The sequence below is a fragment of the Toxorhynchites rutilus genome, chromosome 2, assembly GCF_029784135.1.
Source record: "Toxorhynchites rutilus septentrionalis strain SRP chromosome 2, ASM2978413v1, whole genome shotgun sequence".
Lineage (NCBI taxonomy): Eukaryota > Metazoa > Arthropoda > Insecta > Diptera > Culicidae > Toxorhynchites > Toxorhynchites rutilus.
This window is the reverse complement of record NC_073745.1, coordinates 179868894-180150812: the sequence shown is the minus strand read 5'-3', so window position 1 is coordinate 180150812 and position 281919 is coordinate 179868894. Positions and strand designations below refer to the sequence as shown.

At 40.1% G+C, this 281919-nt stretch overlaps 10 protein-coding genes, 1 long non-coding RNA gene and 1 pseudogene across 15 annotated transcripts; 6 read left to right on the top strand and 6 right to left on the bottom strand.

The window, feature by feature from the left end:
* Window positions 1-12311: 12311 nt before the first annotated feature.
* On the bottom strand, window positions 12312-13079 carry LOC129771789 (nuclear pore complex protein Nup98-Nup96-like). Its single transcript, XM_055775823.1, has 3 exons — window positions 12942-13079; window positions 12763-12875; window positions 12312-12692 (listed from the first exon to the last, which is right to left on the bottom strand). The coding sequence occupies exons 1-3, from the start codon at window positions 12973-12975 to the stop codon at window positions 12558-12560; spliced, it is 282 nt and encodes a 93-aa protein (XP_055631798.1). The 5' UTR covers window positions 12976-13079; the 3' UTR covers window positions 12312-12557.
* A 42257-nt stretch (window positions 13080-55336) lies between these two features.
* LOC129771790 (uncharacterized) lies at window positions 55337-61650 on the bottom strand. Its single transcript, XR_008742476.1, has 3 exons — window positions 60892-61650; window positions 55669-55985; window positions 55337-55605 (listed from the first exon to the last, which is right to left on the bottom strand). It is a non-coding gene; the product is annotated as an uncharacterized LOC129771790 (long non-coding RNA).
* Window positions 61651-65959: 4309 nt separating this feature from the next.
* LOC129771785 (uncharacterized) lies at window positions 65960-134210 on the top strand. Its single transcript, XM_055775818.1, has 3 exons — window positions 65960-76303; window positions 133631-133948; window positions 134012-134210. Exon 1 carries the CDS (start codon window positions 71216-71218, stop codon window positions 72533-72535), a length of 1320 nt encoding a protein of 439 aa, XP_055631793.1. The 5' UTR covers window positions 65960-71215; the 3' UTR covers window positions 72536-76303; window positions 133631-133948; window positions 134012-134210.
* Window positions 93468-94639, top strand: LOC129771786 (J domain-containing protein CG6693). The gene is made up of 3 exons (XM_055775819.1): window positions 93468-93531; window positions 93603-93712; window positions 93769-94639. The coding sequence occupies exons 2-3, from the start codon at window positions 93619-93621 to the stop codon at window positions 94542-94544; spliced, it is 870 nt and encodes a 289-aa protein (XP_055631794.1). The 5' UTR covers window positions 93468-93531; window positions 93603-93618; the 3' UTR covers window positions 94545-94639.
* Window positions 114692-118361, top strand: LOC129771787 (uncharacterized). Its single transcript, XM_055775820.1, has 4 exons — window positions 114692-115014; window positions 115074-115729; window positions 115797-116310; window positions 116385-118361. Exons 1-3 carry the CDS (start codon window positions 115000-115002, stop codon window positions 115879-115881), a joined length of 756 nt encoding a protein of 251 aa, XP_055631795.1. The 5' UTR covers window positions 114692-114999; the 3' UTR covers window positions 115882-116310; window positions 116385-118361.
* LOC129766453 (uncharacterized) lies at window positions 124077-124679 on the bottom strand. Its single transcript, XM_055766984.1, has one exon. It carries the CDS (start codon window positions 124677-124679, stop codon window positions 124077-124079), a length of 603 nt encoding a protein of 200 aa, XP_055622959.1.
* On the bottom strand, window positions 124845-127192 carry LOC129766452 (uncharacterized protein K02A2.6-like; annotated as a pseudogene).
* LOC129771788 (josephin-like protein) lies at window positions 131530-133176 on the bottom strand. The gene is made up of 5 exons (XM_055775821.1): window positions 133009-133176; window positions 132877-132955; window positions 132727-132819; window positions 132058-132238; window positions 131530-131787 (listed from the first exon to the last, which is right to left on the bottom strand). The coding sequence occupies exons 1-5, from the start codon at window positions 133085-133087 to the stop codon at window positions 131665-131667; spliced, it is 555 nt and encodes a 184-aa protein (XP_055631796.1). The 5' UTR covers window positions 133088-133176; the 3' UTR covers window positions 131530-131664.
* A 1051-nt stretch (window positions 134211-135261) lies between the features above and the next one.
* LOC129766451 (uncharacterized) lies at window positions 135262-140783 on the bottom strand. Its single transcript, XM_055766983.1, has 4 exons — window positions 140100-140783; window positions 139817-140051; window positions 137941-139050; window positions 135262-137759 (listed from the first exon to the last, which is right to left on the bottom strand). Exons 1-4 carry the CDS (start codon window positions 140781-140783, stop codon window positions 135262-135264), a joined length of 4527 nt encoding a protein of 1508 aa, XP_055622958.1.
* Window positions 140784-154718: 13935 nt separating this feature from the next.
* On the top strand, window positions 154719-183334 carry LOC129771297 (uncharacterized). Of its 2 annotated transcripts, none has more exons than XR_008742329.1 (2): window positions 154719-154775; window positions 154846-165203. XR_008742329.1 is itself a non-coding variant. In XM_055774787.1 (2 exons), exon 2 carries the CDS (start codon window positions 180105-180107, stop codon window positions 181143-181145), a length of 1041 nt encoding a protein of 346 aa, XP_055630762.1. In that variant the 5' UTR covers window positions 154719-154775; window positions 179763-180104; the 3' UTR covers window positions 181146-183334. The 2 variants fall into 2 exon arrangements, 1 of the variants encoding a protein (XP_055630762.1); XM_055774787.1 differs by lacking the exon at window positions 154846-165203 and adding an exon at window positions 179763-183334.
* On the top strand, window positions 182107-182745 carry LOC129766450 (uncharacterized protein K02A2.6-like). Its single transcript, XM_055766982.1, has one exon. The coding sequence runs from the start codon at window positions 182107-182109 to the stop codon at window positions 182743-182745; it is 639 nt and encodes a 212-aa protein (XP_055622957.1).
* Window positions 183335-198958: 15624 nt separating the features above from the next.
* On the top strand, window positions 198959-266672 carry LOC129771295 (GTP-binding protein 1). Of its 4 annotated transcripts, XM_055774785.1 has the most exons (8): window positions 198959-199076; window positions 201554-201603; window positions 220582-220907; window positions 264615-265138; window positions 265197-265580; window positions 265647-265889; window positions 265957-266175; window positions 266241-266672. In XM_055774785.1, the coding sequence occupies exons 3-8, from the start codon at window positions 220670-220672 to the stop codon at window positions 266607-266609; spliced, it is 1977 nt and encodes a 658-aa protein (XP_055630760.1). In that variant the 5' UTR covers window positions 198959-199076; window positions 201554-201603; window positions 220582-220669; the 3' UTR covers window positions 266610-266672. The 4 variants fall into 4 exon arrangements, with proteins under 4 accessions (XP_055630760.1, XP_055630759.1, XP_055630758.1 ...); XM_055774784.1 differs by lacking the exons at window positions 198959-199076; window positions 201554-201603 and adding an exon at window positions 219765-219927 and having other exon boundaries at window positions 220585-220907; XM_055774783.1 differs by lacking the exons at window positions 198959-199076; window positions 201554-201603 and adding an exon at window positions 219766-219927.
* The last annotated feature ends 15247 nt before the right edge of the window (window positions 266673-281919 follow it).

The window sequence follows — 281919 nt, the reverse complement described above, 5'->3', positions numbered from 1 at the left end:
GGAAAATGCCGGTCCCAATGTCAATAGGAGATGACAGATAACATCCAGTTCTTCCATATCTGGTCCGGTCCTAAAGGCTGATTTAGACGATGCCAGCCAGCGCTCTAGTTGAAGTATCCAGTGAACAGAGAACAGACACTCTGTTCAAGTTCGAGGCCAATTACTTGTTCGATACTGGTACAAGTAACTTGAACAGAGCGTCTGTTCTCTGTTCACTGGATACTTCAACTAGAGCGCTGACTGACATCGTCTAAATCAGCCTTAAGATAAGATCAGACAATAGGGGGTCTTTTACGGACCAAATTTCTGTCAGTCGTTCTGATTTCTGATTGGCTGATTTCGATAAATTTTGTAAACAAAGTCGATTTTTTCAGTGTTGCCAATAAAAATAGATAGCGTTCGATTTGTATTGAATTTAGAAATAGTGAATTCAATGAATATTACGATATTTAGTTTAAAAGAAATGTGAAGGAATTGTATGCAGGTTATGTATGTGTTTTTTTCACAATGGAATAAAGTGAACGGCAAAACACTCATTTGTCAATTTAGCTTCGTTAGGTCCCTAATGCGATTTCACATTTCAGAATGCAATTTCCATTGCAAGGAAGAAATGGAAAGTCTCATAATTCACTATGCAGATGGAAGAGTTGTTAGTTCTAGCTCGTAAATATGAAAAAGAGATGATTGATACCATCCAGGTTGTGTTTTGCTGACTACCAATTGTAACACTGCTGACATGTTCCCTCCCGCTGACTTATTTTGATGATGTAAAGAGCTGTATAGAACAACAAATTTTGTTCTGTCGAGGAAAATTTTCGCTTCATCGACGGTGTACTCTTAGTCGAATTAAATATTCATGTCATGCACATTATCACTAAAATTAGATGAAGTTGAAATTCGATATGATGTCGATGCTGCTTCACTGTTCATCAATTTCTGGGCTGAACAGTCTCCTAGCCGCTTTGATAGCAAGTCCACCAAACCAACAAGATGTTCTTGTGTATCGACTGTATACGAAGCATTCGGAACTACAGTCATGTATTGCGAAAGAGTCACAATTTTCAAGTTGTTCCTGAATAGCAATGGAGTTGAGCGCCGTTGTTTTGCACGGAGAAAAGACTCTCCAGACAATCTTGAACGAGTTGATATGGATATCATTATTATATTATATATATGGGTACTTAAAAGACTTATTTTATCTTTTTAAAACATATTTTTGAGATTGCCTAATTGAAAATATGCAAAATCATTAAATTCGCACCAACCAAATGTTATGATTCATAAAAACCGAAAAAATCCTAAATTTTATAATATTTGGCAACTCTCACATCTTCATGGCATGGCTTTGTTTTTGGACGACGAAGAAGAGTTATCCAAGACGGGTCTATGGTACTAGATGAGGCCGTTTCGTCACTAAGTTGGTTAGCGGAGCGGTATATGAAAACAGTACGGAAGAAAGCAGAAGGGGAATTATTTGCTTGATGCCTGAAAGAGACAGACTGATCACGAGCGAGCTTGGGCACAAGCGTATTGTGTTTTGTTTACAAACAAAACACAGTAGACTTCCAAGATGGCTGAAGAGTGGTTTGAGCAACTTGGCCCACCTTAGGCGCCTTGATCTTATCATAGCTCTGGTCCCGCGGTACTCTCGAACGAGTTTGTCAAATCGCAAGACATGATTCTGCAACGAGTAACTCTCGAAACGCAAACAGAGCATACAGCGTTTGAGATGCATCCGGCTTTAGCGATGTGCCATACGCTCTTGAGCTGTTCCGAAGAATCGACTCTTCGAAGTGAGTTGCCACGGAACAGCTCGCAAAAAAAAACAAACAGCTCTTCAGCTCACTTTGCAGAAGGGAAAAGAGCTGTAGGATTGCAGAGAGTGTGTGAGCTGTAAGATTCAAATAAACTGACCGCCTCTCGTTCTTCGTGTGAAAATATCAGTTCAGTTTCATTTATTCCTTGTTTTTTCAACTGTTATATTCACGATGACGGCATTGGGCTTTGTTTACCAGTTTAGGGGGCGCCAAAAATAATAATTGACTTTCAGGCAGCATGAACACGTTTTTGAAGCTAAAATTATGAATGAAAATTAATTTCTGTGTATCAAATTAGTATTCTATTTAAATGAAAAACACTTTGTTCACAGGCAGTGAAAAAATCTCATAAATAAATTGTTTTTGAAGACAACTTTATATTATTAGGCTGTCAAAAAAGTCCTGCGGTATTTCCGCGAGGTGTCGTTGTAAGCGCGTAGTTCTAGTTGTATTCATTGTATCGAGTCATACTATAGCTTGTTGGAAAGGTATTTTTGCTTGCGCGCTATAATATAGTCCTTGACAGTGTTTTGTTTGATTAAGTCGTTCGTGAGTTATAGTGTCGCAAATATGGAGCAAAATAAAGAGAAAATCCGACATATTTTACAGTACTACTATGACAAAGGCAAAAATGCATCTCAAGCTGCCAATAAAATTTGTGCAGTTTATGGACCCGAGACAGTTTCCATTTCCACCGCACAACGATGGTTTCAACGTTTTCGTTCTGGTGTAGAGGTCGTCGAAGATGCGCCACGCTCCGGAAGGCCTGTCGTCGAAAATTGCGACAAAATCGCTGAATTAGCCGAGAAAGACCGGCATAGTAGCAGCCGTAGCATCGGCCAAGAGCTGGGGACAAGTCATCAAACCATTATTAACAATTTGAAGAAGCTTGGATTCACAAAGAAGCTCGATGTATGGGTGGCACACACGTTGACGCAAAATAACATCTTTGACCGTATCGACGCATGTGAATCGCTGCTGAATCGCAACAAAATCGACTCGTTTCTGAAGCGGATGGTGACTGGCGATGAAAAGTGGGTCACTTACGACAACGTGAAGCGCAAACGGTCGTGGTCGAAGCCCGCTGAAGCGGCTCAGACGGTGGCCAAGCCCTCATTAACGGCCAGGAAGGTTCTACTGTGTGTTTGGTGGGATTGTCAAGGAATAATCTATTATGAGCTGCTTCCCTATGGCCAAACGCTCAATTCGGACCTGTACTGCCAACAACTGGACCGCTTGAAGGTAGCACTCATGAAGAAGAGGCCATCTTTGATAAACAGAGGCCGCATTATCTTCCATCAGGACAACGCCAGGCCACACACTTCTTTGGTGACGCGCCAGAAGCTCCGGGAGCTCGGATGGGAGGTTCTTTTGCATCCGCCGTATAGTCCGGACCTTGCACCAAGTGACTACCACTTGTTTTTGTCCATGGCGAACGAGTTAGGTAGTCAGAAGTTAGCCACAAAAGAGGCCTGTAAAAATTAGCTATCCGAGTTTTTTGCCAATAAGGAAGCGAGCTTCTATAACAGGGGTATTATGAAGTTGGCATCTCGTTGGGAACAAGTCATCGAACAAAACGGCGCATATTTGACTTAAAACAGATGATTGTAACTAATTTTATGAACAAATGAAAATTCAAAAAAAATACCGCAGGACTTTTTTGACAGCCTAATATAATGAAAAGTCTTAGTGCAAATTTCGGAAATGTAAATACAAATGGTTAAATAAGAATCAGGAATACGTGTTTAAAGTAATTTAATAACATGGTGTGAAAAATTTCATTGAAATTTTAACATTTCTGGCTTTGTGTCTTCTAATCTGATAAAGATTGTAAAGATTACACTATCGACACCCAAATTGAAAGTCGCCACCAGACGTCGACATTGACTACTGAGCTGAAGAGCTGTTCATAAAGAACAGCTCTTTTGGATGAGCTGTGTTGATCTGAGCTGTTCATCATGATGTTCATGTTCATCACGTGGACAACTTTAGGGGGGGTAGGGGTCGTGAAAATCTCCATGGTTGTCCACGGTGGAGGAGGAGGGGATTTAGATAATATCCACGTGGACACGATACATTTTCCAGCTGTATCTTCAAGAATTATTGAACTTTCCGCCCACTCTGTATTCTGTATTTTTTTAAAAAAGGGTTGAGCTGCTTGAGTGCATCAAACATCCGTATTTATCATATGACGGAATTTCTTCCCTGAAATGTGTATTCTGAAAGTCATTCATATGAACTGAGAGCGATCGATTTATTTCCATTGTTAGAAGAGAACTCGAGATACTCGACAAAGAAATTAGAGGAACAGAGTGTTAAGTTGAAAATTTTAAGTGATTTTGAAATGCTGTAACTTCGTGGAAAACCAACATACATCATTCCAAATCTTCAACTTCAACTTCATGTTTTGGAATATATTACGGACACATTGTTATCTTGGTGTATGTGAATGTAGTGAATAAAAATATAGTAACAAATAAAAACCCATCCTCTTTCTGTTATTTCGGGACTTTTAGCTAAATAAGTCAACAGAAAATCCAATTTACCTTATCAACCAGTTTTCATTGGATTCCAAGAACTTGCCTGTAGAACCTTTCAATACAAACATATTTTAGTTTGAATGAAAAAGTGCTCCATCGTCTTCGATGGTTAATAATTCAATAAATGATGAACGCGCTGCAGTTTGGAAAATTTCAATAAATTGTGTGACATGTGCATTCCACATGTCATTTTCATGCTTCTAAATTTTACATCTACAGCAAAGCACACCAGTGGGCATTGAACCTTCAGTTCAATTGCCAGCGCAAAAATTGTCAGCGTTTACAGCGACGAACGAAAGTGCACCAGTGGGCATTGAACCTTCAGTTCAATTGCCTGCACAAAAATTGTCAGCATTTACAGCGACGAACGAAAGTGTCGCATTTCATCTTTACTGAACCTCGCTGTTACCATGTGTACAGTCATGGTTTTTTCGAGTTTTCTATCTTTGTCTCTTTCGCATGCACATCGATCCCGATTGGTGATCGTGTACATAGCATTTACATAAATCGGTGCTTCAGGCGTCTCAATCGACACTCTTGTAAAAAACTTCCAGGAACAATAAAGGGATTCCAGTTTAACCGAGCAACGAAGGTAGTCGTGATTCGCTATAAGATATCACAGCACTAAAACCAGTCGACGCGATGTTGTTACATGGCGACCCGCGAACAGGGTCTTACCTGCAAATAATCGTGAAAAGTATCTCAAGTGATTTCGAATAGTAATCGTTCAGCTCTAACCCCATAGTGAAATCTAAGTTCTTCGGTCAAGTGAAAAGTGGAAAAATGGGCAAATCAAGCTCGAAACATGCACAAAATACGGGTGACCCTCAGGTCAACATCCTCAACCGGTTAGATGTGCATGAAGAATTATACCAAGACCATGACTTTAAATTGATAGTGATTTTGTGCATCGTGGGGTTGAATCTAGCAATCACCCTATACGGAATGTATAAGAAACATACTCGCAATCAGGCGCTGAAAGTTGCCAAGTCCATTGCCAACCTACAAAGTGCGTAATGTGTGATACCGATATTCAACACTATACCAACAAGTGTTATCACAGTCCAAACAAAAAGACTAAAGTAAAGTGACGTGAAGAAGACTAAAAAAACATTTATGCGCCCTGCATCGCAAATAAAATAATGCAAACAGTGTTATACGAGAAAATAAAATCGAAAAAAAACGGTGACAGAAGGAGAGCACATCCACCGTTCAAAGAGCTACCGGCAACAAGGAGCGGCTCCAACAAAGGGCTACCAGCAACTTGGAGCGGCCCCACCAAAGAGACAACCCTCATTTTGTTTCATGCAACCGCAACCCGCAACCTGGATCGCCCCTAACGACGACCACCGCAGCTCATACTTAAGCGCCCTGCGAAGGAAAAACAGTTAAGCGGACAACCAATACGACAACGATGTAAGTTAAAACAAACGAATAATAATAATAAAATAGTGTTAAGTCGCTAGAAAAAATTTTTAAATTTATGGACCTAGTAGATGCACTGCTAGCAAGCCTAAAGAAAACCTTAGTAAATTTAAAGAAAAGCCCAAACAGACGATATAGGAGATTAACATTATTAAAAAAGTTAAATAACAGCAGACAAGTTTATGACGAGATATTAAATATAATTGAACTGTTTGAGGAAAGTAGACAAATTTTTCTCGTAAAGGCAGCACGAATATTATTCGGCGAAATAAAGACTTTTATAGATGCTAGACTCGACCAAAATCATTTAATTTCGTTCAAAACATTAGTGAAAGTTGTGTTGTGGTTCATAAAATTATATAAAAACAATATGACCACAAACACGGAAATTATAAAAATAGCATCGACCCTGATCCCACAATACAATGGGTCAGTCGACAAACTACCGGCAGTACTTTCCGCACTAGCTGCGTTAAAAACACTTGTTTCAGATACGAACAAAGTTGCGGCAACCCAAGTTGTGCTTTCACGCCTTGAAGGCAAAGCACGAGTGGCGGTGGGAGACAATCCCGCCACTGTAAATGTTATCTATCTTCTATCTGTGGAGGCGATCTGGCGTAGTGGTAACATCCATGCCTCTCACGCTAAAGGTCACGAATTCAATTCTCACTCCCGACATTCTTCCAAAAATGGAAGTATAAGTGACGAACCAGCCAAATGAGTTGAAAGTCACTATAATACAGAAAAAAAAAAATCTTCTATCTTCTTTATATATATATATATATATATATATATATATATATATATATATATATATATATATATATATATATATATATATATATAAATGGAGTGATGTTTGTCTGTCTGTCTAATTCTTATAGACTCGGAAACTACTGAACCGATCGACATGAAAATTGGTATGTAGGGGTTTTTGGGGCCGGGGAAGGTTTTCGTGATATTTACATACAACACAAATGCAACGCCATACAAATGAAACACAAATTTCTGCATTACTCGGAAATTAACCAAGCAAACGAAACCAAAGTTGGCATGTGAAAGTTTTAGGGTGCAATAAATGTTTCTATGATGGTTAGACAGTCCTTCCCCCACTCAAAGGGGGGGCTGCCATACAAATGAAACACAAATTTCTGCATTACTCGAGAATTAATCAAGCAAATGAAACCAAATTTGGCATGTGGAGGTTTTAGGATGCAATAAATGTTTCTATGGTGATAAGATACTCCTTCCCCCTCTCTTAGAGGGGGCTGCCATACAAATGAAACACAATTTTTTGCATTACTCGGAAACTAATCAATCAAACGAAACCAAAGTTGGCATGTGAAAGTTTTAGGGTGCAATAAATGTTTCTATGATGGTTAGACAGTCCTTCCCCCACTCAAAGGGGGGGTTGCCATACAAATGAAACACAAATTTCTGCATTACTCGAGAATTAATCAAGCAAATGAAACCAAATTTGGCATGTGGAGGTTTTAGGATGCAATAAATGTTTCTATGGTGTTAAGATACTCCTTCCCCCTCTCTTAGAGGGGGCTGCCGTACAAATGAAACACAAATTTTTGCATTACCCGAGAATTAATCAAGCAAATTAAACCAAATTAGGCATATGGAAACTTTAGGGTGCAATGAATGTTTCTATGGTGGTTAGATACCCCTCCCGCTCTCTTAGGGGTGGCTGCCATACAAATAAAACACAAATTTCTGCATTACTCGAGAATTAATCAAGTAAATGGGCGGGACGAAGTTTGCCGGGTTAGCTAGTAATAAATAAATTAAAAGAAAAATGTGAAAAACGACCGCACCCAGAAACAATAGTGGCGAAATTAGATGCTACGAAGCAAACTGGCAGCATTGGGCAATTCGCTCAACAAATCGAGACACTCACTCTCGAGTTGGAGAGATGCAACCTTGCAGAAGACATCCCCGTTGAAGCGGCGGCAAGTTTAGCTACAAGAGCTGGCGTAAAAGCTCTCACTGCCGGTATACGTAGCACAGAATCAAAAATGATTCTAAAAGCGGAGCAATTTAACTCGTTGGATGCAGCAGTCGCAAAGGCGATTGAAAACGAACCAACGAGCAATAATCAAAACACCCAAGTGTTGTTCGCTAGAAGAGGTAATTTCCAAAACCAACATGAAAATTTTCAAGCTAACCGTGGAAATGGAAGAGGCCGCGGAAGAGGAAATTTCAACGGTAGACCTAACTACCGAAATTTCCAAAACCATCATAGAAATTTCCAAAACTATCATGGAAATTCCCAAAATCAACATGGAAATTTCCAAGCTTACCGTGGAAACGGAAGAGGCCGTGGAAGAGGCATGAACCATTCCACTTATTATGCACACACACAACAGAACTCTCAAGAAGTGGATTCGCGGCATCAACAAATGCCCATGCATCAAGTACCGTCAACACAACAATATGTACAGCAACCACCACCACCACCACCTCTCAGGCAACATATACCATAAATGTGTCTGCCACTAATTATATCAAACTCATGCTCGAAATGACAGATACGCCAAATCTTTTCATTGTAGATTGCGGATCTGACATATCGGTCATGAAATCAAATAAAATAAAAAGCTCGCAAATTTATTATCCCTCTGAAAATTGCAGTATTACTGGAATAGGCCATGGTAATATTAGTACCATAGGAACTACAAGTACTGACATACTACTAAATGGTTTAAAAATTCCACATAAATTTCACATAGTAGAGGAAAATTTCCCTATCCCTACCGATGGAATTATTGGTAGAGATTTTCTAGTTAATTACAAATGTAAAATCGATTACGAGTCTTGGTTACTCAAAATAAACATTGTGTGCAAAGTAATTTCGTTGATTCAATAAAAAAATTATAGGAGGTTGTGTCCAAGATACGACCGCATTGTTGACGTAGAACTACGCTGTTATTTTATATAAGTCGCTTGTTTATACCTTCGGATATTATTCTATAATGCTGTGAAATTTTCGAAACAACTGCTTAGTAGAATAATCTTTGAAATGGTTTTTCATTGTAGAATCAGTTGACGATAATTGATTGATGATTCATTCTTGCCCTTGCAAAACAATACACTAGCTGATCGTATGTCGCAATTTATTTCATGTCAATGCATTGAAAATTTACCTCGAACGCTATTCCGGTGGCCTGTTTCGCAATTGACATAGACTCGGCTACAGTCGATTATATACATGTTACACCAGCACCATTATTCCACATATCATAACTACATCAATATATCTTTGGCACCGAATGGGAACAACAACAATGACAACACTTGCAAGTATCAAATATCATGCTACATGTTATTTAGTATTGCCTCAAAGCAATCGAACCTCTAGGCATCGTTCGTGCAACGTAAACCAAGCGCCAAACAAGCGTTCGCCATAGCATGCATACAGAACCATACATTGGTGGCTTGAAGCTAATAGGAATACAATTACTTCTCATCATTTTGCACTATTCTCAAAAGAAACGCTTTTGTTAATAGTACTGGCCTCAAAAAAAGTTGCGTTACTTTCTCATGCTCGAGAGAAGCGCAACTGTCACCCTTAGTGGAGGAATTTTTGCTACTGGTAAGCGAAACCTAATCACATACAACACTCCCGAACGACATTTACTTTCTTGATGACTAAACAAGTGAAATAAACTCTTTTTGTTAATATCATCAACCTCGAAAGCAGTAGCAATGCTTCATTATGATCAATATTAGCGCAAATACAATCCTAGTTGACCTAAATCTAAATAACTAATAACATTCCAGTAATACATTCAAGATGCTTGGTATTCCTCAAATATTTTTTTGGAGCATAGCCTTAACGCCTGCTTCGCCATAGCGTCAGTTTAATGCATTGATGCATTCTCAAAAGCACCAAAGAAGCCGTTTACATTTTCGACCGACGCGCCGAAATCGCCTATTTTGCTGTTGTTCGTTGCGGTGTCACACTCGCAAAGGCTCGGTTCAGTGCGAGCGCTTTTCACTGCACCAACATTGTGTGCATCATTAGATGACGCTTGCCTCGAAATTTTATTGCCCCTGGCAATGCGTTCGTTTTTTGCAGGGCTCGAGCCTGTCTTCCTCTTCTTCTTGCTCATCACACACTACGTGAAGCGTAAAATTTATGACGCGGAAAGAAAAACACACGATACGAATAACGCGAAAAACGAACGGAAAAAGCAAACGACGATATCCAAGTTGGATTACCACTGGTGGGGTCCAATCTTAGATCGAAGCGCAGCGAAAGTAAAGTGAACTGGATTGCTCAACAGTCCGATGCCGAATGAAAGTTTGCCTCAGCGAGATCCACTGTTTATACTCAAGGCAAATATTCCCCTTCATTCTTCTACTTTTCCTTTGTTCACGGCGACTTCAAATCCTACTATTTCCCCTTCGTTGGTCGTCGATAAGTTGCTCGTTATTGACAGCTCTGTTCGGGAAAGCTCACAAATGGACAGAACAAATGTATGGAAAAATGGAAACGCCCAAAGATTTCATGAATTTTAACTATTTACAAACCAGGGGATTCTGATGTATGGCATATTAAACAAATCTTAGGGAATTTCCGATTCGTTTAGTATGTAAATCGCTAAAATCCGTTCGCGGCAAAAATAGTTATTAACGTTAACTTTATCTCATAAAAACGTGACCTGTTTTCTGATTTGACACCCCTAATGAATGACGTAGTTCTACGTCAAAAAAACGAACGAAATTTAAAATATTTGTTTTGCATTTTCAAAAAGTGCCAAAAACAGTTTTGCTACAGTGTTTTAGAAAGTCGTCTGTAGTTTTGCAAATATCGCAAGTATTCCAATGTTAGCGCAACATTTTGAGCCTAGTATATCCACAAAAACCCCTGCGAATATAATGATACTTCTATTCATTCTTTTTAGCCAATCAAAGAAAGTTTTGAGTAAATTATAGAAGCACTCCATCGCAAATTGTGCCAGAAGTACATAATGCTACCTAAATGCGTACCCTGGAAATAAACGATTATTAACTTTAGTTTTCATGCGTTTGTGTTGAAAATTCAAGCTTCAAATTATGTATATCCTATATTAATGCGTTGATTTTTCACGTTATTCCAAAAATTACTTAAAAATTTCGACTTTAAACTCTGTACCTCTATTTTTTTTTGTCGAATGTATTCAAAGCACGACTTTATTTTTGTATATGCGGGTTTCGATTCAGCAATACAGATTAATTACAGATATCTAAAATCACCGTTCAGCACCTGGGAAATAGTGGTTCATAAAACGCTGCAATGGATGGGTTACATATTATTTGATCAAAAACATTTGATTGAATGCATCTTATTGTGTTTCGGATTTGATCACCAACTCTTTTTAGCAACACGATATTATTTCTGTGTACGCTTAAAGCTAAAATTATTTATTTTAATGTATTGTACTTCATATTTCAATTCAGTTCTTACAAATTTGATGGGCTATGGTTGCAGAAGCGGTATTGGGCCTAAATATTTCCAGACTCTAAGTTAAATGCACGGCTTTAAAAAAAAACTTTCAATCAATTTGGATAACACTATATGGTTTGTTTCGATGAGAGCTAAAACCAATATGGAGACTAACAATGAAATTTAAGTACAGTTTCTGGCAGGCGGTTTCTGGCAAGCGTGTTCCCTTTGACTGGGCGAAATAGGGATGTCGCTGGTACCGATATCAACAGTGGTACTGTGTTGAGGGGTCCCGTCGTGACATACCCCCACCCGTAAACCTTGGTGAGAGTAAGGGCAATTACACATTATCCGGTTTCTGCCGGACCGGTTTCAAAAAGCGCCGCTGGGTTTGGACGGATAACCGGATAACAATGTGAAAGAGTCCTCGCACTACACAAAACCGTACATCATTCACATACACATACATGCATTTATTTATATAGTGGAATGACAGGTAAACATTGCAAATATTTCAGCTACATGCAGCTGATTGCATATGGAAAATCCTGAAACCACAACTAGTGCGGCAACCACGAGCCTTCCCAAATTTGTGTCCATTGGAGAGTACATTCGGCCGGGGTGTGGTACGCCAGGCCTCGCGTACACTACTCGCACATCAGAGCGGTGTTCTTATGATAAATAAACATGAAAAACCTACTGGACTACTAAACAGTATTACAAAAAAAACTATCTTTAGTCCAGTTGCGGTGTACTTATCCACACGCTAAGTTCTTTTATTTCCGTTAGAGACGAATGAACTCTCTGAGTTTAAAGTCTCTTTAATTCAATACCGTTACCGTTTTATTTCCAAACATACACAACTAGCATGATTTATTTCACACGCTCTGTTGCCACATATTTTTTCAACAGTCTCAGAAACACGGTTAGAGCAAAGTGTACAATTTGATGAACCAATAATTATATCATTTCGTAACAAGCTGGGGGGGCTACTTAATTATATGTGGTATGTGTTCAGTTCCTGTGATTATCCTTAGAATTTACCTACGAGAGAAAATATGTTTATTCATCCATTCTAGACTGTCTATTTTATTCCACAATTGCAGTAATAATTCTTACGATTAAAATTACATAGTAATTTTCCTTCAAACACTATCTCACTATCACTATCTCGTACAGAAACGCGCTCAGCATACATATGTCGCAATTCCTGGTGCATGTACTCCTGGGGCAAGGACAGCTTCTCGAACGCATTTCGCTTCAACGCACAGCTGTTAATAAGCGGATCCTGGGCGATGAATGACGAATCAGAAATGCCAACAACTGGGTGATTTCGCTCTATCTGAACCGATACTTTTGTGTCGGACAGGGGAACATCTTGATCGCCGAGCACAGATCGGACAGTTTTGGTTTGAGTTCCTCGAGTCGAGTTGCGGACACCTCATCGTCGATCGTGTTCCGGGTCAGGTCGAACTGTGTGGAAAACCGTATAAGAATTAGAAGAGAGAACTATTTTGGTGTGTTTAATTGAACAAAAACTGACCTCCACATTCAGCTTGATGAAGTCGCTCAAAATTTTGCCCTTGATGAACCAGTTGGAAATTTGTTTCACATCCATGATCTCGATCAATACTGATTTCGAATAAGGGAAGTTGTCTGTGAACAAAACAAAAACAGAGGTTAATTAAGAACTCGATCAATTTGTCGAAAGATACTACCCACCGTTAATAACACAATCCATGGCAATATACTCCATGATGCCCTCGTGCGTCTATGACCATTGCTTCGCTTTGATCAGAAAGGTTCATCACTTAACTTGTTCCATAGCAGCGAAATAAAAATTTCGGCATCCATATCACTTGCGACTTCTGAATTGACTCCAAAACAAACAAACGTCAATACCACACATACTAATGCATGAGAGGAAAAATTGCCTGAATTGTACTAATACTAACAGACATGACAAACAACTGTCAATTCGCGTTGAGCTTCATGCTCCGCTTTTGGGAAATGATAGTGATAATGAATTTTCAGGTGCAGTAAACACATATATAAAATAAAAAATTATGAATGAAAATTAACTTTTTCTTATAAAATATGTTTTTTATGTAATAGAGTAGCACGTTTTTTGCAAGAGAGGAAATACCCCGGAACAATAATTATGTTTGATAGTGATTTTATATTACAATATTGAGTTCTAGTGAAAATATCAAGAAAATTATACAGAAATGATTAAGCAAGAATCAGTACCACGGGTTTTAAGAAATGAAATAAATTTTCATTAAAAATTTAAACAACTCAAAACTGTCTTAAGGTCTAATAATCTTATAGAGAATGATTTGCTTTCCCTGATGTCTCCCCCAGACGTCGACACTATACTACTTTCATCGCATATAATACTTGTCCGGTCGCCGGACATTGTAGTCGCAGTAGAAGGCTGCATCACGGCGCCGTAAAGAGGTTGGTACGGTCGAAATTTGCCATTTGGGTTTCGGCCTAAGAGATTTCTGGATCACTGGACCCAGGTTGACTCTTTTCCTCGACGTCCAGTACAGCCAACTTCACAGCAGGCCTACGCACGATTCCCGAAGACGTTCGTACCAACGCCAGTCGTACTCTGCCATCGCGCCCTGAAAACACTACCTCGATCCGACCTCTTATTCACTGGTTCCGCCCGTTCTGCCAACTACTAGTACCAAGTCACCAATCTTAACGTCCCTTACGTCTTCGAACCACTTGCCTCTTCTAGTAATTGTCGGAAGGTACTCTTTGAGCCATCTTCGCCAGAAATCGTTGGCAATGCATCTAGCCATTTTTCAGCTGCTTCGAAGCGCTACGCGACCGTCTAGCGGTTCAGTTGGTAAAAATTTTGTACCTGATGAGTTACCCAACAAAAAGTGGTTTGGCGTTATAGCCTCCTGATCCGCTGACTCCAGGGGAACGTAGGTTAGCGGTCTGGCGTTCATCATGCACTCCGCTTCTAACAGAATTGTCTCGTCGTCTGGCCTACGTGGGTTTTCCAGGATTGCTCCTAATGCAACTTTCACCGAGCGAACGAGCCTTTCCCACGCGCCGCCCATGTGCGAAGACGCTGGCGGGATAAATTTCCAGGTTGTTTCAGCAGTAGTGAATTTTTCCGCCAATGCAATGTTCAACGTTTTCTGATGCGCCTTCTTCTCGTTATGTGTACCGTGGAAGCAGGTGGCGTTGTCGGTCCAAATTTCCCTAGGCTTGCCTCTGCGTGCCACGAAACGCTGTACCGCCATGATACATGATTCAGTAGATAACGAGTAAACTACCTCCATATGGACTGCTCGGATGGTAAGGCACGTAAAAAGAGCCACCCATCGTTCCACGTTGCTCCTGCCTACTCTTACAAGTACTGTTCCGAAGTATTCCAATCCGGTGAAAGTAAATGGATGCAGGAAAGCAGTCAAACGTGTCTCAGGAAGAGGACCCATCGCTGGTGGACTTGGATTTGCCTTCGCTATGTGGCAGTGTAGACACGTACGTTGGACTTTATCTAGTAGACGTCTGAGAGCAGCTATCTCGAAACGTTGTCAAATCTCGTTGGAAATGGTCTCTCGATTGGCGTGGCGAAAGCGGCGGTGGTAGCAGTCTACAATGAGGAAGGTTATTTGATGTTGTTTAGGAAGGATGATTAGGAACTTAGTTTCCATCGGTGCATATGGCGCAGCACCGATACGGCCACGGCACCGGATAACCCCTTTCTCATCCATAAATGGGCTCCTAGTGTATATAGTTCTGGATTTGTTCACTGTGGAATGGCGTTCATTGGGCGAGCCTCGAGTTTTGTAGAGAGTGTTGATTTATCCGCATAGAATTCACCTTGAGCCGTCTTCACGAGTGTTTCTTCGGCTCGATGGAGCTCGTCGCTGGTAAGATTGCGGAGTTCCAGGTTCTCGCCATCGTTATCTGTGAGCCGTGATGCCACTTGGTGGCTATGTCCGCTGCTAGTGCGATTTGCAAGCCGGTTGCCGTCTCCAAGCGGAAGTACACTACGCAGGCATACGCGGTTTCGCTCGCGTCGACGAATAGATGGATTTGTAGATGTTCGAAACCGTTTTGAAGAGACGAGGAGAAGTAGCAGCGTGATAGACGTATCGAGTCGAGATTATGAAGTTGATCTGCCCTCTGTCGCCAGCGTTCGTTAATATCTTGTGGTATTCGTTGGTCCCATCCTGTCCCTTTGGACCAGAGCTCCTAAATGAGCATTTTACCGTTATCGAGAAAAAATGCAATGAAGCCAAGTGGGTCGAACAAGCTCATGACTAGTCTGACTACCTCACGTTTAGAGGGAACATGATCTTTGTGTAGGATCTGTTGTAGATCTTCCCTGTCCCCGAAAGTGTAGACAAATAGATCGTCTCGCGGGATCCATTTCATGCCTAATACCGACTCAGTTTTCTCACCTCGTTCCAGGCCCAAACTTTTGAATTCTGCTTCAGCAATCTCGCCGATTCCTTGCAGGACCTTGATTTCGTTTGATAAAAATCGACGAAGAGTGAAACCTCCTTTAGAGTGTACCAGTTTGACCTCATTCATTACGTCGATCGCCTCTTGAATGGTCTCGAAGCTGACAAGTAGTCGTCGACGTAGTGTCTGTCGATGATAGCTGCCGCGGCACGTGGGTATTCTTCGGTGGATTCTTTTGCGTTAAGATTTTTGATGTATTGAGTTGAGGCCGGCGAACAGGTTGATCCAAAGGTGCCCACATCCATGACGTAAACTTGCGGGGGTCAGTTGGCCTTTTCCGGTATAGGAAACGTTGCGATTGACAGTATGGATGTCGAATCTTAAACTGGTGAAACATCTCCATCAAGTCACCACACAAAGCCACCGGATACTGGCGGAATTGAGACAGGACTTTCGGGAGAGGTATCAATAGATCTGGCCCCTTGAGTAGCTTACAGTTCAGCGATACGTCACCCACCTTTGCACCAGCGTCCCAGATCAATCTAATCTTTTCAGTCTTTTTAGGGTTAATAACTATGCCCAGGGGAAGATACCAGACGCGATTTGGTTCAACCGAAGTCAACTCCGTCTTACTAGCCTTATGTACATCTCCCTTCCGCTCATATTCCGTGATCATCTCCTGTACGCGGTTTTTCAGTTCCGGTTCTCGCTGTAGCCGCCGTTCTAAGGACTCCAGTCGTCGGACGGCCATTGAATAGCTGTCAGGAAAGCTCGTGTTGTCGGTCTTCCACAGTAGTCCCGTTTCAAATGACAATCCGGATGGTGTACGTCGAGTTGTTTCCTCTAAAAGCTGTCTTGCGCGTTTTTCGTCTGTTGACTCCAGCGGCTCACGAAGCCCAACTACTCCGATGTCTTCCAAATTAAAATAATCGCGAAGCTGTTCGTTCAGTTCACGATCCGAATCGGCCCCAATATGAAGGCCGAGGATCGCTGATTGGTTTGATGGGCCGACGACAGTACTTCAGTATCCTTTGAATTCTGTTGGTGTTTTGTTTGGTAACAATAACTTGTACACGTCAACGTTTTTTATGATTTCATAAGTACTTTTACCCTGACATCATTGCAGACGAAAGAGACGATACGATTCTTCGCGATGAATGAAAAATTGCATTCATTCACTATATATACTATACATTTACTATACAACACTTCAAAATTTCATGACAGTGAGCGAACAGAGTCGAGAACCTATGAAAACTTTCGATGAGTTTGCTAAAACTTAACAGATTGTAATTTCCCGATAATGTCAAGAAAGGCCGGCGACAAACCAACTAAACCGAATTAGCGCTACCGGCGCCAAGCGAATCATTTTTTAGCGAACGTGTGGACGGCAACATGTGCGTCGCTAATTTCCTTAAAAATGACTTTCCTAGAGGGGTCTCTTTTGAGCAAATGACAATGAGTTGATTCTCAAAGCCCTGACTGAACATCTTTGAGTAATATTAAGATTGGCTTCATCCAAGCGATAACGCAGATCGTTTCATCCCAGTTCATGAGCATCCCTTCAGCCTCGTACTGTAAGCCTATATCTATCTATATAAATAAAAATGGAAAGCCAAATCTGTTGGTATGCGGAGATCCCGAAGAAGGGATGGCCCGATTTTAGCCTTCTTTATTTTGTTGTATTTGTCTCTTCCCGTAGATCAATATAGTGGAGAGAAAACCCGGAAAATTTTCGGAAAACTCTGAAGGAATGTCGGGAAATTTGGAAAAATGAATTCCCATATGACCTAAAATTACATCATGATGAGCGTTGTTAGGCCATTCGATATTTGCACTAGCGAAGTTGATCTTTGTTCGAAAGTAGAAATGGATTTTCAGGCAAACAACGCATTCCTATATCTTCTATCCATTCATCTACATAAATAAAAATGGTAAAAATGGAAGGCCGAATGTGTTGCCAATTACAAAATCGCAATATGTTATGTAGAACAGCCTCATCTTTCAAGAAAAATATAAAAAAATATAGCGCCCTCTAGTCCAAAGCCATTTTTTTTATCCCATTTATTTATTTATTAGGCTCATTAGCATTTAGCTGTAACAGAGCCGGGTTCTATCGTGTACATGTACATATGCTAATGTTTCTATAAATTGTGAATTACACAGTAATTAGTAGTAACCATTTAGGCGTTAAGTTTTCTGTTCCATTACATTATGGTAAATTACACAGTAGTAGCCATTTAGGCGTAAGTGTATTCTTTCTGTTCATCCATTGTTCAGCAGACCGGACAGCGGAGACAGTTGATATTGATCATTGTTGGGTTATTTATAGAACAGCAGCCCGATGTTTCTTGCAGAGCAGAGCAGTTGTATGGATGAATCGATCTTTGTTCCACCTTGGGTCGATTTCCATCGCTGATGATGGTTGCGTGGACGTAGTTATTCTATAACAACACAAAGATGGTCAATTGAGGGCCCTGAGTTGGAACTCACGATCGATCGCTTGGTAAGCGAACGCGTAACCAAGTGGCTACGAAGACCCCCAAACGCCCTAGTCCAAAGCCATGAAAACAATAAAAAACAAATGCAATCGATAATTACGAAACTAAAATCCATTTTTTGCAAGTTCAATATTTTTCCAATAAAAAGCTAGCTCATTGGCTTCATTTAGATATGTCGATAATCTAAACCGGCTCAGAGGTTCTGAAGTTTTTTTTTTTGACGTGGGACTACGTCTAACCGGAATATATGGAGGGTAAAATGAAAACCTAAACACAGAACATGCAGGAAAAAATGAAAGATTTCTAATGCTTATAGCTCGAACTGTCGTACTGGATAGGAGAGATGTTTGCATCAATTGATAGGGAATATTTCTACGTATCTATCGCAACTAACAAAATGTTGTTTTTCATTAGATAAACAATTGAATAACTGTAAAATATTAGGCGTTATCTAAACGCCCTAACTGCATCGTTTTGATTGGCCCGATTTACGGTTTCCCTAACACAGCCATCAAAACCAAGCAGCCTTGGGGAAATCGAATTCATACAAATCGGGGGTATTTTTGTTCCGATTGAAATGTGTTTCCCTAACACAGACTTCAAAACCGAGGTTTCTGGAGAAATCGGCTCTGCAAATAAATGCAAACTGCGTGTACTTTTGTCCTCGCTTGCCTTTGTGCAGAGTGGAATATGTATGTCCTAACATGATCTTCTAAACTTAGGAACCTGGGAAAATCGTGCAGACACTAGAAGCGAATGAACTTCCCAGTTTCAAGCAAATTCGAGATTCGAGAAGTATGTACACTTTTGGGATGTAAACTTCAGAGGGAAATGTAAAATAAAATAATCGTTTGATTATTTTTTTGTCTTTATTGGAAAGATTTTCAGCCTTAGGCTGGTTCATCAAACGTTTGATAATTCTTCCGTACATATATTTTGTTCTAGTCATCATACCAAACGTAAAAGGTCCGTCATTAAATTTACTTGTAACGAAGAACAATCAATCACAATAAATGAATTGACTTTACATGGCATTTGTTCATTTTTTTCACTCACAGAGCAAATATATTGAAATATAAATATAATTTGGAAACTGTTTCATTCAATCAAGAATTTAATCAATACAAACGAATGATTGCTAAGCTAAGGTAGTTCCACGTCAACCTTGCGGTTATATCATAGATATAACCCACCCATTTTTTTTGAAGATTTTTTGAAAAAAGTCAGTTTTGGGAAAAAGTGAGGAAAAATTTATTTTTTGGGCCACCCTAAAATGGAAATGGTCATCCTAACAAAAAAATTAAAAAAACGGGTCTAACGTTTTGCGATAAAGAACAAAACTTCCACTTTTCATTGAAATTTGAGAATCACTATATCGGGTTGGCATGGTATGGATGTATATATACGAAATATACAATAATATAAAAAAGACAATCTTACGTGCATCGCGATGTACAAAATGACAATGAATCTATGAAAATTAACGTTAAAAAACATTTCTACATATCCACACACTTTCACAGACATTTCCACATTTTTAACAGACTTTCACATATTTTTACAGACTATTTTTTTTAAATCATCTGGAAACTCTCCGTTTCTCTTTTTATCGAATGTTTTCAAATCGCAGGAGTAAACATTTATGTGACTGTGACTTCGTTTGTTTTTATTTCGTTCGGAGAAATGTTATATCAGGGAAAGTAGACATTAAAAATGCGTTGCTCAGTGAAAGGCTGCCCGAATACGAGTGAAAATGTTCGCTTCAGCTTTTATCGTATACCCTCGGAAACGTATTTACAGACGCGCTGGGTCGATTTTTGCGGAGACGACAAACTAGTTCCAAATAAGGGTTCCCGTATCTGTGGAGTAAGTTTCAATTATTGAAAACCAAAAGTGTAGCAGAGCTTTCAAACACATTTACAGGTTACAAATACATCGTTACATTTCAACCGGAAAAGAAACCTCGTGAGAAACCGTAATGTCTTCTCCACAAAGCCGGTAGTTGACTCAGAAGATTACGTCCATCATCGAATTAAGCGGATTTCATTCGGTCAGCTTCACTAGCAAAGCTGCTTTCACCGACGTTAGAAAAAAACGTCTCCAAAACATTTCATTTTTGCTATGTATGTACGTATCGAAATTCGCCAATGTCGAATTTTGCTCCCACATTAAAATTTTGGAGTGAACTAAGCGTTATTCGTAGGTTGTTTATATTGTGTCAGGTTCTGATACCTTGCAATATAAGATGCTCTTTCAGAGATGCAATGGTCAATTAAAAAATTGACGGAAAGTTCGTAGTTCGTTCGTTTTATAAGTTTAATTATTTTTGGCTTTGATAATAATACCTTCTTCATAGTGTTGATTATCATAAGAAAAATAACACTCCTGATCATTGGATCTTTTTTGACAGCCGTTTTGATTCAGTCCGCACTACCTAGGTTTTAAACGGTGAACTCAATTATTATTAACGATCAAAGTATTAGTATTCGCTTAAACCTTACTTTAAACAAGGAAAGAAGTGTCTTACATTTCTGTTTGCTCATGACGTTTTTGGGAAAAATAGGATTTTTGTTCCAATCCAAATTTTTAACTCCTCAAAACTGCTTTTCATAGTCTTTGGACGTGCAACTTTTCGTAATCATTTACACCGTAAAGCCCTGACGACACTATCGAATGATAGTTCGACTTGGGTTCCATAGAGAAGTATACTAGGGGACCGAATGGAATTCGAAAGTACGTCGAGTGGATGGAGCATCCAACTATTAATAACGGAGCAGATCAAAGCTAGAGTCGTTCCATATCTGGGAACCATAAAAAACTCATGTCTATGTAAAAACATACCAGATATATGTGATACGCAACAGCTGCGATTTAGCTCAATTTGATCAAAGTGAACATATTTATTGAGAAAACTTATGATTGAAGGAAATTGTTAGTTAACAATATTGTATCGATACATATGGATAATGTTTGATGACATTTCATGTGCTGCGATCAACAATTGAATATGTTGATTGAAGAGATAGTATGTTGTGGGTGGTCTCCTCTAAACTGACTACTCGTCATCGTCCGCATCTAAATTTGTGTTGAAGTGGTCATTTTTGTCGAGTTTCCTTTTTATACCGCTTTCGTATATCTTCCTGGTAATTGTCACAGTCAAGCTTCGAACAAGAACATGCTTGCTTCACGCTGCATGCTGCAACCTTGGCTACAATGTAGCGGTTGTATTCTAAGTCTTTTGGCGTAGGACTACGTCTAACCGGAAGATATAGGGGGTGAAATGAAAATCTAGGCACTGAACAAGTAAGAAAAAATGCAAGATTCGGAACGCTTATAACTCGAGCATTTCTCAATAGATCGCAAAGGTTTTTGCATCAATTGATAGGAATATATTTACCCATCTATCATAACAAATAACATTTCATTTTTCTTGAGATAAATAATTGAATAATTGTGTAATATCAAGCATTGTCCAAATGCACTATGTTTGATTGGTCCATTTTGTGCTCCTCAAATCGTACCGACCAAAACGGGCAACCAGAGCAGCAGCGAAATACAATGAAGTACGATTGGAAAGGAAAAAAAAAGAACGAAACATTGGTCGCAGTCTCACACATGCGTAAGGGTGGGTTTAGACTAGTGATATATTCATGTGAAGAAATATGATGAGATTTATAGAAATCGCATCAACCGTTTACACCAGCGTGAACTTCTATAATGAATATATTCATATCTTAGGTGAATTTATTCACCTGAAGTAGAACTGCATCCAACTTTAGTGATTTCTCACCAGTGAGAAATTCACAAGCGCTGAATTGCTAAATTTATTCAAGTTATATATACCTCGAATAAGTGTATCATATTTATTCTTACACCTATTATCACGTGAATAAATCCATCTATAGCTATAGATCTCCCTAATGTAAACCCGCCATAATTCTCGAGCCAGCCAGTCAGCTTAAAAATCCCCGCTCCGCTGCCGTAACGTTCATTCTCTTTCAAACCGTACACCGCATCGTTTCGCATCACATCACATCAACAAACCAACACAAGCTGCATGACAAAGGAGGAAAAGTGAAGAGAAAGGCAAAATCCCGCTCGAACCGTGTTGGTCTGCAATTCCCCGTAGGTGTATTCGCCAATTGCTCCGCACGGGTAGCTAGGCCGAGCGCGTTAGTACCAGTGCACCAGTCCACCTAGTCGGCGTTATATAGTTTCGGCCGCCGAAGTGATCGAATTAGCTGACAAAACTGCTCGCGACGATAAGAAAACCCACATTCAGTTCGGTGGACATCAAGACAACAACAGGCAGTTGCAGCGAGTGGCGAGTGGAAAACGCAATCGCAAAACGGCAGCAGGTATCAGAAGAAAAAGGTTTGTTCTTTATACAAACTGCTTTGGTGGCAAATCCAGAACAAGGCGGCATCGAGGGCGTTCGAAATGGTTTTTTTCAAAACCACGAGTATCTAAATTGGAACCATTCCATAAAACACGGCGCTTTTCAGGGCCATTAAACCTTCCAAAAAAGAGTTTACGAAATACAGTTCAATGCTTTCTAAAAAACATGGATGGGTTATACCTATGATATAACCGCAAGCTTGACGTAGGACTGCCGTTGGCTTAGTAATCATTTGTGTTTTTTCAATCAGCAATAATCGCACTTCGTATGTTCCTCATTGGGTACGATATCACCGCTGCGCAGAACTATTGATTAAATTATTCATTAAACTAGTGAATGAATGAAACAATTTACGAATTCAATGGCAAACAAATCCTAATTTAGGTCAGTTCATGCATTATGATAGTTCTTATCGCAGCAAATAGTTATCAACATTTTGCCTAATCATCAAACGGTATGCGTAGAAATTCAGTGAGCTGGCGACATGAAGGGGCATGCAGTCTTGAATAACCGAGCCAGAGCGTTGCATTTGTACCTCCTTTTGTAGACCGTGTTAGCAAAACGCATTCCGGAGTGTAAAAATGGAAGGGGAGTATAAAAAGTACTGCCGAGATCTGGAATGCCGATTTTCCCAACTCATTGGTTTCGGAAACTGTGTTGGGAAAACACATTCCGGTTTGCAAAAACGCAAACGAGTACAAAAGTACCCGCTGCTTGCATCTATTTTGCAATGCCGATTTCCCTTGGCTTTATGGTTTTGAAGTCTGTGTTAGGGAAACATTCATATTTGCAAAAGCGCAAACGAGTACAAAAGTACCCGCTGCTTGCATCTATTTTGCCATACAGATTTCCCCAGGCTCCATGGTTTTGAAGTCTGTGTTAGGGAAACATTCCGATTTGCAAAAGCGCAAACGAGTATGAAAGTATCCGCTGCTTACATCTACTTTGCAATGCCAGTTTTCCCTGGCTCCATGGTTTTGAAGTCTGTGTTAGGGAAACATTCCGATTTGCCGAAACGCAAACGATACCGATTTATCCTGGCTCCATGGTTTTGAAGTCTGTGTTAGGGAATTATTCCAATTTGCAAAAGCGCAAACGAGTACAAAAATACCCGCTGCTTGCATCTATTTTGCAATGCCGATTTCCCCAGGCTCCATGGTTTTGAAGTCTGTGTTAGGGAAACATCCATTCATTCCTGCGATGGTACCTCAATCGCTGCTCAATTATAACTGACTGGATTTACGATCGGCGCTCGCTTATATACCGATTGGTGATTTCAATAGCCGATTTTGAAAGCAATTTTAAGGCTATTGAAACAACTTTTTGGATCAAAAAGTAACAAGCATATAACGCGTAGACATTTTATCTTTCGAATGAAGTGTTTATCATACCATTTCGTTCAGTTGTTTAAGAGCTATTAACGCTCAAAATCTCGGTTTCCGGCGTAACGCTTTCGTTTTCGAAACATTGATTTTACACCCCGGTATAGAAATGAAAGACGTAGTCCTACGTCAACAATATCCAAAATAATAATAAAACATGAATTGATTTTTTCATAATTTGTTCGCCAGGATATGATGAGTATGAGAATTTGGCAGTTGTTCTGAGCTTATTGATGGTTGGGGACTTTCCCGATTATTCAATTTTCACCAATTCTTAACTTGCTTCTAGATTGAAAGTACAGTCGACATTTAGCTAATTGGACGGACCTGTAATGCGACATATTTATTTGGACTTTTTTGTAAACATAGAGTTCGGGGTCCAAATTATGACCCCACATTGAAAGTCGACACTAGAGATGGGCAAACCGTTCACGAACGGTACGAAAGAACTAGTTCGCCGAAAAGAGTGAACGAGCGGTCGTTCTTTCTCAAAGAACGGTAGTTCTCCTCACGAACTGATTGCGAGCGAACGGTTTGTGAACGAACTGTTTGCGAGTGAACTGTTTGGGAACGAACTATTTGAGAACGAAGTGTTAGCGAACGAACTAGTGCAGCTAAATTGATTTGCGCTGGACGGAATGGATAAATATAACGAGATGCCGTGTATATCGATTTCTCCAAGGCGTTCGACAAAGTTCCGCATGGTCTCGCTATCACAAAACTGAGCCGCCTCGGTCTTCCTTCGTGGATTGTTCGCTGGATAGAATCGTACCTTTCGTCCAGGAAAGCTTTCGTGAAGGTTCACGATGCCACATCGAATGCGTTTCAACTACCGTCCGGGGTTCCTCAGGGTAGTCACCTTGGTCCTCTCATCTTTATACTTTTTTTAAACGATGTATGCGACCACCTAAGCTGCTGCAAGCTCTTGTATGCAGATGACCTAAAACTCTACCGCATTATCAAGACGACGGTTGATTGCCTGGCTCTGCAAGCTGATATTGAACGCTTGTCATCGTGGTGTAAGATGAACGGAATGTTGGCAAACCCAGCCAAATGCAAAATCATCACCTTCAGCCGAAGTCGAACACCGGTCACGTTCGAATATTCGATGAATGAGTCACCGCTTGTGAGAGTATGCTCTATCAAGGACCTTGGGCTACTTTTAGACAGGAAATTGAGATTCAACGAGCACATATCGATGACAGTCACTAAAGCAAACTCCATGCTTGGCTTCCTGAGAAGAAATACAGCGCAATTTGACGACGTACATGCCATGAAGTCACTGTACTGTTCTCTGGTTCGCAGCGTATTAGAGTATGGAGTGCAGATCTGGGCCCCGTATCACAGTGTGCACGTAACACGTATCGAAAAAATCCAGAAACGTTTTATAAGAAGTGCATTACGGCGGCTCCCATGGACAAATCCCGACAATCTACCGCCTTACGAACATCGATGCGCGCTCATCGGACTCCAAACTCTGTCGAGCCGGCGTAGTTTTCTGCAAAGGCTGTTCATCTACGACGTACTAAGCAACAACATCGACTGCGGCAGCATACTGCAAAATATTAATATTCACGTTCCGAACCGCCAACTCCGAAGCACTTCCTTTCTCAGAGTTCAAGGGCACCGTACTACATACGGATATAACAATCCGCTAGATAGATGCTGTAGGCTTTTTAACGATGTGCACGATATTTTTGATTTCAACATAAGTAGACTAGTTTTTAAAGATAGAATTAAGAATGTCTAAATAGTCTGTGTGGTCTGTGACCAAAGATGGTAAATAAATAAAAAAAAAGAACGCTTGTAAGGAAAATAAAACGATTTGTCATTTATGAGCAAAATGCATGTAACACAGGGTTTATTTGGTTAATGTATACTCAATTTTGGGATAAAAATTAAATTAGATTTTCGTAGTTTTAAAAGCAAGCTATATATTTTCAATTTCATGTATTCTTTCAATTCCGCGCAACAATCATATACTTTCTGATTATCAGAAAAAATCTGGGGGAAGCTGGGGCGATTCATGGATTAGGTAAACATAAAATTTTATAGTGAGGGCATGTTGAGAAAATAAGGTTTTTCGTTGCTTTCAATTCATTGTTTGGCCTATTGCGTGTACGTGTTATCGTGATTTTTTTTGTATGATTTATTTTTAGTGAAAATCGCTGCTGTTTTTTTTCCCTGAATGAACATTATGAAATATGATCTTACATGGAACCTGTGTGTTGTCCAAAAACATAATGTGAGAAATTGCACATATTTTGTGCGCATCAAATTATTACATAAACTTTTGTCGACCGATAAACATATTTTCACATACAGTTTGCGACTTTTAATGGAGCAGCTTATCTTTCTTATCTTATCTTTCCATTAAATTTCAAAAATATAAATCCCATCCAAAAATATAAATCCCATACTATCCAATCCAACGATATCAATTAATAGCTGTCTATTGATGTTGGGTTCCAGCTAACATACTATGTTGTTCTTAATACCGCTGAACGAAAGAGCGAAAGAACGGTTCAAAAGAACTGATTCACTTTGATGAACGGTTAGTGAGTGAACCGTTCATCAAAGTGAACTCTTTTGCCCATCTCTAGTCGACACTGTGCCACTGTCATCCCAAATGTCCAATTACAGGTTAAAATCGCCTCCAATGCGACACTGAGCGGTGCTTCGGCACGTCGCATTAAATATTAAGACGCGTCCACATTACGCAAATCGGCCTTGGCCGCCCGGTAAAGCCGACTAAATGTGGACGTACCGCCCGGGCTTGCCGACGTGCCGAAAACCGACTCGAATCAAACCGAACCCAACCCGAAACAAGTGGGTCCGGTTCGAGAAAGTTGAACCAAAACAAAACGAAGTAAATTAGCGTTGACGATATTGTGCTTCGTGTGTTCGTGACGACTTCGAGCATCGGATGGGACTTCGGCTTCGTGCACCCGATGGGGCGTCCACATTACATAACTAACCGAATATGCCGCCTGGTACAGACCGATCGGCATCATTCGGCATGATGTGGACGCGCCTTTAGGTTGTCAAAAAAGTCTTGCGGTATTTCCGCGAGGTGTCGTTGTAAGCGCGTAGTTCTAGTTGTATTCATTGTATCGAGTAATACTATAGCTTGTTGGAAAGGTATTTTTTCGCGCTATAATATAGTCCTTGACAGTGTTTTGTTTGGTTAAGTCGTTCGTGAGTTATAGTGTCGCAAATATGGAGCAAAATAAAGAGAAAATCCGACATATTTTACAGTACTACTATGACAAAAGCAAAAATGCATCTCAAGCTGCCAATAAAATTTGTGCAGTTTATGGACCCGATACAGTTTCCATTTCCACCGCACAACGATGGTTTCAACGTTTTCGTTCTGGTGTAGAGGTCGTCGAAGATGTGCCACGCTCCGGAAGGCCTGTCGTCGAAAATTGCGACAAAATCGCTGAATTAGCCGAGATAGACCGGCATAGTAGCAGCCGTAGCATCGGCCAAGAGCTGGGGATAAGTCATCAAACCGTTATTAACCATTTGAAGAAGCTTGGATTAACAAAGAAGTTCGATGTATGGGTGCCACACACGTTGATGCAAAAAAAATCTTTGACCGTATCGACGCATGTGAATCGCTGCTGAATCGCAACAAAATCGACCCGTTTCTGAAGCGGATGGTGACTGGCGATGAAAAGTGGGTCACTTACGACAACGTGAAGCGCAAACGGTCGTGGTCGAAGCCCGCTGAAGCGGCTCAGACAGTGGCCAAGCCCTCATTAACGGCCAGGAAGGTTCTACTATGTGTTTGGTGGGATTGTCAAGGAATAATCTATTATGAGCTGCTTCCCTATGGCCAAACGCTCAATTCGGACCTGTACTGCCAACAACTTGACCGCTTGAAGGTAGCACTCATGAAGAAGAGGCCATCTTTGTTAAACAGAGGCCGCATTGTCTCCCATCAGGACAACGCCAGGCCACACACTTCTTTGGTGACGCGCCAGAAGCTCCGGGAGCTCGGATGGGAGGTTCTTTTGCATCCGCCGTATAGTCCGGACCTTGCACCAAGTGACTACCACCTGTTTTTGTCCATGGCGAACGAGCTAGGTAGTCAGAAGTTAGCCACAAAAGAGGCCTGTGAAAATTAGCTATCCGAGTTTTTTAGCCAATAAGGAAGCGAGCTTCTATAACAGGGGTATTATGAAGTTGGCATCTCGTTGGGAACAAGTCATCGAACAAAACGGTGCATATTTGACTTAAAACAGATGATTGTAACTAATTTTATGAACAAATGAAAATTAAAAAGTGACAGGAGGGTTGTGTCCGAGACACGACCGCATAGTTGACGTAGGATTCCGTTAGGGCCTGAAAAGGGCCTTTTTGTTTTGTTGTTCGATATTGTTTGTTCACTCCACCAGTGTTTACCGAGTGATGATGATAGAAGGATGGTAAACAGTCGTTGGATGGTGAGTATCAGATAAAAGATATCGAAGTGGAACGAGATATGATGAAAATCGCCCTTTGTGATCGTAGACGAGATGCCTCCTGTGTTATTTATGGATGAAATAAAGAAAAAAAAAACTCACCAATGTGATATAAGATAATTACCAATACCGAACACAATTATCAATTTTTCTCATCAGTAAAAACTTGTTACTTTAATGTAGAGAAAACATATTTGAAATGGAAAAGGTAATTTTCTTTTATAATTTTTACTTTCTGAGTGTTTATTCAACCCAATGCGAATTTTAATTGGACTAACAACACCCATACTATACTATATGTAGAGCATATGGGAAATAACTTTTTCTAATATTTCTTCACTTTTCCAATTTTTCTCGCCGTATAAACTTTCCTTGGGAGAAAATGAAAACAACAAAACAGACAGCTTAAACCGAACGACCCGTTCTCGAGTGGGAACACACCTGGGTTTTTATTTATGATAATCGAAATAAATCATTCCACATATCAAGTCATTTTTAACACAACTGCTACCATATACAATTTTACACCTACACTTGTGCAAAAAATTTTACGATACACGATCGGTCATTGATATGAAATTTCACGAAGCAACCAACATTAAAGTTCCAAATTGAAATTTCATTTGCAAGAATTAATCGTATCACTCACCTTACTTGTAATATCAAAATGCCCCCGACTTGCATATATTTGCAATGCCGATTTCCCCCAGGCAGCTTGGTTTTGATGTCTCTGTTAGGAAACCGCCGCATGTGTCGTCAATTTCGACCAATCAGCAGTGGGTATTTCCGTTAGGATAGGGGTTGAGATTTTTCAATTGTTCTATAGTTAGTTTCATGACATGTATTATTTTCTTCAATATAAAAAATTGTTATAGAGTGCCGAAATCGATTGACGCAAAAATTTCATTAATCCATCATGAAATGACTGAGCAATAAGCGATTGAAATTGGACAATTTTCACGATGTGCTCGATTTTCGATTTTCAATTTGTACCCCAATATGTTCCCGAAAGACGTAATCCTACGTCAAAAAAAAATACCGCAGGACTTTTTTGACAGCCTAATATAATTTACTGTACATGTCACAAGCTGGATTGGAAGAAATTTTCCAACTGTGAAAGCACTCGCCACAGCTTTCACAGTTGGAAAAAACGCAATCGCTAAACAGGAAGGTTTAGTCGAACAAGATGGGGACAAAACAATAAACTCTTTAGATTTAAGATAATTTTGTGATCCTGAAAAGGACCTGTTTTAGCCTGCATGTGAATCCAACGAGCGAACAAATCGTAATGATTGTTTTTTATTGCCATCGCTGCCTTTCAACGCTCATTCGTTGGTCTCGTTGGACTCGCCCCTTTGGCTGAGTCTGCCGATTTGTCTCTATCCTGTGAGCGTGTACCGCTAAAGTACAAAACGCGCGGATCCGCTGAAAAATATATCATTCTCTTTCAAACCGTAAATCAGTGTGGTTGTATGGCATCGTTTCACATCACATCGCATCAACGGATTGGTGCCGGAGCACCATTATACCTAATAGCGGTTATAGAATTTCGGCCGCCGGAGTGCTCGAGTTGGCTTGCAAAGCTGCTCACGACAATAAGAAAACCCGCCTACAGAACAGACCACATTCGTTTCGGTGGCAACAACTAGTTTCAGCGAGTGGCAAACGCAATCGCAAAACGGCAGCAGATAGAAGAAGGAAAAAGTTTGTTTATACACACTGCTTTGGTGGAAAAACCAGCCACCGTAAAACACGGCACTTTTCAGGGCCATTAAACCTTTCAAAGAAGAGTTATTAAAAGTTTTTCACAATACCAATGCATTCTAAACTGACATAATATGACATATAATATAAACTGATTCATTTTGTTTATGCTTGTTCTTGAACTTATTGTTGGTTGGGGTCTTTTAAATTGATCATTCAGTTTTCACAAACCCGTGCATGGTTTCCGAATTAAAAGTGGCTTCAAATTACAACACATTGTATGCAGGATGGCATTAACGAATTTTCTCGGTAGCAAGAACTGCTTTCTTTGGTTGATAACTGATGTTGAAAATTGACTGACGTTACATCTGCATTGTATAGAAAAATAACTAAGGAGCAACATGATGAGCTATGTATTTCCTGCTGCTCTGTTCTTATTTTAAAGGACTTTAATCCGAAGGTCATCCGTCCCTGTATTTACTGTTGGTTTTTCAGAACGCTTATAGCTCGTTTATTTCTCGACAGATCGTAGAGTTCGTCCCCAAAACCTCAGTTCTTTTTCATTTTTATTTACTTTGTTTGCGGAGACTACAAATCTTACAATTCATTCGTCTCTGAAAACAGAGTTTAAGGTACGGTAATGTGCTCAATAGTGAAATATATGATAGTGAATGAGCTGATGACCACCTATGCATTCCCTATCACAGCCATCATTTTGATTGTACGATATGTGCATACGCCGAAAGATGCCCGGCGTTGAACATTTAATAAGTACAAAGCCTTCAGAAAAAAATCAAGAATCAAGTTTGTAGAAAAGACGGGTGGGTAATGTCGGGGACATAACCGGAGAGACGTAGGACTACACCAAGGTGTGTCAATTATTCGAATATCATCGAGCACAGATCCCAGAATGACCAACTTTTCATGTTCAAAATTACAGAAAAAAATCGAAGAATAAAATAAAACCTCAGCACTCCACAAACACTCAAACGTTTAGATTCAAATACGAAAAAATCAAAATTTGTCATGCAAATCACACTTGATGGCAAGCATATCGTAATAGGAATTTACCGTCTGGTATCGTGATATAATTGGGCTTTGCACTCCTCATGAATAACTGTGTTCTAATAGTCAATTCCTTTCATTTGATACCCATATTGATGGTGCTTTGAGAAAATATGTAATCCGCCATTTTGTAGCGATCGCCATCTTGGACTTTCAAGATCATGGAATACGCAGTTTTATAATGAGGTGTGTTCCAAATTTCAGATCAACCGGTCAACAGGCAAGGGGTCAAATTTCAATTAATGTGGTACAGCGCCACAGACAAACATGTTACATACAAACATATAAATATGTCACAGCTAAATAAAACCGTTTAAAAACTCCAGCATTCTATCAAATCGAGAGCGATTATCCATTCATTCACCCGGCGCAACGCTTCTACCGCTTTTAAAACACTTCGATAGGCTCTCCTGCTCCACATCCCATTGAAACTCCTGTATCTCACTCTTGCGGTATCGCACCGCATACATCCCCGGCAAATGCAGCGATATCTCTTATGTTGAAAATCGATTTCAAGATAGCGTCTTTCCTGCTTGGCGTCCGATGATAGAATGTGGCCAAGCCCCACCATCGCTCACTTTATATAACCATATAGTTAACGTTGTAGCGAGCGCCTGTATTTATTTATAATCTCTTTTGACGTAGAACTACGTCTTTCATTAAGGGTGTCAAATCAGAAAACAGGTCACGTTTTTCTGAAATAAAGTTAACGTTAATAACTATTTTTGCCGCGAACGGATTTTGGCGATTTACATACTAAACGAATCGGAAATTCCGTAAGATTTGTTTAATATGCCATACATTAGAATCCCCTTGTTAGTAAATGGTTAAAATTCATGAAAACTTTAAGTGTTTCTATTTTCCCATTTGAGTGCTTTCCCGAACAGAGCTATCTATAACGAGCAACTTATCGACGACCAACGGAGGGGAAATCGTAGGATTTAAAGTCTCCGTGAACAAAGGAAAAGAAGAAAAATGAAGGGGAATACTTGCCTAGAGTATAAACAGTGGATCTCGCTGAGGCAAACTTCCAACTTAAAGATGTAGAACCCTAGGTTGATCACTTGATATGTAGTACTTCATTATAATGTAAACCAAATTAAGAAATAAAAAGAATTTAAGTGAAAAAAAAAGTAAAAAAAAAGTTCCATTTGGCATCGGACTGTTGAGTAATCCAGTTCACTTTACTTTCGCTACGCTTCGATCTAAGATTGGACCCCACCAGTGGTAATCCAACTTGGAAATCGTCGTTTGATTTTTCTGTTCGTTTTTCGCGTTATTCGTATCGTGTGTTCTTCTTTCCGCGTCATAAATTGGACGCTTCGCCTAGTGTGCGATGAGCAAGAAGAAGAGGAAGACAGGCTCGAGCCCTGCAAAAAACGAACGCATTGCCAGGGGCAATAAAATTTCGAGGTAAGCGTCATCTAATGATGCACGCGATGTTGGTGCAGTGAAAAGCGCTCGCACTGAACCGAGCCTTCGCGAATGTGACACCGCACCGAACAACAGCGAAGTAGGCGATTTCGGCGCGTCGGTCGAAAATGTAAACGCCCAGGCAGCAACCAAAATCAAGCTCCCCCCGCTGGTGGTGAAGGCGGTCGCTGTTGACAAACTCATCAGCGAATTCGCATCGATGGGTATTACAGCAGAGTACAAGCTGTGTGGCATAATTCGGTCTTTTTCCAAGCAGTTAACATTGTTTATTTTCCGTCTTCATAAGGGCTTCGTTTGTGCCTTTGAGAATGCATCAATGCATTAAACTGACGTTATGGCGTATAATTTTTTGGTGCACAACCTTAACGTCTGCTTGTTAAGGTTGTGCACCAAATAATTATTTGGGAATACTAAGCATCTTGAATATCTTACTGGAATGTTATAAGTTATTTGGGTTCGCGTGCCAGTCGCAAAACTGCCTTCAACTAGGATTGCATTTGCGCTAATATTGATCATAATGAAGCATTGCTACTGTCTACTGGTTGTTATTAACAAAAAGAGTTTATTTCTCTTGTTTAGTCATCAAGAAAGTAAATGTTCTGGAATTTTGTATGTGATTAGGTTTTGCTTGCCAGTAGCAAAACTTCCTCCACTAAGGGAGACAGCTGCGCTTCTCTCGAGCATGAGAAAATAATGCAACTCTTTTCGAGGCCAGTAATATTCACAGAAGCGTTTCTTTTGAGAATAGCGCAAAATGATGAGAAATGTTTATATTGCTAGTAGTTTCAAGCCACCAATGTATCGCTCTGTATGCATGCTATGGTGAACGCTTGTTTGGCGCTTGGTTTACGCTTAGTTTGTACGAACGATATCTAGAGGTGCGATTCCTTTGAGGCAATACTAAATAACATGTAGCATGATATTTGATACTTGCAAGTGTTGTCATTGTTGTTGTTTACATGCGGTGCCAAAGATATATTGATGTAGTTATGAGATATGGAGTAATGGTGCTGGTGCAACATGTATATAATCGACTGTAGCCGAGTCTATGTCAATTTCGAAAAAAGCCACCGGAATAGCCTTCGAGGTAAATTTTCAATGCATTGACATGAAATAAATTGCGACATACGATTGTTTTGCGAGGGCAAGAATGAATCATCAATCAATTATCGTCAACTGATTCTACAATGAAAAAATCATTTCAGAGATTATTCTACTAAGCAGTTATTTCTAAAATTTCACAGCATTATAGAATAATATCCGATGGTATAAACAAGCGACTTATATAAAATAACAGCGTAGTTCTACGTCAACAATGCGGTCGTATCTTGGACACAACCTCCTATATTTTTTGTCTCCCTCCTTCGCTTTGTCCATACGGTTCGTCCGTACCCGTGGTTGCTTGTAATGAATAGCTGTTTGCTGCGGGAGCGCAGGTAAAATGTATGGGAAAGTAGGGAATTCTTTCTTCCAATTTTTCATCAATTTGAACTTTATATGAGCTGAAAACCCGTAATGTGTAGCATATAAACAATTGCTGAGGATATTTCCTATCAATGTGTGTATTTGGAACCAAAATACATTCATTAATTGAGGAGGTATTAGCGTTCAAAAACTGAACACTTTTTCACACCGAAATATTGAAATGGGCCCCCTATATTGAAAGGTTAGACGTAGTCTTATGTCAAAAAAACGCAAAAACACAACACCAAAAGTTCTTTTCAGAACCCCCAACATGTTCATAAAGAGTAAACAGTAAACTAATCCGTTTTTCAGGTAGATAGCTAGGTATTCACGTAGGAGAAGAAAATAAAACAATATATTTAAAATATATATTTAGCAAAAGCTGTCCCCTTTGTATAGTCCTACGTCACTCCGTTTATGTCCCCGACATTACCCACCCGTCTTTTTTTCTTTAAGTTTTCTGTTTTCTATCCATTTTTGGAAAGCTGTTCGTTTGACAGGAAGTGCGAGAATCTATTTTTCCAAGTCGTCAAGACCAGGATCATCGATGGCTGAATGTTGGAAGGATTAAACTGTGTAATCAAAATAATTATCAGTAGTATAAGTTTAACTACTGATAATTATTTTGATTACACAGTTTAATCCTTCCAACAACAACGAAGAAAAAAATAAATTACCAGTGGAATGATTGCCTTGTTTGCATGACTTTAGATCAGTAACACATTCTACGACATGATCTTCATCTACATCACCAATCACAGCTTGATTACGATAGACCTCAATATATTCATGTACTGGAAAATCGTTCAGAAGGATGCTATGCTTCTGAACGATTTTCCAGTACATGAAAAACCTATTGTTCCAATATAGTCTTCACTTTTTTGCATCTATTAATAGCGAAGCTTCGTGCTCGTTGACCTCCATGTCGAAATCATTTTTGCGATTGAATATTGGACGCATTCGCACGGGTTTGTTACGGTGGTGGCATGCTTGTTTTTATATAGACTGGATTCCGGTGAAGGATGTTGTACTGTAGGGTTCTCCAATCGGAAGCTTGCCCGATGGGTACTAGTACTCATATCCAGCTGTGAGAAATCTCGAATCATAAGCATGCTAAATATTGTCAACGAGTAGATGGAATTCAGACGATCTAGGCATGCTTCTATTTTCGGGAGCTAAATTAAATGGTGCACACGAAGATATATTGGATTTCGCTGCGGCAGATACGATCGAAACAATACAGCCACTACGATTAGTTGGTGCTAAATCCAGTGGGACGTCGTGATAGTTCACCTCGCCACTCTTCCACGATAAATCAAGCGGCAAATCTTCTATGAAGGACAATGACAAATCCAGAGCTGATAAAATAGTTGTATCCTTATATTCTTGTTTTTGCCAGAGGGCATACACTCGCTCTGACACTTGTGTTTGGAGTACAATCTCCAGATGATGGGAAACCAGTGATCACTTATTCATACTGCGCTACATCAGTAGTTTCGCAAACAAAACAAATATCAATATTTTTATCTTCAGACCGGCTCTTCATTGAGGATAACCTCGCCCGCTTGTGAAAACAAAGCATATTCAGCGTATTTATAAACATCAATTGAAAAAATATCTACACTGAGAGAAATAATTAGTAAATATAACGAATTTTTTGGTAAATACTACCAATCTATAGTCATTTTCGACCGTACTAATAAACACATATGTCAAGCAGAACCATGATTCGGAAGCACAATATCGGCTACATTTTCTCGCCGAAAATGCACGTATCAGAATTATATCCTTATTATACCTCCGTATTGCCTTATGGGAACAATGAAAATGGTTAATACGCGCTTTTCTCACTTTCTCATTTTCAGATATAACAATATCCAAGCTTACTAATGTTATCGAGTAAAATATACTAATCTCTGGTAGGGATGCGGGTTTGTTGACAATATGTACAAAAAATTTGTACATTCTACTAATTTTGCATTACCAAATGTATTTAGTAGTTTTCGACCGAGGATTTTTCTAAGGGTACCCAAAGATATCTGTAATCGTTTTTGAGTCCGTGATTGCACTCCATAGTTATAGTTTAGATGACAGGATTTAATTGGATAATCTTTATCTTCGATCTTCTGTGGAATAAAATTGAAACAATCAAAAAATATAAACAAAACAAAAAATATGAAACGGATGCATTCAATAAAAGGGCCTATTTTTATTAGATCTACTTGAAGTTAGATCCTTTTGCATCAAAAGGGTCTATCTGTAAAATTAAGCATTATCAGTTAGGTCGTTGTTTCAAAATGATTTTCCGGTATTTTTTTATGCATTCTTAGTAGTTTTTTTTTAATTGTATGAATTGTATGGTTGAGCTCTCAAACAAAAAATGCAATAAAAAGTTTGTTACATCCGACGTTTCTTTTTCCGCATCATGTAGCGCTTCCAGGTCATCAATTTCCTCCTCGATGCAGTTCAGCAGTTCGTGCTTTTCCAGGAGCACCCACATTCGGAACCCCCACGCACTGAAATTTGGTGCCGTCGAAAGGCGGAACGTGGTAGCGTTCATTTCGTGCTTTTTCCTCCATCTTCACCATCTTTACACCGATTCCCATGTAATTATCGAACTAACAAAAACGTTCCGGGTCACAACCTGAAGAGGTTTCAGATGGGAATAACACTAGAGATGTGCCATCCGCTCATGAGCTGTTCATTCGAATCGCTTCATCATAGTGAGCGGATTCGGATCGGCTCGCAATCAAAAAAACGCAGCTCATCAGCTCATTACGGAGCTGGTGAGCTGTTGAGCTGTTGAGCTAATGAGCTGCTGAGCTGATGAGCTGTTGAGCTGTTGAGCTGATGAGCTGTTGAGCTGTTGAGCTGATGAGCGGCTGAGCTGTTGAGCTGAAGAGCTGTTGAGCTGTTGAGCTGCATAGCTGTGGAGCGCAAAAGCTGCAGAGAGTGAATTGCGAGACGCGAAAGGATTTTTCGTCTCCCGCGCTTCATGGCATGACGTCAGTTTGTTTTCGTGTATCCCTCTTCGTACTTTAGCTTTAGCAGAGATGCCAGATAGGAAAAAAGGTTTTTGTTTTGAAGATATTCAATCGTTCGTTACATCATTAAATTTTCCTTATATGGCCAAACAAAATAATAAACATTATTATATGCTTGTAAATAAATTTTATATATTACATTGTTATTTAAACATTACTGTGGAAACACATACTGAAAATTTCTTTCCTGACAAATAAAAAAAAATTTACGCTTTTTCGCGTGAGTTCGTGATTTTAGACTAACTTTATTTTCCAAATATGTACAATATATATACAGACATTCTTAACCTAAAGATAAGGAATATCTCCTCTCTCTCTCATGAAACCGATACACATCGGTTCCATTTTTCTTAGATCACCCACATGGACAATCTTCTACATTATCTCCACGCGACGACCACGTGGTCGTCACCGTGGGCCTATCTTATTTTCGAGTTGGCCCTTTCCATCCTTCGCCCTAAAAATAAACCTGAACAAACATAATCTTATATTTTATTACACTCTGCTGGTGTATCTAGCCGAGCGCGCAGCTAGGTGTAACGGACCGATCGGTCTGGGCACTTTTCTTTTTTGTTCTATCGAGAGAAACAACTGTTCTTCTCGATGTTCAACTATCAACTGCTTTATTTTTCTTTTCTAATCCTCGATCCCTCTAACGCCCTATCTCAAGACCACATGCATGGTGCGTGGGAAACATTTTTATTTATGCTCGAACATCCTATCGTGAACTTATCTCTATCGTAAAACTAGACCACACGCAAGGATGGTGCGTGGGAAATGTATGTTTATTCTTTTCTCGGTAATAAACTTGAATCTGTTATTCTGGGGTCGCTGCATCTCCCCCTACTCAACGAGTTTTAGGGGAAACTAAAAGAGTTTCTCCTAAATTTGGTTCGTGAGGCTGGTTCACCTAAATGTTTGCTAATATACTGACATATATATTTTTTTGTAAATGTTGTAAATGTTTTGCTTGTAAATATTTCCTTTCTATAAGTATGTATAATCGTAAAAAAAAATATATTCTAGAGTGTCATAATGTCTATATATTTATGTATCTTTTGCCTTTTTTTTTATTATTATTATTATTAGATGTATAGAATTGAAAGAAAAGTGCAAAACCTCTTTGTTCACAAATGTTTTCGATATATTTTAGTTTCTTCCTCAAGATGAAATCTTTTCGTACTGCTGCTTACTTGAATCGTAATGTTGCTTCATTCTGTTGCGTTTTCGTCGTTCTTGGTTTTCTCTTCTTTGAGTGGTTGCACGTCTTCCGCTGTGACTTATCAATTGGTTAGTCTCTGATACCAGGTGTGGGTTGCTGTTTGCTTCCTTCCGCGTTGCGTTATCCGTCTCATCCGTCTTGATCCACTGTTGTGTGCTTCTGGGTTCCATTCCTGAACAACCTTTTTGAATGGTCCATAAGTCCACCTCGCCTTCCATTGTTGGATTGAAATTGATTTTGTTTACCAGTTTTTGGAATTTCATTTGCATCTTCAATTGTAGTGTTTGCAACTTCAACAATCTAGGTTTTCCATTCATTTAATGGCTTTTCGTTCATCAGTTTCAGGCGATAAATAATCATTTTTGAGATTGTTGTAACCTTTTACTTCAACGTAAAGTGTACAAAGTTACTAGCCCAATTATGGAATTCAGTTCCATTAGGCTTTCTTCGGATTTTACTTCAGTTTTCTTAGAATCAGATTGACGATAAAATTAACGTTTTCCACGACCCTCGAATTGCTTATTGTTGTTTTTGCTCCGTCGTCTCACCGCACCCAACACCATTGACCATCGACCTTCCGCATGACTCGTCGTCCATCCATCCTGACCAATCCAGCTGGGATGCCGAATCATTCCTCTTGCCTTGCCTGGCCACGTCTCGCACCTTGTCCATTTCCGTCGTTCCAGTCTGATCATTTTGATTTGTATACTTATTCTTTATACACATTTTTTTTTTGAATACATCTTTTTTTTTTAATACATTTTTGTTTTCGTTTTTCTTTTCTTTTGTTTGTTACACATTTTCAAATTTCATTATACTTCTTTTCATATTTGTAACTTTTTAGCAAAAATTCAATTAAATTTTCAAAAAGTGTTCAGCATATACATATTTTACTTTTGAATGCTTCCATTTTATCAACTACTTTTTATTCTCTTAATGTCATTGTTTTTTTTTTTTTTTTTTTTTTTGTTTATATAAGAGTGTTGCAATTGTTTTTCGTGCAATATCTTTCAACAATTTTTTTCTTTCACATCCATTCCGTCCTTACCATTACATTCTTACCATTCCTCTGTTGACCTCTCACACTCTTTCATGGAGGGATAGGGGACGTCACTCCTTTCCAGTCCTGAAAATAAACCGTGGTTGCGGTCTCTCCCCCCTCCTTTTGTAGGTCCTAGGTGGGATCTGTGAAAATACTTAGAACTTTATTTATTATGGGTATATAAAAATAATTTGTTTTTCCTAATATCTTATTTTAATCTTGATTCGTATTTTTTTTTTCATTCACATTCCGGGGCGCGCCTCCCTTGTCCATTCATTCTGTATTTTCTTATTTATGCTCCTTACACAATGTACACCCTTTTATAAAAAGTGATTCAGAAAACAAGTGAAAAAAAAAATTACACGCTTCACATACACACACACACACAATCGATAATAACCTTTTCCTGAATATTATTTAATATTTCACTTCCTATATAGTATCAATGTAATTCACTCATGCATCATTCACTCATACTGGGACGTCTCCCTTGTCTTGAATTACTCAAACATCTCATTCATCATCTCATTGAAACAATTAAAATATTCTTGTGTGTATTATTATTATTACAATTTTTCAAATGTTCCTCAAAATATTTTCATTTGTATCTTGCTGCCTTGAAATTTTTTTCTAAGTTCGTTTTACTCATTTGTTTTATCGATTAATCCTACTTTATTTTTTTCTTTATCGTTTACTTTCCATACTTTCATGCATCATAAACTTTTTGATATATATATTTCTTTTCTCTACTTGTACATTTTTTTTTTCTTTATGTTTAACCTTTGTTTCTCTCTCTATCTTCTTTTATTCTTTCTTCTTTATTTTCTTCATTTTCGTTCATATTTTATTTTCCCCATTTAATTTCCCGTGGATTTTTCTTCTTTAAAAAAAAACTTCATTATTATCTTCTCATTTATCTATCTCTTCTTTTATTTCATTACTATCTTCCCATTTATCTATCTCTTCTTTGATTTTATTATCCTTATTTTATTCATTTATCTTTCACGCATATGTATATATATATATATATATATATATATATATATATATATATATATATTTTTTTTTTACGGTATCATTGAATCGTTGTAACCATGACAGACATAGACAAACTATTCTGGTTTTCTAGCCCTTCGGTACGTCAAAAAACGATATGCGTTCCCTAATAATAAAAGTATGAAACGTCGCATTGACGGACTCATTAATTGTTATAAATTAGCTATCAGTACCACAACAATAATACGTTAATGCTCTTCTTCGTTTGAATTCCTTTCTGATTTTTTTTTTTCAGACACATTCTCTGTTCTATATTTTTTTCAGACTCCTGTATAACTTTATTCTTTATCCTCTTACTTTTTTTTTTCAATCCCCATCAAATTACTTTTTCTTTCCTTATTCTTCGGCGTCTTTTTATTTCCAATATATGTATAAATATTTTTATAGTATGTTGTGAATCGTGGCTACCCTTACAGAATATAGCTATTCTGGTTTTCCAGCTCCTCGGTACATTCAAAGACGTTCTGCATAAAAAGTAATAAATTACTTAGGATGCTGTCTTGATGGACGCATTGATTGTTAGAAATTAGCTGTAAGTAACCCGATTTTACATTTTTTTTCATTTGTTTTATTATTCTTTTTATCATATTTTCAAATTTGCATACATCCTTAAGTAGGGAAAAATAGTGCTATGAGCTTTAATATACCTTCGACCTTTCATTATATATTTTCGAATATCTCACTTTCATTTCCTTTTTCTTATTAATTTTGTTAACAATTTCGGGATTACTCTCTATTTCAATTTTTTCATCATCATTAATTTCATGGTTCTTCACAATTTCTCTATCGGATTTGTTTCTCCTGTTTAAACTTGCGTTATGTTCCTCAGTATTGCCCTTAGATTTTTTTATTTCATTCTTTGTATTCAGTTTCTTTCTTTGTTTATTAGACTGTTTGACATAGCGTGTCCTTGTTCTTGTTCTTGTTGTATTATTAAGATCTAACTTTCTTGCACAACATGAAATTTCTCCTCTAAAGCATCAGAAAAAAATTGCTAAAACACCTCCTATAATTGCTATGGTAGAAAATGTGAACCATGGTTTTTCCAAAGGAGCATAAATAATATTTTCTAATATAGTTTTTTGGCTTTTTACTTCGTTGACATCTATACCCATGTTGAACAGTTTCTTCTTACTAATAAATTGAAAGATTCCGTCACTGTTATTGAGTATCGGGACATTATTGAATTCATGTTTATTTATAGTGAAATTGATGAAATCTAATTCCATTTCATGTGCTATTATTATTTGATTTTCGGATTCTTCGTAAAAATAATATATCTCGACATTTTTAGTCGCTAATTTCATATGCGAGTTCAATTTGATTGTTCCCGATCCAGAAATCGTTACTACCGTGGTGTTAGAACCATGGGTTATATTTAATTTAATTGGTGGTGGTGCTATATACATCCACTCATTATGTGTCATAGTATTTAGCCAAATTTCGTGCGAAACTTTCAGCACTCTGGTTTCGCATCTTTTTGAGTTGTTTCTGAAGAATAATTGCGTAAGACAGTGCTCACTAGCTATCAAATTTTCCTGCGCTTCGTTAATGTCGCATAATTTAACATTTCCTAGATTTCTACAGGCTGTAAAATCGTTTTCTTTTATCACAAAACCCATTTTTGATTTTTCGTTCGTGATCATTACATTATTTTCGAAATGAATCAGTGTCATGATTTGATCCTTTACTCCTGGTAATACCATCCCATAAAATGCTTCAAAAGCATCTTTCGATACTAAAGGAACTTGCAACCTAACGATTATTTCAAATTTATTGGTTAAAACGAAGTCGTAGTTCATTTTATTTAATATTTCCTCAAATATAGCTCCATTTTGTTTCCTTGGAAATCCTATATTTCTATGGAACAGGCTTTCATGTTCTTCGAGTTTAATGAAAAATTGCGAGGGTTCAATGATCTCTGCTAATTTATTCACACTCAGATCGTTCTTCATCAGAATGTCTAGTATAATTTCTTGCCTTTCTTTAATCGTGCTCAGTAGCTCCTCCATCCACATACCCAGTTCTATTAATTCCGTTTCAATAGTTAACATTTGTTTAATTCCTTTGGTAAAATTCAGACCCTTTTCTATATCTAGCTGGGTAGTTTTAATATTTTTTTGTATCCATTTGAGTTTTCCATCCACCTGTGTGGAAGCATTGTTCAGTAACTCGTACATGGAATCTACTACCATCGTCTGTTTGTTCAAATTGTCTTTTAAATGCTCCTCATTTTTTCTTAACCGATCGAAATCCTCATCTACTCTAGATCTATCCTCTGAATCCATGACACCCAAATATTTCCAAATTCCTCTGTTTGTTCTGCGAGGAAAAAAATCCCTTTATAAATTTTTGCTTCGAATTAAGTTTCTCTATGATTCTTTCCAAATTATGGCTCATACGATTACATTTTACTGTCGTCAACTGAGCCGATAATTCTTCGCAAGCATCTTTGTATAAATTCAAACCATTTTTAACAAAATTGGCCAAATTGTTTAAATCATTGACTTCTAACATTACCTTAATACTAAATGATCCTTGTAAAACGAGAACGTCATTTAGTTTTTTTGTTATCAATTTTGGGTTTTCTTCTGCGCTGTACCCTATTCCGCTGAGGAAAACACTGCAAAGATATGAACATTATCACCTCATTAGAACTTTATATTATTTTCAGATTAGTTTTATCTATTACAACGGAAAATTTGAATAAAAAAAACGCTAACAGCAGAATATACCACGTGGTTTTTTTTTTTTTTCGTTTTTTTTTTTATTGCCTAGACTGATAGGCGCGCAAGATTAAATAAACCCAAGTGAGCTGTATTTGACTTAGCTTGGGTAATTGAAATGTGTATATGTTAAAGCGATAAGAGATTTGTTTATGTTCAGGATGCTATGCGAAGGAATGCGCAAGAATTTATTATTCATAAACAGGACCCAGGCGAGCATATGGTTAAGCGATAAGTGCAGCCGCATAATTTTTGTTCACACAAGATTAAACAGGATGAGATTACAAATAGTGCACCGTGCTCGTGGGGGTAAGGAAACCGATAATGAAATAAACATTAGGTGATAAAACTTGATCCGTTTATGGAAAATGCACTCAACAATTATAGAATTACTTCCAAAGGCAAATACAGATGCCAATGCGAAGGATGGAAAACCATAAAAAAAAAGATAAAATTCTCGCAATGATATTAGAACAGTTTACCAATGCACTTGTTTGTTTTAAAACCGCTGTGTGGTGGTCTAGATTAGACACTGTACAAAGGAATGAAGAAAAACATATATGGCAACGTCTCTTGCTGAGACCCTTGAACCCTTTTAGCTCTAGACACGATGGCAATAAAAATATGTTATTTAGGAGTCCCACATAAAAACAATGTTGATTTACGATAGGCAGCGCCGACCACTTATCGGAGCCAAACAAACATTTTTGTTTAGTTTTGTCGTAAATGAAGTAAGATCTGAAATATTTTCCTAACGATAAGAAGAACTTATGGAAACAAAGTTTGATGGAACAATTTGATTTACCATTCAATTGTTATATTTCTTTAGGCGATTTACATGTATTTTTTCTATTTTATTTCCGTTGCGAATCATAGCAGTTTGTTCACTTGGGATATCTACTATAGTATATGGGCCCCGCCATATGCTTTGCAGCTTTTGTCCTGTTCCTGTAGGGTTTGCTTGTACTAAAACCAAGTCTCCCCACATGGGTTGCCAATCGTTTGCTTTATGGTCATACGTTTTCTTCCGTTGTTCTTTTGACTTTAGTAGGTTCTCTCTCGCATTTTTATGTAATTGACCAAAAATTGATTTCATTTCTGTGATGAAATCATCATAGTTCAGATTCCTGTCGTTATTGTTATAAATTGACGTTGGTAATCTAGCCATTCGTCCGTACATGAGTTCGAATGGCGTGTACTTTGTGGATGAATTCACGGTTGTATTGTATTCGAAAGTAAAATATGGTAAGAGTTGGTCCCAAATTGCTGGATTGCCCGCCACATATTGCCTCAAATACGTCTTCAGTTCTCGATTGGACCTTTCAACTAAATTGGCTTGAGGGTGATATGCACTTGTGTGGATCTTTTTCATCTTTAAAATTTTACACACCTCCTTAAACACCTGACTCATGAAATTGGAACCTTGATCCGTTACCAATTCTAACGGAGTTCCAAAATAACAAATGTAATGCTCCACAAAAGTTTTTGCAACAGTATTTGATTCCTGATTATCCATTGGGGCCACAATTAAGAATCTTGTCAAATCGTCTTGCATTACTAGTCCATATTTATTACCAAAATCAGATTCTGGTAATACAACTATATCCATATATATTTTTTCCAGAGGTTCTGACGATGTAGTGGTGATTTTCATGGGAATTTTGTTAGAACTTCCAATTTTATTCTTTTAGCAGGGATCACACTGTTTTACATAGTTTTCTATGTCTCGTCTCATATTTGGCCATGCAAAGATCGTGCCAATTCTTTTACTCATTCGTTTCGCACCTACGTGTCCACCTAATGGCGCGTCATGAAACTCGTGTAAAATTGTGTCTATATTTTCTTTTTCTGGAAGAGTTCGTTCTGACGTAGCGTTATATAACGTAAATTCCTTATTAAATTTCATTGCTCCAAATTGGATCATTTCCAATATTTCTGGTTGTTGTACCTTTCTGAATGATATTACGTGGATTTTTTTCTGTTGGTTCAAGATTTCCGTATTTTCATTCAAGCATCGATAAAATCTATCAAAGAAGGTTTTGTTGTTTATTAAAGCGCATTTTTTTTCCTTCAATAATTATTCCTATAATTCCTTCCTTGTGAAATGTCAACATATTATCCTTTGTTAAGTCTCTTATTCCATGCGGACTCGAGCAAATTGACGAAATTTCCTTAAAAGCTGATTTGCTGTTACAAATCAAAATGTTCATGTCTGCTTGATTATTCAGTGCTTTTTTGGTAATTTTTAGTTTCGAAATGTCTATTAATCCTTGATTTCTTACATTTTTGAACTCCTCGAATATATTTTCCGTACTATTTTTCAATTCATATTTATCATTGTCCGCTATATCTATGCGCAGGAATGCGTTTTCATCCGAATCTAATAGTTCGTCCGATTTATCATGTATTTCATTTTCGCTGATAGTCATATTTAAGTCCCTGTTCGATTCTGAGCTGTATTCAATTAATTCCTGTTGTCGCTTTTGTTGTCGTGTAACAATTGCGACAGTTTCTTCTTGCACATTAGAATCTGAATTCAACCTAGAAAGAAAATCTGCTACTATATTATCTCTACCTTGTTTATATCTAATGATACAATCCTTCCCTTGCAACTTTAGACGTAATCTGGTGAGGGTCGAAGAGGTTTCTTTTAAATGCCATAACGACACCAGCGGTCTGTGGTCAGTATAAACAATAAATTTTTGATTGAATATATAATGTTTAAAGTGATCTACTGCCCATACAATTGCTAATAGTTCTTTCTCAATTGTGTGATATTTTCTTTCGGCTCCAATTAGTCCTCTGCTTGCAAAGGCTATCGGTCTATCCGTGGTTTTTTCATTGGATAATACGACTCCGAGAGAATGTTCGCTAGCGTCCGTCGTTAGGACAAATGTGTCATTATAGTTTGGTCGTATTAATAATGAATCTGAGGTCAAAAAATTTTTCAATTCATCAAATGCTTTTTGGCATTCTTGAGACCAATTAAATTTCACATTTTTACTTAGCAAGTTATTCAATGGTTTCCTAATTTCTGCAATTTTTGGTATAAATTTTCCATAAAAATTTACTGTCCAAGAAAAGAACGGACACCTTTGACTGTAGTTGGTGCTTTCATATGCTTGATAGTTTTGATGTTTTCGTCTGTCGGTCGAATTCCGTGTTGATCAATGATGTGACCTAAATATTGAATTTTCGTATTTAAAATTTGGCACTTGCTTGGCTCAATTTTTAAATTATGTCGACGTAACGCCTTTAATACTCTGCAAAGATTTGTATTGTGTTCCTGAATAGTTTTCCCAAATATTATAATATCATCTAAATAAACAATGGCTTTGACATTTTCCAGCTCGTAGATTACTGTATTCATCAGTTTTTGAAACGTTGATGGGCTGTTCCTCAATCCCATTGGCATTCTCGTGAATTCAAAATGACCCTTGGGGGTAGAAAACGCCGTTTTTGCAGCATCTTTTGGGCTAATTGGTACTTGAAAAAATCCTGATTTCAAATCTAATGTTGAGAAATATACACTATCCCCAATATTGTCGAGTATCTCATCGATGAGTGGGATAGGATATACAAAGGGCTTTGTAATCAAATTTAATGCTCTAAAATCTACTACTATGCGATATTTTTTGTTTCCTTCTGCATCAGTACCTTTCTTAGGGATGCATAAAACTGGTGCATTCCATGGACTTTTACTAGGACGTATTATTCCTTGTTTGTACATTTCTTCAATTTCTCTGTTTATATGTTTCTTTGTTGATTCAGGGAATCTGTACTGCCTTTTATTAATGGGCACATTGGTTGTTGTTTCAATCTCGTGCATAATAGTGTTGGTATATGTTAATTTATCTCCTTTTAGAAAAAATACATCACTATAGTCATTTATAATCAACTTTACCAGATCCGTTTCTTCTGGACAAAGATGGTTAAGTCTGATTTCCTCTAGGATCTTCTTATATCGTTGAAGTCCTTGAAGCATTTCTATGTCCTGTGCTTCCATAATGTCATAATCCATATTACTGTCCAAATCTATCATTTTATTATCTTGCTTTGCTAATTCATTCTCATCCGATTCACATAATTCGTTATGCGATGTATCATTGTTTTTGTTCCCATCTATTATTCCTGTATATGCATGAACTTGTATTAAATTTGGATTTGCAAATTGATTATCAATTTCTTCATCTGTACCTAAAATGGCGTAATCAAAGTTTTTACCTATTTGTACTACATGTTTCTGCAAAAATTCATTCCCTAATAAACAGGGCACTATTAGGTTTTCAACCAGATGTAACTTTATTGGGAAAGCTTTATTACCTATTAATAGGTTTATGTTAACCGACCCTAATGTTTTTGCCTTCCCATTTCCTATACCTTTTATTATTATTTTGTTAGTAGTGTCTATTTTTTCTGTAATAATTTTGTTTGCTACATTAAGTCTCAAGAGATTCACTGCTGAACCTGTATCTAATAAACATTTCAAATTATAAGGTGGATCGTTCTTTACAATTGCTTCAATAAATAATAATTTCTCATTCGAATGGCTTGTATTTATAGTTATTTTGTTTTGTACTTCGTGATTATTTTTCTCATACTTTTTCTCTCGTGAGTTGATTTCTATCTCATTGTCATTCTTATTATTATTTTGCCTTGTTATTTCTTCTTCTTTTTCTGACAAGATCCCTGTTGTATTCTTTGTGGAGACATATTGTGTCTCCCTAATATAATCTTCTATGTCCCTGCCATTAATTTCTCCATTTATATACTCAAAATATTCCTCACATACTGAAGAAGAGTCACTTTTAAAAATGGTGTAAGTAAATCTTCCACCTATCTCTTCTATAAAGTTTCTAGCAAATTCCGTACCTATCGTAGCTGGTACTGTTAAATGATGGACTACGTTGAATTCTATTGGTAAAATAATTCTGCCTATTTTGACGTAGGACTACGTCTTTCATTTCTATACCGGGGTGTAAAATCAAAGTTTCGAAAACGAAAGCGTTACGCCGGAGACCGAGATTTTGAGTGTTAATAGCTCCTAAACAACTGAACGAAATGGTATGATAAACACTTCATTCGAAAGATAAAATGTCTACGCGTTCTATACTTGTTACTTTCTGATCCAAAAACTTGTTTCAATAGTCTTAAAATTGCTTTCAAAATAGGCTATTGATATCACCAATCGGTATATAAGCGAGCGCCGCTCGGAAATCCACTCAGTTCTAATTGAACAGCGATTGGAGCATGTTGTCGCTGTTGTGGTGAAGCTCTTCATTTATCATGAAAGCGCGGATGAACGGTGTCACCAAGAGCCTGTTTGTGCACCTTAGGCCAGAAGGGAATCCATCAGGAGGAGAGTGATGCTACAAACGGTTCCCCGGGAAGATCTCGAAGCAGCCGCTACACACACACACATACACGCACGGAATTCTTTCCGTTTGGATCGAGAAAGATCCGGAAAATAATCTGCCAGTTCCTCTAGGAATTTAAAAATACATTCATGTGAAAGAGTTTATTTGAATGTTTTCTATCCATGTAACACTGTGACCAAATATGTTTCAATCAAGTGCTATTAACAGATGGTTATCGAGTTAGCATTAACCACTGGTAGGCTTCCAGTATCGAGGAAAATGTGGAAATATCTAATCGTTACTGAAAATAATCTGCCAGTTCCTCTGGGAATTTAAAATTACATTCATGTGAAAGAGTTTATTTTAATGTGACCAAATACATTAGGTTTTGTGATTTTTCAATCAATCGCAATCAACAGGATAGCTTCTGAAGATTATTCTTCCCCATCAGTAGGATATTTCCGTATCCAATATTGGATGCATAAAACCTTGTGCCTCCAACGTAACGCTCTCGTTTTCGAAGTTCTCCAAATATTCATTCATTCAGAATGAATTCAGATTCAACTTCATACAAATGATCTCTAAATCAACGATAGTCCTACGTCACACTTGCGGTTATACCATAGATATAACCCACTTCCTGTTTTTAAATGTACCCAAATAGTTCCAATCGATTCCTCTGTTTTTCCATCGCGATGTAAATTATTCTTCTTAAATGGATTTATTTTTCTAGCTCCTACTTTCGAAGCTATACTTTTGTGCATGAAATTTAAAGTGTTGCATGTATCAAAATAATATTCATTGAAAAAATCTTGTTTTTCATTTGTTGATATGGACCAGTAAAAACTATTATCTTTTTCCCCGAACATAGGGTATTTTTCTCGCATTTCAATTACATTAGTATCGATTTCTATTTGCCCGTATAGACAGTGAGGCCCTGCAATCTTTTTCCTTCCAGAACCCCCTTCGATTAGTTTTTTTCTCTTGGGTCAAAATTAGCTCTAGTATTCCAATTTCTGCTATGATTTTGTTCGAATCGTTGATTTGCTTGTTGTTGGTCATTATTTCTGTAGTTGTTTTCCGTTCTAAAATTCATGATATCTCGATTACCGCCGCTTTCGTTATTTCTTGAATTTATTTCATTTCTGCTATTCCCATTATTTCTTCCAAAGTTAATATTTCTAGCATATCCATTACCTCTGAAATAATTTTCATTAACATTGCTGCTATTGTTTCTAAAAAAATTTCCATTTCGATTGTTATTTTCCGAGGGTCTATATTCGGTGTTCCGGTAATAGTTTCTATTGAAATTATCGTTTTGAATCATATTTCCACTATTATTTCTAGAAAAGTTTCCGTTCATATTCCTGTTAAAATTGTTCCCTTGATTATAAAATTGAGGGTTCCTGTATTGATAATTATGTTGAGGTTGTACATTATTATGCCCATTTATATTTTGGAAATTGTCTTGTGATCTGAAATTGTTATTCCAATTAGATCCATTACTTTGTCGATTGTAATTATTAGGTTCACCGTATTCGTTCCTTTGATATCTGTTTGGTCTGGAGTCGAATCTATTTTGAGCGTCTTGAAAATTCATCTGTCTATATCGCGAAATGTTTCCTGTACTCAATCGTGTATTCTGTAATCGCTTTTCGATATCTTCCATTTGTTCGACATCAATGCATTCGTCTTGCAAATAGTCCAATAATTCCTCAAACGATATATTTTTTTGAGTTTTTGCTAAATTTTTTAAATTTCTGCTTTTCAGCCCGGCCAAAAAATGTAATTTCAGACTCCGTAGAGCATATGATTCCTTTCCTGCTCTGTTTTCTACATTTTCATAATCATCAATAAACTCTTTTAATGTCAAGGCTCTATCTTTGTAACTTTGGAAAGTCTCACTCGGTCCTTGCTCCAAAGTTTCAATCTTTTGTAATACCTCCTCTAACTTAACATTTGTACCGAACTCTTTTTCTAGATTCGCTCTTACTTCTTCCCACGTTTCTCCTTTGATGCGTTTAAAATATGTGGCGGCTGGCCCTTTCAATTTTAATAAAACGATTTGAATTAATTCCTCGTGATTTCCATCTGCAGGAATTTTATTTGCATAGTAATCAACAGTATGCAAGAATGAATCTAGTTCAGCCGCCACTCCTCTGTATTCAGGGATATATTGCATTGCCTTTTCTGTTGGAAATTCTGCCATATTGTACTTTAATTGAACAAGATTCGGCCCGAAACTGATGTGTGAGAATTCCTTTTTTTCGAATTTTTTGTTTTCGCGATTTGCTGTCTTGTGAACGTCCGTGAAGTTATTGCCCTCACGGTTTCCCTGTATATATTCTTCAAATTTTTTTACTTGATTAAGAGTTTCCGAACAAGCTTTTTTTAAAGAACTCGATGAACACGATGGTTCGTAATCAATTTGTGCAGGATCAAAAGGATTTTCGGGTAGGATAACTTCTAAGCAATATTCTGAATTTCGTCTATTTTTTGCTGAATCCTGAATAATGGCAGTCTTGTTCAGAATATTTATTGATAAATTTACTTTGTCTTTTACTGATATATAATCGTCTGTTAATTTATTCCACTCCTCCGTGGGCAGTAAGTTTTCATATTTTTGAATTATTGCTTCGAATTCTCCTAAGGCTTCTTTCAAAAGACGCGTTTTACATTCAACCCCTTCTCGAGTTCTCGCTCTATTGATACTTTTACGGAGATTCGAGTATTCTTTGTAAATATATTCTTTAATGTCTTTTAAATTTGACATTTACGGCTATTTGAATAGGAACGAAAAAAAAGTCCAAAAATATAAGATTGTGAATCAATCCCAATGTGCAGAATTGAAATCGCACAAGAAACTTTTGTTATAAAAATTACGTACACTGCTTGCGTCATTAAAATTATACGCATATACTTTCGAAACAACAAAAAAAAAATATAAAACGGTTAGTACTCACCATATAAAAAATACTCCGGATATCATCTTCTCTGCTTCGACCACTCGTGTAACCAATATAGACATCTTTTAAAAAAATACTTGCAAACACACGCACCTTTCCGATAAGGAAACTTTTTTTTTTTATTCCGAATAATTGTATATCACTACCATATGCGGAACACAATAATTGTTCCTACTCGCTCAAATAATTGGCTGTCCACTGTGATTATTTCAAAAACTTAGCACTTTACAAAATAAACTCCACACTTCACCAGTCAGAAATGTCCTTTTTGCAGCTTTACCGCTGTCACCACTTGTAACGGACCGATCGGTCTGGGCACTTTTCTTTTTTGTTCTATCGAGAGAAACAACTGTTCTTCTCGATGTTCAACTATCAACTGCTTTATTTTTCTTTTCTAATCCTCGATCCCTCTAACGCCCTATCTCAAGACCACATGCATGGTGCGTGGGAAACATTTTTATTTATGCTCGAACATCCTATCGTGAACTTATCTCTATCGTAAAACTAGACCACACGCAAGGATGGTGCGTGGGAAATGTATGTTTATTCTTTTCTCGGTAATAAACTTGAATCTGTTATTCTGGGGTCGCTGCATAGGGATGGAAAGGGTAATAAATGCATCCTAAGTGATGCGTGCATTAAATTGTTTACCAGACGCAATCTAAATATTCGTCTGTTTTGAATTTATGACCAGCAATAGTTTCGAGCTACAAGCGTTTTCTAGCCTGATCAAACACTTGAGCTCTTACATTTGTTAATTGCCTTACATTGGTCCTATCTAAATATTGCGTTTCGTCCTAACTAAACGACTATTTCCCATTTGGGATTTAGGATAAGCAAATACTTGAGTTTGCCTTGCTCATACACATTTTCCTTCGCTCAGCTGGGGTCTTGTTTAAAATGTATATTTTGTCTTACTTATTTCGTAGCCTATCTGTCCGCGACATTCCGGACCCCGTAAATATATCCCATAGATTTACAATTACAGACAACTATCGCGGTTTACAATCATAGGAGTATTTCTTGATGTTGATTCTTCTCGTAATCCATTTAGCCTTATCATTTCTAGAATAGAACGTGGAGGTTCGTTATTTTCATTATGTTGTCTGTTCCTTCTCGATTTTTTCTTTATAAACATGAAAATTCCTATTATCATAATTACCGATATGATGCTTATTGCACCGCCGAATGTAAAGACATGCTTCCTTTGAATTAGATCATTTTCAGGGATGCTTATGTCCTCTATATTCAAATTTTTATATGGATTTTCATTCGAGATTGTTTTGTTTAGTTTTACATCTGCGTCTAATTTTGCAATATTATATGGAAGCTTTTCTATTGATTTGAAGAATATTTTTGATTTTGTATCATTTCCTGATATTTGGGCGTATAAAACGTTATTCTCAGTTAGAATTTTACAGTCTGGGGATAATTCTACAATTGCAACCTTATAGGGTGGTGATATCACTGTATTATCGCAATGAATTATAATTGTCTTAGAATGGCTGGTTATATACACTATTGAATTAACTTTGCTTAGTTGTATCAACGTTGCGTATGGCTCCTGTAGTGTTTTTGTTATACACATGTTCTTTGTAGATTTATGGAATACAGCGCCAGCTATACAATCTATTGTTCTAATAAATTCTGGTTGATTTATTATATAATGACTATTATTAAATTTTACTAAATCTTCGTTTGGGTAGAAAAATTCTTCGTTATCGTTTATTGCTATAGTAGGGTGGTCTATCTGTACAATACTTCCATTCTCAGGAATCGAGATTACTCTTAAGAGTTCGAAATTGTTCTTAAAGATAATAACATTTTCCATTATTATGTGTATAATTCCATTTTCATTCTTAAGTTCATATTTGACTGCTAGCGGGTCCCCAAGGATAGTGTATCCTCTCGGCAACTACCGTCTGATTTTCTCAGTTGTTTTTTGCATTTCATCGTTAGTTAAGGGGTGGGTTTTTAATGTTCTATACTTTTGAGTTATTCCTTCAATCAGTCGTGAAGCTAATATTGTTGTTTCAAAAAACTTTTCTGTAAATTTATTAATTTTTTCTTCTGAGTACTTTTCCTTCAAGGCTGTCATTCCTAAATTAAGATTATAAATTCTCTTGCTTAATTCGTCTCCCATATTTTTGCTTTTCTCATTTAGGGTTCCCATCGTCTGTGAAATTTCATGAAGCTTCTGCTCTTCATGGATGCGTAAAGATTGTACTTCGTCTTCCACGTCATTACTTCCGAATAGTAAATCCTTCAGAAAACCAAGTATTCCTTTACTTCTTTTTAGTCGACGTAAAAGAGTTATTTCTTGTTTAGCGTTATTACATTGTCGTTCTATTGACATAGTTATTTCTGCTAAAGTTTTGTCTCTAGTTACGTTTCCCAAAAATGTCAAGGCTTCTGCTAAATTCGAATGAATTGAATCAAGCATGGATATATCGTCATTAGGTGCTATATTGGATACGATGTTCGTCCTCCAGATTCCACGCTTTACTAGGCAGGATCCTAAATGGTCGAACATCAATCCTCCTCCTTCGATAGGCTTAATGTTCACGGCACTTGTTAAATTAACTAATGCCAAAACTGCTAAAGCAGTTACTAATTTGTTTTGTATTGAGCCAGTATATGGTCTCATTTTCCCTGTAGCTTTCTGTTTTTTATTTTGTTTTGACTTGAAACTCGATGCAAGTTCTTTTACATGTTTGTCGTCAGCTGTTTTCCTTATTCCTCAGTTCGGAAACTTTTTTCGTTCTCCCACTTCCATCTTATTCTCTGGTGCAGCTTGTATTACACCAACAAAGTTGAGAGGCGATGAAAAAATATTATTTTCTGGCGAGCTCTTAGTGTGGTCTGTATCGTTTCGAATCACCTCTAATACTGCTAATTTCACAGCTGGTCTAATAAATTCCCCTTTTATTGTTTTTACGGTTGCGGATCTAAAGGCTGATTTAGACGATGCCAGTCAGCGCTCTAGTTGAGGTACCCAGTGAACAGAGAACAGACACTCTGTCCAAGTTACTTGTACCAGTATCGAACAAGTAATTGGCCTCTAACTTGAACAGAGTGTCTGTTCTCTGTTCACTGGATACCTCAACTAGAGCGCTGACTGGCATCGTCTAAATCAGCCTTAACTTGTCCGTCCGTATTAACAACGGTTTTAATCACCTTGCCTTTATGCCATTTGCCTTTTTTCTCCTCATCGGCGAATACAACTATGTCGCCTTCCTTTATAGGTTTAACTTTCTCCAACCATTTGTTTCTTTTAGTTAATGTTGGAAGGTATTCCTTTACCCATCGATCCCAATATCCTTTGACAGTTAATTGCGCTCTTTTCCAGTGCTGCCGAGTGGCCTCCGTCCTTGAGACATCGTCGATAGAAGCTACCGCTTCACCAGCGCATCCCAACAAAAAATGATTGGGAGTTAAAACTTCGTCATCTTCAATATCTAGTGGAATATGTGTTAATGGTCGATTGTTGATAAGAAATTCTATTTCGGTTAGAACCGTTCGGAGCTCATATTCTGGTATTGTTCCTTTCCCTTGCGGCAGCAAACTTTTTATTTTTTTTACCACACTGAGAGGAAAATTTAGTAAATATGACGAATTTTTTGGTACATGTTACCAATTCTCTAGTCATTTTCTACCCTACTAATCATTGGTACATGTTACAAAAAAAGAATGGTAGGCACATATGTCAAACAAACTACAAATTGTTGGTCCAACATTGGTGCAATAACAGTGAAAATTTTGCTTCATATTTGTGAGGAGTAATCATCAGGGATAATGACAATATTTTTTAATGATCATTTTTAATTTAAAAAATTGTATTTGATTGCGTTTAATTCTACATACTTAGAATACATTATACTAATAACTTATTCTATAAACAACATCAATAATTCTCGTTGGAATCATTCTATAAACTGCGTACAAGAGGCAAATTTTAATCGCAGCCTCAACCACCTCAATTTGATGAGCATTTCCAAAGCAAGTTCCCGTTCCTCTTCCTGCTGCATCGCTCTGATTTGCATTAGCTGATTAGCAGCTGATTAGCAGAGTGACGGTAGAATTAGCACGTTTCATCCGTATTTTGTTCTCTCGTGTCCCTATGAAGAAAAGAAATACATATGTTAATGATATTAAATATGCAATGAATTATGTATGTTCACCTTAAGTTTTTTACGGTCGATGATGTGTTGAAGAAAGATTCCAATCTTAGCGACAAACTCGTCGTTACCTTCAATCCCATAGCTTGGATGGTTTTTGGTAAACAAGTATTACGAGTCTGGGATCATGCCAGCTGTAAAGACAAGGAAAAAGGTCAAAAGTGTTGTAATGTATAGAATATAACTGATGTTTATCCTTGGCGGGAATATGAAAATAGTTTCCCGACCGAGGTGACTGATGTAATGATGTAAAAAAAACGAATACTTATCTCCGATTTGTTTATGATGTATGATTGTACTGCATATACTTTTAAGGTCAACTAAAAAAGAAAAAAATGGTATTAGGTTAATGAAAAACATGAAAACAAATTCTCGGGGGAGATGAATACATAATTGAATTCAATAAAAACAAAGTGCTTACCTCCGAATCGCTTCGTCTCCAAAAGACAAAAGACAAAGTGCGCACATCACAGTTGTTAGGTATGACAATAAAAACAAATTTACTAATGGTATGAAGTAAAATATACGAATTCCTGGTAGGAACATTCATTGCGTCTGACATCTTTTTTACGCAATTTTAGTAATATTTACAAAAAATGTGTATATTTTACCAATGTTTTTGCTACTAAAGATTTGGTAGCTGCTTTTACTAAACTATTTCTCCAGTGCATTCACGCTCCGCCGAAATGTGGCGAAGCGGGAGGATTGAAGTGCCATTTAACTTCGTCATTCGATAATTTTTTAAGCATTCTGTCGAACTCGTTTTTCGCTCCAATGAAATTAGTTCCATTGTCGCTAAATAATTCTTGTACTTTACCTCTACGATATTGTAGATTTCGAAAGCATATAATGAAAGAGTCTGTGCTCATATCTTGTGCTAGTACAAGATGCACTGCTCTAGTGATCAGACAGGTGAATAGGCATCCCCAGCGTTTTTCTACTCGTTTGCCTATAGATACACAATATGGCCCGAAATAGTCTGTTCCAGTATACGTAAATGGTTTGCAATATGGCGTAACTCTACATGGTGGTAGGACTGACATTATTGGGGGAACAGGTTTCGCGGACATGTTTTTACAGTACTGACAGTTTCTTTTAACGGTTTTAATTGCGACTCTTATGTTTGTGATCCAAAACTTTTGTCGTACGGCTGCTATCACCGTTTCGCTTTTTCTATGCCGATATTTCTCATGGTAATGGCGTAATATTAATGTGCTTACGTAGTGTTTGTAAGACAGTATGATAGGCGTTCTAGCTGAAGTAGGTAGACAGTTAGCATTTTCAATGCGTCCTCTTGATCTTATCAGTCCGTGTGCGCAGAGCTCAGGATTGAGCGTTCTTATCTCGCTTTGTTGGTGGATTTTCTCTCCCTTCTATAATAGTTCCATTTCGCTGGGATATGACTCCCATTGCGCTTTTTGAATTAAGAGGCGTTCGGCATAATCCAAATCAACTTTCTCGACGGTTTTGTTGAATTTTATTTTTCTCACTTTTGATTTTAACCAATCAATATATTTGAATACAATGGCTAGTGATCGCTTTAGCCTTGTAAATTCCGAACACCAATTTATGTGAATATTATCAAGACCATTGATTTTTTTCGATTTGATAGGGTACATGGGTCTAATTTCTTCGGAAGTATAAATTTTTTCATCTTCCTTGGGCCAATTTTCCTCATTGGCATGTAAGAACTCGGGACCAGAGAACCAGATCGAGTTATGTTTTGTATATTTCGTAGCTTCATCAGCTGGATTATTTTTGCTATTTACCCATTTCCATTGATTTACATATGTTGTTTCTAAGATTTCTCCAATTCTTAAGGCAACAAACTGCTTATATTTGCGTGGTTCTGAGCGAATCCACGCTAATACTGTTCTTGAATCTGTCCAAAAAACTACTCTTTTTATTGATATGCGCAGTTCATCTTTCACCGTCTTTACCAACCTAGTTCCTAATACCGCGGCTTGTAATTCAAGCCGTGGTACAGAAATAATTTTAGTTGGTGCTACCCTTGCCTTCGCGGCTACGATATTGATGTCAGTGCATGATTCATATATATTTTTAAGGTACACTACATGCGAAGGCATTCTCTGATGCATCTACGAATACATGTAGCTCTCGTTCCTTAGGGTAAGAAAATTTACTATATGAGCGTAGTATTTTGGTCGATTTAGCTTCTTCGAGTCTTTGATGCCATTTTTCCCACTTAACCTTCATGGTTGAGTTAATTGGTTCATCCCATGTAATTCCACTTTTCCAAAGCTCTTGCATTAAGATTCTAGATTGAATTGTTATATGCGAAAGTAATCCTAGCGGGTCATAAACACTCATGCTTTGTGAGAGCAATCGTCGTTTAGTAAATTCTTGAGTAATAGGGATTTCTACTTTGTAGCTTATACAATCTTCTTTTGTATCCCAGTATATTCCAAGTACTTTCTCGTATGATTCCTCGCGTTTTTCGAACAACTCTTTTTTAATTTCAGTCCTATTTTCCATCGGAATTTTTTCTAGCAGCTCCTCGCTATTGGATGTAAAGTTCCTAATGTTAAAGTGGCCATGTTTATGTATCGCAATAACCTCGTTTACGATTTTTGACGCGTCTTTTAAGTCATTGAAACTATCTAGGTAGTCATCCACGTAATGGTTGTTTTGTATAGCTTCTACCGCTTGTGGGTGAGCCTCTCTAAATTTCTCTGCGTTTGAATTCTTCACGAATTGTGCACAAGCTGGTGAGCAAGTAGCTCCAAACGTCATTACTTGCATCACGTATACTTCGGGATCTGTATCAAAATTCTCCCTAAATAAGAACCTTTGAGCATTATGATCCTCTTTTCTTATTTTTACTTGATGGAACATTTCTTGAATGTCCCCAGCAATTGCAAATTTTCCCTCTCTAAACCGTATTAAAACTCCTTGCAGCGACGTTGTTGCGTCTGGGCCTGTTAATAGCTTTGTGTTTAAAGATTCTCCTTTAACCTTTGCAGCAGCATCAAATACAAGTCGTGGTTTTGTAGGGAATTTATTTGGGTTTACCACTGTAAAGTGTGGTAGATAGAAGTTTTTGGGATCGTGTTTCTGTTGCTCTTTAGAAGTGAGTTTTCTTGCGTATCCCTTGATTACATACTCTTTAATTTTGTCCACGTACCATTTTTTCAAGGCTGGATTTTTATTCATCCTTGATTCCTGACCGTGAAGTCTGTTCAAGGCTGATTGATAGCTATTTGGGAACTGTACATTATCATGTTTCCACAACAGTCCGATTTCATACCTTCCTTCTTGATAAGTCAGAGTTTTATTCATGCTCTCTCAATCGCTCTTTTCTCATCGTTAGACATCAATGCCTTCACAGGTGCTTTTGCTCCAAAGTCTTCTAAACTGAAGTAACCTTCCATCAGTCTGTTGAATAGATCTGATGAGTCAATTTCGTCATTGGTGAGTGCATGCTCTTTTTGTGTTTTACATTCATTTGTCTGTCCAAATAGCACCCATCCGAGCTTAGTTCTCTGTGCAACTGGTTCATTAAACCTACCCGATCTCGCCTCACTACCGCTTATCAAATATGCGTGTGAGAGACCCAACAATATTTCTGGTTTGGCGTTATTATATCCTTTTAAGGCTAAACCTTTTAAATGGTCATATTTTTGTTGCAATTCATCAACACACATTGATTGAGACGGAAGCGATAAATCTGATACGGTTCTCAGATTTTTCAAATAGAAATGTTGATCATTGCTCCCGCATATACCTACAGTAACTTCTTCACTGTCTAATTCTTGTTGAGTTTCGCCATTAGTCCAAATCAATGTCAATGGATTATTCCGACCCTTCATTCTTAGTTTGGTTTTAATGTCATCGTGAATTAAGCTCACAGACGACCCTGGATCAATAAATGCGAAAGTTTGAATCTTCTTACTTCCGTTGTCTAGCGTAACCGGAATAATTTAATACAAAACTTTCTTCTCCTTATTCACGTGACAATTGACGAACTCCTGAGGAACACTGTCCTTGCCTTTTTCGCTACTTCTGTGCAATAGAGGATGGTGTTTGAATTTACATCCATCAACTCCACAAGGCTTTGCTATCCTACAGTTCTTTGCCATATGGTTCGTGAAATTACAGCAGGCTAAACATAGTTTATGTTTATAAATGAAATCATATCTCTGAGGAACATTCATTTTTTCAAATTCTGGACATGCTGATGTTTTGTGATCACGTTTGCATAAGAAACATTTAAGCGGACGCTTGTGTTTGGAATTCGTTTGCCTTGTAACAAGGGTGTTTAGACGATCAACTCTAGTATTTCGCTCGTTATTTTCCGAGAGTAGCATTGTAGCTAATTCTTCATGCGGTTTCAACCAGTCATTAAAATCTTCTATATCTCCTCTATCTCTCTTTGAATCTGACACGAATTTTATCCATTGAAAATGTAGGGGTTTTGGGAGTTTTGCAACCAAGTCACGAATCAATCTTGGATCATTTAGATATTCATCATGTTTTAACATTTTAACGTTTGTTACGAAGCAGTCGATCGACGTGACAAAATCAATGACTGTTTGTGGTGACTCAAAACGAGGGTTCTTGACATTTATCGCATCTTTCAACAAATTTGAGTATATTGTTTCTGGGTTACCAAAACGCATCTCTAATTTCTCCATTATTTTGGGAACGTTTGATTTATCTATTAGGAGCGCACTTACTAACCTCAGTGCGTCTCCTTTTAGATGCTTTTGAAGGCGATTTATATTTTCTAATTCAGAAAATTTTCCTTGAAGGGTGGTTTCCTCAAAAGTTATTTTAAATCTAGGCCACACTCTGTGTGAGCCGTCAAATATTGGAAGATCTGAAAGAGATTGTCTTACCATTAATCTAGAGAGATCGAGATTTTCTTCTTTCTTTTCCGTTTTAACGTTTTGGAAAGATTCTACCAGAGTTTGTATCGATTCTCTGTGAATTCTCATAAGATCCTCTAGTGAAGTTGCAGACTTTGATTGGAGCCTAAGCAACTCACTTTCTATGCGTTTACATTTGATACATAACCATCTTTCATTTTTGGCAGGTTTTTGTTTTAGACCTGCGCATGTCAAATGAAACCATCGGTCGCATTCGTCACATGCTACTAGGTCATCCCTAGAGTCGGGTTCATTGCACAATCGGCAATTTCCATTCTTATTATTAGTGAATTGTACAGACATTTTCCTTACTTATTTATATGTGTGAATTTTATACCTGTTTCCGGTGAAGTCGTCTTGTACTAAGTCACTCTGGTTTCGCTCCTACTGCGATGGTTTTCTACTGATGCTGCTACCGTTGCTGCTGTTGATGCTGACTGGTTGTCAGTTCTCCCCTGCTGGTGTGGTGCCTGGTTCGACCGCCCGTCGCTCCCAGGTCTTTGTTCAACAGCTACTTCGCTGCTGCAGTTGGTTCGTTTTCAACTGTTTGTGACACCGGACACTGGTAAATTGAAACTCTTTTAGAGTTTTCACTGGCTATCACCGCCAATTTATTTTTGTTCGCAATCGACAAGCACTGTTAATTTTTTTTTTAAATTACTTGGCAATCACTGTCGTTTTGTTTTTGTTCGCAATCGACAAGCACTGTCAATTTTTGAAAAATCATTTGGCAATCACTGCCGTTTTAGCTTTTGTTCACAATCGACAATCACTGTCGATTTTTTGAAAAATCACTTGGCAATCACTGCCGTTTTAGCTTTTGTTCACAATCGACAATCACTGTAAATTTTTTTGAAAAATCACTTGGCAATCACTGCCGTTTTAGCTTTTGTTCACAATCGACAATCACTGTCAATTTTTTTGAAAATCACTTGGCAATCACTGCCGTTTTAGCTTTTGTTCACAATCGACAATCACTGTCAATTTTTTTGAAAATCACTTGGCAATCACTGCCGTTTTAGCTTTTGTTCACAATCGACAATCACTGTCAATTTTTTTGAAAATCATTTGGCAATCACTGCCGTTTTAGCTTTTGTGCACAATCGACAATCACTGTCATTTTTTTTGAAAATCACTTGGCAATCACTGCCGTTTTAGCTTTTGTTCACAATCGACAATCACTGTCAATTTTTTTGAAAATCATTTGGCAATCACTGCCGTTTTAGCTTTTATTCACAGGTCGCTTATGGATGAATCAGGAATCCGCACTGAAACTTTCACACTCCTCTCTGGAGCCACCATGAAAATTTCTTTCCTGACAAATAAAAAAATTTTTACGCTTTTTCGCGTGAGTTCGTGATTTTAGACTAACTTTATTTTCCAAATATGTACAATATATATACAGACATTCTTAACCTAAAGATAAGGAATATCTCCTCTCTCTTTCATGAAACCGATACACATCGGTTCCATTTTTCTTAGATCACCCACATGGACAATCTTCTACATTATCTCCACGCGACGACCACGTGGTCGTCACCGTGGGCCTATCTTATTTTCGAGTTGGCCCTTTCCATCCTTCGCCCTAAAAATAAACCTGAACAAACATCATCTTATATTTTATTACACTCTGCTGGTGTATCTAGCCGAGCGCGCAGCTAGGGATGGAAAGGGTAATAAATGCATCCTAAGTGATGCGTGCATTAAATTGTTTACCAGACGCAATCTAAATATTCGTCTGTTTTGAATTTATGACCAGCAATAGTTTCGAGCTACAAGCGTTTTCTAGCCTGATCAAACTCTTGAGCTCTTACATTTGTTAATTGCCTTACATTGGTCCTATCTAAATATTGCGTTTCGTCCTAACTAAACGACTATTTCCCATTTGGGATTTAGGATAAGCAAATACTTGAGTTTGCCTTGCTCTTACACATTTTCCTTCGCTCAGCTGGAGTCTTGTTTAAAATGTATATTTTGTCTTACTTATTTCGTAGCCTATCTGTCCGCGACACATACATTTATTTCCGCGTGCTGAATCAAAACAATTCAGAAAACCACCCGGCATAAATGTTGATGATTGATACTGGTCCTTTTGTTACCTTTGTGATCGTGAATAATTATTTCTCGTTGCACCTATTAGTGGATTTATTTTTATATCCTCGGATGCAAAAAAAAAATCTCGATAGTTTTTTCAAAAAACCTTGTCTCGGCCAATATTCCTGGAGGCATTTTATTTGGCTACTGCTGGTTTTTCTGTTGTTTAAGTTCAGCATATCCTAAGCATCTTCTATGTTGGATTTCAGCATTCAGTATTTGTTGTATATTATATTATTAGAATTCATATCAGTTCTAGTTTTTGTACAATTACAAATTAAATTCGTTTATTTTTTGCTTTCCGTCTATTAAGAAAATGCACACTATGCAATGTCCCATGGTGATAACGTTTCATATGCAATTGTGTGGACAACTGCAAAATTCAACTGAGCTCAAGAGCTGTTCTAAATGAACAGCTCACTTGTATGAGCTGAACGGCTCTGAGCCGCTCACCATGATGAGCTGATTTGCCCATCTCTAAATAACACGAATAACAGTCGAGAAAATACGCAATTACTGGCTATGTCAAAGCGGATCACAATAAACACAATAACACAATAAACGACTACAAAAGAGATGCAAACACAAAAAAAAAATTTCATCGTGATAACTATGTTTTTTCAATACAGGAATCATTAAACTATCTGTTGCGTACCAACGCAACGCGCACCTGTATTTATGAACTTGGCTCCACAGTATAAACAACGCTCGCATAGAACAACCTTGGTAAGAGTGAACGTTAGGGAAGAAGATGAGCAAAGAAGAAGAAAAAAGATAATTAGAAGGAATAAACAATTGGATACGAAACAATAGAAGTTAGAGGAATCAAAGAGTTTTATAAAATTTCCGTGCGTTCTTATATGAAATTTATAAAATTGAAACTAAACGTGAGTCTAAATTAATTAAAATTATACTTTGTAAAATACTTTGTAAAATGTAATTGCAGAAAAATTATAACTCCTGTTACACAACCAAATCGTTGTTTGAGTTTATAATTTTGGAAAATATTTCTCCTATACAACATCTTATAATTTTTGTTTACATCCGTAACGCGGAGAGAACACCGTGACGTCGAGTCGGAAAATGCCGAAGTCGAATGTGAAGGATTCGTCCAAAGGAGCAGGGCCTAAAACGAAAACGAGAGTGGTGAATGACCCAGAAAATGCTGGAGATACCAACGTCATGGCTCCTGAAGATCCGAATAGAACATTGCCGAGACGCGCGTGTAAAATTTGTAAAAATTTCGACAATGACGAAATGGTGCAGTGCGATGACTGCGACAAGTGGCATCATTTCAGTTGCGTTGGGGTCACCAAAGAAGTTGAAAAACAGAGCTGGAGTTGTCCTAAATGTATTGAAGCGATCAGGATCCGGCAACAAGCTTCAACTTCCGTACCGTATAGATCAACGAGTGGTGCACTTTCACGTGAAGATCAGCAAGCACCATTAGTCAAAAGAGATGTTTCGCAGAATGAGAATTTGTCATCAGAGCAACCAAGAAAGGTGAATCCGAACGAGATCCAGATACGCGAAAAGGTTCTTAATTCAGCAACAGTGAGCCCCACTGACACGGTGGACCAAGAACAGCCAAAGCAGGAAACGTGCAGCATAGTAATGAAAAATTCGAATCAAGTCGCTAAAGCCCAGTCGATAAACTCACAGCGGTCGTCACGAACGTTATTAAAACTACAACTTCAAAAGCTTGAAGAGGAGAGAATTTTGGAACAACAAGAGGGGGAAAAAATGCGCGTCCATCTAGAACGCGAAGCGAAGAAAAGGCATACATATTTAGATAAGAAGTATGAATTACTGTAGGAGATAGCAAAGGAGACCAACAGTAACGCGTCTTCGAATCGGATGAAAAACTGGGTTCAAGATACAAATCGTCATCAAGAGAATGGAAATTTATTTCAGTGCCATTTGGAACAAGGCGAGCTTGAGCAACATCTGATCCAAGATCGTTCGTGTCCTAACATAGCAGAATCGATTGTCCGTAACCCGGTTGATGGCAAATTAATGCAGATGTACTACACAATGCGGGCTCAAGGTCAAACAATCCACGAGGTCCCAACAATGTTCAACATGAAGGAGGCTGTGAAATACAGCATCAAGATATAAATCCCAACCCCCCGGCAAGATCAGATGAAAGTAATACCGGCAATGAGTACGGTCTCCACGATTCCTTTCCTGTGTCTAGAAGGTAATTAGCCGCACGACAGGCTATATCCAAAGACCTGCCTACATTTTCGGGCAATCACGAGGAATGGCCTATATTTCTATCCACGTTCAACACAACCACTAATATGTGTGGCTTCACGTTGGAGGAGAACATGATACGGTTACAAAAATGCTTAAAAGGGAGAGCGTACGAGGCCGTGAAAAGCCGTTTAATGCATCCGTCTAACGTCCCTGGAGTATTAGCAACGTTGAAAATGCTCTTCGGCCAACCCGAGGCAATAGTACACTCTCTCATAGCGAAACTGAACCTTTTACCACCAATAAAAGAAGACAGACTTGAGACCGTTGTAGACTTCGCTGTAAACGTTCAAAACTTTTGTGCAACAGTTGACGCATGCGGATTAGAAGAACAAATGTATAACGTCTCTCTTTTACATAATCTTGTTAGCAAACTGCCACCATCAATTAAGCTTGACTGGGCGCGTTATAGGCACAAACTTCCTGAGGTCAATCTAGCTACGTTCGGAAACTGGATTTATTCGTTGGCTGAGGCTGCCAGCGCAGTGACAATACCAGCGTTTCCACAGGACATTAAATCATCACGTAATGATACAAATTATTCTAGAAGGAGTAATACTTATTCCAACTCCCATCTAGAATCGTTTCCAGAATCTCTAACTAATAAAGCAGGTGGTGGAAAACCTAGTGAACCGAAACAGACATCAAATCTTGTTTGCAAAGGTTCGTGCAAATCTGCAGATAAGTGCAGACGTTTTTTAGAGTTTACTCGAGATTCTCGTTGGGCAGTAGTAAGAGAGTTTGGTCTTTGTCGAAGATGCCTTCGTCGCCATAAGGGAGGATGCAACTCGAAACCATGTGGCAAAGATGGATGTGAATTCAAACACCATGCATTGTTACACAATGATCAAAAAGAACGATTGAATGCAGGTGTTTCTTCAGCGATTGTCCCTGGTCCATCACTGCAGCCAGAAAACAGAGAACCAACTTTGGCATCACTGTTTTTGTTGACAAAGCTGAATGTTTTTTGTTCGTTATATTTTTGTTTTTTTTTCGGTACACCAAGTTCATTTATATTAGTGATTCATTTGAATTTCGATTACCAAGTTGATAAACTTTGTTGTTTTGAATTAGTTACGTGGATTTCGATACGAAAAGTGCTATATAGTTCTAGTGAATAGTTGTGTTATTTCTAGTGTTTGTAAACAATAGCTTAAACTCGTCGTCTCCCCACGCAAAATTTTTAGCACGAAAGCGACACCTACCTGCCAGTAGCGGAAAGAATCTTGCACGCAAGATCCTTTTAATCTTCTACGATCGATCCGATTCCATTAAGGATGGCATGCACTAAGTGCAAAAAAGTTGTGAAAGATTCGGATCGTATCACTTGTCGTGGATATTGTGGAAACTCATTCCATATGATTTGCGCAAAAGTAGATTACGGTCTTTGTGAGATTTTGGGAACCTACGATCGAAACATTTTTTGGATGTGCGATGGCTGCGCGGATCTATTTTCCAATGAACACTTTCGGAATATGACGTCTCGTTTCACAAATGAAAATATGACAGATACACCGTCCATCAAATCGCTTAAAGAGGACATTGCTGAGCTAAAGGATGCAGTTGGTATATTATCCGCCAAGTTAAATTCTAAGTCGCCTAGCTCTACGCTCAATGCATCGTGGAAGCCAATTCCCGGATCGGACGTTGTCCGTAACACACCGAAAAGAAAACGGGAAGACGATAGGTTGGTGAATAAGCCTACCAATGTTCGAGGCACTAAAGCTGCATCCGATGTTGTCAAAACTGTTCCTCCGCCGGCTGAATTGCTGTGGATTTATTTATCCGCATTTGAACCGAGTACTTCCGAGAATGACATCGTTAAACTAACTAAAGATTGTTTGAACTTGAGCGCCGATGTAGAACCAAAAGTGATCAGGTTGGTCCCTAAAGACAAAGATCCTGCCACCTTAAGTTTTGTTACCTTCAAAGTCGGTGTGAACAAATCTATTAGAAACGCTGCTTTGTCGAAAGATACTTGGCCGGAAAACGTGTCCTTTCGCGAATTCATAAGCTACCCGCAAAACCAACCAGTCATTAGGATTCCTACGGATCAAACTCCTTCCGGAGGTGGGGGCCAATAGCGCCAAAACCAGTTACTTCGTGCATCAGTTATCGTCCCAGAACGCAATGCCTGTAGCACTAAGGAAGCCCCTAGTCCTCCCGACCCAGTCGCGCCTGCAGCTCGTACATGCCTTCTTAGACGTTCTGGTCCTGTGGTCGAGGAAGGTGTCGGGGTCTTTCGAGTCTCTCATACAGGCAAGTACGTTCATTCTGATAGTTTTCCATCGCCTGATAGTTCTTCGACTTTCAGTGTTCCTCAGCAAAACTGCAGCATTTATCCTGAAATTGAACTCTCTGCTTGCATGGAAAGATCCAGCGTAACACCATGCTGCCCACGATCGACACGTATTGTTTCACCAGAGCGAACAACAATCGACGGTCTCTTGATGTACTACCAGAACGTCCGCGGGCTTAGGACAAAGATAGATGACTTGTTTCTGACCGCAGTTGATTCCAACTATGACGTTATAGTTCTCACCGAAACCTGGCTTGATGAACGAATTAATTCCTTACAGTTGTTTGGGAGTATGTATACAGTATTTCGCAACGACCGTAATCATCTGAACAGTTCTAAATCGCGCGGAGGTGGCGTCTTGATAGCAGTTTCAAAACGTCTTAGTTGCTGTCGCGATCCTACTCCTGTCTGTACATCTCTCGAGCAGTTGTGGGTGAAAATTACGACTCCACATAGATCATTAAGTGTTGGTGTGATGTATCTTCCTCCAGACCGGAAATCAGATTCTAACAGTATCAACAATCACATCAGTTCGATTGGTGATGTACTATCTCGACTAGAACAGAATGACTTAGCTCTGGTACTTGGTGATTACAATCAATCTGGGCTGATTTGGAACGTTTCTGCTAATGATCATCCTACCATTGATGTTCAGGACAATCTACGGCGTAATCAGGACAATCTACGGCGTAATCCAAGACAGTTCTGGTCGTTTGTGAAAACAAAACGGAAGGAGGATGGGCTACCATTGGAAATTCACCTGGGCAACAAAATTTGCGTGCAGCTCATTTGAAAAATGCAAGCTCCTGGCTGAGCACTTCAGAAGTGTTTTTAACGATCGCTTCGCTTCATCGATCCAGATTGGAGATGCGATAAGAGATACTCCCAGAGACATTTTTGATTTTGATATCGCTACGATTTCATCAGCCTGTGTTGAATCTGCTATAAAAAAACTGAAATTCTCCAACACTGCTGGTCCCGACGGAATTCCTTCCTGCGTACTGAAGAATTGCTTTTCTGAATTTATAATACCGCTGTCGAAACTGTTCAATATCTCGATACAGCAGGGTGTGTTTCCAACACGTTGGAAATATTCATTTATGTTCCCGGTTTACAAGAAAGGAGACATGCAGAACGTCGTAAACTATCGAGGAATCACATCGCTTAACGCCTGTTCTAAGATATTCGAAATCATAATCAACGACGCATTATTTTCTTGCTGCAAAAATTATATTACTGCTGATCAACACGGTTTCTACCCTAAGAGGTCTGTTTCAACGAATCTTGTTCCTTTCGTTTCGCTTTGCCTCAGGAATTTGGAAGTTGGAGCGCAGGTGGATGTTGTGTACACCGACCTCAAGGCTGCTTTTGATAGGGTTGATCATAACATGCTGCTTGCCAAACTTGAGAAGCTTGGAGTATCTCCAAGGCTCACTCGTTGGTTCAGGTCATATCTTACAAACCGAAAACTGTGTGTGAAAATTGGTACGGATCTCTCGGAAAAGTTCATCAATAGCTCAGGAGTACCTCAAGGCAGCAACCTCGGACCGATGCTGTTTTCTATATTTTTGAACGAGATTGGGTTGATCCTCCCAATAGGTAGTCGATTGTTCTATGCGGATGACGTCAAAATTTTTATGACAGTTCGGGAAACGGCTGACTGCTTGCGACTGCAGCACCTGCTAAACACTTTCGATGAGTGGTGCTTAAGAAACTTCCTTTCACTAAATGTTCAAAAATGCAACGTCATTACACTTCATCGAAAAAATGCAACGTCATTACACTTCATCGATCATGTTTACATACATGATCGATCATCATCCTTTGCTACGTGTAGAAAAAATACGTGATCTCGGAATTACGCTTGACTCAGCTTTAAACTTCAAGCCGCACTACTCGGACATAATATCCAAGGCCAATAAGCTTCTCGGATTCATCTTTAAAATTTCGGATCAATTTCGCGATCCCACTTGCCTGAAAGCATTATTCTGTACGCTTGTTCGATCGGTTCTGGAATTCGGCGTGGTGGTTTGGTGCCCCTATCAAACATTGTGGGTGGAAAGAATCGAATCAATTCAAAGAAAATTCGTCCGTTATGCTCTACGTACTCTTCCATGGAATGATCCAATTAATCTCCCACCCTACGAGGCTCGCTGCCAATTACTGGGACTCGATACACTCCAGAATAGAAGAAAGGTAAGCCAGGCATTGTTTGCAGCCAAAGTGCTTTTGGGAGAAATTGATAGTCCTGGTATTCTTGCGGAGATAAACATCTATGCACCTGAGAGAGCCCTTCGCACAAGAAGCTTCCTTCATCTTGGACCACGTTTGGCGAACTACAGCTTACACGACCCTATTCGCTTTATGTCAGCACGATTCAATGTATTTTATGAATTCTTCGACTTCAACCAATCTGCCGAAGCTTTCCGTTGCCGGATTCAACATGGACCACTGAATCAATAATGAATACTGGACGAAGACGCTTCCAACGATGATTGCTAATTGATTATGTTTATATTAATGTTTATATTTTGACCATGATATGTTTTTATATGCTCCTTTCAATGTATGATGTAAAGATGTGGGGTTTTTACGCCATTTTGGCTTTTCCCCGCCAATTTTTCAATATGACAATATATAGTCAGATGAAATAAAATAAATAAATATGGAAAATATGGTTGTAATGTGCACCGAACACAACTGAACACCTTGTTATTTCGATACCTGCCCGTAGTGCTGCATGGACCTACGCGCTCAGTTTCAACATATGCCTTCTTAGACGATGGTTCTTCGTTTACATTGCTGGACCAAGCAATTGCGGATGAATTAGAGTTGGACGGTATCCGGAGACCGCTATGCTTACGATGGACCGGTGGAACACAGAGGTACGAAGCAGATTCGCGGGAAGTGAATTTAGACATAGCTGGGTCACGCCACGATGCAAAAAAGTACAATTTAGCCGGTGTAAGAACAGTTCAGGAGCTTAATCTTCCAAATCAAACTTTAGACATCGACTTATTATCACGCCAATGTCCTCACTTAGTTGGGTTACCGATCAACTCCTATAAAAATGTACGACCTCGAATTTTAATAGGTTTGAAACACGCTCATGTAAACATTGTTCTGAAAAGTCATGAAGGTCAAATTAGTCAACCGACTGCAGTAAAGACTCGTCTTGGATGGACGGTTTGCGGTGGTTGGCAAACGGATGACGCTTCCGCTATGGTCCATCACACGTTTCATACGTGTCAATGCAGTCAAACATCCGATGATAATCTGAATCAGGCACTGAAAAATTATTTCGCCCTGGACAGCCTTGGGGTAATCAAGTTGGACAACGTTCACGCTTCTGCGATTGACCTCAGAGCTCAAAATCTGTTGCAGCATCTCACAACGTTCCATGAAAACAGGTATGAAACAGGCCTGCTTTGGCGCTATGACAACGTGCGTCTGCCTAACAGTAGAGAAATGGCTCTACGAAGATTTGTATGTCTCAAAAAACGATTGGAGAAAAATCCAACCCTTGCGAATAGTTTGAATGTCAAGATTTCCGACTATTTATCCAAAGGCTACATTAGAGAACTAACACAAGCGGAGATAGATCAGCCAACATCACGCTCGCGGTATTTACCTGTGTTTCCCGTCACAAACCCAAACAAGCCAAATAAGGTGCGCTTAGTTTGGGACGCAGCAGCTACAGTGTTTGGCGTTTCTCTTAACTCCGTTCTTCTGAAAGGACCTGATCAACTGTGTTCGCTGTTCGATATTCTAGTCCAATTTCGAGAGCATCGAGTTGGGCTTACTGCTGATATATGCGAAATGTTTCACCAAATATTAATTCGTGAGGAGGATCAACAATGCCAACGTTTTTTCTGGTGGAACAATGATGGTAACATTGGAGTTTTCGTAATGCGTGTTATGACCTTTGGAGCTTGTTGCTCCCCAAGCTGTGCTCAACACGTAATAAATTTAAACGCGGAGCATTATTAAAAACAAGCACTACGTGGATGACATGCTGTTGAGCGTAGAAACCGAAGAAGAAGCAATTCGTCTAGCGCGTGAAGTCAAACATATTCACGCTCAAGGCGGCTTTGAAATTCGGGGCTGGATTTGCAATTCTCAAAGAGTAGCAACAGCACTACAAGAAGAAACTACACCAGAGAAGAATCTCGACCTGTCTCCTGAAATAGCAACAGAAAAAATCCTGGGCATGTGGTGGAATACTGCTTCAGATTCATTCACATATAAGATCGGATGGAATCGTTACGATCGGGAGCTATTGTATGGACAACGACATCCGACGAAGCGCGAGGTACTCAAGGTTTTGATGACCATCTTCGATCCTCTAGGACTAATCAGTCATTTTCTCATGTACCTGAAAGTCCTACTTCAAGAAATATGGCGAGAAGGCGTGCAGTGGGACGAGATGATTTCGACCAAATTATTCGAAAAATGGAAAGCATGGTTACAAGTTTTACCGATGCTAGAAAACGTAAGAATTCCGAGATGCTATCGAAAACTAATTCGTTTAAGTACAAATTGTACAGTACAGTTGCACACATTCGTGGATGCAAGCGAAAATGGTTTTGCTGCTGCAGTATTTTTGTGTTTCGAAGAAAATGGTACTGTAGAATGCACCTTAACGGCAGCCAAGACAAGAGTTGCACCCCTGAAGTATCAGTCAATCCCCAGGCTAGAGCTACAAGCAGCCGTACTCGGCGCTAGGCTGAGTCAAACCATTCTAAGATCGCTTTCTTTCCCAATCACGAAACGAGTTTATTGGACTGATTCTCGAGATGTCCTTTGCTGGATAACTGCAGACCATCGAAAGTACAAAGCGTTTGTAGCAGCACGAATTAGTGAAATTCTCGACATATCTGAAACGCATGAATGGCGTTGGGTACCCACAAAGCTCAATGTTGCTGATGACGGCACCAAGTGGGAGAAGCGACCGGATTTATCAGAAACAAGTAGGTGGTTTATTGGACCCGAGTTTCTTTGGTGCTCGGACAAAGAATGGCCACAACAAAGTGAAAATCTGCCAACGATTGAGGAACTGCGAATCAATTTCGTGGCCCACCACGAATTGCCAGAACCTGTACTTTGTATACGTTCGTTTTCCCGTTTTGCCCTTGTCTATCGCTTTTTCAATAATTGCAAACTACAGCAACGAAAACAGCCGAAAAAAAATCGGTCCGCAACACTCGGAAGAACTACGAATTGCACAATTGTATTTATTGCGGCTAGCTCAACGAGAAAAGTTTTCCGCAGAGATAAATATACTGGAGAAGCAGAAAAATATCCCTACGAAACCTGTAAAATTGATTCCTAAGACAAGCCCGCTCTACAAGTTGTCTCCGTGGTTGGATAGTAACGGAATAGTAAGAATGCGTGGTAGGATAGATATATGTAACTATGCTACTGACAGTGCGAAGAATCCTATAATCTTACCACGTGATCATCATATTACGCTGCTGATAATCATGCATTACCATCTCTGTTATCATCACCAGAATCACCAAACAGTGATAAATGAACTACGTCAAATATATCATATACCACGGATTTGAGTTAGTTACTCTATGGTTCGCAGACGATGTCAGCGATGTAAAAATGAGTCAGCGATACCACAACCACCTATAATGGCTAGTTTGCCATCGGTACGATTAGAGGCGTTTTCAGCACCCTTTACACATACGGGTATCGATTTCTTCGGGCATATGGAGATAGTCATTGGACGGCGAATAGAGAAACGTTGGGGCATGTTAGCTACTTGCCTTTCGATCGTGCAGTACATATTGAGGTAGTTGCATCACTAAACACGAGTTCATGTGTCATGGCGATTCGTAATTTCATTGCGAGGCGTGGTACACCGCGAACGATATACAGCGATCGCGGTACTAATTTCATCGGAGCGAGTCGAGAACTAAAGGAGGCGATCTCAGCCATCAATCATGAAGACCTAATGAAGGAATTTGTGAGCACAGAGACAGAGTGGTTATTCAATCACCCCTCTGCACCCCATATGGGTGGCAGTTGGGAGCGCCTCATTCAAAGCGTTAAGAAAAATCTAATGGCAATCCGCTCCACACACAAACTATCGGATGAGGTTCTCCGTAATTTATTGATTGAAGTAGAATCCGTAATTAATTCTCGGCCATTAACACATGTACCGATCGATGAACAGTCAGCACCAGCATTAACACCCAACCATTTTTTATTGAATTCTTCTAATGGATCGAAACCACTTTCTACGCATGAAAACGATGGAGCCTATCTAAGACAAAGTTGGCGCACTTCACAAGCTCTCGCTAACCAGTATTGGCGTCGTTGGGTCACAGACTATTTGCCGTAGATAACGCGAAGAACTAAGTGGTTTGTTGACACAAAGCCTATCGCTTTAGGCGATGTGGTTGTGATCGTTGACCCGAAGAATCCTCGAAATTGTTGGCCGAAAGGACTGGTCATCGATACCTGCATTGGCAAGGATGGTCGAATACGATCAGCTACAATAAAAACAGCTAATGGAGTTTACGAGCGTCCCGTAGCCAAGCTAGCTGTTTTGGATGTGAGGAGCCAACACGTATATTTACGTGTATTTATGAACTTGGCTCCACAGTATAAACAACGCTCGCATAGAACAACCTTGGTAAGAGTGAACGTTAGGGAAGAAGATGAGCAAAGAAGAAGAAAAAAGATAATTAGTAGGAATAAACAATTGGATACGAAACAATAGAAGTTAGAGGAATCAAAGAGTTTTATAAAATTTCCGTGCGTTCGTATATGAAATTTATAAAATTGAAACTAAACGTTAGTCTAAATTAATTAAAATTATACTTTGTAAAATACTTTGTAAAATGTAATTGCAGAAAAATTATAACTCCTGTTACACAACCAAATCGTTGTTTGAGTTTATAATTTTGGAAAATATTTCTCCTATACAACACTATCCATCTATTAGCTCGTGTACACCAGAAGTCAGATAATGTGAAAGTCATGACCAACACAAAAAAAAACAAAATCCTACTCACTGATAAATTCCGGGTAAGACCATACCATTACTATGGAACTCGCTTTCGCGGATAAACCGCACTCACGGATAATCAAGGTTCCACTGTATTATAATAGCAGAAAAACCAAGGGATTGCTAAGATGGCCGCCTTTTTGTAGCCAGCATAGAAAATCATGAGCATAGAAATTAGATGTGGGCAAAACAGTTCACTTTGGTGAACGGTTCACTCACTAACAGTTCATCTAAGTGGACCAGTTCTTTTGAACCGTTCTTTCGCTCTTTCGTACAGCGGTATTAAGAACAACATAGAATGTTAGCTGGAACCCAACATCAATAGACAGCTTTTAATTGATATCGTTGGATTGGATAGTGTACATATGGGATTTATATTTTTGAAATTTAGTGAGGAAAGATAAGCTGCTTCATTAAAAGTCGCAAATTGTATGTGAAAATACGTTTATCGGTCGACAAAAGTTTATGTAATAATTCGATGCGCATAAAATATGGGCAATTTTTCATATTCTCTTTTTGGACAACACACAGGATCCATGAAAGATCATATTTCATAATGTTCATTCAGGGAAAAAAATGAGCAGCGATTTTCACTAACAATCAATCATACAAACAATGACGATAACACGTACACGCAATAGGCCAAACAATGAATTGAAAGCAACGAAAAAACTTTTTTCTCAACATGCCGTCGCTATAAAATTTTATGTTTACCTAATCCATGAATCGCCCTAGCTTCCCCCAGATTTTTTTCTGATAATCAGAAAGTATATGATTGTTACGCGGAATTGAAAGAATACATGAAATTGAAAATATATAGTTTTGCTTTTAAAACTACGAAAATCTAATTTAATTTTCATCCCAAAATTGAGTATACATTAACAAAATAAACCCTGCGTTACATGAATTTTGCTCATAAATGAAAAATCGTTTTATTTTCCTTACAAGCGTTCTCGTTATATTTATCCATTCCGTCCGGCGCAAATGAGTTCAGCTGCATTAGTTCGTTCCCAAACAGTTCACTCTCAATCAGTTCGTTCCCATACAGTTCATTCGCAAACAGTTCGGTCACAAACAGTTCACTCTCCAACAGTTCACTCGCAAACCGTTCTTACGGAATTAGTCCGTTCACAAACCGTTCGCTCGCAATCAGTTCGTGGGGAGAACTACCGTTCTTTGAAAAAGAACGACCGCTCGTTCACTCTATTCGGCGAACTACTTCTTTCGTACCGTTCGTAAATGCTGGATGAAACTCATTAATGTGACGCTGATATTTCTTGTGTCAGGGAACGTTGACAACGACCAATGCAAACGAAATCCATTCGCCTTTAATTTTTTGCATTTTGAAAGTCCGGTATGCTTTCATCATGGAGGACATTCCGCTCTATGATGTACACGGTTCTCTGGTTAAAGATTTTTGCTAGAAGACAAGAAGCTGAATCTGGTGGTAGATCATGTAATTATTCAACGATTTTCGTGTCTTAAGCAAACACGAGTTAACAAGAGCTAGCACCAGTTCCAGCCGCAACATCTAATTCTAGAAAATCCACCGATGCACCCAGCGATGCCAGCCAAAACATGCAGCACCAGTTCCAGAAACACCTGCCAATACCGGAGAAATTAAACACAAAACACTACCGACGAGCGACAACGCGCGCCACTTGCGTTTCGGGGAAACCAACTGGCGCATTCCAAATTGACAATATAAAACCAGGGAGCAGCGGTTCATCAGTTAGTTATAATTCTAAGTTCAAACTGTGTAGTAGGGAAAAGTGAATAATAAAAAATACTTTTTTTTAAATAAATGTGAAGTAATTTAATTAACTGGCGCCCGAATAGGGACCGCCGTGTGTAAGTAGTGTTGAAAATAGCAAAGTGAAATCGCCACGAAAAAGTTCGCGAGTGCTAAGTTATTTGAACACGAAAAAGGGACACTTGACCGCAGTAGCAGCCGCACGATTTGTACACCAGTAACCACGACAGCCAATAACTCGCTCGTGGAGGAACGTGAAGAATACATCCGTGTCGGGAAAGTGTAACACCACGACGGATCTCCATGTATATAAGGATAATATTGTAAGTTAATATTTATTATTATTTTTTTATATAAAAGTGTATAAATAAAGTGAAGAAAAAAATAAATGAGTTAAAAAAAAAGAAATAAACTTTTATTATAAAGTGATAAAAAAGGTGAACTATTTTTTGAAATCTATATATTTTGTATCGATTTAATTTATTCTTTGGAAATTAAATTATTTAAAAATTGAGGACCTAATATCTAATTTTCGAAATTTAAATATCAGTATGGCGGAACAAATTCGAGAAATATTAGAAAGGATTGAAACTTTGGAAAACAGACAGACCACGGACTTGGAAATTATCGATTATAGAGATCCTATTTCAATATATCAAAATAGTGATGGATCTCCAGCAGATCCATCTGTAATTGAAAAAATTCCGGACTTAATTAAAGAAATTCCGATTTTTTCGGGAAACAATGACGAACTCACAAATTGGATAAGAGACGTTGACGTGCTAGTTAAGGCGTATCAGCCGAATTTATCAAGTACTGTAACTCAAAAAAATAAATTTTACGCAATATGCACCACAATCAGGCGAAAAATTAGGGGAGAAGCCAATAATGCTTTGGTTAACTCTAACGTCAATTTAAATTGGAATGCGATCAAAAGAACACTTATCACATACTACGGAGATAAAAGAGATCTAACAACGCTAGATGATATTCTATCTCATACAACTCAAAAAGGAAGAAGTTTGGAAATTTTCTACGACGAAATTAATAATTTATTGTCACTCATTGCTGGACAAATAAAAAACGATTCGCAATATAAACATCCAGAAGCATCAAAGGCAATGATCAATATGTTTAATAAGAAAGCGATAGATTCCTTTATAAAGGGACTTGACGGAGAAGTTGGTAAATTCCTAAAGAATCATAATCCGGATTCTTTAGCCTCAGCGTATGCATATTGTATAACTTTTCAGAATATCGAATTTAGAAAATCTTTAATTAATCCAAGACACTATGAATCAACTGGACCAAAGAATTCAATTCCTTTGCCTGCTAAACCTTCAAATCAGCAAAAATTTATGCCACATTCTAATTTCACACCACGACCTTATTTTAATCCTAATTTTGCACCTCGACCAAATTTTACTCATCAACCACGATATGTTCAACCGAACTATGTACCAGGCAACAAATAGCCACATTTTATACCTCGCCAAAATTTTATACCTAAACCTAATTGGAATACACCCAGACATCCAATAATGCCACCTCCAATCCCAAGAAATCCATTTATACCAAAACAAGTTAATAATTTCGATAAACCTGTACCAATGGAAGTAGATCAATCTCTTAGATCTAAACACATAAATTATGTGAATAGACCTAATAAAAATTTCAATATACAAACAAATGACCAACCCGACATTGATACTGAACAATATTTTGAACAAGTGCCATATTTGGCCAATGAAGAATTTAATGGTACAGGTTTCGATAGATATTTAGACAGTATAAATTACAAAGCCCCAGAATGTGCTACTGAAAATGCCGAACTTAATTTTTTAGTGTAAAATCTACATTGCCATATTGTTTATATTATGGCAAATGTGTTAATCCTTTGAAAATTTTAATCGATACAGGATCGAATAAAAATTATATTCATCCTAAGTATACCACAATTTCACACAATTTAGAGAAACCATTTGAAGTGTCATCTGTTGGAGGAAATATTAAAATTGAAAAATATTCTCAAGCTCAATTATTTCAACCTTATTCCGATAAAATGGTAGAATTGTTTCATATGAATAACCTAAAAACTTTTGATGCTATTATTGGTCATGATACTATGAAAGATCTAAAGGCCATAATTGACATATCCAATGAAAAATTATTGATAAATAATAAATATACTATTCCTTTATTACAGCACAGGATTCAGGAAGTAAATCAGTTTATTAAAAATGAACACTTGTCGGAGATAGAAAAACGTCAAATTAATAATCTAATACTTAAATTTCAGGATCTTTTTCAACAACCGGATGGTAAGTTGTTTTTCACTACAGGAATAAATGCAGAAATAAGAATGAATGATGACAATCCTATTTATTCAAAATCATATCCATATCCACAAGCACTTAGAGGTGAAGTGGAAAAACAAATGGAAAAATTATTAAGTGATGGAATTATAAGGCCTTCAAAATCTCCCTATAATTCACCAATATGGATTGTTCCAAAAAAATCCGATGCTTCTAATACAAAAAAATACCGTTTAGTAGTTGATTATAGAAAAATTAATTCAAAAACAATTAGTGATCGGTATCCTATACCTGATACATCAACAGTTCTTGCAAATTTAGGAAGAAATAAATACTTCACCACTTTAGACCTTGCTTCAGGTTTTCATCAAATTCCCATGAGTGAAAAAGATATAGAAAAAACCGCTTTTTCAATTAATAATGGTAAATACGAGTTCGTTCGTATGCCATTTGGCTTAAAAAATGCACCTAGCATTTTTCAAAGAGTTATGGATGATGTTCTTAGGGAACATATTGGTAAAATATGTCATGTCTATATTGATGACATAATTATTTTCAGCAAAACTTTTGAGGAACATTTAAAAAATTTAGAAACCATATTTGAAACATTGAAAAAAGCAAATTTTAGCATACAACCTGATAAATCAGAATTTCTTAAAACTAAAGTAGAATTTTTGGGATTTATCGTTTCAGAAAATGGTTTAATGCCAAATCCCAAAAAAGTTGAAGCAATAAAAAAATATCCCCAACCAACAAATTTGAAAGAGTTAAGAATGTTTTTATTATTATCTGGCTATTATAGACGTTTTGTTAAAGATAATGCAAAATTGGAAAAACCATTAACAATTCTTCTAAGAGGCGAAGATGGTCATCGAAAAATTTCGAAACATGAATCTAGAAATTTTCCTTTTTCATTTAATGAAGAAGCAGTTAAAGCTTTTGAAACATTGAAAAATATCTTATCTTCAAATGATGTATTAATTTTCCCAAATTTCAAAGAACCATTTATATTAACAACTGATGCTTCAAATAAAGCAATTGGATCAGTTTTATCCCAAAAAACAGATAATGGAGATAGACCCATTTCATTCATTTCACGAACACTATTTAAAACCGAAGAAAATTATGCAACCAATGAAAAAGAGATGTTAGCTATAGTATGGGCTTTGAACTCACTTCGAAATTTTATATATGGCGCAAAAATTCTTATCTACACAGATCACATGCCTTTAACTTTAGCTATTTCTCCTAGAAATGTTAATGCCAAATTAAAAAGATGGAAAGCTTATATTGAAGAGCACGACCATGAAATTTTCTATAAAAAAGGTAAAGCAAATGTGGTTGCTGATGCTTTATCAAGGGTCAAAATTGATAACAAAATTACAGAAAACAATGTATTAATTCATTCTACACAAATAAACTCACTCACTCCAACACTACACTCATCCGATAACGATGATAATTGCTATATTCCATCTACAGAATCTCCAATTAATGTATTTATAAATCAACTTGTATTCAAAATTGGATCTCAATCAAACTATAATTTCACAACATATTTTGGAAACCATAAAAGACATACTTTTACTGAACCACACATTTCAAGGCAATATTTAGAAATAAAATTAAAAGAATTTCTTTTACCAAGTATATTAAATGGAATAATGACTACAGAACCAATAATGGGTTTAATTCAAGAAATTTATAAAGATACATATAATCCACAAAGAATGAAAATTAGATTTTCACAAAAACAGGTAGAAAATATTACTGATGAAAATGAACAAATTGTAAAAATCAAAAATATACATGAATTCGCTCATCGAAATGCTAAAGAAAATGTTGCACAAATATGTTATTTCCCTAAAATGAACAAAAAAACAAAACAATTTGTCAATACATGTGAAATATGTAAGATAAAAAAATACGATAGGAAACCTCAAAGAAATTTACCAGTGAAAACACCAATTCCTTCCTATCCAGCCGAGATAGTACACATAGATATTTTTGTTTTTAATCAAAATAATATATTTTTAACATCAATAGACAAACTGTCCAAATTTGTTAAAGTTGAACCAATAAAATCATGATCAATATTAGATGTCCAAGAACCTTTAATGGATTTAATATATGACTGGGATGTTCCAGCAACTATTGTAATAGATAATGAAAAAACATTTACATCTGAAATTATAGAACAACAAATACGAAATCTAGGGATACAAATATTCAAAACTCCAGTAAATCATACAGAAACGAATGGTCAGGTCGAACGAGTTCATTCTACAATTAGAGAAATAATAAGATCTATCAGAAATACAAGTACAATTAATGAATTACCAATTAATGATTTAGTTCAAATAGCCGTTCATAAATATAATAATACAGTTCATTCATTCATTAATGATACTCCTAAAAATGTATATACAGGAGTTAATATAGAGAATTAATCAATGCAAGACTTCGCAAAACAAAAACAAAAGAATATAGATCGAATAATAAAATTATATGAGAACAAAGATAATAAAATCAATGATCCAATTTATATAGATTTTCCTATATCAAGCTATGTGTATGAAAAAACCAATTCTATATCGAAAAGAGAACCACGTTACAAGTTAATAAAAGTTTTAGAAAATCATAAAACATATATTATAGATGAACAGGGAAGAAAAGTTCATAAATCGAATTTAAGAAAAATATATAAAAATTAATAACAATGAATAACAATATATTTATTAGCAGACTTATCTCACTTCTTAACTAGGCGAACCTAGCCAGAATTTTCACCTGCCCCCGGGCTTCTGAATGCCAAAGGGGGACTAGGCTCTGCGGAATGCACGTATCTGCATGCTCGTGCTGTTTCAGTCCTGACCGAGAAATTGTCGGACAATCGCGCAGGTGCTAAGGATGACCGACTTTTGGATGCCGGCCAATTCCTTCTCCATATTCAACACCTTTAGCGCTTCCAGAAGTGTCTTCGGGACAATTCCAGTTCCAGAGAGAACGACTGGAACAATTCTTGGGACCTCCCTTAGCCCCCACAGTTCCTTGAGCTCCACGGCCAATGGTCGGTACTTGCATATTTTGCGACCGTGGGTCTCCTCCAGATTCTGGTTCAGTGGAATAGCGACATCGATGATGGTGACTTTGCGGTCGCTCTTGTCGTAAACCATTATATCTGGGCGGTTGAGGTGGATCGAGAGGTCGGTCAGAACAGTGCGATCCCAGTACAGCTTGAAACGGCCTTTTTCCAGGACAGGTGCAGGCAGGTACCGGTAGTTTGGTACGTTGTCTTCCAGTAGAGCACATTGGAGCGCCAGTTGTCGATGAACAATACGGGCCACGTTGTTGTGGCGCTCGGTGTAGGCTGCGTTGGCCAAAACGGGACAGCCTTCCATAATGTGCTCTATGTTTTCACCTGGTTGATGGCACATCCGGCAAATGTCATCAACGTCTTGATGCCAGACGTACCGCCTGCAGTTTCTCGTCGGCATTATCCTGTCCTGGATGGCTATCATGTCGGCTTCTACTACTGAAGAGAGTTCACCACGCGTTAGCCACAGATTAGATGCGGCCTTGTCGACGTGTGGCCGGTCCAGTTGATGGGGGTGGGCACCATGCACTGCCTTCTGCTTCCAAGCTGCAATCTTCTCCTCCACTGTCTGCAGATTGCAGTTGAGTTGGTACTCCGCTTGCGCCAAGTGCAGAGCGCTGTATCCTCTGTCGGCGGCGCAGACAGCCCGGTATAGCGCGTTTTGGTTGGTGCGTTCTGCGAAGTACTCGCGCAGTTGTCGTACCTGGGCAACACACAGTGCAGATATGTCGACTATTCCAAGTCCCCCTTCTTTGCGTGGCAGTGAAACTCTCTCCAGTGCCGATTGAGGATGGTGCATTCATATTGGCAGACTTATCTCACTTCTTAACTAGGCGAACCTAGCCAGAATTTTCACCTGCCCCCGGGCTTCTGAATGCCAAAGGGGGACTAGGCTCTGCGGAATGCACGTATCTGCATGCTCGTGCTGTTTTAGTCCTGACCGAGGAATTGTCGGACAATCGCGCAGGTGCTAAGGATGACCGACTTTTGGATGCCGGCCAATTCCTTCTCGATGTTCAACACCTTTAGCGCTTCCAGAAGTGTCTTCGGGATAATTCCAGTTCCAGAGAGAACGACTGGAACAATTCTTGGGACCTCCCTTAGCCCCCACAGTTCCTTAAGCTCCACGGCCAATGGTCGGTACTTGCAGATTTTGCGACCGTGGGTCTCCTCCAGATTCTGGTTCAGTGGAATAGCGACATCGATGATGGTGACTTTGCGGTCGCTCTTGTCGTAAACCATTATATCTGGGCGGTTGTGGTGGATCGAGAGGTCGGTCAGAACAGTGCGATCCCAGTACAGCTTGAAACGGTCATTTTCCAGGACAGGTGCAGGCAGGTACCGGTAGTTTGGTACGTTGTCTTCCAGTAGAGCATATTGGAGCGCCAGTTGTCGATGAACAATACGGGCCACGTTGTTGTGGCGCTCGGTGTAGGCTGCGTTGGCCAAAACGGGACAGCCTCCCATAATGTGCTCTATGTTTTCACCTGGTTGATGGCACATCCGGCAAATGTCATCAACGTCTTGATGCCAGACGTACCGCCTGCAGTTTCTCGTCGGCATTATCCTGTCCTGGATGGCTATCATGTCGGCTTCTACTACTGAAGAGAGTTCACCACGCGTTAGCCACAGATTAGATGCGGCCTTGTCGACGTGTGGCCGGTCCAGTTGATGGGGGTGGGCACCATACACTGCCTTCTGCTTCCAAGTTGCAATCTTCTCCTCCACTGTCTGCAGATTGCAGTTGAGTTGGTACTCCGCTTGCGCCAAGTGCAGAGCGCTGTATCCTCTGTCGGCGGCGCAGACAGCCCGGTATAGCGCGTTTTGGTTGGCGCGTTCTGCGAAGTACTCGCGCAGTTGTCGTACCTGGGCAACACACAGTGCAGAAATGTCGACGATTCCAAGTCCCCCTTCTTTGCGTGGTAGTGAAACTCTCTCCAGTGCCGATTGAGGATGGTGCTTTCCGGCCTCTTTGAATGCTTTCCTCATCCTCCTCTCAAGGTCCTCTAGGTCAGTTTTGCTCCATTTGACTACACCAAAACTGAAGGTCAGCAGGGGAACCGCGAATGTGTTGATCGCGCGTACCTTGTTCCCCGCGTTGAGGAAAGTCCTCAGGACACAGTTCACTCGACTCAAGAACTTGTCTCGCAGCTCCGTCTTGATGTCGGAGTGGCGAATCCCGGTGAGCTGTCGGAATCCAAGATATTTATAGGATTCGCCACGAACCATGTCTCTTATAAACTCGCCGTCATAGACCTCGTAGCCTCCAGATTCGGTAAGTTGTCCTTTCAGCAGGTGGACACAGCGACACTTGTCGAGGCCGAACTCCATACAGATGTCCCTGCTTATGTCTTCGACAACCCGGATAGCTACACCTAGACGCTGACGTGAATCAGCGTAGACCTTGAGATCGTCCATGTAAAAGGTATGGGTCACTTCTTCGTGGGCGCCGTCGCCATACCTTATTTTATAGCCATGACCGTTTCTATTGAGCGTCCTACTGAGGGGGTTCAGTGCCAGACAAAACCAAAGCGGGCTGAAAGAGTCGCCTTGGAATATCCCCCTCTTTATCTGCAGCGTTCTAGACTGCAACACATTTTCCCCATCACTAAGGTGCAGAGACGTGCTCCACTGCCTCATCGCATGCTGCAGGAACCTAACGACGACGGGATCAATTTTGTAGAGCTCCAATACCCGGACGAGAAACGAGTGAGGTATGGAGTCATAAGCCTTCCTGTAATCGATATAGGCCATGCTTAGGTACCGCTGATTATAAACCGCCTGGCCGACTATGGTTGCGTCGATGATGGCCTGGTCTTTGCAGCCATGCGTATTTTTTCTGCATCCTTTCTGCTCTTCTGCGATGATATGGTGTTGTTCGCAGTGGGCAGAAACTTTGGCGGTTATGATGCTGCTTAATATCTTGTACAGACTCGATAGGCACGTTATCGGCCTGTACTTTGATGGGTTCAATGTGTTGCTGTCTTTCGGGAGGAGGAATGTGACGCCATGGGTGGCGAATTCAGGGAGGTTGTGTGGGTCACGTAGCACCTTGTTGAAGCACTCAGCTATCTTTTGATGTGCGACGGTCAGCTTCTTGTGCCAGAAGTTCTGAACACCATCGGGGCCCGGTGCTGCCCAGTTCCTCAGGTACCGCGAGGCTTCGCGGACATCTTTCTCTTCGACGATGATAGCTGGCATCTCTCCAATTTCACCACAACTCTCCTCCTCCCGTCTTAACCACATTTGCCCGTCGCGATGTTGTACTGGGGTCTCCCAAATACCAGCCCAGAAGTTCGTCACATCGCTAATATCTGGCAAACCTTCGCGGTAGTCGGGCTTCTCGTCGCTAATGTGGTCGTAGAACGCTTTTTCGTTATCTCTGAACATCCGATTTTGTTCCGGGCGCTTTGCAGAGTCAGAGTAACGTTTCAGCCGTTTAGTTAGGACGCTCAATTGCTGTACCAGTGTGTCGAGTTTTTCCGTCAGCTGGTGAGCTCCCAGATGGCGAAGTTCAGTAGGCCGCACGATCACAGCAACTTGGCGACATAATTTCGCCGATCTGCTGCCTCTTTTGTACGCCATCAGTCTTCCAATTGCGGCGCGCTTGTTTAGGATCCGTTGCTCCAATCTCCTTCGCCATGGAGGCTCACGCCTTTCACGGAGATGTTGGAGCAGTCCGCCTCTTGGCCTAATACGGTATCCTAAACTTTTGGCGGTCGCCACAGCAGCACAGTAAACTTTCAGTTGCAGCTCCTCCATGTTCTCAGCATCAACCAAGTGCAGCGGAAGAACGTGCTCGTTCATGAGCTTTACTGCACTTGTCAGCCTGCGGGAATGCTGCAACTTCGGGATCCTGGGGCGCGACAATGGGTCTGTGTCGCGGAACTGTGAGATCGCCTCGTCGTAGTGGAAGACCAGATCGCGTAGTAGTTGTTGATCTGGCTGTGGGTCTTCCGGCTCAGGGGGTTGTAGTACTGTGGCCTCCACTGGTGCTGATTCGCGTGCCCCACTCGCGAATGAATTGCTCAGCCGTACTGAACTTCGTCTCGACACATCGCTTGCTCTGTTGTTCCTGGAGCTTATTTCTCTCTGCACCTGCTGCTTGATCTCGTCGATTTGCGTTTGGGAGAGCATGTTGTTGCGTACTATCGCTCTACGCCTCGCGTTCATCGCGTTCTGATCAAGCCTCCCGACGAACTCTGGATACGCTTCCTCGAACATTGTTAGTATTCGAGGGCGACCGCTCATGTCCGTCTCCAAAGCAGTGCAGATGTAATAGGCGCGGATCACGAATTCATTCATTTCGTGTGTCCACATGATCCGGCGCCTAGTGGTACCCACAAGTGTGGACGACTGTCGTCTGGCAGTCGCAACACGTCTCGTAGGCGCAGCGTTTCTTGGGTGATGTCGATGGCTGCTGTTTCCGTGTGGCGGTAGCTCTTCGGGTTGAACCCGGCTGGTGGCCCGCTCTTGCACATCGCCCTCCAGCCGCTGGCCGCTCGCTCTTACGCCCGTTCCAGGACCAGCTCCAGTTCGGGGACCCTCCTCGGGTGATCGCATTCTAATTACTCTTCGTGAACGTAGCTCCATTTTCTGGGTGTATCTCCTTTGCCCGGGAGACAGCGGGTTGGCAAGGCCTCCATGACCCGGGAGAGATATAGCGCTCTGACTCGCTCGCACCCCCTCACTTAGCCACTTTCGACACCCGTTCTCGGAGCCAAGACCAGGTGTGTGTTTCCAGTTCACGCCCGATCTAAAAATGTCGTCATATGATCTTCGTGGAGGCGTGAGATAGGAACATTTGAGACCAACAGGCAGGCTCCTACCCTATGTTGATCCCCATTTGAGAACCTATATATATATATTTTTTTTTTGTTTTTTTGACGTAGGACTACGTCTAACCGGAAGATATAGGGGGTGAAATGAAAATCTAGGCACCGAACAAGTAGAAAAAAATGCAAGATTTGGAACGCTTATAACTCGAGCATTTCTCAATAGATCGGAAAGGTGTTTGCATCAATTGATAGGAAATATATCTACGCATCTATCATAACGAATAACATTTAATTTTTCTTGAGATAAACAATTGAATAATTGTGAAATATCAAGCATTGTCCAAATTCACTATGTGCCCATTTTTGATTGGTCCATTTTGTGCTCCTCAAATCGTACCGACCAAAACGGGCAACCACAGCAGCTGCGAAATCCAATGAAGCACGATTGGAAAGGAAAAAGAAAAAAATTAACGAAACATTGGTCGCAGTCTCACACATGCGTAATTCTCGAGCGAGCCAGACGATCATTCTCATCCAAACCGTACACCACATCGTTTCGCATTACATCAACAAACTAACACAAGCAGCCATGTCTGGACATGGCAATGGAGGAAAAGTGAAGGGAAAGGCAAACTCCCGCTCGAACCGTGTTGGACTGCAGTTTTCCGTAGGAGTATTCGCCAATTGCTCCGCAAGAGTAGCTAGGCCGAGCGCGTTAATACCAGTGCACCAGTCCATCTAGCCGCCGTTATAGAGTTTCGGCTGCCGAAGTGATCGAGTTGGCTGGCAAAACTGCTCGCGCTTTGGTTCGGTGGACATCAAGACAACAACAGGCAGACGCAAACGCAATCGCAAAACGGCAGCAGGTAGCAGAAGAAAAAAGTTTGTTCTTTATACAAACTGCTTTGGTGGCAAATCCAAAACAAGGCGGCATCGTGGGCGTTCGAAATGGTTTTTTTCAAAACCACGAGTACTAAGTTTTCTAAATTGGAACCATTCCATAAAACACGGCGCTTATCAGGGCCATTAAACCTTTCAAAGAAGAGTTTACGAAATACAGTTTAATGCTTTCTAAAACAATATCCAAAATAATAATAACACACAAATTGATTTTTTTCGTAATCCTGTTTTCCAGGATATGATGAGTATGAGAATTTGGCAGTTGTTCTGAGCTTATAGATGGTTGGGGACTTTCCCGATTATTTAATTTTCACCAATTCTTAAATTGTTTCCAGATTGAAAGTACAGTAATTTACATTTAGTTCGACATTTAGCTAATAGGACGGTCATGTAATGCGACATATTTAGTTGGACATTTTTGTAAACATAGAGTTCGGGGCCCAAATTATGACCCCACATTGAAAGTCGACACTGTACCACTGTCATTGCAAATGTTCAATTACAGGTTAAAATCGCCTCCAATGCGACACTGAGCGGTGCTTCGGCACGTCGCATTAAATGTAATTTACTGTACAACATGTCACAAGCTGGATGGGAAGAAATTTTCCAACTGTGAAGTCTGTGGCGAGTGGTAAACGCAATCGCTAAACAGGAAGGTTTAGCCGAACAAGATGGAGATATCGAGTGATAACAGAACAATAAACTCTTTAGATTAAAGATAATTTTGTGATACTGAAAAGGACCCTTTTTAGCCTGCATGTGAATCCAACGAGCGAACAAATCGTAATGAATGTATTTTTTTGCCATCGCTGCCTTTTAACGCTCATTCGTTCGTCTCGTTGGACTCGCCCCTTTGGCTGAGTCTGCCGATTTGTCTCTATCCTTCTTCTTCTTCTTTGTTTTTAAGAGGCTTTAAACTTTGCAGTTCATTCGCCTCTAGGTCTCTATCCTGTGAGTGTGTACCGCTAAAGTACAAAACGCGCGGATCCGCTGAAAAATATATCATTCTTTTTCAAACCGTAAATCAGTGTGGTTGTAGTGTGGCATCGTTTCACATCACAATATACCTAATAGCGGTTATAGAAATTCGGCCGCCGGAGTGCTCGAGTTGACTTGCAAAGCTGCTCACGGCAATAAGAAAACCCGCCTACAGAGCAGAGCACATTCGGTTCGGTGGCAACAACTAGTTTCAGCGAGTGGCAAACGCAATCGCAAAACGGCAGCAGGTAGAAGAAGGAAAAAGTTTGTTTATACAGACTGCTTTGGTGGCAAAACCAGCCACCGTAAAACACGGCGCTTTTCAGGGCCATTAAACCTTTCAAAGAAGACTTATTAAAAGTTTTCACAATACCAATGCATTCTAAAGTGACATAATATGACATATAATATAAAACGATTGATCATTCAGTTTTCACAAACCCATGCATGGTTTCCGAATTAAAAGTGGCTTCAAATTATAACACATTGTATGCAGGATGGCATTAACGAATTTTCTCGGTAGCAAGAACTGCTTTCTTTGGTTGATAACTGATGTTGAAAATTAACTAACGTTACATCTGTATTGTATAGAAATATAACTAAGGAGCAACATGATGAGCTATGTATTTCCTGCTGCTCTTATTTTAAAGGACTTTAATCCTGTGTTAATTTACTGTTGCTTTTTCAGAACGCTTATAGCTTGTTTAATTCTCGACAGATCGTAGAGTTCGTCTCCAAAACCTCTGTTCTTTTTCATTTCATTGTTTGCGGAGACTACAAATCTTACAATTCATTCGTCTCCGAAACCACAGTTTAAGGTACGGTAATGTGCTCAATAATGAAATATATGATAGTGAATGAGCTGATGACCACCTATGTATTCCCTATCACAGCCATCATTTTGATTGTACGATATGTGCATACGCCAACAGATGCCCGGCGTTGAACATTTAATAAGTACAAAGCCTTCAGAAAAAAATCAAGAATCAACTATGAGATAGTGAGAACAAATTGAGAAAGTTTGTAAAAAAAAAGCAAAAACACAACACAAAAGGTTCTTTTCAGAACCGCCAACGTGTTCATAAAGAGTAAACAGTAAACTAATCCATTTTTCAGCTAGATAGGTAGGTATTCACGTAGGAGAAGAATATAAAACAATTTATTCAAAATATATATTTAGCAAAAGCTGTCCCCTTTGTATAGTCCTACGTCACTCCGGTTATGTCCCCGACATTACCCACCCGTCTTTTTTTACAGATATGTTAGTTTATCCTTCGTATATGGAAATATTCAAATTCATGATTTAAATAATAATCCAATCGCAATTATTAGTTTAGGAAAAGTAAAATTGAAATTAGGATATGTAAGAGTAATACAACCCATTGAATTATTTCAATTCCAAGATATAATAGATAACTTTGATAAACTAGTAAACCAAAAAGTTTATAACAATCAATTGTATGCACTCCTTAGAAATAAAAACCTATTGTTACAACAAACATTTTCGAAGATCAATCCAGAAAAACAACGCACTAAACGATGGGACAAAATAGGAACGTTTTGGAAATGGATAGCAGGGAACCCTGATGCGAGCGACCTCCGAATGATTAACAAAACTATGAATGATTTGATTACAAATAATAATGATCAAATACTCATCAATCATGCTATTAATGGAAGAATACAACACATCAGTAAAATAACTAATGATCTTCTGCAATTGGACTACAAATCTCAACAACAACATGTAATAGAATTGAATCTTTTGACAATAATACTGAATATTGATATCATCCAACATCAAATTGAAATACTAGAAGATGCCATTTTGCTAGCCAAACATGGAATTCCGAGCAGTCGAATTTTATCCATCAAAGACTATTTAAAAACAAAGACATTTTTGGAACAAGCAAATATCTATGTTGATTCATATGAAGACTTATTATCAAAATCAATCGTACATATCATTATGAACAAAACACACATAATGTATATGTTGAAAATACCGCAATTATCAAATGAACAATATGATTATGAATACATAGAGCCCCTTATTCAGAACAAAAAGAGAGTATCAGTGAAAAATAACTATATTATTAAAAATGATTCTCATATATACGAGACTTCAAAGAAATGTTCTGCAGAATCCAATATGTTCATATGTGATACTGATGTATTACAATTACCTAACCAATGTATCAACAATTTGGTTCATATTCAACACGCAGACTGCAACTATGAAATAGTTCATACAACCGGAATAATCAAACGAATTAATGATGCTACTATTCTACTTAATAACGTCGATACAAAACTACAATCTAATTGCAGCAATCACACACAAAACCTTAATGGATCTTTCCTAATACAATTCGAGCACTGTGAAATACATCTGGACCATAATATCTACGCAAACTTCATCATCGAAATTGATAAGAATTCTTATCGACCAACGACTGGATTATCAGTTCAAGAAAAGAATATCATCGAAGTACCGTCACCAGAATATCTAACGAATTTAACATTAAAACACAAAAATATGTTACAACATGTATACTTACAAAATGAATCCTTCAAATGGAGATTGAATCTGTTTGGTTCCCTAAGCATTGGCATGATATGTATCATAGTAATCATAGGAGCGATGTATTTAGTTACATCAACGATATTCAGATTAAAAATGCAGATCATCATACCAAATCAACAAAATCCTTCAGCACCAGAAGAAAATCCTACGAATGCAGAAAAAAAATCATATCCAGATATTCCCGACAAAAGATTGGAAGAATTAAATAAATACTTCAGTATGGTAACTTCAGAGAGAAAAATCAATCTTTGAGGACAAAGAATTTAGAAGGGGGAAGAGTTAACAAGAGCTAGCACCAGTTCCAGCCGCAACATCTAATTCTAGAAAATCCACCGATGCACCCAGCGATGCCAGCCAAAACATGCAGCACCAGTTCCAGAAACACCTGCCAATACCGGAGAAATTAAACACAAAACACTACCGACGAGCGACAACGCGCGCCACTTGCGTTTCGGGGAAACCAACTGGCGCATTCCAAATTGACAATATAAAACCAGGGAGCAGCGGTTCATCAGTTAGTTATAATTCTAAGTTCAAACTGTGTAGTAGGGAAAAGTGAATAATAAAAAATACTTTTTTTAAATAAATGTGAAGTAATTTAATTAACTCACGTAAACACTTCGGACAGCGGTGCAAATTTTCCCAATATAGAGCCGAAATTGGGCTTACGCATCATGGTTCTGGGGTGGCATTGCGCATTTCGAAACGAGTATTTCGTTTCGAGAAAATTCAAACTCAAATCGAAATGGTCTTAGTATTATGTAGTTTTTTCAAATTAATATTTTCAGTGTACTAGATTTAGAGCAAAATTTGTCTCGTAGAGAAATGTAAAATTTTTGGGTTCGTAAACAAAGCTAAGTCAAAGTGGTCGAAACGAACAAAAATAACTCGTTTCTAAATGCGCAATGTCACCTCTGATTGACCTATATGTTTATTAATACGATAGTAAATGAATATAGAATGATAGCATTTATCAAATAAATCGTTATATCCACTAATAATTTCTGTCAGTGTATTGTTAAGTTAACATAATTATTTAAACAATTGAACATATATATTGAAGATATTATAAAATATGTGAAGACATTTCAGTATGATAGCTTACGTGGATTTTTGAGAGATATTATTTCCATGAAATTCTAACTATTGCCCGAAAATATCGTCAAAAGAAGTAGGGATTTTGTCTCAGTGCCATTCGTTTGCTTTTTTTATCACTTCACAAATCGTAGGTATTCCGGTTACCTTCCGTTTCAATCATTAGTTTTATGAGTATGATTTAAGTTACAACCACTGAGACGAACCTGCCCAGGAAGCTGAAAGTCTCAGAAATAAAGAATAAAAAATGAGTTACAACCAAAACTTCAACGTAGAAATAAACAAATTTAGTTATCACAGTTCCGTTTTTGTGGAAGAACTGGGGCTTTACTCACTCAATCAACGGTTTATCAAACCAATTATCATTTCTAAACTCAGAAAATTTAGTTCACAGTTGCGCAATATATTCTTTGTTCATATTTATTAAAATAAACTTCAAAAACTCAAGGTAAGTTTGATGAAATGCGCTATATAACTAAGTCATGAATTTTAGTTTCCTCCGAAATGATTGTGAAGACATTTCAAGACATTTTATCATAACATGTAATACATTTGAAAAAATCACCTGGCATCCCTGCTTGTCGATCCGCTCGATCTGTATTCATTCTACACAGTTGTTTCTTTTGCCTACACAACCAAGGCGCCTAGAAGTAATCCTAAGGTGGGCCAATATGCTAAAACCACTCTGCAGCCATCTTAGAAGTCTACTGTGTTTTATTTGTAAACAAAACACTAAACGCATGTGCCCAGGCTCGCTCGTGATCAGTCTGTCTCTTTCACGCTTCAAGCAAATAATTCTCCTTCTGCTTGCTTCCGTACTATTTTCATATACCGCTTCCCTAACCAAACTAGTGACGAAACGGCCTCACCTTAGGATATACTTCTAGGCGCCTTGATCCACACAACACCCATGTCCTATACGCGTTGACGGCATTGAGCTTCGTATTACGAAATGGGGGAGTAGGCATGACAATATGGATTTGCAAAAGAAATGAACAGGCTTTTAAAATAAAAAATATGAATAAAAATTAGTTTTCCCAAGCCAAATTAGTACTCTATTTAAATGAAAATCACTTTTGCTTGCAAGTAGTGAAAAAATATCATACAAAAATTATGTCTAAAGATAATTTTATATTATAATGGTAAGTTTTGGCGAGAACATCTGAAAATTCATAGAAATTAGTTTAAATTAGGGTCAGAACAACGTACTTCTAGTAGGTAAATAACGCCAAGAAAAAAATTTCATACACATTTTAGTAATTTAAAACTGCCTTATGGCCGACCGAGAGAGATAGAGAAGGGTTGGCCTCATACAAACTAATGTCGTATCCAGATGTCGACACAATGCCGCCGTCAACGCGAATTTTCCTGAAAAATGTTACAGACTTTTTGAAAGTTTACAGACTTTTTTATTTAACAGATTTTTTACAATGACATTTGAAAAAAAATCTGGCATCTCTGCTGACATATAGCAGAATCCAAGACGGGTCTATGGTACTAGGTGAGGCCGTTTCGTCACTAAGTTGATTAGGGGAGCGGTATATGAAAACAGTACGGAAGAAAGCAGAAGGGGAATTATTTGCTTGTAGAGTGAAAGAGACAGACTGATCACGAGCGAGCTTCGCCACTAGCGTATTGTGTATTGTTTACAAACAAAACACAGTAGACTTCCAAGATGGCTGAAGAGTCGTTTTAGCAAGTTGGCCCACCTTAGGATATACTTCTAGGCGCCTTGGCAGAATCTTCACTCTTTATAGTTTCTCCAAAATTTCGTTGCGCGCCAGAAATAATCATTTGCATTGTGAGTATAATTCTGTTTGTTAGTTCATACTCCATTGGATTATAGTTTATAAAAATAAGGTTTTGTTACAGTTTGTAAATTCCAAATATGCCTTCAACCTTAGAACTTTGTCAAAAATTCTACGGAACAAATGATGTTTACAAGCTATTCGAAGTGAAAAAGGATGCTCCAGAAAAAGAGAGTATGTATGAATTTTATATCAAAATCTATGTGCAACCAAGTAACATTTCGTTTTAGTTAAAAAGGCATACTATAGGCTTTCCTTGAAGGTACATCCAGATCGCGTTGAAGATGAGGATAAAAAGGAATGTACCGAAAAGTTCAAGGTTTTAAGCAAAATCTACTCAGTGTTATCGGATCCTGGTAAAAGAGCATTGTATAATGAGAAGGGAATCATTGATGAAGACGACGACGATTCTCTATGCAACATGATGGCTATGTGGCAAACATTTTTCAAACCTATTTCAACTGAAGACATAAGCAATTTCGAAAAAAACTATGTAGGATCCATGCTGGAACGCACCGATGTAAAGAAGGCGTATTTGAATGGCAAAGGCTGCATAAACTACATGATGAACAGCATTCCGTTTATGAAATGCGAAGATGAGCCACGGATTGCAGCCATCGTTCAACAGATGATCTCCGAAGGCGATGTTCCAGAGTATAAAATTTTCACTGAGGAGCCAAATGCAAAGCGCAATCGCCGTCATAAGAAATACGCTAAAGAAGCTCAGGAAGCTTCTGCTATAAAGGAAGAACTGGCAAAGACTGAAAACGGAAATGTATCTCTGGAGCAGCAAATTATGTTACGACAAACACAACGCGAGCAAAGGTTTACATCACTTCTTGATCGGCTTGCGGAGAAATATGGCGATGGCGATGATGAAATGTTCGATCTCGATGAATATGTTGCGAAGAAAAAATCTAAAGCTAGAGCAACGCCTCCAAGGAAGTCAGCACAAATGAAAAAACGTAAGGTACAGGAAGGTCGAATCTCGAAGAAGAAGGACTAGTGATAAAAATTGAGACATCGATTCGTTATACTGGGAAATCTACTGTTTGTTTATCTTACGAAACGAATAAAAAATATCTTATGCAATATTCATAATCAATTCTTTATATTAAACAAGTTGACCGGGTGAACAGTGTATAAAACCGGATCAGATAGCAGTGGAAACGGTCATATAGTTACCTTCTGTCATTATTTGGCACATGTCCTGATTTTGAAATCTATTAGGGGCATCCTGATTTATTTTTCACGATTTAGCCTTTGTCCTGATTTTCATGAGAAATTCAGTTATGTTGCAGAATGAAACATAAAAATTCAATGAATTTTATTCTTTAGTCCGTAAAAACACCATCTTCACAAAGCGAAACAGCGCGAATGGAATGAAGATGAGTTGGGCCGGTGGCTTCACTTGATTTCCCCTAAGGTTAGCCTCAAACCGTGGTTCAAAAGTTTGGACTTGAGTCGGGACTTTATTCGTACCTCCTCCCGACACTGTTTGTTAGATGCACTACTCTTCCGCTTCAATCTTGCCAGCTGCAATCTCTGCGTTTGTGGCAAAGGTTATCACGACATCGAACACGTTGTTTGGTCGTACGAGGTGTATCTTGTCACCAGATCGAATTTAGAAAACTCTCTTCGGGCCCGAGGAAGACAGCCCAATGTGCCGATGAGAGTTGTATTGGCTCGGTTAGACCTTGATTACATGTACCAAATATATGTTTTCCTTAAAGCTATCTATCTTCGTGTTTTTTTTTTTTTTTTTTTTTTTTTTTTTTTTTTTTTTTTTTAAGAGGTGAGGAACGCTCTACCAGCCTTACCTGGGAAGGGTTAACCCAGACGTCGAGTGGGGATCGCACCCACAAAAACCAAGCCCTCTACTCGTTGCCTTATTCCCCCTGGGACCACATCTAGGCGACTACTTCAGGGGGCTGCTGTGCTCATGCACTTCTCGAGTTTTCAACGCTAACTAGCGTTGTCCTTCCCTTTTTCTCAATATTTTTTTCTTTCCATTCGTTATTAATTCCACTGCGCTGATGTCCTCTTCGCAGGCATTTTGAATTTACCCGTCGAGACGTGAACCGATTAGGAATTGCCCTCCTACTTGACGCGCAACCCGTCACAGCCACCCTCGCAGGATTTCTCTTCCCAACGGAGCGCCGATTAGGCAGTGCCCTCCAACCTGACGCGCACTCCGTCACAGCTACTCTCGTGGGGTATTCACCATTTTGATCGTGGCTTCATCCTTGATGCTCGTTCCTTCGAAATGTTCGCGGTGTTCCTCCATCCAGGCCACGATCAGGCGTTGTCAGGTAGGCCTTTTGCTGTTCTCCGCGGCAGTATCCGTTTACCTGTCGAGACGTGCACCGATTAGGAAGCGCCCTCCAACTTGACGCGCGCCCCGTCACAGTCACCCTCGCAGGATTTCTCTTCCCAGCGGAGAGCCGATTAGGTGGTGCCCTCCAACACAACGCGCACCCCGTCACAGCTACTCTCGTGAGGTACCATCTCTTGCAACAGCCGTCGCCGTTGTTCACCTTTCACCGTCGGACGTTGTCAGCACTTTGGTCAGCCCTCCACCTTCGCTGCAGCTCCGACATGATTTGTGTGATTGCACTGCTCACGGCATTCCAGATCATCTCGTCGCGACACATCTCCTCCACAATATTCTCGACATGAAGTGCAGGCAGCCCCTCGCGCCTTTCGGTGAACCTGGGACAGACAAAAACGACGTGCTCCGGTGTTTCCTCCATATCTCCACACTCCGGACAGAGGGGTGAAACTGCGTGCCCGAACCGGTGTAGATATTGCCTGAAACAGCCATGCCCAGACAGAAACTGCGTCAAGTAAAAGTTAACTTCACCGTGTTTCCTGTTCAACCAGGTCGAAAGTACCGGTATCAGCCTGTACGTCCATCTACCATTTTCTGCCGTATTCCATTCATACTGCCATTTGTCCAACGACTCCGCTCTCATCAATTTCCGGATACCTCTGCTTTCCCGTCGCTTGTAGCACTCGCTATCTTCCGCCAGAGTGATGCAGATGGGAATCATTCCGGCGATTACACACACAGCTTCTGTCGAAATGGTCCTATAAGCACTTACGACTCGCATGGCCATGAGTCGGAATGTGCTGTTCAGCTTCCTCCGATTTCGGTGGGTTTCCAGAGCCGCCAACCAGGCAGGGCCACCATACCTCAGTATCGACGAAGATACACTTGCCAAGAGACGCCTCTTGCTGCTGCTTGGGCCAAAGCTATTTGGCATGATCCTCGCCACCACGTTGATGGCCTTTGACGCCTTCCCACATGCATAGTCGACGTGCTGGTTGAAGTTCAGCCGGTCGTCGATCATGACTCCGAGGTACTTCACCGCCCGCTTCGAAACGATGGTATGTCCTCCGACCGATACCTCTGCCCGCAGCACTGCCTTACAATTGCTCACTAACAGCACCTCGGTTTTGTGATGTGCCATCTGGAGCTTTACGCTGTCCATCCAACTACCGATCATGTCTACAGCCTCAGTCGCCAACATTTCCACCTCCTGAAGCGTCTCGCCGATTACCGTTGTTACGATGTCGTCCGCGAAGCCCACGATCTCCACACCTCTGGGTAGCTTCAGCCTTAGAACACCGTCGTACATCGTGTTCCAAAGCGTAGGACCTAGGATGGAGCCTTGTGGAACTCCCGCCGAGATATTCTTCACTATCTGTCCCCTGTCTGTGTTGTATACCAGGATCCGATTCTGGAAATAACTCCTCAGTATCCTGTACAGGTAGCTAGGGACCTTCAATCTGTGTAGCGCCTCGGCGATGGCCTCCCAGCTGGCACTATTGAAGGCGTTCTTCACGTCAATCAAAATCACCGCGCAGTAACGGTCGCCTCTTCGTTTTTGTTTAAGCGAGACCTGAGCTTTCTCGATAACTGTCCGAATAGCGTCCACTGTCGACTTTCCTTTCCGGAACCCGAACTGCATTTTCGACAATCCGTGGTCATCCTCCGTGCATTTCACCAGTCTGTTGAGAATAACCCTTTCCAAGAGCTTTCCCAAAGTATCCAACAAACAAATAGGCCTATACGACGCTGGATCTCCAGGTGGCTTTCCTGGTTTCGGGAGCAGCACCAACTTTTGTATCTTCCATTCCGCAGGGAAGAGACCGTCATCCAGGCATTTCTGCAGCACCACCCTGAACATGTCGGGGAAAGCAAGGATCGCCGATTTCAGGGCCACATTGGGGATTCCGTCGGGGCCGGGTGCTTTTTTCAACTTTAGACCTTTTGCCACCGCGATGAGTTCTTCGTTGGTGACATGTGCGTTCTCTGCTTCGTCCTCACCGTACAGTGTGGGTGGCCACGTCGGTGGGTCGTGCTGCGGAAAGAGTCCATTCACAATGACCTCGAGTTTTTCCGGACATAATTCCATGGGAGTCGTTGAACTACGGAATTTCGCCATCACGATTCGATATGCTTCACCCCAAGGATTTGCGTCGACGTCTCGACACAGCTCCCTATAGCAGTTCGATTTGCTCCTACGTATCTCTCGTTTCAAGGCGGCTCTGGTCGCTCGGAAAGACGCGCGGTGCTCCTCTCTCTCTACATCGGTTCGTGCCCTCTGGACTCTTCTTCTGGCTCGTAGACAGTTAGCGCGGAGGATGCTGAGTGTCTCGTTCCACCAGTAGGCTGGACGTCGTTCATTCGTCGGGTTCAGTCTTCTCGGCATCGCTGTATCGCATGCCCTCACCAATGTTCCTGTCAGCCCGTCGGCGCTCAGATTAAGAGTTCTGCTGTCTATGCGTAGTGCTTCGACGAAAAGCTCCTTGTCAAAAACCTTTGTCCTCCACTTCCGCTCAAAGGTTTTTGTATTCCGTACCGCTGCGGGATTCCGTTGGCCGACACTATACAGGATTGCCTGGTGGTCGCTGTGTGTGTATCCCTCCGACACTCTCCACTTCGTATTAGCCGCCAGTGATGGACTGCAGAAAGTTACATCGATGATGGATTCGCGGCCGTCCCTTCGAAAGGTGCTGCTAGTGCCTTCGTTCAGAAGTGTGACGTCTAGTTTTGCGAAGGCTTCTAGTAGGCTGTACCCCCTGGCGTTGGTGCATCTGCTTCCCCACTCCTCAGCCCAGGCGTTGAAGTCTCCTCCGATGATGACTGGTTTGCGGCCGCTGACCTTATCCGTGAGTACGTCCAACATCTCGTGAAACTGCTCCGCTGACCATCTTGGGGGTGCATAGCAACTACACATGAAGATTCCGTTGATTTTGACGATCACGAAACCTTCCTGTGAGCTTTCCACCACTTCTTGGATGGGGTACCTTCCCATCACTAGTATTGCAGCCATCCCTGCTTTATCCACCACCCATTTTCCGTTATCGCGAGGAACTCGGTACGGTTCTGCGATCATTGCAACGTCGCATTTAGTTTCAGTTGTTGACTGCCACAACAATTGCTGTGCTATGTCGCAATGATTGAGGTTGAGCTGGGTAACCTCCATTACTGCGAACCCGCAATCGCCTTTTTGTACGCCGGACATTTGAAGCTACCTGTGACGTGGTCGTTTCCGTCCTCCTCCTTGCACAACATGCACCTCGGTTGCTTGGTGCAGTCTCTAGCAACGTGACCTTCCGTCCCGCACTTCCTGCACAATTTCGATCTGTCAGGACCACCGCAGTTTTTCGCCTGGTGACCGAAGCCCATGCATTGAAAGCATCTCTCCATTTGCTTGGCCATACGAGGGGGAGCTTTCATCGGGCACACGGACCACCCCACTTTTATTTTACCCTTCTCCACCAGTTTATTCGCAGCTTGTTTCGAGAGCCGTATCGAGGCCGTTTGTGTCCCACCGTATGCCTTTCTCAGCCGGATTGTCATTGGCACATCGCCAAGGTCACATTGTGACTGTAACGCAGTTCTCAATTCCTCAACAGTCGTGATCTCGTCCAGATACCGGCACTCGATGGTTGATTCCTGAGAGAGAGCTCTCACCTTCGCCTCCTCCCCTAGTGACTTCTCAATGAGTTGTTTGAAAGCGGAGCTCTTAACCGCTGGATCTTTTTTAAGCTCGAAGAGCATCTCGCCTTTCTGCGTGCGCCTAGTTTTCACGACGTTCTCGCCCAGTGTCTGCAACTCCGGATCGTCTCTCACTTTCCGAAGGATAGCTGCATACGATACTCCTGCTGACACTTCAACGATCAAAGCATCGCCCTTGATTCGCTCCACTCGAGGTCCGAGTTTCTTCTTTTCCTGCTCAACTTTTTTCTTCTTCTCCTTCTGTTTTTTGCGTTTTTCTGCCTGGTTATCGACAGTACGCCATTCACTGCTTTCACCTCCTTTCGCGTTACTCAGATCGTTCTTGGCCTTTTTCAGCTCTTCTTCTTCTCCTGGGGTGTCCCTCCTTCGCTTGTCCGATCGTGTGTTCAGAGGACCCTTCGGCGTCTCAAGTATCTCGACGGGTTTCTCATTCGCCTCGAGCAGAGCCTTTTCAGCACCCTCTGCTCTCATCTGCAGCTCCTTATGCTCGCGTTCAGCAACCATGACGACCGATCTGATGCTCGTCACCAGATGTTTTATTTTTAAGTGGACATTGTTTTTGTCCTTTACGAACTCGTAAAGTTCGTTGACCTTTTTCCTAACGTCCGTGATGCTGAGCCTCCCAAGTTGCCCTTCTTGGGATGCGCTTGAGGTCAGCGTAAACAACTGGCTCTGTACGGAGCCAAGATCTCCTTGGAATGCTTGGGCGGCAAACACTTCTTGTGGTTTTGTGTTGCTTGTACTCGTTGTGGCTACTCGAGTGACAGGTGACCTCAGCATTCGTCCGCTTCTCGCGAACACATTCTCCTCTCCATCGTTTGTTGGTGTGTTATTGCAACTATTCATATTTTTCTGGGTCCCAACTTCGGGCCGCTATCTCCGCTCGTTGTACATAGTCGCTACCAGTGATCCCATGGTTATCTATGCAAGCAGTGAGGCCATGCAGGGGTTGACACGGTCCTTCATGGGGACCGTGTTCAGAGCCAGATCAGCGCAAGTCAGGAATGTGACATCTGACGCCTAGTACCTAGTGCCTGGGCCTAGACGAGCATCGAACGTACCCGAAGACTTGCCAAGTTATTACCGGGACGGGGGCAACCGCACTATTAGCCCAAACGCCATTTCAGGACGGTGTCACCCTTCCTTACTCAGGGAACAGGATAGTACGACTGTCAGCCTTTAGCGTCGTGTTGAAATCGTTTCCGTATCGTGTCCGTTTTCTATGTCGTAACCAGTATGTCGTAATCAGGATCTTACTGGCGTCAATCCTGATGTGCTTGGCACTCCTTTCGTGGCTCCTGTACACGGTATTTCCCCCGTGCAATCTCCAATAGGCTTTACCGCGCCCTTACTCGCGTTGTCACCCGATTAGTCGCCTCATACGACAGGGACAGGGACCAAGACCCGAAGTGCTATTCTAGGCCGGCAACTCCACGGCCTATCTATCTTCGTGTGTGATTGTCCTTATACCCTTATCCTCTCCTTTTCTTCCTTCGCGAGTAATCGGTTCTCTTCTTTTTTTTTTTCCAAAAACGTTTATTAATCAGACTCAATTACTTATTATCTAACGTTTACAGAGTCAAATTTCACCTTAAAATATAACTTATTTTCTATATACTTAAGACTAACAATTTAATAATAATTGAATCTAACACTAGATTGATTGGACAGGATTAGGATTTAGGATTAGGATGGAGCGAGTGGGGTAGTTTGGTTTGATGAGGAGCGAAGGAATCAAACTGAGATACCATTTCTTTTGAGAAATTGGTAAAGAGGAAGCATAAGGTTGAGGTCGCGACTAACTAAGATGTCTCTATCCGGTAAGTCACATTGCTTTCCTAGTGCCCTGGGTGAATCCGATAGATGAGCCCTGACAAAATGGAAGTTTATACAAGACCACATGCTCGATGTCATGATAACCATCACCACAAACGAGTAACGAGTCCGCTTTCTCGTTACCTGGAATGGAGCAATGGGCTGAGACCCTAGCTATTGTAATCCTGTAAGATTTTTCTACTAGTCTACCCAAGAGTTGTCTTATTCTCATAAGAAAATAACATAAGGCTCTTATAGGTTTTATCGAACGGATAGCTTGTATTGATCTGAGGCTATCTGAAAAGATAAAATAGTGAATCGACAAGGATTCAATTTTCTCCAAAGCGTGATATATTGCAGCCATTTCCGCAACGTACGGCGAGCATGGATTTCTCAATCTATAACAGGCACTTGAAGTTTTCATTAAATATGCCAAGACTAGTGGAGCCATTAATGTATGATCCGTCAGTAAAAAACATTCTATTAGAACTTACTTCGCAAAATTTCGACGAAAACATCCGTGGGATAACCACAAAGCGTGTATGTTCTGGAAAATCACGTATTTCTTGATGCATGGTTAAATTGAAGTTTACAGCGGGATCACAGAAGTACGATAGACGGTCTTGGTTTATGATGCTTGGTGATGATTGCAATCCTTGTGAGCGAAACTCAACATATAAGGTGGTGAACCATGACTCGGGATTCAATTGAAGAAGTTCTTCGAAATTATCAATTACCAACGGATTCATAATCTTACATCGAATGAGATATCTGTATGATAATTCTATAAGTCGAAGAGGCAGAGGAAGTACTCCACCCAGAACCTCAAGACTCATCGTATGAGTTTATTGCATGCAACCCAAAGCAATACGCAAGCAACGATATTGTATCCGCCCCATCTTTAGAATATGAGTCTTAGCTGCCGTTCGGAAGCAAAAACTACCGTACTCAAGGACCGATAAAATCGTTGTTTTGTATAAACTTATGAGGTCTCCTGTATGGGCAGCCCACCATGTTCCAGTTATTGTCTTGAGGAAGTTGATTCTCTGTAGACATTTTTGTTTCAGATACGCAATATGTCTCCCCCAGGTACATCTAGAATCGAAATAGATACCAAGATATTTGAAATTCATAGAGTGGGTTATTGTTTTGCCGAATAAATGAAGCGGAAATTTGACGGGTTTGTGCTTTTTAGAAAAAAAATATAAGAGGCTGAGTCGAAGACACGACCGCATTGTTGATGTAGAACTACGCTATTATTTTATTCAAGTCGCTTGTTTATAACTTCGGATGTTATTTTATAAGGCTGTGAAATTTTAGAAATAACTGTTTAGTAGAATGGTTTAATCGCCCTGAAATGGTATTTTTCATTGTAGAATCAATTGTCGATAATTGATTGATGATTCATTCTCGCCCTCACAGAACAATACACTAGCCCTATCGTATGTCGCAATTTGTTTCATGTCAATACATTGAAAATTTACCTCGAACGCTATTCCGGTGGCCTATTTCGCAATTGACATAGACTCGGCTACAGTCGATTATATACTTGTTGCACCAGTACCATTATTCCACATCTTATAACTACATCCATATATCTTTGGCACCGTACACCAACAACGAGAATATTTGCAAGTATCAAATATCATGCTACCTGCTATTTAGTAAAATCACACCTCTAGTAATCGTTCGTACAACGTAAATCAAGCGCCAAACAAGCGTTTGCCATAGCATGTATACAGAGCCATACATTGGTGGCTCAAAGCTACTAGAAATATAAATACTTCCTATCATTTTGCGCTGTTCTCAAAAGAAACGCTTCTAGCGGATTATTAGTAATATGACTGGCTTCGAAAAAAGTTCCATTACTTTCTCATGCTCAAGATAAGCGAGGCTGTTATCCTTAGTGGAGAAAGCTTTGCTACTGGCGAGCGAGACTAAATCACATACAAAATCCAGAACGACATTTACTTTCATGGTGACTAAATAAACGAAAAGAGTAGCATTGTTTCATTATGATCAAGATTAGCGCAAATGCAATCCTAGTTGAAGGCAGTTTTGCGACTGGCACGCGAACCCAAATAACTTATAACATTCCAGCACGACATTTAAGATCTTTGGTATTCCCCAAAGAATGTTTTGGCGCACAACATAAAGGCCTGCTTCGCCATAGCGTCAGTTCAATGCATTGATGCAATGTCAAAGGCACCAAGAAACTTTTTATGTTGACGGAAAACAAACAATGTTAACTGCTTGGAGAAATAAAAAAAGACAGAATGTTTACCTCAGCAGAAATTCATTACTAATGCCCTAGCGCAAATAATTCCTTCCCGCCATCCTTATTTATCATTACGGCTGCATAATTTGCATCACCAATGCACACGGGAGCAGATGCAAATGGGGTTTCAGCGTACCAAAGATGCGCTATTTTTACGTACGAGTAATGAAGCACGCACGTACGCACAATTCCAGAACAATTATTTTCCAGAACAATTATTTTCTTGGTGAGCCGACGATAGCCCAGCTTGATGATTTCCCACACAATTGTGTAGCTCAAAACATTAAGGCAATGGCGTCAGTTTGATGCAATAATTGCAATTAGGATTGATCTTTTCCATTCCAATTTCCGATTTTTTGGATCGATCTTTTGTACTCGAGAAAATCGATTTTTTTGCTTTCGATCTTTTCGATCTTTTTGTAGATTTTTTTTCAGTATACATCGATTTTTTATCTCACCAAATGTCACCTAACATTTTTTTGAACATAATGTCAACATCTGAAGTGCTTCTTCTACGATTTACTTCTGTTCAAATGCTGACAGAGACGGAACTAGTGGCAGCTGCTAAGGGGATAAACTGTAAACGATTGCGCATAGGATCACTGAACCTGATGTTGACATCAATTACAGGCGAAAGATTGTTTTCTGGATCTGGCGCCAAAATCAAGAATCTGCTTCGACTAAATGACAGATGTATGGCACGATTGGCTCTTATTGTCAGCTGAGTTTTGGGCGGTTGTTGAATTTCTTATTATGCTTTTTCAATTCATTTATTTAATAAAACGACTACCTGACAGCACAAGATGAATGCCCTGTGGCTATGGCCTTCATGCTGAGAAACAAAACAAAATGCTTTTGATATTCAAATAAAAATATGAAATTTGTATTCCCTGTTCAACGAAAAGACGACATTCATATAGAACAAGCATATTCGAAAAAAAAGCTTTTAATTTTTCAAAAATTGATTCGGTAAAGATCGATTCAGCAAAGATCGATTCTTTAGTACCGATTTAATCAGTGGATCGATCCCTAAGCCGTTTGGAAAATCGATTCGATAAGATCGATCTTTCTATAAAGATCGCCCAATCCTAATTGCAATGCCAGAGATATCAGCGAGTGAGTAACTTGGTCGCGTTCACTTCAACTGCTTTGAGAAATGCACTCGATCCCTCGCCGTCCAGCTCACCCAGCAACGGTGTTGTCCAGTTGGTGTCCTCACGAAGAATGAACGTTTGCCTCAGCGAGATCCACTGTTTATACTGTAGGCAAATATTCCCCTGCGTTTTTCTTCATTTCCTTTGTTCACGGAGACTTTAAATCTTACGATTTCCCCTTCATTGCTCGTCGATAAGTTGCTCATTATTGACAGCTCTGTCTGGGATAGCACACAAATGGACAGAACAAATGTATGGGGAAATGAGATTGCTTCCAATTTTTAATCAGTTTAAACCATATACAGACTATGGGATAGTAATGTATAGCATATCAAACAAATCTTAGGAAATTTCCGATTCGATTGGTATGCAAATCGTTATAATCCGTTCACAGCAAAAATAGTTATTAACGTTAACTTTATTTCATAAAAACGTCACTTGTTTTCTGATTTGGCACCCTTATTGAAAGACGTAGTTCTACGTTAAAAACTATCATCTCTGTTTTCTCCGTAGAGAATTCGATACCAAGCTTGATAGTCCATGTGGACAATTTGTATAAAGTATCCTGTAATGGTCTTTGCAGATCGGCGGTGGAGGATCCCCTAGTGGAAACCACTTCATCATCTGCAAGTTGTAACGTACAATGTGTTGAAAGGCAATTATCGATGTCATTAACATAAAAGTTATATAATAGGGGGCTTAAACATGAACCTTGTGGAAGGCCCATATAGCTTAGTCGGGAGACTGTCAAATTTTCATGAGCAAAACTCATGTGTTTTTCTGATAACAAATTATATAAATAATTATTTAAAGTTGGTGAGAGTCCACAATTATGAAGTTTACCTGATAATATATCAATGGAAACAGAATCAAAAGCCCTTTTGATATCAAGAAAGATCGAAGCCATTTGTTCTTTACGAGCAAATGCTATTTGAATTTCAGACGAAAGCAACGCTAGACAATCATTCGTTCCTTTACCTCTTCTGAACCCAAACTGCATATCTGAAAGCAAACTGTTCATTTCAACCCATTTGTCTAAACGAAAAAGAATCATTTCCTCCAGCAGTTTACGAATGCAGGATAGCATTGCGATTGGCTAGTTTGAATTGTGCTCGCAGGCTGGCTTTTTGGGTTTCCGTATGGCTGTAACTCTAACTTGTCACCAGTCACGCGGAACGATGTTTAGCTCTTGAAATTTGTTAAACAGGTTCAGCATACGTCACAGACGTCACAGCATACGACAGAATCGGGAAGATTCTTCAATATATTGAACTTTACCTTATTACTCTACCATTGAAAAATTTTCATATTCGCTTTGAAGCGGAATGTTACGTACGATATTTTGTGCTGGAACGGAATCTGGGCAAACCTTCCTCGCAAAACTGTAGATCCAACGATCAGAGTACTCCTCACTTTCGTTATTGTGGCTTCGATACCGTATTCTCCTAGCCGTTTCCCAAAGAACTCACAGCGGTCTGTCTCGATAGGCCATTGACGTACTCTCGCCAGTACCCATGTTTCTTTGCTCTAGACAAATTCTTAAGTTTGCGTTCCAGGGCAATGTATGTTTTCCCGCGTTTTCTGAATTCCTTGAACGCAGTCGATTTTTCAAGATAAACTTTGGAGGGCTCTTTATCCCACGATGGTGATGGAAGACGGCGTCGAAATTGAGTGGTAGGAACACGTTTTGTTTGGGCTTATAGAGCGCTCTCATAAATCAAGCCAGAAATGAAATTATATTCTTCGAGAGGAAGTAACTCATGAACCGAGTTAATAGATTCAGAGATTTCTCGAAATCTCATCCAGTCGATATTTTTCGTTAAGTCATACGGAATATCAACTGTCTCACATGGATATGAGTCATTGGCAATAGATAAATGTATAGGAAGATGATCATTACCATGGGAGTCTTGGATTACCTTCCATACGCAATCCAATAATAAAGAAGAGGAGCAAATTGATAGGTCTAGAACACTGTCTCGTGTGGGGGGTTTTGCTATCCTAGTAGCCTCCCCAGTGTTTAGAGTCATCATGTTGAAATTATCGCACAAATCATAAATCAATGAAGCACGGGGATCATCATATAGTGATCCTCAACCCATTCCATGCGAATTGAAATCACCCAAAATTAAACAAGGACCTAGCAAGGCTTCGACAATATCTCTGAGCTGTTGACGATAAACTGTAGTTCTAGGAGGAATAAAGGGTGTGTCACATCAAATTGCATCACGGAAAAAACGCTGTAGAAATTCGCCCAGTAGACCGATCCTTTTGAAAATTTTAGACAGTAAAATAAAAACTATTAAACAACTTTTGGAATTTTCTTTTTATTCATACTTCGAGCCCAAGCCCGCATGCTCGCACCTTCCTCTTTACCCCGTCCATAAGGTTCTGTACAACGTCAGGTTGTAGTTTTTTTTAACAGAAATCCATTTTCTCTTGAAGTCCGCCTCCGATTTGACAACTTTTGGGTTCTTCCGGAAGGCTGCTTCATAATCGCCCAATATTTCTCTATTGGGCGAAGCTCCGGCGCGTTGGGCGGGTTCATTTCCTTTGGCACGAAGGTGACCCCGTTGGCTTCGTACCACTCCAACACGTCCTTTGAATAGTGGCACGAAGCGAGATCCGGCCAGAAGATGGTCGGGCCCTCGTGCTGCTTCAATAGTGGTAGTAAGCGCTTCTGTAGGCACTCCTTAAGGTAAACCTGCCCGTTTACCGTGCCGGTCATCACGAAGGGGGCGCTCCGCTTTCCGCAAGAGCAGATCGCTTGCCACACCATGTACTTTTTGGCAAACTTGGATAGTTTCTGCTTGCGAATCTCCTCCGGAACGCTGTATTTGTCCTCTGCGGAGAAGAACAACAGGCCCGGCAGCTGACGAAAGTCCGCTTTGACGTAGGTTTCGTCGTCCATTACCAGGCAATGCGGCTTCGTCAGCATTTCGGTGTACAGCTTCCGGGCTCGCGTCTTCCCCACCATGTTTTGCCTTTCGTCGCGGTTAGGAGCCTTCTGAACCTTGTATGTACCCAGCCCCTCCCGCTGCTTGGTCCGCTGGACGAATGAACTTGACAAATTCAGCTTATTGGCGACATCCCGGACCGAACTTCTCCGATCACGTCTAAACTGCTTAACTACGCGCTTGTGATCTTTTTCACTGACTGAGCATCCATTTTTGCCGTTCTTCACCTTCCGGTCGATGGTTAGGTTCTCGAAGTATCATTTTAGTACTCTGCTGACCGTGAATTGGACGATTCCCAGCATCTTACCGATGTCCCGATGTGACAACTCCGGATTCTCAAAATGAGTGCGCAGGATTAATTCACGACGCTCTTTTTCGTTCGACGACATTTTTCCAAATTTACGAAAAATTGACAGTGAAGCATGGCCTACGTGATCTATACACTCTTATCTGATTATAAGCGAATGCTGAAGATATAATTCCTAAAACTTAAATTTCTACAGCGTTTTTTCCGTGATGCAATTTGATGTGACACACCCTTTATAAATTGAAGTAATACAAAGGTCTCTACCATTGATTTTTGTCTGGCAAGCCACAACCTCAATTCCTGTCATCGGAGGGAAATGTACTCTATAAAAGGAGTGGCATTTACGGATCGCCAATAATACACCACCATATTGTCATTACGATCAAGACGAATTATGTTGAAATCGAAGAAGTTTAATTCGTTCTCTGGAGAGAGCCACGTCTCACAAAGGGCGAAAGCATCACACTTGAAACTATGAATTAAAAATTTGAATATGTCTAATTTAGGCAACAGGCAATTCCACTGTATAACAGTGATTGAATTCTTGGCCTGTTGGGCTGAATTATCCATCGAAAAATATAAACGTAGCAAGAAAAGCTAATTTTTCTTTCAAGAAGGTCTTTACTGTAGGCATACAATGAGGGTCTTAAGAGGTTTGCATTCAAAATGTCATCTACAAGGACTGAAAATCCCAACATCCCAGTTCGAGAATGTTGTTCAGATTGCGAAAATTGGGTATTACTGCTGGAATTAGTTGGGGAGGTTGTTGTAATTCAGGGGTGACATTTTGCATTTCGAAACGAGTAACTCGTTTCGAGATAATTCAAACTCGAATCGAATCGATTTTAGTATTATGTATCTTTTTCGAGTTATTTTATTCAAAGTACTAGATTTCGAGCAAAATTTGTCTCGAAGAGAAACGTCAAATTTTTGGGTTTGTAAACAAAGCAAATTTCACGGCTATTGCAAATATCAATGCCGAAAACCAAAATAAATTTGATATTATATTAGAATTGTGATTAAAGAGAAAAGATCCTGAAAATTTGACGATAGCGATAGTGAAGAAGAGAGCTTATTCCACAGATGCGAGAGTTGAGGGTTAAAAGTAACTCTCTTTCGCTAAGTGAAAATAAGTGAGTATGTCTTATATACTTTTACGATATTAATGATAATAATTATGTTTTGTTTTAAGGTTTCGGCAGTATATCAGACTTAGTCGAGAAGCATTTCAAAATACTTCGGATACAACCGTGTTCCAAACAACTTTCAGAAGCACTGCTACTCCCGCAGCTTTGAAATTAGCGGCCGTTTCGAATCTTCTGGCTTCTGGCCGTATCAAACTTAATGTAATGAACGAGATTTTTTTTTGTTTGGTATGGCTCAACCAACAGTTTCGTTAGTGTTCAATGAAATGATGCGACTTCTGGAAAGAAGCTTATGCGAAAAATGAATCGAATTGGATACAACATCGTTTATTGGAACAAAGAAATATTTCTTTGACAAATTCTAGATACCCGGTGTATTGATGGTTCTCATATACCGATTCAAAGGCCTACAGAAAATGAACAAATGTACTGCAAATGTGATGCTTATTGTATTTCATTGTGATTCCATAGTGCTGAAATAAATGTACAGTAGAACCCCGATTATCCGCGGAATAGTCTGGCTAGATCACCGCGGTTCACGAAAATCGCGGATAACGCAATTAATGACTAAAAAAGAGATTCAGAAAGATATTTCAGCATGATAACTATGTGTTATCAATACACAAAACATTAAATTATCCATCTGTAAGGTCGTGTATACCATTAGTCGAAAATGTGAAATTTATGACCAACACGAAAGAGCAAAAGCCTACCACTCACTGCTTAATTCCGGGAAAGTCCAGGGAATTACTATGGAATTGTATTCGTGGATAAACCGCACTGCGGATCATCCGCCCGCGGATAATCGGGGTTTCACTGTATTGTATTTATACTCACATACTTGTAGAAATAGACGTCAAAACAAAAGGAAATGCAGTTGAAATTTTCTTTGATGTGAGGTTTAGCATTAAAATCAACGTTTCACTAGCATTTTCTCATACGACGATCAATCATTTCTTGTCGAGACATTTGTTCGCGTTTCGAGTTGAAAAATGCTCGAACACAATGTTACGTAATGTCAAACTTTGCTCGAAACTCTACTACTGCCTTGTTCATTTCTCTCGTTTCGAGCTTGCTTCGAGATTCAAAATGGCAAAAGTGGTCGAAACGAACAAAAACCACTCGTTTCGAAATGCGAAATACCACCCCAGAACTTTGGATATTAGGGGGTACTGAGGGCCTTTGGATAAAAGAGAAAGAGCGTAGACCAGGAGGTACTGGCCTCTGTTCAATTGCCACGGATTTCTTCAAAATTGGCGTTCTAGTTTGGGGGTTACTGATGTATTTAAGGACTCAGATGGGATGGACTGTCTTAGAAGCGCAAAATAGCAAAATAATTTCCTTGTGTCTTAGGTAGAGACTTTTTCAAAATATCAGCGTAGGACTGCTTAGAGCGTTCTTTCAAAAAACGCTTGATATGTTCTGCACGCTGTTTATATGCTGGGCATACGGATAGGTCATGTGGAGGTTCATCGCAATTAATACACTTAATTCTCAGTATCGAGCATTCATCATCGGCATGTTCCTGTCCGCACCTACCACAACGTAATTTATTACAGCAAAAGGACATTGTGTGTCCAAATTGCTTACATTTAAGACAGTTCATGGGACGCGGGGTGGAAAGGCACACTGGTAAACGAATTTTATCAATGGCTACAATATCGGGTAGAGATGAGCCGACAAAAGTGACCCGAAACGAGTCTGATGTAAAGACTTTCTTAGAGTCTTTGATATCTACGGAATGCAATTTATTGCATTCCAAAATCTTCACCGACTTGATGAACGAGTCTTTGAAGCGACCTTCTGCTTGCATTATACATTCCTCCGTGAGACCCGGTTCAGTGATCACTCCGTCGATCTCAACTTCTTGACAGGGAATGTAGACACGATATTGATTATTAAAGCCTCCATACCTAACAATATCATTTGCTTGGGCAAGGCTCACAACAACTACTCGCAGTTTGTCTCGATTACCCTAAGTAATCTCGACAACTGCAGAAACATCCATTAAGGTTATTAACGATATATGGACCTGTCTTGCCTGCGAGATGAGCCTTAGATCGGGGAACTTTTGAAATAGCAGGGATTGGTGAGGCATTTACATCGGAAGCTAAAGATGAACCATTCTCTTGAAGAATAGCAGGGGAAGGGGATTCAGCATGAAGGGCGGGGGAATGGGGGACTCATCATTTCAATGGACGAGTCTAGAGGAATATCCTCGTCCCCGTCGGGACGAACGAAAATTATAACGTTAGAAAATAGGGACGTTGGAAAATTATAACTATTTAAACCTACTTGACCTTATTGTGTCCTTTATCGAGTCCCAGATATTTGAAGTTGATGTTTCGAGTTTCCATAAAAGTGCAATTCCTACTGCACTTGACCGACCTCTAGATGAAATGTTGCCTGTCGGGAATTCCCCCAAAGAAGTGCTCGCACGACACAGTAGGTAGTTGCTTCCGACACCGTTCGGTATCCAAGAAATATCTGCAAAGCAAAATTAAAAAATATAAGTGAAGTGTTCTAGGTAACAATCTATAAAAAACAGATAATTCCCAACAACGGTAGCGCACGAGAGAGATACGTCCGTATCCTACGATTGCAGAACTGGTTCTCTTCTTACCAACAATATAATAAGTTGAAATGTAAATACATAGTAGATATAATGGCGGGTTTACATTAGGGAGATCTATAGCTATAGATAGATTTATTCACGTGAAAATAGGTGTAAACGGGTGAGAATAAATATGATACACTTATTCGAGGTATATATAACTTGAATAAATTCAGCATATGTAAACACTTGTGAATTTCTCACTGGTGAGAAATCACTAAAGTTGGATGCAGTTCTACTACAGGTGAATAAATTCACCGAAAATATTTATTATAGAAGTTCACCCTAGTGTAAACGGTTGATGCGATTTCTATAAATCTCATCATATTTCTTCACATGAATATATCCCTAGTCTAAACCTACCCTAAGATAGGTTTAAGAATTGAGTGTGATCAACAACTTTGTTACAATCTTCTTATATCCCACCCTTTTCCTGATAAAAATATGTCACCCTTCTAAACTCGAGTCAACCGCGAGTAATCGGTTGCCTACCTTATTAACAATATATGTATACACTCTGTCCAACTTCTATAAGACCACCACCATATTCGATAGAAATCCATTCCAAATCCATGCTGAACCATGTTGTGCAGAAATCCAGTTACTCAAAAAAAAATTTTGGTTGCAGAAGGAGCACTTGCGTGTCATACCCGTGGTTTGTACATCGATACAATTGCATTTGATGTTTAATGACTCTGAGATCACCACAAAATCTCATGTGCTCGTAAAAAGACATAAGCCATCATAGCCATCATCATGTTAAATAAATAAGTTTCGCGTGTTTTTATTTATTTATATGTCGAAGAATTACCATGGTTTGGTCATAATCGTAACTGTGACAGGTGTGACAGGCTGATTTTCAATTCCCACCAGATGGTATCCCTAAACGAACAGGTCAGATCCCATCGGTCATCAATACAGTTCATGCACAGAGTGAAGGGAGCCTAGATCAGCGGATAACCAAGGGGCAGAGTGAGCTACACAATGAGGAGAATGAACCAGAGGCATCTTGACGAACGAACAGCGCGCAGACAGGAGACCAAAACGGCATCGAGAAGGACTACACCGGTGCAGTACCACCACCGACGATAGGTGAAGTAAAGGAGGTCATTAATCAGCTAAAGAACCACAAAGCAACTGGTAAGGGTGCCTCCGTAGCAGGGCTCTGCAAGGGAGGTCCGGGAAAACTTGTAGAGTGTGTGCACCGGTTGATTGTCAGGATATGGGACACAGAACAGCTACCGGAGAAATGGAAGTACGGGGTAATCTGCCCCATCTATGAAAATGGTGACAAGCTGGATTTAGGGAACTATCGTGCCATCATAATCCTGAATGCTGTCTACAAAATTCTGTCTCAGATCCTCTTTCGCCGTTTATCACCAACTTCAAGGCTACAAATGATACAATCGACCGACGACAGCTATGGAGTATCATGGGCAAACATGGCTTTCCCCGAAAGCTGACAGAACTGATTCAGGCAACGATGAACGGTGTGCGAATCTCAGGTGAGCTGTCGGAATCATTTGAGACTAACAGAGGACTTCGACAAGGCGATCTCTGCTCTTCAATGTGGTGCTGGAAGGTGTTATGCGGAAAGCGGGCTTCAACATGCGTGGCACGATTTTTAACAATTCTAGTCAGTTTATCTGCTTCGCCGATGACGTGGACATAATCGGAAGAACGCATGCGACGGTAGCCGACTTGTATAACCTACTGAAACACGAAGCAGGGCTGATTGTTCTTGGGATCAATGCGTCGAAGACTAAATACATGCTAGCAGGAAGGACTGATCGCAACAGAATTCTTCTTGGTAATAGTGTTGTGATCGACAGCGACGAGCTTGAGGTGGCAGAGGAATTTGTCTACCTTGGCTCATTGAAAACGACTGCCAACAACAACAGCCGTGAAATTCATAGCGCATAGTCAATGGAAATCGTGCCAACTATGGGCTCCGCAAATCCTTGAGGTCCAACAAACTCCGACTCGATACGAAGTGTACCATGTACAAATCTCTATTTCGACCGGTTGTTTTCTAAGGGCAGGCAGCATGGACGCTGCTTGAAGAGGACTCACTAGTATTTGAGGTTTTTGAACGCCGAGTGCTCAGACAAGACTGTACAAGACTGTCGGACAGCAGCCCTACAAAGATGGTGTTGGCATCGAATCAGGTAGGAACAAGGAGAGGAGCCCTGTGAGCGGGGTGGTTGGACCAAGTGGAGCAGGACTCGGCATTATCAATACGCTTCGTATGCAGTTCGGTCGTCCAGAAACCATCGTCCACTCGTGAGTTTGAGAAATGTCTGCGTCAAAGGCGGAGCAATTAGCAACTCTGATAGATTTTTGTCCAAAATAGGTTAGCAACGATTAGAGCGTGTGGATTGAACGAGCATCAATGGAACGTGAAATTCCTTCAAGAACTCGTTGAAAGACTGCCACCAACCGTAAAGATCGACTGGGTAAAGTATCGTCAAATGATGAATGTAGCTACTAAAATCATGTAGCTCAATTTTGCGTAGTTCACTTCTCGACCGAGAATAACGTTTCCCAGTTTCCCAGAAGACGATTTCGTAGATGCTAGAGCTCGTTGTTCCACCATGGCTGTCACTTCCCGCCAATCGGCGTCATTTCTTCACAGGGACGATATCACTGACTATTTTTTGAAAAATCTTACAAAATCTTATTTGAGGGGGACGGGGGGTTTACCTTTTCTTACGTAAGAAATCAATGGTAAAAAAATTGAAGAGAATTTTTTTTTCTCGTTGATATTTGTTAATTTTCAATTGACTCACCTTAACGTGTCGCATGAACAAAGCATACCTTTTTTCCTACACTAACTTTGATGAACGTCTAAACTTGTTTTGGTTGTGTTGTGTTTGTTTGGCTCTTTCGGTTTTGTTCGGTTTCCTCGTCAATATTATGTTCCGTAATGTGATTTGAAGTGAAAAAGAATGTCAAAGCAAGGAGATTTACTCGTAAAGTGGCAACGTGCGTACCGAGATGCCCATCCGGAAGAATCTGGTCCTGAAGCTCAGCGTAGAGCAAACGCGGTTTGGATGAATGCAAATCTGAATCTAAGACGTTTGAAGACTTGCAAATTGTTGTTAATCGGAAAATCAACGAGTGTGAAGCACTCAAGCTCCGAAAACGCAGTGGATACTGCATGTTTTTTAGCAAGGTAAAAAATTAAATGATATTTTCAGAAAAAAAAATGCATTGCCAACATTTCTTTGACAGGCCGCTACGCAAACTCAAACAAAACACAAAGATCCAGAACCACAAGCTTCTACATCGACCGATGTGACTAATTTGTCTCATGATACAGGTGCCGGCACGTCCTCAACAAAACGATCCGAGCCCGAAAAGAAGCATCATAGCACTCCCTCACAAGACCGCATTTCTGCAGAACTTTCAACACTGCGAGCCCAAAAAGATGCACTTGTAACTACCAGAGATGCTGGATTGAGTGATGATGATCAGAAGATGAAGGAATTCAAAGCGGATATAAAGGTGAGGGAACATCTTCTCAAGCAGACCAAAAAGAACGCTGAATACCAAAAGAAATTCAGAACGAAAAGGACGGATGCAATTAAAAAGCTAACAGCTTTGAATCCTGAAAATGCCCACATCCTGGCAGTAAAGAACGAACCTGAAAGACCACGTTTCGAGCAAGAGGATAAACTGCTTGAGACAATAGTGGATTTGGTTTTGCTGAAAAGTGCCGCGGACGAAAGACGGAGAATGGAAATGATAAGAACTTACAGATCGTTGGATGATCTACACGCGGTGGTCATTGAGCAAGGTTTTGAGATTTCAAGAACTGGCCTCTATTTACGATTGCTCCCAAGAAACTGTACAACTACGAAGGCAAGAGGCACGTGGTTACTGCCCCGGTAATTTTTAACCTTATAGTGAATTAGCAGAGGTTAATTTACTTTTCAACATAATTTATTCTTACAGGTCAAGCTGTGCAAAGCACAGACAGATGAACACAAAAAAAAAATGTCGACGGAGTTTTTTGCACAGCATCAATCAGGAATGTTGAGGCTTTGGCATCGTTCTTGGGTCCTGAACAGGTCGTGTTCATTAGCCAAGATGATAAGGCTAAGGTACCAATAGGACTGACGGCTGCAAATAAACAAAGTCCTATGATGATGCATTTAGAGTATCGCGTAACTCTTCCAGAACATGATTGGGTGGTTGCACCCAAGCACAAGCTTACGCCTTCGGTTTATAGTGCAATGGTAATCAAGGAACGAGGGCTTGGATCACCGGATGCGGTATCCTATTCAGGGCCAACATATATAGGCATTCGAAGCCTTAAACACTCACCATCAAACGCAAATACACACGCAAATGACCTCGGGATATTATTGAATTTGAGTAGCTTCGAGCCTGTAGTCAAAACTGCTGATGGACAAATAAAACCAATATTGATTTTTTCTGTAAACGGTGGACCTGACGAAAACGCTAGGTATTACCTAGAGGATTCACTTAAAGTGACATTTCATGGAATAAGATCAAATTTAATATATGAATACTTTGTAGGTACCCCAAAGTTATTGCATTTACTATAGAGCATTTCCTTGATTATGATCTGGACGCCGTTTTCGTCATGACTAATGTACCAGGCCGTAGCGCTTTTAACAGGGTTGAACGTCGAATGGCTCCATTAAGCGCACAGCTGGCTGGTGTGATACTACCGTCTGAAACATATGGAACGCATCTGGATGGACAAGGAAAGACAATTGATCCAGATCTTGAACCCAAAAATTTCACAGCGGCAGGAGAGGTACTTGCAAAGATTTGGAGCGATTTAGTAATCGATGGACATGGAGTTGTAGCAAAATTTAAGCCACCCGGAAATGAGCAAAAACTTCCACAGCTTCCTGATTCCTTGTGGTACATGTAGAGTACAGAATAGAGTAAAGAAATAATAATAACAATAACAATAAAGAAACATGAGAAGCAAGCCATGAGAACTATAGACCAATCATATGTAAGAAACAGATGAGCCAGGCTATAAAAGCGCGAGCGCCTCCGCGCAGCAGGCATTCTTACAACGGACGTGATACGAGCAACATCAGGAAGAAATACCAGCATCAGTGGCAGCAGTGAACAACGGAGCTAACCCGAGCAGCCGATGATCGAGCTAGGTGTCGCATCGGTCTGCTTCAATAGCAGCAGCAGCAGCAGGAGCAGCAGGAGCAGCAGTAGCAGCGGACATCGAAGTTTATCCGGACAACCAACAATCGAGCTTTGCCTCGCATCGGTCTACTTCGGTAGCAGCAGCAGTAACATCACGAGCTGAACATTGGACATGGCACTCTCTCTCCGCTGATAGCTTGAGAACGCGCTTCCATTGAGCCGGGAGAGTGTCGCAGTGTGGAAGAGAATCAACACCGCATTACGTGATTGGCACCCACGTATTAGCTAGCTGCAGAAAGGGTTTTAAAGAGTTTTCCCCGCTGTAGCTAGCAAAGAAACTTCTGGACTGAGGCTTCATATTTGAAGCCTATCCATTGATCACAATGGATAATATTGGCGGTCGCGACAGTACAGTATTCATGCACGTGAGTCACAATATGTCTTACAAGTTGTGAAGTGTAGGAACCCCTCCTGCTGCAAGGAAAAGCGCAGTAACCTATTCAGTATCTTTCCGGACAGGTTCCTGCCTCCCCCTTGCCCGATCAGACAAACAACAGCCGGACTACTTGTTCCAGAGCCATCTGATGTCAAAAACAATGATCAGTTTTTACCATTGTTCCAACGTCTTTCGTTGCAAATTTTCATCCCAATCCCGCAAGGCGTACGTAAAATGCCTTACGTCATGCACTGTCCATCGGTTGCCAAAGATCTTCATGGCCGCATATGCTCAGAATGTGGTCTATACTTTACTTCGAAAAAAGCCGTGGATGATCATTCCAGATCTATACATTCTATACGACGCAGTGCCAATACCAAGATTAAACCATCTCGCGTTTCAGCCAGAAGAGGCAAAGAACTTCTATGTGTTCTACTTGACAAGAAAACGGGTTCAAAGGACGTAGAATTGATCGACGCTGATAACGTGGATGCTTTAGGAGTTTCTGAGTATATCCCAACATATGATAACAACATGAATGCTGAAACATTCCTCGTCGATTATTTGCAAGAGACGGACACACATTGTCCGTCCTCCGCTACAATATCGAAGCTGGAAAGTTTTTTCCCCCTCCGCCAAAGTGATTTTTGGTTGTTGTTTTTTTCTTTCGCCCATTGGTGACAAGTTAAGTGCCAACGCATCCGGAACAGCGAGGAAGCAGCACCTCTCCAGCGACGCTGGACCGGTGTTCTGTGAATTGGTTCCATTGAGCGTCACATTTGTATCTTCACCAAACATCAAACAGAGAAGTACAATAGAATAGTTTTTGCCGTCTCGCTATTGTGCTTATAACGTAGCGTGCAGCGTTGTATAGCTCCCTGAATAGGGTTGTTCAAGTTGTTCGAACTCATCAGACTAAATTTTTTTATTGAGTTTTTATTTATTAAATATTTTTTTTACGAAATTATTGTTTTTTTTTCAAGAAGATTTTTGATTTGAGCTAGTTTTTAGTTTAAGTTAGTTTTTAGTCTAAGTTAGTTTGAAGTTGAGTTTTTGCGACTCACACGCACACGAGTTGTGTGTGTGCGTGCGAGTTTTTTTTTCGTTTTCATAGGCGGTTGCGCACCGTCTGCGCAACCGTTATGACATCTGCTGATGCCAATGTTGCGCGGACGCGTTATTATCAACAGTCCTCGAAGGCACCATGGGTTGTTTTCTTTCGGCCCAAGGAAAAAGCTTTGAGAACTCTTGATATTTCAAGAGATTTGCTGCGTAATTATAAGGGCGTCTCGATACATAAAGAGAGACCGGACAAACTGCGTGTTCAAGCACCGACTTTTGATGTGGCCAACAATATTGTTGACCACGAAGTTTTTAACAGGGAGTATCACATCTACATCCCTTCTCGAGAAGTGGAGATAGAAGGCGTAGTAACCGACGCGAGTCTGAGTGTCGATGAACTAAAACAAGCGTCGGGTTCCTTCAAAAACTCGATGATTGGAGATCTTGTAAAGATCCTGGATGTTAGAAATCTGCATTCAGCATCTTTGGAAGAAAATAAAAAAGTTTATAAGCCCTCGCACTCTTTTCGAGTTACTTTCGCAGGTTCTGTTCTCCCAAACTATGTGAAAGTAGAAAATGGTTTTTTCCCAGTGCGCCTGTTTGTACCGCGGGTTTATAATTGTACTAAATGTAAAAAGTTGGGACACTCGGTTAGCCACTGCGGCAACAAATTTCGTTGCGGCAAATGTGGCGATAAACATAGTGAGGATTCTTGCACTCAAACAGTGGAAAAATGTATTCACTGTGGCGAGAATCCTCATCCTCTACAAGAGTGCCCAAGGTACAAACAGCACTCCGATAAAGTGAAGCGTTCTATCGCTGGACGCTCCAAGCGGACTTATGCTGAAATGCTAAAGACCGCATCAGCCGCTCAAAATGAAAACCAATTTTCGGTTTTGTCATCTCAAGAATCGGATTCTGATTCTGATGAGGGTCATACTTCGGCTGCACCAGAATTTTCAATAAAGGATGAATCATCAAAAAGAAAGCTCTCTTCACCAATGGTGCACCGTAAGAAAGCTAAAATGACCCTCGGAAGATTGTCTAATTCCAAGGGTAATAGTAGCAAAAAACGAATCCGAAGGCTCCTTCTCAGCCAGTTCCTGGTTGCAGCAAGGATTTTACGTCATTACCCAGAGAAGAGAGAAATAAAAACGCTGCTCCTCGATCTTCTCGTAGAAAATTCGCGTCTAATCGAGGATTGATAGCTTTTTCGGACATTGTGGACTTCATATTAAACACGTTCAAAATTCAAGACCCCCTCAGAAGCCTTATTTCTGCCTTGCTTCCATCTTTAAAGTCTTATCTTAAGCAATTGACTGCTTCATGGCCCCTCCTTGCATCAATCATATCTTTCGATGGATAATTCATCTAACGTAGTAGAAGATATGATCAATGTGCTACAATGGAACTGCCGTAGTCTAGTGCCTAAACTAGACTCGTTCAAATTTTTACTTCAAAATTATGATTGTGATTGTGAAGAGCGAATTTTCCGAAACATGGCTTTCTTCTGACACAGAACTCAACTTCCACGATTTTAATATTATTCGCCTGGATAGAGATGATTCCTATGGAGGAGTACTTTTAGGGATCAAAAAGTGCTACTCTTTCTATAAAATTCCTCTCCCAGCTCTATCGGACGTCGAAATCGTCGCTTGTCAAATAACTGCAAAGAATAAAGAACTCTGCATAGCTTCAGTATACGTTCCCCCGAATACTTCCATTAGCCGTAGTCAACTTTGGAATCTAATTTCGATTCTCTCAACCCCAGTTCTAATTTTGGGTGACATGAACTCCCATGGTACTGGGTGGGGCGATCTTTATGATGACGCTAGGGCGGCTATTTTTTACGATTTATGTGACGATTTCAACTTGACTATCTTGAACACTGGTGAAGTGACACGAATTGCAAAACCTCCGGCTCGGGAAAGCCGACTCGATCTATCTTTGTGCTCAAACTCGCTATCATTAGATTGTCAGTGGAAGGTCATCAATGATCCCCATGGTAGCGATCACTTGCCAATCAATATATCAATCAAGTGTAGCCCGCAATCCACTGAACCATCTCGAGTTCCATTTGATCTAACAAGGAACATCGACTGGCAAAAATTTGCAACGGCGGTAACAATCGGTGTCGAATCAATAGATATACTTCCACCATTGGAAGAATATCGATTCTTCGTCGATTTATTGTATAAAAGCTCACTGGAAGCACAAAAAAGAAAAGTTCCAAGTGCTTCATTTAAAAGAAAACCAGCCACTCCTGGCTGGGACGATGAATGCACAAAATTGTATTTTAAAAAATCTGATGCTTTCAAAGCTTTTCGCAGACATGGAACATCCACACACTTCGAGGAATATTCAAAGCTTGAAATACAGCTGAAACAATTAGTTAAAGCAAAAAAAAACGCGGTTACTGGCGCAATTTCATCTAAGGTCTTTCTCGTGAAACCTCAATACGCACCTTGTGGAGGGTAGCTCGCAACATGCGTAACCGCTCATCTACCAACGAGAGTGAAGAATACTCCAACCGATGGATATTCGATTTCGCTAAAAAGGTCTAACCAGACTCAGTTCCAGCCCAACATATTCTTCGAGAAACGTCTCCGAGCGGTGGACCTCTGGACAGACCATTCTCAATGCTGGAATTTTCTATGGCTCTTCTTTCATCGAACAACTCTTCACCCGGAAGCGATATGATTAAATTCGTTCTTCTAAAAAATCTTCCCGATATCGCGAAAAGACGCTTACTAGACTTATTCAATACTCTACTAGAAAACAATATTGTGCCACCCGAATGGAGACAGGTCAAAGTGATAGCAATTCAAAAGCCTGGCAAACCAGCGTCTGACCATAACTCATACCGTCCGATTGCTATGCTCTCGTGCATTAGAAAATTGCTGGAGAAAATGATCCTTCGAAGACTCGATCAATGGATCGAGACAAATAATTTGCTATCAAGTACACAATTTGGGTTTCGCAAGAGCAAAGGAACAAACGATTGTCTAGCGTTGCTTTCTACAGATATTCAACTGGCCTTTGCGCACAAGGAGCAACTGGCTTCAGTATTCTTGGATATTAAGGGAGCTTTTGATTCAGTTTCCATAGAAATTCTGTCAGACAATCTGAACAGATGTGGACTTCCTGGAATTTTGAATAACTTCTTGTACAATTTGTTGTCAGAAAAGCAAATGAACTTCACCCTTGGACAGCTGACAACTTCCAGAAATAGTTATATGGGTCTACCCCAAGGCTCATGTTTCAGCCCCCTTCTTTATAATTTTTATGTGAAAGATATTGACAGTTGTTTGGCAGAACAATGCACGCTAAGACAACTTGCAGATGATGGTGTGGTTTCCGTCAGAGGTCCCCATGCCGAAAACTTGCAAAGACCATTGCAAAATTCCCTAGATAACTTGTCTTCTTGGGCAAGGAACTTAGGGATAGAATTCTCGCCGCAGAAAACAGAACTGGTAGTGTTTACTCGAAAGCGGTCCCCAGCCCAATTGCAACTTAAGCTTTTGGGGAGAAACATTACCCAATCATTGACCTTCAAGTACCTTGGTGTCTGGTTTGATTCAAAATGCACTTGGAATACCCACATTACGTATTTGAAGCAAAAATGTCAAAAAAGAGTCAACTTTCTCCGCTCGATTTGCGGCACGTGGTGGGGAGCTCATCCGGGAGATCTCATAACGCTTTATAAAACAACTATTCTATCTATTCTGGAGTATGGCTCTTTCTGCTTTCTCTCAGCAGCTAAAAGTCACCTTCTAAAATTGGAACGAATTCAATATCATTGTCTGCGTATAGCTCTCGGCTGTATGCACTCAACGCATAACATGAGTCTCGAGGTTCTGGCAGGAGTAACTCCTCTACAGAACCGATTCTGGGAACTTTCTCTCAGAATACTGGTGAAATGCGGTATCACGAACACACTTGTGATTGAAAACTTTGATAAAATGCTTCATCTAAATATACAATCTCGGTTTATGAGAATTTATCATCACTATATTTCATCAGATATTTGTCTTCCATCGTTTACTCCAGACCGTGCTCACTTCACCATCAGCAGTTCCTCAATTGAATACGATCTGTCGATGAAACAAGCAATACTTGGGATTTCAGATCAGCTTCGACCAACTTTCATTCCCCGTATTTTTAACCGAAAGTACCAAAAAGTCAATTGCATGAAAAGATACTTCACTGATGGGTCTCGCCTCAATGGATCCACTGGCTTCGGTGTTTTCAATGAAAATTCAAGCGCCTTCCGTAAACTGCAGGAACCTTGTTCCGTTTATGTTGCTGAGCTGGCAGCAATCGACTTCGCATTGGGGATGATCTCCAACAAGCCTGCAGACCATTACTTCATTTTCTCGGATAGTCTCAGTTCGCTTGAGGCTCTCCAGTCGATGAAAACTAGTAGGCACCCATCTTATTTCCTCACAAAAGTGAGACAGCAGATGAGTGCATTGATCGAAAGATCTTATAAGTTAACCTTTGTTTGGGTCCCCTCTCATTGCTCAATTCCTGGCAATGAGAAGGCGGACACTCTCGCAAAGGTGGGTGCCCAGGAAGGCGAATTGTTTGATAGACAGATTTCATACGATGAATTTTTCCAATTAATGCGTCAGAGTTCCCTCTTGAGTTGGCAAACCGATTGGGACACTGGAAGTCTTGGGCGGTGGTTATATTCAATTATTCCAAAGGTTTCTTCGAGAGCGTGGTTCAAAGGTTTGGACTTAAGTCGTGACTTCATTCGTGTAATGAGTAGACTTATGTCCAACCACTACTCGCTAGATGTGCATCTCCACAGAATAAATCTTGTTCAAAGCAACGTCTGTCGGTGTGGAAACGGTTACGATGACATCGATCACGCAGTTTGGCAATGTACGGATAATTACGCAGCCAGAGAGTACCTTTTGAATGCCCTTGAGGTCCAAGGAAGACAACCCTATGTTCCTGTTAGAGACGTGTTGGGAACTCGCGACATCTGCTATATGCAGTTGATCTATATGTTTGTGAAACGGTCTAGTATAAGTATTTAATGCTTTTGTGTTTTTCTTTTTCGTTATTAGTTTGTTTGTCTTGTCCCCCCATCTCACCGTCGCCCACCCTCGACAGCTAGTCGAACACCAGATGCTATCCCTGGTCATTATGCACAATGCTACAGTGCGTGCGGCAACTCTCGGTTGAGACAACGATACCTCATATCCACATCCCCAACCTGACCCGTCCCACAAAAATGTTGCCCTTTTAACCTCGAGTAAACCGCGAGTATTCGGTCGAATCCTACTAAACATAGAAATTAGTTGAAACTTTGTATAAACAAACCTTGAATTAGCGGCTCCGCAAAGTGTTGTAACGCTCGCGTTGCGAGGTGGTGAAATGAAAGAATATACTAACGTTACAATAACTTAAACTTTATTCGTGAGACAATTAAAATAGACTGACTTAAAGAACACGTTTTCGAGGAGACAACCTCATTCTCGGTGACACATCGATGACGTCAATCCGATGACAGTCGCCTGCCAACGGTGAGCCCTGTGATGCTTTTTGAGTTACGGTTGCCAGTGTTCCCAACATCTCCCTCCTTAATACCTGTGGTATGTCTGGAACCATTGAGGCGGCCTTCGATTGCGAGAAGAGCGCCTAGGTACCTTGATTGCAGGAGACGAGTCGTTTGCGGATTGGAAGTCCGCTGAATTTGAAGACGAAGATGATGATGACTTTATTCTACAGAATGCTGGGAATGGCAAGGGCATATCCGCTGGTGACGTTGTTGATGACGGATTGACATGCTGTTCCAGCAGTGGTGATGTAGCTGCCAACCCAGCAGGTGATGCAGGACAAGACAACTTCCACTCATTCAACAGGATGTTGATTGGTAGCTGCTTCTTCAATTGAGTCATCTGCTCAGCATCCGGTTCTGATGCTGCTCGTGCCCTCAGTTGATTGATGTGGGATCGAATTATCTTTTTGTTAAACCGGACATTGTACATCACCTTGCCTATCTTCTCGACTATGATGCCCGATACCCAAGTCCACTTATTGTTCGCGTAGACCTTAGCGTATACAGGATCCTTTGCTGTGAAAGTTCTCGGTTGGCTTGAAGTAGCTTCGGTGCAAATTGCTGGCATCTGTTCACGCGGCGCTCGTAGCAGATCCATGGATGTCCGCAACGGTCGATTGTACATGGCTTCGGCGGGTGATCTCCCATCTGACACGTTTGCGTTTGGTGTAGTCCGGTACGTGAGAAGGAAAACATCCAGAGCCTGCTTTATGTTGCCTTCTCCCTCCTGAATTTTACGGACTGCACGTTTAAAAGTGTCGACGAATCTTTCGGCCTGGCCGTTAGATTGTTAGAAGGGCGCCGTAGTGACATGCTGTATTCCGTTTTCACGGCAATATTGGCTAAACTCGCTTTTAAATTGGGTGCCGTTGTCTGTAACCAGAAGTTCCGGCATTCCCTTGTTGGCGAAGAGCGGACGCAGTAACTTGGTAGTTGCTTTCGTCGTAATTTGCCGGGTTGCAAAGATTTCCGGCCATTTGCTGTAAGCGTCGACGACAATGAGGTAGAATTCCCCATCAAGCGGACCCGCATAGTCAGCGTGAACACGCTGCCACGGAGCGGTGGGTAATGGCCACGGTACAGTATTCGCCTTCGGAGGAGACCGTGCTGCTGCTGCGCAGTGTGGACAAGATCTGACGAAACTGGCCTCATCCAATCCCGGCCAATACACATAGCTGCGCGCGACTGCTTTCATTCGATGCATCCCTGGATGGCCCTTGTGGAGTTGAGCCAAGCACCTTTTTCGGTAAATGGAGGGGATCACCAACCTTTCCCCGAACATGATGCAATCCTGGACGATCGATAATCCCTCTTGACGATCATGGAATCTCCGCAGCTCAATGTCTTGCGTTTCAGACTTGGATGTTGGCCACCCGTTTCGGATGAAACGGTGAATCTTCCGCAGTACTGGATCGGTTTTGGTTGCTCGTTGTACCGTACTGAAACTGAGAGGTAAACAACTGACGCTACTTATCGCTACTGACCTCAAATCATCTTCTAAGTTGGTGCACGCTAAGACGAAATCCTCGTCCGGCTTGGCATGATGGTTGATGAGCCTGGACAACACGTCAGCATTTCCAAATTTGTCGGTCGGGACGTATTCCATGGAAAAGTCGTAATTAAGCAATGTTAAGGCCCAACATTGGAGCCGGTTGGCCGTGTAAACCGGTATCCCCTTTTTGGACCCGAAAATACGTAGAAGCGGTGCATGGTCTGTTCGAAGCTGGAACCTCCTTCCAAATATGAACTTGTGGAATTTGGTTACCGCAAACACTATCGCAAGACCTTCACGATCCGGCTGGGAGTATCGCTGTTCGGCAGCGTTGAGTGCCCGAGAAGCATGCTGGATAACCTTGACCTTGCCGTCAGGAAATTTATGGCTTATCGTTGCTCCTACTCCGACTGATGATGCGTCGGCTGATACTATAATTTCCTGTTCCGGGTTGTAATGGGTGAGCAGGAGTTCGGAGGACAATATTTCCTTGAATTTGTCGAACGTCTGCTGGCATTCCGGAGTCCAGATGAATGATGTGCTGCTCTTGAGAAGTTCATCCAACGGATAACGGATAGTTCTCATGCTTGGGACGAACTTCCCGTAATAGTTTATTGCCCCCAGGAAGGAACGCACTCCGGTCAAGTCCTGTGGTGGCGCCATATTCATGATGGCTGCAATTTTTGCTGGATCCGGGCGGATGCCATGACGATCTAACAGAAATCCCAAGTACCGAATCTGTGGCTTCGCAAATGAGCACTTCTCAGGACGTATGGTGAAACCGTACTTTTGAATCCGCTGTAAAACGGCGTGCAGATTTCGTTGGTGCTCTTCAGCGTTCTTGCCTCCGACGATAACATCGTCCAAGTAGCCAGAGGTATCCGAAAGTCCGCCCAGCATGGTATCAATTATCTGCTGAAATGCCCCTGGTGCTGCCTTCACTCCGGGTGGTAATCTGTTGTATTCATACAACCCCCGGTGCGTGTTTATTGTGAGCATACGGCGTGAACTCTCATCGACTTCCATCTGCAGGAAAGCATCAGACAAATCGATTGTGCTGAACACGATGCAACCGGTCAGTTTGGAGAAAATGTCCTGTGGAAGCGGGAGCGGATATTGATGAGATTGGAGCCGCTCGTTGAGCCCAGGGAGTAGTCCCCACAAATGCGTATGCTGCCGTTCGCCTTCCTAACAACCACTATTGGAGCCGCCCACTCGGAGTAATTTACAGGTGAAATAATATTCAACCGTTCCAGACGATCGAGCTCTTCGTCAACTGTTGGTAGCATAGCATAGGAAACTGGTCGACGAGGGCGGAAAACTGGTCGACAGGATTCCTTTAAAACTAGCTTGACTTTGGCCTTATTGCACAGCCCCAATGTATTGCTGAATAACTTCGGGTACGCCTTTTGCAATGAATTTACATCTACAGGTACACCACTGATATGGTTGCAGAAATTGTCCATCGGTAGTGACCAAAGATCGAATTTGTCGATGAAGTCAATGCCCAGTAGGTTGAGCGAACACTTGGAGACGAAAATCCTGCCCTGCTGCGCTGATCCGTTGAATGATACCTCACATGCAAACTAACAACTCGATCTGCAGTACGAGTTTGCATGTGAGGTATCATGATCATGTTTACCCGACGCTGACTTTGCGATCTGTGTTGCCGGCACCGTTGTTGGCTGACCCAGCTGCTTCCAGACCTGCTCGGACACAATTGTGATATCCGATGCCGTATCCAATTGTAGGCGCACTGGAACACCATTGATTTCTACCTGCACGAACCGTCGCTTGCTCTGGACGTTGCCCACGGAAAGTGCGATGGTTTTGGTAGAAACCTTCCTGTTGCGCTGCTTCACTGGTTTGGACGAACGTTTCGTTGTTGAACAGTAGCCCTCTTTGTGGCCAAACTGCCTACATTCGTTGCATCTGTGGTTGCGGAAACTGCAATGCTTCGAGTAGTGCATCGCACCACAGTTCCAGCACGGAGTCGCAGGAACCTTCTTCACCTCTTCCGGCACTGGAGAACCTTTCCATCGTTCTGTTGACCGCTTCTGGAACTTCCTCTGATGATGATGTGAACCTCCTTTGATTGCTTGTACCTGTCCGGATGGACCTTCAATCATCGCTGTATCGTTCTTTAGATTGATCAGCCGCTGACATTCATCAATCATCGCCTCTAGGGTGACATCATCGTTGCTCTCAATTTTCACTAACAGCCTGGTACGTACATCGGCGTCACACTCACCCTTGAGACCACAAATGAACATTAGGCACTTAAATTGTTGCTCGGACATCTTCTTCAGCTCGAATTCTACGCACATTTTGTTTACCCGACACGCGAAAGTGACGTAATCTTCAGTCGGGGTTTTAGCGATGGTGAGTGTGCTGTAGCGTTTCTTCACCATTGATTCTGTGGTCCCAAATAGTAACCTGTAAGCTTCTGAACCGTTACGTCGAACGTGAAATCCTTCGGCGTACTTGGTAATATGTAGCTCACGTATCTGTAGTGCTCGTTGGTTCCCAGGCGGCGCAGAAGTAACCTCACTTTAGCATCGTCATCCAGTCTGTGTGCATCCTCGGCGAAGAGGTCCTCGTATCGAGCGTACCAGGCAGCGAAAGTACAGTGGTTCTCAGGATCAAACTGGAACTCTTTGATGTTCCCAGCTAGCGAATCCAAGATGGCTTCTGGATTAGGGGGAACGCTGACGTTGATTGATGACATCGCATTCCGGAAAAGCGCTTCCTGCTGTTGCAGGAACTCCTGCTGTTGATGTGTGCCTTCACGCTGCTGCTGGATAAGCTGGTTTGTTACTGCCTGTTGCTGCTGAAGGTGTTGCAAAATTTGTACGATGACACTATCCGCCGTCATTCCCTGGGTAAAAATCGGCTGCTGATGGTACTGCTGTTGATGACCGGGTGGACTGTTTCCCGGATTCAGACCTGGTGGCACCGCTTGGGAAGGAAGCTGCTGTTGACGAAACTGTGGGTGTCCATTCGGAGGCTGATTCTGTTGACCCTCCATTTTGCTGAAGGTACGCTTCCTTTTGTTCGGCGGCGGCGTCGTAGTTGAAATTCGATCGCGCTTCCTCTACGCGGATCTTCCGTCAAAATTCGTAAAACTCACGAAAAAAAACTCGCGTTCTCGTCGCCACTGTTGTAACGCTCGCGTTGCGAGGTGGTGAAATGAAAGAATATACTAACGTTACAATAACTTAAACTTTATTCGTGAGACAATTAAAATAGACTGACTTAAAGAACACGTTTTCGAGGAGACAACCTCATTCTCGGTGACACATCGATGACGTCAATCCGATGACAGTCGCCTGCCAACGGTGAGCCCTGTGATGCTTTTTGAGTTACGGTTGCCAGTGTTCCCAACACAAAGCTTATGCGATTGAGCCTTACAAATAAATGAACTGGATAAAAAAAAATGAATGCTGAAATTCGTTCTGTCCGTGAGTGGATCACGAATGAAATTACAACGGACAATTGATTCCGATTTTTTTCGATATGTATACACTGGCTTCGTACACTTATCACTCTGTGCTATATTTTTGTTAACGACTGTGTTGTTCTACAAACTGCTTTTCTTGAATAAAATTTAACTTTGTTTTTCTCGAAAACCTTAGTAAGATTTTTTTGAGGGGGGGGTGTTTTTGAAAATCTTACAAAATCTTATTTGTGGGGAGGGGGTGTTGAAAAACACGAAAAAACCTCTTACGTAATCAATGCACGGCCCCTATGTACAATTGCATTTATATTTATGTCGTCGGTAGGGATTTTCGTTACGTTTGCAACACAGAGTATTCCCGAAGGCGAATAGCATGAGTATAGTTTGTTATATTATGTGTTCCGAATTCCTGTCTTCTCTGCTCGGGTATCTAACAGGAAGTCAGAAGTAAGGTAACCGAGCATTTCTGTAATATTATGTCACTCGCGGCGTAGAATGAAGGGATTGAAAAAATCAACTTATCGTAATAGGAATTGTTGATTTCGATAGTCTTGAGAGTGGAGGCCCTGGTCGGATGATGCACGTTTCACCGGTGGAAATATGCCTCTGGACGCTTGAACCGAAAGTCCACAGCGGAAACTCTCACAGGAATTCTCTTTGAAAGGTTTTGTTCAATCACTACTTATAAAACGACAGAAAAAAAACAAGAATCAAGCATAAAACACTTTTATTTGACTTCTTGACCGGATCCTTCAACCTTCACTCCTCGTTCTTCTGGTGGAAGCAAAACGTTCTCCACACGTTCCCGATTTTTCGAAAATCGTCCCTCGCTCTGCTGCGGCTGCTGCTCAACTTCTTCTTGTTGTTGATTTTACTCCTGCTGGTGATGTTGTTCTGCTTCTCTCTTCTCTCTTGGTTCTTATTAGATTCTACTTGGTTTCTGCTTTCGGTTGGAAAATACTCATGTGATCCTTGCTGCTAGACTGCTATGCTAGCTCGCTGGAGAATCGCAAAGAGCAGAGGGGTGGAACTTCTTATGTAATGTCTCATTCTGCTTCAGGGACTGAACAGGAATATAGATACAGTTACGGACAAAACATTAAGACCACTGCTCAAGCCAAAAAAGTGACAAAATTATAAAAAAAACAATCCAGTTTTTCAATCCATTTATCATAATTGTCATTGTCACAATAGTCATTCTTTAAAAAAGACGTTTTAAGCATGCTTAACAAATAAAATGACACGACAAAAACTAAGACCGGTTTTAAAATTCATGGCCCACATTCATGGCACTTGGTGACCGAGATGGCGTACCAACAAGCTTGGATCCTATCCCACGATTGCTGATTTTTTTTCGACTTCTCCGTGTACATTTCACATCTTCACAACTCCCATCCGCTGACCACTCCATGACGTCAACTTTGTTATCCTATAACCATTTTTCGACGGTCTTGGCGGTGTGTTTCGGATCGTTATCCTGCATGAACTGCCATTTCAGGGGCATCCCACTCGGCGTGTGGCACCATAACATACCTTAGGATTTGGGTGTAGAGACTGATTCATCAGCTTATCCACCCAGTACAGGCGGCCATACCAGGAGAAAACCCCTCATCATAATGTTTTCCCCTCCATGCTTAAATGTCTTTGTTGTATACTGTGGCATGTAAGCGCAGCCTATTGGACGAGTTTTTCCGTCCGAGCCGATGAGGTTTACCTTCGTCTCATCCGACCACAGTATATTTCGCCACTGCTTTTCCTTCTCCGGATCGATCCAACCTTATGTGGTCTTTCGCGAACTTCAACCATGTCTCCAAATGCTTTGGCGTCAGCATCCGGACCTTCCGAGGGCTTTTACCGCCTAGCTCCTGCTCCATCAGCCGTCGCTGAACGGACAAATTCAGTTCGTCCCGAATCTTTTTGAAGGGTTTGAAGGGATCTTTCTTTGAGGCTCGCTTTATGGCAGAGCCAACCTTCGCGGTCGTTTCCTTGGGCGTCCAGTCGAATATTTGCGTTCTTGGAGGGCATTAAACACGAAGGCTTAGAATCGTTCCAAGTACTCTGCGATTTCGCGTATGCTGCTGCCTGCCTTGGACATTTTGCGGATGACCATTCGTTGTGTTTCCGTGTAATTTTGCGCGTGACCCATTTTTCGTTGACTGCAACTAGAATTCGAGAATTAAAACCTTACATACTTCTTGTTTACATGATAAATACTTACCAGGATCCGAAAAACACAAAATGCCACCGAAACAACACTCGAAATAGCCGAAACGAGGAATTGGTCCAAAATTTTGTCGGGTCATTTTAGTTGTTAAGAATGTCTAAAACGCATTTTTAACGAATGACCATTGTTTTAAATACAGATGTTATAAATTATCATAAATGGATTGAAGCACTGGATTGGATTATTTTTTATCAAAGTATTGTCACTTTTTTACTTGAGCAGTGACTTAATATTTTGTCCGACAGTGTATGATCAAGATTTTTGAAGATATTGTTTTAGCAATATACAAGAAGCCTAATATGTTTAACATGAAACAATAAAACGGCATTCATTCTGTTTATTGAGATTCACTTCAAAATTCATGTCACATAATATTCACGATGTTTATTATTGAAACGAACAATAATCCATTTGGTTGTCTTTGTAGCTATGTTCTTTTATGGTCTAAACTGAGGAAGAAGCCACGAATGATTTTTTTCTACTTCTTTTCTGCAAATTACAAACAACTCTTTATCGTTATTTTGAAGCTGATTGCGTAGATACTCCATTGTCTGATCTTCCTGAAAAGAAAATTACAAAAACATGTGTTATTTCAAAGAGACTATCTATCGTATGTGTTAGATGTATCAAACATTAGTGTGAGTCTAAGTCGATACAGAATGAACATTCATAAAAGGAACATTGGATTGGTAGGTCGTTGCATGATACAAGTTTTAAATAGTCATGTTGCTTCTACTGTTTAATCACTACGCGTTTATCAATATGATTACTTATTTTGACTGAAATGGCAAATTATGTGAAGCTATCTAAATATAAAAGAGAATATTTACGTTTCCAATCTGAACAGGAGCATCCAATTTTGAATCTAGATTCCAGAATACTCCATTAATTTTTTTCACGCTGATCCAATGTCTCCGTTGCAGCGGTAATTTAACAAAACCAATCTTATAGCTCGATGGTACATTCAGTATAAATCCTACGATATTCGAAGTTTCAATACAAGACGGATCCCTAAACAGGAAAAAAAACATAAATTTGAACCCGCTATTGTGGACGTTAAAATTTAAAAAATCGAAAATTACAGCATATCACATTAGAGATGATTCGCTCGAGCGTTTAGAACATGCTTCTTCGAAAAATATATTGGGACCTGGAATAAGTAATCCTACTAGAACTTCAAATTTCATCGTATGTCGTTCGCAGGTTTTTTAACGATTTTATTTTTATGTTGTTTAACATATCGAGTTCTGTAATTAAAAAAAAGTATTTAGCTAGAATTCTGAATTCTGAAAAATTCTTTATTCGAATTGGAATGAAAACGCTGCCAGATGGAGGGGAGCAAGCGGTGGCTATCAATGGTCAATACTTTCAATGATTTGTTTTCAAATGAAGCATTAACTTTTCACGGAAACTCATTCAAGGTCGCGATATATACTTTTCAGATTTTAGATAGAATGGTCGCGCGAAACAAGTTGAAGTTATATAGTAACTTGCCATACTTTCGTTTATCAAACCATATTGCTTCGCATTCCTTTATGTGGAGAGCTGCTATGATTACATTTATATCATAGTTCCCAAGGCCGAGTATTGACCTGCAATATAAAACAATGAAGAGAACGTAATGATAATGCATTATTCAGGGTACCTACTTGTGAGGATTAATATAGTGGTTGGGTGACAAACTGCGGCATATTTCGTCCAACTGAACCTTACTGTAAGATGCTTCATCTAAAATAGAGTGAATGGATAAATGACCGGATTACAGTATCACTACCGTCTACCTTGAAACAGATTATTTAATGTATGAAGAGCACATAGCTCTTTTATTTGTTTCTCATGATAAACAGTGGATGCCCCCATCGCACACTATAATATTGCCTCACTTATTGACATTAAATTGGCGATTCTAGTTGAAATTCAAAACAATAATATTTACGTAATTGCATCAAATACTGAGGAACCATGGTGTCTACACTACTGGTGGGTTAGTTAGCTTAAATTACCCTGAGGGTACTCACACTGGAGAAATAGTTCAGTAAAAGCAGCTACCAAATCTTTAGTAGCAAAAACATTGGTAAAATATACCCATTTTTTGTAAATATTACTAAAATTGCGTAAAAAAGATGTCAGACGCAATGAATGTTCCTACCAGGAATTCGTATATTTTACTTCATACCATTAGTAAGTTTGTTTTTATTGTCACCTAACAACTGTGATGTGCGCACTTTGTCTTTTGTCTTTTGGAGACGAAGCGATTTGCGAAGCGACTTTGTTTTTATTAAATTCAATTATGCATTCAACTCCCCCGAGAATTCGTTTTCATATTTTCAGCGGGGAAAATATCACAAGAAATTTTGATCCATATTAACATAATTGACCTAATACCATTTTTTTCTTTTTTAGTTGGCCTTAAAATTATATGCAGTACAATCATTCATCATAAACAAATCGGAGATAAGTATTCGTTTTTTTTTACATCATTACATCAGTCACCTCGGTCGGGAAACTATTTTCATATTCCCGCCAAGGATAAACATCAGTTATATTTTATACATTACAACACTATTGACCTTTTTCCTTGTCTTTACAGCTGGCATGATCCCAGACTCGTAATACTTGTTTACCAAAAACCATCCAAGCTATGGGATTGAAGGTAACGGCGAGTTTGTCGCTAAGATTGGAATCTTTCTTCAACACATCATCGACCGTAAAAAACTTAAGGTGAACATACATAATTTATTGCATATTTAATATCATCAACATATGTATTTCTTTTCTTCATAGGGACACGAGAGAACAAAATACGGATGAAACGTGCTAATTCTACCGTCTCTCTGCTAATCAGTTGCTAATCAGCTAATGCAAATCAGAGCGATGCAGCAGGAAGAGGAACGGGAACTTGCTTTGGAAATGCTAATCAAATTGAGGTGGTTGAGGCTGCAATTAAAATTTGCCTCTTGTACGCAGTTTATAGAATGATTCCAACGAGAATTATTGATGTTGTTTATAGAATAAGTTATTAGTATAATGTATTCTAAGTATGTAGAATTAAACGCAATCGAATACAATTTTTTAAATTAAAAATAATTATTAAAAAATATTGTCATTATCCCTGATGATTACCTCTAACAAATATGAAGCAAAATTTCACTGTTATTGCACCAATGTTGGACCAACAATTTGTAGTTTGTTTGACATATGTGCCTACCATTCTTTTTTTGTAACATGTACCAGTGATAAGTAGGGTAGAAAATGACTAGAGAATTGGTAACATGTACCAAAAAATTCGTCATATTTACTAAATTTTCCTCTCAGTGCATACACTGAGAGGAATATTTAGTAAATATAACCAATTTTTTAGTACATGTTACCAATTCTCTAGTCATTTTCTACCCTACTAATCATTTGTACATTCTACGAAAAAAAATTCGCTGAACTACGGTTTGTTGGTCCAATGTTGGATCAATATTGACTCAAAAAATCCGATTAATCGGTTCAATAATGCCAGATTTTTTTACCCCCCATTGGTACAATATCAGTGAAAATTTTGTTTGAGACACATCAGGGATATGGATATATTTTTTTTATTTTTATTCTATTATATTTTATTATATATGGTATTATTCTACATAATTAGTACTGTTGGGACCACCACACCAAGTCAAGAAAGAAAACACGATATGGTTGTGGTTGACTTTTTGCTGCAAAGCATTTTATTAGAATTTGGTGGGATTTCATCTCATGTGACTCACAATTTTGGTGAAGCTATTACAAAGGAAAGATCCTATCAGGACGACCAGTTAGCTTTAGTTTTTTACCCACTCTAGAATTGATTATATGTATATATTATATTATTTCAACTTAAATATTGAATTCAATTTGACTCACGTAATTCAGAATATTTTGAAATTTAAGATTTCACTTTGAATTATTTAGATAATAGAAAACTTTTGATACGATTCTTCTTTTGATCGACAATTTTTATCCTTTTCAATTCTTTTCTGTTTTGTATCTTCAGTTTGACGTTTTGTTTTCTAATTTTGCTTTGGTTTTTGTGGCCTGTCGAAGAGTGCGTTGCGGAATCGAATCTTCACTGGATAGAGCGGCTGTAGTGTTATCGGTATCGGGTTTTTTGCCGTCACATACCCCCGCTCGTAAACCCATGTAATGGTCCTGACCCCTGGAGACTCTTGATTGGGTTTACTAACTTTCTCGACGTCCAAAATCGCTAGCTTAACCACCGGTCGCCGTAGAACACCAGTCGCAGTTCGTATCATTGCCTGCCGAACTCTCCCATCGCGTCCTGAGAAAACCTGTTCCACACGTCCACGTATCCATTGGTTCCTTCCTGTACCGTTCACGACCAGTACCAAATCTTCCACCCCTATGTTTTTCGTCTCTTCGAACCACTTACATCTTCGAGTTATAACTGGTAGGTATTCCTTCACCCACCTCCGCCAGAACTCGTCAGTGATGTGCTGAGCGAGTTTCCAACTACTCCGCAGGATGGAGCGGTTGCCTGTCTCTACGGGTTCAATTTTAATGCCAGAAGAGCTACCCAGCAAAAAATGATTGGGAGTCAGTGCCTCCTGGTCAGCATCTTCCAGTGGAATGTACGTCAGGGGCCTAGAATTTATCATGGCCTCAGCATCGTATAAAACAGTCTCCAGAGTTTCGTCGTCGGGTTTGCGGGGAGCATCTATTATTGTGCCAACTGCTATTTTTACAGAACGGACAAGTCGCTCCCATGCTCCTCCCATATGGGGAGCAGCAGGGGGAATGAATTTCCAGCTGGTTTGGGAACTGGTGAACGTAGACGCTAAAGCTCTGTTTCGAATGTCGACCTGAGATTGTAGCTCTTTATCTGCACAATGAAAACATGTCGCATTATCCGTATAGAATACGGCGGGAGATCCTCGACGTGCAACGAATCGCTTAACTGCCATAATGCAAGACTCGGTTGATAGGGTGTGCACTACCTCTAAGTGTACGGCTCGAATGGTGAGGCAGGTGAAGAGAGCCACCCAACGTTTGGCCTGATTCCTACCAACTCGAACGAACACTGGACCAAAATAATCCAACCCAACAAATGTAAAAGGTCTAACAAATGTGCTTACTCGAGCATCCGGAAGTGATGCCATGGGTGGAGACTTCGGTTTGGTCTTCATAACGTGGCACCAGACGCATCTCGCCATAACCTTCTTCACCAATGTCCGTAGTTTGGAGATTTCGAAACGCTGGCGCATCTCGTTCACAATTGATTCCTTATTACCATGGCGGAAGCGGCGATGATACCAGTCAGTTATTAGGAAGGTTATAGGATGTTTTCTTGGCAGAATAACTTGATATTTTGCTTCGTATGATGCAAATTTTGTAGCACCAATACGACCCCGCATTCTCAGGACTCCTCGATCATCTAGAAATGGCCAAGCTCGGTATATAGGACTTGATTTAGTGACGACGCAATGTACAGCATGGGGTGGCACTTGGGTCTCCTTCAGCAATTTCGTTTCTTCAAAAAACTCGTCTGACTGCGCTATTTTCCACAGCACTTCTTCTGCTCCTCTAATTTCCTCTCGGGTCAGTACACCTGATTCAGGAGGTAACTTGAGTTTTTTATGTAGAAGATTGTGGATAAAGCGTAAAACATATCCCATCGTACGAAGTAATCTTGCCCACTGACTGAATCGAGTGATGTCGATGATTGGCTCTCTTTCCCAGTGAGTATGAACCGGTCGTAATTCTTCTTCGGTGATTGACACAGACTTTTGTTTTGGCCACCGTTCTTCAGATAACCGCAGAAAACTGGGTCCTAGGAACCATCGGCTGTCAGATTTGATTTCGGATCCATTCTCCCACTTCGTTGCGGCGTCTGCTGCATTCAGTTTGGAAGGTACCCACTTCCATTCATTCGGTTCACTGGAACTCAGTATTTCACCGATTCGGAAACTTACAAATTTGTTGTAACGACGATGGTCAGATCGAATCCAGGCCAGAACGGTGCTGGAGTCACTCCAGAACACTTTTCGTGAAATGGGGAGTGTGTGCTGACTTTTAATAGACTCCATCAGGCGTGTGCCCAGAACAGCCGCTTTTAATTCCAGGCGGGGTATCGAGAGAGACTTTATGGGGGCTACCTTGGTCTTTGCGCTTATAAGCGCAACGATAATGTTATTCTCCGTTAACAGGCGGAAATATGCTACGCAAGAATATGCCAGCTCACTGGCATCTACGAAGATATGTACTTCCAGCTCGTGCGAATTAATTGGAAACGGAGCCGGGAAATAACACAGAGGAATTCTCAATAACTCCAGTTGCGGAAAAAGATCAGTCCACCACTGCCATCGTTTTTGCAGTTTGTTCGAGATAGGATCGTCCCAACCTGATCCCTCGAGCCACGTATTTTGAATGAGTATTTTCCCATGTATTAGAAAAAAGGCCAGAAGTCCCAAGGGGTCAAACAAACTCATTACCACTTTGAGAACTTCTCGTTTGGTAGGAACGTGATCCTTGGCGAGAATCGGTAAAATATCTTTTCGCATAGAGAATGTGTATGCAATCATCGGTCTTGGGAAACCAAATCATTCCAAGGACAGATTGAGAGGATTCGCCTCTTACCAAATCAAGTTCTTTTTCGACACCATTTTCCAATTCGCCTATGCCACGCAAGACTTCTGATTTGTTCGATAGAAAATTCCGTATTTCGAACCCACCCATAGCATGTACCTGCTTGACTTCGTTGACCACTGCTATCGCCTCCTTAATTGACAAGAAACTAGCCAGATAATCGTCCACATAGTGATTCAATGTAATGGCGGCAGCAGCCCGGGGAAATTGTTGAGCAGCTTCCGATGCGTTGAGGTTCTTCACATATTGTGCCGACGCAGGAGAACAGGTGAACCCGAAAGTGGCTACGTCCATGACATATACAGTTGGTGGTTCAATTGGAGTGCTACGCCATAGGAAACGTTGAGATTGCCGATCTGGCTCACGGATTTTTATTTGGTGGAACATCTCCCGGATGTCTCCACACACCGCAACGGGAAATTGACGAAACTGACTTAGGACTTGTGGAAGTGGAGTCAATAGGTCAGGACCTTTCAACAGAAGAGAGTTAAAACAGACTCCTTCGGTTTTGGCAGCAGCGTCCCAGATTAATCTGATTTTGTGTGGTTTCTTTGGGTTAGAAACGACACCCAATGGAAGGTACCACACTCGGTTTTGGTTCGTTAAAGATAGTTCTTCGCTTGTAGCCTTATGAGCGTAGCCTTTCCCTTCATAGTCTGCTATCATGGCGTGGATCCGTTGCTTCAAAGGGGGATCTTTCTCCAACTTCCTCTCAAGTGAGACTAACCGACGATACGCCATTGAATAGCTGTTTGGAACCACAGGATCATCAGTTCTCCACAATAGCCCAGTTTCAAATCCGATCGCAATACGCTTAGTAGTTTCCCTCAAGATCTTTCGGGCTCGCTTGTCATCCTCTGATTCTAGTTTTTCTAATGAAATAGTTCCAGTAGTATTTTCTAGAGTAAAATAATCCCGAAGCTGCTCATTTAGCTCCCTATCAGGGTCGGAAACAGCACCAACATGGAAGTTGAGGATTGATGCTTGTCCAGGATGGCTAGAACCGCCGTAGATACTCCATCCCAGTCGGCATTTAGCCGCAATTGGATCATTTCGATTTCCTTGACGTATTTTCAAAGGAACTCCTAAGGCAAGATTGTCGAGCCCAATAAGCAGTTTCGGTTGTATAAGCTCGTAGTCTTCTAATGGCAGTCCACGCAGGTGAGGAAATCGTTGGGAGAGCTCACGATATCTAACTGTTTGTGAAGGTAAACGTAGATGGGTAACCGTTCGCGCGTGCAGTGTTTCTCGACGATTAGTGTTACTTTTTCCGGATATTTCCAGTAATACTCGATGAGATTTTCGTTCTTCCCGTTTTACATTTCCCGTTCACTGCAATGTTATTGGTTCCGGCGTTCCGACCACTCCTAAATGTTCGGCAATTGATTGTTCCAATAATGTGAGTGATGAACCTTCGTCGATGAAGGCAAAGATCGCCTTGGTTCGTCCGTTATTACGCAGGACAACCGGAATCATTCGCAATATGGAATGCGTTGATGTACTCAGAGAAAGGTGACTTGCTGATACATTGATACATTGTATGGTGCTTTTGTCTACATCCGTCCATACTACAACCCTGCCATGACCTGCATGGCCATTTACCGTGGTTATTGAGACATGTTCTGCACAGGTTTTTCTGTTGGACTACCTTCCACCTTTGATCACAATTCAGAGTCACGAATTGATTACAATCAGGTAGCCGGTGACCTTCATGACCACATAAAGGACATGTTTTCACAGGGTTTCGGTTTATTATCGTTGAAGAAGCTTCGTCGACTGGAACAACTTGCTCCGTCGAGTGGGTATGGATAACACCTTTTTCCCTTTTTCTTTTTTCATTCCAGTCTTGCTTTTCGACCCACGGCAAGTCGAAATTGACTGCGCTAGCAGCTTCGATCACTCAAGTCATGAATTGGCCAAATGTCGCGAGTGAAGCGTTTTGATAATTGCATTTATATATGCCCCAATTAAGTTTCAAATGATCAGGAAGTTTATCGACTAGCTGTTGCATTAAAATTGGGTTGGAAAGGTGATCCTTTTGGTTTGCTCCCGCTAGATGGTCTACAAGATTCTGGACAGTCAATCCGAATTGTACTAATGTCTCCAAACGTCCCGGTTTGGGGGCGGGCGATTGTTGCACTTTTTCCAATAATACCCGTATCAACAGTTCAGGTCGACCGTATAGTGTACGTAAAGTCTGTATAACGTGTGGTACGCTCGTAGATAAAAGCAAACGACTTCTCACCGATTCCAGGGCATGTCCTTTCAGGCATCGTTGTAGACGGATTAAATTTTCCGCGTTAGAGAATCCACATGCTAGAGTCGATTGTTCAAAACTTGCAATGAACACCGGCCATTCTTCGGGGTTTCCGGTGAAGGTAGGTAAATCTCTCCCCATCGATTGTCGAGATGCCACTTGAAATTGATTCAGTTGTGGACCAAGCATTGATGGACAGTGCTGCTGAGAGAATGCCATCGTGGGCTGTGAAGACATGTGATTTTCCGGTATACAGGCTGGGAAACTGGAAGCAATAGGAACATTGTTCGAATTCCTAATTTCGAATTGAGGGGGATGGATCCATGATGACGATCCCGGACAATTCGTTATGCTTGGATTTACATGATTCGGGAAAACAGTTCGCGTTGTTGTCTGACACTGAGGTACGTGTGTTTGAGCAACTGTCGCAACACCACTTGATATGATCGATGGTTGTAGCGAATTTACTACGCTAGGTTTATTTTGGGACGGGCCCTGATACATAGGTACAGTATTCATACCTGCACCTTCGGTGTTTATTGAGATTGTGGCTTTAGGCTGCTGAGTTGTGCGAACCTGTTTACTCATCGTAGAAATAGTCGCTGGGTCTTCGGAACACCGGTTTATATGCGAAACGGGGATTTCCTCTTCCTTTGTGGTATCGTTGCGCATAGTGTTTTCCATCGATCTTCCAGCGTCGTTGTGGACATTCAACCAAGATGACACCTTCTCTCTAGAGTCGGGTATTGAACTACTCTGCTTCCCGATGATATTTGACGAATTATTTCTCGTCGCATTTCTATAGACTGCCGCCGGATCATATGTTGATTTTTATTGAATTCCATCTCCTCGGAAATTTGTAACTGTTGTAGTCGCATTTTTTCTGCTACGATTTTCTTCTTTTCATCCAGTTGGCGACGTAACACCTCCATTTCCCGCTTCTTCAACTGCTGCTGTTGCTTCAATTCCTGCTCTTTCAATAAGGCTTCTTCCTCGGCGATCTTCATTTCCTCCTGCAGCAATGCTACTCTTGCACTGAATGCTACACTTGATTGTGACTTCGATTGTGGAACTTTCTTTCCACGCTTAGACCCGCTCTTGGATTTCTGGGACATACGAGCCGATTTATTATCCGACGTAGAAGGTTTCAGAGGCTTAAGCGATTCTGTTACTGTAGTTTTCGCTCTGCACACTTTACAGATATACGCACGATTTCGCACTGTGTCATCTACACCCGCGCAAGAAAAATGTTCCCATTCGTGGCACCCATCACAGCATACCATTTCTGTATCCGCGTTGTCGGGACGATTACATCCTTTACAGTTGTATTCTGGAGTGTCTAGATGTCTTTCCATCCTTGCTACCCACGAACAAAATTCAAAAAGATTTTGTTGGGTTAGATTGCACCAAGTCAAGAAAGAAAACACGATATGGTTGTGGTTGACTTTTTGAATTTTGGTGAAGCTATTACAAAGGAAAGATCCTATCAGGACGACCAGTTAGCTTTAGTTTTTTACCCACTCTAGAATTGATTATATGTATATATTATATTATTTCAACTTAAATATTGAATTCAATATGACTCACGTAATTCAGAATATTTTTAAATTTAAGATTTCACTTTGAATTATTTAGATAATAGAAAACTTTTGATACGATTCTTTTTTTGATCGACAATTTTTATCCTTTTCAATTCTTTTCTGTTTTGTATCTTCAGTTTGACGTTTTGTTTTCTAATTTTGCTTTGGTTTTTGTGGCCTGTCGAAGAGTGCGTTGCGGAATCGAATATTCACTGGATAGAGCGGCTGTAGTGTTATCGGTATCGGGTTTTTTGCCGTCACAAGTACATATTACTTATAACTTATTCTACATACAGTAAACGTTGATTTGCATGAGTTAGATAGACTTGAATCCTCTTATTGCAGCAACAGGAGACGCTTTCGTCGCTGTAGAAGAACAACTTGCTCTTTTTCCGCCTGTAGCGACATATACCATTTCACCTTTCGCAACCACGTATATTTCTTTCAGCGATTTTAAAACCATGATCTCCTGGCCTGCCTTGAAAGCAACGTTAAACTTTATTACATTTGCAGTTAATTTTGCTGCAGTTACTCAAGGGGGCACCCACACATTCCAACACGCAACACAACATGCGCTCACTCACGCAACATTCCCACATGGTGACGGGAGGCACTCACCAGCCAACGGACAACACATACAAATATACATGGTAATATTGGTGGCAGATTGCTACGAAAGAACTAACACATGTACGAGGGAAAGAACCACGCATGCCTTAAGCGGGATAAAAGAGATGATTAGTAGTTCTATCACGATCGGGAGCAGATCGGCTTTGTTTTTCTCCCTGAGGAAGCACGTGGCGTACAAGTTCAGGGCGTTGGGGATTGGCAGCCATTCTCTTTGGTCGCATCTCTACGAGGAAAGTTCCAGGAATTAAACCCGCCAAGGATAAAGGCGTTGTTGTAGTCACAGCCGCCGAATAATATTTGTTTGGTGGCTGAGTGTTATTTTCGCCAAGGATAAAGGCGTCGTTGCGGGATCACTGCAAAAATCTAGAGTGTTCGGCGGTTGTATTCGCGAAGATAAGCGTGATCGCGAAATCATTAGTCTTCACGTGCTCACGGCCATCGTCGCGAAATTCTCGTTTAGCGAGTGTTCATTCGCGGAAGTTAAAAGCGTGGTTACGATCATAAGTGCGAAGTTTGAAAGTGAATTCCAAAAAAAAAAATATAAGTTGAATATTCGTCATCCGCTGAATAGTGGTTGTGGGACGGCCTCATCGTCCGAGCGGAAAAAATTGGCAGTCGCGGAGACTAGCCTTGAAGCCGTGGTTGTCGCTGGATCACGGCAATTTTGGCTTGGCAAGTTGGTGTGGCGTAGAAGCTGATACGGAGCGGTGGTAGCTGTGTTTGCGGATGATTTTGTGACGCTGGGTGGTGGCGCTGTTCGGCCTACATCGCCGTGGTGGTGGAAGTTCCGGTTCAGCAGCATCGTAGTAGCGGCCATCTTGGTGGAAAGAGAACCAACAAAAGAAAAGCGGTGAGGATAAAGGACGCTGGGAACAAAGACGCCAGAGCAGCCAATCAGAAGAGAATACGATCTGGACATATGGGTGAGTGCGCATTCAGTTATTTGTGCATGCGTGTTGGTGTTTATAGGTGTGCGTGTCAGTGCCAACTTGAGCTGCGTTGAGCAGTAATTAATTTTGAGCATGATGGCGGCTTAACAACATGCCGCATCGTGCAATTTGTAGATCGGAAACGACACGAAGTAGAAGAAATAAACTAGATGTCGTAACAACTTCTCCACAGAACTGATTGGAATTACAACATCTATGGAGAAAATAATTGTTATTCTTGCAATAATATATTTTGAAATATATTTACCGATTGGTAATGCCTTTTATTGTACCATTATTCCTTGTCGATGCCACTTCGGCTGATTTTTGTAGGGTAAGAAGCTAAAATAGAACCAGAAAAGAAATTATTTACAGGTAAACTTAAAACAAGAGCAAAATGCTTACCTCCGTTTCCAAAAAGGAAATGGCGATTGCAAAGTGCGCACACTGGAGAAATAGTTTAGTAAAAGCAGCTACCAAATCTTTAGTAGCAAAAACATTGGTAAAATATACACATTTTTTGTAAATATTACTAAAATTGCGTAAAAAAGATGTCAGACGCAATGAATGTTCCTACCAGGAATTCGTATATTTTACTTCATACCATTAGTAAGTTTGTTTTTATTGTCATACCTAACAACTGTGATGTGCGCACTTTGCAATCGCCAATTGTCTTTTGGAGACGAAGCGATTCGGAGGTAAGCATTTTGTTTTTATTGAATTCAATTATGTATTCATCTCCCCCGAGAATTTGTTTTCATATTTTCGGCGGGGAAAATATCACAAGAAATTTTGATCCATATTAACATAATTGACCTAATACCATTTTTGTTTCTTTTTTAGTTGGCCTTAAAATTATATGCAGTACAATCATTCATCATAAACAAATCGGAGATAAGTATTCGTTTTTTTTTGACATCATTACATCAGTCACCTCGGTCGGGAAACTATTTTCATATTCCCGCCAAGGATAAACATCAGTTATATTCTATACATTACAACACTATTGACCTTTTTCCTTGTCTTTACAGCTGGCATGATCCCAGACTCGTAATACTTGTTTACCAAAAACCATCCAAGCTATGGGATTGAAGGTAACGGCGAGTTTGTCGCTAAGATTGGAATCTTTCTTCAACACATCATCGACCGTAAAAAAATTAAGGTGAACATACATAATTTATTGCATATTTAATATCATTAACATATGTATTTCTTTTCTTCATAGGGACACGAGAGAACAAAATACGGATGAAACGTGCTAATTCTACCGTTACTCTGCTAATCAGCTAATGCAAATCAGAGCGATGCAGCAGGAAGAGGAACGGGAACTTGCTCGGGAACTTGCTTTGGAAATGCTCATCAAATTGAGGTGGTTGAAGCTGCGATTAAAATTTGCCTCTTGTACGCAGTTTATAGAATGATTATTGATGTTGTTTATAGAATTATTGATGTTGTTTATAGCATAAGTTATTAGTAAAATGTATGTAGAATTAAACGCAATACAATTTTTTAAATTAAAAATAATTATTAAAAAATATTGTCATTATCCCTGATGATTACCTCTCACAAATAGGAAGCAAAATTTTCACTGATATTGCACCAATGTTGGACCAACAATTTGTAGTTTGTTTGACATATGTGCCTACCATTCTTTTTTTGTAACATGTACCAATGATTAGTAGGGTAGAAAATGACTAGAGAATTGGTAACATGTACCAAAAAATTCGTCATATTTACTAAATTTTCCTCTCAGTGCACATCACAGATGCTAGGTATGACCAAGGCGAGTAGAAGTATATCCTAAGGTGGGCCAACTTGCTAAAACCACTCTTCAGCCATCTTGGAAGTCTACTGTGTTTTGTTTGTAAACAAAACACAATACGCTTGTGCCAGCCGTATGGCACCCGCCATGTTTTTGATGCCAACATCTCACACGTCAGAAGTATTTGTTTTCTTCAAAACAGCGATCCGCGTTGACGGCAGTGAGCTTCGTTTACTAGTTTAGGGGAGCGTCAAAGAACAGCTGATTTTCAGTCGGAGTGAACATTTTCAAAATTAAAATTATGAATGAAAATTAGCTTTCCCCTATCAAATTAGTATTCTGTTTAAATTAAAAACATTTTTGTTTGCAGGTGGGGAAAAAGTCTCATACGAAAATTGGTTATGAAGACAACTTTATATTATAGAGAAAAAAATCAGCAACAATGTTGGAATTGTATGATTGTATGGATGAATAAAAGTCAGAAATACGTGTTTCTAATAATTAAATAACATAATGTGAAAATTTTCATTCAAATTTTAAAATTAGAAAACCGGCTTCGTGTCTTCTAATCTGGTAGAGATTACACTAACGATTTTGGGACCCAAATTATAACTCAAACTTGAAGTCGCCACCAGACGTCGACGTTATCGCGAATTACCAATTTACCACCATCTGACATATCGTGATGTCGATGATGAACTTTTACAGCAGAGGGATAGTTAGATAGGCGGTGACGGTAGGTAGAGTGAGATAGCGATAATCGTGTCATACACCTGGCTTGTGCCCAAGCTCGCTCGTGATCAATCTGTCTCTTTCACACTTCAAGGAAAAAATTCCCCTTCTGCTTTCTTCCGTACTGTTTTCATATACCGCTCCCCTAACCAACTTAGTGACGAAACGGCCTCACCTAGTACCATAGACCCGTCTTGGGTATGACCAAGATGTGTGGAATAAAGGTGTGACCGTGTCGTCAATAATTCAGGGGTTAGACATCAATTGAATATAGGATACCCAAAATCAAAATCAATATGGCGTCATTTGTATATCAACATATCATTTACGAGGATTGAAATCGAAAAATGCGCTGCTTTATTCTAACTGCATGAGCGATTTTCATATTTCGGTTTCACATGGAGGTGTTCACATTTAACATTGAGTTTAAAGTTAGCCACTATTCGACTATATAACCGGACTGAGTTGTAAACACGGTAATTGATAGAACCAAAATTTCAGTGAACCGCAGCAATATTGGGTACACTGGCAATATGAGAGATTTGACGTTTTAGTCGTACCCCTGCAATAATTGCGCGAGGGGAAACGGTATAAATATACAGAGGACTGTGGAAAGGGATTTGACTGCAAATAGAGATGTCTAATTTTTTCGTTTATTCGATCAATCGTGAGGTCATTTTTAAATTTAAATTTTTAATTGTCTTTCAGTATTTGATTAATCGAGCGAATATTTATTTCTTGTAATCAAAACGAACAGTCATTTATAATAAAAAAAATGATGTCATAATTTTAAAAGTTACATTAAATATAATTTTGAAATAAACATGGTGCAGAATAATGGTTCTTGAATGAAATGGTATTTCAGAGTATTGATAAATTTGCCATTTCATGATTTTTTGAGGACGACTGAAAAAAGAGCACACCATGAAAATGATGCACAATATTTTTATTGTACCAACATAAAATGTTTTCTGTTCAAAATTACATATTCTTCGAAAGTTGTTGAAATTGCTGATTTGTGTGTATTTTTCTGGTTTTCCCTATATCTACTAGTTCAAAAGAAGTATATTTATAGAATCATTGACCACTAGTATGGTATATTTTCCTTGGCACCCGGAGTTTGAATACTACTATTTTAGAACGGGAGTTGAGACCAACTTCTTCTAGTCCGCATGTTACTCCTGCAGGCCCTGAATTCTTCTTCCCGATATCCTCCACCAGCAGGGAATCATTTTTATGCTTCAACCGTAAATGGTTTAGCATATTCGATGACATTCACTAAGACGCGACGCGAGACAAGACAAACACTTATTGTTTTTACTATTAAACGGTTTAAAAATTATCTTAAGTGTCGACCGGTTTCGGGCGCGAAGCGAAGCTACAATACGGTACCGCAACTTATGAAAAAGGCCTTTCAGCCATCTTGGAATTTGTATGTAAACAATCTGCAATATTTTGCAATATGTTTTTTTGCTTCTTGTGTGTGGAATTGTTTTGATGGAAATAAGAACATTGAAAAGTTGAGAGGTAAGTCTTTTACGGTTAAAGTTAGGTTTGTAATATACTCTATCTTATTATATGTTTCAGCTCAAGAGAATAAAACGACTTTCGGTGTCGGTCGGTGATGGAGGTATTTTTACCGCGTTTTGCAGTTAGAGACGTCGGTTAATTATTCGATTGTAAGGTTTCTGGAATTTCAAGTTTTCCTATATCTAATATTCTTTGTTTCTGTGTTCTTGGTTAACAAAAACCTAATGTCTGTTTTTGATGGGACATAAAAAGATGATATAAAAGGATTTCTAGGAACTTCCTGCGACTTGTTTCATCGTCGATATTGTTCAGCTCACATATTATAGAAAAAACCCGAAGCTGTAACTGTAAAAATAACCAGAAGCCACCGATTAATTTATAATTTACAGTTTACAACTCTTCCGCAAGTGCGTTTATTTCACAAGTGTGTATATGCGTGACCATTATATTTAGTGAACAACTATACGAATATCAAACATTTGTACTTTACTTTTGCACGTATGAATCTAACGACGAGTATATCGACGAATAATATATGAATCCGTTCAATCCGGTGACAAAAGGACTAAAATCAAATAAGTATAGTTCGAAAATGATATTATGCATTATATTTAATAAATATTCCACGCCACTGACATTATTTATACATTTCATTGAACAATATTCTAAAATAGGAAAAAAAGTCACTTCTCCAAAAAAGTTACTCCTGTACGCGCGTCGGTGTCTCAGACCGAAGGTGGTGAAAAAGTGATATACGTCCCCTTCGTACCAACTTATACGATACGCTAAACGATGATGAACAACGAATGACGAAGCTAGAGAGAATCGCAATGTCGTAGTGTTGATGTTTTCTGAGAAATGAACGAATTATTGATTTCTTGGTCTTTCAGACCTGTGCGCGAGTATAGGAGTGTAAACCGTCATGGTGTTACGTCGAAATTCTTCGGATATGCTAAATCATTTACGGTTGAACCATAGAAATGATTCCCTGGTGGTGGAGTAGACTGGGAAGAAGAATTCAGGGTCTGCAAAAGTAAAATGCGGACTTAAAGAAGGTGGTCTCAGCGTTCTAAAATAGTAGTATTCAAATTCAGAGTGCCGAGGAAAATATACCATACTAGTGGTCAATGATTTTATAAATGTACCTCTTTTGAACTAGTAGCTATAAGAACCAAGCAGAAATATTCAAACAAATCAGCTATTTCATTCAACATTCAAAGAACAGGTTGAAGTGGTCGTAATAATTATATATTTACCTTGACTGGTATAATGAGTAAATTATAATCTGAGTGTATATCCCGTTTAACGGTCACCAACACAGTTATGGTGTAAATGTCATAACGCAGACGAAGGTCTGAACGAAGCGAGAGATAAAAAGTAAAGGCATTCGTATTCGAGTGCTCACTCCGAACAGTTGGTTTATTTTAATCAGTGAAAGAAAGAATATAACAAGTGGCGACGAGGAAAAAGGACTCCAAAAGAAAGGACGGCGAGGAATCATTTTCAATTGGTATTATACATCCTTGTACCATTGAAAAAGAATATAAAAGGTAACAAAAGAAGTTTTATTACTGCAACATATTATTGTGCGGGAATTTTTTTTCTCAGCATCGCAGCCCATAGACGCCAACGGACGCCATTACGCTGAAGGAATAATAGATTTATTATTCCTTTGTTATCGGATTGAGGTGTCCTGTCGTAGCTCCTGGTGAGTTTCCAGCGCTTCCACTTCATCCTTATTATCAGCGCAATCGATCTGGTTTGGATAGTGGCTCGTTTTTGTCGGCTCGTTCTTCTTGAGCAGTATCGGATCAGGCTGCACTGCAGCATCAATTTGTGCGCTAGCCAAAGGGTGAAGTCCGCTAGCAGATACAGTAATTTCAATCCGAGTCGGCAACAGCTGAGAGGTGTTTCTGGTGAGTCAGTTTTTTTCTTTACCTTTTTCTGAAGAATAAGTGGCAGTCATTATCTGCGATAATTTTTATTTTTCTTACAATACAATATGGCTCAATCGAATATTAATAGTACTTTGGAACCATTCCGCAAGGGAAATTCCTTTAGTGACTGGGTTGAACGTTTAGGTTTTTTTTTAATATGAATAAGGTTCTCGAGGGGGAGAAACGAGACCATTTCATAACCTTGAGTGGCCCTGTAATTTTTAGAGAGCTTAAATTATTGTATCCCAACAGCAATTTAGCTGAAAATTTCAAAGAAATGGCTGTTAGGGATCGCATTGTAGCGGGTGTTCATGATAAAGCTCTTCAGCAAAGACTTTTGAACGAAGAAAAACTTACCTTGCAAACTGCGGAAAAGTTGATTGCGACTTGGGAAATCGCTAAAAACAATGTAAAAACAGGAAGTGGGTTATATCTATGGTATAACCGCAAGGGTGACGTAGGACTATCGTTGATTTATAGATCATTTGTTTGTAGTTGAATCTGAATTCATTGACGAGAGCGTTACGTTGGAGGCACAAGGTTTTATGCATCCAATATTTGATACGGAAATATCCTACCGATGGGGAAGAATAATCTTCAGAATCGTTCACAGTGTTACATGGATAGAAAACATTAAAATAAACTCTTTCACATGAATGTAATTTTAAATTCCCAGAGGAACTGGCAGATTATTTTCAGTAACGATTGGATATTTCCACATTTTCCTCGATACTGGAAGCCCACCAGTGGTTTATGCTAACTCGACAACCATCTGTTAATAGCACTTGATTGAAACATATTTGGTCACAGTTTTACATGGACAGAAAACATTCAAATAAACTCTTTCACATGAATGTATTTTTAAATTCCCAGAGGAACTGGCAGATTTTTTTCCGGATCTTTCTCGATGCTGAATGGCATCCAAACGGAAAGAATTCCGTGCGTGTATGTGTGTGTGTGTGTGTAGCGGCTGCTTCGAGATCTTCCCGGAGAACCGTTTGTGGCATCACTCTCCTCCTGATGGATTCCCTTCTGGACTAAGGTGCACAAACAGGCTCTTGGTGACACTGTTCATCCACGCTTTCATGATAAATGAAGAGCTTCACCACAACAGCGACAACATGCTCCAACCGCTGTTCAATTAGAACTGAGTGGATTTCCGAGCGGCGCTCGCTTATATACCGATTGGTGATTTCAATAGCCTGTTTTGAAAGCAAATTTAAGACTATCGAAACAAGTTTTTGGATCAGAAAGTAACAAGTATAGAACGCGTAGACATTTTATCTTTCGAATGAAGTGTTTATCATACCATTTCGTTCAGTTGTTAAGGAGCTATTAACACTCAAAATCTCGGTCCCCGGCGTAACGCTTTCGTTTTCGAAATTTTGATTTTACACCCCGGTATATAAATGAAAGACGTAGTCCTACGTCAAAAACATGGATTATAATAATACTGCAAGTCTAATAGCTTCGATGAAACCCAGAGGGAGTCCAATGGGATCAAGTATGCGGAAATTAGCAACTACTTTTGAACTAGCTGCCAGATCCAATGGCATGACTGGTGCTGAGCAGAACAAAGGTGCAGTTAAGAGCCGGTTAGGTTATTCACCGTACCAAAGTGATCATCGGCAAAATCAGCAATGGCAGAGCAGGCACGGGCAGAATCGGCAATGGCAAAGTCGTGAACAGGACAAGCATAGGAATTATCAATCGAGTCGTCGAGATTACTCGCAGTTTGTATGCGATTTCTGCGGTGTCAAGGGACACATTAAGCGGAAATGTTTCAAATTGAAAAACATGCAAAGGAACGCGGTTAATATGGTTAATACTGATAATGCTGAATCCAACCCAGATGACATTTTGAGTGCTATGGTCAACCGTATGCGAGCGGATTCAGAGAGTGAACATGATGTGGATGGTAAGGAAAATATATTTCAATATATGCATGTGTTGTGTGTTGGTAAAATAAGTGAACCTTGTCTTTTGAAAATGAAAATTAATAACGTTTGGTTTGACGTGGAGGTGGATTGTGGTTCGTCTGTAACTGTTATGAGTAAAAAACAATATTACGAAAATTTTTCTAAAGTTTTAGCGAAAAGTGAAAAGAAATTGGTTGTTGTGAATGGGTCAAAACTTATGATTGAAGGTGAAGTAGATGTATTGGTGAATTTTAAAGGAAATTCTAAAATTTTAAGGCTTTTGGTGTTGGATACTAGCAACAATTTTACACCTTTGATTGGAAGGCCATGGTTGGATGTTTTTTTTCCAGATTGGAGGATTTTTTTTGTGAATTCCATTTGTTCTAATTTTGAAACAAATTGTACAGAAGAAGATGAAATTAAAATGAAGTACAAAGATGTTTTTGTTAAAAAAATTTCTTCCCCAATCCAGGGTTTTGAGGCGGATTTAGTTTTAAAATCTGAAGTTCCAATTTTTAAAAAGGCTTATCAAGTTCCTTATCGTTTAAGGGATAAAGTCGTAGAATATTTACAGAAACTAGAAGATGAGAAGGTGATAACACCAATTAAGACGAGTGAATGGGCTTCCCCTGTAATTGTAGTAATGAAAAAGAATAATGAAATAAGACTAGTGATAGATTGCAAGGTTTCGATCAATAAATTTATTATTCCAAATACTTATCCTTTACCCACATCTCAAGATGTTTTTGCCGGTTTAGCTGGATGTAAGATTTTTTGCTCCTTGGATCTCGAGGGTGCTTATACTCAGTTGTCATTATCAGAGAGATCCAAAGAATTTATGGTAATAAATACTATTAAAGGGCTTTACAAGTACAACCGCTTACCACAAGGCGCGTCATCCAGTGCTGCAATTTTCCAGCAAGTAATGGATCAGGTTCTACATGGAATTGAGCATGTTTCAGTATATTTGGATGATGTTTTGATCGCAGGAAAAGACTTGAACAATTGCAAAGAAAAACTGTTAATGGTGCTGGACAAACTTCAGAAAGCCAATATCAAAGTAAACTGGGACAAATGTCGATTTTTTGTAACGGAATTAGTTCATCTGGGACATATCAGCGAAAATGGTTTGAGGCCATGTTTAGACAAAATTTCTACAATAAATAAAGCAAAGTTGCCTCAAAATGAGACGGAACTGAAGTCATTTTTAGGATTAATCAATTACTATCATAAATTCATTCCTAATTTGTCTTCGAAGCTTTATTATTTATATAAATTATTGAAAACAGATGTTAAATTTAACTGGGATCGCAATTGTAATGAAGCCTTCATAGAAAGTAAAAAAGCACTCGTGGAAGCACAATTTTTAGAATTTTATGATCCCAATAAGCCAATTGTAATAGTTTCTGATGCTTCCGGTTATGGCTTGGGTGGAGTGATGGCTCATCTAATTTACGGTGTTGAAAAACCAATTTATTTCACATCTTTTTCGTTGAATGCAGCTCAACAAAAATATCCAATTCTGCATTTGGAGGCATTGGCTTTGGTTTGTACTGTGAGAAAGTTTCATAAGTTTGTGTTTGACAAAAAGTTTTTTATTTATACAGATCATAAACCTTTAGTCGGCATTTTCGGTAAAGAAGGAAAGAATACAATTTATGCTACTAGATTGCAGAGATTTATATTGGAACTGTCGATTTACGAATTTGAAATTAATTATAGACCTTCAAAACGCTTGGGAAACGCTGATTTTTGTTCACGTTTTCCATTAGATCAACCTGTCCCTGTTGAATTTGACTTGAATATAATCAATAGTATTAATTTTAGTAGGGAAATTCCTATAGATTTTACTGTGATAGCTAGTAAAACCAAAGAAGATGAATTTTTACAGAATGTTATTTCATTCATGACAAATGGTTGGCCCGCAAAAGTAAACAAGCAATACATAGATGTGCATGCTAATCAGCAAGATTTAGAATTGGTGGATGAATGTCTACTATATCAAAATAGAGTAGTAGTACCTGTAGCAATGAAAAAACCGAATTTTAAAACTTTTACATGCCAATCATGCAGGGATTGTTAAAATGAAGAGACTAGCTAGACAATGTGTTTATTGGTTTGGTGTAAATTCCGACATTGAAAATTATGTAAAGGCTTGCGATATATGCAACAGTATGATGATTGTACCAAAGACAAAAACTGAGTCCAAGTGGATACCAACAACAAGACCTTTTAGCAGAATCCACATTGATTTTTTCCACTTCGAGCACCGCACATATCTGTTAGTGGTTGATAGTTATTCTAAATGGGTTGAGATAGAGCTGATGCGCGATGGCACAGACTGTAAGAAGATTTTGATAAAATTAGTAGCGCTATTCGCTAGGTTTGGATTACCAGACGTTGTGGTATCAGACGGAGGTCCTCCATTCAATGCGCATGCTTTTGTGAACTTTTTGAAGCAACAAGGAATTAATGTTCTAAAGAGTCCACCGTATAATCCATCTAGCAATGGACAAGCTGAAAGATTGGTGAGAACTGTAAAAGATGTACTTAAAAAGTTTTTAATTGATCCTGAATTTACACATCTGCATGCAGAGGATCAGATCAGCTTATTCTTAATGAATTATAGAAATAACTGTCTTTCCTTTGATAGAAATTTTCCTTCCCAAATGATTTTTTCTTATAAGCCTAAAACAATATTGGATTTGCTTAATCCAAAAAAATATTATAAAAAGTTTTTGTGGGAAGAACATAAGCATTATGATCAGACTACTAATGAAAAAGTCCCAGTAATTGATGATTTTGGTTCGAAGGATGGCGGGAATATCCCGAAAAGCCTAATAGATCCTTTCGACAATCTGACACCGGGGGATGAAGTTTGGTTCAAAAACCATAACCCTCATCATACAGCTAAATGGATCAAAGCAGATTTTATTAAAAGGCTTTCCCGCAATACTTTTCGGATTCAAATTGGAAACGTGCTAGCTATGGCGCATCGCGGTCAACTACGAATGAGTAAATGTGATGGTACTCACGAAAAACCCAATATTCGCTTGGTCCGGCAACGGCCGAGGCTAGACATCAGTGGTACCAGCCAGGAGGAGATTCACGGGTTCTCAAACGAAGAGATCCGGTGTAGGAGGAAAAGAAAAATCATGGTTGAAAGTTCAACGCAAGATATCGAAGAATTGCCGAATGGTTTTCCAAGGCGCTCGAAAAGAATAAGAAGAGCGAATGTTAACGAAGATTATATTTATAATGTTGTTCACAGTTAGTGATGTCGAATTATTGTATTAGCATTAGTGAAGATTCTTGAATTATTTAAAATGGATTATAAATGTATATTTGAATTTTTTGAAACATGAAGTAAAAAGTCCTGAGAATAGTTAGAATTCTGAGCTTCCAAAAGGGGAAGAGCTGAAGTGTTCGTAATAATTATATATTTACCTTGACTGGTATAATGAGTAAATTATAATCTGAGTGTATATTCCGTTTAACGGTCACCAACACAGTTATGGTGTAAATGTCATAACGCAGACGAAGGTCTGAACGAAGCGAGAGATAAAAAGTAAAGGCATTCGTATTCGAGTGCTCACTCCGAACAGTTGGTTTATTTTAATCAGTGAAAGAAAGAATATAACACAGGTAATTTTTTTTTTTTTTTTAATTCGTTTATTTGCCTGTAACAGTTACTTAAGTTTAAAAAAACTTTAAGGAAAGGAGGGTATAAGGATGTAGGGGCAATCACACACGAAGATCTATAGCTTTAAGGAAAACATATATATGGGACATGTAATCAAGGTCTAACCGAGCCAACACATCTCTCACCGGCACATTGGGCTGTCTTCCTCGGGCCCGAAGGGAGTTTTTTAAATTCGATCTGGCGACCAGATATACCTCGCACGACCAAACAATGTGCTCGATGTCGTGATAACCTTGGCCACAAACGCAGAGATTGCTGCTGGCAAGATTGAAATGGAAGAGTAGTGCATCTAACGAACAGTGATTGGACATGAGTCGGGAGAAGGTGCGAATAAAGTCCCGACTCAAGTCCAGACTTTTGAGCCACGGTTTGAGGCTAACCTTAGGGATAATCGAGTGAAACCACCGGCCCAATTCATCTTCATTCCACTTGCGTTGCCAGTTAGCGATGGTATTTTTGCGGACTAAAGAATAAAATTCATTGAAGGCGATTTGACGCTGATAAATATCGCCTTCAATTGCACCTACCTTTGCCAATGAGTCAGCCCTCTCATTACCCGGAATGGAGCAATGTGAAGGGACCCAGATAAAGGTAATGACATAACAGCGTCTGGATAAAGCACTAAAAATTTCTCGTATTCTCTCAAGGAAGTACGGCGAGTGCTTTTCCGGCCTCACTGAACGGATAGCTTCGACAGAGCTAAGACTATCCGTTACAATGTAATAGTGTTCAACAGGTCGTGAGGCGACGCTGTCCAGCGCCCAATGAATTGCTGCCAATTCAGCAATATACACTGAGCAAGGATTCTGAAGACTGTGTGAGGTGCTAAAAAATTCGTTGAACACTCCAAATCCTGTGGACTCGTTTATAGTGGACCCATCAGTAAAGTACATATTATCACAATTGATACCCCCATACTTTTCATCGAAGATCGTTGGAGCGATCCTCGATCGTTGGTAATCTGAATATCCATGGATATCTTGCTTCATGGACAGATCAAAATGCACAGAGGAATTGATGTAGTCAGGGAAACAAACACGGTTGGGAATATACGAAGAAGGATCAACCTGCATGGAGATGAATTCATGATATGAATTCATGAATCCGGAGTGGAAATTTAGCTCGATCAGCCGCTCAAAATTTCCGATCACCAATGGGTTCATGACCTTACACCGGATGAAGAACCGAAGAGATAATAAATTGAAGCGATCTTTTAGTGGGAGTAGGCCTGCCAAAACCTCGAGACTCATGGTATGCGTTGAGGGCATACATCCCAACGCGATACGGAGACAAGGATACTGAATTCGCTCGAGTTTAATGAGGTGTGTTTTGGCAGCTGATTGAAAACAGAAACTGCCATACTCTATCACTGAGAGAATAGTTGTTCGATACAACATTATAAGATCTTCTGGGTGGGCTCCCCACCAGGTGCCTGTAATTGTACGGAGAAAGTTTATTCTTTGTTGGCATTTTTTACTCAGATACCTAATATGGGCTCCCCAAGTACATTTGGAGTCGAACCAGACCCCAAGATACTTGAATGACATAGCATGAGTGATCGGTTTACTCAAAAGTTGAAGCTTTGGTTTTGCTGGTATATGCTTCCTAGAAAAAACCACCATCTCTGTTTTCTTCGTGGAGAATTCGATCCCTAGCCCAATGGCCCAGGTTGAAAAATTGTTCAAAGTATCTTGTAAGGGTCCTTGCAGGTCGGATTCGTTTGATCCTACGACAGACACCACTCCATCATCTGCAAGTTGTCTTAGGCTGCAATTTTGTGTAAGGCAATTGTCGATGTCGCTTACATAGAAGTTGTACAAAAGGAGGCTTAAACATGAGCCCTGGGGGAGGCCCATGTAAGAGACCCGACTTACTGCCGAATCTTCGTGAGAAAAGTTCAAATGTTTCTCACAAAGCTAGTTATATAACATATTATTCAATAGAGGCGGCAGACCCCGAGAGTGTAATTTGTCCGACAAAACCTCTATTGAAACAGAATCGAAGGCCCCCTTTATGTCCAAGAATACTGAAGCCATTTGTTTTTTTTCGGCGTAAGCCATTTGAATTTCTGAAGAAAGCAACGCAAGACAATCATTCGTTCCCTTGCCCCTGCGGAACCCATATTGTGTATCTGAGAGCTGGCCATTCGTTTCAACCCATCGATCAAGGCGAAACAAGATCATTTTCTCCAACAATTTCCGTATACAAGACAGCATTGCTATTGGGCGGTACGAATTAAAGTCGGACGCGGGTTTTCCGGGTTTTTGAATAGCTATAACTCGTACTTGTCTCCAATCATCTGAAACAATATTATTCTCCAGAAACCGATTGAATAAATTCAACAAGCGATGTTTCGCCACATCAGGGAGGTTTTTCAGCAAGTTGAACTTAATTCTATCCGATCCCGGAGCAGAATTGTTACATGAGAGCAGAGCAAGAGAGAATTCTACCATCGAAAACTCGGAATCAAGATCGCACCTACCTTGTGGTATATCTCGAACAATTTTTTGCACAGGAGCGGAATCAGGACAAACCTTCCGTGCAAAATTAAAAATCCTTCGATGTGAATATTCTTCGCTTTCGTTCGTTGAAGAGCGATTTCTCATGTTTCGAGCTACTTTCCATAATTTTTTCATTGACGTTTCTCGTGACAAACCTCCCACGAAATTTCGCCAATAAGCACGTTTTTCCCCTTTGATTAAGTTTTTAAACTGATCTTCAAGGGCTAAATACGTTTGAAAATTTTCAGGGGTTCCACGTTTCCGAAAAGCTTTAAATGCATTCGATTTTTCTACATAAAGCTTGGAACATTGGCTATCCCACCATAGATTGGGAGGCCTTCGGGAAATGGTGGAACCTGGGATGGGTTTCGTTTGAGCGCGAACCGCGCTGTCATAGATCAAACGAGAAAGGAAGTTATACTCCTCCAATGGAGGTAAACCATCTCTGGAATTGATGGCTAGAGCAATCGCGTCCGCATATTTTTTCCAGTCAATGTGTCTTGTGAGGTCATATGCCATGTTTATAGATTCAGAAGAATTCGACCCAATGGTGATGGAAATTTTGATTGGCAAGTGATCACTACTGTTGGTGTTCTGGATTACATTCCACTTGCAATCTAACGATAGTGAATTCGAGCAAAGCGAGAGGTCAAGAGCACTTGGGTTAGCAGGAGGTTTAGGTACACGTGTTGTTTCCCCAGTGTTCAAAACGGTCATATTGAAGTTGTTACAAAGGTCATATATCAACAATGAACGATTGTCGTCGTACTGTTCCCCCAGGCAGTTCCGTGAGAGTTGAAGTCTCCCAAGATCAATCGTGGCTCAGGAAGGAGTGAGCACATGTCATCAAGTTGTTTGCGGCTAACCGCAGCTCTCGGAGGCCAATACAAGCTGAAAATACAGAGGTCTTTGCCTCTGATGTTTGCATGACAAGCAACAGCTTCGATCCCTCCAATAGGTGGAAGGTCAATTCTAAAAAATGAGTGGCACTTATTGATCCCCAATAGCACCCCTCCGTATCTATCATCACGGTCCAAGCGTATAATATTAAAATCGTGGAAAGAGATATCATCTCGCGAAGAAAGCCAAGTTTCGGACAGAGCAAAAACATCACAATTGAAGTCCAAGATTTTCACTTCCATTGAGGGGAGCTTCTTGAACTTGCCTTTTCCTTCTGCTTTTATTTGTTCGCTCGTCAGACCCGTTTCAGTTATCACCCCCTCAATTTCTACGTTATGGGAGGGTATAAATGTACGATATTCGAGAGTGAAATGTTGATCAGCAACAATCTCGTTTGCGTGTTTCCGTTCATTCACGACAACTCGCAATTTGTTCGGTCTAACCCTGCGAATTTCAGATACAGAAGTGTATCTGGCCAGATCTTTCATGATCTGAATCACGTTAAGGTTTTTTCCTTTCGGTTTTGGCCGGAGGAAAACAACCCAAGGGCCAGTTCCAGGTGCATCTTCTGGATAAACTCTGACACGTGGAGCGGAGACAACAGAGGGGGAAGACGAGGACGAGGACGAGGACGAGGACGAGGATGAGGATGAGGACGAGGACGAGGATTGGGTTGGATCGGAAGCATCAGAAGGGGGAAGCGAAATCGATGATGGGAGAGGGGGAGTGGAAGTAACAGTAGGTTGAGAAGGGAGGCTTGCAATTTTCTTAGAGGGGGGCTTGGTAGGATGAGCGGATTCGTCCCCAGAAGAATTATCTTCCTTATGAGGGACTCGTTTATGTTTTTTCCCAGATCTTGTATGAGATTTATTATCGGAGATCTCCATCTCTGGAGATCCTCCACTATTCTCCATTTTACAAAAATTTCTGTTCAATTTCTAATTTATTATTGATTTTAACAATAATCTAAAAAAAATTAGCAAAAAAAATTATGATAATAATATTAAACAATGAACAAATGAATTGAATAATAATATTAATAATAAAGATGTGTATCTTAATATAAAAGTTGTTACAATAATGTGCTCTAGACAGAGGCTACGCGCTTATGATAATAATATTAAACAATGAACAAATGAATTGAATAATAATATTAATAATAAATATGTGTATCTTAATATAAAAGTTGTTACAATAATGTGCTCTAGACAGAGGCTACGCGCTACGGAGACAACACAATAGCGCAAGAATAGCTTACGGAGCCACGTGATGATGAATCCCGTTTGCGACAGTCACGCGATGGCGATCCCGTTATGCCGAATCAGTTTTCAATTGAATAGCCGCAATCCGGCTCGCTGCAAGAGCGCTGCTTCCTTTGTTCCTTCGTTCCACTTCACAAAAGGTCAGGTCGAAAGCGGACAGCAATGACCTTCACTCGTACACGATTCACTCGTACCAATAGCGCAATAGCAAAAGTGGCAACGCACAATACCGACACTGAACTTTACTCGTCAAGAGTTATTTAGCGAATGACAGGTAATTTTGAACAGAAAAAATTTTATGTTGGTACAATAATAATAGTGTGCACAGTGTCTTAGAATATCAACAAATATTCACGAGAAACGAATATGATTTTGTTCCAGTGTAAATGACTTTTTTTCAGCTTGAAACACACTGCCCTCATTATATTGGTGACAATTACAAACGAGTTCATTTTGTTCATATCGCTGTTGCATGAGCAAATTTTCTATAATGAATGAATGCGACATTGAGTGGGGTTCATAACTTCGCTGTTATTTATACTTTGGATATCAAAAGCAACAAATTGATATTCATAACATCCGAAACGATATTCGTTCTGGCAGTGAATTCAAGTTCAAAATAAATTTTATTTGGCGAGACGGTAGCAATGGCATATGCAGAATGGATACAACGAGTGGTTTTAGCTACCGTCAAGTCATTTGCGACATCGGAAATTTCATAAGGTATTTCCGATTACGGCATTCGGCAACTGCAAAACCCAACCGCACACAGCAGCCTCAGGTTAGAAGTTTTTTTTGACGTAGGACTACGTCTAACCGGAAGATATAGGGGGTGAAATGAAAATCTAGACACTGAACAAGTAGGAAAAAATGCAAGATTTGGAACGCTTATAACTCGAGCATTTCTCAATAGATCGCAAAGATTTTTGCATCAATTGATAGGAAATATATCTACGCATCTATCATAACGAATAACATTTCATTTTTCTTGAGATAAATAATTGAATAATTGTGAAATATCAAGCATTGTCCAAATGCACTTTGTGCCCATTTTTGATTGGTCCATTTTGTGCTCCTCAAATCGTACCGACCAAAACGGGCAACCAGAGCAGCAGCGAAATACAACGAGGCACGATTGGAAAGGAAAAAGAAAAAAATGAAGAAACATTGGTTGCAGTCTCACGCGTGCGTAATTCTCGAGCCAGCCAGTCAGCTTAAAAATCCCCGCTCCGCTGCGGTAACGCTCATTCTTATCCAAACCGTACACCACATCGTTTTGTATCACATCACATCAACAAACCAACACAAGCAGCCATGGTTGGTTATGGCAAAGGAGGAAAAGTGAAGGGAAAGGTAAAATCCCGCTCGAACCGTGTTTGTCTGGAGTTCCCCGCAAGGGTAGTTAGGCCGAGCGTGTTAGTGCAGCAGTGCACCAGTCCACCTAGCCGGCGTTATATAGTTTTGGCCGCCGAAGTGATCGAGTTAGCTGGCAAATCTGCTCGCGACGATAAGAAAACCCGCATTCGGAACAGAACACATTCGGTTCGGTGCACATCAAGACAACAGGCAGTTGCAGCGAGTGGCGAGTGGCAAACGCAATCGCAAAACGGCAGCTGGTAGCAGAAGAAAAAAGTTTGTTCTTTATACAAACTGCTTTGGTGGCAAATCCAGAACAAGGCGGCATCGAGGGCGCTCGAAATTGTTTTTTTCAAAACCACGATAAAACACGGCGCTTATCAGGGCCATTAAACCTTTAAAAAAAGAGTTTACGAAATACAGTTCAATGCATTCTAAAATAATATCTAAAATAATAATAAAACACAAATTGATTTTTTCATAATTTGTTTGCCAAGATCTGATGAGTATGTGAATTTGGCAGTTGTTCTGAGCTTATTGATAGTTGGGGACTTTCCTGATTATTCAATTTTCACCAATTCTTAAATTGTTTCCAGATTGAAAGTACAGTAATTTACAATTAGTTTGACATTTAGCTAATTGGACGGACATGTAATGCGACATATTTAGTTGGACCTTTTTGTTAACATAGAGTTCGGGGTCCAAATTATGACCCCACATAGAAAGTCGACACTGTACCACTGTCATCGCAAATGTTCAATTACAGGTTAAAATTACCTCCAATCCGACACTGAATGGTGGTAATGCGTCGTGCCATTGAATGTAATTTACTGTACAATATGCCACAAGCTGGATGGGAAAAAATTTTCCAACTGTGAAAGCTGTGGCGAGTGGCAAACGTAATCGCTAAACAGGAAGGTTTAGCCGAAAAATATGGGAATATCGAGTGATAATAAAACAATAAACTCTTTAGATTGAAGATAATTTTTTGATCCTGAAAAGGACCCTTTTTAGCCTGCATGTGAATCCAACGAGCGAACAAATCGTAATGAATGTATTTTTTGCCATCGCTGCCTTTTAACGCTCATTCGTTCGTCTCGTTGGACTCGCCCCTTTGGCTGAGTCTGCCGATTGGTCTCTATCCTGTGAGTGTGTACCGCTAGAGTACAAAACGCGCGGACCCCAAAAAATATCTCATTTTCTTTCAAGCCGTAAATCAGTGTGGTTGTATGGCATCGTTTCACATCACATCGCATCAACGGATTGATGTCGGAGCACCAGTATACCTAATAGCGGTTATAGAATTTCGGCCGCCGGAGTGCTCGAGTTGGCTTGCGAAGCTGCTCACGACAATAAGAAAACCAGCCTACAGAACAGAGCACATTCGGCTCGGTGGCAACAACTAGTTTCAGCGAGTGGCAAACGCAATCGCAAAACGGCAGCAGGTAGAAGAAGGAAAAAGTTTGTTTATACAGACTGCTTTGGTGGCAAAACCAGCCACCGTAAAACACGGCGCTTTTCAGGGCCATTAAACCTTTCAAAGAAGAGTTATTAAAAGTTTTTTACAATACCAATGCATTCTAAAGTGACATAATATGACATATAATATAAACTGATTTATTTTGGTTATGCTTTTTCTTGAACTTATTGGTGGTTGGGGTCTTTTAAATTGATCATTCAGTTTTCACAAACCCATGCATGGTTTCCGAATTAAAAGTGGCTTCACATTGTATGCAGGATGGCATTAACGAATTTTCTCGGTAGCAAGAACTGCTTTCTTTGGTTGATAACTGATGTTGAAAATTGACTGACGTTACATCTGCATTGTATAGAAAAATAACTAAGGAGCAACATGATGAGCTATGTATTTCCTGCTGCTCTGTTCTTATTTTAAAGGACTTTAATCCGAAGGTCATCCGTCCCTGTATTTACTGTTGGTTTTTCAGAACGCTTATAGCTCGTTTATTTCTCGACAGATCGTAAAGTTCGTCTCCAAAACCTCAGTTCTTTTTCATTTTTATTTACTTTGTTTGCGGAGACTACAAATCTTACAATTCATTCGTCTCCGAAACCATAGTTTAAGGTACGGTAATGTGCTCAATAGTGAAATATATGATAGTGAATGAGCTGATGACCACCTATGCATTCCCTATCACAGCCATCAGTTTGATTGTACGATATGTTCATACGCCGAAAGATGCTCGGCGTTGAACATTTAATAAGTACAAAGCCTTCAGAAAAAAATCAAGAATCAATTTTGTAAAAAAAAACGCAAAAACACAACACCAAAGGTTCTTTTCAGAACCCCCAACATGTTCATAAAAAGTAAACAGTAAAGTAATCCATTTTTTCAGGTAGATAGGTAGGTATTCACGTAGGAGAAGAAAATGAAACAATATTTTTAAAATACATATTTAGCAAAAGCTGTCCCCTTTGTATAGTCCTACGTCACTCCGGTTATGTCCCCGACATTACCCACCCGTCTTTTTTTTTTATTAATTCGTTTATTTTTACAGGCTCAGTTACTTAAGTTTAAAGGAGCCGAATTCTTAAATATATTTTTAAAACTATATATATATAAACAATTTTCTTACATCTATGGTTAGTAAGGTGGAAAACCGATTACTCGCGGTGTACTCGAGTTTAGAAGGGTGACATATTTTTAGGAGAAGGATGGGATATAAAGAAATTGTAACAATGTTGATGAACACTCAATTCATAAATCTATTCGTATATCTATAGTTTATTTACATTTCAACTTATTCTACTATTTATAGCAAGGGGACGAATTACCCGCAAAGGAAGGAAAGGAGGGTATAAGGATGTAGGGACAATCACACACGAAGATCTATAGCTTTAAGGAAAACATATATATGGGACATGTAATCAAGGTCTAACCGAGCCAACACATCTCTCACCGGCACATTGGGCTGTCTTCCTCGGGCTCGAAGGGAGTTTTCTAAATTCGATCTGGCGACCAGATACACCTCGCATGACCAAACAACGTGCTCGATGTCGTGATAACCTTGGCCACAAACGCAGAGATTGCTGCTGGCAAGATTGAAACGGAAGAGTAGTGCATCTAACGAACAGTGATTGGACATGAGTCGGGAGAAGGTGCGAATAAAGTCCCGACTCAAATTCAGACTTTTGAACCACGGTTTGAGGCTAACCTTTGGGATAATCGAGTGAAACCACCGGCCCAATTCATCTTCATTCCACTTGCGTTGCCAGTTAGCGATGGTATTTTTGCGAACTAAAGAAAAAAATTCATTGAAGGCGATTTGACGCTGATATATATCGCCTTCAATTGCACCTACCTTTGCTAATGAGTCAGCCCTCTCATTACCCGGAATTGAGCAATGTGAAGGGACCTCACTGAACGGATAGCTTCGACAGAGCTAAGACTATCCGTTACAATGTAATAGTGTTCAACAGGTCGTGAGGCGACGCTGTCCAGCGCCCAGTATATCGCTGCCAATTCAGCAATATATACCGAGCAAGGATTCTGAAGACTGTGTGAGGTGCTAAAAAATACGTTGAACACTCCAAATCCTGTGGACTCATTCATAGAGGACCCATCAGTAAAGTATATATTATCACAATTGATACGCCCATACTTTGCATTGAAGATTGTAGGAACGAACCCCAATCTAAGATAATCTGGATTTTCATGGATTTTCTCCTTCATGAACAGATCGAAATGTACAGAGGAATTGATGTAGTCAGGAAAACAAACACGGTTGGGAATATACGAAGAAGGATCAACCTGCATGGAGATGAATTCATGATATGAATTCATGAATCCGGAGTGAAAATTTAGCTCGATCAGCTGCTCAAAATTTCCGATCACCAATGGGTTCATGACCTTACACCGGATGAAGAACCGAAGAGATAATAAATTGAAGCGATCTTTTAGTGGGAGTACCCCTGCCAAAACCTCGAGGCTCATGGTATGCGTTGAGGGCATACATCCCAACGCGATACGGAGACAAAGATACTGAATTCGCTCGAGTTTAATGAGGTGTGTTTTGACAGCTGATTGAAAACAGAAACTGCCATACTCCATTACTGAGAGAATAGTTGTTCGATACAACATAATAAGATCTTCGGGATGGGCTCCCCACCAGGTGCCGGTAATTGTACGGAGAAAGTTTATTCTTTGTTGACATTTTTTACTCAGATACCTAATATGGGCCCCCAAGTAGATTTGGAGTCGAACCAGACCCCAAGATACTTGAATGACATAGCATGAGTGATCGGTTTACCCAAAAGTTGAAGCTTTGGTTTTGCTGGTCTATGCTTCCTAGAAAAAACCACCATCTCTGTTTTCTCCGTGGAGAATTCGATCCCTAGCCCAATGGCCCAGGTTGAAAAATTGTTCAAAGTATCTTGTAAGGGTCCTTGCAGGTCGGATTCGTTTGATCCTACGACAGACACCACTCCATCATCTGCAAGTTGTCTTAGGCTGCAATTTTGTGTAAGGCAATTGTCGATGTCGCTTACATAGAAGTTGTACAAAAGGGGGCTTAAACATGAGCCCTGGGGGAGGCCCATGTAAGAGACCCGACTTACTGCCGAATCTCCGTGAGAAAAGTTCAAATGTTTCTCACAAAGCAAGTTATATAACATATTATTCAATAGAGGCGGCAGACCCCGAGAGTGTAATTTGTCTGACAAAACCTCTATTGAAACAGAATCAAAGGCCCCCTTTATGTCCAAGAATACTGAAGCCATTTGTTTTTTTCGGCGTAAGCCATTTGAATTTCTGAAGAAAGCAACGCAAGACAATCATTCGTCCCCTTGCCCCTGCGGAACCCATATTGTGTATCTGAGAGTAGGCCATTCGTTTCAACCCATCGATCAAGGCGAAACAAGATCACTTTCTCCAACAATTTCCGTATACAAGACAGCATTGCTATTGGGCGGTACGAATTGAAGTCGGACGCGGGTTTTCCGGGTTTTTGAATAGCTATAACTCGTACTTGTCTCCAATCATCTGGAACAATATTATGCTCCAGAAACCGATTGAATAAGTTCAACAAGCGATGTTTCGCCACATCAGGGAGATTTTTCAGCAAGTTGAACTTAATTCTATCCGATCCCGGAGCAGAATTGTTACATGAAAGGAGAGCAAGAGAGAATTCTACCATCGAAAACTCGGAATCAAGATCGCACCTATCTTGTGGTATATCTCGAACAATTTTTTGCACAGGATCAAACCTTCCGTGCAAAATTCAAAATCCATCGATGTGAATATTCTTCGCTTTCATTCGTTGAAGAGCGATTTCTCATGTTTCGAGCCACTTTCCATAATTTTTTCATTGACGTTTCTCGTGACAAACCTCCCACGAAATTTCGCCAATAAGCACGTTTTTTCCCTTTGATCAAGTTTTTAAATTGATTTTCAAGGTCCAAATACGTCTGAAAATTTTCAGGGGTTCCACGTTTCCGAAAAGCTTTAAATGCATTCGATTTTTCTACATAAAGCTAGGAACATATGCTATCCCACCATGGATTGGGAGGCCTTCGACGAATAGTGGAACCTGGGATGGGTTTCGTTTGAGCGCGAACCGCGCTGTCATAGATCAAACGAGAAAGGAAGTTATACTCCTCCAATGGAGGTAAACCATCTCTGGAATTGATGGCTAGAGCAATCGCGTCCGAATATTTTTTCCAGTCAATGTGTCTTGTGAGGTCATATGCCATGTTTATAGATTCAGAAGAATTCGACCCAATGGTGATGGACATTTTGATTGGCAAGTGATCACTACCGTTGGGGTCCTGGATTACATTCCACTTGCAATCTAACGATAGTGAATTCGAGCAAAGCGAGAGGTCAAGAGCACTTGGGTTAGCAGGAGGTTTAGGCACACGTGTTGTATCCCCAGTGTTCAAAACGGTCATATTGAAGTTGTTACAAAGGTCATATATCAACAATGAACGATTGTCGTCGTACTGTTCCCCCCAGGCAGTTCCGTGAGAGTTGAAGTCTCCCAAGATCAATCGTGGCTCAGGAAGGAGTGAGCACATGGCATCAAGTTGTTTGCGGCTAACCGCAGCTCTCGGAGGCCAATACAAGCTGACAATACAGAGGTCTTTGCCTCTGATGTTTGCATGACAAGCAACAGCTTCGATCCCTCCAATAGGTGGAAGGTCAATTCGAAAAAATTAGTGGCACTTATTGATCCCCAATAGTACCCCTCCGTATCTGTCATCACGGTCCAAGCGTATAATATTAAAATCGTGGAAAGAGATATCATCTCGCGAAGAAAGCCAAGTTTCGGACAGAGCAAAAACATCACAATTGAAGTTATGAATTAAAAATTTGAATGTATCCAATTTAGGGATAAGACTACGACAATTCCACTGAAAACAGTGATATCTCCGACCTCTCTATCTAAATTAGACATCAAGAGAGATAATCATTGCAAAGAGGGGCCATGTTTGCATCAATTGCTGTAAAATTGTCTTTAATACTGGAAGCATTGAGATGACAAGGGTTCTGATGGAGTCGGAAACATTAAAACACTTGAAGATTTGATCCAAAAGGTCAGACAACTTTATAAATCCCGATTGGGAAGTTGAGCTGGACGGAAAAACAGGGACAGTTGGGGTTTTTGATGTCCCCTCGAGTGCTGGGTCGTTCGAAGGTGAACTATTCCCACGGAAGCCAGGAGGAACCTGATTCTGCTTGTCCGCTGCACTCGATTTTTTAGGCAAGCTAACTGGGGGTATCACCGGGGGGACTTGTTCTTGAACTTTGGGAGTGGTCACATTTTTGCGCCGGGGATTCCCTTTGAAAATAAACGGTGTGCCCCCGCTAGCTTCCATTTCATCAACTGGCAACGTGGAAAAGCTATTGTGTGTTGAGATTGGTTGTTGTTGTTGTTGGGCCTGTGGAGAAGCGCCCTTTAAAATTTCCGCAAAAGTGCGCTTCGAGCGTTCCTTTAAAGAGCGCTTCTGTTTCTCCCAGCGACTCTTGTAAGTTTCACAAGCTGAGAGCGCGTGTGGGGATCCTCCGCAATATGGACACTTATGCTCAGTCGCACTGCAGGATTTCCCCTCATGTTGCTCTCCGCAAGTGGCACGGCGCTCCTTGTTGGCACAATAATCTGAAGTGTGACCAACTGACTTGCATTTGTTGCAAGTCATGGGCTTTGGCACGAAGAGTCGCACAGGTAGTCTCAATTTGTCCACCATAACGTAGTCAGGGAGGGCGGCACCAGCAAAGGTGACTCGAAACGAGTCTGACGGCGTAAATTTAGTTTGGTCCCCATCATGGGAGAGTTTCCCGAGTTGGCGACAGTCCAAGATCTTTACTTCCATTGAGGGAAGCTTCTTGAACTTGCCTTTTCCTTCTTTTTTTATTTGTTCGCTCGTCAGACCCGTTTCAGTTATCACCCCCGCAATTTCTACGTTATGGGAGGGTATAAATGTTCTATATTCGAGAGTGAAGTGTTGGTCAGCAACAATCTCGTTTGCGTGTTTCCGTTCATTCACGACAACCCGCAATTTGTTCGGTCTAACCCTGCGAATTTCAGATACAGAAGTGTATCTGGCCAGATCTTTCATGATCTGAATCACGTTAAGGCTTTTTCCTTTTGGTTTTGGCCGGAGGAAAACAACCCACGGGCCAGTTCCAGGTGCATCTTCTGGATAAACTCTGACACGTGGAGCGGAAACAACAGAGGGAGAAGACGAGGACGAGGATTGAGTTGGATCGGAAACATCAGAAGGGGGAAGCGAAATCGATGATGGGAGAGGGGGAGTGGAAGTCGGTTCAGAAGGGAGACTTGCTATTTTCTTAGAGGGGGGCTTGGAAGGATGAGCAGATTCGTCCCCAGAAGAATTATCTTCTTTTTGAGGGACTCGTTTATGTTTTTTCCCAGATCTTAAATGGGATTCATTATAGGAGATCTCCATCTCTGGAGATCCTCCACTATCCTCCATTTTACAAAAATTTCTGTCTTATTTCTAATATATTATTGATTTTAACAATATTCTCGAAAAAAAAATAACAAAACAAAAATAAATTATGATAATAATATTAAACAATGAACAAATGAGTTGAATAATAATATTAATATTAAATATGTGTACCTTAAAATAAAAGTTGTTCCGATACTGCGCTCTACTGCCCTAACCAGGGAGAGACAGAGGCTACGCGCTATGGATCAACACAATAGCGCAAGAATAGCTCACACGGTCACGTGATGTTAATTCCCGTTAACGACAGCCACACGATGGCGATCCCGTTATGCCGATGTTCAACAGCCGCCAAGGGCTGCAAGCTGCAAGAGCGCTGCTTCCTTTGTTCCACTTCACAAAAGGTCAATTCGAAAGCGGACAGCAATGACCTTCACTCGTACACTATACCAATCGCACAATAGTAAAAGTGGCAACGCACAATAACGACACTGAACTTTACTCGTCAAGAGTTGGATAGCGAATGAGGTTAGAAGTTAACAACAGCTGATATTCAAAAGTTCATTTGCTCATATTCAATGGTTGCCTGGATCTGTCATTTTAATTTTCGTTTGGAATATATAGGTTTTCGATGCAACCTAGCCCGAAAATCTATGCATTTGATCTTAGCGAAGATGATTTTTCCCAATACTGATTGTGCATCATTCTCATTGTGTACTTTTTTTGACGTAGGACTACGTCTAACCGGAAGATATAGGGGGTGAAATGGAAATCTAGGCACTGAACAAGTAGGAAAAAATGCAAGATTTGGAACGCTTATAACTCGAGCATTTCTCAATAGATCGCAAAGGTTTTTGCATCAATTGATAGGAAATATATCTACGCATCTATCATAACGAATAACATTTCATTTTTCTTGAGATAAATAATTGAATAATTGTGAAATATCAAGCATTGTCAAAATGCACTATGTGCCCATTTTTGATTGGTCCATTTTGTGCTCCTCAAATCGTACCGGCCAAAACGTGCAACTAGAGCAGCAGCGAAATAAAATGAAGCACGATTGGAAAGGAAAAAGAAAAAAATGAACAAAACATTGGTCGCAGTCTCACACATGCGTAATTCTCGAGCCAGCCAGTCAGCTTAAAAATCCCCGCTCCGCTGCCGTAACGATCATTCTCATTCAAACCGTACACCACATCGGTTCGCATCAGAACACATCAACAAACCAACCCAAGCAGCCATGTCTGGACATGGTAAAGGAGGAAAATGAAGGGAAAATCCCGCTCGAACCGTGTTGATCTGGAGTTCCCCGCAAGGGTAGCTAGGCCGAGCGCGTTAGTACCAGTGCATCAGTCCACCTAGCCGGCGTTATATAGTTTCGGCCGCCGAAGTGATCGAGTTAGCTGGCAAAGCTGCTCGCGACGATAAGAAAAGCCGCATTCGGAACAGAACACATTCGGTTCGGTGGACATCAAGACAACAGGCAGTTGCAGCGAGTGGCGAGTGGCAAACGCAATCGCAAAACGGCTTCAAGTAGCAGAAGAAAAAAGTTTGTTCTTTATACAAACTGCTTTGATGGCAAATCCAGAACAAGGCGGCATCGAGGGCATTCGAAATGGTTTTTTTCAAAACCACGAGTACTAAGTTTTCTAAATTGGAACCATTCCATAAAACAAGGCGCTTTTCAGGGCCATTAAACCTCCCAAAAAAGAGTTTAGGAAATACAGTTCAATGCTTTCTAAAACAATATCCAAAATAATAATAAAACACAAATTGATTTTTTCATAATTTGTTTCATAATCTGATGAGTATGTGAATTTGGCAGTTGTTCTGAGCTTATTGATAGTTAAGGGACTTTCCTGATTATTCGAATTTCATCAATTCTTAAATTGTTTCCAGATTGAAAGTACAGTAATTTACAATTAGTTCGACATTTAGCTAATTGGACGGACATGTAATGCGACATATTTAGTTGAACATTTTTGTAAACATAGAGTTCGGGGTCCAAATTATGACCCCACATTGAAAGTCGACACTGTACCACTGTCATCGCAAATGTTCAATTACAGGTTAAAATTACCTCCAATCCGATACTGAGTGGTGGTAATGCGACATGCCATTGAATGTAATTTACTGTAAAATATGTCACAAGCTGGATGGGAAGAAATTTTCCAACTGTGAAAGCTGTAGTGAGTGGCAAATGCAATCGCTAAACAGAAAGGTTTAGCCGAACAAGAAGGGGGTATCGAGTGATAACAAAACAATAAACTCTCTAGATTGAAAATAATTTTGTGATCCTGAAAAGGACCCTTTTTAGCCTGCATGTGAATCCAACGAGCGAACAAATCGTAATGAATGTATTTTTTTGCCATCGCTCCCTTTTAACGCTCATTCGTTCGTCTCGTTGGACTCGCCCCTCTGGCTGAGTCTGCCGATTTGTCTCTATCCTGTGAGTGTGTACCGCTTGAGTATAAAACACGTGGACCCCAAAAAAATATCTTATTTTCTTTCAAACCGTAAACCCGTGTGGTTGGAGGACAAGTTAAGGGAAAGGCAAAGTCTCACTCGAACCGTGCAGGTCTCCAGTTCCCTGTTGGTCGCATTCACTGATTGCTCCGCAAGGGTAACTAGGCCGAACGGGTTGGTCCCGGAGCACCAGTATACCTAACAGCGATTATAGAGCTTCGGCCGTCGGAGTGCTCGAGTTGGCTTGCAAAGCTGCTCACGACAATCAGAAAACCCGCATCAAGAACAGAGCAGCTTCGGTTCGGCGCTTATCAAGGCAACAATTAGTTTCAGTGAGTGGCAAAGTGTTTCTCCGGCACGTCGCATTAAATGTAATTTACTGAACAACATGTCACAAGCTGGATGGAAAGAAATTTTCCAACTGTGAAAGCTGTGGCGAGTGGCAAACGCAATAGCTAAACAGGAAGGTTTAACCGAACAAGATGGGAATATCGAGTGATAACAAAAACACAACACCACAGGTTCTTTTCAGAACCATCAACATATTCATAAAGAGTAAACAGTAAACTAATCCATTTTTCAGGTAGATAGGTAGGTATTCACGTAGGAGAAGAAAATAAAACAATATATTTAAAATATATATTTAACAAAAGCTGTCCCCTTTGTATAGTCCTACGTCACTCCGGTTATGTCCCCGACATTACCTACCCGTTTTTTTTCAATCGTCCTCAAAAAATCATGAAATGGTAAATTTTTCAATATACTAAAACACCATTTCATTCAAAAACAATTATTCTGCACCATGTTTATTTCAAAATCATATTTAATGTAACTTTTAAAATTATGACATCATACTTTTTTTTATTACAAATATGTCTGTTCTTTTTGATTACAAGAAATGAATATTCGCTCGGTTAATCGAATACTGAAAAACAATTATTCGAATGAATCGAATATTTAAAAATGACCCCACGATTAATCGACAATTGAATAAACGAAAAATTCAAATCCATTTCCACAGTCCTCTGTATATTTATACCGTTTCCCCTCGCACACTTATTGACGTCATGGTCACACCTTTATTCCACACATCTTGCTTAACATTATGTTCAATTTTTAGAGCGTAAACCATCTGTCGATTTTTTCACTGTTTACATTTTCTTGCCACAAATCGTTGCCACTTTTTTCTCTCATGTTCCACTTCTCTTCTCTGCTTTAAATTTAAATAACAAAAATAATGACAGAACAAATATTTTCATTTCTAATTAACCCTCCTGTACTCGCGTGCAAAATCATAACACGTATACTCGCGCACGGTGTCACAGACCGAAAATTGAACTTCTCTGTAATGTTGCCATTGTGTATTTTTCAGACTTTATTGGCATTTATTTGAAGAAGAGGGTATGATTGAATGAAAAAACTCAAAAAAATATGTTTTTTCATCTTTATCATGCTTTAATAGTCATCTAAATCAGCCTCTTCAAAACAGAGCAATTTTTGATACTCCAACAACAAACATATTTTTTAAATATCATGCAGTTGTTGCGTATTATTCGAGTCTTTTGTCAAAGAGAAGAATATATAACAGTGATTTTCAACCGGTGGGGAATTCCCTCCTAGTGGGGAATTTGGTCATTAAAAGGGGGAATTCTGCAAGGGATTATTGCACATTTACTTCGCTTTGAATTTAACAATGATTAACAAAAATTGCCACAAAAACTTTTTTGGATACGCTAAAATTTGCGATCCTCTGAAATATTTCCAAATCTGGAATGTAATGTTCGATTGAACAACTTCACAATGGGCCTGATCACGAACGTCACTTCACGGTGAAAACGAAGTGAGTTGTATACAACGTTATTACGGCTGCCACCGTGTGTGTAGAATCCGGAAGAATTCATCCGTCGTGACAACTTCGATGAACTCGGTGTTATTATGAATACCACGATACTGTGACGTCACGGGGAAAAACAACTATATTTGTCACTTGTGTTTTAGATGATGAAAGCTAGTCACGCGGAATGGAGTAAGTTTAATTTCGGATTTATTTAGATTTTTTGCCAAAAATTTTGAATCTTGTCTTGTTTTTTAAGAAATAAAAGATAAACAAGCAGCAATTTACCGGCTTGGTGGCATTTTCAAAACGAAATCCTGACGTATCCAGAGGATGTAAATTTGTTTATTTGGACTCGATAAATGCGCTATGGGATGTAATTGAGGACTAAAAATGTAGCTCCCGTAGACCGATTGAAACAGGGCGAAAAGTCTAATTTCGATTGTCCTAAATGAATAGAAATTTTTTGTTTCTATTTTAAGGATTAGACTAACAGAGAGTTGGAACCCCATAAAATGACGAAGAAGGCCACTGGCCCAAAACGATCATTATGATTGATTATGTATAATATTGATTTGATGATAGTTTGAATATAAAATAATAACTGTAATGTTTTTACAACATTGCAGAGCTGGTTTTTGTAATTCAAACATTCTCAATTGGTGGACAAGGCCCTAAGGGGCTGTCCACATACCACGTGGACAGTAAAAGCATGATTTTAGACACCCCCCTCCCCCTCCGTGGACAAGCGTGGACATTTCTTATACCCCTCCCCCTGTTGTCCACGTGGACATTCCTCCGGTTTTGAGGAAAAAATCAAGAAATTCTATTTTTTCGCTTAAATTTCCATATGTTTATTGATAAAAATTATAGCCTTACCAATGGTAACGATTTGTCTTGAAATCTTCGATGTTTTTCAACATTGTCCGAGAGCTCATTATTTTCTTCCGAATTCCATTCACGTTATCTCCATATCCATTTTAAAATACCCTTTGTGAGCTTATTCTCGAGTATTTTTGTTAAAGCTGGCTGGCTGCTTGAGTTTTCAGAAAATCAGACAATGAAATCAACCACTTTGTTTGAAAACAGAATGTTCTCGTCTAAACATCAATGACTTTCGCTTTTACAGGTTCGGTAGTGCCTGATGGCTATAATGAACCTAGTAAAAACAAAAAATCTGCAGTATCATCGTGATCGATGATTCCGTGGACCTACAACCCTTAATTGATAAATCATGCTGAATATTGGCCTGAAAAATTCATGCCGATTCTAAGGAAAAAACCAAAAGCATATTTTTGTAGGCATACATCTTTTCGATCATAGATTAATGGATATTTCAGCATCCTTCATGCAACTTGAGAATTCCATCCTCTGGTTCTGGATCGTTGATTTTCATACGTTCAGCTGCTAGCAGTACTTGTTGGAATTCATCGAAACTAGTTGCTTGGTAGAAGCTCATGATACAGATTTTCTTCCAGTCCTACCAGACCCAGCCATAACTTTCTTCAAGCGAAAACCTGCTTCGGGGTTTCATTCACTTGCTAAGATTTTTTTTAACTCAACATTCTTGTAAATGATTTGCCCTTTACAATTCGCTACAAATATGAATTTTCGTCGCGTTTATAAAACGAATCGCAGATTGAGATAAGTCCCTTCAAGTGTTTTCGGTAAAATAAACCCTTATTCCTGAATCCGGTCGGATTTAAAATTAGCACAATGTTGCGTTCTTTAAGAGGGTATTCTAGTCTAAAAATTTGAAAAAAATCAATTTTGACGTAGGATTACGTCTTTCGGGAACATATTGGGGTACAAATTGAAAATCGATAATCGAGCACTTCGTGAAAACTGTCCAATTTCAAACGCTTATTGCTCAGTCATTTCATGATGGATTGATGAATTTTTCGCGTCAATCGATTTCGGCACTCAATAACAATTTTTTATATTGAAGAAAATAATATATGTCATGAAACTAACTATCGAACAATTGAAAAATCTCAACCCTTATCCTAACGGAAATACCCACTTCTAATTGGTCGAAATTGACGACACATGCGGCGGGTCCCAAACAGAGACATCGAAACCAAGCTGCCTGGGGGAAATCAACATTGTGAATACATGAAAGGAGGGGAAACTTTTGTTTCTACCGAGATGTGTTCCCTAACAGACACATCAAAATCAAGGTGCCCAGGGGAAATCGGCATTGCAAATATATGTAAGTCGGGGGCATTTTTATATTGCAAGTAAGGTGAGTGACACGTTTAATTCTAGCAAATAAATTTAAATTAACTTTAATGTTGGTTGTTTCGTAGAATTTAATATCCATGACCGATCGTGTATTGTGAAAAATTTAGCACAAGTGTAAGTGTGAAATTGTATATGGTAGAAGTTGTGTTAAAAATGAATTGATCTATGAAACAATTTATTTCTATTTTCATAAATAAAAACCAGATCGTGTTCCCGCTCGAGAGCGGGTCGTTTGGTTTAAGCTGTCTGTTTTGTTGTGTTTATTTTCATCCAAGTAAAGTTTATACGGCGAGAAAATTTGGAAAAGTAACAACCAAACCAAACGGCCACCAAAACATTATCAAAGAGTTTAACGATGAAATTCTTCAAACATATCCAAAATCAACAGACAGCCTAACGGAATCCTACGTCAACTATGCGGTCGTGTCTCGTACACAACCCTCCTGTGACTTTTTAATTTTTTTTCTTCATATTTCTCTAATTCAGACATTTAGGAATATACCATAGAAGAGACTTTTTGAAAATCTAATTATTTACCAAGTTATAGCCATTTTAGTGATGCGATATCTTATCTAGTACGGCTATAACAATTAACTTCAAACGCGTTTTTCTCGAAATATGTTTTTCAAACTGGTTTACACGATATCTCAAGTTCTACTTATCCGATCAATGTTTATATGTATACAATCTGTATGTATCTTTCTATCGCGTGAACCTATAAAAAATCATAATTTCGTAACTTTACTATTTTAAAAAAAACAAGAAACTAAAAAAAAGTTTTTAACAGCAGTTTTTTCCTTCAAATTTCCGCCATTTTATCAAAAAACACATTTTTGACTTGTCCGAGGTTCATACGATAGTGGCATCTTTACTGATTCAGAATCTGTTCAAATTTCCGCCATTTTATCAAAAAACACGTTTTTGACTTGTCCGAGGTTCATACGATAGAGGCATATTTACTGATTCAGAATCTGTTCGATTTGTTTGTTTCAGAGAACCAGAAGTGCTGGAATCTTGTACGCCATGGCACAACTTTTTTTTGAACCCCCTTACTCGATCAGCTTCTAATTATGGATATATACTTTTCCGTTCAATTTTTTGTTTCATTGATATAACAAATAGTGATATAATGGATGGTAAACATATTCTTTGTTTTACTTTTTCGGAGCTCGAACAAACGTCCGAAATTCGTGTCTCTATCCCCCTTAATCTCATCGAGTCAAGTCCTATCGGATTGTACAAATATTGCAACCTTGAAATCTGTAGTGAATCTACTAATTCATGTGCATGAAAGATTAATCTTTTCTTTTAATTAATCAGCAGTAGCAGCATGAACTTTCCAGACAACTAAAAAAAAGCGTATTACAAAAATTACCAGACATCAATGAAGAACAACATCATTGCAAGAAAAAGATCTCCAGAGATACGGCCCGTACACTCATGGAAGAATTTGTTTTTCGTTTCAATGTTCAGAAATCCTTGAGTTCTCGAAAACAAACCAAACAGTTTTGTCATCAAGAGCAAAAGCTGAATTCAATCCGCACTTAAGTCGTGATTTTTAATACTAAACAAAATCCAACATTCTTTGTGTTATTGGGTGTCTTTATCCTGGCGGATTTAATGGCCCTCTATTACTGATTGGAATAAATTGGACCCTAGTTCATGTGCGTTACCTTCAGAATATACATCTCAGGAAAGAGGTTCAGTCATATGAAAAAATATGGATGTTTGACCGAGCAGCACTCTCAGGCAGTTCAGTATTTTTATTGATGAATACTGAGTACTCAGGGCGGGCGTGAAGTTCAAAGAATCGTGTAAATTTAAAACAGATCTCATTCAATTTTGACTTCTAACTTGAATGTTCTACTTTAAAAAATACTTAACGTTTCCACGTGGACAATATCAAAACCCCGTCCCCCCTCACCGTGGACAAGCGTGGACATTTTCGTAACCCCTACCCCCCCTAAAGTTGTCCACGTGGTATGCGGACAGCCCCTAATCAGGACGATAGCTACATCGAGTAACGTCATTGATCTTTTGTTTTACGTAATAGACATTTTCAATAAAATTTTGAAGACATACTTTGAATGAAAGAATATTTAAGTTTCAAATAAGGAAAAAATGAATCTATCATTGCAAAGCTTTCAAATTTATAATTTTTAAATTATTCTCTAGTTTTTTTCCCATAATTTTGATATCCGTCTAAAGAAAATCTGAATCATTTTCTGCTTTTGGCAAATTCATTGAAACTCATCAGATGTTTCATATGAAAATTATGCTTCTGACCGACGCTACTGACCAGTTTCTGTTTAAACAGTTATATCAAACCTCATGTCCCGTATATCAAAATCCTCGAGAATGGGAAGGATAAGAGGATTAAACTTCAGAATCCCATAAGGGAGTAGCTCAGATTATACTGATCATGAGATGGAAAAATTCGGGTTTATTCTGAGATATAGAAGATATTAGAAGATATAAATTGTAGAAACGGTTCTTAAAAAATGATTCTAACGTTGACCTATACTAAATACTTCTCACTATTCAAACGAGTAAGACAGAACTGAGTACAAGAGTATGCGAGATATCGAGTTTAATAACTCATGATAGTCATACTTTATCTCTAGAGTAATTTATAGACAGAGGAAATAAAATTACATTCTCATATGTTCAACAACTACATTATTCAAGAGCAACCAAGAATTCCTCCTCATTTTTGAACCAGCGTTTAATTCAGCAAACTAACGCACCAAGCAAATGATTCATGGAAAGAGTCCGAATAGTTGGATTGAAATACCGAATCATCGAGATATAATCGCAAACTTGTCATTCTAAAACATACTAAAACATTATGCAACTGACATGTCTCTTATAAACGGGAATAAACTCTTTCACTTTTTTTTTATCCCATTTATTTATTTAAGGCTCATTAGCATTTTAGCAGTAAAGGAGCCGAATTTTAATCGTGTACATGTCACATGGTTATCATATCTATAATTAGCACATTACATAGTTGCCATTCGCCAGTATTCCTTCTATACCATTACATATGGTACATTCACACAGTAGCCATTTAGGCGTAAGAGTATTCTTTCTGTTCTTCCATTATCCAGTTAGACCAACGGACAGCGGAGACAATTGATTGATCATTGTTGAGTTATTTATAGAACAGCAGCCCGATGTGTCTTGCAGAGCAGAGCAGTTGTATGGTTGAATCGATCTTATTTCGACCGTGGATCGATCTCCATCGCTGATGATTGTTGCGTGGACGTAGCTATTCTGTAACAACACAAAGATGGTCAATGAGGGCCCTGAGTTTTGAACTCACGATCGATCGCTTACTAAGCGAACGCGTAACCAATGTCGTTACGGAGACCCCCCAACTCTTTCACTTCACGGAGTTCATTTTTACACGCAACTGTCCGTGACAATTGTGTGGCACGGACTGAAGTACATGAGGCAGTGTGTCATGTGCTGACCATAAACGGCAACCCTGCGCGTTGGCTGTAAACATCAATGCCCACTTCTGCTGATCGCAGCGACCCACGTCATTTTGTCCTCTTTTACTCTTCAACCGTCAAGCAGGTAAGACGTGCGGAAACCTGGTTTCACTACCCCTTTTCCCCAACGTTAGTTCGGGACTGCACAATGGCGATCCTGCCAGGAGTTGCAGTTTATTCTCTTTTCTTTTCGTTTATTGCAACGTAATGTAATTGTCGATCCGAAATAAAAAATACCAATATTACGTTGGGAAAAAGGGGCCAATTTTTGTTTACGTTGAAAAACAAATTGTGCTTGAAGTGAGGTTGGGTCCACGGCTAGACCTAACGCTAAGTGGAATAGAGCGATTGGTGTGGCTCTTGTGGCTGAATATTTCCGTGAGCGGATCAAAGAATCGCGCTGAGCGGGTTTCAACAACCGCGCTGGATAGGAGGAAATAAGCCAAGCGTGTGAAACAGCGCTTAGGGCGGGTCAAATAGACCACGCAGAGCTATGTTTGTAGGAATCACAGTGAGCGGATCAAAGTATCGCGCAGAGCGGGTTTAAATAGCTGCGCTGAAAAGAAGAAAACAAGTCAAACGAGTAAAACCACTGAGCGGGTCGAATAGACCGCGCAGAGTAAAGTTTGTAAAAATCATTGTGAGCGGATCGAAGAATCGCGCTGTGCGGGTTAATATAACCGCGCCGAAACGAAAGGAAAACAAGGTAGGAAAGAGAGCGCAGAGCGAGTAAAAAACCACCGTGCTAAGCGTGTCGGAAAACCTCGCGGAGCAGGTTATTAGGGACGTGATGAACAAACCGAACATAAGAATTACAGTATATCCGAAAAAAAAATTTCTCTTGCAACTATGTGCTACAAGAGAAGCGGATCTTCAAATCGCTCTCTAGAATAAGATGCAATGAATTAATTCGCATCGTTTTAATGTATCATTGCAGATTTTAGGTGCTAATAATGGAAAATACGTTCGCCGTATAGTCGACTCCGACTCGGATGGCAATGAAGTGCGTAGCAATCCCGATAAGAAATGCACAGACTCGATAGAGGCCGGAGTAACGAGACATCAAGAACCATTTCGCAGAGATTCTGAGGATTTGTCTGACGATAAAGCCGTCGGTAGTAGCGGGGAGAGTGATTCTGATTCGGATGATGAAATGCTAAACTCGCCAGCGTACTCTTCAAGACCGCCGTCAGCTTCTCCATCGACCTCAGGAACAACAGCTCAGAAGGACACAATCTAGATAGCATCAGAACTTGGCAATGCTGAACGGATTGACCGCATGGAGAAGATTCTGAACAACATAAATGACGCTCTGACCCGTTTTCAAGCTGTGTCAATCCCGAATAACGAAGTTGACAAAAGTTGGGGATTTTCTGAAAACGTGGACCAGCGTAGAAGCGGCAAAGGTTCCTCCTCCAACATAAGATGGGACCACCTGAAACCATTTCCGAGTGGAATCGCAGCAAACAAGATGTGGGAGGAGTGGAACCGCTACATCGATAATTTTGAAATAGCGGCCTCGCTTAACAGTGTGCTGGACCCCGTGAAGAGAACCCAACTATTGTACCTGACTATGGGCGCCGAATTACAGGGAATCGTCAACGCCGCAAAACTTTGTCCGAGCTTGTCGCACTCGAGTTGCTACAGCTCCTTCGTGACGAACATCCAAAACTATCTGAGATCGATGACAGATACCGCGGCCGAACATGAGGCATTTTCGCGAATGGTACAAGGAACCGATGAATCTGCAGTGGCTTTCCACGCACGCCTAATGGGAAAGGTTAGGTCATGCAACTACAGCGTTGATGATGTAGATCGGTTTGTGCGAGCGCAGCTTCTGGCAGGCCTTAGGAACCGGGAACTAGTCAAACAGGCTAGGACATACGGCTACGATACGAACTTTATCGTCCAATCAGCGACACGGAATGAGGCATTCGAGTCCGAAAGTAAGCACCGACACGATTTCAATATTTTGGAAGTTAGATGCGGCCATGGTAGGTCATTAAACGGTCAGCCGAATCGTAGACGTGATGATACATTCGGTGAACCACCAGCGAAACAACAGCGTTACGATGCGACCAGTCGGCGATTACAAGGGCGGAGGTGTACCCGATGTTTTCTCTTCAATCATAGAAACGGACAATGCGCAGCACTCAGTCGGAATTGCAACAAATGCGGTAAACGTGGCCATTTTGCGGCGGCTTGTCGACGGAAGCAGATTAACACTATGCAGAGCAGACACGATTTCAACAAATTTCCGAACAAATTTGATATGCCAGACGAAGAGAAACAGGATGATAAACAGGTATTAGCTGATTAACAATATGTACAACCTATATATTTTTCAACTTGTTGAAAATAAAGAAATCGATACTTCAAGAACTAAACTGGTTTATATACAATATCACATTTCCATTCTACTTAGATGATTAACGTGCTTTCACTCGAGGATGCCATATTCGCCTGTTCTGTTGGAACATCAACTCCCATACGATTCCTTATTGACTCAGGTGCGGACGTAAACGTTATTGGAGGGAATGATTGGATCCAACTACGACGTGAAGCACGAATGGGAGCAGCGAAACTAGAAATAATGAAAGCCCCTGACAGGAAACTTCATGCATATGGGTCCCAAGAACCGATGGTCGTCGAATGCACCATCAAAGCAAAAATCACAGCTGTAGAATCCACTAAACCAGGCATAACCGCCGTCTTTCATGTTATACCGAGAGGAACTAGATCACTGCTGGGACGGTCTACGTCGAGTGACATGGGATTGTTACGCATAGGAAACATCAACCACTGCGAAGTAACATAGAACAAAAATCTATTCCCAAAAATCAAGAGAAATTTCGAGGCGAGCGTTAACACGAGCCGATGGTTGGGCTCTCAGGTTAAGCCCATACCGTTACGATATCGAATATGTTCGAGGCATGGAGAATATAGCCGATCCACCCTCTAGGCTTTACAATGGAGAAGACGCACCGTTCGATGAAGATAGCAGCCCGTGGGAAATAGCAACTCTTGAAGCGAATTCAGTCGAATTTTTAACTGAGGCAGAAATTAGACACGCCACAACACAGGACGAGATTCTACAGAAATTAGTGGATGCATTGGAAACAGGAATTTAGACTCAAGAATTACGAAGATATCACACGATTGAGAAGGATCTATCTGTTCGAGATGGTATCGTCATTAAAACTGGATGTGCAGTGGTACCGAAAGCACTCTAAACCCACGCTTTGGAGGTGGCACACGAGGGACACCCGTCAACCGCAAAAATGAAAAGTATCATGCGCCAGCGTGTGTGGTGGCCCGGTATGCCCAAGGATGTTTCCAATTCGTCGTGTAAACCATGTTGTGTAAACGGGAAGCCGGAAAGAACAACACCAATGAAAAGAGTGTTTATTCCGAAAACAGCTTGGGATACTATAGCGTTGGATTTCAATGGACCTCATGTAAAACTCGGAGGTATTCTCATCCTTGTAATAGTCGATTATAAATCACGATACATTATCACAAAACCTGTGAAATCGACTAACTTCGAGTGCACAAAAAAAGTTCTCGATAACGTGTTCGAGAAGGAAGGTTTCCCGAAAATCATAAAAGTAGATAACGGCCCTCCATTCAATGGAAAAGATTTCGCGGAATATTGCAAACAACGGGATATTTCGTTGATATTCTCGACACCACTATTTCCGCAGCAAAACGGCTTGGCGGAAAGTTATATGAAACTAATTAATAGAGCCATGGCGGTGGCCATAACGAATAAAACAAATTATGTAGAAGAGTTGAAGAAAGCAGTAAGTGCACATAATGCAGCTGCCCACAGCATTACAAAAATACCGCCTGAAGAGATCATGTACGGACGTAAAATCAAACGTGGATTGCCTCTGCTCCAACGTAGAGAATCCGTTTGAAGATCCGATGAAGATCTCTTGCACCGGAGGGATCTGGAAGCTAAGCTAGCGGGAAAAATGCGCGAGATAATCGACGAGGTGCTCGCGATTGTAGAGTTAAGCCAGGGGATCACGTTGTCGTCGAGAAACATACCCGCGCCAAAGGAGATCCTCGCTTCTCTCCAACCAGGCACACTGTTGTGGAAGAACGTAATGGCAACCTAGTCCTCAGCGATGAAAATGGGAAATTCTCCAAGCGGCATGTATCATAGATTAAAAAAGTCAAACAATGGCGTGAAACAGGTACGGTTTCATCTAACGGAAATAATGGAAATACGAACAGTCCGAAGCGATCCACTCGTGAGCGACGTGCACCGGCACTCCTGGATGACTACGTCTGTTCGATAAATCCAGTCGAGAACCAACCTACCGAAATCGTTCGACCTAAAAAGAATATATAAAAATCAACAGATACATCCAAAAATTTATCTTTTTTTCTTATTAGTTTTATTTCAAATTTTACGTCGACACGGCCAACACATCTGAACTCGAACAACCGTTATTTTCCGATAATGATACAAATACAATGGCTGTCAAAACATACCCCTAAGGAACATACTGAAATGGAATACACACAATGGAAATGTAACGAACATAGAATAAAATAGAAAACACTCAGGAAAGAAATTAACTATCTGGCCTAGAATTCTATTTCAATATAATTCAATATCTTAACCCAATTAAATTTTCATTCTCCAACCAAACAATAGTTTTTTCCTTCGTTTATTTTTTTTTTGAGAAGGGGGTGGATGTGTGGCACGGACTGAAGTACATGAGGCAGTGTGTCATGTGCTGACCATAAACGGCAACCCTGCGCGTTGGCTGTAAACATCAATGCCCACTTCTGCTGATCGCAGCGACCCACGTCATTTTGTCCTCTTTTACTCTTCAACCGTCAAGCAGGTAAGACGTGCGGAAACCTGGTTTCACTACCCCTTTTCCCCAACGTTAGTTCGGGACTGCACAACAATGATGATAGACACAAAAAGATTAAGTGAAGTGTAAGTGACGTGGAAGCGTTTGTGACAGTGATGTTCGTGATTAGGCCCAATAATTGAAAGACTTTCATCAGAGAATGATGATGGAACAGACTTTATATACCTTTTTTGTAATCAGATACAAGTACAAACTCATATTTGTTGCGAATATAACTTGAAAATCGTTTGTATTCTTTCATTTTCTTTTTTTTTCTTTCTTTATTAAAGAGATTTTCAGCCAAAGGCTGGTTCATCTCTAAATTATTCTTTCATTATTTTACTGATATGTTACTGATTTTCTTACAAAATACTGATAGGGGGAAGCACCGGGATTAATTTTCGTAAAGGGGGGGAATGGAGCAGAAAAGGTTGAAAACCACTGATATATAACGACCTTCTAGATAATTACCAGATGATAAAGGTTCTGGATATAATATTCTAACTAAGTAAGCTAAGAAATAATGCTTTTTTTAGATGGGGCATGAAAAGATTATATAAAAGGATTTCTAGGAACTTCCTTTTCTTTTTCTTGTTTTCTCGTCGATATTGTCCATTATAAAAAAATATCCCCGAAAATGTAACTGTTAAAAATTAGTATAAGCCACCGATTAGTTTATAGTTTACTGTTTACAATTATATCACAATTGAAATTCTTTCACAAGTTCGTATATGTATGACCATTATATTTAGCGAATAACTATACGAAAGTCAAACACTTATATTTTGCTTTTGAACGTATGAATCTAACGACGAATAGTTAATATATGGATCCGGATATGGATCAGTTCAATCCAGTTACAAAAGAGGCTAAAATCAAATAAGAGTAGTCAGCTAATAATATTATGCATTGTATGCAATAAATATTCCACGCCACGCCACATTGATTTATACATTTCATTCAACAATATTCTAGAATATGAAAAAAGGCACTTGTCCAAAAAAGTTACTCCTATACTCGCGTCGGTGTGTCAGACTGAAAGTGTTAAAAAAGTGACACACACCCTGTTGAAAATAAATTTTCAACAGGGTGTGTGTCACTTTTTGACAATTAAATTTAAGTTATAGTTTTACGTACAATAGAATATAAGTAGATAACAATTATTTAAATTTCCATGGTTTTGAGTAGTATTGTTCTTTTTATTATAGTCACTCAGTGACATGTCGATCTACTTGTCGCTATCTGTATGTGTTGACCAAGACGTGATAAAAATGAAGGTGCGTTGAGGCAAGTGTTGCTAACACACCCCTTTGTACCAATACACCTTCTTCTTCTTGAATGGCGTTAACGTTCCCTGTGGAACTTTTGCCGTTTTTTTTTATACAGACTTATCTCACTTCTTAACTAGGCGAACCTAGCCAGAATTTTCACCTGCCCCCGGGCTTCTGAATGCCAAAGGGGGACTAGGCTCTGCGGAATGCACGTATCTGCATGCTCGTGCTGTTTTAGTCCTGACCGAGGAATTGTCGGACAATCGCGCAGGTGCTAAGGATGACCGACTTTTGGATGCCGGCCAATTCCTTCTCCATATTCAACACCTTTAGCGCTTCCAGAAGTGTCTTCGGGACAATTCCAGTTCCAGAGAGAACGACTGGAACAATTCTTGGGACCTCCCTTAGCCCCCACAGTTCCTTGAGCTCCACGGCCAATGGTCGGTACTTGCAGATTTTGCGACCGTGGGTCTCCTCCAGATTCTGGTTCAGTGGAATAGCGACATCGATGATGGTGACTTAGCGGTCGCTCTTGTCGTAAACCATTATATCTGGGCGGTTGTGGTGGATCGAGAGGTCGGTCAGAACAGTGCGATCCCAGTACAGCTTGAAACGGTCATTTTCCAGGACAGGTGCAGGCAGGTACCGGTAGTTTGGTACGTTGTCTTCCAGTAGAGCACATTGGAGCGCCAGTTGTCGAGTTTTTCCGTCAGCTGGTGAGCTCCCAGCTGGCGAAGTTCAGTAGGCCGCACGATCACAGCAACTTGGCGACATAATTTCGCCGATCTGCTGCCTCTTTTGTACGCCATCAGTCTTCCAATTGCGGCGCGCTTGTTTAGGATCCGTTGCTCCAATCTCCTTCGCCATGGAGGCTCACGCCTTTCACGGAGATGTTGGAGCAGTCTGCCTCTTGGCCTAATACGGTATCCTAAACTTTTGGCGGTCGCCACAGCAGCGCAGTAAACTTCCAGTTGCAGCTCCTCCATGTTCTCAGCTTCAACCAAGTGCAGCGGAAGAACGTGCTCGTTCATGAGCTCTACTGCACTTGTCAGCCTGCGGGAATGCTGCAACTTCGGGATCCTGGGACGTGACAATGGGTCTGTGTCGCGGAACTGTGAGATCGCCTCGTCGTAGTGGAAGACCAGATCGCGTAGTAGTTGTTGATCTGGCTGTGGGTCTTCCGGCTCAGGGGGTTGTTGTACTGTGGCCTCCACTGGTGCTGATTCGCGTGCCCCACTCACGAATGAATTGCTCAGCCGTACTGAACTTCGTCTCGACACATCGCTTGCTCTGTTGTTCCTGGAGCTTATTTCTCTCTGCACCTGCTGCTTGATCTCGTCGATTTGCGTTTGGGAGAGCATGTTGTTGCGTACTATCGCTCTACGCCTCGCGTTCATCGCGTACTGATCAAGCCTCCCGACGAACTCTGGATACGCTTCCTCGAACATTGTTAGTATTCGAGGGCGACCGCTCATGTCTGTCTCCAAATCAGTGCAGATGTAATAGGCGCGGATCACGAATTCGTTCATTTCGTGTGTCCACATGATCCGGCGCCTAGTGGTACCCACGAGTGTGGACGACTGCCGTCTGGCAGTCACAACACGCCTCGTAGGCGCAGCGTTTCGTTGGTGATGTCGATGGCTGCTGTTTCCGTGTGGCGGTAGCTCTTCGGGTTGAACCCGGCTGGTGACCCGCTCTTGCACCTCGCCCTCCAGCCGCTGGCCACTCGCTTTTACTCCCGTTCCAGGACCAGCTCCAGTTCGGGGACCCTCCTCGGGCGATCGCATTCTAAGTATTCTTCGTGAACGTAGCTCCATTTTCTGGGTGTATCTCCTTTGCCCGGGAGACAGCGGGTTGGCAAGGCCTCCATGACCCGGGAGGCCTTCCCCGGGAGATATATAGCGCTCTGACTCGCTCGCACCCCCTCACTTAGCCACTTTCGACACCCGTTCTCGGAGCCAAGACCAGGTGTGTGTTTCCAGTTCACGCCCGATCTAAAAATGTCGTCATATGATCTTCGTGGAGGCGTGAGATAGGAACATTTGAGACCAACGGGCAGGCTCCTACCCTAGTGTTGATCCCCATTTGAGAACCAAATTTTTTTTTTTTTTTTTTTGGCAAGGAGGTGGAGATCTTCAATAGACACCCAATCGCCATGTTGACTGAGTAGTGTGAGATTTCTACTCACTAAAATCACCTCCTTGTACTTCATACCAGACGTTCCCCGGAACCACCAATTGGTATTACTTCGGGGAGGAGGCTGTGCTTATGCACTCATTGCTCAATGTTTGTTCTGGTTACTCTTTGATCTTCTCTCCATCTTCGTTGAAGTTCTACCATTATTTTACATATTGCGCGGTTCACTGCATTCCACGTGTTCTCTTCTTTACACATTGCCTGTATTATATTTCCAGCATTCACATCGGGACCGCTCGCTAAGATCATTTCTTGTCTCTCTGTGAAGAATCGAGGACAGTCAAAAACCACATGCTCCGGTGTTTCTTCTATTTGATCGCACAAAGGACAGAGCGGTGAACTTGCGTGTCCGAATCTGTGCAAGTACCGTCGGAAACATCCGTGGCCTGACAGAAATTGCGTCAGGTGGAAATTCACTTCACCATGTTTGCGATCAATCCAATTTGCGATGTTCGGTATCAATCGATGGGTCCATCGACCGTTGGATGTGTTGTTCCATTCCTGCTGCCACTTCTGAATCGAGTCTAATTTTGCTCTTTTCCGCACTTCTCTGTTTCTTTGCACATTCGTCGTTTTTTGTTTGTAGCATACGCTGTCTTCGACTAGAATGATGTCGATGGGAATCATTCCCGCTATGACGTATACTGCTTCCGCAGATATCGTCCGATATGCGCTCGCTACTCTCATCGCCATTACTCTAAGTGTTCTGTTTAGCAGAGTACGATTTTGTTTCACTCCGAGTGCTGCCACCCAGACCGGGCCGCCGTAACGGAGTATCGACGTGGATACACTGGCAAGAAGGCGCTTCTTACTGCTACATGGTCCTGCATTATTCGGCATAATTCTTGCCATCCCTGCCACGACCCTTGCTGCTTTCTCACATGCGTATTTTACATGACTCTTGAATTTAAGTCGGTCATCGATGATAACACCCAAATATTTCAGCTCTCGTTTGGACGTAATTTTGTGATCCCCAACAATGATTTCTGCTTGATCCACCACTCTGCAATTGCTGATCAGCACCATTTCTGTTTTCTGGTGTGCTATGTGTAATTTTGCATTCTTCATCCATTCATCAACAATTTGAATTGACTCTGTAGCCAACATTTCAACTTCCTCTCTTGTCTCGCCAATCACTGTCAGCGAAATATCATCTGCGAAGCCAGTTATCTTCACGCCCTGCGGAAGCTTCAGCGTTAACACTTCGTCGTACATCCCGTTCCACAGCGTTGGACCTAGGATGGATCCTTGTGGGACACCCGCTGTGATATTGTACGTTTTTCGTCCTGTCTCTGTGTCGTAGATAAGAACCCGGTTTTGGAAATAACTTTTCATGATCTTGCACACATAGTCGGGAACTAACAATCTATGCAACGCCTCGGCGATGGCTTCCCAGCTGGCACTGTTGAATGCATTCTTTACATCGATCGTTATCACTGCACAGTAGCGATCTCCACACCTTTTCTTCATCAGTGCTTTTCTGGCTGTCTCAGTGACTGACAGGATAGCATCCACTGTGGATCTATCTTTCCGAAACCCGAACTGCATCTTCGAGAGACCGTGCTCACTTTCTGTGCACCTTGTTATTCTATTGAGATCCTCTCCAACAGTTTCCCTAGAGTGTCCAGAAGGCAAATGGGCCTATAAGAGGATGGCTCACCAGGTGGCTTTCCTGGTTTTGGCAGTAGAACCAATTTCTGCCTCTTCCAGATATCTGGAAAGTTTCCTTCATTCAGGCATTTTTGCAGCGTTTCCCTAAACAATTCGGGGTATGCTTGCACCGCTGTTTTGAGTGCCACGTTGGGAATTCCATCTGGACCTGGGGCTTTGTTCACCTTCAGCTTCTTTGCTGCCGTTATCAGCTCGTCTATTGACACCCTCTCTACGTTTTCTTCATCATGATTGTACGGCGTAGGTGGCCAACTCACCGAATCGTGTTGCGGAAAGAGCACTTCTATGATACGCTTCAATTTATTTGGGCACCCTTCTCTGGGTATCGATGGACCTTTGAGTTTTGACAACACCACTCTATAAGCATTACCCCAGGGGTTCGCTTCTGCGTCCCGGCACAGCTCTTTGAAACAGTTCCGTCTACTGCGACTGATTTCATGCTTAAGTAAGGTTCTTGCCTCTCTGAACGCTACCCTGCACTCTGCTCTGTCAGTTACAGTCTTAGCCCTTTGCATTCTTCTCCTGGCTCGGAGGCAGCTCGTCCGGAGAGAGTTAATTGTTTCATTCCACCAATAGACCGATCGTCGTTCGTTTTTTGGCGTTATTTTTCGTGGCATTGCGATGTCACATGCTCGGACAACATTCTCTGTCAATTCGCTTGCATTTAAATTGGTGACAGGTCGCTCCATTTGGAGTGCTTCCAGAAAGAGATTTTTGTCGAACAATTTTATCTTCCACTTTCGACCGTCTTCTATCATCCCTCGTCTTGTTGATGAGTTCTTATTGCAGATTGTGTAGCGAACCGCTTTGTGATCACTGTGAGTATAGCTATCGCAGACTCTCCAGTTCATATTTGGTGCCAGTGTCGGGGTGCAAAATGTGACATCTAAAGGGTGTGTCACATCAAATTGCATCACGGAAAAAACGCTGTAGAAATTCGCCCAGTAGACCGATCCTTTTGAAAATTTTAGACAGTAAAATAAAAACTATTAAACAACTTTTGGCATTTTCTTTTTATTCATACTTTGAGCCCTAGCCCGTATGCTCGCACCTTCCTCTTTACCCCGTCCATAAGGTTCTGTACAACGTCAGGTTGTAGTTTTTTTTGAACAGAAATCCATTTTCTCTTGAAGTCCGCCTCCGATTTGACAACTTTTGAGTTCTTCCGGAAGGGCCTGCTTCATAATCGCCCAATATTTCTCTATTGGACGAAGCTCCGGCGCGTTGGGCGGGTTCATTTCCTTTGGCACGAAGGTGACCCCGTTGGCTTCGTACCACTCCAACACGTCCTCTGAATAGTGTCACGAAGCGAGATCCGGCCAGAAGATGGTCGGGCCCTCGTGCTGCTTCAATAGAGGTAGTAAGCGCTTCTGTAGGCACTCCTTAAGGTAAACCTGCCCGTTTACCGTGCCGGTCATCACGAAGGGGGCGCTCCGCTTTCCGCAAGAGCAGATCGCTTGCCACACCATGTACTTTTTGGCAAACTTGGATAGTTTCTGCTTGCGAATCTCCTCTGGAACGCTGAATTTATCCTCTGCGGAGAAGAACAACAGGCCTGGAAGCTGACGAAAATCCGCTTTAATGTAGGTTTCGTCGTCCATTACCAGGCAATGCAGCTTCGTCAGCATTTCGGTGTACCGCTTCCGGGCTCGCGTCTTCCCCACCATGTTTTGCTTTCGTCGCGGTTAGGAGCCTTCTGAACCTTGTATGTACGCAGGCCCTTCCGCTGCTTGGTCCGCTGGACGAATGAACTTGACAAATTCAGCTTATTGGCGACATCCCGGACCGAACTTCTCCGATCACGTCTAAACTGCTTAACTACGCAGCAAAACAATCTTATCTAGAACAGAAAATAATTATCAGAGACAATTTTCGTTCAAGATTTTTCCTTAACTGCATAGAAGGCAATTTTTCATTAATTGTGTATAACCGTATGCTCTCTTTCGTCTGCAATGATGTCAGGGCAAAAGTACTTATGTGTATGAGTTCCAAACTATTGATATATAAAAATATTGTTATATCCAAAAAATCTAAAACAAAAATAGAAAAATAGAAATGTTTTACAGAAATGTCTGTAAATTTACAAACATATTTGTAAATCTGGCATCTCTGGTGGTCTGAGAATTTATTGCAAGAAATCGCTTGAAAACATGCATGAATTTGCTTGAAAATGAAGTAGATTGAGTCCGCACCACTTAGGTATTAACTAGCGTCATTTATTAATACTTAGTTGAGATTTCTTAAGCCAAATAACACGCCTTGAATGTATTCCGAGGGGCAAGCTCTGGACTACGCGTGACCACAGCGCAAGTCGGAGGAAATTTCTCTGACGAAAAATCCCCCGGCCAGAACGGGAATCGAACCCGAACACCCGGCATGATAATGTGAGACGCTAACCACTCGGCCACGGATGTACCAATACATGCGATACGCTAAACGATGACGAACGACGAATAACGAAGCTAGAGAGAATCGCAAAGTCGTAGTGTTGATGTTTTCTTAGAAATGAACGAATTATTGATTTCTCGGTCTGACAGACCAATGCGCGAGTATAGGAGTGTTAAAGTGCTCAAAACATCTCTTCCTAAACAACCTCTCAGATCTAACCATTGTCAGCTCATTTGGCAAAGAATTCCAAAAAGCGATACCTCTCATGAAAAACAGGAAGTGGGTTATATTTGTTGTATAACCGCAAGGGTGACGTAGGACTATCGTTGATTTAGTGATCATTTGTATTTAGTTGCATTTGAATCAATTCTGAATGAATGAATAAATGAATATTTGGGGAACTTCGAAAACGAGAGCGGTACGTTGGAGGCACAATATTCAGTAAAAGAAACAATCACAGAAAAGTTTTATAATACATAATACATTACTTGTATTGTGATATGATTTGTATTCCTTTTCCAACAGACAAAATATCTGTTGCATCAAATCAGTCTACATAATTTTTGCGTTCGCTCATCCTTTCTCACAACACCCATTTCTCATTTGCGAAATTGTTGAGTAAACATCGTTTTCTAGTGCTCGTAGAGTGGGAATTTCTTCTTAAGATTCATTGCAGCTCTAATAAATTGCCGAAAGTCGTGGTCTTACGTTGATCGCACTTGATTAAAAAATCACAAAACCAAATGTATTTGGTCGCAGTATTATATGGATAGAACACATTAAAATAAACTCTTTCGCTTGAATGTGTTATTCAATTCCAAGGGGAATTGGTAGATTATTTTTCAGCAACGATGACATCTTTCCGGAATCTTCTCTATACTGGAAGGCAACCAAACGAAAAGAGTTCCGCGCGTGTATGTGTGTGTGTGGTGGCTGCTCCGATGTCTTAAGTGGAACCGTTTTTCGATGCTGATATTCTCTTGATCGCTTGTGATCTTTTTCACTGATGGAGCATCCATTTTTGCCGTTCTTCACCTTCCGGTCGATAGTTAGGTTCTCGAAGTATCGTTTTAGTACTCTGCTGACCGTGGATTGGACGATTCCCAGCATCTTACCGATGTCCCGATGTGACAACTCCGGATTCTCGAAATGAGTGCACAGGATTAATTCACGACGCTCTTTTTCGTTCGACGACATTTTTCCAAATTTACGAAAAATTGACAGTGAAGCATGGCCAACGTGATCTATATACTCTTATCTGATTATAAGCGAAAGCTGAAGATATAATTCCTAAAAATTAAATTTCTACAGCGTTTTTTCCGTGATGCAATTTGATGTGACACACACTTTATAATGGATTCCTGGCCGTTTCTATGGAAGGTGCTGGTGGATCCTTCATTTACCAGTTTCACATTCAGCTTTGCCAAGGCCTCGAGCAAGCTAAATCCCCTTGCATTTGTAAGTCTGCTCCCCCACTCCACTGCCCAAGCATTAAAATCCCCACCGATAACAACGGGATTCCGTCCGATGAGCTGTTCTGTCAAATTAAAGAGCATCCTGTCAAATTGCTCAATCGTCCATCTCGGGGGTGCATAACAACTGCATACGAAGAGTCCGTTAATTTTGGCAATCACGAACCCTTCGTATGCGGTGGATACCACTTCTTGTATTGGGTATCTCCCCATCGTCATTAGTGCGGCTATGTTGGCTTTATCGGCCAGCCAATTTCCATTGCTCGAAGGGACTTGGTACGGTTCAGCTATGATCGCCACATCGCATTTTGTTTCTGCTGTAGACTGCCATAGCAGTTGTTGTGCAGTGTCACAGTGGTTTAGGTTTATCTGTGTTATCTCCATTTTGCCATTGCCGCCATCGCCTTTTTAAAGATCGGACATCTCGGGCCTCTCGAAGCGTGAGCATTTTCAGAGTCTGTTGAGCAGAGCATGCATCTAGGTGGTTTGGTGCAATCCTTTGCCAAGTGCCCCTTATCACCACACCAACTTTTGCCGTCTCAACGTATGTATTAACCTAGGTAGTGCGGACTGAATCAAAACGGCTGTCAAAAAAGATCCAATTGAAATGTCAAAAGAGATCCAACGATCAGGAGTGTTATTTTTCTTATGATAATCAACACTATAAAAAAAATATTGTTGTCAAGGGCAAAAATAATTAAAATTATAAAATGAACGAACTATATTTTTCCGTCAATTGTTCAATTAACCATTGCATCTCTGAAAGAGCATCTAAGCCATTCACTGAGAAACGCATTTTTAATGTCCCAAACAATCATTTTTTCCACTTTTTCCCAAAATGACGTTTTACAAAAATTTATAACTTTCGAACCACTTAACCGATTTAGATGATCGACACATCAAATTGAAGCCAATGAGTTTTAATTGAGAAATATTGAACTTGCAGATAATATGGATCCTATTTTCGTAATTATTGATTGTAGTCGTTTTTTAATGTTTTCATGGTTTTGGACTAGGGGGCACCATATTTTTTTATATTTTTTCTTGAAAGCTTAGAATGTTTTTCATAAAATATCTTGATATCAGATATGCTATTTTTTCGTTTTTGAAATATGATTTTTCAATACTAATCGATGGTTCGAAAAACAATTTTCCCCATTTTTCCCACTACAAAAAGTCATAACTTTTGAACTATTGGACCGATTCATATCATCGGTATATTAAATTGAAGCTTACGAGTAATTTTTCTTTGAAAAAATATTCCTTTGAGATAAAATTGAATTTTTGCTTTTGTAATTATTGATTGAGTTAGTTTTTCATAGTTTTCTCGGTTAAAGATAGGAGCGCTATATTTTTTTATATTTTTTATGGAAAGCTGAGGATTATTTACCTAACATATCTCGATATCAAAGATGCTATAATTATCGTTTTTAAGTTATAATTTTGTAAATTTAACATTTAACATATTCATATGTGACTAAACTAGACCTATGCTACAAGAATCCAATCTTCCCGCAAGTGTGATATTATTGGCTTGGCTTATTGGCTTCAATTTAATATATCGATCATCTAAATCGGTGTATTCAAATTAATCAAATGTTATGATTTTTTGCAGAAAGTTATTTTTGGACAAAGGGGGAAAATGATTTTTTGAACCACCGGTTAACTTTGAAAAATCATATCTAAAAAACGAAAAAATAGCATCTCTGATATCGAGATATGTTATGTAAAAAATCCTCAGCTTTCAAGAAAAAATTTAAAAAAATATAGCGCCAAAGTCATAAAAAATAAAAAACGACTAAAATCAATAAATACTAAAATATAATTATTCTTTTCGCAAGTTAAATATTTTTTAATAAAAGGCTAGGTCATTAGTTTCAATTTTATATGTCGATCATCTAAATCGGTTCAGTGATTCAAAAGTTATTGATTTTCGTTTGTCATTTTTGGGAAAAAGTGGAAAAAATAGATTTTTCGGACCACTTAATAACTTATGTGTTGTAAGTGTGTTTAAATGTTTCAACGATCTACATATACATACATACACATACATACGCGTTGTTAATTTTTTATAAAATTCATTATTTCTTCGTTGATATATTGGACATCACCCAAAGGCTTGCGGTCTTGTCGTTGATGAAATTTATAAGAAAATGCAGTGTATACCATCCGCCATGCAAGGCTATACAAGTTTTAGATCACCACACGGCCATGAACCATGTCTGTGGTAACAATATCGAACAGTAACCCATATTTCGTCATAAGCAGACCCGAAAGCGAATGTAAATTGTTGAAAATAGAATGAAAATTTTTATTCGATGTTGTTCAAATACTTAGAAGACATAGTCCTGACCCTAACTTAACTATTTTCAATAAATCTCCTTGCATTTCAGCAAAACAATCTTATCTAGAACAGAAAATAATTATCAGAGACAATTTTCGTTCAAGATTTTTCCTTAACTGCATAGAAGGCAATTTTTCATTAATTGTGTATAACCGTATGCTCTCTTTCGTCTGCAATGATGTCAGGGCAAAAGTACTTATGTGTATGAGTTCCAAACTATTGATATATAAAAATATTGTTATATCCAAAAAATCTAAAACAAAAATAGAAAAATAGAAATGTTTTACAGAAATGTCTGTAAATTTACAAACATATTTGTAAATCTGGCATCTCTGGTGGTCTGAGAATTTATTGCAAGAAATCGCTTGAAAACATGCATGAATTTGCTTGAAAATGAAGTAGATTGAGTCCGCACCACTTAGGTATTAACTAGCGTCATTTATTAATACTTAGTTGAGATTTCTTAAGCCAAATAACACGCCTTGAATGTATTCCGAGGGGCAAGCTCTGGACTACGCGTGACCACAGCGCAAGTCGGAGGAAATTTCTCTGACGAAAAATCCCCCGGCCAGAACGGGAATCGAACCCGAACACCCGGCATGATAATGTGAGACGCTAACCACTCGGCCACGGATGTACCAATACATGCGATACGCTAAACGATGACGAACGACGAATAACGAAGCTAGAGAGAATCGCAAAGTCGTAGTGTTGATGTTTTCTTAGAAATGAACGAATTATTGATTTCTCGGTCTGACAGACCAATGCGCGAGTATAGGAGTGTTAAAGTGCTCAAAACATCTCTTCCTAAACAACCTCTCAGATCTAACCATTGTCAGCTCATTTGGCAAAGAATTCCAAAAAGCGATACCTCTCATGAAAAACAGGAAGTGGGTTATATTTGTTGTATAACCGCAAGGGTGACGTAGGACTATCGTTGATTTAGTGATCATTTGTATTTAGTTGCATTTGAATCAATTCTGAATGAATGAATAAATGAATATTTGGGGAACTTCGAAAACGAGAGCGGTACGTTGGAGGCACAATATTCAGTAAAAGAAACAATCACAGAAAAGTTTTATAATACATAATACATTACTTGTATTGTGATATGATTTGTATTCCTTTTCCAACAGACAAAATATCTGTTGCATCAAATCAGTCTACATAATTTTTGCGTTCGCTCATCCTTTCTCACAACACCCATTTCTCATTTGCGAAATTGTTGAGTAAACATCGTTTTCTAGTGCTCGTAGAGTGGGAATTTCTTCTTAAGATTCATTGCAGCTCTAATAAATTGCCGAAAGTCGTGGTCTTACGTTGATCGCACTTGATTAAAAAATCACAAAACCAAATGTATTTGGTCGCAGTATTATATGGATAGAACACATTAAAATAAACTCTTTCGCTTGAATGTGTTATTCAATTCCAAGGGGAATTGGTAGATTATTTTTCAGCAACGATGACATCTTTCCGGAATCTTCTCTATACTGGAAGGCAACCAAACGAAAAGAGTTCCGCGCGTGTATGTGTGTGTGTGGTGGCTGCTCCGATGTCTTAAGTGGAACCGTTTTTCGATGCTGATATTCTCTTGATCGCTTGATGCTGATTCAGTGGCATCACTCTCCAGGCTCTTGGTGACACCGTTCATCAGCGCTTTCATGATGAACGAAGTTAGCTTCACATGCTCCAATCGCTGTTCAATTATAACTGAGTGGATATACGAGCGGCGCTCGCTTATATACCGATTGGTGATTTTAATAGCCTGTTTTGAAAGCAATTTTAAGGCTATTGGAATAAGTTTTTGGATCAAAAAGTAACAAGTATATAACGCGTAGACATTTTATTTTTCTAATGAAGTGTTAATCATACCATTCCGTTCAGTTGTTTAGGAGCTATTTGTTACTAAACTACTGTCTGTATCCCGGAAAGTCTCAGTATCAAGAGACCCCTCGAACTGTGTCTCAGGATCGGCTTACTACTGGGTAATTGGAGGGGCTTCGCGGATCAAATAAAATATTTTCTCCATCATATTGCTGACCCTCTCTTCATAAAATCTTCTGCTATACCGACTCGCCATTTCGCCTTATTTTTACATACAAGTTTATCATACACATTAATTCGATTTATTCCCTACTTGACATTAATGATTCCCTCCCAGCAAACATTAAATCGCATAACAAGCGTATATATAACATCATATGCCCTAAAATTTGATTGGCATATAATGCGCCTAACTGGCATTTGCATGCAAAAGTGGAGGCCATATACATACATGGCAAATGCTTACCGAATTTGGGCTACTTCAAAATGGTGAATTCTTGACAATTCTTAAATACACAAACACAATTTCTTAAAATACACAAAATTAAAATAAAAACCTAACGCTTCTGTAACAAACGGTTACACTATGCTCCACCTCGGAGAATAAATGATTACCCAGCAAACATTAAATCGTATAATTTTGCACGTGCCAAGTCTTACAAGAAATCCTAATAAATCAGAATCGCATATAATATCAATCAAAGTATGTATCGTGTATATTTGAAATTGCATAAAATGTAAAAACTCGATTTTATATACCATTATCAAATAAAGTCGCAATTCGGTATAAGAAACATCATTTTTATTATGTATATTGTCGTAAAATATATTAAATCCGCATCATATGCGTATATTACGCTGATGCAGTTTGTGTGTCGTATAAGCGTATAATTTAAATCGATTCAGTACTGTAGTAAATCGTGTTGCATGCTGAAGAAAATCATGAAACAGTAAATCATATTAGATCCTAATAAAGAACATATTACATCATATTGAAATGTCAATGAAATTCTGATGCACTCGAAAGTTTTAACCGCTGTTGAATTGAATTTCAGATAGCCGCGCGAGATAGCTGGTGGATGATAATCCAGACGACCGGAGTTCGAACCCACATCGGAGCAGTTTTCACCAAACATCAATCTGTGCCATTTTAAACATTCATATTCCACTCCCAACACAAGTCAATCAAACAATTATTATTTCTACTAACATAAATACTCATATATAAAAATGGTGATTCGTGAGGCTATAATAAACATTTCACGAAAATATTTTGCGCCATTTGTTTTCTTGTATGTCTGTAATAAAACGTATATGAGTATGGCAAAAGTCGCATTTGGTGCTTTGACAATTCATGAATATATTCATATTAGATCGCAATTCAATTTTAACATAATCGCTATTATAGCCGGTCAAAGTTGCATATTCATTCAAACAAATTCGGTAAGCATTTGCCATGTATGTATATGGCCTCCACTATTGCATGCATATGCCAGTTAGGCGCATTATATGCCAACCAAATTTTAGGGCATATGATGTTATATATACGCTTGTTATGCGATTTAATGTTTGCTGGGTAGGCTAGCTTAATCGTTTATTAGTCCTACAAGAATCTATAATTACAATCACTGAATAAAAAGACATTTACTAAAATACAGCTTACAATAATAATAATTTAAATCGTTCCCGCAGCAGTTAATTAATTTTCAAAAACAATTGACGACACATACACACAACAACTTAAAATCATCAACAACTAAAAGCTAAATTTCTTATCAAAATTTCCATAATCGCATGATTGAGTTCAGCCCTGATGCAGTGCACATTAATTTCACCAGTGGTGAGTTTCTACCACTTCTAGTGTTTCCTCTAGACACCTTGTATCTTGACCTTGTCTCTATTGTTTCCAAGACCATCAATTTCCCTATAATATTGACCGCGTGAACACGGTTACTATTGTTCTACTGTGTAATTTAAAGTGTTGAATTCATTTGCAAGATAAGACCGATTAGTTTAGTTTAAATAAGGAACAAACAAGTGAGTTTTTGTGCTAATAAACTATTGTGTGATAAAATATAGTATTGAGTTGTTCGAAACAGGTGATTTCTAGGTCCATTCAACCAGTTGGCCACCTGATTATACAAGGAATGGCACTAGAAACAAGCGTGATTCGAGATTAGATTGTTATATACAATTTCAATTTTAGTATCGGTAAGTATTCTTACAATTTTAATTATAGGGAAAAGAGTCTAAATAATGAGCTACAAGGTTAAGGTTCATTTACTCTTTTCTTTTGACGTAGAACTACGTCTTTCATTAAGGGTGTCAAATCAGAAAACAGGTCACGTTTTTATGAAATAAAGTTAACGTTTTTTTTTTATCCAAAATATATATTTTTATTAAGGCTCATATGGCGTCAACCTGACGGGGCCGGGAGTTCAATATTTCGACAATGTTTGCTATATAACTATGTTAGTAATATGTAACCGATTACTCGCGGTTGGCTCGAGGTTAGTATTACAAGTGTTTTCGTAATTGTGATGTTGCTGTCTTCAATGATCTGTACCTGTGCCCGACACGGGATACTTCCTATTGGGATGCAGCTGACCATTAATCAGCAACGCCCCCCTGGTCTGTACCCCATATCTAGCGTGGTGCGTCTTCTCGAGGAATCCAGGATAGAATGGTCACTAGCCGGCGCAATCATCAGCTCGTGTAGAGTTGTTAACGTTAACGTTAATAACTATTTTTGCCATGAACGGATTTTGGTTATTTACATACTAAAGGAATTGGAAATACCGTAAGATTTGTTTGATATGTTATACATTTTGGGGATTGGGGACAAACCAGGGGATTGGTTTGTAAATGGTTAAAATTCATGAAAACTTTAAGCGTTTCTATTTTCTCTTACATTTGTTCTGTCCATTTGTGTGCTTTCCCGAACAAAGCTGTCAATAACGAGCAACTTATCGACGACCAACGAGGGAGGGGAAATCGTAGGATTTAAAGTCTCCGTGAACAAAGGAAAAGTAGAAGAATGAAGGGGAATACTTGCCTAGAGTATAAACAGTGGATCTCGCTGAGGCAAACTTCCGTTCGGCATCGGACTGTTGAGCAATCCAGTTCACTTTGCTTTCGCTGCGCTTCGATCTAAGAGTGGACCCCACCAGTGGTAATCCAACTTGGATATCGTCGTGTGATTTTTTCTGTTCGTTTTTCGCGTTATTCGTATCGTGTGTTTTTCTTTCCGCGCCATAAATTGGACACTTCGCGTAGTGTGTGATGAGCAGGAAGAAGAGGAAGGCAGGCTCGAGCCCTGCAAAAAACGAACGCATTGCCAGGGGCAATCAAATTTCGAGACAAGCGTCATTTAATGAGGCACGCGATGGCGATTTCGGCGCGTCGGTCGAAAATGTAAACGCAGTTACCCAGGCAGCAACCATAATCAAGCTCCCCCCGCTGGTGGCGAAGGCGGTCGCTCTTGACAAACTCATCAGCGAATTCGCATCGATGGGTGTTACATAAGAGTACAAGCTATGTGGCATTATTCAGTCTTTTTCCAAGCATTTAACATTGTTTGTTTTCCGTCATCATAAGGGCTTCGTTGGTGCTTTTGAGAATGCATCAATGCATTAAACTCACGTTATGGCGAAGCAGGTGTTAAGGTTGTGTGCCAAAAAAATTATTTGGGCAATATCAAGCATCTTGAATGTCTTACTGGAATGTTATAAGTTATTTGGATTCGCGTGCCAGCAAAACTGCCTTCAACTAGGATTGAATTTGCACTAATATTGATCATAATGAAGCATTGCTACTATTTTCGAAGTTGTTATTAACGAAAAGAGTGTGTTTCGCTTGTTTAGTCACCAAGAAAGTAAATGTCGTTCTGGAATTTTGTATGTGATTAGGTTTCGCTTGCCAGTAACAAAACTTCCTCCACTAAGGGTGACACCTGCGCTTCTCTTAAGCATGAGAAAGCAATGCAACTTTTCTCAAGGCCAGTAATATTAACAGAAGCGTTTCTTTTGAGAATAGCGCAAAATGATGAGAAGTGTTTATATTCCTATTAGTCTCAAGCCACCAATGTATGGCTCTGTATGCATGCTATGGCGGACGCTTGTTTGGCGTTTGGTTTACGTTGTACGAACGATGCCTAGAGGTGCGTTTCTTTTGAGGCAATACTAAATAACATGTAGCATGATATTTGATACTTGCAACGGTTGTCATTGTTGAAAAGTTGTTGTTGTTTCCATGCGGTGCCAAAGATATACTGTAGCCGAGTCTATGTAAATTGTGAAAAAGGCCACCGGAATAGCGTTCGATGTAAATTTCCAATGCATTGACATGAAATAAATTGCGACATACGATCAGCTAGTGTATTGTTTTGTGAGGGCAAGAATGAATCATCAATCAATTATCGTCAACTGATTCTACAATGAAAAAACCATTCCAGAGATTATTCTACTAAGCAGTTGTTTTTAAAATTTCACAGCATTATAGAATAATATACGAAGGTAAAAACAAGCGATTTATAAAAAATAACAGCGTAGTTCTACGTCACAATGCGGTCGTATCTTGGACACAATCTCCTATAATTTTTTTTTTCTTTCTATAATTTCACTATTGTTTCCTTTCATCTTATTTTTCTTGGATATGACGTCACTGATTTCTCCCATTTTCTGTTTCAGGCATGGATGATCATGGATGTTTTCAACGTTTTCTAACGGCGAACATGGTGGTTTGTATATCTCCATAGTGCTGGAGCGCAATGGAATTGTAGGAATGTCGTACAAATGGTTCGAAAGCTATTTGTGCGACAGGACTCAAAAGACTCGTTTTAATGATTCTTTTTCCGATCCCATCGGCAACTCACTCGGGGTGCCACAGGGAAGTGTCTTAGGGCCCATTTTGTTTATTTTATATATAAATGATCTACGACGGGTTTTACGATATTGTGACATTAATTTGTTCGCGGATGATACTGTCCTGTTCATCGCAGCTAAGAATATAAAAGAAACCGAGGAACACATAAACGAAGATTTGCATTCTCTGGCTCAGTGGCTTACATTCAAACAATTGAAATTGAATGTTGGCAAAACAAAATACATGCTAATTTCTTCAGCAAACTCCAGTATTGACGTAAATTTTGAAATAGATGGTGAGACATTAGAACGCGTGAATGAAATCAAATACCTAGGAGTTATCATTGATGACAATTTAACATTCAAGTCTCACATTAATAATGTCATCAAGAAGATTGCCAAGAAGTACGGCGTTTTGTGTCGTTTGAAAAAAGAACTGAGGGTGAACAGTAAAATTAAATTGTATAAATCATTGATCTCACCGCACATAGACTTTTGCTCGTCGATCCTATTCCTTGCAAACAATACACAATTAACGAGATTGCAGCGTTTACAAAATAAAATTATGCGTTTGATTTTAAGATGTAGTAGATACACTTCCTCTAATTTGATGTTGGACGCGCTACAGTGGCTATCTGTGAAGCAAAGAATTTACTATTTGACAATGGTGTTCATCTTTAAAATTTTAAACGGTATGCTGCCTCGATATTTGTGTGATCGAATTGAAAGAGGAAGTGATGTTCATAGATACAATACTAGTAACGCGGATGATGCAAGAACATCTAACTTTATATTCAGTAGGTCGCAGAACTCGTTGCTATACAAAGGAATAAATTTTTTTCAATTCGATGCCCAGGGAAATAAAACGAGCGGCAACAATGGCAGAGTTTAAACGAATGTGTATTTCCCACGTTAAATCTGTTTTGTAAACAGGGTTTCGAAAATTTTTTGTAAATTAATTTATTTATGTTTACTAATTATTGAAATTTAAAAAAAAATTACAGGTATCTCAAACTGCCATGTTCGTACTGATGATGATGATGTTTTTTATTGTATTGTAGATTATTAAAAAAAAAAGAAAAACGAGCGTTGTCTACGAAAGTTTGAGCCTCGCGCGCGTTTGGTGGGTCTGGACTAATGTTAATAATGAACACTGGCAGAAAACTGACACACAATGAAATGTAGGGTCTGAAGTGGAAACTGGAATTGGGATAGCTCATTCAGAATTGTTGTAAACTATCTTTCATCAGATGGTGGTATCGATTATTTCTGATTGTAGCAGATCTCTTTTATGTTCTAAGTTGAAACTTTTGGATATTGAGTTCAATTCCCAATCAGTCAAGGATCTTCCCGGGTTGGAAATTTTCTTGACATGCCTTGAAAAAAACTTTGGGCCTGAAGTTGAGACTATGACTATGTCAATGTCAATATGGATAGGAACATTGTTTGTTTTTTCGCAGTTTATGCCTATTTTTTTAATGTTCTATTGATAGATATTTATACCTGCAACAGAGCCAGTTCGCTTTGTTTTTGTTTTTATAATACTGGCTTCTTGATATGTTTGAAAATAAATATTATCTATAAGATAAATCGTCCTGCTCAAACCTTTGTAGGGGTATGAGGTGGGCCATCATCATCATCATCTCCAGCCAAAAGCTCTCCGCTTTGCTGTATGAGATCCATTTAACCATAAAATGCATTTGAAGCTTCTATACTGACTTCAACCCCTCATTTCTATGAGAGTATACTCAGTAGGTCACACTTCTTTTGGACATTGATGACCTCCATGCGATGCATACATCTCGACTATGACTTAAAGTCGAGTCAATAATTAATGACTTAAAGTTGAGTCAATAATCTATAGAAAGGTTTGATAATTTATAACAAAAATCTAAAATTCCTAATATTTGTTTATTTCAGGCGCATGACTTTGCCTGTTGCAACGGCCGAATATAATTGGCGGCAAAAATGCCTAAATTTTTCCCCTTCTCATCCTGGAGCTCATACCCAGCAAACATTAAATCGTATTATTTTGCACGTGCCAAGTCTTACAAGAAATCCGAATAAATCATAATCGCATATAATATCAATCAAAGTACATATGTATCGTGTTTATTTGAAATCGCATAAAATGTAAAAACTCGATTTTATATACCATTATCAAATTAAGTCACAATTCGGTATAATAAACATCAATTTTATGATGTACATTGTTGTAAAATATATTTAATCCGCATCATATGCGTATATTACGTTGATGCAGTTTGTGTGTCGTATAAGCGTATAATTTAAATCGTTTCAGTACTGTAGTAAATCGTGTTGCATGCTGAAGAAAATCATGAGACAGTAATCATATTAGATCCTAATAAAGAACATATTACATCATATTGAAATGTCAATGAAATTCTGATGCACTCGAAAGTTTTAACCGCTGTTGAATTAAATTTCAGATAGCCGCGCGAGATAGCCGGTGGATGATAATCCAGACGACCGAAGTTCGAACCTACATCGGAGCAGTTTTCACCAAACATCAATCTGTGTCATTTTCAACATTCATATACCACTCCCAACACAAGTCAATCAAACAATTATTGTTTCTACGAACATAAATACTCAAATATAAAAATGGCGATTCGTGAGGTTATAATATACATTTCACGAACATATTTTGTGCCATTTGTTTTTTTTTTCTATGTCTGTAATAAATCGTATATGAGTATGGCAAAAGTAGTATTTGGTGCTTTGACAATTCATGAATATATTCATATTAGATCGCAATTCAATTTCAACATAATCGCTATTATAGCCGGTCAAAGTTGCATATTCATCCAAACAAATTCGGTAATATTATAATAATAAATTTTTGTAGGAATATCTGAAAACTCAGAGGAAATACGTTAAGTTATACTTATGACAGACATACAGCTGTACTAGCGTTGTACTTCGAAAATTGTATGTATGTCACCATGTACAGCGCTAGAACCATGCAAGCAACTCGGTACAATCGCTGTACCTGTACCGACCTATTTTACCGCTGTACATGGCTACAGTTGTACTGTGCGCAGCGCCACAAATGGTTAGTGGTGGGTAGCATGAACAAACTGAATCAAAACACTTGGTAAATATTCTTTTCATTGACTTTCTCTTGAGTTAATAACTCAGATTGGATACTTGTTTGTTGTGTTTGATGTTTCAGACGCTAAATAAAAAACTTTTTCATTGAAACATGTGGTGAAAATTGGTCGAATTTTTTATTGTCAGTTTGACATGCGGTGCAATGTACAACCAAAGTATGTCTGTCATGCTACGATGGTACCTGTACAACGCTGTACACGTACAACGCTAGTACAGCTGTATGTCTGTCCCTGGTATTAGAGTTAGGACTACGCGCTTCAACTAATTAAATAATACCAAGTAGATATTTTCATTCAAATTTTACCAATTGAAAATTGCCTTTCAGCCTTCTAATCTGATGGAGAATAGTTTGGATCCCAAACTCGAATGTCGCCACTAGCCATCGCGGATACTTTCGTTGTCTCGGGTTGAGGGCGATATTGACCGTGTAAGGTGGCAAAATATTGATTGAGGTTAGATCGGATGTCGAAAGCCTAGCTGTCACGATATTGAAGACACTTATTGTCAATCCTTTTGATCGTGTAAGATGCCCATTAGTTCTCGCTAGCTAAAATGGGCGCTTCAGAAGGCACACTTTTTGAAAGACAAATTGTCTATAATGAATTTTTTTCAGATTCCTCGTCAGCACACATTCGTTAGTTGGCAGCGCATATGGAGTGAAGATGAGTTCGGTCGTTGGTTACACACGATTATCCCTAAGGTCTCGACGAGTGCTTGGTTTAAGGGATTGAATGTAGGTCGTGATTTCATTCGCGTGATATCTCGGCTCATGTCCAATCACTACAACCTAAACGCGCATCTCTATCGCATTGGGCTCGCAGCAAACAATCTTTGTGATTGTGGCGATGGCTACCACGACATCGAGCATATTGTCTGGTCGTGTATCCGGTTCCATGCTGCTCGCTCTCAGCTCTCTAGAGCACTGAGAGCAAAAGGCAGACAACCGGATATCCCCGTCCGGGATATCTTAGGTAGCCGTGATCCTGATCTTCTGCTTCATCTATACCTGTTCCTCAGAAACGCCGATGTCAATGTTTAATGATGTTTCCTTCGTTGTGTCCCTGTTTCATATCCCTCCTATCCGATCTATAAACTTTTACTTAGTCGCGGCAATACATACACACACTCTTTACAGATACACGGGCCAAAGGTTGTGCAGTCCACTGATGATTCAACAAGAGCCAAAGGTTGTACCGCTCATGACAACTCTACACGAGCTGATGATTGCGCCGGTTAGTGACCATTCTATCCTGGATTCCTCAAGTCGAGAAGACGCACCACGCTAGATATGGGGTACATACTAGGGGGGCGTTGCTGATTAATGGTCAGCTGCATCCAAATAGGAAGTATCCCGTGTCGGGCACACGTACAGAGCATTGGAGACAGCAACATCCCAATTACGAGAAAACTTGTAATGCTAACCTCGAGCCGACCGCGAGTAATCGGTTACATATTACTAACGTAGATAATAAGAAAAACTGTCAAAATATTGAACTCCCGGCCCCGTCAGGCTAACGCCATATGAGCCTTGATAAAAAAACAGGAAGTGGGTTATATCTATGGTATAACCGCAAGGGTGACGTAGGACTATCGTTGATATAGAGATCATTTGTATGAAGTTGAATCTGAATTCATTCTGAATGAATGAATATTTGGAGAACTTCGAAAACGAGAGCGTTACGTTGGAGGCACAAGGTTTTATGCATCCAATATTGGATACGGAAATATCCTACTGATGGGGAAGAATAATCTTCTGAAGCTATCCTGTTAATTGCGATTGATTGAAAAACCACAAAACCAAATGTATTTGGTCACAGTGTTACATGGATAGAAAACATTCAATTAAACTCTTTCACATGAATATATTTTGAAAATTCCCAAAGGAACTGGCAGATTATTTTCAGTAACGATTAGATATTTCCATATTTTCCTCGATACTGGAAGCCCACCAGTGGTTAATGCCAACTCGATAACCACCTGTTAATAGCACTTGATTGAAACATATTTGGTCACAGTGTAACATGGATAGAAAACATTCAATTAAACTCTTTCGCATGAATATATTTTGAAAATTCCCAAAGGAACTGGCAGATTATTTTCAGTAACGATTAGATATTTCCACATTTTCCTCGATACTGGAAGCCCACCAGTGGTTAATGCCAACTCGATAACCACCTGTTAATAGCACTTGATTGAAACATATTTGGTCACAGTGTTACATGGATTGAAAACATTCAATTAAACTCTTTCACATGAATATATTTTGAAAATTCCCAAAGGAACTGGCAGATTATTTTCCAGCAATGATTAGATCTTTCCGGAACTTTCTCGATGCTGAATGGCATCCTAACGGAAAGAGTTCTGCGCGTGTATGTGTCGATCCTTCGCCGTCCACCCCCTCCAGCACGTTAGGCAACGATGTTGTCTTGTCGATGTCCTCACGAAAAATGAATGTGTCTCACCACCAGAATATCGCTTAAGTATGCTTTTTGTGTGTGATTGAATCGAGAGAAGGTGTGGTTTACGATGGCAATTTGGAAGGCAAACTAGAGGGGAATGAACTCTCTGAGCTCGGAACTTTCGGCGACTGAGCAATAATCGATTGCGGGCGCATACAATATTGGATACGGAAATATCCTACTGATGGGGAAGAATAATCTTCTGAAGCTATCCTGTTAATTGCGATTGATTGAAAAACCACAAAACCAAATGTATTTGGTCACAATGTTACATGGATAGAAAACATTCAATTAAACTCTTTCACATGAATATATTTTGAAAATTCCCAAAGGAACTGGCAGATTATTTTCAGTAACGATTAGATATTTCCACATTTTCCTCGATACTGGAAGCCCACCAGTGGTTAATGCCAACTCGATAACCACCTGTTAATAGCACTTGATTGAAACATATTTGGTCACAGTGTAACATGGATAGAAAACATTCAATTAAACTCTTTCACATGAATATATTTTGAAAAATCCCAGAGGAACTGGCAGATTATTTTCAGTAACGATTAGTTATTTCCATATTTTCCTCGATACTGGAAGCCCACCAGTGGTTAATACCAACTCGATAACCACCTGTTAATAGCACTTGATTGAAACACATTTGGTCACAGTGTTACATGGATAGAAAACATTCAATTAAACTCTTTCACATGAATATATTTTGAAAATTCCCAAAGGAACTGGCAGATTATTTTCCAGCAATGATTAGATCTTTCCGGAACTTTCTCGATGCTGAATGGCATCCTAACGGAAAGAGTTCTGCGCGTGTATGTGTCGATCCTTCGCCGTCCACCTCCTCCAGCACGTTAGGCAACGATGTTGTCTTGTCGATGTCCTCACGAAAAATGAATGTGTCTCACCACCAGAATATCGCTTAAGTATGCTTTTTGTGTGTGATTGAATCGAGAGAAGGTGTGGTTTACGATGGCAATTTGGAAGGCAAACTAGAGGGGAATGAACTCTCTGAGCTCGGAACTTTCGGCGACTGAGCAATAATCGATTGCGGGCGCATACAATATTGGATACGGAAATATCCTACTGATGGGGAAGAATAATCTTCTGAAGCTATCCTGTTAATTGCGATTGATTGAAAAACCACAAAACCAAATGTATTTGGTCACAGTGTTACATGGATAGAAAACATTCAATTAAACTCTTTCATATGAATATATTTTGAAAATTCCCAAAGGAACTGGCAGATTATTTTCAGTAACGATTAGATATTTCCACATTTTCCTCGATACTGGAAGCCCACCAGTGGTTAATGCCAACTCGATAACCACCTGTTAATAGCACTTGATTGAAACATATTTGGTCACAGTGTAACATGGATAGAAAACATTCAATTAAACTCTTTCACATGAATATATTTTAAAAATCCCAGAGGAACTGGCAGATTATTTTCAGTAACGATTAGTTATTTCCACATTTTCCTCGATACTGGAAGCCCACCAGTGGTTAATACCAACTCGATAACCACCTGTTAATAGCACTTGATTGAAACATATTTGGTCACAGTGTAACATGGATAGAAAACATTCAATTAAACTCTTTCACATGAATATATTTTGAAAATTCCCAAAGGAACTGGCAGATTATTTTCAGTAACGATTAGATATTTCCACATTTTCCTCGATACTGGAAGCCCACCAGTGGTTAATGCCAACTCGATAACCACCTGTTAATAGCACTTGATTGAAACATATTTGGTCACAGTGTAACATGGATAGAAAACATTCAATTAAACTCTTTCACATGAATATATTTTGAAAAATCCCAGAGGAACTGGCAGATTATTTTCAGTAACGATTAGTTATTTCCACATTTTCCTCGATACTGGAAGCCCACCAGTGGTTAATACCAACTCGATAACCACCTGTTAATAGCACTTGATTGAAACATATTTGGTCACAGTGTTACATGGATAGAAAACATTCAATTAAACTCTTTCACATGAATATATTTTGAAAATTCCCAGAGGAACTGGCAGATTATTTTCCAGCAATGATTAGATCTTTCCGGAACTTTCCCGATGCTGAATGGCATCCTAACGGAAAGAGTTCTGCGCGTGTATGTGTCGATCCTTCGCCGTCCACCTCCTCCAGCACGTTAGGCAACGATGTTGTCTTGTCGATGTCCTCACGAAAAATGAATGTGTCTCACCATCAGAATATCGCTTAAGTATGCTTTTTGTGTGTGATTGAATCGAGAGAAGGTGTGGTTTACGATGGCAAATTGGAAGGCAAACTAGAGGGGAATGAACTCTCTGCGCTCGGAACTTTCGGCGACTGAGCAATAATCGATTGCGGGCGCATACAATATTGGATACGGAAATATCCTACTGATGGGGAAGAATAATCTTCTGAAGCTATCCTGTTAATTGCGATTGATTGAAAAACCACAAAACCAAATGTATTTGGTCACAGTGTTACATGGATAGAAAACATTCAATTAAACTCTTTCACATGAATATATTTTGAAAATTCCCAAAGGAACTGGCAGATTATTTTCAGTAACGATTAGATATTTCCACATTTTCCTCGATACTGGAAGCCCACCAGTGGTTAATGCCAACTCGATAACCACCTGTTAATAGCACTTGATTGAAACATATTTGGTCACAGTGTTAGATGGATAGAAAACATTCAATTAAACTCTTTCACATGAATATATTTTGAAAATTCCCAAAGGAACTGGCAGATTATTTTCAGTAACGATTAGATATTTCCACATTTTCCTCGATACTGGAAGCCCACCAGTGGTTAATGCCAACTCGATAACCACCTGTTAATAGCACTTGATTGAAACATATTTGGTCACAGTGTAACATGGATAGAAAACATTCAATTAAACTCTTTCACATGAATATATTTTGAAAATTCCCAAAGGAACTGGCAGATTATTTTCAGTAACGATTAGATATTTCCACATTTTCCTCGATACTGGAAGCCCACCAGTGGTTAATGCCAACTCGATAACCACCTGTTAATAGCACTTGATTGAAACATATTTGGTCACAGTGTTACATGGATAGAAAACATTCAATTAAACTCTTTCACATGAATATATTTTGAAAATTCCCAAAGGAATTGGCAGATTATTTTCCAGCAATGATTAGATCTTTCCGGAACTTTCTCGATGCTGAATGGCATCCTAACGGAAAGAGTTCTGCGCGTGTATGTGTCGATCCTTCGCCGTCCACCTCCTCCAGCACGTTAGGCAACGATGTTGTCTTGTCGATGTCCTCACGAAAAATGAATGTGTCTCACCACCAGAATATCGCTTAAGTATGCTTTTTGTGTGTGATTGAATCGAGAGAAGGTGTGGTTTACGATGGCAATTTGGAAGGCAAACCAGAGGAGAATGAACTCTCTGAGCTCGGAACTTTCGGCGACTGAGCAATAATCGATTGCGGGCGCATACAATATTGGATACGGAAATATCCTACTGATGGGGAAGAATAATCTTCTGAAGCTATCCTGTTAATTGCGATTGATTGAAAAACCACAAAACCAAATGTATTTGGTCACAATGTTACATGGATAGAAAACATTCAATTAAACTCTTTCACATGAATATATTTTGAAAATTCCCAAAGGAACTGGCAGATTATTTTCAGTAACGATTAGATATTTCCACATTTTCCTCGATACTGGAAGCCCACCAGTGGTTAATGCCAACTCGATAACCACCTGTTAATAGCACTTGATTGAAACATATTTGGTCACAGTGTAACATGGATAGAAAACATTCAATTAAACTCTTTCACATGAATATATTTTGAAAAATCCCAGAGGAACTGGCAGATTATTTTCAGTAACGATTAGTTATTTCCACATTTTCCTCGATACTGGAAGCCCACCAGTGGTTAATACCAACTCGATAACCACCTGTTAATAGCACTTGATTGAAACATATTTGGTCACAGTGTTACATGGATAGAAAACATTCAATTAAACTCTTTCACATGAATATATTTTGAAAATTCCCAAAGGAATTGGCAGATTATTTTCCAGCAATGATTAGATCTTTCCGGAACTTTCTCGATGCTGAATGGCATCCTAACGGAAAGAGTTCTGCGCGTGTATGTGTCGATCCTTCGCCGTCCACCTCCTCCAGCACGTTAGGCAACGATGTTGTCTTGTCGATGTCCTCACGAAAAATGAATGTGTCTCACCACCAGAATATCGCTTAAGTATGCTTTTTGTGTGTGATTGAATCGAGAGAAGGTGTGGTTTACGATGGCAATTTGGAAGGCAAACTAGAGGGGAATGAACTCTCTGAGCTCGGAACTTTCGGCGACTGAGCAATAATCGATTGCGGGCGCATACAATATTGGATACGGAAATATCCTACTGATGGGGAAGAATAATCTTCTGAAGCTATCCTGTTAATTGCGATTGATTGAAAAACCACAAAACCAAATGTATTTGGTCACAGTGTTACATGGATAGAAAACATTCAATTAAACTCTTTCACATGAATATATTTTGAAAATTCCCAAAGGAACTGGCAGATTATTTTCAGTAACGATTAGATATTTTCACATTTTCCTCGATACTGGAAGCCCACCAGTGGTTAATGCCAACTCGATAACCACCTGTTAATAGCCGCGCGTGTATGTGTGTGTAGCGATGTCTTCCCAGGGAACCGTTTGTGGCATCACTCTCCTCCTGATAGATTCCCTTCTGGCCTAGGGTGCACAAACAGGCTCTTGGTGACACCGTTCATCCGCGCTTTCATGATAAATAAAGAGCTTCACCGCAACAGCGACAACATGCTCCAATCGCTGTTCAATTAGAACTGAGTGGATTTCCGAGCGCCGCTCGCTTATATACCGATTGGTGATTTCAATAGCCTGTTTTGAAAGCAATTTTAAGACTATTGAAACAAGTTTTTGGATCAAAAAGTAACAAGTATATAACGCGTAGACATTTTATCTTTCGAATGAAGTGTTTATCATACCATTTTGTTCAGTTGTTTAGGAGCTATTAACGCTCAAAATCTCGGTCTCCGGCGTAACGCTTTCGTTTTCGAAACTTTGATTTTACACCCCGGTATAGAAATGAAAGACGTAGTCCTACGTCAATATATATTTTGGAAAAAAAAATCTGTTAGTTCCCAATGTCGAAGTCAAAATCATTCGCTACTTGCTGAGCAAAATAGTTCATATATTATAATTGTTGAATAGGGTTCGAGACTACGAGATTTAAGTGTTTAAAAAACTTAATTCAATGATTTTAATTGAATTTTCTAAATTTAGAGCTGATTCTGGGCATGCTGATTCGAAAGAGGGCATTGCAATTTAAAACTGTTGTAGGTGGCGACACCATGAATAACATTAAATAAATCATTCGTTTGATATTTGACGTGACGGTGCTGCTGCCAGCATAGACTGCATGTGTGAATTGGTGAAGACGTTGACGGAACGTGGACGTTCTTTTCCGTAACGTTCTATGTGAATTGCACATTAAGCTTCTACCCTTAGAAAAATCCTCGGTCGAAAACTACTAAATACATTTGGTAATGCAAAATTAGTAGAATGTACAAATTTTTTGTACATATTGTCAACAAACCCGCATCCCTACCAGAGATTAGTATATTTTACTCGATAACATTAGTAAGCTTGGATATTGTCATATCTGAAAACTGGTGAGAAAAACGCGTATTTACCATTTTCATTGTTCCCATAAGGCAATACGGAGGTATAATAAGGATATAATTCTGATACTTGCATTTTCGGCGAGAAAATGTAGCCGATATTGGGCTTCCGAATCATGGTTCTGCTTGACATATGTGTTTATTAGTACGGTCGAAAATTACTATAGATTGGTAGTATTTACCAAAAAATTCGTTATATTTACTAATTATTTCTCTCAGTGTATGAGGATCTAACCAGGGGTACGACTAAAACGTCAAATCCCTCATATTGCCAGTGTACCCAATATTGCTGCGGTTCACTGACATTTTGGTTCTATCAATTACTGTTGTTTACATCTCGGTCCGGTTATATAGTCGAATAGTGGCTAACTTTAAACTCCATGTTAAATGTGAACACCTCCATGTGAAACCGAAATATGAAAATCGCTCATGCAGCTAGAATAAAGCAGCGCATTTTTCGATTTCAATCCTCGTATATGATATGTTGATAAACAAATGACGCCATATTGATTTTGATTTTGGGTAGCCTAAATTCAATTGATGTCTAACCCCTGGATCTAACATGTTTGTACTGTTGAACGTATGAATTTACCATAGGGGCGCTGAGCCACTGAACTGTAAGATTTGTTTTCGTTTGTCTCACCTTGTTATAATACCTTGAACTTTTCATGAATAAAACAGAACACAACTTTGTAACCGCATGTGTCGTCGCGAGTGTCTTTTATTTCATCCGGAATTCACAATTTCTCACGCATTGGTCGAATAACTGTGCTATTCTCCAGCTGTGGAGGATCGGTCCCGCCCACATGTATTGAAGTCTCCGAGAAAAAAAAAAGATAATTGTGATAAGGGCCGAACTCAGAAAGGAGTGAGCTTATTTTGCTAGTGCAGTCAGTTTCAGGAGGGTTATAGAATGCTCTCAGTAAAATTTTGTTGTTATCGAGTTCTAATTCCATTAGCAAATACTCAGTTTCAATCGTATAGATATTGGACATTGATTTTTCTAGTACTTTGAAATTAATTCCAGTCTTTATGTAAACTAATACGCCTCCACCAAGCCGACCAACTCTATCGTTGCGAACTGCACTGAAACCATTCATATTTATCACATCATCATCTACAGACTCATTCAACCAAGATTCTCTGATACATACAACATCAACATTTGATGTGTGCACCATTTGCTTCAATTCGTCATGTTTTGCCAAACGACGAGCACACACGCTTTGACAGTTAATGGAGCACACAGACAACTTCCCCGCAACTAACGCAGATCTCTTTACTATCCCCGGAATACACAGGGTCGTGGAGGTATCATTCCTTATAATGTCATCCATGATCGCAGTTATGAATATAGAGCACAAGGTAGAGATATGTTTTGAGCAATTCATTGACAGTAACTGATACAATGTTTGTTTCCATAATTATTCTATAAATCTCAAACACAAGATGCTGAAAAACAACATAGAAATCAGATAAAAATCGTCAAAAAATCATCATCCATCCTCAGAAACAATAATGTTAACGGTATCCTACAAAGCAACAACAGGCAGCAATCACAACAGCAGCAGCATCAAGTTCAACAGAATCCATCTAACGTGCAGTACATTATGGGTTGAACAGCAGATCTAATTTACTTTCCAACGATATTTTTATCTCACGATCGCCTGACTTCTGCCGAATAAAGATTCGGTTAACTCACCGACGATGTGTTTGGTTTCATCTCTCAGTTTCTCGATATCAGAGTTTATCTCCCATTTTTTTAATATCATCTTTAGGGCTGCGCTGGTATGCGTTGAACTGGGATTTCATCAAGTTCGCGAGCTCAGATACAATCATATCTTTGTTTTCACTCGATTTTGGAAGAGTGTTACTACGAAGGCGTTTCGCTCCCACTTCTTCGTCAGTCATTTCGATCGTATATTAACGGGAGGTTGTCGAACTTATCTTGTTCTTCCGAACTGCTTGAAATATGGCTATTCTATTGTAAAAAAACCCAGTCAATCAAATTTGATATTGAGCGAAATCACAGACCACGAAATCAATCCACAGCAGTAACGGTGCCACAACCACAATCCAACAGCGATGTTTTGACGATTTTTAATGGGAGATTGCAACGTGAATTTGCAACTTGCGCGACGACCGAATTATGATTGGGTCATTGTTTATGACGATACAGTATTGTTATATCTAAAAAGTCTACAACAAAAAATATAAAATATTCTACAGGCATGTCTGTAAATTTACAAACATATCTGTACATTTGGCATCTCTGGTGGTCTGAGAATTTATTGCAAGAATCCGCTTGAAAAAATGCATGAATTTGCTTGAAAATGAAGTGGATTGAGTCCTCACCACTTAGGTGAGAAGTAATCAACTACAGTAATTTGCCTCTAAATGGGCATACCGAGGCAACATTTATCGTCGTATTAGAGGCGCTTGTAACCTGTAACTGGACATATACACAACCCAATGTGAAAAACAAATTAAAACAGGAAAATCATTAAAAATCCAACAAATGAGCATTAGTGCAAAACCCATAATCTATCAAAATGATTGGAAAATGGTTGCACATGCACAAATGATGTATACAAAAATGTCCAATTAGAAGATCAAATGTCCAATCGTTTTCATTTTTCGTACTCGTATATACATAGAATTGTATTGGTGTAGTTACATAGGGCTCTTGCTACACATACGTGCAGAGCATCTGTTGGGCAAACATCATTTGTTTACATTCGTAGCTTCTATGCAGCAGAAACGGATTCATAGAACTAACATTAACTTTGTGAAACAGTTAGGCAAGCTATTTACCGAACAAGAGCTTTTGTGTGACGCATATTGCTTAACTTACTAGCACCTATTTCGCGATGTTCATTGAGCGACTTTCCCACTAGATTTGAATCGAAAAAATAACAGGAAAGGATTATCAGCATGTTCGGACCTAGATTAAAGACACAGAGGCTCGAGCTCACGTTCGAATGCTTCCTTGTATTTTCCATGGATTAGCCAATTGATGGGTTTTCTTCGTTTCCGATTAATTTTCTTATAGCCATATTTCACTCCTCCGCAGAGCATTCAGGTACCCGGAAATCATATCTGAGGCTTGGTTGATCTTTCTGGCTGAATATGTTCTTAATTTGAGCATAATCATCTGCTTTTTTGGCGAAACTAACCACCGATTAAGGATATCTACACACGAATATTCATTATAGTTTACTTCTTCACGAGACCAGCATTTCAGGGCAAAAAGCACAAAGCCTTAATGGGAGCACACTTCACCTATTTCGGCTATACAATCGCAATATGCAATTTGCATTTTTTTCTGTGAAACTTTTGACGTAGAACTACGTCTTTCATTAAGGGTGTCAAATCAGAAAACAGGTCACGTTTTTATGAAATAAAGTTAACGTTAATAACTATTTTTGCCGAGAACGGATTTTGGCGATTTACATACTAAACGAATCGGAAATTCCGTAAGATTTGTTTAATATGCCATACATTAGAATCCCCTTGTTAGTAAATGGTTAAAATTCATGAAAACTTTAAGTGTTTCTATTTTCCCATACATTTGTTCTGTCCATTTGAGTGCTTTCCCGAACAGAGCTATCAATAACGAGCAACTTATCGACAACCAACGGAGGGGAAATCGTAGGTTTTAAAGTCTCCGTGAACAAAGGAAAAGAAGAAAAATGAAGGGGAATACTTGCCTAGAGTATAAACAGTGGATCTCGCTGAGGCAAACTTTCATTCGGCATCAGACTGTTGAGTAATCCAGTTCACTTTGCTTTCGCTGCGCTTCGATCTAAGATTGGACCCCACCAGTGGTAATCCAACTTGGAAATCGTCGTTTGATTTTTCTGTTCGTTTTTCGCGTTATTCGTATCGTGTGTTCTTCTTTCCGCGCCATAAATTGGACGCTTCGCGTAGTGTGCGATGAGCAAGAAGAAGAGGAAGGCAGGCTCGAGCCCTGCAAAAAACGAACGCATTGCCAGGGGCAATAAAATTTTGAGGTAAGCGTCATCTAATGATGCACGCGGTGTTGGTGCAGTAAAAAGCGCTCGCATTGAACCGAGCCTTCGCGAATGTGACACCGCACCGAACAACAGCGAAGTATTCGATTTCGGCGCGTCGGTCGAAAATGTAAACGCCCAGGCAGCAACCAAAATCAAGCTCCCCCCGCTGGTGGTGAAGGCGGTCGCTCTTGACAAACTCATCAGCGAATTCGCTTCGATGGGTGTTACAGCAGAGTACAAGCTGTGTGGCATAATTCGGTCTTTTTCCAAGCAGTTAACATTGTTTATTTTCCGTCTTCATAAGGGCTTCGTTTGTGTTTGTGAGAATGCATCAATGCATTATACTGACGTTATGGCGAAGCAGACGGTTGGTTGGTGCACCAAAAAATTATTTGAGAATACTAAGCATCTTGAATATCTTACTGGAATGTTATAAGTTATTTGGGTTCGCGTGCCAATCGCAAAACTGCCTTCAACTAGGATTGCATCTGCGCTAATATTGATCATAATGAAGCATTGCTACTGTTTTCGAGGTTGTTATTAACAAAAAGAGTTTATTTGTCTTGTTTAGTCATCAAGAAAGTAAATGTTCTGGAATTTTTTATGTGATTAGGTTTTGCTTGCCAGTAGCAAAACTTCCTCCACTAAGGGAGACAGCTGCGCTTATCTCGAGCATGAGAAAGTAATGCAACTCTTAATAATAGAGTTGCCAGTAATATTAACAGAAGCGTTTCTTTTGAGAATAGCGCAAAATGATGAGAAATGTTTATATTGCTAGTAGTTTCAAGCCACCAATGTATGGCTCTGTATGCATGCTATGGTGAACGCTTGTTTGGCGCTTGGTTTACGCTTAGTTTGTACGAACAATATCTGTTCTGAGGTGCGATTCCTTTGACTAAATAACATGTAGCATGATATTTGATACTTGCAAGTGTTGTCATTGTTGTTGTTTACATGCGGTGCCAAAGATATATTAGTTATGAGATATGGAATAATGGTGCTGGTACAACATGTATATAATCGACTGTAGCTGAGTCTATGTCAATTTCGAAAAAGGCCACCGGAATAGCCTTCGAGGCAAATTTTCAATGCATTGACATGAAATAAATTGCGACATACGATTGTTTTGCGAGGGCAAGAATGAATCATCAATCAATTATCGTCAACTGATTCTACAATGAAAAAATCATTTCAGAGATTATTCTACTAAGCAGTTGTTTCTAAAATTTCACAGCATTATAGAATAATATCCGAAGGTATAAACAAGCGACTTATATAAAATAACGGCGTAGTTCTACGTCAACAATGCGGTCGTATCTTGGACACAACCTCCTATAATTTTTTGAATAATCAATCTCCTTCCATTGATATGGATCATAACCATAACAGAAATTTCTAGTTTTCTCCGTATATATGACGTAAATATTTTCATGTAAAGAGACATATATTCGTATGTTATTAATATAGTGTAGCGCGTAATTTCTATAACTATTTCGCTAAAATAATTATTTGAACAAAGTTCAATCTTTTCGATCCATATAAATCCTATGCAGCGATCTCTTTTGCCTGCCCAACAGATCACTAATACATATGCACGCTGCAAGCACCCTATGGCAGCGCATACTACGCACACTACGCTCGTAAATTCTGTCATCTGCTCCACCTAATAATCCTTCTCATGGAGTTATCACACAATCAAATTTCTTTGACTCACCTTACTCGAGGCACCATGAAACCGTATGCAGCAATGTGGAATATGATCAGTTCAGCGAATTGCTGCCTTCCTTGTATTGATAACCTACTGCTCAAGCGACAGTCGATAAATATGGAACAACACTGTCAATGAACTCCAGTGGAATGAACATCAACATCAGCTTGTCATGAAGTTCATTTTTCGTTTGCACCTTCCTTTTCGTCATGGTATTCGTAAGGTCGAAAAAGAAGATCATTGCGTGTTAGTGAAAATCAAAGCATAAAATTCAATGTCACCAATTGAGTAGTAAAATCGATTAATTGTAAAGGATGGCAATCCATCACACAAAATTCTTGTTTTTGGCGAGTTCGGCAATAGAATGTATAGAATAACTCTTGCTACGTTTTATGAATCTACTCACGATTGCCCGGAAATGACATACACCACCATTTATATGTGCAGTGGGTGACACGTTTTCAATAAAAATTCACTGCAAGCGATGGAGATCAACTTAACGTTCGTGATAATCACCTGAAATTATTGACAGTAATGGAAGTGCCTGAATGCAGGCTTTTCGAAATTCGTTCATGCTGTTTTCGATCAATATACCAGACAAAGCTCATGCGTCTCGACTCTTGTGTTATACTCATTATGACAGATATGGTGTTGAGTTTCAACAGAAGAGAATTCATCCGATACTGGGAAAAATCTAATTCCTTCATTCGTGAATAAATTTTGATAATTTGTGGCACTGAATATGATACAGGATCTCTCTGAAGTAAAAATAAAGTAAGTAAAAATAACGGCCTAAGGCGAGGCCGTTTCGTCACTGAGTTGGTTAGAGGAGCGGTATATGAAAACAGTAAGGAAGAAAGCAGATTGTGTTTTGTTTACAAACAAAACACAGTAGACTTCCAAGATGGCTGAAGAGTGGTTTTAGCAAGTTGGCCCACCTGAGGATGTACTTCTAGACGCCTTGGTAAAAATAACTTTCAACGTGAGTAGTTATATTTTGTTGTGTAGGGAAATCATTCCATTTTGCATTCGACACTGACGCCATAATGTTTATAAAATCATACTGCTGGTAGTGCTTTTCCAATCCCAAACAAACATCGGCAAATATATTGAAATAACGAGATATAAAAAAGGATAACTGATACCTGAGTCGCGTCTGAAGTTGTAAAGGTATGTTTTTTCTAATAAGAACGCTAAATTTAACATTTCTACTGAACTGCTCTGGTGGTTTGCTCCTGTCGAAAGCACATAAATAAATGTCAGAAAGCTGTTTTTGCGATTATCACCAACAGCCAATGTAATACAAACGATTTCATATTCAAAGTGAAAGAAATTTGAGTTTGAGAATTTAGTTGACAAAAGACATCGACCGACAATTTTGTCTATTTATAGACAATTCTGATGGTTTGTTATGGAACTCGTTTGTTCTGCGATTTATGAAAATATCTCTTTAGAAACAGCAAACAAACCAGTAGTATTGTGAAGATCAGAATTATGGATTGAGGTTCTTTAGAATCATATTTTCCAACGAAATGAAGCAAACGTATGATAAATGACTAATATTGATAATGCCTATTATGAACTGGCATTGATCGTGCATTTCAGGTTTGTTTGGTTTGATTTCATGAAAGAATGATGCAATTCTATGACTAAATCGTCATAAAACATTTTTCAGTAGATACATATTATTTGGTGATTGAGAGGCATCAGTGCTTTTAAAATGGTTTCAAACTTTCAATTTATGAAAATAGATTTTGATTGTTTTTACTCTGACCGCGGCTTGCGACATAATGTTATATTTCATCCCTTCTTTTTTCTTTACAGTAGTCAAAGGAACATTTTTTTGTTCCGCCGGAAGAATAGTTAAATTGGATTATATGTAAACTTGATACATATCGCTTTAGAAATTAGAATGAAGCATTCGACGGTCAAGCCATCACAATCAATCGAGGACGTCGCGGCTAGTTCTTTCGGGGCTAGGGAGAACAATAATGTTCCAAACAAACCCAAAGTTGACTACTCGTGCATACGAGGTAAAATGGTCCTTGTCAGCCCTACAGAAGAACAGTATGAAGTTCTCAGGAAAAAATTGGAAGAAAGAATAGCAGATAGCCGCGGAGAAACCGTCTACGAGATTGGAGTTGGAGAAGGTAAATCAAATGGTTCCGATAGGTAGATTGTGGGAAAAAATCGAAACTGCTTAACACTCCTATACTACCGCAACACTATCACTTTGCGATTCTCTCTAGCTTCGTTATTCGTCGTTCGTCATCGTTTAGCGTATCGCATGTGTTGGTACAAAGGGGACGTGTGCCCCTTTTTTAACACTTTCGGTCTGACACACCGACGCGAGTATAGGAGTAACAATTTTGGACAAGTGCCTTTTTTCATATTCTAGAATATTGTTGAATGAAATGTATAAATTAATGTTAATGACGTGGAATATTTAAAAAGCATATATAATGCATATAATGCATAAGATCATTACCGGACTATTCTTATTTGAATTCTGTCCCTTTTGTAACTAGATTGAACGGATCCATATATTAACTATTCGTCGATATATTCGTCGTTAGATTCATACGTTCAAAAGCAAAATATTAATGTTTGACTTTCGTATAGTTATTCGCTAAATATAATGGTCATACATATACACACTTGTGAAAGAATTTCACTTGTGGGATAATTGTAAACAGTAAACTATAAACTAATCGGTGGCTTATGGTAATTTTAGTTACAGTTTCGGGGATATTTTTTTATAATGGACAATATCGTCAAGAAAACAAGAAGAATAATTGAAAGTTCCTAGAAATCCTTTCACATCATCTTTTTATGCCCCATCTAAAAAAAGGCATTAATTCTGAGTTTATTAAGAATACAGAGACAAAGAATATTAGAAATATGCAAACTTTATATTCCAGAACCTTTATCACCTTTATTATCTAGAAGGTCGTTATACATCCTTCTCTTTGATAAAGACCCGCAAAATACGCAACAACTGCATGGAATGTAAAAAATATGTTTGTTTCGAGCATGCAGTTATGCTATGTTCTGATTCTTACTCCAATGAAACCACAATCGGTTAATACGTTTTTATGTTGTTTTATAGTTCTTTATACTTCCATGAATTATTTCCAGTTGCTTCGTTATTTGTGTTGGAGTATCAAAAATTACTCTGTTTTGAGGAGGCTGAATTAGATATAACTATTAAAACATAATGAAGATGAGGAAAACATATTTTTTGGAGTCTTTCATTCAATCATACCCTCTTCTTCAAATAAATGCCAATAAATACTGAAAAACACACGATGGCAACATTACAGAAAAGTTCAATTTTCGGTCTTGACACCGTGCGCGAGTATACGTGTTATGATTTTGCACGCGAGTACAGGAGGGTTAATCACATTCTCAGTATTTTTACACGAAACTCATCAAAATCTAAAAATTGCTGCTCTAAACGATTTTCCCAATATATCTATAATGTAGAATATGAAATGTTTGCAAATGTTATTGCTGGCGATGATTTTATATTTTTGCAATAGAATTATAACCACTCCGATAGAGAAGCCAATGTCTGCCATTAATATAAATTAGTTGGCAGTTGGCCGAAAACGTATCGTTTTTTGACCGTCGTCGCGATAGCTAGTGTCATTCTGTGCAAATAACTCGAAACAACTGCCTTTCTCAATGCAAATCCGTGCTTATTCAAAGTGTTAACCCGTAATAAACATTTTATTCGCCCTGTGTGGTAAAGACAAAACACGTCTGCAAGTTTGTACAAGCGCTTGGTGTGATTGTAATGTTAGTTTTGTTGCCCGGCAAATAAAAAGAGCAAATTTCAGTGAGTGCTGGTATCAGTTTGAAGATGGCATCTGGTCCGGCTTGGGACACAGGGCCGCCCCCTTTAGCGCAGGATGGTAGGCTTACAGCTACGGCATGGTATGGTGGCATAGGAATCGGGTAGCTGCAAATTCTTTCGCTGTATGCTGCTGACGGGAAGAAAAGGCTTAGCCCTTTTATAGTAGGTCAATGCATCATCTCATTAAGGAGATTGAAAGCACATCAACAGAAGCCAACGGTTTAAAGCAGGATTATTAGGTGGAGCAGATGGCAGATTTTGCGAGCGTAGTGGGCGTGATAGCATGCGCTGCCATAGCTACTTTTACTTTTTTGTGACGTCAATAGTTGTGTTTACATTCAATTGCCTTCCACGTCTATGTTGGAACGCTTTTTTTCGGCAAGTTTTTTTTATCAATTTTAAAACAGATTTTTTCGTGGAGTTCCCACTGATAATCCGTATAATGCAACAGTGTGCAGGCTCTCAGTACCGGTGTATGCGATTTGAGAAAAATAGTTTACAATTAAGCAACGTTTTATTGAAAATTCTACTATTTCCGAGGAATAAAGTGAGCTACACATATACTGTCCCGTCACCGTGAAGTAAACGTAAAGGAATGAAATGTCAAATATGCTCCTATGGAAATCGTATGGTAGCATTCACATACACCATACCGGCAAATTTGACGTCGGCAAAATAAGTCCTAGAGAATAGTTGAGGTAAGGCGACGGTGACGCTGTATGTGTAGCGCACTTAAGAATACCACTGTTCTCTGGACGTTTGTGCTCCTCAAATGATGGAAATAAGTCACAATACAATTATCATCTATTAAAAAATAATCAGTTACAAGATTTCATGAGCATTTTGGCTCATTACATCATCAAATTGTGAGTTATTCAAATATTGTTCTCTTTCATATGTACCTCATTGGGTTTAAAGTATGTGGTGCGCGTTCGTGACAGGTAGAAAAACTGCTCTCAATGGAAAAACTTATCGACGGTACGGCGGTTATAGTGGAACGTCACCCCATTCTCAACAAACGACAGAAGAAAATCTCATGAAATGGCTAGGCAAAGAGGGGGTGATTGCCGTTAGACGCATGGAAAAGAAAGTCAAAATTAACACCCCTATTATTATCCTGACCATCAGTGGTACATCAGTACCAGATTATATTAAAATCGAGCCACTGCGGACACGAATACACAATCCGGATCCCATGCAATGCTATAAATGTTTTGCATACGGGCACATCAAATTGCGCTGCCTAAATGAACTGCCCAAGTGCCGCAATTGTTTAGAGGAATACAGCTTGGATGGTACTTGTAGTGCAGATCCATTTTGTATACATTGCAAGGACAAGCACAGTTCAACAAGTTAAACTTGTCCCAAATACGTGATGGAGAAGGAGATCGTCCGGCTTCACCAAAGGAATCTCATATCAAGAAGCAACGAAACAACTGAAGGCAGGAGATGGATCCTTCGCGGCTGTTAGCCAAATTCACGACGTTTGGTTGCAGTTTGTGAAAGTTCACTCGAATCGGAACAGTTAAAACAAAAAGACGAACTCATAAAGCAGCTTACCGAAACCATCGCGGCACTTTCAAAACTCGAAGAGCTCGAGGAGAAAAAATACAAAAAAAGATAGGAAACGCAACAAACAGCAACTTCAGACAGACATGAAAACCGGCAGCGAGATGGAAACCGATACAATCAACGAACAAGGCAATACTGGAAAGATCAGCGAAACTTTGAAGATGGATGAGTCTAACACTCAGGTGTGTGGGAGTTCTTCAAAGCCGAACGTTCTTAAAGCACAAAAAGGCAAAATTCTACTTAAATTTCATATCCTACAAAGAAAATCTCCGAAAAAGTTAATAATTCCCAACACATCCCCGGCCACTAAATTCCTCCTCTTACTCCAAGCCATTCAATTCCACCCAACGCTCCCTTGAGTCCCCCCGTAATTTAACCAAAAATGACCAACAACACAGCACCAAGAATTAATAGCCATCCATAACCAGTCTCATTTTCAGGGCCATCGGCCCTGAAATTACCTCAAAGGATATCTGGGACAAAATCAATCGTTTGAGTGGCAGCAAAAGTTGTCACTGTATCAAACTATCCATCAATAATGTTCTCACAGATAATCCAAGCACCATTACTGAACATCTTGCAGATCATTTTTCACAAGCTTCTTCTTCCTCCATGAGCTCATAACTCAGAGCCCCTCAACTGATCATCTTAGTGTGTTATTCTTGCTACTATGTCCACGCAACAATCATCATGTGTCGGTAATCCCAGTCACTTACCGCTCACATTTTCGGTCGGCTGCATCGGTAATAGGCACTATTAATAACGCAACAAGGAAGTCTCATATCAACAGTCCCGCTGTGAACAGCATCGATAGAATAGGAATTCTCTTAAGCCTAAACGGCTACTGTGTTATAGATACAACAAATACCTCAAAATGGTAACAGTGTAATACACAACAAAATTTATCTTAGGATAGAAAATGTACAAAATGAATTCGGCTCTGTTACAGCTGAATTGCTAAATGAGCCTAATAAAATAAACTGTTGGGATAAAAAAAAACATTCTTCAATTACTCCTGAAAGTTTTTACCTCATAAAATAAATCCAGAATCCTCCCCTCCTTCCTTTGATACAGACCTTGACGCGGAGTATAATAAGGAGTTTGCATTTGAGGAGATTGCATGGGCTCTTCGCGGAGTACATGGTTCATTCGCCGGTCCTGACGATGTTGGTTACCCTTTTCTCAAGAATCTTCTCCTAATCGGTAAAACCATCCTACTATCGCTATTCAACGAAGTTTGGGACCAAGGAGAAATTCCTGTGAACTGCAAGGATGGACTAATGGTTCCTCTCCCGATGCCCGGTAAAAATAAAATCTGTGCCGATAGTTACCGTCCGATTACTACTGAGCTGTATAGGTAAGGTTCTCGGGAAGATAGTCAATAGGAGACTCATCACTATAATGGAGTCTCGTGGTCTACTCGACGATCGCCAGTTTGCCTTTCGCCCAAATAAAAGTACAGACGATTATCTAACCGAACTTGAGGATCTCCTCGATTCCTACCTGGAAAGATACATGCATGGTGACATTGTATCTCTTGACCTGTCAAAAGCATACGACCGTGCCTGGCGTTTCCCAATCCTCAAATCTCTCGAGGAAAGGGGAATCAAAGGTCGCATGGTTCGTTACGTACAAAGTTTCCTTGATGATAGAAGATTTAGAGTCAGAATCGGCAACTACCGTTCTGGAATTAGGATCCAGGAGAACAGTATTCCACAAGGGTCAGTTATTTCTCCTACTTTATTTTTGATCTGTGTGCAATCCCTCTTCGTTAATATTCCACTTAATGTTCATGTTTTGGTGTATGCAGATGACATTACCCTCATCTCCTTCAATCACAATAGAAAATCATCAGCATGTTACCAAAACTTTTGAGTATTTTGATTGAGTATAATCAAACCATTATAGTAGAAGGTACATCTCTCAAGATCCTTGGGATTCATCTTGACCGAACGCTCAGCTTTAATCACTACATAGACTATGTGAGGAGAACTTCGGTTCAACGCCTCCAAATAATCAAAACGATTGCGTCTAGAGTTCCCTGTGCCCATAGAACATCTATCATGCAAATCGTCAACTGCTGGCTTCTATCAAAAATGTTCTATGGCGCTGGTCTTTTCAGCAGAGGTAATAATGTTGGTAAGAAGCTATGTCCGTTGTACAACAAAGTTTTCAGAACTGCCTCCGTAGTGTTCATAACAAGTCCTACCTCTGCAGTGATGGCCGAATGTGGCCAGCTACCGTTCAAGCATTATTTGACGGTCTGTGTGAATAAGGTTGTGCGATGGCTTAGTCACAAAGGTCACGAAGATGTACCCCTGGTACTGAGAGCTAACCAACACTACACTCCTTGACCAACTTCAACCTTCCTTCCATAGCTACCTTACCTAGAACCAAAATTAGACCCTGGAACCATTCCTCTCCTAAAATAGATCTTTCCCTACTGAATCAAGTTAAAGACGGAGATCCTCCATATAAAATCCAACAACATTTCCTCAAATTGTGTAGCGAGAGGTATGAAGGTACAAATGTTCCTCCTTACCTTCATCCTGTTCGATCTTCAGTGCGGAAGCCTACGCTCTTTTGAAAGCCTCCGCCCTTAACCCTCCCCAGTCTGGGAAATCAGTGATTATTTTCAACGATTCAGCAAGTTGTCTACAAGAGCTGAAATCCGCTTCTACTAAACATCCTTGGCTTTTTTCTACTGAGATATTCGAATTAGAGAGAAATATCTCCTTTTGCTGGATTCCAGGTCGCTCTGGAATTCTCGGAAATGAGGAAGCCGACAGATTGGTGGGTTTAAGTCAGAACTGTGAGTTTGAGGCGGTTGCTGTGCCTTCTATGGATGCTATACGTTGGACCAAAAATGCCATAAGAGAATCATGGGACTCGGAATGGCTCAGCAGGCATAACACTGCCTTGCGGCGGATCAAACCAGTTACATCTAGTTGGCTTGATAATCCCGTTCTACAACATCGTCGAATCGTTTCCCGGCTCCGCATTGGACACACTAACCTAACCCATAGTTTCGTAATCACCAAACAAGATCCCCCCAACTGCATCACCTGCGGTGTGACCCTATCCCTCCTTTACATTTTAATAGAGTGCAAAGTCTACGATCATGAACATTTGGCCAACGATTTGAACCACAACCTGGAGTTAGTACTGTCCCCACCCTTCGAGAATAAAGTGATCCTATTCATAAAAGAAACCGGCCTGTTCACCAAGACTTAAACTTTCTAATGACGAATGATCTTTGGGTTAAAGTCCCTTTAAAAACGAGAACCGAACTGTAAATGTATCAAGAAAGCTGTAGTGTTTTAAAGTGTTCACACAAATTTCAATGATGAGCTATGTTCCAATGTTCCCTAAATTGCTACTAGCAAAACATTACAGTGTTTGCGTTATTCTTTACCCTAAATGATCATTTATATGATAAACATAATTTTCACTTTCCTGGTAATGGCAGCAATTTAAGGTGTCATTATTAGTTTTTTATTTTTTTTTTATTAAATTCGTTTATTTTTACAGGCTCAGTTACATAAGTTTAAAGGAGCCGAATTCTTAATTATATTTTTATTACTATACATAAACATTTTCTAAATCTAAGGTAAGTAAGGTAGAAAACCGATTACTCGCGGTCTACTCGAGTTTAGTAGGGTGACATATTTGTTCAGGAAAAGGATGGGATATAAGGAAATTGTTACAATAATGATAATCTCACACACTCAATTCTTAAATATATTCGTATATCTATTGTGTATTTACATTTCAACTTATTCTACTGTTTGTAGCAAGGGGACCAATTGCACGCAAAGGATATAAGGATATAAGGATAATCACACACGAACATCGATAGCTTTAAGGAAAATATAGATTTGGGACATGTAATCAAGGTCTAACCGAGCCAACACATCTCTCACCGGCACATTGGGCTGTCTTCCTCTAGCCCTGAGGGAGTTTTCTAAATTCGATCTGGCGACAAGATACAACTCGCACGACCAAACAACGTGCTCGATGTCGTGGTAACCGTGGCCACAAACACAAAGATTGCTGTCGGCAAGATTAATACGAAAGAGTAGCGCGTCTAACGAACAGTGGTTGGGCATGAGTCGGGAGAAGGTGCGAATAAAGTCTCGACTCAAGTCCAGACTTTTGAACCATGGTTTGAAGCTAACCTTAGGGATAATTGAGTGGAGCCACCGGCCCAATTCATCTTCGTACCATTTGCGTTGCCAATTAGCGATGGTATTTTTACGGACTAAAGAATAAAATTCATTGAAGGCGATTTGACGCTGATAAATATCGCCTTCAATCGCACCTACCTTTGCTAATGAGTCAGCCCTCTCATTACCCGGAATTGAGCAATGAGAAGGGACCCAGACAAAGGTAATGACATAACAGCGTCTGGTTAAAGCACTCAAAACTTCTCGTATTCTCTCAAGGAAATACGGCGAGTGCTTTTCCGGCCTCACTGAACGGATAGCTTCGACAGAGCTAAGACTATCCGTTACAATGTAATAGTGTTCAACAGGTCGTGAGGCGACGCTGTCCAGCGCCCAGTGTATTGCTGCCAATTCAGCAATATACACTGAGCAAGGATACCTACCCATACTTTGCATTAAAGATCGTAGGAACGATCCCCGATAGAAGATAATCTGGAATTCCATGGATTTTCTCCTTCATGAACAGATCAAAATGTACAGAGGAATTGATGTAGTCAGGAAAACAAACACGGTTGGGAATATACGAAGAAGGAACAACCTGCATGGAGATGAATTCATGATATGAACTCATGAATCCAGAGTGAAAATTTAGCTCGATCAGTTGCTCAAAATTTCCGATCACCAATGGGTTCATAACCTTACACCGGATGAGGAACCGAAGAGATAATAAATTGAAGCGATCTTTTAGTGGGAGTACGCCTGCCAAAACCTCGAGACTCATGGTATGCGTTGAGGGCATACATCCCAACGCAATACGGAGACAAAGATACTGAATTCGCTCGAGTTTAATGAGGTGTGTTTTGGCAGCTGATTGAAAACAGAAACTGCCATACTCCATCACTGAGAGAATAGTTGTTCGATACAACATTATAAGATCTTCGGGGTGGGCTCCCCACCATGTGCCGGTAATTGTACGGAGAAAGTTTATTCTTTATTGGCATTTTTTACTCAGATACCTAATATGGGCCCCCCAAGTGCATTTGGAGTCGAACCAGACCCCAAGATACTTGAATGACATAGCATGAGTGATCGGTTTACCCAAAAGTTGAAGCTTTGGTTTTGCTGGTTTATGCTTCCTAGAAAAAACCACCATCTCTGTTTTCTCCGTGGAGAATTCGATCCCTAGCCCAATGGCCCAGGTTGAAAAATTGTTCAAAGTATCTTGTAAGGGTCCTTGCAGGTCGGATTCGTTTGATCCTACGACAGACACCACTCCATCATCTGCAAGTTGTCTTAGGCTGCAATTTTGTGTAAGGCAATTGTCGATGTCGCTTACATAGAAGTTGTACAAAAGGGGGCTTAAACATGAGCCCTGGGGGAGTCCCATGTAGGAGACCCGGCTTACTGTCGAATCTCCATGAGAAAAGTTCAAATGTTTCTCACAAAGCAAGTTATATAACATATTATTCAATAGAGGCGGCAGTCCCCGAGAGTGTAATTTGTCTGACAAAACCTCTATTGAAACAGAATCAAAGGCCCCCTTTATGTCCAAGAATACTGAAGCCATTTGTTTTTTTTTCGGCGTAAGCCATTTGAATTTCTGAAGAAAGCAACGCAAGACAATCATTCGTCCCCTTGCCCCTGCGGAACCCATATTGTGTATCTGAGAGTAGGCCATTCGTTTCAACCCATCGATCAAGGCGAAACAAGATCATTTTCTCCAACAATTTCCGTATACAAGACAGCATTGCTATTGGGCGGTACGAATTGAAGTCGGACGCGGGTTTTCCGGGTTTTTGAATAGCTATAACTCGTACTTGTCTCCAATCATCTGGAACAATATTATGCTCCAGAAACCGATTGAATAAATTCAACAAGCGATGTTTCGCCACATCAGGGAGGTTTTTCAACAAGTTGAACTTAATTCTATCCGATCCCGGAGCAGAATTGTTACATGAAAGGAGAGCAAGAGAGAATTCTACCATCGAAAACTTGGAATCAAGATCGCACCTATCTTGTGGTATATCACGAACAATTTTCTGCACGGGAGCGGAATCGGGACAAACCTTCCGTGCAAAATTAAAAATCCATCGATGTGAATATTCTTCGCTTTCATTCGTTGAAGAGCGATTTCTCATGTTTCGAGCCACTTTCCATAATTTTTTCATTGACGTTTCTCGTGACAAACCTCCCACGAAATTTCGCCAATAAGCACGTTTTTTCCCTTTGATAAAATTTTTGAACTGATTCTCAAGGGCTAAATACGTTTGAAAATTTTCAGGAGTTCCACGTTTCCGAAAAGCTTTAAATGCATTCGATTTTTCTATATAAAGCTTGGAAGATTGGCTATCCCACCATAGATTGGGAGGCCTTCGGCAAATGGTGGAACCTGGGATGGGTTTCGTTTGAGCGCGAACTGCGCTGTCATAGATCATACGAGAAAGGAAGTTATACTCCTCCAATGGAGGTAAACCATCTCTGGAATTGATGGCTAGAGCAATCGCGTCCGCATATTTTTTCCAGTCAATGTGTCTTGTGAGGTCATATGCCATATTTATAGATTCAGAAGAATTCGACCCAGTGGTGATGGAAATTTTGATTGGTAAGTGATCACTACCGTTGGGATCCTGTATTACATTCCACTTGCAATCTAACGATAGTGAGTTCGAGCAAAGCGAGAGGTCAAGAGCACTTGGGTTAGCAGGTGGTTTAGGTACACGTGTTGTTTCCCCAGTATTCAAAATGGTGATATTGAAGCTGTTACAAAGGTCATATATCAACGATGAACGGTTGTCATCGTACTGTTCCCCCCAGGCGGTTCCGTGAGAATTGAAGTCTCCCAAGATCAACCGTGGCTCAGGAAGGAGTGAGCACATGTCAGCAAGTTGCTTGCGGCTAACCGCAGCTCTCGGAGGCCAATACAAGCTGACAATACAGAGGTCTTTGCCTCTGATGTTTGCATGACAAGCAACAGCTTCGATCCCACCAATAGGTGGAAGATCAATTCGGAAAAATGAGTGGCACTTATTGATCCCTAATAGCACCCCTCCGTATCTGTCATATCGGTCCAAGCGTATAATATTAAAATCGTGGAAAGAGAGATCATCTTGCGAAGAAAGCCAAGTTTCGGACAGAGCAAAAACATCACAATTGAACTTATGAATTAAAAATTTAAATGTATCCAATTTAGGGATAAGACTACGACAATTCCACTGTAAAACAGTGATATCTCCGACCTCTCTATTTAAATTAGACATCAAGAGAGATAATCATTGCAAGGAGGGGCCATGTTTGCATCAATTGCTGCAAAATTGTCTTTAATACTGGAAGCATTGCGGTGACAATGGTTCTGATGGAGTCGGAAACATTAAAACACGTGAAAATTTGATCCACAAGGTCGGAAAACTTTATGAATCCCGATTGGGAAGTTGAACTTGACGGAAAAACAGGGACATTTGGGGTTTTTGATGTTCCCTCGAATGCTGGGTCGTTCAAAGGTGAACCATTCCCACGGAAGCCAGGAGGAACCTGATTTTGCTTGTCCGCTGCACTCGTTTTTTTAGGCAAACTAACTGGGGGTATCACCGGAGGGACTTGTCCTTGAACGTTGGGAGTGGTCACATTTTTGCGCCGGGGATTCCCTTGAGAAATAGGCGGCGTGCCCCCGTTAGCTGTATCCGCTTCCATTTCGTCAACTGGCAACGTGGCGTAAACATTATGTGTGTTGATTGGTTGTTGTTGTTGAGCCAGTGGAGAAGCGCCCTTCAAAATTTCCGCGAAAGTGCGTTTAGAGCGTTCCCTCAAAGAGCGCTTCTGTTTCTCCCAGCGACTCTTGTATGCTTCACAAGCTGAGAGCACGTGTGGGGTTCCCCCGCAATATGGACACTTTTTTACCGTCGCACTGCAGGCTTCGCCCACATGTTGCTCTCCGCAAGTGGCACAGCGTTCTTTATTGGCACAATAAGCAGCCGTATGACCAACTGACTTGCACTTTTGACAAATCATTGGCTTCGGAATAAAAAGTCGCACGGCTAACCTCAATTTCTCTACCATCACGTAGTCCGGGAGAGCTGAACCAGCGAAGGTGACTCGAAACGAGTCGGACGGCGTAAATTTGGTTTCACCCCCTTCATGGGAAACTGTTCCGAGCTGGCGGCAACCCAAGATCTTAACAATCATCGAGGGCAGTTTCTTAAAACGGCCAGTACCTTCACTCGTAATGTATTCGCACGTCAGACCCGTTTCGGTTATCACACCCTCAATTTCAACTACGTGGGAGGGAATGTAAACCCGATACTCAATTGTAAAATGCTGGTCGACAACAATCTTGTTTGCGTCCTTTCGATCAGTCACGACAACTCGCAATTTGTTTGGTCTAACCTTCGAAATTTCCGACACGGAGGTATACCTTGCCAGATCTTTCGCGATCTGCATGACTTTCAAAGCTTTTCCATTTGGTTTGGGCCGAAAGAAAACAACCCATGGGCCAGTTCCAGATGCATCTTCTGGATAGACCTTGACACGGGGAGAGGACGTACCAGGGGGGGAAGACGAGGACAAGGATTGAGTGGGAAGGGAGACAACATGGGGAGTAGGCGAAGGTAAGGATTGAGTGGTAGCGGGGATAACAGAAAGGGAACCCGAAGTGGAAGGTAGGGTGGGAGCGTCAAGAGGTGGAGAGGAGAGATTTGCGATTTTTTTATGAGGGGGCTTATTAGCATGAGCTGATTCGTCCCCAGAAGAAACATCTTGCGATTTAGGAACACGTTTAAGTGTTTTCCCTTTTTTACCTGATGGGGGGGATTCATTGGTTTCATTGTCTGAGATCTCCATATTCGGAGACCCCCCACCTTCTGCCATTATAAATGGCACTTAAATTCTATTTTTTTTAAATATTTCACAATAATAAAATAAAAAATTATAATATTTCAAGAAAAAAAAATAAAATAAAATATAATATTTATATATATTTTCTCTAAATGTATTTTTATACGTATTCACCTAAATGCGCACCCCGCGCAGATAATATTCGACTCGTTCTGCACCGTCCAGTTGATCACGTGTTGGCGTCTATTGCTACACTGCTGTAGGTGTATTGGTGAGCGAGCGCACCTACGTCGGCGGTGGAAATGGCGATGATTCGGCGATCAAAAGTGTCTCTCTATAGACCTTCACCAGTATCTGCTGTGAGAAGCTATTCACTCCAGCTGGCGGGAATTTTTGAGCGCACTTCACTGTTCCCACAATTAACACGCGATGGAAGAAGCACACTTGGTTGAGGAAAAAACACCAGCCAACAACAATAGCTGTCACCGAAACGCGAGCACAATAGCACAAAGCGTCCGATCGCTTCAAGCTGAACTGTGTGAATGATTATTAGTTATTATTAACTAATCGAGAATATAATGTCATTTCATCCATCGACGAAGGTTAAAATCGGATGAGTTGTCCTGAAGATAATTGAATCGTTTGTTCGAGAAACCCCTAATGTTCATTTGACACATTTGCGAGAAATCAACAAAAAAAACTGTTTTTTTTTTCCAAAATATTGGTATGATCCTCCTATTTTTGATATCAGGTTAGGTTATTACACCCGAAACATGTAATGTGAAACCACTTTTCATCAGTATAACCGTTAAAGCTTAAAATATAACTCTTTGAAGTTGTGGACTTGGAGGGTTTCTCAAACAAACGAGAAATCCACGGTATATTTAGCGGTTTCGAAATGATTCGAGCAATTCTATGTACTTTTAATGTTCATAATGCTCATACCAAATAAGAATGGAGCTGTTCATAAGTTATGTTCTGCATTAAAGGAGGGATGGGTGAGGGGTCGGATTAGTATTATTTGTTTGACTCTGAATATATAAGAAAAACAAAAATACTTTTTGCGTTACGTACTACATAGGCTGAAAAGTCGCGGGATTTTTAATTAAAACAATCGTTTTTTGAGCAAAGCTGTATTTATTCCTTAACATAGTTTCCTTCTAGGACAACACACTTGGTATAGCGAGTTTCAAGCATTTCGATTCCCTTTTTGTAGTCTTCGGAATATGCCTCAGCTTCTGCGATGACATCCTCATTCGATGTGAATCTCTTTCCCTGGAGCCATCGCTTGAGGTTTTGGAATATAACGGGTGTTTAATTAAAAATGAGAATTTCTTAAATGATATAATAAAAAGAAAAAAAAGTTGATGGGTCTGAGCCTAGGGGCATGGACGGGATCTTGACATAGGATCTTGTTCAAAATCTGTATTTTTTCCTCTTTTGATACATCAAATGGAAGCCCTGAAAAAAACAGTTTCCTGTATGAACTTGTATCCTTTAACAGGTTAGATGAGATAACGTGGTAGAATCTCGAACCACCTTATGTTAAAAAATTTACACAAAGATACCATTAAAGCCACTATTATCCTTTTTTCTTTTTAGTCAATTAGGCAGAGGAAGACAAAGAGTCATTGTTGACGCTAAAATAAAACCTGAAAAAGAGAAGAAAATATAAATATAAAATGAATTATAAAATGTACATAAGCAAAAATAACACAAATACTTACCAAATTTATACTTACCCTGATCTACACGAAAAGGCTATAAAGGCCTGCTAAAATCACACTTCCGCAATAACGTCAAATTGAATTGTCACAAAGTTCATTCCAATAAACCACCTCGAAGTAATCGGATGTATTTTTTAGTGTTCTCGAAAGAAGTGATCTCGAAGTGATAAAATCACACCAAGTCGTTACGATATTTGGTGCCAAATCCATCAACGGTTCCAGCTAACCTCATCGGTCGGGACAACAGCAAACCAGAACGCTACCAGTGAGCTAACCTCGTCCTCGTCATCGCAGTTTACCTCCAACGATACCACCACGTAGTACGATTCCGTTAAAAGTACCAGTCATCGGCAACACCCAGTCTTGGTAACACAACGCAAGCTCTCCCAGAAACAGAACCCGTTTGGAAACATCGTCGCCACGTGGATTGCAGTTTTGGTCGCAGCAGTTCTTCCAGTTCGACAATCCGACGATTTATTCGGATCTACAAATTGGTCTACCAGCAAGCCAGAAAGGCAGCGAGTTACAGCAGAAACTATTATTACCTCACTTGGGTTCGTCTGAGTAAAGTAGCAATCGTTTTGTGGACCAGCAGAAACCCTCATCAGTCGCAGCAACATTGTGTGGGCGTTTTGCAAGCCGCATACAGCAGCGTTTATCAACAGCATCATCGTTGTCGGACCACGTCTGACGGATTCAACCGGTGAGGTCGAAGTAGAGGTATAAGAAGCAGAACTCCAGGTAACCATTTTCCTTACTATTGGTGGCGCCTGCGAAGAAAGTTAATAAAGTGAATAAATGAAGACGTTACATCGCAGGCGCACGAATATATTGGGGTCAGCCCTTCTGATTAAATCATTCAACGATGAATACGATCCTGCTCAAATGGATCAGATTCCGATTCGGATTCAACGCCTTGATGAATTGTGGCACGAATTCGAATCGAATCAAGATGAGTTAGAGATTTTGGAAAATGCAGATGAGGAATTTTCTGAAACCAGACGTAAATTCCAAAATTTATATTATGAGTTAAAAAGTTCATTGCAACGAAAGCTTACCCATTCACCAGCAAGGTCAACACCCTCTATCGAAACGTCAACGTCACTTAACCTCGCACAACTGATTACAAATATAAGACTTCCCGAAATTATACTGAAGGATTTCTCTGGGAATATAGATGATTGGGTGTCATTTCGCGATTTTTTCGATACTTTGATCCACTCGAATCGACAACTTAGTGCAGTGCAGAAAATGCACTACTTAAGAACTGCATTGACTGGTGAAGCGGCACGGATCATTTCCTCGCTCGATATTTCTGTCCACATTTATCAGGTTGCTTGGAACCTGATGAAGGAAAGATTCGAGAACCCGAATTTGCTTATCGAACGCCATATGTCGGGATTATTAGCCATCCAGGGAATCAGCGACGGAGCTTGCAGTTAGCGGATGACTTCGACCGCCACGTTCAACTTCTCGATCGACTCGAAGGAGCAGAAAAACATTGGGATTCTTTAATAATCGAACGTTTGAGTAGTGGGAAACCCAGTCGACGATACTGAGCATCTAACATATAAACAACTTCTGCAGTTCATACATAAAAGATCACGCATTATACAGACTGTAAATATATTTCAGTCGTGTAGTTCTCAAACCCAGTCGAAGCCGTTGAAGAATCGTTTGACCGCCACTCATGCAGCATCTGATTCTAACCACAAATGCCCGTGCTGCAAGCTTGCACACTTCTTGTTCCAGTGTGACCAATTTAAATTACTTTTACCAAAACAACGTTTCGAACTTACTGAGAGGAATGGATTGTGTATTATTTGTTTGAAAAGAACACATCAGGCGAAGGATTGCTCCAGCGGTTCCTGCAAAAGCTGCAATAAGAAACATCATTCTCTCTTACATTTGCCACCCTTTCCTTCGGCACCCTTTTCGCCACCCTTTCCGATCGAACTCGTTAAATCGTCTATCGTTCGCGGTCGGAATCGCTCCCCTCTCCTCGTCGGTCGCCTCGCCCGGTTGCGAAACAACCTCGTATCAAAGTGATCAAGTGAAACCTCGAAATTATACAGTGTTGCTCTCGACAGAATTTGTTAAAGTGAAGGATGTAGACAACAACAATCATTTCGCCAGAGCTCTTTTAGACAGTGGGTCTCAACCGAGTTTCGTTTCTGAAGCACTCTGCCAGAAACTACGTCTGAAACGTACAAACATTAATTCACCGATCAGCGGAATCGAACAGTCCACAGTGAACGTACACTACGGAATCACTTTGTCGCTCTCTTCTCGTATCGATACCTTCTCCACCAGTTTGGAATGTCTGGTATTACCGAAGCTCACCGTGTCCTTGCCTGGGCACCACATCGACGTCGTACGTTGGAACATTCCACGAAATCTTCCTCTAGCAGACCCACAGTTTAACATCAGCAAAAGTATCGACATCATCATCGGTGCTGAACTGTTCTACGATTTACTAGAACATCAGCAATTCTCGCTTGGCCTCGGATACCCTATCCTTCAGAAGACATTCCTAGGATATATTGTATGTGGGAAACTGGAATAGCCATCCTCGGAACCACCTATAGCACAAACCAGCATGATGTTTGCAGAACGCAGCTCGACGCCCAACTTCAACGGTTTTGGGAGGTCGAAAACATCGACGACGTCAAGGAACTTAGTAGCGAGGAACAAACTTGTAAGGAGCACTTCCTACAAACAACTTGCAGGAAGGTTGATGGTCGCTTCGTCGTTTGTTTACCATTACGAGAAGATATGATAGCGTTAATGTGCGATTCGTACCAGCCCGCCCTCCGTCGATTCCTGGCAATGGAAAGAAAGCTCGCTTCCAACGAAAAGCTTCGCCGGGAATACCTTAGTTTCATGGAGGATTACGAGAAATTGGGTCACATGGAGGTCTGTTCGCGCGCGTCGTGTAGCCCACAGTATTTCCTGCCCCATCATGCCATTCATCGTCCGGAGAGTTCAACTACGAAGACTCGAGTGGTATTTGATGGATCATGTCGCTTCTCCACACAACCTTCGCTCAACGACGTTTTGAAAATTGGTCCAACGGTTCAACCTGCTTTGTACTCCATCGTGATAAACTTCCGCATGCCACGTTATGCCATCACAGCCGATCTGGAGAAAATGTTCCGGCAGATCTGGATTCATCCTGAGGATCGAAGATTTCAACAAATCTTGTGGCGCCGAGACCCATCTGAGCCGATTCGCACGTATTGCTTGAAAACGGTCACGTATGGCTTAGCCAGTTCTCCGTATCTCGCAACCAGGGTGCTGAACCAGCTAGCCTTAGAGGAAAGGAGCCGGTTTCCATTGGCGGAGCCAATAATCAGGAAAAGCACGTACGTCGACAACGTAATTACTGGACATGATGATCATGAAACTCTCAAAGAGGCCTGTGCGCAATTGATCAAGATCTTCCAGTCTGCTGGATTTGTACTTCGCCAGTGAGCGTCAAACAGTACGACAGTTCTCTCCAACGTTCCCAAGACTTTATGGGAGACTTCTACAGAATTGGAAATAGATCAATCCCTCGCTGTGAAGACTCTAGGACTGTTGTGGTTTCCCCAGCAGGATTCGTTCAAATTTAAAGTACCTAAATGTGGTTACCAAAAGTGTCGTTGTATCAGAAATGTCACAACTATTCGATCCCATCGGCATTCTTGGACCCGTTGTCGTCATGGCAAAAATGTTTATACAAACCCTCTGGGCGGAGAACATGTCGTGGGACACCGAATTATCGGACGAACATAGCACATGGTGGAGAGAGTATCGCAACGACATCACTGTGGAACATAAGCCAGGATTACACCTTGCATTGCTTCTGCGATGCATCAAAAAAAGGATACGGATGTGCCGTATATGTTGTGTCACCAGATGAGACTAGCCAGCTACAATCTCATCTTCTCACCTCAAAATCTCGAGTTGCTCCTCTCCGTGGACTCACTATTCCCTGATTAGAGCTTTGTGCAGCTCTCCTCGGAAGCCAGCTGGTTAACAACCTTCGTATCAACACTGTCTTCAATGGGCCGGTTGTGTTTTGGACTGACTCCACCATCGTGCTGCACTGGATCAAATCCAAGTCAAATAAGTGGAAAATCTTCGTCTCCAACCGAGTGGCAGAGATCCAACGTCTGACGAAGGATCACGAGTGGCGACATGTTACAACAGAATCAAATCCTGCAGATCTAATCTCACGAGGAATCCTTGCAACTAAAATTATAAACGAACATTTTTGGTGGCACGGTCCAGGCTTCATCAGAACCGCGAAAGAGCTGTGGCCGCAGAATGTAATCCCAGCGTTGAGTACCCTGGATGTAGAGGAAGAAGCTCGTCTACTCGTTTCACTTCATGTCAACGAAGTAGATTCCTCGATTTTCAAAAGATTCTCCGAGTTGGGCAAGCTAATTCGAACTGTCGCTTACTGCTATCGCTTTTATACCAACTGTATGATTCCTAGTGATAAACGCCTCATAAGAGCTCTCTCTCCAAATTAATACAACATCGCTTTGAAATGTCTAGTTCGTTTGGCTCAGCGATCAGAATTCCCAGCAGAAATTTGCATCTACGGGAGGAAAAGCAACATTTCGAAGAGTACAGCCAAATCTCCACTCAAGAATCTAAACCTATTTATGGATGTTTTTGGTCTGCTCAGGCTCGATGGTTGCCTAAGAAACCTAAATGCACCTTTTGACACACGGTTTCCTGTTCTACTTCCCGCCAAACATACTATCAGCTGGATGATAGCCCGATCGATACATTTACAAACGCTCCATGGTGGTCCGAAGTTCTTACTGGCCACGATACGTCAGCGATTCTGACCACTACAGGATCTTCAGTTAGCTCGCAGAGTTGTGCGCAAATGCACCATCTGTTTTCGATGCCAGCCTCGACTATCGCAACAGATCATGGCACCCATACCGTCAGTGCGCATCACTCCAGCTCGAGTATTCTCACATTCGGGTATGGATTACTGTGGGCCGTTCCTCGTTCGTCCGTTAAGTGGAAGGGGAGTGTCGGTGAAAATCTACGTTGCTTTATTCGTATCCTTGGTGGTGAAGGCCGTGCACTTTGAAGTCGTCTCCGATTTATCGTCCGCCGTCCGCTCGTCGCGGTCGCGTTCTACAGTTGCACTGCGTTCGTCGGCGCGGATCGCGAATTGAAGGCTTTGCGACAGGAGTATAAGGCAGTTCCGGACGAAAGAATGGGACAACTATTGCTCAGAGAATAGCATCACCTTCTGCTTCATACCAGTCCGCTCTCCACATTTCGGAGGAATTTGGGAGGCAGGAATAAAATCATTCAAACATCATTTTCGTCGAATAATTGGACAGAACTCGTTTACTATGGATAGCAATTAACCATCGTAGTTCAAATTGAGGCTATCCTCAATTGTCGCCCACTTTCGCCGATTTCCGAATCTCCAGATGATCTCTCCGCCCTTACTCCCGATCATTTCATGATTGGATAGCCTCTACTATCAATCCCAGAACCAGATCTCAGCGAGTTAAACACCAATCGTCTTACTCGTTTGCAGGAGATGAAGCGCTCGATACAAGACCTCTGGCGTCGATGGTCTCGTGAAAACTTAAGTCAGCAACAACATACACGTGTGGTTGTCGTGCAAACAGCTTCTGGTCGTTACAAACGTGCAGTCACCGAAGTTGCAGTGTTTCCAATCGATTGTCATGAAGAAGATACATCTCAGAGGCCATCAAGCCAACAGCAAAATTCCTCGGAGTGAATGTTGGTTGAAACGGACTGTTTCAACTGGGGCCGGAATGTTGACGCTAAAATAAAACCTGAGAAAGAGAAGAAAATATAAATATAAAATGTACATAAGCAAAAATAACACAAATACTTACCAAACTTATACTTACCCTGATCTACACGAAAAAGGCTCTAGAGGCCTGCTATAATTGTCAAAATCACACTTCCGCAATAACGTCAAATTGAATTGTCACAAATGTTCATTCCAATAAACCACATCTTTTTAGTGTTCTAGAAAGAAGTGATTTCGAAGTGATAAAATCACAACAAGTCGTTACCAGTCATCATGTATCATTTTTAAACACAAGTCTAAATAGTTAAGATCTTCATAAATATAAGCTTAAGCCAAATAAATCTATGACTACAGAAATATCTACAGGGGAACATCGGTATAACGTACCCTCGATATAACGTCACTCGTAAATTTACCTCGATATAACGTACACATGTTTAATATGCAAAATATATTTTCCGAAATAGGTACTGAGAGTTTCATGGCAATCTGTCACTCTCACAGGATCAACAAAGGCCACTCGATGGCACTTTGGTACTTTGGTACTTTCAACCAATCTCGAGATACAACTGGTTTCATGATTCCGGATTCTAAATGAATCAAGCTTTCATTCTAAATGAATCAAGCTTTCATTTCAAGGTTTCATGATTCCGGATTCCAAATGGTCGGGGAGGGTTTTCCGAGACCCCTCCCCCCCTCTAAGGGGGGCTGCCATACACATGAGGGGGGGGGGGAGTAGAGGCGATGATCATTATTTTTTTTATTGAAAGGTACTGAAATCATTCTCATTTTTTTATTCACCACCCGTTATAGTAATCGCTGGGGGCCGAGTCTGAACAATCACAAAACACACATAAGCTAGTGATAGATGAACCTCTCGAAATGAATCTTGTTCATTTTCTAGTGGCACCATCTGTTTGTTCTAAAATCCCGGGACTTTTCAACCCATGTAGTAATATATGAGTACTAAGTATAGTACTAATATCACTATACATAATACTAAGTACATAGTACATAAAACAGTTTTGACGTAGGACTACGTCTTTCATTTCTATACCGGGGTGTAAAATCAAAGTTTCGAAAACGAAAGCGTTACGCCGGAGACCGAGATTTTGAGCGTTAATAGCTCCTAAACACCTTAACGAAATGGTATGATAAACACTTCATTCGAAAGATAAAATGTCTACGCGTTCTATACTTGTTACTTTTTGATCCAAAAACTTGTTTTAATAGTCTTAAAATTGCTTTCAAAACAGGCTATTGAAATCACCAATCGGTATATAAGCGAGCGCCGCTCGGAAATCCACTCAGTTCTAATTGAACAGCGATTGGAGCATGTTGTCGCTGTTGGGGTGAAGCTCTTCGTTTATAATGAAAGCGCGGATGAACGGTGTCACCAAGAGCCTGTTTGTGCACCCTAGGCCAGAAGGGAATCCATCAGGAGGAGAGTGATGCCACAAACGGTTCCCCGGGAAGACATCGCTACACACACATACACGCGCGGAATTCTTTCCGTTTGGATGCCATTCAGCATTGAGAAAGTTCCGGAAAGATCTAATCATTTCTGGAAAATAATCTGCCAGTTCCTCTGGGAATTTAAAAATACATTCATGTGAAAGAGTTTATTTTAATGTTTTCTATCCATGTAACACTGTGACCAAATATGTTTCAATCAAGTGCTATTAACAGGTGGTTATCGAATTAGTATTAACCACTGGTGGGCTTCCAGTATCGAGGAAAATGTGGAAATATCTAATCGTTACTGAAAATAATCTGCCAGCTCCTCTGGGAATTTAAAAATACATTCATGTGAAAGAGTTTATTTGAATGTTTTGACGTGGGACTACGTCTAACCGGAATATATGGAGGGTAAAATGAAAACCTAAACACAGAACATGCAGGAAAAAATGAAAGATTTCGAATGCTTATAGCTCGAACATTTCGTACTGGATAGGAGAGATGTTTGCATCACTTGATAGGGAATATTTCTACGCATCTATCGCAACTAACAAAATGTTGTTTTTCATTAGATAAACATATGAATAACTGTAAAATATTAGGCGTTATCTAAACGCCCTAACTGCATCGTTTTGATTGGCCCGATTTACGGTTTCCCTAACACAGCCATCAAAACCAAGCAGCCTTGGGGAAATCGGCATTGCAAATACATGAAAGTAGGGGGACTTTTGTTCTCATCGAAAAATGTTCCCTAACACAGACTTTAAAACCAAGCAGCGAAATCGGCATTGCAAACACACGAAAGAGCCTAGAGGCGAGTGAACTGAAAAGTTTAAACCCTCTTAAAGCCAAAAAGAAGAAAAAGAACACACGAAAGTAGGGAGAGCTTTTGTTCCCACCGAAATGTGTTCCCTAATAGAGATTTCTAAACCAAGGTGCCTGGAGAAATCGGTATTTCAAATTCATGCAAGTCGGGGGTATTTTTGTTCCGACTGGAATGTGTTTCCCTAACACAGACTTCAAATCCATAAAACGTGGGGAAATCGGCATTGCGAATTCATACAAATCGGGGGTATTTTTGTTCCGATTGAAATGTGTTTCCCTAACACAGACTTCAAAACCGAGGTTTCTGGGGAAATCGGCTCTGCAAATAAATGCAAACTGCGAGTACTTTTGTCCTCGCTTGCCTTTGTGCAGAGTGGAATATGTCTGTCCTAACATGATCTTCTAAACTTAGGAACCTGGGAAAATCGTGCAGCCACTAGAAGCGAATGAACTTCCCAGTTTCAAGCAAATTCGAGATTCGAGAAGTATGTACACTTTTGGGATGTAAACTTCAGAGGGAAATGTAAAATAGAATAATCGTTTGATAATTTTTTTTTGTCTTTATTGGAAAGATTTTCAGCCTTAGGCTGGTTCATCAAACGTTTGATAATTCTTCCGTACATATATTTTGTTCTAGTCATCATACCAAACGTAAAAGGTCCGTCATTAAATTTACTTGTAACGAAGAACAATCAATCACAATAAATGAATTGACTTTACACGGCATTTGTTCATTTTTTTCACTCACAGAGCAAATATATTGAACTCAATTGAATTTGGAAACTGTTTCATTCAATCAAGAATTTAATCAATACAAACGAATGATTGCTAAGCTAAGGTAGTTCCACGTGAACCTTGCGGTTATATCATAGATATAACCCACTCATTTTCTATCCATGTAACACTATGACCAAATACATTTGGTTTTGTGATTTTTCAATCAATCGCAATTAACAGGATAGCTTCAGAAGATTATTCTTCCCCATCAGTAGGATATTTCCGTATCCAATATTGTATGCGCCCGCAATCGATTATTGCTCAGTCGCCGAAAGTTCCGAGCTCAGAGAGTTCATTCCCCTCTAGTTTGCCTTCCAAATTTCCATCGTAAACCACACCTTCTCTCGATTCAATCACACACAAAAAGCATACTTAAGCGATATTCTGGTGGTGAGACACATTCATTTTTCGTGAGGACATCGACAAGACAACATCGTTGCCTAACGTGCTGGAGGAGGTGGACGGCGAAGGATCGACACATACACGCGCAGAATTCTTTCCGTTTGGATGCCATTCAGCATCGAGAAAGTTCCGGAAAGATCTAATCATTGCTGGAAAATAATCTGCCAGTTCCTCGGGAATTTAAAAATACATTCATGTGAAAAAGTTTATTTGAATGTTTTCTATCCATGTAACACTATGGCCAAATATGTTTCAATCAAGTGCTATTAACAAATGGTTATCGAATTAGCATTAACCACTGGTGGGCTTCCAGTATCGAGGAAAATGTGGAAATATCTAATTGTTACTGAAAATAATCTGCCAGTTCCTCTGGGAATTTAAAATTACATTCATGTGAAAGGGTTTATTTTAATGTTTTCTATCCATGTAACACTGTGACCAAATATGTTTCAATCAAGTGCTATTAACAGATGGTTATCGAGTTAGCATTAACCACTGGTGGGCTTCCAGTATCGAGGAAAATGTGGAAATATCTAATCGTTACTGAAAATAATCTGCCAGTTCCTCTGGGAATTTAAAAATACATTCATGTGAAAAAGTTTATTTGAATGTTTTCTATCCATGTAACACTGTGACCAAATATGTTTCAAACAAGTGCTATTAACAGATGGTTATCGAATTAGCATTAACCACAGGTGGGCTTCCAGTATCGAGGAAAATGTGGAAATATCTAATCGTTACTGAAAATAATCTGCCAGTTCCTCTGGGAATTTAAAAATACATTCATGTGAAAGAGTTTATTTGAATGTTTTCTATCCATGTAACACTGTGACCAAATACATTTGGTTTTGTGATTTTTCAATCAATCGCAATTAACAGGATAGCTTCAGAAGATTATTCTTCCCCACCAGTAGGATATTTCCGTATCCAATATTGTATGCGCCCGCAATCGATTATTGCTCAGTCGCCGAAAGTTCCGAGCTCAGAGAGTTCATTCCCCTCTAGTTTGCCTTCCAAATTGCCATCGTAAACCACACCTTCTCTCGATTCAATCACACACAAAAAGCATACTTAAGCGATATTCTGGTGGTGAGACACATTCATTTCTCGTGAGGACATCGACAAGACAACATCGTTGCCTAACGTGCTGGAGGAGGTGGACGGCGAAGGATCGACACATACACGCGCAGAATTCTTTCCGTTTGGATACCATTCAGCATCGAGAAAGATTTAATCATTGCTGGAAAATAATCTGCCAGTTCCTCTGGGAATTAAAAAATACATTCATGTGAAAGAGTTTATTTGAATGTTTTCTATCCATGTAACACTGTGACCAAATATTTTTCAATCAAGTGCTATTAACAGATGGTTATCGAATTAGCATTAACCACTGGTGAGCTTCCAGTATCGAGGAAAATGTGGAAATATCTAATCGTTACTGAAAATAATCTGCCAGTTCCTCTGGGAATTTAAAAATACATTCATGTGAAAGAGTTTATTTGAATGTTTCTATCCATGTAACACTGTGACCAAATACATTTGGTTTTGTGGTTTTTCAATCAATCGCAATTAACAGGATAGCTTCAGAAGATTATTCTTCCCCATCAGTAGGATATTTCCGTATCCAATATTGTATGCGCCCGCAATCGATTATTGCTCAGTCGCCGAAAGTTCCGAGCTCAGAGAGTTCATTCCCCTCTAGTTTGCCTTCCAAATTGCCATCGTAAACCACACCTTCTCTCGATTCAATCACACACAAAAAGCATACTTAAGCGATATTCTGGTGGTGAGACACATTCATTTTTCGTGAGGACATCGACAAGACAACATCGTTGCCTAACGTGCTGGAGGAGGTGGACGGCGAAGGATCGACACATACACGCGCAGAATTCTTTCTGTTTGGATGCCATTCAGCATCGAGAAAGATCTAATCATTGCTGGAAAATAATCTGCCAGTTCCTCTGGGAATTTAAAAATACATTCATGTGAAAGAGTTTATTTGAATGTTTTCTATCCATGTAACACTGTGACCAAATATGTTTCAAGCAAGTGCTATTAACAGATGGTTATCGAATTAGCATTAACCACTGGTGAGCTTCCAGTATCGAGGAAAATGTGGAAATATCTAATTGTTACTGAAAATAATCTGCCAGTTCCTCTGGGAATTTAAAAATACATTCATGTGAAAGAGTTTATTTGAATGTTTTCTATCCATGTAACACTGTGACCAAATATGCTATTAACAGATGGTTATCGAATTAGCATTAACCACTGGAGGGCTTCCAGTATCGAGGAAAATGTGGAAATATCTAATCGTTGTTGGAAAATAATCTGCCAGTTCCCCTTGGAATTGAAAATTACATTCAAGCGAAAGGAAAAGGAATTTAATGTTTTCTATCCATAAAATATCCATATAATACATTTGGGTTTGTGATTTGTCAATCAAGTACAGTTAGCAGGTTAGCTTCTGAAGATTATTCTTCAGAACAAGGTTTTTCGTATCCTATATTGGATGCATAAAACCTTGTGCCTCCAACGTAACGCTCTCGTTTTCGAAGTCCCCAAAATATTCATTTATTCATTTGTTCAGAATGGATTTAGATTCAACTTCAAACAAATGATCTCTAAATCAACGATAGTCCTACGTCACCCTTGCGGTTATACCATAGATATAACCCACTTCCTGTTTTTAATTAAGGGCTAACTATACCTTTCCGTAGTATCCAATTGTGTATTGTGTGGCTGGGGAAGCACAATAATACACTTATTGCTCCAAGAATGTCGAACGAACTTCCAACCCGAAGAAGACGTTGGACAGTGGCGAAATTCAAACCTTTCCCTCTCTATTATTGTATGCCGTACCATTGATTCTTGTGCTTTTTAGGAATTCCGCTTTGTAACTCTGCTGTCCGCCGAACACCTCACTTACATTTCGGGTCGTGTTCGGGTCGCAATCCGTATCAGTAGACATTCCGATTAAGTTAAGTTGGGCATGCTTCTTACGGTATCGATAAACAATAAATGAAATTCTATATATCTATCGTAGTGCTGCCCGTGGTGATAATTGGAAACATGGACTTTAGGGGTTCTCAAACAAACGACTATTTGAAACCCCAATTCAAGAGGATTTTTAGAACTAACTTTTTCTGAATTTCTAAATTCGCAGTAGGTACCCTTCAAGCATTGGGCTCGCAGCAAACAATCTTTGTGATTGTGGCGATGGCTACCACGACATCGAGCATGTTGTCTGGTCGTGTATCCGGTTCCATGCTGCTCGCTCTCAGCTCTCTAGAGCACTGAGAGCACAAGGCAGACAATCGGATATCCCCGTCTTGGATATCTTAGGTAGCCGTGACCCTGATCTTCTGCTTCATCTATACCTGTTCCTCAGAAACGCCGATGTCAACGTTTAATGATGTTTCCTTCGTTGTGTCCCCGTTTCATATCCCTCCTATTCAAACGATAAACTTTTACTTAGTCGCGGCAATACATACACACACTCTTTACAGATGCACGGGCCGAAGGTTGTGCAGTCCACTGATCATTCAACAAGAGCCAAAGGTTGTACCGCTCATGACAACTCTACACGAGCTGATGATTGCGCCGGTTAGTGACCATTCTATCCTGGATTCCTCGAGTCAAGAAGACGCATCACGCTAGATATGGGGTACATACTAGGGGGGCGTTGCTGATTAATGGTCAGCTGCATCCCAATAGGAAGTATCCCGTGTCGGGCACACGTACAGAGCATTGGAGACAGCAACATCCCAATTACGAGAACACTTGTAATACTAACCTCGAGCCGACCGCGAGTAATCGGTTACATATTACTAACATAGATAATAAGAAAAACTGTCAAAATATTGAACTCCGGCCCCGTCAGGCTAACGCCATATGAACCTTGATAAAAATATATATTTTGGAAAAAAAAGCACTCTAATACTGCCAAAAGGTGAATTTTGAAAAAGTGGCATTTATGGGGTACAGGGCGGCAACGTAATCAGGAAATAGCCAGGATTTTTTTTCCACCAGGAAAATCCAGGAAATAATCAGAAATTTTTATTCGAAACCAGGAAAAATGAGATGGATCAATATTTTTAATTACTATTTAAATATAGCGCATCTGTATATTTTATATATCGTTGCAAAATTTTTTACCAATCTGTACGCTGGTGGTTTCGTACGAACGAGAGCATGATGTGTGCATCCAATGCGGTCACTGAATGTTGGAAGCAAGGAGGAGCACAATCTGATCAATCAGCCTGTGTAAGAGAGGTTTACGATTATGCGCATGATACGGTCACCGAGTAGCCTGCGTAAGAGAGGCACAACAACATGCATAAAGGCTGCATGCGATGCGCTCACCGAATGGTGAAACGCAAGGCGGAGCACAGCTTCGTAACCCTGTCTGACTTTCAAAGCTTTCATTCGATTCCGTTGTTCAATGAAAGAAGGAAGTCCTCGGTAGGAATTTCTTTCGATTAATTTATAATTCAGGCTGTTGAAAAACGTGAGTATTATGAAGCTAAACTGTTGCCATCAAAAGTGTTGTGGAGAAAAATAAAGTCTCTGAGAAAAATATCTAGATTTTTCAGAACTGTAAAGAGTACAGTAATCGTTCGCTAACTGGTCCTGGTTTAACTCGTCTGCTATTTAACTGGGCGAACGTTAACTGGTCTTTGAACCAGTTGAAAAGTAGAATTTCGTAAACAATCGACGCCATATACAAATGGAAGATTTGCTGTGAGGGGCATCTGAATGTAATTTGAAATGATATGAAAATTGACATTATTTTCGCATGACAAAAACATTAATTAAATTACAGAAAAATAATTTCCTCAAATTATATTTCATACCTGTTTTCGCACTAAATGCGAAACTTCCATTGGAATCCTTTTGTTTATCTAATTCCAACGCGAATCAAACAATTCTTTGAAGTTCGCCTCGATTTTATTTGACGTTTGCCGGAGCAGTTAAAACACGAATGTAGATAACTGGTCTTCCTTTTTCGGCCAGTTAGTTAATGTTTATTGTATTACATAGCATTTCTTCGAAAAATGATAGGATACCTTTGTCGTATCCCGTGACCCGATATACAGTTACTCAAATCCGTAATCGTACTCCACCATGCAGATCTCTTTTCGCTTTTTTTGAAAGTCGAAAACAAGCTTTCGGAACGTTCTATTTAGATAAAATTATAGTGTCATATAAGAGTTTTGCTATCTGTTTTCAGAATAATGGTTTTTATTTCTCTAAAAATGGGGAATGTATGTGCTAATGTATGAAAATTGACTCAAACTCATAATCGTACGCTGGTTGAAATCTCTACTTTATTTCGAAGGCGTCGGCCAATTTCCTAATTCCATCATTATTATGTTCATTGGGACTATCTTTAGCTGTCTTTAGCCTTATCTACGAGTTTTTTAGTGTATTCAGAAGGTATATTTATCAATTTGTTTCATTAAGTGGTTTTTAAAATCGTTATTTTTAGAAATTAAATGGTTTCTAAATTTCCTACACAGATAACTTCCTTAGATTTTTACTGGGATTGATGTCGAAAGATTGTGGAGAAATATCAATAACCTTTGAGTAATTGTAATGTAACCATGTGCGAACTTCATATGTATTGAGCTCTGGGTCATTGTCCTGGCAAAACTTGGATCCTCGATTCTATTTCATTTTGTTCACACTTTGCTACACACTACACCTTTAGGGTGTTCAAGTAAACATTCTGATCCATTACACCATCGATAAAAACCAAATTGAGCAAACAAAAAGTTTGTAATGTGCCTAGGAAGGACAGCTTGAATGCCCGGGCACAGAGGGACAAACCGTTTCTCAGCAAAAAAAAGATCAGTAACTCCAATTTGATTATTCCAAACAGCATGAAACACGTCATTGTCTTACTGGTAAGATGTTATTTCCATAGATAGGTCCTAATTTGATATTTTTTACTCCGATGGTTATCGTTTCGTATGGAGAAAGCTAACGATGAATTAAACGTAAAAAAATCTAAAAGCAATGTTTAAACATGGTGGTGATGGAGAGATGATATTAGGGTGCATGTAAGAGGAATATGGTTTTCATCGATGGTGTATTAGGTCAAAATGTTTACTCGATCATCTTGAAGGGAAATATGAAGCAAAGTGTCGACAAAATGGGATAGAATTGAGGATTCAAGTTTTGCAAGACAATGACCCAGAGCTCAAGACATATGAAGTTCACACATGGTTACATTACAATTACTCAAAAGTTATTGATATTCCTCCACAATCTTTCGACATCAATCCCAGTAAAAAAAACTAAGGAAGTTATCTGTGTAGGAAATTTAGAAACCATTAAATTTCTAAAAATAACGATTTTAAGAACCACCTTATGAAAAAATTGATAAATATACCTTTTGAATACACCAAAAAACTCGTAGATAAGGCTAAAGACAGCTAAAGATAGTCCCAATGAACATAATAATGATGGAATTAGGAAATTGGCCTACGCCTTCGAAATCAAGTACAGATTTCAACCAGCGTACGATTATGAGTTTTAGTCAATTTTCATACATTAGCACATACATTCACCATTTTTAGAGAAATAAAAACCATTATTCTGAAAACAGATAACAAAACTTTCAACTCTCATATGACACTATAATTTTATCTCCGAATGTTCCGAAAGCTTGTTTTCGACTTTCAAAAGAAGGGAACAGAGATCTGCATGGTGGAGTACGATTACGGATTTGAGTTACTGTATTTTTCGTATCGAGTTATTGCAAACTATCATGATGTTGCAAAATCGCGCATGAATTTCACTCTTGAATATTTCGTGGAGAAAGATAGAATCAGTGGTACCGTGGCGGACAAAATTAAACAGGAAATCGTTTAGTTTTGTGACACTCATCTGGTATCTGGTGGGTGATGAAACTCATAGGCGCAGCGGGAAAAGAATATACAAACTTGGTCAACTTTGTCAAAGGGATCCTCATTCTGTCGCATGGCATGACTAAATTGGAGCGAGGTTCTCCGTGAACAAAGAATTTTCGGTCGTTAACTAAAATGACCAGAGCTTGGTAGCTCAGCGCATTGTTCACGCCATCTTGGATGCTGGTAGAGTTTTTAATGTTTAAACTAGCGGCCCAATTATATGTTTAAATAAGTTTACCGCAAAGTTATTGGAATAGCTTTGCTGTTCAACTCAAACAGACTCTCGCAACTTTTGTTCTTTTCTTTTATTCAATGTTTCTTTTGACGTAGGACTACGTCTAACCGGAAGATATAGGGGGTGAAATGGAAATCTAGGCACTGAACAAGTAGGAAAAAATGCAAGATTTGGAACGCTTATAACTCGAGCATTTCTCAATAGATCGCAAAGGTTTTTTCATCAATTGATAGGAAATATATCTACGCATCTATCATAACGAATAACATTTCATTTTTCTTGAGATAAATAATTGAATAATTGTGAAATATCAAGCATTGTCCAAATGCACTATGTGCCCATTTTTGATTGGTCCATTTTGTGCTCCTCAAATCGTACCGACCAAAACGGGCAACCACAGCAGCAGCGAAATACAATGAAGCACGATTGGAAAGGAAAAAGAAAAAAATGAACGAAACATTGGTCGCAGTCTCACACATGCGTAATTCTCGAGCCAGCCAGTCAGCTTAAAAATCCCCGCTCCGCTGCCGTAACGATCATTCTTTGTGTGGACACCGACTGGACAACATCGTTGCTGGACGAGCTGGACGGCGAGGGATCGAGTGCCTTTCTCAAGGCAAGAGGGCGGAGGTGGTAGCGCTGGAGTAGAGTAATAGAGTAGAGTAGAGTTCTCAAAGGGCCTTTCTCAAGGGTAGAGACGAATGAACTGCAAAAGTTTAAAGTCTCTATAATACAATACCTTCCTTCCTTCCTTCCGTAACGATAATTCTCATTCAAACCGTACACCACATCGTTTCGCATCACATCACATCATCAAACTAACACAAGCAGCCATGTCTAGACATGGCAAAGGAGGAAAAGTGAAAGGAAAGGCAAAATCCCGCTCAAACCGTGTTGGACTGCAGTTTCCCGTAGGTGTATTCGCCAATTGCTCCGCAAGGGTAGCTAGGCCGAGCGCGTTAGTATCAGTGCACCAGTCCACCTAGCAGCCGTTATAGAGTTTCGGCTGCCGAAGTGATCGAGTTGGCTGGCAAAACTGCTCGCGCTTTGGTTCGGTGGACATCAAGACCTCAACAGGCAGACGCAGAAGAAAAAAAGTTTGTTGTTTATACAAACTGCTTTGGTGGCAAATCCAGAACAAGGCGGCATCGAGGATGTTCGAAATGGCTTTTTTTTCAAAACCACGAGTACTAAGTTTTCTAAATTGGAACCATTCCATAAAACACGGCGCTTATCAGGGCCATTAAACCTTTCAAAAAAGAGTTTACGAAATACAGTTCAATGCTTTCTAAAACAATATCCACAATAATATTATTATTACAAATTAAACACAAATTGATTTTTTCATAATCCTGTTTTTCAGGATATGATGAGTATGAGAATTTGGCAGTTGTTCTGAGCTTATTGATGGTTGGGGACTTTTCCGATTATTCAATTTTCACCAATTCTTAAATTGTTTCCAGATTGAAAACTTATTCGACATTTAGCTAATTGGACGGTCATGTAATGCGACATATTTAGTTGGACATTTTTGTAAACATAGAGTGCAGGGTCCAAATTATGACCCCACATTGAAAGTCGACACTGTACCACTGTCATCGCAAATGCAAAATTCAATTACAGGTTAAAATCGCCTCCAATGCGACACTGAGCGGTGCTTCGGCACGTCGCATTAAATGTAATTTACTGTACAACATGTCACAAGCTGGATGGGAAGAAATTTTCCAACTGTGAAATATGTGGCGAGTGGTAAACGCAATCGCAAACAGGAAGGTTTAGCCGAACAAGATGGGGATATCGAATAATAACAGAACAATAAACTCTTTAGATTAAAGTACAAAACGCGCGGATCCGCTGAAAAATATATCATTCTTTTTCAAAACGTAAATCAGTGTGGTTGTATGGCTTCGTTTCACATCACAATATACCTAATAGCGGTTATAGAATTTCGGCCGCCGGAGTGCTCGAGTTGGCTTGCAAAGCTGCTCACGACAATAAGAAAACCCGTCTACAGAACAGAGCACATTCGGTTCGGTGGCAACAACTAGTTTCAGCGAGTGGCAAACGCAATCGCAAAACGGCAGCAGGTAGGAGAAGGAAAAAAATTGTTTATACAGACTGCTTTGGTGGCAAAACCAGCCACCGTAAAACACGGCGCTTTTCAGGGCCATGAAACCTTTCAAAGAAGACTTATTAAAAGTTTTCACAATACCAAAGCATTCTAAAGTGACATAATATGACATATAATATAAACTGATTGATCATTCAGTTTTCACAAACCCATGCATGGTTTCCGAATTAAAAGTGGCTTCAAATTACAACACATTGTATGCAGGATGGCATTGACGAATTTTCTCGGTAGCAACAACTGCTTTCTTTGGTTGATAACTGATGTTGAAAATTGACTGAAGTTACATCTGCATTGTATAGAAACATAACTAAGGAGCAACATGATGAGCTATGTATTTCCTGCTGCTCTGTTCTTATTTTAAAGGACTTTAATTCTGTGTTAATTTACTGTTGGTTTTTCAGAACGCTTATAGCTCGTTTAATTCTCGACAGATCGTAGAGTTCGTCTCCAAAACCTCAGTTCTTTTTCATTTCTACGAGGGTCACTATTTATATTTCGGGAATTGGCAACACTGATGTCATGTGAGTCCATCTGACGGTTCCATCGTAAAGTTTGACATTTTTGACGATATACGTACTCAGAACATTTTGTCATACGGACGCTATTTGTTCATTTTATATTTAGTTGAAAGTTTGGTCTCGGCAAAAAAATGGAACTGAATCGTGAACATTTTTGTGCGATGATTTTTTACGACTTTCGACGTGGATTATCACAACAAGAGTGCGTCAATCAACTTAATTTGACTTTTGGCGATGAAGCTCCATCAAAAACCACTGTGTATCGCTGGTATAGTGAATTCAATCGTGGTCGTAGTTCGCTGTCCGACGAGTTTCGTGAAGGTCGTCCAAAATCGACTGTACTGCCAGAAAACATCGATGCTGTGCACGAAATGATTAAGCAAGATCGTCATGTAACCTATTGTGAGATTGAGGCATCCCTAAGCATTAGTTCCACCAGCATATATGCGATTTTACATGAACACTTAGTTGTGCGAAAATTATGTTCACGTTGGATCCCACATAATTTGACAATCGCTAAAAAAAAAGGCTCGTGTCGATTGGAATAAATGCTTTGAAAATTGGTTTAATCTTAAAGGCGAATGAACTGCAAAGTTTAAAGCCTCTTAAAAACAAAGAAGATAAGATTGGTTTAAGCGCATGCAAAAGTGTATCGATCATCGTGGAGAGTACTTTGAAAAACAAAAGACGGGTGGGTAATGTCGGGGACATAACCGGAGTGACGTAGGACTATACAAAGGGGACAGCTTTTGCTAAATATATATTTTAAATATTAGGCTGTCAAAAAAGTCCTGCGGTATTTTTTTTTTTAATTTTCATTTGTTCATAAAATTAGTTACAATCATCTGTTTTAAGTCAAATATGAGCCGTTTTGTTCGATGACTTGTTCCCAACGAGATGCCAACTTCATAATACCCCTGTTATGGAAGCTCGCTCTCTTATTGGCAAAAAACTCGGATAGCCAATTTTCACAGGTCTCTTTTGTTTCTAACTTCTGACTACCTAGCTCGTTCGCCATGGACAAAAACAGGTGGTAGTCACTTGGTGCAAGGTCCGGACTATACGGCGGATGCAAAAGAACCTCCCATCCGAGCTCCCGGAGCTTCTGGCGCGTCACCAAAGAAGTATGTGGCCTGGCGTTGTCCTGATGGAAGACAATGCGGCCTCTGTTTATCAAAGATGGCCTCTTCTTCATGAGTGCTACCTTCAAGCGGTCCAGTTGTTGGCAGTACAGGTCCGAATTGAGCGTTTGGCCATAGGGAAGAGCTCATAATAGATTATTCCTTGACAATCCCACCAGACACACAGCAGATCCTTCCTGGCCGTTAATGAGGGCTTGGCCACCGTCATCGCCAGTCACCATCCGCTTCAAAAACGGGTCGATTTTGTTGCGATTCAGCAGTGATTCACATGCGTCGATACGGTCAAAGATGTTTTTTTGCGTCAACGTGTGTGGCACCCATACATCCAGCTTCTTTGTGAATCCAAGCTTCTTCAAATGGTTAATAACGGTTTGATGACATATCCCCAGCTCTTGGCCGATGCTACGGCTGCTACTATGCCGGTCTTTCTCGGCTAATTCAGCGATTTTGTCGCAATTTTCGACGACAGGCCTTCCGGAGCGTGGCGCATCTTCGACGACCTCTACACCAGAACGAAAACGTTGCAACCATCGTTGTGCAGTGGAAATGGAAACTGTATCGGGTCCATAAACTGCACAAATTTTATTGGCAGCTTGAGATGCATTTTTGCCTTTGTCATAGTAGTACTGTAAAATATGTCGGATTTTCTCTTTATTTTGCTCCATATTTGCGACACTATAACTCACGAACGACTTAACCAAACAAAACACTGTCAAGGACTATATTATAGCGCGCAAAAATACCTTTCCAACAAGCTATAGTATGGCTCGATACAATGAATACAACTAGAACTACGCGCTTACAACGACACCTCGCGGAAATACCGCAGGACTTTTTTGACAGCCTAATATATTGTTTTATTTTCTTCTCCTACCTATCTTTCGCATCACATCACATCAACAAACCAACACAAGCAGCCATGTCTGGACACGACAAAGGAGGAAAAGTAAAGGGAAAGGCAAAATCCCGCTCGAACCGTGTTGGACAGTAAAATAATCCATTTTTCAGGGCCTTTCTCAAGGCTAGAGACGAATGAACTGCAAAAGTTTAAAGCCTCTATAATACAATACCTTCCTTCCCTTTGTATAGTCCTACGCCACTCCGGTTATGTCCCCGACATTACCCACCCGTCTTTTTTTAGTCCAAATGTCTTCATGTCTCAAACTTCTACTCTTTCTCTGCGATCAATTGTGGCTCTTTCAATTTTGACTTTGACTTTCAACTCACTACTCTTCATTTCCTACTATCTACTCTATACTTTGTTCTCTCTTATCTCTACTCTCTGCTCTTTATTTTAAACTCTCTACTTCTACTCTCTGAAAACTCGAGAAGTGCATGAGCACAGCCGCCCCCTGAAGTAGTCGCCTAGATGTGGTCCCAGGGGGAATAAGGCAACGAGTAGAGGGCTTGGTTTTTGTGGGTGCGATCCCCACTCGACGTCTGGGTTAACCCTTCCCAGGTAAGGCTGGTAGAGCGTTCCTCACCTCTTTAAAAAAAAAAAAAAAAAAAAATACACACACGCAGACGCACACAGTCTCACACACAAATGAACGCATCGCAGCTGCTGACTGCTCACTCTCTCACACTGTTTTTGTTTGCATCAACCAACCAACTAACAAAAATACACACTCCTGCACACGCACACGCACACACACGCATACGCAAACGAACACACGCATACGCGCACACACTCTCACACAAAAAACACATCGCAGCTGCTCACTGCTCACTCTCTCACTCTGTTTGTGTTTACGTCAAGAATACGCCCATTTACGATCGTTTACGACTGTTCACGACGACCACGCTTTAATTTTTAGCGATTTTATTTATAGTAAGATAACAAAAAGCCTCATGTGAAGAGCTCTCACGAGCGTTAGGTCGTAGCTCTCAAGAAGTCCAATCAGAAGATGCCGATAAGAAGATCGTAGCGGAACGGAGGCGCAAGGCGGCAAAGAGAGCGAAGGAGTTAGTGGCCAGAAAGATTTAAATACTTGCGGATGTTCAGGAAGAGTTTTTTTTTATTCTTTATATGAGAGGTTTTCAGCCTCCTGGGCTGGTTCGCCTCTTTATCGACGGCATTGCCGCAAGGTTTCGTTGGGAACAGATTGCACATAAAAATTGAACGTAAAAATTGAACACATATAAATCCTTTTGCGAAACATAACTTAACAAAGAACTTGCTTGTTGGACCAGATGGCAAGGCAAGGCAAGGATGTCCTCGGCCCATGGCTCCAGGCCAGTGGAGAGGAAGCCGTGCCGTTGAAGATGCCGAAGTGTTCTTATTATATTCTTCATCGTGGAGGGGAAGGAACAAGGATCTTCTTGACTGATCCATTGTTTAGAGGCTAGATCTTAAAAAATAGCTCGGCTTCTTTTAGGTAGCAGACAAGCGCTGATACTCTTGCGGGATCGTCGTTCAAAATGTCTCTTACACTCCCGCTGATGAAGGTTTCGCAGATCATCAAATTTCGGGCAACCACACAAGAAGTGCTGCAAGCAGGTGACAGCAAGAACAGAACCTTGAGATACTGAGGTACTGAGGTTTCCTCGTGGAAAGCTCGGGAACTGATGTTACCAATTTTGACCTCAAAGGTTCCGCATGTGGCGAAGTTCTTGATGAAATGCAGTAATTTCACATCCAGAAAGATTTAAATACATTTTTTTTTTATCCAAAATATATATTTTTATTAAGGCTCATATGGCGTCAACCTGACGGGGCCGGGAGTACAATATTTCGACAATGTTTGCCTTATAACTATGTTAGTAATATGTAACCGATTACTCGCGGTTGGCTCGAGGTTAGTATTACAAGTGTTTTCGTAATTGTGATGTTGCTGTCTCCAATGCTCTGTACCTGTGCCCGACACGGGATACTTCCTATTGGGATGCAGCTGACCATTAATCAGCAACGCCCCCTAGTCTGTACCCCATATCTAGCGTGGTGCGTCTTCTCGATTCGAGGAATCCGGGATAGAATGGTCACTAGCCGGCGCAAACATCAGCTCGTGTAGAGTTGTCATGAGCGATACAACCTTTGGCTCTTGTTGAATGATCAGTGGACTGCACAACCTTTGGCCCGTGTATCTGTAAAGAGTGTGTGTATGTATTGCCGCAACTAAGTAAAAGTTTATAGATCGGATAGGAAGGATATGAAACAGGGACACAAAGAAGGAAACATCATTAAACGTTGACATCGGCGTTTCTGAGGAACAGGTATAGATGAAGCAGAAGATCAGGATCACGGCTACCTAAGATATCCCGGACGGGGATATCCGATTGTCTGCCTTGTGCTCTCAGTGCTCTAGAGAGCTGAGAGCGAGCAGCATGGAACCGGATACACGACCAGACAACATGCTCGATGTCGTGGTAGCCATCGCCACAATCACAAAGATTGTTTGCTGCGAGCCCAATGCGATAGAGATGTGCGTTTAGGTTGTAGTGATTGGACATAAGCCGAGATATCACGCGAATGAAATCACGACCTACATTCAATCCCTTAAACCAAGCTTTCGTCGAAACCTTAGGAATAATCGTGTGTAACCAGCGACCGAACTCATCTTCACTCCACATGCGCTGCCAACTAACGAGTGTGTCCTGACGAGGAATGTGAAAAAATTCGTTATAAGTAATTTGCCTTTCAAAAAGTGTGCCTTCTGAAGCGCCCACCTTAGCTAGCGAGTCCGCTTTCTCATTCCCCGGAATCGAGCAATGAGAGGGAACCCATGCTAAGGTAATCTTGAATAATTTTTCGACCAAAACACTCAATAGATGTGTTATTCTTGTTAGGAAATAAGATGAGCGTTTATCAACTTTCATTGAACGAATTGCCTCTATTGAGCTGAGACTGTCTGAAAAAATAAAATAATGGTCGATGGGCAGTGTTTCAATGATCCCTAGTGCGTAGTATATCGCACCCAGTTCAGCGACATACACGGAACAAGGATCTTTGAGTTTGAAAGAGGCATTGGAATTTTCATTGAAGATGCCGAAGCCAGTGGACCCGTTTATGAATGAACCGTCAGTAAAGAACATTTTATCAGATCTAACTTTCCCATATTCTGCCGAAAATATCGGCGGAATAGAATCGGAGCGTAGATGATCTGGGATTCCATGGATTTTTTGTCGCATGGACAGATCAAAATTGACAGAGGAATTGCAAAAGTATGAGAAGCAAACTTGGTTGGAGATGCCCGGTGAAGGGTGCACTTCATGAGTAAGGAAATCATGGTACAAAGACATAAAACTTGACTGAGGAGTCAGTTGGAGTAGATTTTCGAAGTTATCAATCACCAATGGATTCATGATCTTGCAACGGATGAGAAATCTGTAGGATAATTCTGTGAATCGAAGAGTAAGCGGGGGTACTCCTGCCAAGACTTCGAGACTCATCGTATGTGTCGAATGCAAACACCCCATTGCTATACGCAAGCAACGATATTGTATTCTCTCCAGCTTGAGAATATGAATCCTGGCAGCTGATCGGAAGCAAAAACTGCCATATTCTAACACTGATAATATCGTTGTTTTGTACAACTGAATGAGGTCTCCTGGATGGGCGCCCCACCATGTTCCGGTTATTGTTTGGAGAAAATTGATTCTTTGCTGGCATTTCTATTTCAAATACGCAATGTGTATTCCCCAGGTACATTTAGAGTCAAAATATACTCCAAGGTATTTGAAAAACATCGAGTGCCTGATCGCTTTACCGGATAGGTGAAGCTGGAATTGGGTGGGTTCGTGCTTCCTAGAAAAAACGACCATTTCGGTTTTCTCCGTAGAGAATTCGATACCCAGCTTGAGGGCCCACGTGAACAGGTTGTTCAGGGTATCTTGCAAGGATTTTTGCAGAACGGCGGGATTAGTACCGGTGATGGAAATAACTCCATCGTCTGCAAGTTGTCTCAGCGTGCAGTTTCTAGTTAGACAATCATCCATATCATTGACGTAAAAACTATACAAGAGGGGGCTTAGGCAGGAGCCTTGTGGTAGGCCCATAAAACTGTATCGAGAAGATTTCAAGCTGCCATGATTGAAAAACATGTGCTTTTCTGAGAGTAAATTGTACAGGAAATTATTCAGAATTGGCGAAAGTCCACGATTATGAAGTTTCTCTGAGAGAATTTCCATGGAAACTGAATCAAATGCCCCTTTGATATCGAGAAAAACGGAAGCCATTTGTTCTTTACGAGCAAATGCGATTTGGATTTCAGAAGATAGCAGCGCGAGACAATCGTTCGTCCCTTTACCTCGGCGGAAGCCAAACTGCGTATTTGACAGCAAATTGTTCGCTTCAACCCACTTGTCCAAACGAAGTAGAATCATTTTCTCTAACAATTTACGAATACAGGATAACATTGCAATCGGCCTATACGAGTTGTGATCGCAAGCCGGCTTGTTGGGTTTTCGTATGGCTATCACTCTCACTTGTCTCCAGTCATGCGGGACAATATTCAGCTCCAGAAACTTGTTGAACAAGTTCAGCAAACGCTGTTTCGCCAAGTCGGGAAGATTCTTCAACAAGTTGAATTTAATCTTGTCCGACCCCGGAGCTGAATTGTTACATGAGAGGAGGACAATTGAGAATTCTACCATCGAAAAATTCTCATAATCGCATTGGAGCGGAATGTCGCGTACGACGTTTCGTGCAAGAACGGAATCGGGACAAACCTTTCTTGCAAATTTGAAAATCCAACGGTCAGAGTATTCCTCACTTTCATTTGTATGGTTCCAGCCACGCATTCTCCTAGCCGTATTCCAAAGAGTGCTCATAGCTGTCTCCCTTGACAAACCATTGACGAATTTCCGCCAATATCCACGCTTTTTTGCTTTAATCAGACCTTTTAGTTTGGCTTCTAGAGCTTGGTACTTTCGAAACCATTCCACTAATCCAGTTTTCCTGAATTTTTTGAAAGCGGATGATTTTTCAAGGTAGACCTTTGAACACTCCTTGTCCCACCAAAGTGATGGAGGACGACGTCGGAAAGTGGTAGCAGGAACACGTTTCTTTTGAGCTTGAAGTGCGCTTTCGTAAATCAAACTCGATATAAAGTTATACTCTTCGAGTGGAGGAAGTTCATGCATTGAAACAAGTGCTTCAGATATTGTTTCTGCAAATTTTCTCCAGTCAATATTTTTCGTGAGGTCATACGCAATATCGACTGACTCACGAGAACCTGATTCATTGGCGATCGATAAAATTATTGGCAGGTGATCACTACCGTGGGGATCTTGGATTACCTTCCACGTGCAATCCAGGGATAACGAAGAAAAGCAAAGTGATATGTCTAGCATACTTGCCCGTGCAGGAGGGTTGGCTATCCTAGTTGCTTCCCCTGTATTTAAAACTGTCATGTTGAAGTTGTCGCACAGATCATAAATCAACGTGGCACGGCTGTCATCGTAGTGTGACCTCCATGCTGTTCCATGGGAGTTGAGGTCACCTAAGATTAGCCGCGGCTCCGGCAATGCCTCGATGATATCAAAAAACTGATGGCGGCCGACCATGGTTCTTGGAGGAATATATATCGTGGCAATGCAGAAGTCTTTGCCATTGATTTGTGTCTGGCAAGCGACAACTTCAATGCCTGTCATCGATGGGAGAGTGACTCTATAGAAGGAGTGACATTTTTTGATCCCCAATAGTACGCCACCAAACGAGTCATTTCGATCGAGGCGAATAATGTTGAAATCGTGGAAATTCAGCTCGTCGGCTGAAGAAAGCCATGTTTCACAGAGGGAAAATACATCACAGTTAGAACTATGAACTAAAAATTTAAATTGATCTAGTTTAGGGATGATGCTTCTGCAATTCCACTGTATTACAGTGGTCAAATCCTTGACCTCTTGCACTGAATTAGGCATCGAGAGAAATGAACGCTGCTAAAAAACCACATTTTTCTTTCAAAAATTGTCTCACAATCGGAAGCAAACATAATACTATGCTTTTAAGAGGGTCATTTATATTTAAACCATTTGAAATGTTGTCCACCAGGTCAGAAAGCGCAAGCAAACCAGATTGTGGCTGTTGCCTCGACCGCGAAAATGGAACAGACGGAATGGAACTCCGGGAAGTGCTGAGGACCCCTGGTGCGTAGAAGAACCGCTTAAACCAGAAGGTACTTGCTTCGGTCTATTCTCAGCACGTTCAATTCGAGTTTTCATTCCAACTTGGGAAGTTTCGGTCGTCTTTCTGGGGAGTGAAGGAAAAGAAGTAATTTTTCTTTTCCTGACGGCACCCTGCGATGTACCGGAACTTCCTGCATTGGGAGCGTCAGCAACAGGCTCGTCGTTCTGCAGAATGGAGTAGGGATTGTCCTGAGTCATTGGAACGGAACTCTTAAGCATTCCTGCATAAGTCCGCTTGGAACGTTCCTTTAAGGAACGCTTGGTTTTTTCCCCTCGTTGTTTGTACACCGGGCATTGAATAATATCACGAGGAGTCCCGCCGCAATGAAGATACTTGTGCTCTTTCGCGCGAGGATTCTCATCATGGCTCTCTCCACAATCTGCGCAACGTTTTTTATTGCAACAATAGGCGGCCGTGTGACCGAGTTGCATACATTTGTTGCATTTCATTACCCGGGATACAAACAACCGAACAGGTAAACGAAGTGCACCTATTGCAACGTAGTTTGGAAGGGCGGAACCCTCAAAAGTCACACGAAAAGAGTTTGTCCGATTGAGAACCCTTTTGTCATTTTTTTGTGACACAGATTTCAGTCGATCGCATGCAAGAATCTTCACAGTTTTTAGTGAAGAGTTCTTGAAGCGACCGACACCATCGATAATCTCTTTTCGAGTCAAACCCTTTTCGGTTATTACGCCGTCTATTTCGACGTTGCAACAGGGCACGTATACGCGATACTCAATCGCAAAGAGGTCGCAGCGCGTGATTTCGTTCGCTTGGGTCCTGCTTGAGACGACAACTCGTAGTTTGTCTGGCCCCATCCGTGTAATCTCGGTAACTGCAGAAAACTTCTGAGTAAGTTCCTTCGAGATACGAATGACATTGAGAGGTTTAGATTTTCGTCTAAAGTATACAATGAATGGGCCTTTGGAGCCTTCATGGTATTCTTTTGGACGAAAATCCTGTTTTTCGTCAATGTCCTCATCTTCGGAACTTCCAACTTCATATACAGAAGTTTCTTCCTCAACTTCTGCTTCATCTTCCTGCTCTTCAGGAGGAGGATCAGTATCGGAAATATTCAATGGCGTCGATGGGGGATCCTTCCCGCCCTCAGCCATATAAAAAAAAATCGGTCAACTGTTCGATATGAACAGAATATAATGATTCAAAATAAATAAATGAGTGAAAAAAAATATTTTTTTATAAGGTTATGATTTATTTTATGTCAAATAAAATGCTAAAATGAAAAAAAGATCCAATAAAAATTCAACGGTATATAAGAAATAATGATCACCCCTAATGCCAACGTTTGCCGATTTGGTTAACACAAAGTTGAACAATATCGTGTATATCGTGCACAGAAGGAAGAAGGAATGATAGGGAAACAAAAGAAAAATAAATTTCTACTTGCCGCGGCTGTGTGGCGTGTGTGATGAATGTGTCTGATTTGGATCCTCAGCGCGCACCACTTTAAATTTCGCTACACTCGCAAGCGCAACCGATGAAAAAGCACACTATTATTCGATGTGAAAAAAACACCTTTGTTGGATCGATTAATAACTTGGCCGATCTGCTTGCGAGTTGTCGAACCAATACATGCGGATGTTCAGAAAAAGTCATTAATTCATTAATTGACGAGCAGATGAATTTGATAATGCAGTAATCAATGAACCAGCAAATTAACGTTTTTTAAAGATAATCTTTGTATGTCAAGATTAAGAAAAAAAATGTAAACATTATCCCTGCATGTTTTATTTAACTTTTTTTCAATAAATCTCTCCGTTTCTACAGTTCTACTGTTTGTTTTACTATATTTCTTTGTCTATAAAAATCTTCAATTCATCTTGTTTTGCAAACTTGTAGAGAGTTTGCATGTATATTAAAAACCTGGAATTGTTTTAAAAAATCTACCAGGAAAATCAAGAATTTCAAAACACAAATCAAGTTGTCACCCTGATCTTCTGACGTGTGTGGATAATAGAAAGCAAATTTATGTGGGAGGTTATCGGGCGGATTTCAGGCTCGGTTGCTCAACAAGAGGACGGATTTGTATCCTGTGGAGAACTTTAAAGAGCGAGTATCAAGTTCCTTCGTTGTCGGTCTCCAAGGCGCATACGACACTATCGGCCGACGACAGCTATAGGGACGTTATAGCACCCGGCTTGTTCCTCAGCGTAGAAAGACGTGCAGTGTGCGGATTTCAGACGATTTCTCCGGAATCGTCAATAAGTTGTTTCGGTTCCATTATAAGCATTCAAATGTCGCAAAGTACGACATAGTTTTGCTCATTTTTCACATTCAAAATTCATAATAGCATAATAAGAAAATGCAATTGGAGAATTGAATTAACGTTTCTTTCCTCTATCTAGATGGCAGTGAAAATGGACTGCAGCTTGATGAGTATGCTGCTTCGGTAGCCACTTTGCAATCATTGGCGGCTATATTGAACGCTGAATGCGTAGAGTTACGTTCCCGCAAGGCTGCCAAAGGAATAACAGGCCAATACTTGGTGCGAATCAAAGTCGATGACAATGATTTCACGGAGATACGAGTCGCGGTTGTTGGAAATGTAGATGCTGGTAAATCTACACTGCTTGGAGTGTTGACACACGGCGAGCTAGACAATGGTCGTGGATTTGCTAGACAGAGATTATTCCGTCACAAGCATGAAATCGAAAGTGGAAGAACCAGTTCGGTCGGAAACGATATCCTTGGGTTCGACAGTGTGGGTAACGTCGTCAATAAGCCGGATCATGGAACATTGGATTGGGTAAAAATTTGTGAAAAATCAGCCAAAGTTATAACTTTTATTGATCTTGCTGGACACGAACGCTACCTGAAAACAACAGTCTTCGGAATGACCGGTCACGCTCCAGATTTTGGCATGCTGATGGTGGGATGAATGCATAACAGCGATAATTACATTCAACATACACTTTTCATTATTACAGATTGGAGCTAATTCAGGTATAATTGGAATGACAAAGGAACACTTAGGACTTGCTTTGGCCCTCTCGGTGCCTGTATTTGTAGTTATTACAAAAATTGACATGTGTCCACCAAACGTTCTGCAAGAGAATCTGAAACTATTATACAAAATTCTCAAGTCCCAGGGATGTCGGAAAGTTCCGGTCATGGTGAAAACAACAGATGATGTCGTTCTCAGTGCTACCAATTTCGTCTCCGAACGGTTATGTCCTATATTTCAAGTATCCAACGTGACCGGCGAAAATTTAGAGTTACTGAAAATGTTTTTGAACCTTTTAACTGTGAGGTCCTCGGGAAACGATAACTTTCCCACAGAATTTCAAATCGATGACACTTATGCCGTACCGGTACTATTATTGTGATTTCATGATATCAGTTAATATGCTCATATCGTCACCGCAATTCAATTCTAGGGCGTAGGGACGGTCGTTTCGGGTATTACCCTTCAAGGTGTCGTCCATTTGAACGATGTATTACTGCTAGGACCTAATCCGTTAGGCGATTTTCAGCCTATTACTGTCAAAAGTATTCACCGCAAGCGAATGGTAGTGCGAGAAGTGCGAAGCGGTCAAACTGCTAGTTTCGCATTAAAGAAGATCAAGAGATCCCAAATAAGGAAAGGTATGGTCTTGGTCAGCCCGGATTTAAATCCACAAGTAAATGCCTTAAATGTGATGGGGTGCGAATTTTTTTAATTAACACAAATAATTTTGCTTATTTTAGGCATGTTGGGAGTTTGACTGTGAAATTTTAGTATTGCATCATCCTACAACCATTTCCAGCAAATACGGTCGTTGGTCGGCGATGGTACACTGTGGCAGTATACGACAGACTGCACAGATATTGCAAATGTCAAAGGAATGTCTTCGAACGGGCGATAAGGCCGTTGTAAGATTTCGTTTCATTAAAAATCCCGAATATATGAAACCTGGTCAGCGAATGGTAATTTTATCACATTATTTGAAAAAAAAAAACATTACATTAGATTGTAAATACATTTTATGCAGGTATTCCGAGAAGGGCGCACGAAGGCGGTGGGTAACGTCATCGCTCCATTGTACACACCAGGTTCAGTACAACAACGAACAAAGCCTAATAAAATGCAAGTTCGGGGAGGCAACGCGGCGCAACACTTGAATAATCAGAAACCGCTGTCGAAGAGCGCCAATGAAGCCATTACAGACACACATTCTCCTTCAGCTACAAATATAGTTGTTCTAGATATAGGAACTGACAAACGAAACAGTCGGCCGAGTAACACACACAAGAAGCATCGCGCAGGACCTTCGAACAGTACAGCTGCTACTGTAGGATCTGAATTATCGAAAGAATCATCAATGGTACCCTCTCCGCAGAATGCACAAGTAAATAATTGAGTTCTTGTACTATTATTTTTTATAAACACTTGGAAATCAATAATATTTCTGTTGAAAACATAATATTTGTGGTTATTTAAAGAAATTGTAGAGAAATGTTCACCAAAACAAACTCTCCCGACCGCACCGATTCTGCTCCACCTGGTCCAATACCTAGCTCGTTGGACTCCTTTCCTTTTTGTTCCTACCGGATTCGATTCGGCATACTACATACTCCATACTCCGTTTTCCTATACACCACCGTATATTGTTCTGAGCACTCGGCTTCGAAAACACGAAGTGTTTGTGTATCATCTTCAAGCACCGTCTATGCCCATATAGAACAACTTGTCGAATTAGGGACTTGTACATGGTACACTTCGTAAGGGGTCGGAGTTTGTTGGACCTTAAGGATTTGCGTAGCCCATAGTAGGCACGACTAGGGTTACCATATCTACAGGATAATCTGCATTTATACAGATTTTCAGACTTTTTGAAACAAAGAATCTGTAGATACATATTACAGATTTTTTTTGATTTTCATACAGATTTACAGATTTTTCAAAATAACGATCCAATATTTTCTATGACTTGATCTCATTAATATTTTTTCCCAACTCACCAATTTTATTCATATAGCATTCGAATCATTCTAGATGAGAATCATTTTGGCATTCATATGTAGCGTGTAGTACGCCCAGTTTTTTATAAGGTTTTTTACGCAGTTTTTCCGATTACCGCAGTTTTTTACGCGGTACCAGCGTTAAAAAATACCGGTGCAATATCACATCTATCCCTCAGCTAACATTTCTTTTTTATACTCCCTCAGAGCATATTATGGTAATATGGTTGTAACGGAGCTTAACGCTTATGAAGGAAATTAGCGCCGCACTTCATCGCAATTCTTACGTGGATCTTAGGTTTTGGGTAACGGGGAGCTCATCGGGCGGTACAACGGGACGGATTTTTACGGACAGCGATTCATGAATGTCTTTCCCTGTCTACTTAGCTCTGAACGTTCCAACAGTGGTACTGCACGTGCATCGCAGTGGAGTATACAAATCACAAGGGAATCTTCTAGCAACAGCAGATGACCTTATTCGTGAGGAAAACCGAACTATAGCTACCAGTAACCAACGAAATTACAGGAAAAAAACTACGGGTTTTCGGAAGCGAGCAACACTCAATTTTTTACTTCCATTTTACGTAAGGATAGTCCCATTTGATATCTATCATTGGGTGACATGGTTTTTTTACGCGGATTCTACAATTAACGCGGTTTTTTTACGCGGACTTTCGAACTAACGCGGATTTTCGAATTAGCGCGGTTTTGTTTACGAGGTACGTATCCCCCGCGTAAAAAATCTGGGTGTACTGCTTTCTCATGTGAAATCTGAGGCGAAAAGATGTAAAAGTCTGCGTCATCGACTAGCTTTAGAATATATAAATACAACTGTTTATATTTTTCCTATGAAAGCACAGTGAATGCGAATTTTTACGTGAATACCATCAACGTCGCCAAGTTCATAATAACTATGCCAATCAATGATACTAAAGCTAAGATTATACTTCAAAATTGAACTTAGAACCTTAATCCTTTGCGGTCGTATTAAATTTCGACATGTGTGTTGTACTAGTCGCATCTTTTTTACTTGAAAAAACAGTGATGTATAACTGTGTGAGATTATATGCAATATATTTATAAGTTGTGAGATTATGAAAGATGAACAAGATTCTTTTATTTTTTGTAAACTTCTGATAAGTATTTACTAAACAATGTTTTTATGTTTATGTTTAATAAATATTGCTATGATTATTCTTCGTTTGATATTTTTCGAAATAGTCCCTAAAATGCTGGGGGGTTTCCGCATTTATCACAAAAATAATTAGTTTTTTCGTCTTTCGCCTTTTATCTTTCTGTTTGAACATACAGAACAATGCTCTTCATATCTACATAGTGCCGGAATACATCGATTTTTCAATTAATCCTTTCCTCAAGCATGGATGACAACTTTTGTTCATACTGAGTATCGTTATCTATTATTCATAGGAGCACCGTTTTGTTTCGTGAATAATGCACAAGACATTAAAATTAGAAAAAGTGTGAGATGATACACTGCTGCATAAATTATAATATCAGTATACTTCTTTGCTGTGGTGGCTGAGAGCAGACAAACGACCACGAAGAGTTAATACAGATTTCGATACAGATTTTTTGGGAAAAAACTCAGATAAAAAGATTTGTTGAGACCAAAAACACAGATTTTATTATAGCAACCCAGGGCACGACTTTCATTGACTATGGGTATTCCAATAGCACGGCTGTTGTTGTTGTCAGTTGTTATTATCGAGCCAAAGTAGACAAATTTCTCTACCACCTCAAGCTCGTCGCAGTCGATCACAACACTAACCAAGAAGAATTCTGTTGCGATCAGTCTAGGATTGGGCGATCTCGGATCGATTTTTCGAAGATCTTTTCCATTCCAATTTCCGATTTTTTGGATCGATCTTTTCGACTCGAAAAAATCGAGAAAATCGATTCTTTCGATTTTCGATATTTTCGATCTTAGAAAAACTTTTTGTAGGTCTGCATACATCGATTTTAATCTCACCAATGACCATCTAACAAATTTTTTATACATAATGTCAACATTTGAATCGCTTCTTCTACGATTTAATTCTGTACAAATACTAACCGAGACATAATTAGCGGTAGCTACTGAGGGTATTCAATGTCACCAGTGGATCATAGGATCACTGAACTAGATTTTGACATCAATTCCAGGCGAAAGGTTATTCTTAAGAACCTTGCGCCAAAATCAAGAATCGGCTTTGGCTAAATGACAAACGTATGGCACGACTGGCTTTTATGGAATCATTGTCAACTGAGTTATGGACAGTTAACAGTTGTTGAATTTACAGTAAGATTTAGTAATGCCTAATACAATGACTCCATGATGTCATAAAATGAATGCCCTGGAAAATGTTTTTTTCTGGACTTTATTTTTTTTTCTTCATGCTGAGAAACAAAATGCATTTGATGTTTGTATAGAAATATGAAATTTGTATTCCATGTCTAAATAAAACACGACACCCCTAAGAAGTAAGATCGCCCAATACTAGATGATCAGTCCCTCCTGCTAGCATGTATTTAGGTTTAGACGCATTGATCCCAAGCCCGATCAGCATTGCTTCGTGTTTCAGTCGGAGGCGATCTGGCGTAGTGGTATCATCCATACCTCTCACGGAAAGGTCACGAGTTCAATTCTCACTCCCGACATTCTTCCAAAATGGAAGTATAGGTGACGAACCAGCCAAAAGTGTTGAAAGTCACTATAATAGAGGAAAAAAAGGTACAGGGTCTTTCAGATTAAACACTCACGCAAAAAAATCGAACAGCATCTTAAAAAATTTTTTTCGCTCCGTCGATGGTAACACTGCATTCCCCACTTCGGGACGATAATACTCGGCTACTCGTTCAGACTGATCGGATGGTTTTTAGAGTCAAGATGTACAATTTACAAGAACGTATATTTTCAATGAAATCGTATTACTCGAGCAACCGAAGTCTTAATGAAACTTTGTCCTCTTATGGTAAGAATTTCAACATTTCTCGTCGTCGATTACTTCCTCTGGGAGTACGTGAAGGACCGTTGCTATGTTAATAAGCCACAAAATTTGGAGGAACTTAAAGAAGAAATAACTCGGATTTTCAACAGCATCGAAGTCGTTATGTTAGAGTTGTGAAAATGAAATGAAAATGTCCTAAAATAAGCTTTATTTTCGTTTTTTAAAAATAAAAAAATTATAGGAGGTTATGTCCAAGATACGACCGCATTGTTGACGTAGAACTACACTGTTATTTTATATAAGTCGCCATACATTGGTGGCTTGAAACTACTAGGAATATAAACACTTCTCATCATTTTGCGCTGTTCTCAAAAGAAACGCTTATGTTAATATTACTGGCCTCGAAAAAAGTTGCATTACTTTCTCATGCTCGAGGGAAGCGCAGCTGTCACCCTTAGTGGAGAAGGTTTTGCTACTGGCAAGCGAAACCTAATCACATACAAAATTCCAGAACGACATTTACTTTCTTGGTGACAAAACAAGCGAAATAAACTCTTTTTGCTAATAACAACCTTGAAAACAGTAGTAATGCTTCATTATGATCAGTTTTGCGATTGGCACGCGAACACAAATAACATATAACATTCCAGTAAGACATTCAAGATGCTTGGTATTCCCCAAAAAATTTTTTGGCGCTCAACCTTACAGCCCGCTTCGCCATAACGTCAGTTTAATGCATTGATGCATTCTCAAAGGCACCAACGAAGCCCTTATGATGACGGAAACAAACAATGTTAACAGCTTGGAAGAAGACTGAATTATACCACACAGCTTGTTCTCTGCTGTAACACCCATCGATGCGAATTCGCTAATGAGTTGTCAAGAGCGACCGCCTTCACCACCAGCGGGGGGAGCTTGATTTTAGTTACTGCCTGGGTAACGGCGTTTACATTTTCAACCGACGCGCCGAAATCGCCTACTTCGCTGTTGATCGATGCGGTGTCACACTCGTGAAGGCTCGGTTCAGTACGAGCGCTTTTCACTGCACCAACATCGCGTGCAGCATTAGACGACGCTTGCCTCGAAATTTTATTGCCCCTGGCAATGCGTTCGTTTTTTGCAGGGCTCGAGCCTGCCTTCCTCTTCTTCTTGCTCGTCACACACTATCAAAGCGTCCAATTTATGACGCGGGAAGAAAAACACGCGAGGTGCGAGGTGTTTAGTTTGAACATCCGCAATACTCGAGAATGATAAAGCAGCTCCATCTCATCACACTTTTTCTCTTCCAGGCGGCGCTTTTTCCCCGAAAAAGATGTGTTTGTTGCCTTTGCTTCAGTTTGTATCGTTCCACGTTTTGTTGAGTCGCTCGTTGCAGCATTGCTGCGCGTGCTGCATCCTTCACGTTCAGGAGCGCTCGGCACTCGCCGTCAAACCATTCGTTCCATGGTTCCATGTCCTCGTTGTTCATACCAGACGATGGTGTCTGCTGCAAGATTTCCAGCATTCATCGAGAGGAGCAGCATTCAGTTCGTCTACCCCCGGTAACGCAGCTTCAAAACGCTGCGAGTATGTTGCAGCAACGTTCGGCTCCAGCAGTCGCCGTAGGTGGTACTGTAGTGAGCGCTCGTGTCTTGTGTTATTAACGACTGACAGTTTGGAAAGCAGGTTGACCATCATCAGGTAGTGGTCTGAATCGATTCTAGCGCCACGTCGATCAAAACGTGGTCAATTTGTGTTTCTGTTTGCTGAGGTGATCCCCAGGTGTAACGGTATTGGAGGGTGTGCTGAAAGAAGGTGTTACGTATGGCCATGTTGTTGGAGGGAGCGAAGTCGATAAGTCTTAGGCCATTTTCGTTGGTTCGCTGATGGGCACTGAATTCACCTGACCAATTACCGGTCTGAACTCCTCTTGACCGATCTGAGCGTTCAAATCACCGATTTCAATGACGTGTTTTGGGCAGCGATCGTATTCACGCTCTAGCTGCGCGTAGAATTCTTCTTTATCGTTATCGGTGCTAGCTAGATAAGGACTGCGGACGTTGATAATGCTGAAGTTGAAAAAGTGGCCTCACATTCTCAATTTGCATATTCTTTAATTGATCGGCCACAAGCCAATCACCGGTTTCCCCATTACGATGAAAGCTGTAAATAGCTCGTGTGTGTTGCCGCAGCTCTGGTAGATGGTAAACCCATCTTGAAACGATCGCACCATCGAGTCTTTCCACCACACCTTGTTTAGGAGCAGCATGAACTTCCTGAATACAGTCCTGATCCACTGATCATGTAATCGAGATGGCTGTCTGCTGGAGGACAATGAATTACAAGTTTCATATCAGCTGACCAAATACAACAGCAAGGAATTGTGTGTCTCATATGGGCGAAAAAGAATGGAAAGACTCCTCGTTTCTTTTGGAATTTCTTCAGCTACACGAACGAACGGAGAGACATAGTAGATGAAAATTCACCACTTCTCCGAAGATCGGAAAACATCGCATAGCAGAAGGATCAACAAAAACAACAACAGCGCACGGCAAATTTGCAAATAGCGAAGTGACAGTAGTCTAAACTGACCAAACGTCCCGCGTTACGCGGGATAGTCCCGCATTTCAACAAAATGTCCCGCGTAAGATTACGTCCCGCGAAACGTCCCGCATTTGGCAAACGAAACGAAAATGTCCCGCGATATCAATATATTTCAATATTACAATTTCATCATGTCGATTTTATGAAATGGATGAACCACAAAAAAACTTTTATTTGACAGACTGTTCAAGAGATCTTCCAATGCATCCAAAGATTAATACATTGAGCTGGTTTCATCGCACCGACAGTGGACTTTTTGTTTAGAGAGTGTCAAATGGCAGCAACAAAATTAGAAAATGTTTTTTTTATAAAAGTCCCATATTAATCCGCAGGAACCAACGTGAGTCAGACGAAAAGTTCATCTTTGGTCCCCTAACTCGGTCAGGACTTATCGTGTTAAATAAGCCGGAATAACTAGTGTATACGGGACAGGAAGAGACAGGGTTGTTTGATGAAGTATTGTAAATGAAACGCTTGGCGGCCTTATGGAAGTTGGCTGGAACCTCAACTATGGCCGATGAGAAGATGTATGTCAGCGTGTTCTTTTACCTTTTCGTGGCTTTGGTGGCCGGCTGTCTCTCCATTTTGTCCATTCGCCCAAAAGTTTTCTATCGGTCGCAGCTGGGGGATGATGGGAAGGTTGGCAGTTTATCTCCAGCCGATCCATTCTCCAGTGATCTTTTGGCATAATGGACGGATCCCATGTCAACCACAACACCTTCGCAACTTCCGGCAAGCACTTCGTACTGTATATCTCCCAATTTACCATATGACTCGAAAGAAGAGCGGCTTGGACATTCCCTTCTCGTTTGTCAGAGAATGACCTTCTCGGAGAACTTGATGTGGGTGATATATTCGTCGGCATCACTTATCTGGGGAACGTAAAGTATCCGGTCCCTTGCATTCGTTGAATTCTAGCATCAAGTACGTTTTGTCTTTCATTATGAGTACGAAAAGAAGTTTTTCACTTCTTTAACCGGAAAGAAGTTTTTCACCGGTACCTCAAGCTACTCCTTCTGAATGATTGCCTGCTGCTCAGATACGGTCGGTCTCGTCTGACGCTTCCGCATAAAAATGTCCATTTTGGCCAGATTCTCCTTCATCATTTGACCGGTTGCTTCGATCTCCCGGCTTAAGGAGCGGCAGAGAGAGGATATTGTAAATACCAGATTGGCTATATCTGGCGGACACATAGTGCCTCAGAATGTCCAACTCCTTCGCTGTGGGGTGGAGTTGGCAGTATTAAAAACTCATCAATTTGCTTGACAGTGCTGCTGCTGCGAATCAACAGCCTTGAATCATTTTTGTTGTAGGCTTAATAAACCTAACATTTAAGGAAAATTTGTTCCATTAAATTATCTTTTGTAGCTTTTTTTCATCATCATCCGAAATTAGTCCATTTTTTAATGCATACGTTAACACTAAAATCGATGAAAAATGGGTTGGAGTTTTCGAGCATTCCATTGTAGAATTTGAATCGTGCTTGCCAGACCTAAATGCTCTGTCCGAGAGAGAGATTTTCAGGCGTAAACAAAATCTAAACCACCGAAAAATCACAACTGAGTGATTACAGGTCAGGTTTAATTGCTAGGACACATGTTAAGAGTTTCACGAATAAATGAGACTCTCTAAACTATGGTTCATGTTCACATAACGTATATACATAACGTTTCGTTTTTTATGTCCCGCGTTAGATCTCTGACCATCTGGTCACTTTACAGTAGTCTCAATCGGTCCACCAGAGGATGAACAATATCTCGGTCGGAAAGGCGGTTGCTATTGGTCCATCACGGATGGAAATAATATTTGGTCTCGGATTTTAACAAGTATATAACGCATAGACATTTTATCTTTCGAATGAAGTGTTTATCATACCATTTCGTTTGGATGTTTAGGAGCTATTAACGCTCAAAATCTCGGTCTCCGGCGTAACGCTTTCGTTAGCGTCAATTAGTCAAATAGCGAGCTTGTACTATATTCATTTATAATCATATGTTTCTTCTTCATCACACACTACAATTTATTTATAATTATAATGGAATATTATTTTATCATATGATAGCATTTCTACCTACGTGTTATACTTGTTCCGGTTTGCTTATTTTGAAAGAGAATCATCAGCATGGCTTAAAGCTCCGGATCCAAATTTATGTTTCTAGATGTCTTTTCCAATGCTGCTTGGTTTTGAAGTCTGTGTTAGGGAACTCATTTCGGTGAGAACAAAAGTCCCCATACTTTCATGTATTTACAATGCCGATTTCCCCAAGGCTCCTTGGTTTTGATGGCTGTGTTAGGGAAACCGTAGATCGGGCCAATCAAAATGAAGCAGTTAGGGCGTTTAGATAACGCTTAACATTTTACAGTTATTCAATTCCTTATCTCAGGAAAACATAACATTTTATTAATTGTGATAGAGGCATAAAAATATTTCCTATCAATTGAGGCAAACATCTTTCCGATCTATTAAGAAATGTTCGAGTTATAAGCAAACGAAATTTTTCATTTTTTGACGTAGGACTACGTCTAACCGGAGTATATGGGGGGTAAAATGAAAACCTAAACACAGAACGTGCAGGAAAAAAATGAAAGATTCCGAATGCTTATAACTCGAACATTTCTTGCTGGATCGGAAAGATGTTTGCATCAATTGTGTAGCAACTTAAAGAAACTGTGGGTCTGACTGACTGTCAATTTATTCCTGTTTATTTCCATGTCTCTGCTTAAATACTAGTTTACACTTATTTTCTTAACTCTACACAAAACCTAACGTAATTTACTGGGCGGAGCATCGCACAGGGAAATGGTACAAGTAGAAAGTGAAAGAGATAGAACGAGGACGGAGAAATGTTCTTGTGCTTGCAATTGGGTTTCCGCCATGCACGCACAAGCATGTCTCAAGTGGGTCATTGAAATAAAACACTGACGCTTGTGTCGTGCGACGAATTGTACACACGGTTCAAGTATCATGTTTACTTCTTTGGTGGTAATGTTGTTTCTGCGGTCATAAATTGTTTGGTGGGTGATAAACAATTTATGACCTGTGGTTAAAGAGGGTTTGGGATCTCGGATAATTTAATTTCACCAAGTGTGAAATGAGATGAAACATTTGTAATTTAAGTGTTGGAGGAGATCTGTGGGAAAGTTCAATTTTGGAAGGCGTAGTGCCACACCATCCCCCTTAGGGAGAATGATGTAATACAATGGAATCTTTCTTGCTCAAAATTTTGGGATAGGATTTTTGTGGATGCTCCTGTTTTTTAATAATGATTAGTATATATATATATATATATATATATATATATATATATATATATATATATATACTAATAAATGTGTGTTTCATCGACATAAAGTTTGGTTTGTTTTTATTACGCTCCCGTTTTCAAAATTATTTCTACCGTGTAAACAACTACATATTGATACACTCGCTGTGCAATTTAACAACTCGACGATTGCGAATACGACGATAGTGATATATTGCTGTAATCTATGCTCTGAATCCTGCAAATTATAGTTTTTGTGGAATATCATCTGCTCAACTTCGTACAATACACAGTGCCATTAACGCACTCGAATCGGGAACAATAATAAAGGTTTCCTTTGTGATCTATTCTCCACATCAACCTTTGAACCTCTTTCGCAACTATGGCTAGAAGATGTGAAGCTAATCCGTGTTTTACGGCATCTGCTCGCAGCAGTAAAATCGCATGCTGGAAATGCGATAAATCGTTCCACGCGAAGTGTGCTGGTGTCTCGGGGAATCAAATCAAAATGATCCGTGACTGCTCTGGTGCTGTATGGCTGTGTCCGTCTTGCCATAACACCAAGGACTGTGCAGATCAACTAGCCTCAGCATTTGAACTTATTTCCGAACGCTTTTCTTCTATCGTTCGACTTATCAACGCCCAGATCGATGTGACTCGCTCGTTGTGCCGCGCTTATGGGCAAAACATTCCTCGTTCAAGTTGCTGCAACCACGCTCCCAAAATTGGTGCTTCGAATGATGCACGCACATTTGAAGAAGAAATAAACGATATGCAACTTGAGTTTAGCAAAGTTTTCAACTCCTTCGTCGACGATACAAATAATCTTGTCCAGACGAACAACAATAAAAAAAGGAACCGTACTAGCAGTTTCTCCTCTTCACGCGTGACATCTGGTAGAATCGAGAAAAAAACAAGAGTCGATGCGTCTGTGGATACATCCGATTTAATCAACCTGACTCAACTTGTTCCGATTACTCGGTCTGGCAATTCAGACTCACTGTGTCATCCTTCAACATCTTACGCTGCTGATAACAATCAGACGAGTCAAAATAATGCTATGAATCCTGAAATTGCATCGCCTCAATTACAAAGAACATCGCCACCTACACCTTCAGCTAGCGGTTCTACAGTTCGCTACACCACTAGCAATCTCAGAAGCTATCCACCTGTGCCAGTTACATCATCTTTTCTCACAGGTAATGTTCATACAAGTATATGTCCGGCCGAAGCCGGTTATGTTACTACACCACTGATTAGTGATTCACAACTGCAGACATCAACAACATCAGCAGCTCGCCCCACACCTTCACGGCAAAGAAATTTCAATAGAGGACCTGAACTCGACCATCATCCTGACATTATAAGCGCAGAAACAACATTTCCACGGTCTCAGTCAACGACTGCTTGCTCAGCTATTCCATCATCAATCGCAACATCGATGGATCGTCATACTGTAACAGAATCGGCAAGTACTGCGATGCCGATAGTTAGTACAGTAAACTCACAAAAAGATATGACTTACTTCGTTCGCAACGCTTTTTCGCCATCCATTCCAATGCTGTCCATCGCTCCTCCAGCAAAACCAGCTAAATGGTTTTACGTAACACGTTTCCTGCCTAACGAAGAATCCGAGAACATCGTACGATACATTTCTGGAAAATGCAATTGCGATTCCTCCCTCATCAAGTGCCATAAATTAATGCGCCAGAACCAGGATAATAGACCAATATCTTTTGTATCATTCAAATTGAATGTACATGAGTAATTGGAAGGCCCGGTTAATTCAAAAAACTTCTGGCCGAACGGTGTTTCGATATCTCCTTTTTTAGATCGACCACCAGTGCGAACTCGCCGCAACTTCACCACTCCCCAATTGCAACAACAACCCTACGAATCTCAAAGATATCCGAAGAACACTCCAATTCAAATGCAACCTCCTGTCATACAAGAGTCATTACAAATAAGCAGCCTCTATCAAAGAGCTTCGCCGAGACGAGTGTGAACCTCGTTCGTGTAAATAAGCCACTACTAGTGTATTACCAAAATGTTGGTGGGATGAACACACGAATCATCGAGTATCATCTTGCATGCTCAGACACATCTTATGATGCTTATGCTTTCACTGAAACCTGGCTCAACGAAAACACTATGTCGCAGCAAATTTTTGGACCAACCTATGATGTATACCGACGTGACAGGTCGTTAACGAATAGCAACAAACGCACAGGTGGTGGTGTGCTTCTTGCCATTCGTTCGGATTTAAAATCTCGTGAATTACAACCTCCAAATTATTCAAATTTAGAGCAGATATGGGTTGAAGTATCATCCGCAAATCAAACTACTTTCATCTGTGTCGTTTACTTCCCACCGAATCTGATCAACGATCCTGAAATTATCAACCGTCATATAACTTCACTCACCTGGATTACATCCCGCATGAAACTGACTGATAACATTATCATACTTGGAGATTTTAATCTGCCAGGTATTGCTTGGTCTAAAGGAACACAAGCTGATTTATTTCCTGATTTATCTCGTTCCACAATTAGCGTGACAGCTACGAAATTGCTTGATGAGTATTCTACTGCAGGGTTATGTCAAATTAATGATATTTCCAACGATAATAACCGACTTTTTTGATCTGTGCTTCGTAAGTAATGAATTGTTATCCAAAATAATTGTTGCTAGAGCTCCCGCCGCACTTGTAAAAACGTGTCGGCATCATCCTCCACTTCTCGTGTCGTTCATCAAGTCCAATACAACCAATTTCACGAATACTGCAGAATCATTTTATTATAGTTATCAGTACGCCGACTTCACATCGATGAACCTTTTCCTCAACGCTTTGAACTGGGATGAACTGTTGATTCAACAGGATGTTGATGCAACTGCTGCGAATCTTTCTCATGTACTTTTATATGCTATAGACCAATTTGTTTCGAAGAAACGAAAGAAAGTTCCTGTCCACCCACCATGGTCCAATTCCAGCCTACGACGCCTGAAGACTATTAAGAAAGCTGTATTAAGAAGATTCTCGAGATACCGCAATGATTTGTGGAAATCTCGCTATGTTACCGCAAGTAAAAACTATAGAATCTTGAATAAGAGGCTCTTCGGCGAACACCAAAGTCGAGTACAACGTAAACTGAAGCTTAATCCAAAATGCTTCTGGAAACACATAAATCTACAGAGAAACGAGTCAGGGTTGCCATCTGTTATGACTTATGAACAGGAAGAAGCCTCTACGATTCCTAGCATTAGTGATTTATTCCGTCGGCAATTTAGCCGTGTTTTTGTTGATAATTCAATCAGCGACATTCTCATCCAAAGGGCAGTTGAAAACACGCCAGTTTTACCTGAAATTGGTCCTCATCCAATCATTGATGCAATGACTGTTCTCAACGTTTGCTCAAAACTGAAAGCATCATCAAACTGTGGGCCTGATGGAATTCCATCCATAATCTTGAAACGCTGCTCTGCTAGTCTTTCTCTGCCATTATCAACTTTATTCAACACCTCTATTCAATCCGGAATTTTTCCCAAAGCTTGGAAACAATCATTTGTATTCCCTGTATATAAAAAAGGCTGCAAGAGAAATGTGAAAAATTATCGTGGAATTGCTTGCTTATGTGCTATGTCCAAGCTGTTTGAGGCAATTTTACTCGATTTCATGCACCATGCATGTAAAAATTACATAGCGGAGGAGCAACATGGATTCGTACCTAAACGTTCCACGTCCACGAATTTGTTGCTTTACACATCATTCATTTCAAAAACGCTAGAATCCAGATCCCAAGTCGACGCTATATACACGGACTTCTCAGCTGCTTTTGACAAGATCAATCACCAAATTACAATTGCTAAGCTGCATCGCATCGGGTTCAATGGACCACTACTGCATTGGTTGGAATCATATTTGACTGGTCGAACAATGAGCGTCAAAATAGGTGACTTCATATCCTCCCCTTTCGACGTAACATCAGGCGTTCCACAAGGAAGTCATCTAGGACCATTGATTTTCGTACTATATTTGAACGATGTCAATTCTGTTCTCAAATGTATGAAGCTTTCATATGCTGATGACTTCAAACTCTTCGTGCGTGTAAATAACCGTGATGATGCGACTTTTCTACAGCGACAGTTAGAAATCTTTGCCAGCTGGTGTGAAGCAAATTGTATGTCGCTGAACTCATCAAAATGCTCTGTCATCTCTTTTTCTCGCAAACACACAACGATACAGTACGATTATGAGCTTTTCGGATCGATACTTAACAGAGTCACATGTATAAAAGACCTGGGAATTATTTTAGATTCGAAGATCACGTTCAGCGAACATATCGCATACGCAGTCTCAAAGGCTTCCAAGGCTCTTGGATTCATTTTCCGCACTACTAAACACTTTACGGACATACAATGCCTTAAGGTTTTATATTGCTCTCTGGTTCGCTCGATTTTGGAGTACGCTTCGGTCGTCTGGGCTCCATATTACCACAATAACATACAAAGAGTGGAGTCTGTGCAGCGTAAATTTTTCCGTTATGCACTGCGTCGTCTCCATTGGAATGACCCTCAAAACCTTCCAAGATATAAGATCGTTGTAAGCTCCTGGGTTTGGATCAGTTATGCGTGCGACGTAACACAGCTAGAGTTGTTTTCGTTTACGATCTCATCCAAGCCAACATCGACTGTTCTGGATTGTTAAGTTGCATTAATTTCAACGTCAGAAGGAGAAATCTGCGTAACCACGAATTTCTCCGCCTTCCAACTGCACGAACTAATTACTCTCACCATGAGCCTGTTGCTAGCATGGCTCGAACATTCAATCGCCATTTTGAAAACATCGATTTTCATATATCAAGAAACAGAATAAAAAATCGTCTTAGACAAGCTCAAACGTTATTAGGTTAAGACAATTAGTTAAGTATTTAGTATCATTAGGGTTCAATGTCAACCTGTTGATAAATAGTTAAATAAATAAATATATATATATATATATATATATATATATATATATATATATATATATATATATATATATATATATATATATATATATATATATATATATATATAATAATAATAATAATAAGCAGCCATGGCTACCATATCAACAGAACAACGACAATAAACCATACCTTCTATATGGACGACTTGAAACTGTTTGCGGAATCAACAGAAGCGCTACATAGTCTTCTACAGTGTGTTAGCGACTTTAGTTCCGATGTGCGGATGGAACTCGGAATCGAAAAGTGTAAGGCAGTACAGCTCCACCGTGGACGATTGGTGGAGACTGAAGGATTCCGCATTAACGAGAGTGAAGTGATTCAAGATTTGGTGGAAGGCGAATCCTATAAGTACCTGGGATTTCTGCAATTAAAAGGGATTTGTCACACAAAAATCAAGAAGGAACTCCAGGAACAATTCTTGATCAGAATCAACCAGGTTTTGAAAACAAACCTCTGCGGCGGCAAAAAAATCAAAGCCGTCAATACGTTTGCTGTTCCTTTACTCACGTACAGTTTCGGGGTGCTGAAGTGGACGAAAACCGATTTAGAAACAATAGAAAGAGCAATGAGAGTGACGTTCACAAAGCACCGTATGCACCATCCAAAGTCGTCTATAGAAAGATTCACCTTGCCACGTATTGAAGGAGGAAGAGGTGTCACTGACATTAGAGCGCTTTGCAGTTCCCAGATCCAGCAGTTGCGGAGTTACTTCGTGGAAAGTCAGACCCGTCACGATATCTATCGCGCTGTCTGTGAAGCGGACCGTGGATTCAGTGCCCTGCATCTGGCGCAGGAGCAGTACGAACTTAGCTGCAATTTGCAGACCATAGAAGAAAAAACATCATGGAAGCAAAAGGAACTTCATGGGACACACCCCCATCGTTTAGAGCAAGCGCATATCGACAA

What these genes read in the sequence shown, in the direction of transcription:
- LOC129771789 (XM_055775823.1), bottom strand. Translation starts at nt 12,975, where the DNA reads ATGGAGTATATTGCCATGGATTGTGTTATTAACG. An exon ending in CATGGATTGTGTTATTAACG is followed by an intron (nt 12,876 to 12,941) that starts GTGGGTAGTATC and finishes TTTTGTTCACAG; the next exon opens with ACAACTTCCCTTATTCGAAA. An exon ending in TCATCAAGCTGAATGTGGAG is followed by an intron (nt 12,693 to 12,762) that starts GTCAGTTTTTGT and finishes TTTTCCACACAG; the next exon opens with TTCGACCTGACCCGGAACAC.
- LOC129771785 (XM_055775818.1), top strand. Translation starts at nt 71,216, where the DNA reads ATGCTGTTGAGCGTAGAAACCGAAGAAGAAGCAATTCGTCTAGCGCGT.
- LOC129771786 (XM_055775819.1), top strand. Translation starts at nt 93,619, where the DNA reads ATGCCTTCAACCTTAGAACTTTGTCAAAAATTCTACGGAACAAATGAT. An exon ending in GGATGCTCCAGAAAAAGAGA is followed by an intron (nt 93,713 to 93,768) that starts GTATGTATGAAT and finishes ATTTCGTTTTAG; the next exon opens with TTAAAAAGGCATACTATAGG.
- LOC129771787 (XM_055775820.1), top strand. An exon ending in GGCACGTGGTTACTGCCCCG is followed by an intron (nt 115,730 to 115,796) that starts GTAATTTTTAAC and finishes TTATTCTTACAG; the next exon opens with GTCAAGCTGTGCAAAGCACA.
- LOC129766453 (XM_055766984.1), bottom strand. Translation starts at nt 124,679, where the DNA reads ATGTACAATCGACCGTTGCGGACATCCATGGATCTGCTACGAGCGCCG.
- LOC129771788 (XM_055775821.1), bottom strand. Translation starts at nt 133,087, where the DNA reads ATGGGGGCATCCACTGTTTATCATGAGAAACAAATAAAAGAGCTATGT. An exon ending in ATATGGTTTGATAAACGAAA is followed by an intron (nt 132,239 to 132,726) that starts GTATGGCAAGTT and finishes TTTCCTGTTTAG; the next exon opens with GGATCCGTCTTGTATTGAAA. An exon ending in CTCCTGTTCAGATTGGAAAC is followed by an intron (nt 131,788 to 132,057) that starts GTAAATATTCTC and finishes TTTTCTTTTCAG; the next exon opens with GAAGATCAGACAATGGAGTA.
- LOC129766451 (XM_055766983.1), bottom strand. Translation starts at nt 140,783, where the DNA reads ATGCGCAACGATACCACAAAGGAAGAGGAAATCCCCGTTTCGCATATA. An exon ending in TCATTTGAAACTTAATTGGG is followed by an intron (nt 139,051 to 139,816) that starts GCATATATAAAT and finishes CTTCACAAACAG; the next exon opens with TTAGATATCGTGAGCTCTCC. An exon ending in CAAGCAGGTACATGCTATGG is followed by an intron (nt 137,760 to 137,940) that starts GTGGGTTCGAAA and finishes CTATGCGAAAAG; the next exon opens with ATATTTTACCGATTCTCGCC.
- LOC129771297 (XM_055774787.1), top strand. Translation starts at nt 180,105, where the DNA reads ATGGAGAAGATTCTGAACAACATAAATGACGCTCTGACCCGTTTTCAA.
- LOC129766450 (XM_055766982.1), top strand. Translation starts at nt 182,107, where the DNA reads ATGAAAAGTATCATGCGCCAGCGTGTGTGGTGGCCCGGTATGCCCAAG.
- LOC129771295 (XM_055774785.1), top strand. Translation starts at nt 220,670, where the DNA reads ATGAAGCATTCGACGGTCAAGCCATCACAATCAATCGAGGACGTCGCG. An exon ending in ATGACACTTATGCCGTACCG is followed by an intron (nt 265,581 to 265,646) that starts GTACTATTATTG and finishes ATTCAATTCTAG; the next exon opens with GGCGTAGGGACGGTCGTTTC. An exon ending in TGAAACCTGGTCAGCGAATG is followed by an intron (nt 266,176 to 266,240) that starts GTAATTTTATCA and finishes CATTTTATGCAG; the next exon opens with GTATTCCGAGAAGGGCGCAC.